This window comes from Mytilus trossulus, chromosome 2 (assembly GCF_036588685.1).
Source record: "Mytilus trossulus isolate FHL-02 chromosome 2, PNRI_Mtr1.1.1.hap1, whole genome shotgun sequence".
Classification (NCBI taxonomy): domain Eukaryota; kingdom Metazoa; phylum Mollusca; class Bivalvia; order Mytilida; family Mytilidae; genus Mytilus; species Mytilus trossulus.
The window spans coordinates 51,199,839-51,488,196 of NC_086374.1; the positions used below are offsets into that span (position 1 = coordinate 51,199,839).

General features: G+C 31.8%; 7 protein-coding genes across 38 annotated transcripts; 3 read left to right on the top strand and 4 right to left on the bottom strand.

Moving 5' to 3' along the window:
• Nucleotides 1–15,043: 15,043 nt before the first annotated feature.
• On the bottom strand, nucleotides 15,044–38,170 carry LOC134707519 (cyclin-dependent kinase 4-like). Of its 3 annotated transcripts, XM_063567333.1 has the most exons (9): nucleotides 37,782–37,870; nucleotides 37,685–37,736; nucleotides 31,998–32,302; nucleotides 19,846–19,981; nucleotides 19,045–19,212; nucleotides 18,492–18,601; nucleotides 17,726–17,776; nucleotides 16,719–16,854; nucleotides 15,044–15,580 (listed from the first exon to the last, which is right to left on the bottom strand). In XM_063567333.1, exons 3-9 carry the CDS (start codon nucleotides 32,231–32,233, stop codon nucleotides 15,410–15,412), a joined length of 1,008 nt encoding a protein of 335 aa, XP_063423403.1. In that variant the 5' UTR covers nucleotides 32,234–32,302; nucleotides 37,685–37,736; nucleotides 37,782–37,870; the 3' UTR covers nucleotides 15,044–15,409. The 3 variants fall into 3 exon arrangements, with proteins under 3 accessions (XP_063423403.1, XP_063423402.1, XP_063423404.1); XM_063567332.1 differs by lacking the exons at nucleotides 37,685–37,736; nucleotides 37,782–37,870 and adding an exon at nucleotides 37,998–38,170; XM_063567334.1 differs by lacking the exon at nucleotides 37,685–37,736 and having other exon boundaries at nucleotides 37,834–37,910.
• Nucleotides 38,171–44,125: 5,955 nt separating this feature from the next.
• LOC134707520 (acyl-CoA-binding domain-containing protein 5-like) lies at nucleotides 44,126–59,139 on the top strand. Of its 2 annotated transcripts, XM_063567335.1 has the most exons (12): nucleotides 44,126–44,210; nucleotides 46,848–46,968; nucleotides 48,168–48,240; nucleotides 49,541–49,594; nucleotides 50,702–50,864; nucleotides 51,359–51,523; nucleotides 51,985–52,280; nucleotides 52,629–53,097; nucleotides 53,658–53,860; nucleotides 54,701–54,730; nucleotides 55,900–56,003; nucleotides 56,976–59,139. In XM_063567335.1, the coding sequence occupies exons 1-12, from the start codon at nucleotides 44,144–44,146 to the stop codon at nucleotides 56,983–56,985; spliced, it is 1,755 nt and encodes a 584-aa protein (XP_063423405.1). In that variant the 5' UTR covers nucleotides 44,126–44,143; the 3' UTR covers nucleotides 56,986–59,139. The 2 variants fall into 2 exon arrangements, with proteins under 2 accessions (XP_063423405.1, XP_063423406.1); XM_063567336.1 differs by lacking the exon at nucleotides 49,541–49,594.
• Nucleotides 59,140–69,611: 10,472 nt separating this feature from the next.
• On the top strand, nucleotides 69,612–97,885 carry LOC134707521 (uncharacterized). 29 transcript variants are annotated; one of them, XM_063567337.1, is made up of 18 exons: nucleotides 69,613–69,839; nucleotides 71,166–71,219; nucleotides 71,527–71,607; nucleotides 73,684–73,725; nucleotides 76,528–76,569; nucleotides 77,055–77,093; nucleotides 82,583–82,624; nucleotides 83,498–83,536; nucleotides 83,788–83,829; nucleotides 85,133–85,174; nucleotides 86,982–87,023; nucleotides 87,820–87,858; nucleotides 89,346–89,384; nucleotides 89,674–89,802; nucleotides 90,185–90,319; nucleotides 91,889–92,009; nucleotides 96,030–96,205; nucleotides 96,963–97,885. In XM_063567337.1, the coding sequence occupies exons 1-18, from the start codon at nucleotides 69,668–69,670 to the stop codon at nucleotides 97,865–97,867; spliced, it is 2,181 nt and encodes a 726-aa protein (XP_063423407.1). In that variant the 5' UTR covers nucleotides 69,613–69,667; the 3' UTR covers nucleotides 97,868–97,885. The 29 variants fall into 29 exon arrangements, with proteins under 29 accessions (XP_063423409.1, XP_063423419.1, XP_063423413.1 ...); XM_063567339.1 differs by lacking the exon at nucleotides 89,346–89,384 and having other exon boundaries at nucleotides 69,612–69,839; XM_063567349.1 differs by lacking the exon at nucleotides 71,527–71,607 and having other exon boundaries at nucleotides 69,612–69,839.
• Nucleotides 97,886–102,163: 4,278 nt separating this feature from the next.
• LOC134707526 (uncharacterized) lies at nucleotides 102,164–104,905 on the bottom strand. Its single transcript, XM_063567368.1, has 2 exons — nucleotides 104,767–104,905; nucleotides 102,164–104,082 (listed from the first exon to the last, which is right to left on the bottom strand). Exon 2 carries the CDS (start codon nucleotides 103,909–103,911, stop codon nucleotides 102,442–102,444), a length of 1,470 nt encoding a protein of 489 aa, XP_063423438.1. The 5' UTR covers nucleotides 103,912–104,082; nucleotides 104,767–104,905; the 3' UTR covers nucleotides 102,164–102,441.
• Nucleotides 104,906–106,033: 1,128 nt separating this feature from the next.
• LOC134707527 (cubilin-like) lies at nucleotides 106,034–228,374 on the top strand. The gene is made up of 67 exons (XM_063567369.1): nucleotides 106,034–106,190; nucleotides 107,959–108,088; nucleotides 118,212–118,265; nucleotides 118,628–118,753; nucleotides 120,331–120,444; nucleotides 124,305–124,346; nucleotides 124,717–124,767; nucleotides 128,395–128,433; nucleotides 131,800–131,901; nucleotides 133,998–134,101; nucleotides 134,621–134,750; nucleotides 135,207–135,507; nucleotides 136,123–136,218; nucleotides 137,123–137,256; nucleotides 138,456–138,642; nucleotides 139,056–139,171; nucleotides 140,383–140,623; nucleotides 141,830–142,014; nucleotides 142,236–142,401; nucleotides 143,483–143,673; nucleotides 163,808–163,964; nucleotides 164,545–164,726; nucleotides 165,745–165,910; nucleotides 166,423–166,648; nucleotides 173,772–173,902; nucleotides 174,890–175,076; nucleotides 175,725–175,885; nucleotides 176,751–176,932; nucleotides 178,148–178,301; nucleotides 178,688–178,869; nucleotides 180,077–180,236; nucleotides 180,683–180,864; nucleotides 182,312–182,480; nucleotides 183,521–183,699; nucleotides 186,512–186,674; nucleotides 188,728–188,841; nucleotides 189,297–189,536; nucleotides 194,506–194,638; nucleotides 194,835–195,037; nucleotides 195,685–195,875; nucleotides 196,925–197,129; nucleotides 197,616–197,825; nucleotides 198,437–198,589; nucleotides 199,573–199,760; nucleotides 200,484–200,839; nucleotides 208,011–208,189; nucleotides 208,617–208,826; nucleotides 209,268–209,408; nucleotides 209,852–210,030; nucleotides 210,598–210,766; nucleotides 211,197–211,397; nucleotides 215,627–215,779; nucleotides 216,434–216,555; nucleotides 216,800–217,025; nucleotides 217,511–217,695; nucleotides 219,152–219,311; nucleotides 219,791–219,943; nucleotides 220,315–220,630; nucleotides 221,628–221,845; nucleotides 222,568–222,767; nucleotides 223,141–223,303; nucleotides 223,728–223,939; nucleotides 225,217–225,358; nucleotides 225,755–225,936; nucleotides 226,555–226,714; nucleotides 227,472–227,713; nucleotides 228,147–228,374. Exons 1-67 carry the CDS (start codon nucleotides 106,087–106,089, stop codon nucleotides 228,249–228,251), a joined length of 11,205 nt encoding a protein of 3,734 aa, XP_063423439.1. The 5' UTR covers nucleotides 106,034–106,086; the 3' UTR covers nucleotides 228,252–228,374.
• Nucleotides 228,375–249,780: 21,406 nt separating this feature from the next.
• Nucleotides 249,781–254,104, bottom strand: LOC134705209 (uncharacterized). The gene is made up of 3 exons (XM_063563974.1): nucleotides 253,969–254,104; nucleotides 252,157–252,288; nucleotides 249,781–249,951 (listed from the first exon to the last, which is right to left on the bottom strand). The coding sequence occupies exons 1-3, from the start codon at nucleotides 254,045–254,047 to the stop codon at nucleotides 249,839–249,841; spliced, it is 324 nt and encodes a 107-aa protein (XP_063420044.1). The 5' UTR covers nucleotides 254,048–254,104; the 3' UTR covers nucleotides 249,781–249,838.
• A 3,080-nt stretch (nucleotides 254,105–257,184) lies between these two features.
• LOC134705210 (uncharacterized) lies at nucleotides 257,185–260,857 on the bottom strand. The gene is made up of 3 exons (XM_063563975.1): nucleotides 260,728–260,857; nucleotides 259,448–259,582; nucleotides 257,185–257,354 (listed from the first exon to the last, which is right to left on the bottom strand). Exons 1-3 carry the CDS (start codon nucleotides 260,801–260,803, stop codon nucleotides 257,242–257,244), a joined length of 324 nt encoding a protein of 107 aa, XP_063420045.1. The 5' UTR covers nucleotides 260,804–260,857; the 3' UTR covers nucleotides 257,185–257,241.
• Between the last annotated feature and the right edge of the window lie 27,501 nt (nucleotides 260,858–288,358).

The following is a 288,358-nucleotide window of genomic DNA, read 5'->3' on the forward strand; positions in this document are numbered from 1 at the left end:
GGCCACCTCTACTGACCCGCCAACCGGAGGATGTAATGGTACAGGGTCGAAACATCTGGTGAAGGTTGGAACCATCTGAAGACATAAAAGCACCGGCAGAAAGCGACAGGGATTCAGAGATGAAGGAAGATGAGCAGTCAAGAGAATATGACAGTAGAAAAGCAGAATACCACCATCTGTAAGTAATAATCATCAGAAATAGTTTCGAATAAACTCATCATAGATACCAGGACTACATTTTGAACAGCATATCGCCTTCTAACAAAAATTAAAATTTTACTACCTCGAAAGATAACAGGGGATTGCCTCGGTTCTATTCAAACGAGCAAATACGATGTTTGTATCTGTATTGTAAGTCAAACGATCTACATTGGAATTGTTGTTTTTAGAAATTAACACAGAATAAGCAAATTATCGAGATTCTTATGGTTGAGTTAAGCGATTGACATGGTTCGGTTAAGTGTCTAGAAAATCGTTATGGTTTGATCAAGTTTGTCATGGTTTAGATCCAAATTTTAAATATATATGGGTTTCGCCTCAATATTGATAGTTTGTTTGAAAACGCTTGCACTTAACGACGTTACACAATTTACCATCTAAGAAAAAATATCCCTTTCACAGTAAACCATACTTGGAGGGTGTTATCGACTAAGCGTACATAAACAATTTTACTTTTAGCGTCTTGTCTTTGTATGCAAATCGTACTTCTACGATTGTCTTGTAAAAGAATTAGGAATAAATCTGCACTCATGTAAGCCCACATACAAAAACATCATTTTACAAGGATGAGATTTTTGCGAATCATAAGTCCTCCTCGGCTTCAATGAACATTACATTGCACATGTAGCAAATCGGAGGACTGTTTGTATTGGAAATCTTAGCTTCACAAAAACCATACAGACTCCCGAACATTGCCGGCTCATTTGCATGTTTGCTTTTCAACATAAAAAAATCAGTGGTTTACCGTACGCATACTTTGTTAATTGTGAACAAAATAGTTAAACATGGTACACAAGTGATCAGTATTCTTGAGTTTCGAGTTTTGAGGTAGAATTGTCGGCATTCCTATGGGAACGAACTGTGCGCATCTCCTTCCCGACCTCTTCATATTTTCATAAGAGTCGGGGTTCCTTCAGAAATTTGTCAAAAACAAAAAGATCAAAGAAGCCAGATCATTACATTTCACATTCTGATATACTGTGCTGTTCTTACATTATATATCCAAAGTTTTCTGATTGGACTCAATTTCTAGTAATATCATGAACTAGAAGTAAAAGAAACAACAGACACGGATTCCTCTGTCTCATTTCTAGACTAATAAAGGTCTGGAATTTGACATGAGCGGTCATCTCAAAAATGAATATATAAAAACGAGACGGTTTTAATTTTGAAATTATCAATTTCCCTCACCTTAGTAGCAACAATTTGAAAGTTGATAAATCAGGGGTATTTCAAAGAAAGTCTTGTCTTTTTTTCTAAAGAATTCATCGGAAGATAACAAACATTGTTGATAAATATTCCTTATCACCTTCACAAATAATAGTTATAGTAGTCTCAGGTCTAAAGTTCCTGGTGTAAAAATGACATCTAAATTTTGAAATCTATAGTATCCGTAGTGTTGGACACTTTTGATGTTTATATTTGATTTCTTTATAAGGTTAGTTTTATATGGTAATGGAATTAAGAGTTGACTTCACTGAGTTAGACCACAAACTGTGATTCACCATAATACAGGCCAATAAGCCTGCATTTAAAGAGACCCAAGTGTTTCGGGGGTTCGATGTGCACTATTGATTTTTTTAGTATTCCAGTCTGGAAAAACATAGTAAATTTAGTGTGGATTTATACTTTAACTAATCTTCGATACTTACTACGTAGTGTGTTTTAATTTTGAACCCTTTGAACCTCAAAGTAGACCAATTTTGGATTGTGAACTAAAAAATAACAAGAATGTGTCCATGGTACACGGATGGCCATGCCAAACTCGCACTATCATTTTCTATGTTCAGTGGACCGTGAAATCGGGATAAAAACCCATAATTTGGCATCAAAACTAGAAAGATCATATCATAGGAAACATGTGTACTAAATTCAAGTCGATTGGACTTCTACTTCATCAAAAACTACCATGACCAAAAACTATAACCTGCAACGGGATAGGACGGACGAACGAACGCACGAACCAGAAAACATAATGCTCCTCTACTATCGTAGGTGGGACATAAAAATCCAACTTAGCGATTAGATTATACATAAGAAAAAGAAAAGTATTGTTTTGGCCCATTTTTCTTAACGGTTGGGATCATTAAAACCCTGATATCAATCTATACCTTCCTGTCTTGGTAAAAAAAAACAATGTGGTACAATTTCATAGAGATCAAGAGACTTTATATACTCAAGTTATTGTCTTGGAAATAGAAAATCCTTGTTTGTTGGCTCCAAATTACAAAATGATTTGGGCCATAATCCTCAGAGCAGGGCTCATGCTGAAATGTCTCGCATTCTTTAATAACAATTGATTTACAATGTGTTGATAGTCCTAAATATAAAGCTGTTTACTACAACTATCACATCAACTTAACATGAGTCATGAAAATGAGGTCAAGGCCAGTAATAAAAATCGAAGGGAAAATACATGCACACTTTACAATCATTCAATACACTAAATATAGATGAACTAATGTTTAAAAAACAGACTTAACGAAGAAAAACTCAACATTGACCAATGAACAATAAACCATGAAAATAAGGTCATGGTCAGATTCACCATGCCAGACATACATGACATGTACAGCTTACAATCATTACATACAACAAGTATAATTGACCTATTGCTTTTAGTTTAAGAAAAAAATTTGTAAGGGTACCGCGGAACCCAGTGTCTCGCCTACTTTTGCTGTAACTCCCAGGCTCAACAAAAATGAGAAACATATCAATAAAAATATTCCTCTTGATACTATCTTTTGATTGTAAGAAACTTCTGTCCAAGTTTGGTGAAAATTTCAGGATAGTTTATGAATTGAATAAATGTTTGAAAAACTTTAACTGCAGACTGTATGTAAAATTAACTGGAAGAAAAACTAAGTCCATTTATAAGTAAAATACAGATACACAGGTACCAAATATTGACAAAATTTCCTTTCTAGATACTATCTTTTGATCATAAACAAGCTTCTGTCCAAGTTTGGTACAAATTTAAAATAGTATAAGAAAGTTATTAAATTTAAAAAAAAATTTAACCACAGAGTGAATGTGTTGTTTCCTGGCAAAAGCCCTAAGTCCATTTAAAAGTATAATACCGAAAAAAATCGATTAATTTTTTTCACTAAATTTACTTCTGGATACTATCTTATGATCATAAACAAGCTTCTGTCCGAGTTTGGTACAAAACCAGGATAGTTTAAGAAAGTAATTAAAATTCTAAAAACTTTAACCACAGAATGAATGTAATGTTTCCCCGCAGAAAAAACTAATTCCATTTATAAGTAAAATACGGAAAAAATGGAATTTTATTTTTACAAAATTTACTTCTGGATATTATCTTATGATCATAAACAAGCTTCTGTCCAAGTTTGGTACAAACCCAGGATAGTTTGAGAAAGTTATTAAAATTCTAAAAACTTAAACCAGAGTGAATGTTTTGTTTCCCCGCAGAAAAAACTAAGTCCATTTATAGTAAAATACGGAAAAAATGGAATTTTATTTTTACAAAATTTACTTCTGGATACTATCTTATGATCATAAACAAGCTTCTGTCCAATTTTGGTACAAACCCAGGACAGTTTAAGAAAGTTATTAAAATTCGAAAAACTTTAACAACAGAGTGAATGTTTTGTTTCCCCGCAGAAAAAAACTAAGTCCATTTATAGTAAAATACGGAAAAAATGGAATTTTATTTTTACAAAATTTACTTCTGGATACTATCTTATGATCATAAACAAGCTTCTGTCAAAGTTTGGTAGAAATCCAGTATAGTTTAAGAAATTTATTAAAATTTCAAAAACTTTAACCACAGAGTGAATATTTGTTGACACCGCCGCCGCCGACGGAATGTAGGATCGCTTAGTCTCACTTTTTCGACTAAAGTCAAAGGCTCGACAAAAAGAACCATGAAAATGCAAAGGTCACATGACACCTGCCAGTTGGACATGTACACCTTACCATAATTTCATCTGCCAGTTGGACATGTATACCTTAGAATCCTTCCATATACCAACTATATTAGACCTATTGCTTATATAGTATCTGAGATATGGACTTGACCACCAAAACTTAACCTTGTTCACTGATCCATGAAATGAGGTCGAGGTCAAGTGAAAACTATCTAATAGGTATGAGGACCTTGCAAGGTACGCACATACCAGATATAGTCAACCCCACAATCAAACAAACCCTTCTTTTTGTGGTATAGAATCTTGTACATTGTAGTACAATTTCATAGAGACGCATCAAATATACTCCAGTTGTTCAACAATGGAAACCAAATATCTGTGGTTGATGAGGACATGGCCATACCATTATACAGCCACAAAAATTTTGAGGTTGCATAAAATCTGAACACTAATACAAACTCCTGGGATGAACTCAGGTGCTAAGAAATTGTAAGCCTACCTGCTTCACTACTAGTGCCATAAGTTGTCTGTTCGATAAATTGAAATGATTTTTAAGTGGAGGAGCTAGTACAGAATCGTACCTTTGTCCTAAGTGATATCAAATTGTATAATTATTTCCATTTTAGGGATACTAAATGATAAAAGGAGTTAAGATTTGAGAGTTCCATTTCTGACTCTTTTAAGTCCATTGATATAAACTAATTTTTTTTATATACATATTGCCTTTTGTCAGTCTGCTGATTTAATCTAAAAGAAGGAGAATGTGTTGAGATATGAACAGACATTATAATACCTAGTCATATTTTTCTTTTGTAACTTTTGCCATTTGTAAGTCTGGTGATCTAGGTCAAAAGGAAATATGTACAGATTTCTATTTTATATTTTAACATGAGGTTATAAGGTACAATTGCCAATGGGACAACTATACATATATTCTTTCCTGAACATTTTATCTTTTGTTTGACCACTGATTTAGAAAAAGAAGGGGATGGTTGAGATAATAAAATAAATATCAAATGTACATGTGCTTGTCCAAGAAGATCCTTGTCAGTATCAGTGGACTTTAAGCTGATGGCAAATATGTCCAGCATTAATCCACAAGTTTCTCATTGCCATTCAGACCTTGATCTTGACTTTAGAGATGATTATAAATACCTTTCTCTGATTCCTAGGAAATATGTCCCTTTCTAAACCCATTGTATAAAAAAATTTAATCAATGTGAGGTTGCTGGTGATCTCAAAAGATGATTGGCTGAGTTTATCAGTCTTAACCTTTCTCAGCTCACTGAATGAATCAAAATGTTCTAACAGGTGTTAATGAAATTGACAACTTTGTGGAAAGTGGAAGGCACTCAAAGGGGATTTTAGTTAAGAAAAAAATGAAAATTTATCTTTTAATCATTAGAGAATAGATTATTAGATAGTTACGTGTGAATTATCGGATTTATCCAATCTGGATAGTTAAATTATAAATTTTAACTATCTCTATTGGATAAATCCGATAATCCACTGGTATCAATGTAATAATCTATATATAGATGTTTTTCGTGTTGTTGTCTCATTGTTTTCCCCCTGAAACTCCATTTCTTTCCTAATAGAACTGTATAATACTGTTTACCCACCCACAAGTTGGGACTATTAAAAATTAGTTTGGGCATGTGAACATTCAAAGTAAAATTGTTAAAATAAATAGAAGCATTTTCTTTGAATGACCTCTCAAGCAAAAGTTTTATGCACAGACTGTAATAGATGAGGGTTTGGATGGGGTTAAATGATTAAAGAATAATGCCCTAAAAAAATGAAGATTAGAGAATAATGAGCCAAAAAATAGAAGATTAGAGAATAAAAGGGTAAATTTTTGGAAGATTAGAGAAAAAAGGGGTTAATTTTTTAAAGATTAGAGAAAAATGGGGTGAAAATTAAATGTTTACAGAATAACAGACCCCCCCCCCCCCCCCCATCCATACCCTCATAGATGTCTTGTATAAAATTTAAGGTGGTACCCAACACTTTCACTAAAATCAATTTGGCCCGTTTAATTTTCATAAAATTTCGTCAAAGTATTTACTTTGGCTCTTTAACAAAACTATAAAAATTTCAAATATTTTGAACCAACCGTTTTGTCAGAAAAATTACACTGGTTATATAGCAGTTTGACAAACACCAGTTTTGATCTTTGAGAAGCTTTATATTCCTTTTACAACACAACGTAATTAAAACGTTTAGCTGACTTTACAGAGTTATCTCCCTGTAGTGTTAGGTACCACCTTAAACACTTTATTCCAGTAGAAGTCATCATCCAATAAATATAAGATAGAAATTAGAATGGAAATGGAAATGGGGAATGTGTCAAAGAAATCGCAACCCTATCACAGAGCAGTAAACCTCCCAAGGCCACTGATGGATTTCCATCGCAGTGAAAAAATCCTGTCCCAAGAGACAAGCTTCAGATACATGCATCAGACAACAAAAACAAGCTACATGAGTTTACATTTCTTTTATTTTTTTCAAGTCTATACAAATAGGCTTTTTTTTAAATCAAAAGCTGAATAAAAATGTACAAGATTCTGAATTCATGCATATATGTTGAACAGTTGGCATAAAAATGGCAGTTGCAAGGACAATATCTCTTGCTGTTGGACGGTTTGTTTGTTTGATTAAGGCACTATAGAAGGTTCTGTAAAGGGATTTTCTTAAAAAAAAAAATTTGGAAAATAATAAAAAGAAATGCCCAAAATATATGACTTAATAAGAGTATCTGAAGCAAATCTTCATTTTATTTTATCATGATTCTTGACATTTTGTTCGTAAAAAATTTACATGATTTGGTCCAATATACTGCTAGACTTTGTACATTATAAATTAAACATTGAATTACTTTCAATGAGAGAGCTGTTGAACGACTTTACTATCAAAACTGCAATAACATCAATGGTAAAGTTCCAATAACATTATTAAAATGTTTGATTCTTTATCAATCTCTTTTACAGAACCTTTTTGTGGCAGTGGTTAATTTTGAAAACTAATGGTGTTTGAGCAAAAATTATGAAAATTGATATTGAATTAAATGTAAGGAGACATAGTTGCCTATTTTTTACTACATAATAATACTTTTCCAATATCATTTAAGTATGCCAAGAAAAAAAATGCTGATGCTGAAGAGAATGCTGCAGGCATACAAGGATACGAAGGAAAAACAGGATGTGTGTCAAGTTCATTATCTGTTGTATAATGCATGAAAAATTAGATATAATAGACATAATTATCAAATAATATACTATATTGTATTTGCACGATACCAATTATCTGCCCAAAACACAAAATTTCCATTAATTTTTATCAATTTCTAAACAGTAAATAGAGTGAAAAATCATTCCTATAATATTTTTCATTAAATGTGATAACTGGTACCCAACATTTCAAAGCTTATTCCCGGTCAGCTTATATAAGTTTGATTTAAATATCATTTTCTTTAAAAATTGAAATATAAGTAGATCCAGAAAAAAATTTGGATTCATATATATCTATATAGATTCTGACAGGGAAAATAAACTAAGTGGAAGTTACTTCATAATAGAGAGAGTTGGACTTTCAAAAATTTTGAAGGTAAGTGTACATCACATTTAGGAAAAGAATAACCTGCAATAGATAGTGAGTTCTCAAGATCCTTTTCAAGAAGTATCTATTTATTTACTATAATGGTAGTGTCCATGTCTGTTTTCCTTTAAAAGGTCATTTCATAAAATTTGATTTATACGATGCTCAGTTTTAACAATGAATGTACATTGTAGACATATTTTATTCATATGAGAAACAGGTTTATTCAAAAATTTATAATAAATTTATAAAACATAAAATATATGAATATTGATCTTGAAAGTAATTACAAATGCATGTTACCAAAAACTCCTTAAAATGAACATGTATCTTAAACATAGAAAACTTTTATACTTTTTAAAAATAAAAGACAAACTGCAAGTCCAACTTCTCCTAAATTTGGAAGTCCAGAAAAATAATCAGTTCATGTTGTCCTTACAGTCTTAAAAATAATTGCAAAAAATTGAAGCGAAGTGATGACAATATTGAAATAATGTCACACTGGCTGTAAATGAATATGCAAATCATGTATGACTAATGCCATGGTATTGACGCTTTGATGCTTGAGTATACCAACCACAAAAGAAAAAAATACAAAAAAACTGTAATAAAAATATCAATGCCAATTCAAAAATATATATAAAGTATATTAGCTAAAACAGCTGACAGAAATGTACCGGTGGGAAGGAATGTTTGTTGTTTTCTCCATTTATTTGTAACTAAATTTTACATTTTCATATTATTCTCTTGCATAATTTGGATACATTTGAACAAATTATATGTAAATCAATAAACTAGCAGTATAAAATTAGATATAATATACAAACAAAAATCAGTCTTGGTCCAATTATATAATTTGTTCGTCTTTAATAAGCATGGAAGTAAATAATACAATTAATAAACTGTTAACAGAGATTTATCTCCCCTGTTGGCAAAATTTAGACAATCTGATGGACTTATCAATTCAAAAGTTAAAATAATAAAAATCATGACAATTGAAAAAATTGCTTATTAATTCAAAGTCACTGAACCATGAATTAGGATGCATTATGTTTGTTATCATGTTATAGATAGGATATTAGCTGGGCTGACACATTTGCTGGTGTGATCCCCTTCTTCTCTTTTAAGAAACAATCAGATAGCATGCATGTTGATTTAATGTTTGTGCCCTAAAGTTTAAAATCAAAATATAAGTGTCAGAAAAAAAATCACAAAGAAGACTTTTTTCTATTAATTTCATGAAACTTGCAAAAAAATACATATTTTTTTTCCTTTTATTTTATTTTATTCAATACTAAATATAAGGTACATCAAAACAGAAAATATACTTACTGACTTATGCTTAGCAAAATCAAAAGAAATTTTATCTCCAAAAATTCTGAGCAAATTAAGATACATTACCTATTAATCAGAAATCCTTTTTGGAGTAAATAAATAAATAAAACAAATACCACCCATGTTTCTTTCTGGTAAATTCAAAAGCGTGAATTTTGAGAGTTGGTCGAGTGAGAGGTTCTATATTTTGATCTATAAATATGTTGAGATTATTTAGAAAATTATGCCACAGTTTGAGACTTCAACAACAAAATGTAAAAATTTGTTCAAAATATATAAACATTTGTACAATCTATTTACAAAATTTACATAACATTATAAATTTATAATCATAAGCAAATATATCAGGCAGTTCAATATCTGGCAAAAACAATATTGTGTATAAATGCATAAAATTCATAACAGAATACTTTTGGTCCCAAATACATTATAAAAATGTATTTAAAAAAGTTTAAAAATTGGAATTTATACTGTTACAATATAAATAAGTTGGAAAAAAAACCAACAAAATGTTAATGTGATTTATGATTTAATATGGGATGTATTAATACCAATTTATGAAATGTCATATAAAAATGGAATATTGAAGACTTTTAACAAATAATAAAATGCACCAATGCCAACTTGAATTAATAATATACTAAATCAGGGCTATCTTGCCTATATTGTGACTTAATAATGAGGAAAATGGCCAACAAGGTAACAAATGTCATTGTGATTCCTCCAGCCTCCTTTTGAAAATGTTAAGACGTCTGCCCAACAACTTTTAAAATACAATGTGCCTTACATGGTGATTCTAAGTAGGTAGGTACTGAAAGAATATGGTATAAAATTGACTTATTTAAGTGCCCTTTCAATTTTTTTTTTCATTGACCACATTTTTATTGAATAAATCAAGGACAACACTCCTCCTTAGAGCTTCTTAAGAGCAAAATAGAAATGGGAGGCCACTTCATTTCGCCTGGTATGGTGACCCTTACTCCTTATAACAATCTATCATGAATAATAATTTATTTAAGTAAAAATGCCCAAAATATTGTAATTAATATTCCATATTAACTTAAGATCAAGCCCAAAAAACAATTTACATTTTAAAAATTTCTTTGTAACTTACTAAGAACCTTCATGACCTAGGGTGTTAGGTCTAATGGTGTAATTTTTATTATATGTATTTCATCTCTTCCACCAATTCTAATATCTAAAGATTTATAAAAAGCTTGGAGAAACAAAAAGAGAAAATCGATGGAATGCTGTTTTTAAAATATTAATTTCAGAACATAAACTTGTGGGATTTCCTATTACATGTAACTACATGAACTATTGGATATTTATCATGAATGTTACAAAATATCTCTTTTTTTTTAACAAGAACAAAAAATAATATTCTTATCTAGATCTATATTTTATACACACAAAAAAATCTTATTTAACAGAAACAAAAATAAGATGCCTATTTATATCTTTACAAACAATTCAGTATTGAACAAAAACAAAATTTTACATGTCTCTTCAATATTTTTACAAACAATTTCTTATTTAAACAAATACAAAATTAACATGCCCATTTATTTACAATTGATATAAAGACCGTTATTATCAACGTCCACATGTATAAAATACAGTGCTAAATGAGTTTGCACATATAACATTCCAGCAAATAAGCTTAAAATTGAAAGAAAGGAATACCCATAACACTAATTAATCACAGTTTGGAAGTAAGAAATCACAGCTTAAAATGCTCAAACTAAAAGTTTAAAAGTTAATACAAGTATGACATCATCACATCTGGTTTATCAATTTTATATTTTGTGAAACAAGTTATAACAACAACACTTTAGGGATAGCAGCAGTTATTAATGAGATTTTAAATTTTGTTGGATAGCCCAATTTTTTCCAAGGACTAGCTATAGTATCATTACTGGCTATGGTCCTTTAAATTTAGAAAAAAACACTATTGAAAATCAATTCTGCAAAGAAGTCTTATTCTTTTTTTTCTCTTACATTTCATACTTAAACTTTTTAGATTCGCCCAGATGTGAAGATGTAAATTAAAAAAAAAAACAAGAATTGATTCATACTTCACAAACTATTTCATTTCATTTACACCATAGTACAATGTAGTAAGAACACATTTAAAATCATGGTAAATTTCATTATTTCATTATAACTGTATGTGTGCATGCATTTTTCAGAATAGAAAACATCTTATCTTTGTCATTTAAAATAAAACATGTGTGCTGTTACAGCAAAGAGATAAACAGATTTTTTTTTTTATAATCAATCTTTTTTTCTTCTATCAAAATGTGAAAAATCATGAAAATATAAAGATGATACATATCAAATGATTATTTTGTTTGATCATAAACTTTTCGTGAATTTACAAAAAACTTTTTTTTTAAATATGTACATTTGAAAAAGAAATGCAAATAAATGGAAGCTGTGTTTATGTATATAAAAGTCGTATAATAGATCTAGTTAAATTGAATTTTCAAAGGTATGATTTATAACAAATACCTTTTTAACAATAGTTGACACACTAAAATGCCCTGCCTGCTGCAACATTTAGATAAAATTACTGAAAATGTAAATTAACTTTGAAAACTGAGGTCAAGTTCAACCAAAAAATTTGGAAGTCAACTCTCTATATTGAATTCATATAACCAATATATAATCAAAATAATGTTAAACTATTATAATGATCAAGTATTGTTTCTGAGAGAAAAATATATAGTCAAACTAGAGGCTCTAAAGAGCCTGTGTCGCTCACCTTGGTCTATGTGCATATTAAACAAAGGACACAAATGGATTCATGACAAAATTGTATTTTGGTGATGGTGATGTGTTTGAAGTTCTTACTTTACTGAACGATTTTGCTTCTTACAATTATATCTATCATGAACTTTGCCCATTAGTAACAGAGAACTATATTTGGTAAAAATTTACATAAATTTACCAAATTAATGAAAATTGTTAAAAATTGACTATAAAGGGCAATAACTCCTTAAGGGGTCAATTGACCATTTAGGTCATGTTGACTTATTTGTAGATCTTACTTTGCTGAACATTATTGCTGTTTACAGTTTATCGCTATCTATAATAGTATTCAAGATAACCAAAAACGGCAAAATTTCTTTAAAAATTACCAATTGGAGGGCAGCAACCCAACAACCAGTTGTCCAATTCATCTGAAAAACTCAGGGCAGATAGATATTGACTTGATTAACAATTTAACTTCTTGTCAGATTTGCTCTAGATGCTTTGGTTTCATAGTTATAAGCAAAAAACTGCATTTAACCCCTATGTTCTATTTTTAGCCGTGGCAGCCATCTTGGTTGAATGGCCAGGTCATCGGACACATTTTTCAAACTAGATACCCCAAAGATGATTGTGGCCTAGTAGTTTCAGTGGAGATTTTGTAAAAGATTACTTAAATTTATGAAAAATGGTTAAAGATTGACTATAAAGGGCAATAACTCCTAAAGGGGTCAACTGACCATTTTGGTCATGTTGACTTATTTGTAGATCTTACTTTGCTGAACATTATTGCTGTTTACAATTTATCTCTATCTATAATAATATTCAAGATAATAACCAAAAACAGCAAAATTTCCTCAAAATTACCAATTCAGGGGCAGCAACCCAACAACCGATTGACCGATTCATCTGAAAATTTCAGGGCAGATAGTTCTTGACCTGATAAACATTTTTATCCCATGATAATTCTTATATCATTTGCATATCTATAAATACTTGAATTGGATTGGTCAGGTAGACTTTTTCTATTGGTTTACACTTCGATAAACCATGTTTCCTAAACTACTTTTGTAATCTATTCATGCGCGATACACATTTTGGCAGGGATACTGAGATTTTGCAAGTTGAGATTTTAAAACAATTGCATAACAGTTGTTTCTATTCTAATGCATATATAACCAAAAAAAAAGAAATAAAATACATGCACTAAAGCTTCGAAAATGTATAAAAATATAATTTAAATAAATTTCCGGGAAATTTCACGAATGATTTTGCGAATTTACGTCATGGCAAAACACGACGTCATACGATTGAAAACTTTCAGACGGAAGATTATTTCGTTACTTGTGCGCTTCCAATTCGCATAGTATCTAATTAAAATGAATTTTTTGAGGTAGGTGCTAGTTCATTTTAGATTCTGTTGCATTTATCGAACATTTGAGTTAATTTTAGAAAGTCAAGATGGCGGCGTACTCCTTAGTTACAACATGCCGTTGTGCTTTTGATGGTACATATAGTAGCCATCAAAGTAATAATGTAAATTAATAATCGCGTATGTTTGGATGAAGAATTATAAGGATTAAACACATTTTTTCTAGAGGTTATTGATGTGTAAACCGGGTCTCTAACTCACAAACTTGACATAAAAGTCCTTCTGACTTTTATTCAGTTTGTGAGTTAACCGCCCCGGTTTACACATCAATAACCTCTAGAAAAAATGTGTTTAATCCTATATCAGATTTCCTCAAAATGCTTTGGTTTTTGAGTTATAAGCCAAAAACTGCATTTTACCCCTATGTTCTATTTTTAGCAGTGGCGGCCATCTTGGTTGGTTGACCAGGTCACGCCACACATTTTTTAAACTAGATACCCCAAAGATGATTGTGGCCAAGTTTGGATTAATTTGACCAAGTAGTTTCAGAGGAGAAGATTTTTGTAAAAGATTACTTTAATTTACGAAAAATGGTTAAAAATTGACTATAAAGGGCAATAACTCCTAAACGGGTCAACTGACCATTTTGGTCATGTTGACTTATTTGTAGATCTTACTTTGCTGAACATTATTGCTGTTTACAGTTTATCTCTATCTATAATAATATTCAAGATAATAACCAAAAACAGCAAAATTTCCTCAAAATTACCAATTCAGGGGCAGCAACCCAACAACCGATTGACCGATTCATCTGAAAATTTTAGGGCAGATAGATCTTGACCTGATAAACATTTTTATCCCTGTCAGATTTCCTCAAAATGCTTTGGTTTTTGAGTTATAAGCCAAAAACTGCATTTTACCCCTTTGTTCTATTATTAGCCGTGGCGGCCATCTTGGTTGGTTGACCAGGTCACGCCACACATTTTTTAAACTAGATACCCCAAAAATGATTGTGGCCAAGTTTGGATTAATTTGGCCAAGTAGTTTCAGAGGAGAAGATTTTTGTAAAAGATTACTTTAATTAACGAAAAATGGTTAAAAATTGACTATAAAGGGCAATAACTCCTAAACGGGTCAACTGACCATTTTGGTCATGTTGACTTATTTGTAGATCTTACTTTGCTGAACATTATTGCTGTTTACAGTTTATCTCTAACTATAATAATATTCAAGATAATAACCAAAAACAGCAAAATTTCTTCAAAATTACCAATTCAGGGGCAGCAACCCAACAACCGATTGACCAATTCATCTAAAAATTTCAGGGCAGATAGATCTTGACCTGATAAACATTTTTACCCCATGTCAGATTTGCTCTAAAAGCTTTGGTTTTTGAGTTATAAGCCAAAAACTGCATTTTACCCCTATGTTCTATTTTTAGCCGTGGCGGCCATCTTGGTTGGTTGACCGGGTCACGCCACACATTTTTTAAACTAGATACCCCAATGATGATTGTGGCCAAGTTTGGTTTGATTTGGCCCAGTAGTTTCAGAGGAGAAGATTTTTGTAAAAGTTAACGACGACGGACGACGACGACGACGATGGACGACGACGGACGCCAAGTGATGAGAAAAGCTCACTTGGCCCTTCGGGCCAGGTGAGCTAAAAAGGAATAAGGTAAAACAATATGCTTAAATGTTAAACCCACTGATTAAAAGTAATCTTCAACAAGTCACTGGTGAGACAAATCATCTTTTTTAAAATGCCATTTGCTAGTTCATAGATTATAAAAAAACTATTAAAATCTTATATCACTTTCTTCTGAACAACGAATGTATACACATTTCTGTTTTTGTTCAGCATTACAAAAATACTCCTCTGACCTATGTTTGTATATATATTTCTGTTTTTGTTCAGCAGTGCAAAAATACTTTCTTGAAAAATCTTGACGTTTTATATACATTTGTACAACTATCTTACATTCATTTACCATTCACTCATTCGTATTCCTGAACTATTCTTCTCTGTTCTTGCATTGATTTAGCCAACCATAAAATCCTTGTACCCTACAATGGAATTCAATAATTGATGGATAAACCTTATCACCAGCAAACCCCTGATCCTATTATCTACCCAATCACAGAAAAGGAATCATTTCCCTGACACTGCTAAGCAATCCAATCAAAATAAGGGTTTCATTTCCCTGACACTACTCAGCAATCCAATCAAAACCAGGGTTTCATTTACTGACAGGAGTGTCAGATCTGCTGCTAGTATCCAATCCTGAATCACTTTCTGACACTGACATAGAACTTGACGTCCGTAAACTATCTATTTCATCTCTAAAATAACTATGGTTCAAAGCATTTCTTGCACTTATTCTTTTATGTGGATTAAACTGCAACAGTTTCTGAAAGACAAAAGTTGAAATTTATAATAATGAACACAAAGTAAACAAGTGAAACTGCGAGCTACTGCTCACTGATGATACCCCCGCCGCAAGTGGATAATATTAATAGTGTAAAAATATGCAAGTTTTCTGTAAACAGGAAGTTGTCGAGTGATGAATCTGAAAACGCATCACACGGTATAGCTGACTTATATAATTCCTGAAACCAAATTTCAGAAATCCTTGTATTGTAGTTCCTGAGAAAAATGTGACGAAAATTTTCAACTTGGCTATCATGTGTAAAATCATACAAGTGTTTGGTAAACAGGAAGTTGTCGAGTGATAAATCTGAAAACGCATCACACCGTATAGCTGACTTATATAAATCCTGAAACCAAATTTCAGAAATCCTTGTATTGTAGTTCCTGAGAAAAATGTGACGAAAATTTTCAACTTGGCTATCATGTGTAAAATCATACAAGTGTTCGGTAAACAGGAAGTTGTCGAGTGATGAATCTGAAAACGCATCACACGGTATAGCTGACTTATATAAATCCTGAAACCAAATTTCAGAAATCCTTGTATTGTAGTTCCTGAGAAAAATGTGACGAAAGTTTCATGGGACGGACGGACAGATAGAGGTAAAACAGTATACCCCCCCTTTCTTAAAGCGGGGGTATAATTAATATTGTACATAGGAGCCTGTAATTCAGTGGTTGTCATTAGCTGCTATATATCATGTATATATATATTTTGTTCATTGTTTTATCATCAACCAGGTTGTTAAGTTTTATTGTTTTATATTACATCATGAAAGGACCTTTTGCAGTTTACTAATCATTATTGGTTTTGCTCAATGTTGAAGGTAGTACAATGACATTTTGTGGTTTGAATCCACATCATTTAGTCTCTGGTGAAGAGTGGTATCATTGGCAATCATACAATATCTCAGTGATGACACGCTAGTGATACAGAAAGTCTCTGGTGAAGAGTGGTATCATTGGCAATCATACAATATCTCAGTGATGACAGGCTAGTGATACAGAAAGTCTCTGGTGAAGAGTGGTATCATTGGCAATCATACAATATCTCAGTGATGACAGGCTAATAATACAGAAAGTCTTGGGAAATGTGTTTCTTGTTGTCATCTATCAATTACCTCTAGTAAATCTTGAGCGTCAGATTCTATTTCTGGTATGTAATATTGTAGTGGCTGTGGTGGGACTGGTTTAAATGAGCTCCATGGTAGCGTAACATTTTCTGGCCAATCATGTTCCATTGGAAGTCCCAGAATTCTACAAGTGACAAAAAAACAGCCAAAATTACAAATTATAATCTGATGAAACTGATTTACAATATGACAGATCTGGACAATTATTCATCAAACGTACTGTGCAAAAGTAAATAAAGAAACATTTTAAAAACACAAAGCAATTATAAGAAAAGAACAAATGACTTCTTCATAATATAAATTAAATGTGTGCATTTCCATTCTCAATTTTATGTAACCGTATGTATATTTTCTTATATATTAGTGACTACTGTAATGATTTGTTCTGTTGTTTTTCTTCTGGTTAAAAATATTCTGATATCTTAGCAGTACAGCATCATACATGAAAATTATGACTTAACAGTATGGAATTTACTCATTCCTCAAGGCTTAACAGTATGGAATTTACTCATTCCTCAATGCTTAACAGTGACCTATAGAGGCTTACATCCACATCATGTTGCCTCAATTGGTGGATGGTCGTTTCTTGGACAATCATACCACATCTTCTTATTTCTATATTTATAGTGTAAGGCTGTTTTGCAATAATCAATTGATGACTGAAACTACCATCATTGAATTAAAATTTTAGATTCTAAGTTATATATACACCTTATCGCTATTTGTCCGCCATTACTGGATATCACACAGGTTAGGTTCCTGTAAAAATTTGACGTCATAAAACAAAATATCTGACGCCACAATGGAAAAGTGATTGTTGTATGTGCCAAAAGTTATAATATGGTGCAGCTCCATCTGAGATCATACAAGTGGTTTAAACTTTTATTCAACTTTCAAATTCATAGTTTTTCTTTACTAACAAAATCCAAGAAATAATCAGAATCCTACAATGTAGTATGAATCCACAGTAATTTTAAATTCAGCACAAAACTTACTCAAATATTTTAGCTAACTGATCTATGTCTGACTGTCCACAAAACAATGGCCTGTAAAGATCAAGTATGTAAATTACACATGTAAGGCAATAATTAGTACACTTACTATACATAGCTGCATAAAATATCATTAAGTAAACAAAATGAAAAATATCAAGTAACTGTGACATCAAAAATATTGAAATGGAAGATAGCATAGATCTTTTAAAAGCTTGTATAGTCATGAGAACATCTTTAAAACCTTGTATAGTCATGAGAACATCTTTAAAAGCTTGTATAGTCATGAGAACATCTTTAAAAGCTTGTATAGTCATGAGAACATCTTTAAAAGCTTGTATAGTCATGAGAACATCTTTATGCAAATCATATACAAAAGTTTCAATAAAACATGATTAATAGAAAGTAATTAATGGATGGGTTTAGTGCTGATAAATCTTGAGTCATTTGTTGTTTTTCGTACACTGTTGTACATCTTTGGTCATTCTTTTATGTTTGACCATGGCATTGTCAGTTTTTTTTTTACTAAAAAGTATGACTGTCCCATTGGTATCTGTCAAAACAAGTGGGAGGTTTAGCTAGCTGAATATACAACCAGAAATATGTCAGTTATTTTTCATTTTTTCCGCTGATTGACAGCATTTGATTTTGCAAGCATTTATGGACTTCCCCTTTTTAGATATTTCCTTGGAGTTTCGTATTTTTGTAATACTTTTATCGAATACCCGTTTTTATTGTTCCAATATGCATAAGTACATTTGCTACATACCTTCTGATGAAAAGTTCTGCAAATATGCACCCACAGCTCCATAAATCTACAGGGGTGGCATATGATGCTTGTAAAATGACCTCTGGAGCCCTATACCATAGTGTTACAACCTGTAATTCATAAGTTCTGTTAACTTCAATTTCAAGATATCAAAGAGTTAACTGTTAAAACATCAATTAAAAGATTTAATTAAAGATGATAAGAAAGGGGGAGTAGATGTCAATGTGCCTCTTTTAAGCTTACAAATAATTTATTTCTTACATTCCATTCATCACAAAAACCTTTTCAACTCCGTAGTTAAAAAGCAGATTATTTTCAACTATCCAATAATTGTTTTTTAAGAAGTTACTGTTAAAGAAATATTTAAGTTTTGAACATATAGAGTTGTTTGGTTGGGTTGTTGTCTCTTTGAAATATTCTCCATTTCCATTCTCAATTCTATTTGTTGGAGTTTCTGTATGTGAACATGGAAGTCACAGGTTGCAATTTTTCAGTACCTGCTAACATTTAAGCTTAATATTGTATAATGCTTATTGATGATAAACCCACTAACCACTGAAGTAAGTGCCATCTGAAACCCGTAAACTCGAGCAAGTCCAAAATCAGCCAGTTTTAACTGGCCGTTTCTTGTTATAAGTATGTTCTGTGGCTTCAAGTCTCGATGTACAATTCGATGAGCATGAAGAAAGTCTACACCATTTAATAACTGATACATTAAGTCCTGAAATACAAAGAATACCAATAAATTACATCAACCCATCAACTACTTTATGTCATTTAAATAGAAAATATTTTCTTGTTTCTAACAACAAAAAAATAATGAACAAAACTTTTTCATGCTTTTCTTCTTTCCTTGGTCCTAATTTTAACTTTTGTTTTCATTCATGTGGGTCTTTTTAGAGCCCCAGCATTTCTTTCCAATTTTATAAGTTTTTGAGAGAAACTGAATTCTGCCCTTAGGTGTTTCTTGGATAGTTATCATTGGCAATCATGTCAAATATACTATTTTGTATAAACCATTTCTTGGGTTTTGGGGGATTTTATTAGGATTTTTGGAGGGGTCAAAGGACACATCTAATTTTTGGTGGGGTCAAAAGCACACACCTTTTCAAAATGTTTTTCCTAAATGAGGCATGTAAAGTTATCCGATCTAAATATGTGGTCTCATAAACACATCATGGTTAGATTTTTACATTAACTATATAAGAACAATGATCTTAAAATAAAATGACACAATTATCATTTTACCCTAATCAAAATATCTGAGTTTTTTTTCTTTTGTAGCAAACATGCCTTGTTTTTTTCAATTTCAGGTAAATAGTAAACAACATCTGATTTGTTTGATAAATCTTACTCTGATTCTGTCTGGCCCTAGTCCTGGTGATGGACATCTTTCTAAATAGGCTGCCAAATCCTGGTCTATGAATTCAAATACCAAGTTGAGACGGATTTCATTTGCAGTTTGATTTGTATGTTTCACATCAAGAAATCTGAAAAAAAGATGTTTTAAATATATTTTCACATTTGTTTGAAAGCCATATATAAATGATAAAGATTGAAAATTGAAAAACATTCATTCTTGATTCTGTATACAATAAAAGTATAGAACCTTCAGTCTAAAGATCTGAAGTCTGGAAAAATGAGAAACAAATTCCTGAAACAATTCTGTAATAGCAGGTGCACAACTTGAACAAAAGTGCAACCTTCCTTAGAAAATTTGAAGGAATCAGTGTTGAAATCTGTAGGAACAGTTGATAACACAAATTAGGAACACAATTTTACAAGCCTACATGGCCAAAATCTTATTGGTGAAAAATACAGACTGAGATATACAAAAGATAAAGGTTAAAGGATTTGGGAAGGAGTTTTAATACAACATCTTTACAACATTGGCAGGATTAAGCTGACATTCTTAAGATACAAAGTAACAGAATGTCAACAACAATTAGTTAAAAAAATAATTGATAAATACTGTATTCTTTTAACACATCATACCAAACTAACATAAAAAAAAAATAACCTGATCCCCCTTTACTGGATTTGATTGGAACAGCCCAATCAGGTAGAAATCTATTGATCTATCTAATAAGGTTAGCTACATAGATTTACCTATTACATATATAGAAAATAAGCAAACAAAATTTAAATCAATACTTGTAGGTAAATGATATTCATGACCAAGAGAAAGCCATTTAAAATGTTTGGAGCATTGACTTTTAAAGAACTTGCAAGAATTTCTAAAATATGAATGAATTTTGGTGTAGGTTGAAATTTTAAAGGGAGAATTCAAATAATTTCATTTAAATTTCAATCTTACGTGACTAAAATTCATATAAGAAAAGTTCATTCAAATAAATTTTTCAGGTTCCAACTTGTGGTTAAATGATTTTTTGGTTTAATATATAACAAACTGAAATAACTCGACTTTTAATAGAACTATTAACTTTGTAAAAGTATTCATCTAACTTAATAACATTTTTCAGTAGCATTTAAAGAGGGTACATCTCGAGGTCTATTTGGATAGGCAATTTTTATGTGTAGATCTAAGTACATTTTAAATGTAGAATTCACAGATGACAGATTCAGTTCTAAGAATATGTCAATACTTTTCATAAATCATTTTTTTTCAAGTACAAAATCATATCTTTAAAAGGGAAAAAAGCTAGTTAAAGTATGATTAAATACTAAGACTATTAATTATGCACACATAAAATAATCTAATGATCATACCCATGATCAGGTGACTTTAACTAACTGGGCAAATAACCAATAGAATGATACTATCTTCTGGAAAAAAGTGTCTAGGACATGGCTCATCTTGATCATGTCTTTAAACTCTACAGATATGAACAATCACAATTTCAGAGACATTCATGGAATCCTATCTGGACATCTTAAAACTTTTCAAAAGCATGGTTATTTGATCAAAACTTATAAGGATCAGCATGACTCTCCTATTAACTTTAATTTCTTGCCATCCAACTTGTAGTGTTTAGATGTTGTGCAGGGTGATCAGCAAAACTTTCCTATTAACTAAAATTAATTGCCATCCAACTTGTTGCTTTTAGATCCTGTGCAGGATGTTAAACAACTAATTTCTTGACTTGCTATTATGATCTGGCCATATGACCATTGCATACATCACCTTATTTTATCCAAAACATTTTCCTTAAAACCTTTTAAATTTGTCTTTGACTAGTACTAAAAGTGTCTAAATTGACTAAATGCATTGTGCTAGGATCATTCCCTGTATAAGTAAAATGTCTTAAATGACCCAAAAGATTGTTCTAGGAACTTTCCCAACATATCTACTGGCAATAACTATAGTGTCTTATTTGACCCAATGCAATGTCTCACAAATATCATCTGTATCTAACACATTTATCCTCTTCTTTGACCAAATGCATTGTCCAAGGAACATTTCTTGTATGTAAAAGTCCCTAATTTGACCCAAATTACCCAATCCATTGTCTTATAACTTGTACAACATTCTGTCATATTATCATTACTTCTGTTGACTACAGGAAAACACTTATTAATACTTCCCATTTAGTATTGTTATCTTCATTTAAAACAAGTATCAAAGTATTTCTGTATTATTAAATTCATATAAATAGTTTTAGTCAGTAAGTTTTGTTATTTCAATAAAATTTTCAGCTGTTTAAAATAAAGGGGGAGATAATTAGTAATATCATAATCATTGATGTCTTCTAAGCCCTCTAATAATGAAAATCCAGAGGAGGATTTAGAAGGGGTCCAGGGGGGGCCTGGCCTCCTCTTTTCTGGGAAAAATTTGGTTGATTATAATCATTATATATGGAATCACTGAAGCATGACTGGAGCAGGTGGGCCCCTCTTGGTCCAAGACCACCATTGTCGTCCCTTGATTTTCATTGTTCACAAATATTGTCTCTAGTGTTGACAGTGGGTTACTTGCCATTAATTTTTATACCCCTTCCAAATTTATTTCTCAATGTTTAATGACTCAAATTGCAAGTTGGGGGTGAAATTACACTAAAAAAAATTTGGGTCCAGAATTTTAAAGGAAAGTAGTGAATTGGTCCAGCTGAAAAAAGGTTTAAAATTAGCACTTCCTAAGCTGTCGAAAGATTTCAAGACGCCCTAAACATAAAATTGTCCATATTTTGAGTTAGAGCCGATGAAGTTTTCTATAATTTTGATATAATTTGTCCCAAAAGTAGTACAACACACTGTAAAAGTTACTTTTAGAAAGCGCAGGTGGTTTTTTTTTAATTTTCATTTATGTTCTAAAAGAAATGCACTACGAAATAATTGTGGTCTCTGACCTCTTAAGCAGTCAGTGGGCCCCAACTTATAAACATTTCTTGATTTGCTATGAAATCATAAACAAAGACAGTAAATTGTGAATAAAAGCAGATGTGCAGATTATTCCTAAACAATTAGTAATACATTGAAACAAAACAAAAAGAAGTTCAAAACCATCATCTTCTCATTAATGCTGAGTTCTAGAAAAGTGACAGTCTGAGGGTTTTGACCACCAAATTCGGCAAAGAACTGACACAATTTTGATATTTCACAACACCAATATTAGTCAGGACCATATGCATCAGATTTTGTTCAAGGACAACCAGGGGTAAAAGTTTTTGAAAGCTGACAAGCGTTTGAGCAATAATACTTTTGTTTTTGAAACTTTAATCCATTACTGGTTCAAATTGTTATCCCAACAAAATAGTACTTGTAAAGATCCATCTCTGCAATACTTGTGTGACTTGGTGAACTTATTAACATTATTACATATATGTAAATGTGCTAGGTTAGGCCATATGTTTCAACTTCCAATAAAATATATGTCTACCAGAACATGAATTAGTCATTCCATCAGCATAAGACGTACAGTGACACATTTTATCAAAGCATTCTATTTGCTAACTTATAGTCTTCACCTTTTCAAATATTTACAATATTATATTAAACTGAATCACGCCAACAGTGTCATCTGAAATCGTGATTCAGTGATTTTAGTTTGATCAGCAATAACTTATCATTATTGTATCACATATACTGTACCTATACTATTTTAATTGACCTTAATATATAGAATAAGAATCTTTTTAAACTGTTAGACTGTCCTAATCTCTCTAAAGTGGATCATTTATTCTGAATTAAAAATGGCAATGAATGCATGGTAGCTTAGCACTGACATTATACTGGATAATATGTATGTATACATTCTTTTAAAGGGATCTTTGTATATTATCTACATGAGTAAATATATCGTAAATTCTTTGGAAATAATAGTACAGCCTTCAGGTTAAATTTATATACACTATTGTGTATATATATTTCAACTTATGTATTTATATACCATTTACTAAAGAAAGTAAAAGTCAACTTGAAAAATATGTATATTAAGGTATGCCTCATTTAGGAAATTCTACAACTGTCCTCCATGCAATTGATGTCTTTCTGACAACTACCAAGGTTTTATACTACGCTAGTCACAATACATACTGTACAGATTTATCTTGCATTGTCAACTTTAATTCAAAATACATGTGCTTTGAAAGCTGATTTTTCTTTATATGTTTAAAGCAAGATGGATCGTCAGAATAAAATGGTTTTTTTTTCAAAATGAATAGTCTCAATAGTGGTACTCATGGTACAAAATTTGCTCATAAGTCGACCACTGTTGTTGCTTTTACAACAAAATGCTTTGGTATCTGTATAAATATAGATGTACCAAGGAAATAAAAATTAAGTGATTTAGTGATTGCAGAATCTCCTGCTTGCATTAAACTCTAATTCACCATATCTAGACAAGTGTCCATACCAAATTATATCTTTTACATTGTCAAAAATGAAGACAAGTTGTTCATTTTAGGGATTGATGTGTTCTCTCTTTGTAAGGGTCTAACTACAAAATGATTGATTGTTGGTTGCTCAATCCCCAATGGCAAATATTTCATGCATGTTCAGGAACAGAAACAAATTAACCATACATACAATAGATAGGTTCTGTAATAGAGGACGTCAGGTATGAAGATTGGAAAATTTTTGGACTGCCATTGGAAAATGAAGGTAAATATATTGGATGGGGGCAGAAATTTTGCCTTGCAATAGTCTCCCTACAATTCTATCAAAAAATTGCTGTGATGGTTCTTAACATGCAGAGTATGGCGCTCTCCCTACATGAGGCATCAGATTTGCAGTCCCTGATCAGACTGGATGTGACTGCCTACTTGTAGTTGTACATTGTGCCAAATTGACAGCCCACATTGGCAAGACTTTTTACTTACGGTCAGAAGAAGACCTAAGTGACCATATCTCTATTTCCCCAGTCATCCTACAGAATGATATAAATCTATACAGTTGAAAGTTCAAGTATTATCTCATAATGGGTTAATGATAATTCAATAACCTTTAAATTACAAATAAAAAGGTCAGACAGATTTGAAAAAGCTTAATTGTAAATTCCCTTTGAGTTTATTCCAAATCTGAAACTGATCTATAGGTGTATTTGCCAACGGTAAAATTATGGAAATTTAATCAATCTTATAAATGATATGACGTCAGTTCATTAAGAACCTTGTATATTAATTATGGTCTACATGTAGATTATCGTTTAGTATGAAATCTAATCCTGATATTAAATTACTGCTCAATGTGATTAAATCAACCAAAATATGTGTCATATATACTGATGATGTGCCTCTGCTGAAATTGTAATTTGGGTTATAGAATTTTTTATATAACCAGTCCATGAGTACTGAACTCATCATTTTCAAAACTGGTGAGTCCAAAGATGCATTTAAATTGAAAAATGTTGTATCAACTGAGCACACATATATCATCATTTTAAAACATGAGATTAAAAATAGATTGATGTCATTTCCTCTCTCTATTAAATCATCATTTAAGAGACTTAATTTATAATTCCTAACCAATAAAATGTCCTCTTTTTGCCTCTGGACTTGCCATTGCCAAAATGACTAGTCAGTGGCTTTGCCTTAAAAAATCCTTAGTGAGAAACCATTTTAACCTCTAATAATACTTGGTGATGATTGATTTAGGTTGTTTGTTAACACCACTTTCAGCACTTTTCATGGTAGAAATTTTGTTTTGGTTTAATTACTGCCAAGATGGATCGAGCCCCCAACCTTTGGCAGGAAAGCTGGCAATCCTTAGAGTCATTGAGGATTTAACTGGAATGCACCAGCCACTACTGTGGATTCATTTAAATGTTCGTTGGATACCAATTTTCATGGATTTCGTGGGTACAGAAATTTTCTAAAAGAATGTATGCATACTTTGCCAAAAACCAGGAAATTAAATATCCAAGAAAATGCTACTTTTTCTCAATGCACAAAAATTAGTACCTGTACCCTCGAAAATAAATGAATCCACAGTATATGTTGACAGGCTAGCCAATTAAAGCAATGTCTATGAAGAACTAAATTGGTGAATAAAACATGAAAAATACCATATCATTTGTACTATGTGTACCATGCTCTAGTATCTCTTTTTTCTACACTATATACAACTAAAACAAAACAAATCAAAACTGTGTAAATTTTTGACAACTAAACAATAAGAAGAATCAATTAAAACATTTAACCATTTCCACTTTCAATGATCAGGTTACTTCAAGACTATAAATATAGCATGAAACAATAATATTATGTTTTATTTTGACTATTTGCACTTTCGAAGATCATATTGATTTGAACACTCAGTGAATATATATATTTAGATATGACACAAAACTAAAGCTTACAATTTAAAAAAGAAAATATTTTCACGTTTTAAATGCGTTGAAAATGACAGCGCTATTTCTTATGATTTTATTCATTTGTAGTATCATATCTGGATAAATAAACAAATGTGTAGGTGGTTAACAATCAGGAAGGATACCACATATTTGCATCTTTCTTCCTTTTACATATGTTCTCTTACTGGAACATCAGCAGTCAAGTGCTCAGGGACTTGAGTGACATCTCACTACATGTACTGCTGTATATCAGTATTTGAGCTTGAGTTTTATGTCTTGGGAGTTGGAATTCTGGTACACTTTTGATTTATTGAGTCAGTCTAGAAACCTATATTCATAATAATGATGAGTCATCCAACTATGTATACTATAAATTTCAAATATATCAGGATAGTCCTTGATAAAAAAGTTTATATACTTGATTTTGCAGGATTTTCTCAGATTGTCACAACTGTTCTCAACATACAGTTAACTCATGGTTAAGAAATGGAAAATTTAGAATGGAAATGAGGAATGTATCAGAGACAATTGAAAACACTGACTAAAGAGCAGAAAAACAGCCCAAAGTCACCAATGGGCCTTCAACACTGCATGAAAAACCCACATCCGGAGGTGACTCAACTGCCACCTAAACACAAATGTGTACTAGTTCTGTGAAAAATGGACATAGTGTATTAACTTAAGTTTTTTGATTGAGTTAAGCCTGCCAATTGATATTTTATCATGTGTTTTTCTATGTTGTGATGTTATGCTATTGTTTCAGAAAAAGGGAGAAGGTTTGGTACCATTAAAACGTTTAATCCCACTGCAAATGTTTGCACCTGTCAAAGTCAGGAATCTGATGTACAGTAGTTGTCGTTTGTTTATGTTATTTATATGTGTTTCTCGTTTCTCGTTTTTTTATATAGATTAGAATGTTGGTTTACCCGTTTGAATGGTTTTACACTAGTAATTTCAGGGCCCTTTATAACTTGTTGTACATTGTGAGCAAAGGCTCTGTGTTGAAGGCTGTGCATTGACCTATAATGGTTTACTTTTTTAATTGTCATTTGGATAGAGAGTTGTCTCATTGGCACTCACACCACATCTTCTCATATCTATAGAACTTAACTCTGAAACATATAATTGAACTAAAAATAACAAACATACAAGACTAACAAAGGCCAGAGGCTCCTGGCAGAATATAGACAAGTTCTGATTATAATTTAATCTTCAAGTAAAAGTTTACCCTCAATCTTGAATTTGAAAAATATTGGGCAGAAAGTTAGAAAAGGAAGTTTTTCTTCAAGTATCAAATAAGTGGATAGATTGAACTTAGTATATCAGTTTTGACAAATTCTGCATACAAGCTAAACGTATTAAGAAATTTTAATTTTGTTGAACCTTCAAATTCATAGTTCACCTTCATCCGCAATCCAGGAAAATTAGCACATAATGAATAATAACAAATCTGCTGCTTGCTTTCTTCCATATAAATGTACCTACATTAGCATTCAAGATCACATTTTTAAGATAACCTAAACTTTCACTTATTACTGTTAGTATGTGGGTGTTAAATGACCTATATATAAACAAGTCTATATTTGTACAGTGACGTATTTTGTTACACCTCTATAAATATATAAGGTCCTTTATAGATTTTCTTTTGGGTTGGGTTTTACTTCAATAAATTTAGTAACTTCTTAGATTAATTTGATAATTTTAAAGAAAAGTAACTATGATGAGATCTCATATTGCACTATAATTGGATGGATTTAGTGTTTAAAGTCCACTGGCATTTTTTATATGCAATGTACATAAAATTGAGAATGGAAATGGGGAATGTGTCTTACCAATGAGCAAAAAACAGCCCAGGCCACCAATGGGTCTTAAACACAGGGAGAAAATCTAGCTGGCCACTAAAATAATGTGTTCTGGTCTAGAATAGTGTTTAAGCTATACATACACATCTTTAAATAATTTGAATGATTTTCATATTCTTAACTGTGTAAAATGTATCATTTAAAAGGATATGTTTCAAGATTTTATTTGAATCGGAACATTTCTTAAATGTTATAATCAACTAAAAAAATTTCAACATCTTATTTTGAAAGAAGAGAAACTTCCTTGTAATTTGTTCAATTCATTTATAAAAAAAAAGTTACCCTAAATACAATTTTAGTTCTAACCCATATGCTTATACTGAGTCAATATTTCATATGTTCAGCAGTTTCTGGGGACAAAATGTTAGTAAAAGTCAATGAATTAAGGCTGTCAAGAGATGGGAATAGCTCTTTTGTCCTGTGGTCCAGGTGAGCTAAAAAAAGACATGGACATTTTCTCTAGAAAAGTTCTTAAGTTTTTCCAAACAGATTTATCTGAAAATCAAGTAATGACGTTTATATTTTTCCATTATTTTAATGTACAACATGTGTGTCTGGACTGTAGGACCTTAAGCATTCTCTTTTTGAAAAGCCTTAAAATCTATATATATGACTTATTTTGTTATATGCACATGTATTTTAGCAGTAACTTAACTTCATATCAATCAACAGGAGTAAAACTAAATGAAATGAACACCACTACAAAACATATTTCAATTTGTAATAAATATATTGTCACATTTATTCCTCACTGGGGCCTCATATAAATCATCAAATTAGTCATGTCTGTGGTCAATAACAAAGAACTGACCTCACACTGTGACCTGGCCAGTATAATCAGATTAACTAATCAGAGTAATTAAAGGTTGATGTAAGCAATTTAGTCAAAAGTTAAAGTAATTATCCACTATAGCTATATACAAGCATTAAGATAACTGTCCTAGCTTTCAGACAACTAGAACATGTAGAATAATGAATCATTAGTTTATATTTCAGAAAGATGGAAGAAATAAATTCATTGTAATGATTCATCCAAAATTGCAGGCTAGATAGGCTGACAAATCATACAATTAAAAAAAGCATTAATAACACTTCAATAATATTTTTATGATTTATTTTCCCTGTAATTCACTCATTGAGTTTTGATGAAGGCCACAGACAATTAATATAATTACATATATACATGTACTAACACATGTATACAACCATAAACATATGTTAAAATTAACTCTTATCCCTGCAAGTCATTTGCATGAGATCTGGAATCATGTATTAATACAATCTAAAGGACCATGAAATGAAGATTACTGTCAACTTTATTTGGCAAGGGCGTATCCAGCCATTTTAAAAAGGGGGGTTCCATTAGACAATAAAGCATTTAATAAAGGTTACAATGTTATACTTATTTATCATGTAGATAAATGAAGCTAGCTTTTTCTTCTTAATGTATTCCTCTCTAATAAAGGATTCCTTTTAGAACTGACACATAGTATCCAAAATTTGTTTTAATTTGGGCCTACTTAAATTTGAGTCATTGATGAACTTCATTGTAATTTAGGTGGGAGAGCCTTATATCATTCATCTTAAATTCTTATTCCGTGATTCTAGCTCATATTCATGATATTGTTTCTTATATAAAACTGATTTGGTAAAAATTTTAATAGTATTCAATTTGAAAATACTGTATAAAGATCAACTGAAAATGAGAATTACAGAGATGGAAATATTAAGGTTAAACCAAAGACACTATCAAAAATCTTCAATTCATATAAATTGTATTATAAAGAATTTTTTTTTAGTTATTAAAAGACTAAGACATGAACTTCTCCTTTATTTGAACTTTCTGAACTGAATACTTTGGACTGTATGACAGTATGTACATGTTTTAGATTTTGCCATGTCACACCTAGAAGTCTTAAACAATACTTTAACAGTAATCTATTGATTGGTTTTACACTGTACACCACTATTTGTCTGACCTTGTTGAACCGGGTCACTTTAAATCTAGAGTTACATCCCTTTATAAATCATTTCATTAATATTTTACATAATAAAAAATAGATGATCCAGTGGAATTGATCAACAAATATACACCCAAATAAGTTATTTTTATACATGTAATAATTTAACAAGGTCGATCATGCATGAGTATCATGTTTTTCTTACTTATTTTGTTCTGAAACCACATTGTTCTTTGTCTAAATCTGAACCGCACCCTCAAATTGAATGATTTTGTAATCATAGAAATGTAAACCATTATTCAAGGTTATCTTCTCCCCAACTATATATATACATTTTACTGTTTTCCACTTAAACAACTTAATCCTCATTTTAAAAAATTTTCTTTGATCTTTTTGTTTGATAATGTATGTATCAATTTACCCTTTTTTCAGTGAAGAAGAGTGAGAACACTATTACTTCACAAGCAAACTTCATGGTTGTGACTTTAGAAAATATAGTGATAAATGAATACTGCTCAAGCAAACTTCATGGTTGTGACTTTAGAAAATATAGTGATAAATGAATACTGCTGACACTCAAAATTTGTACAATTATACAATGTCTTAAAATGAGGTCAATCTATGACAATTTTAAGTTGCATAAAGACATTTTTATCACAAAAAGTTTAATAAGTATCTATCAAGAAAATGACAATTTAAATACTAGAGGGACATTCAAACTCATAGATTGAAAATAAACTGACAATGCCATGGCTAAAAAAAAAAGACAATTTTAAGTGCACAAGATACAACATAGAAAACTAAAGACTAAGCAACACGAACCCTACCCAAAACTGGGGGTGATCTCAGGTGCTCCAGAAGAGTAACTATTCTCCATTTGCATTGTTAATGAGCTGTGCACAAGAATATTCAAATACCTCATTTCAGCAGAGATTTTGAACTTTTAAAAAAGATTTGATATGTGACCTCAGCATACACAATAATTCATTACAAGTTTCAAATACTTTAATGTCACATATTTCTTTATATGATACACATTTCATGTTGTTATATGAATAATAAATGATTATTAAAAAATATATATAATTATTCATACATTTCTAGCATTGTTTCATGCATGTAAAATGTTTCTCTCAATTATCTTTAATAGTATTTTGTACTTCAAATCTTTGAAAGTATATAAGACATATGGCTACACTCAATTACATCACTAATTTATGCATGATGTAAAATGTGTTGAACTTTCTCTCTGGAAACATTCATTTTTTTTTAACTTGAAATTGTCTTCAATTGACAAAAGTACTCAAAAATGAAACTGATGTACATTTGTACTGTTAAAACTAGTTTTATTTACATTACATATTCATGAATGTTAATGATTTCTCTGTTCACAATATATGTCAGGATATTTCAAATTTTAGAAAATCAAAAATAATTGAAGTTCAGAAGTTCAGAATTTGATTGCAATTGGTTATATATCATGTATATAATAATTGAAAAGCTCTGACAGAAAAAAAGTTCATAACTTCATAACATTGTAGGACTTCTGTCAGCCATTCTCCTAGGTGATTCTGTCAAATCAAATTGTGATAAAAGAAGGAAAAGTTTTGACTAAACCATTCAAACTCATATTTGTAAAATTCTTGAAATACATCAGTTTACTTTTTGGACTGCAATTGTGCCACTCAACTTTATTTTGTCAACCCATAAACAATCAATATTTTGATGTTCTTCATGTTTTTGATGTATTAAATTTAACAATAGTTCATTTTTATAAAATTGGCTAATCAATATATCTGACAAACCAGAGGATTAATCATAACTTCAAATCCCCATACTTCCAATAAATCAAAACTAAAATTTGTGTTAGATACCAGTACCAAAGCTGTGCATGTAGCCTAAGGAAGCTGTAAATTTTCAAAACTCTAGTTACCTGACAATGTTTGGATGCTCATAGTTTTCCAGTTGTTTTAATAAAGCAATTTCTCTAATTGCACTCATTGGCATGCCTTCTTCTGTATTTTGTATTCGAATCTTTTTCATGGCCACAAGTTGTCCCTCTTTGTCACGAGCCTTGTACACCGTCCCGTAGGCACCATTTCCGATAACAGATATCACCTCATAGTTGTTGTTATCAAACCTTTCTTTTCGACTGGTCATCGCTAACATCCCTTCCCTCAATTACCATGGCAACCTTAATAACATGTCTTTTACTGCCATGTAATTACATAATGAAACCTGTAAGATAAGATAACATTTCAGAGTTTCTTGATTTGAAAAATGTCCTCTTTATTTTACATTCTGGAGAAAATGAAATTTAAACAAAATATATAAAAAAAGAAGATGTTGTATGATTGTCAATGAGACAACTCTACATAGAAATTAACAGCTAAAGGTCTCTGTGTGACCTTCAACTATGTGCAAAGCCCATACCACATAGTCAGCTACAAAAGGGCCTGGAACATTTATTTGTTTCAAATTGAAATCAATGCTATCCACATTATTTGGGCTTCCATGGATAGTTTTCTTGTTGGAAGTCATACCACAACTTCTATCTTAATAAAGTATGTAAAAGATCAGTAACAGTAAATAATCAAACGACTTTTGATGAGAACTTTTTATGATTTCCTAGTGATTTGAGTTACTAAAAAATAAACATGTATACAGACATCAGAATAACCACTATACAGTACACTCATATCTATTTTACTTAAGATTCATCTAGCAGTTCTCAACAGAAATAATTGTATGCATACATGTACTTGTACATGTAGGTGTATCATATTAACTTATTAAGTCAACACCAGTGGTTGATAGGAAGATGAAAACTGTCTCATGTCTAGGTAAGGTGGGTAGTCAATAAGCCAAATGAAGATGTTGATATTTAAGCTGTGCACAGTCTAGTAAAGGTTTGTGTACAAGTCAAGAATACCACAGAACAAGGGAGATCTACTGAATCTGTATAATCAGATACATATAATGCAAACGAATTGAAGAGAATTGGCCCTTTAACCCAAAATATTTAAATGCATTCTTACTTATTGAAGGTTGAATCAATAATACAGCTATTTTTTTCATAAAGCAAGTCATCAAGAACTAGACTGTAAAACAGCATACTGAAAAATGTCAAAACTTAGTTACACATGTTTGTCACAGATGTATACCTGTACTACCTAGTAAATCATTTATCTTCACCACATAATCCATAGATTATATATAACCCTACAGTAATTCTAGATTATCAGTTTCACCTACATTGATTTTTTACCCAAATTTGATATCAATATTTAAGTTTTTCCAAGAAAAATGATTATTTAATATTCAAATGTTCATACATGTATTTGTGCAATTTTCTTCACTCAACTATACATGTATATATATAATGTACGATGCATTTCCATACAATGCTGATTGGAAATCCATTGATCATATATGGCTTCTGAATATATATACAATATATGTTTCAACTCAGAAGACATACATTGTACCAGGTTATGGAAGGTGATGCATTGATTGATTATTTACAATTGAAATTCAGTGATATTATTATGATTTTGATTTCAAAATTCCAGAAGCTAGTTTTGTAAATTTTAATGTACAATGTACTCTACACTTTAGGTTTCTTTAATGTATCTTTGAAAATTTTGGATAATTCATTGCTATATAAACCAATAACTTTGAACATTTTGGTTGGTCACATAAAATTGTTGATGCCCTGATTTTATAAGCTAATGAAATTGGGGAGTCACTGATCTTTCAAGCTTATAGTGGCAAATTCATGTATCTTGTCAACGTGTGGTACTCTATCTGGTGGTGTTAAAACATAAAGATATATTATAAATACATGTATGTACCAAGCCACTATTGTGTCACAAGTTCAATATCAAAGTTACAAGATCAAGAAAGTTGTCTTAGTTTAAGTGTATATACTTAAAATTTCTACTGATTGAAAGTGGATAACACTATCTTTAATCATCAGACAAATATATATCTACATGTAGCTTATAAGATTATTTACTTGTATATAAATTTTTAAAGGGATTATATATTTGTATAAGAATGCAGTATGACATTTCATTCCTGAAGTTACAGTAGCCTATAGCTATATATTACAGTGCAGAATTCATGAAATGAAGAACAGCAATAAAAACCTTCCTTTTGATTTTTGTGGGGTTTTATTGCTGTGAACATATTGGTTTTGTGTCATGGATGTATTACATACCCCATTTCCTGTCATTTCTGTTATATGCAGTATCATTCAAGGTTAACAGTTTTTTGTCAACAATTGAAATTTTCATTTATAATTAATACAGAAAATACCACCAAAAAATCATATCATTTGAAATGATTGGCCAAAAAATGCTAACACATAAACAGTCATATATTTTGGCACAAAACGATTGTTCTTTTTTTTTTTTATGTTATTCCAATTCTAATCTGAAACATTTACATCTTGCAAGGTTGTTTTTTTATTTACATATTCATATAAACATTTTATTAAAAAAAGAAATCTTAATATCATAAATATTGCAAACATTTCTTGTGGATGTCATAAATTAGCCAATTATTAATAAATATTCACATCATTAAGTTCTTTATATTCAGGCTTTCTCATGCAGCGTACCATTTTACCATCATTAACAATGAAAACCTAAAAAATCTTGCTCATTCGGGATGAAAATTTCAGGAACTCAATTTTCAGCTCTCCATTGACACCATTTGCGAGTATGGTCTTAAGGAAACGATGATAGTCCGTCGGAAGGGGAGAATAATTGGCTGACCTGTGTTAAGAGAGAGCCATATCTCTTGCACTTTAAAGACACCCTTGTAGATTTCGAAAAAGAATAGGTTAATGCCGCTACAAGGCAGCACATCGCACCTGCAAAGTGGAAAGGGATTAATATAAGTTGCAAAACTTGGTTCCCAATCCACTATAAATAAATATGTTTAAACTAAAACTATAAGTTATCTCCCATGTACTACTTATCATTGATTATCTCCCTTTATCAAAACACTTTCTCTTCTAAATTAAGTTGTCTCTTCTCTTGTTTTAAATTATCAATGCGTTCAAAGATTTCTCATCTATAGACTGTTAACATGAACATGCATGATATACATACATAGACATATAAAACTAAAAAATATGTCTATCTTATTAAATGGTAAAATTAAAATTATATTACTCGTTTTTTTAATTTCCATAAATAATTTTTATTTAAAAAAAAAGAGCTTAAAACATTATCAGAAAAGGGGGGGGGTATCATTGTTGAGGGGATGTGATTTCCATGGACAAACCAAATCAATCTTTTCACCACGTTTTTGTCTAATGCATTGGAGGTAACAGGAAAAACAGTGGGCAATGTAAAGACATTTTCATCAAACATTTTCTGTAAAAACAACAAAAAACATCTATGCATCTATTGGTGTGGCCTAGCATATAAATGTATATAGATAGCAGTTTATCTGTCTAAAAACATATCTATGATTTAATTTGGATGGCTTTTTGATACAGATGCTTCTCATAGACCATATATATTGGTATATTCAAATGTTTTTTTCAGGTTTATGTTGTTAGATTGCTTCAATGACATTTATTTAAGATCTCCTTTGATTTACCATTCTTCTGTAATGGTCATGTTCAATAAAATGTTATCAGTTAATCAAAATAAACAATTTTTTTAAGACATACAAGGGACAAAAAATTCAAGTGAAAATACAGGAAGATTATTTAAAAGTTCAAATTTCAACCACACTTTTCATAGTTTCAATAAATGATACACCTGTTGAAGGGTCATCTGTGTTGTTATAGTCTTTACAAAGACCTTTTGCCGCTACAGACATGTGATGCTCATTAAAAGAAATGGAGAATGATGCCCCTGCTAGCATTTAACATTATATAAAGGGAGACAACTTAGATATATAGTAAAAGTAAAGCTACTGTACCCAAGTTTGTACTTGATCTGAGTTTTTTGGAAATAACCTAAAGCATTGTGTATAAATTTCATAACATTTGGTTGAGGTAAACTTGGAGAAATGGAAACAAATTGAAAATATTAGCAATTTTACTGATTGCAAAGAGGAATCAAATTCAATCTAGAATGGTAAAGTGACGCCACCAAAATTCAAACTGTTTACATGATTTGTCTTTTGTGGTTACAAATGTATGTTCTTCTCAAATGTTTTATGATGGTACAATACTACACCCTTACAGGAGGTATTGTACGTGATATTCATATGATGAAGACATGATCTTTCAATCAATTTAATTGAGGTCTAGAGCTGGCATTTCAGTAACTGCTGGTAGTCCTTTCTTAATTTATGTATCATTGTCACTGTCATTTCGTTTAGTTTCTTTTGTTACCTATTCTGACACCGGACTCTGAGTTCTTTTGAACTGAGTATTACTGTGTGTATGTTTTTTCTACATTGGCTAGAGGTATTAGGGGAGGGTTGAGATCTTCAAAAACATGTTTAACCACAACACATTTGTATGCCTGTCCCAAGTAAGGAGGCTCTGGCCTTTGTTAGTCTTGTATGATTTTTAATTTTAGCTTGTGTATATTTCGGAGTTTTGTATGTTGTTCATTATCACCAAACTGGTATACTTTTTTGTTTAGGGGCAAGCTTAAGCATGCCTCCGGGTGAGGGAGTTTCTCGCATTGAAGACCCATTGGTGGCCTTTGGTTGCTGTTTGCTCTTTGGTCGGGTTGTTGTCTCTTTGACACATTCCCCATTTCCATTCTCAATCTTATAAAAGTATAAAAGGAGATGAATTTGTAGACGTACAGTAGTACAGATAGACAAAGGTAAGACTTAATAATGCCCCTTTTTGCAACAACAGGGGCATACCAGATAATTGTATAGATTTTATTGGCCTGTAGATGAAATCTTTACAAAAATGAGTAAGGCTGATGATAGTGAGTCATACATTTTTATCATCATCAAACCTTATAGTGCTGGTTATATTTCAAAAACAAAATGAAAACTTACAAAAGTATATGTCATTGATATTAACCATTGTTAGGTTTTTGATATGTATATTTTTGAAGACAGTCACACTCCATGCAATTGGTGAGGGGGATAGGACTTTTATTGGGACTCCTGGATGGTGTATTTTTAAGCTCAGGATTTCAGGATTGACCCTTTCAGAATCCAGGCATTCTTTTTTTCTGATTTCCGGACTTCTGGATAGTTTATTTAAATTCGGGACTTCGGGATTTCGCGTTTTTAAGCCCTGGATTTCAGGATCAGATCCCCTTTGATCCCCCCTCATTGGTAATTTGTGCATTCTTTGATCTACATAAAAAAAATATTTAATCATTGTTTTAACATAAATAAAATTTTAATATTTACTGGTTAATTTGAGTCTCTCTTTAAATATAAAAGACCTTGATTTGTTTTTGTATTTAATTTTTTAATCATTTTAGTTTTATTAAAATTATCAATATTTGTTCTGGATTTTTTTTTCTTCTTCCATCAATTTCAAAAACCTTATTTACACTTTGTTAAACTTTTTCAGGTGGATGCATGATGGCCATCGTAGGCCCCCAGATAGCCCTGAAGCAGCGTGTATATACAATTTGTAGTAAAACAGTAACATGTCAGAGAACATCCACACACTTTTGAAATTTTACGTTAAACGGGACTTTTTTCCGCCTTGGACAGGTGTTGTCTTTGATCAGGAACATATATATTAAGTTAGATATACTGTTCCCAGCTTTGATTTACTGTGATCAGCTAGTATAAAAAAAGTATTAAAAACGTTTCACCTCTATGCAAATTTTTTCATTCATATGTCGGCTTCTATGAATGAATGAACATGGTCGGTCTATTCGGAACATCGTTTCTCTTGATCTTTTGTTTGCTAGAATGGAATGCAATGTAAATAAATCTAAAATTTTGATATAAATCACGATATTACACACAAACTCACCTGTTCAACTTGAAGTCTAGTTAAATATGTATCATCCAAACATTTCTTTTTGGTAAATAATCCCTTTTCTGATTTTTAATTAATTTTCTTTATCTTTTTTCTCTTGTTGATACGTTGAGCACTCAGAAATATTCCGCGTAAAGCCACGACATCGAACGCAGTTTTGATTGGTTGAGATAAACTATTTCTAAATTATGCATACCTTTCAATAGGTTAAAGGTCAGGTGGAATAGTCAATCGGAATATCGCGGGGGTGTTTTAAACAGGTATTTGGCTAAAAGAGTAATTTCGAAATTCACATAAAGAAAAATATGACTAAAGTTGCTTATTAAAAAGGAATAATTAATAATCAATTCTTCGGCAGAAAAATTCACAATGGGTAACATTTTCAATCATGATTAACAATTGTGGTTATTCATCTCAGTGTCATCATGACAAAAATGACTTTAATGTCCCCGTCTTACCACAAACAATACGGTAATTAACGCCACTTTTATTAGTCACACAATTTTCTTAAATTTTGAAAACTGCTAAAAATTGAAAAATAACTAGTTTTTACCTGAAATAATTAACAGACCTGGCTGAGGTATTCAGAACGTAGGTGGAACCGGACGTTATTTATTTACTCTACACGTTTATCGTTTTAGGAAACCACATAAATTGAAAGTATCATTTACCATCCTATTTTTTTTAAGAAGAACAATCATCATCATCGTATCAAATATTTAACAGACCAATTTTAAGAAATAAATCCGTAAGCAACGGCCAGGGGAACCTCTTTGAAAACGTGTACGAAAACGGAAAAAAATGATTTGCCTGAAATATTGTGAATTTAAAAAAATACGATGGGACAGTTTATCCTTTCTGTCTCAAAGATGATATCATGGGAATATCAGTCATATATCAAGAACTGATTACGTCAACGTTTTTGAATATATAGTTAGTACTGAAAACTGATATATAAAACAGTTCGCATTGATCAAGGATTGACTCAGACTTCTTTTAAACTGAGTTTACAATGCATTTTGCTGTCCACATTGGCTAGCAGTATAGGATTAGGGTTGAGATCTCACAAAACATGTAACCCCGCCACATTTTTCGCTTGTCCCATTCAAGGAACCTCTATATCCATTGTTATTCTCACGGTGTGTATTTTTTTCTCTATTTTCTTCGTTTGTATGTTTAGGAGTTAAAAGTAGCGTCCATTTTTCTGAATTAGTACACAATAATGTTTATGAACTTATTGATTATATAGGGGAAGCTGATTCCCCACCTCCGGGGATGGCCCTCATTGAGAGATAAAAGTGGATACCTTTTCACGGGTAAATGTCGACGATAGAGCTACCTATATAAACAGTCAAATAAAATCATGCAGAAAAAAGCACAATATGACATAAAGATCATTCGGTATCATGAACATCTTCCATAATGGTAAAAAAATCTAACAATAAATACCCCATTAAACAAAAGGCATACAATTCAAAACAATGTCAGCAATTAATAGACACATTTGCACCTGTCCTAAGTCAGGAATCTGATGTACATTAGTTGTCGTTTGTTTATGTAGTTCATATGTACAAGTTTCTCGTTTCTCGTTTTTATATAGATTAGACCGTTGGTTTTCTCGTTCGAATAATTTAACATATCTAATTCTGGGGGCCCTTTATAGCTTGCTGTTCGGTGTGAGCCAATGCTACGTGTCGGAGGCCGTACCTTGACCTTTAATTGTTAACTTTTATAAATTGTTATTTGGATGGAGAGTTGTGTCATTGGCACTCATACCCCATCTTCCTATCACAGTTCATACTGGATCTCTTCTTCTTCTGTTTTGTTTTACTAATAACAGCTCATAAGTAAATAAAACTGAAGTTATTCCTGGGAAATCATATCACACAATTAATCATTAGTCCTACCAATATAACAAACAAAGAAAAACTTACAATGAATTATCTTTGGGAGAACTTCAAAACAATGTTATTGAAAACCATCAATCTAATTAAAACATATGTAGTAACGTAGTATAACGAAATCGGAGATCTCATGATATTTTAATTAGATTGGAAAACCATGAAAGAGTCAATTCTGAATTTCCAACTCAAATGATAAATAACACAAGACAGAAACTACCATCAATTGCGTCAATAAAGAGATACAATCACTTCAAGTATACGTATTTATAGGAGAAGAAAAAGAAGAAGAAATTGTTCAAAAAATGAAAACTGAATAAAAGGATAAGTATAAAAAAAGAAGGCGTGGTATGATTGCCAATGAATGAGACAACCGTCAACAAGAGACCAAAATGACACAGAAATTAACAACTATAGGTCACTGTACGGCCTTCAACAATGAGCAAAGCCCATACCACATAGTCAGCTATAAATGGCCCCGAAATGACAATGTAAAACAATTCCAACGAGAAAACTAACGTCCTTATTTATATTTACAAACATGACATAGTTGACAGTAAAGGGAACAAAGAAACTACTAAGAATATGAGATAAGAAAAGCTTACTGGACATATTTAGAAAACATAATTTGCAATGACAAAATCCTAGAAACTTATCAAAAAACGAAAGAAAATGGAATTACATCAGATCCAGAAAAAGACAGTTGGTGCGTTGCACCGTTTAAAATTGAGGGCATGCTGATATATATATATATAGAACACAAGACAAAAAGCCGAAATACTATGAATAAACAATATCATTCTGTTTTATACCAGAAAATTACGGTGAAGTAATACCTACTCTTTCAGACAATTATATATACATCCATTTATTAGAACGTCGGAGTCAGTGACAATTCTATAACAGATTTATCCATCGGATCACCATCAATGAAGATGATACATGGCTGTGTACATTATGTATATACAACTCGTCTAAACATCAACCCAACAATGTTAGATCTGTAAATTTGCTTTCGCAAATTTTTTGTTCTTCCCTCGCCGTGATGCGAGCCCATGCTACTGAGATATCGTGACACCAAATCGCCTGCACTGCAGCCGTCCCACTAGACCACACGACCACCTGGGCTTCACAAAAATAGAGCTTTCGGTGGCCGTATGTTACCTTTCCTCGTCAGTTTTTAATCTAGCGTCGTACTACAGTACATGATATATAAAGCATGGAGATGTTATTGTTGGAGATCACCTCAATTATCTATAGTAAAGGATCCTACAAATAAATGTAAGATACAGTTACAGAAAATAATCATATTTATAAGTACGTCGGAGTCAGTGACAACTGCACGGCAGATTTATCCATCGGATCACCATCAATGATGATGATACATGGCTGTGTACATTATGTATATACAACAACAACAAACATCAACCCAACAATGTTAGACATCCATCTATATATATATATATATGTCAGAAATACATGTAACATCAAATGGTACAGAAAAAATCTGTACAAATCCATCTAAAGCCACAGAAATAAACTGTTGGATATGCCCTTAAGTTAAAAAGGCCAAAAGTAACCTAGTCAGTTACTACATACCCATCTCTCTAACGTATGTATGCTGCAAACTGTTAGAACAAATTGTAGTAAGTAATATCCTAAAACACCTGGACAAACATTTTATACTATAGTGAACAATCTTACCACATCTTCTTTTCTATAACGATCATGGCTTCAGATCAAAACGAAGATGTGAAACACAACTTCTTATATTATGGGTAAATACCTTGAATAACTTATCACATACCTGCCAACTGTCACTATTTTCGGGAGATTTCCCCCATGGAGGCTCCCAAATTTATATTTTTAAAGAGCAATTATGTCCACAATTTTAAGCCAAAAAACAACATTACACTGAATTTGAAGGCCCCTTGAAGTTTTTTTAGGAGTATGCATGGCATCCACCTTGCACTCAAAACCCCCATGGACATTGTGAAAACTAAGCAAGTATGTTATCAGCTATACCGCGACAGGTTGGACCCCCCCCCCCCTTTTTGTCCTGGGTTGGGAACCCCATTTAAAATGGCTGGATCCGCCCCTGCAATTCCACCCAGAAAAAATGCAACTCCATCACAGTAATAATTCAGATCACAGTTACCATACAAACACAATATATTGTTACCACAATATCCAACAACTGTCACGGGAGGTTCATATTAACAAAATCACTGCTAAAGCGAATAAGATCTCGGGCTATTTAAAAAGAAACTTAATAATATACTTGATAGAAAGTATAAATGACATTAATAAATGATCTACATGATCAAATATTCAATTTACCTCTCAAGGATTAATTGCCCTTGTATAACATTTTTTCGTGCATGTCTAAAGACTATTACTTTTTTTAAACCTTCTTCTCTGAACTCGACCAAATACTTACAAAAAACTTAACTGAATGTTGCTTAGAGTATCTAGTTTATAGATCTTTATAGATTGTATTAAGGGATTTGAATGGTCAATTCAAAAACATGGCGGCAGTTACTAAAAAAGAATCATGGGTAGGGGTCAAATGAAGTTTTTGACTTCCATCTCGAAAACTAAGCCAGCAAGAACAAAATTTACATAGGTGCCGGAAAGTGTTTAGCAATTTTAGATGCTACCTGTACATGTTCAGTAATCTTCAGACCGATAAGACAACTTATTGTTGGGTTACTGTCAAGAAATATTGATTTTTTATAGGAAATTTTACAGTTTTGGGCTATGTATTATCTTTAGTATAATTTTAGAAAGAGAGCAAGATTAAATGACTAATCATTTCAGCAAAGTAAGATCTCAGTACAAACTAGTCGAATGTCTGAAACTGATATTACAGGTGATCAAAGGTGAGCGCCAACAAGCTCTAATGGGCGTCTTGTTTTTGTCCCACTCCCTCAGGCAAAGTTGTCCGTATGTGAATTTTGACTTTTTTTTGTATGGTCCGATATAGTTCCCTTACGTTTCTATGTATTTGTACATCAAATTGAGAAAGGAGATGGGGAATGTGTCAAAGCGTCAACAACCCGACCATAGAGCAGACAACAACCAAAGGCCACCAATGGGTCTTCAATGTAGCGAGAAACTCCCGCACCCGTAGGCGTCCTTCCTTTAGTCCTTTAAAAATTATGTATACTATTACAGTGATAATGGACGTCATATACTAAACTCCGAATTATACACAAAAAACTAAAATTAAAAATCATACAAGACTTACAAAGGCCAACGAAGTCCGATTCCGATGTCAGAAGATATAACAAAAGAAAATAAATAAAATGACAACAATACACAAATAACAACAGACATCCCTGGTTTTCAAACGTTTAGGTTAATTATAGCGCTCATAACGAAAGAATTAAGCCGTTGTATGTTGCCCCTACGTGGTTGCCTCTTAGATATGTTTTTTTTTACATTCTTGTCGCTGGGTTGCTGTTTTATTAACTTAAACCTATGCACTTTTTTTTTAGGGGATAACCATTTGATCTGACTTTTTGGGGTTGAAAAGTGGTCAATAACCATTAGCTTGGGTTCTCGGATAAGTTTTTGTTTGTGACAGCCAGAGACATATACAAAATTGAGAATGGAAATAGAGAATATGTCAAAAAGCCAACAACCCGACCAAACAGCAGACAACAACCGAAGGCCACCAACGGGTCTTCATTGCAGCGAGAAAACCGGCCTATGGGCTATATTAATTTTATGAGGGTGGTTATTGGAGTACCTTCACAGCGACGAATGGCCCTTGAATAGCGGTAACAAAAAATTGCCAAATGACGTTAACAGAATTTTTGTGATACTTGCCGAAAAAAATCAGGTTACTTTTTTTACAAAAAAAATGACGGTAACGATAATCATTTGAGAGATCTGACGAATCACGTCAAGGCTATTAACAGTATCCGAAAATGAACGTTTAACTCCTGACGGTTAAAGGCACTATATATGTCACGTCTCAGCCTCAGTACAAATGTTCATTATTTTTTTCACAATAATCCTTGCATATTGTTGGATAGAAAATTCTTCACCGTCTAGGGTAAAGTAACCTGTTTAAACAGTATCAGACCAAACTATATGTATTTTCGAAATCACGGTTGACGAGCTCAAATGCCGTAAAATTAATACGGTGAATAAATAAAGTTTTTAAAAAATAGCGGGAAAATAATAAAGGGTAAAAGGGACTCGGATTTTTTTTATCACGTGATAGGCAAAATGGCGACAACACCAAAAGAGAGATTTGACGCTGCAGTCAAAGTTATTCATGGTTTGCCAAAAGAGGGTGAGAAAAAAAGCTTCAAAACTTATTCATAAATGAAAACACATGTTTAAATGATGATTGATTTATAATAATATATTCATTCAGATGGTAAAAACAAAATAAAACATGAAACTTTTCTGTTTAATTTTGTTCTGTTTTGATTAAGGTTCATCATTATAAGGAATTGAAAAATATGGCAGTGTTTACACCTAAAAAATTACTATGAGTACAGACAAACTGGTACATTCAGGAAAGTTTTAAGGCATGGCAGGAACTAGATATATAAAAGTTATATGAAGTCTACGTTTCAGAAAATGAAAAACTTACCTGCATTTTGATGTGCATTTTTTTTGCAGTCTGCAGAAGATAGCAAAATAAACAAACACCCGATTTCATTTGATACGGTCCACTCAGTTACACAGTTTAAACCTGTTAAATCACCTATTGTTTACAGGTGTCTATTGTCCATCTATTGTCCATTTAAATCAATACTACTCACAACATTGATTATATGAGGGGAGCTTCTCAATCGTTTTCACTACTTAGTTAATTTTTGCACCTTCTGCAGGAACGAAAAAAAATGGATAGCAAAATCTAGAAAAGTTAATAATTTTCTGAAACATAAAATGCATTTAAAATTTATATATCTAGTTCCTGCCATCCCTTAAAACTTGTGCAGGTGCATAGGTTAGTCTGTACTCATCGTAAAATTTGAGGTGTAAATACGGCCATTTTAGCCAAAAGGTTATGATGAACCTTAAAAATTATTTGACAAAAAACAATTATTATTGCAAACGTTTAATGGTTAATCAAAACAAGTACATAGCCAAATTCCGGTAATTCAAATCGTCTGATTTATTCTTTAATCTGGTTAAAATGAATGAAAGGTCATAACATGGTACACTGTACATGCCCTTTATCGGTATCAGCCGATAATCAGGTCCGTTTGCATCCAATACACTTTCGCCATACATGTAAGCATCCAAGGTCCCTTCGCACTCTACACTTTCGGGCCCAATTTTATTTTAAATACACCTTCTTGCTAATCCCGGCTGACCTGGTGGCTTGAACTTTTTGACGCATTCAACAATCACTTGTCAATGTGTATTGTGGCATCAGATATTTTTTTTTATGATGTCAAAATTTTATGGGAGCCTGTGTGATATCCAGTAATGGCAGACAAATAGCGATAAGGTGTATGTCAGATGAATGATTGGAAAATCATGATTGTTGTTTTAAATTGCTTTGGTGTAAATACAGAATGTAAGTTAGCTTGGTATGAGTAAAACATTGAAAATTTTAAATGACAAACACTAAAGATAATTGTTTTTTAACAGCTTGGTCCATTTATTCTGAAACAATAAAATATAACAATACACTATTATAACCAAAACATGATAAAATTTATTCAACACACAAAAAAAACTTAGTCAAAATCTCACTTTATTTTGAAACAAGTCAATGAAACAAAGTTATAGCAATACACTAACCAAAACATGATTAAGAGTTATTCAACACAAAATAAAACGTTGACAGAATCCCACTTTTTTTAGAAAGGATTATTAATTTTTTTAACAATACACTATCCACAACATGATAAAGATTTAGTCAACACAAAAAAAATGCTGTCTCACTTTATTTTGAGACAATGACAACCAATAAACTTATAAAAATACAAAGTTATTAAACACAAAACAGGGACGGATCCAGCCATTTTAAAAAGGGGTTTCCAACTATATGTCCCCATTCAAATGCATTGATCATTAAAAAAAGGGGGGTTCCAATCCTGGAACCCCCCTAGATCTGCCAATGACAAAACCAATTAAAATTGGGCGGAACATCTAGAGTGTGAACGGACGTTGGGTGCGAACATGTAAGGTGCGAAAGTGAAAGGGGGCGAAGATACGGGCGAACGTAAATGGGCATGAACGGACCTGGATTCCCCTTTATCGTCATACAAAGTTTTTTTTGCTAAGGTTAAATTATAGCAACAAATGATAGAATTTTTTATTGCCATTTGTCAAATCAAAATTTTTATCTACCGTAAGTATCATATGAAGGAGAATGTTAATCATTTTCTTTTTTTTTCTAATTTACTGTCAATTTTCATGTTGACAGTTGGGTATCCTATATTCCTACCCTCACTTGACAAACGAAATAAATTAAATGTAGGTTTGGCTCCCTGTTCTGCTAAAGTTTAACTCTCAGGCAAAGCATGAATTCATAATGGTTATATATTGTTTTTAGCATATAATATTCATGATGTTCATTATTTGACAATGAATGATAATGAACTTTGAACAAACAATCATTCATCAACTGATTAAATTCAAGATTTGCCTTATTTATGAATAATAGACAGTATTAGGACAGTGCTATAACTTAAAACAAAAACAAAAGTTTTTAGGTTTTTGAATACACTCTACAATGTGGCATAAGTAAGGTTATTCAAATATTAATCAACAAGTCAACAAGAAGTTATAATTAACTTGAAGAAAACATGACTTGACTGTAAAAATTAGGCAGTGGAAGCTCTGACAAAATAGCCTCTTGGCAGTTACAATGTATATGAGAATTATAATTTATGTTGTACAAGTTTAAGCATTCAATTATATAAGAATTAAATGTATATATAATTTATAATATTTTATCTTGTAGGGCCCTTCCAGCCTTCGTATGAAATAATGTTAACATTTTATGGGTTGTATAAACAAGCCACAGAGGGAACTTGTACAAAACCAAAGCCATGGAGCTGGGATATAGTAGCTAAGAAGAAATGGTTAGTGTTCTGTTCAGTAACCTTGATACATGTAACCATTATACTTTTGTCTTTTGATATTATATTTTTTTTTTTTATCTATACGAGAAAAGAGTATCAAGCCAGTATACTCAAAGTGGACAGCTAACCAAGAGCAGAAAGAAGCAAAACATTAAGAGATCAACATACAAATAAAAAGAAGAGGGGGTATCTTTGTCAATGAGACAACTCTCCACAAGAGACCAACAGACACAGACATTTTAAACAGCTCAAGGTCACTGTATGGCCTTCAACAATGGACAAAGCCCATACAGTTCTGCTTAACATGTATGGTGGAAAAAAAGAAATATCGGAACTAAGAAATTAAACATGAAATACCAGTGAAATCACAAAACTTAAATTGTAATTAGTTTTCATGAAGGTCATATTAAATAATTAAGTGTGGTAGACTGCATGTTGATAGACCTCTAGATGTCTTGTAATTTGTTTGTTGTTGTTGTTCTGATTGCAGCAGCTTCTTTTGCGTATACACAATATCACCTTATTTTCATTCTCAGAATATTCATATGTAGAAAACCGAATAAAAATGCCATAAAATTGGCATAATAAAAGTAATCTCATCCAAATAATTTTTAAATTGTATACAGAAATTATTTGAAAAGCTGTAGCAGAAAGAAGATGCTTGTTCGCTGAAAATATGGCAATCTCACAAGTGAAAAAAAATTAATCTGCATTTTTTATTCTACAATTCATACTTATAGGGGCCAGCTGAAGGACACCTCCGGGTGTGGGAATTTACCCCTGCATTGACTACCTGTTGGTGACCTTCTGCTGTTGTCTGTTTTATGGTCCGGTTGTTGTCTCTTTGACACATTCCCCTTTTTCATTCTCAACTTTATATAACAAATAATTAATAAAAAAATCCTACATGTAACTGTTCTCTGGATGTAGGAGGTCTGTGATTGTACTGGATATTTATTTCTATTATTACTAAAGTTCAAACAGTTTAGCCGCCTGTCAGGAAGTGAAGTTATTGTAAATTTTACAAGGATATGTAAGTTTCATTATATTTGAGAGAGTTGGTTCTAGATATTAGTCATGAAAAAAAAATTACAATGCCTATAAAACTTCAAGATTACATTTGACAAATTGTTTTATGCTGTTATTGAATTCTTTTAAATATAACTATGATACAACATACATCTTTATCTATTTATTAGGGATGCCTGGAACAAGCTTGGAACTTTGACAAGTGATCAAGCCATGGATCTCTATGTTGAAGAACTTAAGAAGGTATTTTGTACTTGCTATCCTTGAAAGTTGAAGGCCATGATATAGCTAATATCTTTCTCTAATTCTTAGAAAATTTGATTCTTTCCCTAAATTATTGATTATTTTTTGTAATTAATATGTAGTTTGTTTGATCTCAGTTGTTCATTGGTCAATAGTCAATGATGTCATTTCATGCTTTCCTCTGATTTTGTTATTGTGACATCAAGAAAATAGGGAACCATACTTAATGAACTCACTTATAAATAAAAATAATCTTTTTGCAGATTATATCATATTGGGAAAAAAGTTAAAGCTTGTCTATATATTGTCTAAAACTCATAAGAGAAATACATTCCACCATCATACCTTGTGCAATAAGAATGATAAGATATCTCTCCACTTCTGGCAGAACAATTTTAGATATATGTGTATGCTAAACCTCTGTAAGCCTTGCATCTACACCTAAAACCTTTATTTTGAAAGCATATGCTACCGCCCTTTCCTCAATCCTCATAATAAAAAGTATAAAAGATATGATACTGAAGCCAGATTTAATTTTGTTTTATACGTTAAATTAATTTAAAATAGAAAAACAAGATTTGAAATTTTCCTATTTGTGAATCTCAAGGTGTACAACTTTTGAGATATTTTCCCAAGGGAGGTAATTTACACACAAATCTCATAAAATAAAGGGGAGATAATTAATCAATATAACTGTTTTTCAATAGCAAACAGAAATGGATACCAAAATTGACACAGAATCATCAGTTTTTATTTACAAACAAAGAAAAACTATTGCTTGGAATATACAAACCACTCAAATTACAATACATCAGTAATTACAGGAAACTCTTACGTCTGCTTGTCTGATTAAGTCATGTTAGTTTGAATACCCTCAGTTAGATTTGTTTTGATATTTTATATATCATGGTTATCAGCCTATCTTTTATGTTTGGTTACTGTACACTGTTGTAAGGCATGTTGATGTTAACTATTTCGTTCAGTTTTCACTTCAGTTCTTTTATTTTTTGTTATAATTTTAACATTTTTTTTCACAATAGCATTTGTTTTATAATATCATTTATAAATTTTATCTTATTATTTATGGTGTTAGTGCTGTCTTCATGATTCACAGGTTTTAAAAAAATCCAAGCAATGCAAATCATATTTAACATTGAATATGTAAGAGGGTTTAAAGGGTTAATAATTATGAGAAAAATAAAAAAAAAAAAAAGAATACAGGGAAAAGATCCTTTTAATGATAAAATCTTTTTGTCAAAATGTAAGTGAAAAAAGTACAGAATTTATTTTCCCTTTTCAGAGTATTGCCTTGTCCACAAACAAGTGGAACACAATGGGTGACAAGGATAAAAGGGTACGGATGTTTTTTTGAAACCTAGCACTAACATATTTATCACTATAATCATCTTTAACACTCTGTCAAGTTTTAAATAGAAAAATATATTCTGCTACCAATGGATATTCATTGTTTTATTTCATAGCGAAATCCTTTTTGCTTGTATTTATTTACTGAGCTAGTAATGTATTAAAGCATATTCTATGAGTATTGATAATTAGGTTTATTGAGAAGATTTACAAAATGGACAAAACATGTAATAAATCTCTGAAATAGCTGAGGCTCAGCTATTTCAGAGATTTATTACATGTTTTGTCCATTTTGTTCACAATCATACCAGGATCATAAGGAATAGTTGATGGGGAGTTTTTTGTTTCAGTCCAGAACACTAATTACAAACTCTGCTTACAAATGCTAGATGTGGGCTATTTTTCATACCCATATATAGTGTTAGTAGGATGCATCATGCAAAGAGGAAATTGATAGGGTCTAGGAAACATTAATAGAGTAACGTTAAGCAGGTTATTTTTGCAGGGTGTACATTTTCGCTGTTAAAAAAAATTCTCAAAAATAAATTCCGCCAATTTAAAACGGCCCATGCAAAGGTATTGATAAAAGTTTTAAATCCGCCAAAATAACCAGCTATACGGTATTTGAAAATAATAAAATTGATGAAGTCATACTGTTTCACTGCATATGCTATAGTACGCAACAGGATTTACAAATAAAAATGTGAATTTAATAGTAGATGTTTATATAGCTATACATGCAATTCAAGTCAACTCAAATATCTTAGAGGAAGGGCTTGATTAACTTATTTGTTATTGTGTTTGCATACCTACATTGTATGTGCCATTAGCCATAAGACCAACATTATTTTTAAAGGAATGTTAATGCATCTTTGTTATTAGTTCTAGAATTAACTTTTTTGTTAACTGATGATTTTTTGTTATCCATTTCAGAATTTGTAAAGACTGGTTTCTGTAAAAAGTTTTAACCCAGATTTTCATATATTCATTCATAAAACTGTAAATGATCACATGTTAAAGAATGCTGGTCCATAGAATTGATTATTTTGCATGCTTGTTACCTTGTTATAAAAGCTCTTTTTATTATTTTCAATAGATTGTGGAAGCCATGCCACAAGAAAAGCCTGTACGAGATTTTATGTCGACCATTGGAACATTTTATGAATTGATAGATGAGAGGTCTCCATTTGAGGATGAAAAGCGTTCTTATGACCATGCTAATGGTGATACAAATAGAAATGTCATACAGGCAGATATAAGTATGTTTAAAGCATATTCTGATGCAATTTTTATGTATAAAAAAAAATTGTGAATTTATAGTAATGTAATTATTTAAAAGGATCCACTTAACAAGATTATGGTGACAAACACAGTAAGATTTCTGTCATGATCTAGCTTTGGAAACCTTAAAATCATAATCATTGATCACCTTACATTAAATAATTTAATTGGAATGAATGGATAAGGTTTACTTCACAATAGAGAATAATGAAAAATTATCTGAAAACTTACGGAATACAGAAAAGTCAAACCCATCAATAAAAATGGCATAATACAAATGGTTATCTTGACTGAGGGAGTTGAAGCCTTAGTTTCTTAATAATTTATAAAGAAACAATGTTAGAAAAGTTTGTTATAAATCATGCCAGTAATATCATGCAATGTGTTTGCTGTATGACCCATTCTCAAAGTTTGATCACAAATACACAAGTGTTACTTGAGAAATATCTGTTACCCCACCCATGTTTTACAGGCAATGGAAATGAAATGGCAATGAACCACTCCATGTTGATTGATCCTCTTCTTAAAGATCTAGTCAAACAAGACATCAAAATGAATGGAATGCCTAGAGGTTTTCAAGACAAGGATTTTGGTGAAGATAAACCAACAGAATCAGCTTTATCTCTAGTAGATTCAGGTATTTATAACTTAAAACCCAGTGCACCCAATTTGCAGAATGTGTTATGTTGTGTTTCCACCTGTCTGTCATTACTTCATGCCCAATGAAAAAGTGATAAAAATGTAGAAATTTACTCAAGAGAGTGTGTGCATTTGTTATTGCCAATCATATGGGAGAAAAGCAGAATCTATTTATGGGACTGCAAATATTTTAGGATGGAAAGAACTCCATCTTGGTCAGATATCATGTTTTTGATGAGTCCTTTTGATGAGTCTGTTTCTTGAATTATATGTGACTACAATTTATATATAGATATGCCTATTTGTATTCAAAAATTGTTTAGATGACATGCTTATAATATGTCAGTGACAACACAAATGAAATATCTGTATAAATGTCATCCTTATGTATCAATCCAATATAAGTTAATCCTCGTGTAGATTTTGTTGATTTAAAGAATAAAGCCCATTTAATTTCAGAAAGAGAAAACTGGGACAGAATTTCTAGTATAAAAAATGCTCAGGACCAAGATATCAATGGTGGTATGAATGGTTTCCATGACGATCAGGAGGACGAAGATGAATCGGAAGTACACACTCCAGAAATCCAGACCCAAAACCACACTAGGAAAAATAGTGAAATGCTTTATGATAATATAGAGCATCCAGTTAATGGTGAAACAGGGACAGCTGATACAGTGCCCTCTAATGACAGACTTACAAGTGAGAGTGAAAGTGATGATGAGTTTTGTGACACATCAGATCAACCATCTCCGGTATATTTCTTATCTAATTTACAATGTATTACTAGGAGGGGAAAAAATGTTTTTCAGTTTTCCTTCTTAACTTTTTATTTAAATTCTAGCTCAAGGGATCTTTTTGTTGTTCAAAATCTATATTTTTTTGATTACTCCACCATATATATTTTAAAGTTTTCAGCTTTTCATTTGTTAATTGATTGAGTAGCTTGTGAATTTTCTATAGACAGATAAATTTTGGTTATAGTCATGTAGCAAGGATATATGTGTTAGGATATGCCTTTTGTTGTACTCTTTTTTCCATGTATTTGCCAAAACATACACCTGTATGCATGAATAAATACATAACTTTTAATGTCATTACAGGAGGAGTTGTCTAGAATGACCTCTAAAGATCAACAAATGTCAACACCATTAAAAGGAAATTTACAAAATAATAGACAGAAATATGTTCATTTTAGTGCTAATCCATCATTACGAACTGATGTTGAAGTAGATCAACAGACATTTTCACCAATTCCAAATCGTTTACATCGAGATGATATATCAATGTCACGGAACTTCCCTTTTGGATTAAATTTTCAACAGAAGTCCCCACATGATAGTTTAATTGTTCACGGACCATCGGAAGATTCATTAAATGTTACAGGGCTTAGTGAAATAGGAAGTGAGAATTCAAATTCATCTGCACAATCAAATAGTTTAACCAAATCTGAAGTATTAATGGAAGAAAATATAAGGACTTGTGGTGGTGGTCAGATTTCCCCACCTGGTGGAAGTTCTAGTGGGAAACTTCCTAGTCAGGGATCATACAGCTCACAGGGTTACAGACCAGGTACGGTTTTTAACCTAGATTTATTGAAAAACTACATTATAATACATACATAATATTTATCATGCCCCTGCTGTAGCAGAGGTGACGTCTGTTCATACATTGATATTAGTTTACCTCAACCAAATGTTATGAAACTTATTATACGCAATGCTTATTACCACAAAACACAGATCAAGTTTGAATTTGAATGGTGAAATTCTTCAAAAAATGTAATTAAACAGCAAATTGAAATTCAAACAGTAAATCAATTTTGAAATTTTCATTAGTTGCATATTTAGCAGGGAATTTGTAAAATTTGCATGTTTTAGTTAACAATTGAAAAAAGAAGGATTTTTTTTCTTTCTTTTAAAAAGCATAGTTTATATTGATAATGAATATATGTTTATGTTTTTCTTGGTTTGAAAATTATGTATAATATTGATAATTTTGTTTTATTTGGCTTACAATTTAGTGAAATTCTTATTTAAAATTGCAATACATATTTTGTTATTTTCAATGATATACCAAAGATATACCAAAGAAAAAAAGAAAAATCAAAATGAGTTTGTGTTGATTTTCAGTTGAAGGTTATGGTTTTTATGATGGCTTCCCTGTTGAGGGAGGACAGGGAGGGGAAGGAGGAGGAGGGAGGGACCCTCGATATCCACCACAGATGTTTGGATCAGTCAATGAACAGATTGCTGTCACATTAATGAGGCTTCAGCAAGATATGCACACAGTATTACAAAGACTTGATAGCTTAGAGGCTGTTTCTAGGCAACAGGTAAATATACCTTTTCTCCAAAAATGATTTTGATAGATATATATATTACTAGTAAGTTGCTACTCTGTCCATTTTCTTTTCCCTGTTGCTTTTTATCCATCCAAATAGTTTGCTGATAGTTCTCTTCAACCAATTATATTTCTAATACAAGTTAAATAGTTTGCTGATAGTTCTCTTCAACCAATTATATTTCTAATACAAGTTAAATGGTTTGCTACTAGTTCTCTTCAACCAATTATATTTCTAATACAAGTTAAATGGTTTGCTACTAGTTCTCTTCAACCAATTATATTTCTAATACAAGTTAAATGGTTTGCTACTAGTTCTCTTCAACCAATTATATTTTTAATACAAGTTAAATGGTTTGCTTAGTACTAGTTCTCTTCAACCAATTATATTTCTAATACAAGTTAAATGGTTTGCTACTAGTTCTCTTCAACCAATTATATTTCTAATACAAGTTAAATGGTTTGCTACTAGTTCTCTTCAACCAATTATATTTCTAATACAAGTTAAATGGTTTGCTACTAGTTCTCTTCAACCAATTATATTTCTAATACAAGTTAAATGGTTTGCTACTAGTTCTCTTCAACCAATTATATTTCTAATACAAGTTAAATGGTTTGCTACTAGTTCTCTTCAACCAATTATATTTCTAATACAAGTTAAATGGTTTGCTACTAGTTCTCTTCAACCAATTATATTTCTAATACAAGTTAAATGGTTTGCTACTAACCCCCTACAAATCCATAGAGGGTTAGTAAAATCCATAGAGGGTTTATCAAAATCCATAGGGGGTGAGGCTGGGTGTGTCATTACAGTTTGTATTTCTTATTTCAGAGAAAAGCTGAACAAAGAAATTCAATTTTTGTAAGTATTTATATAAATAAGAAGATATGGTATGAGTGCCAATGAGACAGCTCTCCATAAAAAGTTGACAAGTATAGGTCAAAGTACATCCTTCAACATGGAGTCTTGACTCACATCAAACAGCAAGCAAGTAGTGTAAAATAATTCAAATAGGAAAACCAACTGTCTAATCTATACAAAAAATGAGAAATGAGAATCACTAATGCACCTTACCAACAAACCACAACCCCTAAACAACAGACTCCTACTTGAAATATGGTTCCTGTCAGTAGTCCTTCAATTAGTTGAAGATAAATCAGCTTAAAAAATTGTAGGTGTCTTGAGATTCTCAAGAACTCATTGATGATCTAGTTTCAGATATACATGCAGTAATATGATTGTATCAGTTATTTCAGTTTATACATCTCAAGCAAAAAATTTGAATGTAGTTTAATTTTATGAATGTATTTTTTATGCCCTACTAAGGGGCATTATGTGTTTTGGTCTGTGTGTCCATTCCTTTGTTCCTTTGTCTCTGTCCATCTTCAGGTTTAAGTTTTTGGTCAAGGTACGTAGTTTTTGATGAAGTTAAAAAGTCTAATCAACTTGAAATTAGTACATAGATTTCCTATGATATGATCTTTCTAATTTTAATGCCAAATTAGAGTTTTGACCCAAAATGTAAGGGTCCACTGAACATAGAAAAATGATAGTGAGAGTGGGGCATCCATGTACTATGGACACATTCTTGTTTTTACATGATAGTCATTTCTATTTAAAATAGAGATTGAGAGTCCATGCTTCTTTTATTATATAATGGTCCAAAAGTAATGGGAAAATATGTGATAAGTCCAATGGAAAAAAAGAGTGGCACAATATACCAGATGGACTTACAAACTCATTATTTTCAAAAATAGGCTGGCAACGAACAGCATGCAACAAAGAAAAAGACCAACAGACAAACAATAGTACACAAACCACAACTTAGAAAACTAAATACCGAACAACACGAACCCACCAAAAACTCATGGTGATCTCATAGAAAATATTAAACATAATGCAATGTAATGTATGTCTTTTTAATATAAACTAAGTGCAATGTAATGTATGTCTTTTTAATATAAACTAAGTGCAATGTAATGTATGTCTTTTTAATATAAACTAAGTGCAATGAAAACAATCTTTTACAGATGTCCAGTTGGTGGCCTTTCCCTAACTTAACAGGGAAGACATTTTTGTTCGTTGTTATATGGCCTATGTTTGTATACTGGTTAATGTCAAGAAGGAGAAGAAGGTTTGTTTAATCACATTAGGATAAAAATAATTCACAAGATTTAAATTGCTATCAAAGAGCAAGGGTCATCATCAGCATTGAGAGCTTAAAAAATCTTGAAATATTGATCTTATTTATGTTAAAATTTCTCTTACCAGTTTTTATTAATCTTTTTCTTTAAATTCACCAAAAGAGAAAACACAAATTTTAAATGGTTTGTTAATTCTAAAGAGGAAAATTAAAAAAAAATTTAGAAGGTTTTTTTTCTTTTTTTTTTTATCTTTAAAGGTAAGATTCAAGTAATTTTTTTTGTATGGTAAGACAATATACAATTATGGCCCGTTGAAGAGGTGAATATCCAAAATTGTCATCACGAGAAGGTTATTTCATTTAGGACACTTTTGGATATTCATTGATTCTAAGGGGCCACAATTGTTTTATTATACAGAACTAACAGTGGAAAGGCCTTTCGAACACTTACTATATTCTTTGGACATTACATAACACAAACAAAAATACCTTTCACAGCTTTGTGTTCTAGAATTTCTCGAATGTACAACAAAAGTAGAATCTTTTTGTAAAAATTAATATTGATATTATAAAATACATCATCGGCTGCTGGCACTCTTTTCATGTCCAATGCCTTATTTCCTGTTCTCTCAGTGGGCTTCCAGTCTAACGTGAACGCTGCTATTTTGTTTATTTACGTCTGTGACGTCATTTTCATGGGAGATAACTCAAGTGAAAAACAACAAACTCAAACTTTAAATCTTTAGGGTTATTCATCCTTCCTTGCAATTGAATGAAAAACAACTTAATTGTTCCATGTCACGTGATAAAGGTTCATCCAATAGAATTGTTTAAAATATATATAAGGTATAATAATATATAATTATACTTCAATAATAGCTCATATTTTTTTTAAATACTTTTTGTTTAAATTATTGTACATGTATTCTAAATAGCATTTATCTATTCATTTTTTTTTTACAGGACAAATTAAGAAATTCATATTGTGAGAGAATATTGTTACCTCAAAAATGGACATGCACGAAAGAACGAGTCAGCTTTAAATTACACTGTCGACATTACAAAATTAAAAGCTGTATGTTAAGATAAAGAAACTTTAAACCATTTAGATGATGTTTAATATACTTAATTTTGATAAATATTCAGATTACTTTATGTGTGGCTATTAAAAGTGAAACAAAAATTCATGTTTGCATATTGTAAATTACATGTAGTTAATTTATAGGGATCTTTTATTTTGGCATTTATTTATTTTTTAGATTATCTGGACTATCTTTTGTTGATGTGTTCAGATAAAAAATAATCTAGATTTTACATATTCAGGACAATTCATATTTACGTTATTTTTGGCTTTATAATTCTATGCTGGCTATCAATAGTTGCTAATACTAAGCATTAGACAAAAACTCTAAATCAGAGATGTTTTATAGTCGATTTCCTTGTTCTGGTTGGCATGGAGAAATTGGTATTGATTTGAATGGCATTTACGAATGGTTGTGTTTACAAATACTTAAAAAAAAAGATTGCACCTTAATTTTATTGCTTGTAATGTTAATGAACATAACTTTTGAAAGTTTTTTTTACAATCGTTTTATTTGAAATGACGAAAATCAGGCATACATGTAGATTATAAGATGTGTATACAACTTATGCATAAATCAAAATCTTAAATGACTGAAAATGGTGATAGTTAATTTATGAAGATGATTTTCTAAATATTATTAATTATAGTATTTGTTTACATCCAGAAGATACTAGGACAGCACTGATTTGCTTCATACAGGCTATACTCTGCAACAGTGGCTGAAAATGAAAATCATGGGAAATGTCTTAAAAATACATATATCATAACAGGCCAATTGCTATATGAAAATTTTTTGTTATTCACTCCATAACTTATGGGAAATTCCTTAAAAGCATGTATATCTTAACAGCATAATTACTATATGAACAATTTTTGTTATTCACTGCAAGAATTATTAGTGTTATAAAGATCATTGATTATTCCAATGTGTTCATTTTACAAATACAATCATAACCAGAGGACATGATGAGTGTGTATTGCATGTATGTTTAAGAATGGAATTATTTTTTAAATTATTTTGTTTTGATTGTAAAGTGAATAATTCAAGTGAAGAATAAATGTATGTCAGAAAATTAGAAATGTAATAAGAAAGTTGTAAACCGATAAGCAAAATGATTATTTTGTCTTTTTTATGAATGTTCAGAGAACAGGTACATTTTGTTCATATTTGAGGAGCTTTTCAAATACAATTTTTTTTTTACATTTGACCTTATATTCTATCTTTTCCATGAATTTAACTTTTGTATATCAGTAAATAGTACAAATGTTATTTAAGGAATGACTGTTATGCCTTTTCCGTCTATGAAAAATGTGATGCACACTCAATAATCTGCACAGCGAGTTATTTTAAAGTGTGCACCATATTTTTTATGTTATTTTGAATAGACAGAAAAAAATCTTACAGTTATTACTTATAAGGTTATTCTCAATTCCATTTTAAACCGGAGTAAACCATGAAAAAACGTTGATGACATCACTGTCACAAGACTAAATTATGTCTATGAGCTGATAATCTGATAAAACAACATCAACCAATCAGAAGACACTTTACATCAACAATTAAATTATTCAAATTGAATTTTGATTAAGGTCTTCACTGATTTGCTTTAGAACATAAACCGTAGGATCTAAATAACTCATAATCTCAGCTTTGTCTTTTACCTGAACCTGTACAAATGTGTCTACAATTCAATGTGGTAGTTATATTTTACATTATGGTGAATACAGTTTTACTCTTAATCATTTATAAAGCATCTCTGAAGATTATGGCTCATTATCTGCTTCAAATTTATTAAATTTAAATAATATAGTATACATTTTAGATCAGTGTTATAAACCATATTTTATGAAGACTGATCTTAACAGATTGTGACAATAGCCACAAAACAAATGTATGATTGAAATTGCAATATCTTTTTAGGATGGAAGTGATGATTATTTATGTTCAATTTTGTATAAAGAACCAAATTTTATTTTAATGAATCTGTGATATTTTTATTGATTTATTTTAAAACAAAATAAATGAAAATTTATTGTTCTGAATGTATTTGCTTATTATGCCTCACTTAATAGGCATTAAATTTTGCGGTTCTTTCGTTTGTCCGTCTGTCTTGCTTCAGCTTGAGTTTTTGCCCAAGGTAGTTTTGATGAAGTTGAAGTCCAATTAACTTGAAACTTAGTACACATGTTCCCTGTGATATTATCTTTCTAATTTTAATACCAAATTAAAGTGTAGACTCTAATTTCATAGTCCTCTTAAATACAAAAAATGATTGCACATGTGGGGCATCTATGTACTATGTACACATTCTTGTTTTTCTCTAATATGAAATCCCAGTGTGCTTTAACAGTTTGTTATAGATAAACAAAGGATATAGGGTATCCATCCATGACACAAAATCAGTACATGCACAGCCAGAAAAACATACAAAAAGCAAATTAACAGCACTTTTATTGCTGTTATACATCTCAAAGTCCCTTGAGGCCAGTGTATTTTTTTGGGGAGGATCACATCATGGCATGTTGCAAAAATACTTTTTTGGTTTAAAAATATTTTACCAAGTATCATTCAATACACTACCAAGAATTGTATCACAGGTTAAGCGTACATTTCTACCCTCTTGTAAATCAGTACTGAACAGCTTCATGATAAAATTGTAATGGTCAACTTTTGGTAAAATCAGTGCTATAGGGTTCAATCAACAGTTTTTAGCTCACCTGACCAACCAACCAAGATGGCCGCCATGGCTAAAAATAGAACATGGGGGTAAAATGCAGTTTTTGGCTTATAACTCAAAAACCAAAGCATTAAGAGCAAATCAGACAGGAAGTTGATGAGGTCAATTTCTATCTGCCCTGGAATTTTCAGATGAATTGGATCATCGGTTGTTAGGTTGCTGCCCCTGAATTGGTAATATTGAGGAAATTTTGCTGTTTTTTTGTCATTATCTTGAATATTATATTATAGATAGAGATAAACTGTAAACAGCAATAATTTACAGTAAAGTAAGAACTAAAAATAGGTCAACATGACTAAAATAGTCAATTGACCCCCTAAGGAGGTATTGCCCTTCATAGTCAATTTTTAACAATTTTCACAAAATTTGAAGATTTTCACTAACATTTTCCACAGAAACTACTGTAATAGATAGAGATCATTGTAAGCAGCAAAAATGTTTAGTAATATAAGATCTACAAACACATCATCATCACCAAAAACACAATTTTGTCATGAATCCATCTGTGTACAATGTTTAATATTAACATAGACCAAGGTGAGCGACACAGGCTCTTTAGAGCCTCTAGTTTTCTATGACGTCATATTTTGAGGGACCTTAGTGGTGAACTGATAAATAAAGATACTTGTATAAAACTAGATATCACTGGAATCAGAATGTTCTCTAGTTTCTAATGAAAGAAATATAAAGTGTACTTTTATCATATTAAAAAAATCATTCAAAGAACATGGGGGGAAAAAATGCCTAATTTAAACATAAAAAAACTTAAACCAAGTCATGTTAATACACAAAAATTTCGGCAAAAAATTAAACATTTGTTTTTTCATTACAAATTTTGTTTTTTACACTATTAGTTATTTCTTTTTGATATGGTACAAAAATCAACCGAAAAAATCAATTCGGTTTGGCCCCAGATGACTTAAAATGTTTTTATCATTGAAAAAGCTCCAAAATTATCTCCCTTTGGTGCAAAAATGCCATTTTTTTTGGCATTAAGGAGGCTCGCGGGTATAAGATTTTCCGAAAAAAAAAAAAACTTTAATTTTTCATTACAAATTTTATCCCCGTTCTTAAGTAGTTGTTACTTTATCATATGATCCAAAATTCATTCCGAAAAATCAATTGGTGTTGGCCCCAGGTGACTTTTAAAGTGTTGATATCACTGAAAAAGCTCCAAATTATCTCCCTTTGCTGCAAAAATGCCATTTTTTGGTATTAAAATTGAAATATCTTTGTTAACTCATCGGTGACCTATATTTTTTATTGTTTTTTTCGAATAAGCTGTACATGAACTAAATAATTGTAAAATTTAAGAGATTTCTGTAATTTAGTTCTTTTTTTATTTCGATATTACCGATATTTCTCCTATTAGTTCAACAGAAAAAAAGGACATTAACAAAAATGTATGCTTCTTTCGAAGGCAGATAGTGAGCGTAAATGAACGGTGACCCCATTTTTTTATTTCATTTTTCTATTAAGAATAAGTTAAAGTTTGTTTATAGAAAAATATAGGTATATCCTATATTAAATTTAAAAAAATGATTTAGACCCGCGAGCCCCCTTAATATTGAAATATCTTCTTTAACTCATCGGTAACCTATATTTTTTATCATTGTTTTCAAATAAGCTTTATATAAACTAAATAATTGTAAAATTTTAGCTATTTCTGTAATTAAGTTCTCTTTTTAGTTCAATATATATAACCTTTATTTCTCCTATTTGTTCAACAGAAAAAAGGAAGTTAACAAAAATATATGCTTCTTTCGGAGGCAGATTGTGAGCTTAAATGAACGGTGACCCCATTCTTTTATTTCATTTTTTGTCGAGCCTTCGACTTTAGTCGAAAAAGCGAGACTAAGCAATCCTACATTCCGTCGGCGGCGGCGTCCACAAATATTCACTCTGGTTAAAGGTTTTACTTATAAATTTTTTTTAATAACTTTCTTAAACTATACTGGATTTCTACCAAACTTGGACAGTAGCTTGTTTATGATCATAAAATAGTATCCAGAAGTAAATTTTGTAAAAATAAAATTTCATTTTTTCCGTATTTTACTTATAAATGGACTTATTTTTTTTCTGCGGGGAAACATAACATTCACTCTGTGGTTAAAGTTTTTAGAATTTTAATAACTTTCTTACTATCCTGGGTTTGTACCAAACTTGGACAGAAGCTTGTTTATATTTATAAGATAGTATCCAGAAGTAAATTTTGTAAAAAAATAAATCCATTTTTTCCGTATTTTACTTTTAAATGGACTTAGTTTTTCTGCAGGGAAACATTACATTCACTCTGTGGTTAAAGTTTTTAAATTTTAATAACTTTCTTAAAGTATCCTGGGTTTGTACCAAACTTGGACAGAAGCTTATTTATGATCATAAGATAGTATCCAGAAGTAAATTTTGTTAAAAAATAAATCCATTTTTTTCTGTATTTTACTTTTAAATGGACTTAGATTTTCTTCCATGCAGTAACATTACATACAGTCTGCAGTAAAAGTTTTCAAAACATTTATTAGATTCATTAACTATCCTAGATTTTTACCAAACTTGGACAGAAGCTTCTTACAATCATAAGATAGTATCAAGAGGAATATTTTTATTGATTTTTTTCCTCATTTTTGTTGAGCCTGCGATTTTCAGCAAAAGTAGGCGAGACACTGGGTTCCGCGGAACCCTTACAATTTTTTCTATTTAGTATATGATAAAGTTCATTCATGAAAAAATATAGAGAAATCCTATATTAAGGAAAAAAATGATTTAGACCCACAAGCTCCCTTAAGGTGGTTCAGGTGTCTTCCTCTTTCTTGGATTTTGAAAAAGCAGATAACAATCGTTCTAGATATTTAAATGAAATTTGCAAATTTCTGAGAGGAGTAATTAATTTATGTGTAGGACTTTTTGTGTTAATATAGGAAATTACTTTTCTTTTTTTTCGAACCCTCGCACAGCTGGATTTTAGGTGCATAAAGATAAAATAAAAATATTACAATTGAAAAATAAATAAATATCTCCTTTATTTCCCCTTTTCAAGTTGATGCTTTAGAGATATATTCCCTGTTGTTTCATCAGGTCCCCTCCACATTCAAAGGATATGACTCAGTGCATGGTTTTATAATAATCTCAGTTAGAATTGAAAGTTTGTATATGTAAAAAATCCATGAGAATCAAATACATGTAAATTGATGAAAGATTTACATTATCGTTTGTTATAGGTTTCAATCAGTTTTATAGAGGTCTGGAGCTGGTATGTCAGTCACTGCTAGTAGTTCTCTGGTTATTTATGTATCATTGTAACTGTTAGTAGTTCTTTGGTTATTTATGTATCACTGTAACTGCTAGTAGTTCTTTGGTTATTTATGTATCACTGTAACTGCTAGTAGTTCTTTGGTTATTTATGTATCACTGTAACTGCTAGTAGTTCTTTGATTATTTATGTAACACTGTAACTGCTAGTAGTTCTTTGGTTATTTATGTATCACTGTAACTGCTAGTAGTTCTTTGGTTATTTATGTATCACTGTAACTGCTAGTAGTTCTTTGGTTATTTATGTATCACTGTAACTGCTAGTAGTTCTTTGGTTATTTATGTATCACTGTAACTGCTAGTAGTTCTTTGGTTATTTATGTATCACTGTAACTGCTAGTAGTTCTTTGGTTATTTATGTATCACTGTAACTGCTAGTAGGTCTTTGGTTATTTATGTATCATTGTAACTGCTAGTAGTTCTTTTTTTATTTATGGATCATTGTAACTGCTAGCAGTTCTTTAGTAATCTATGTATCATTGTAACTGCTATTAGTAGTTTGGTTATCTATGTATCATTGTAAATGCTAGTAGTTCTTTGGTTATATATGTATCATTGTAACTGTTAGTAGTTCTTTGGTTTATCATTGTAACTGCTAGTAGTTCTTTGGTTATTTATGAATCATTGTAACTGCTAGTAGTTCTTTGGTTATCTATGTATCATTGTAACTGCTTGTAGTTCTTTGGTTATTTATGAATCATTGTAACTGCTAATAGTTCTTTGGTTATCTATGTATCGTTGTATCTGCTAGTAGTTCTTTGGTTATTTATGAATCATTGTAACTGCTAATAGTTCTTTGATTATCTATGTATCATTGTAACTGCTAGTAGTTCTTTGGTTATCTATGTATCATTGTAACTGCTTGTAGTTCTTTGGTTATTTATGAGTCATTGTAACTGCTAGTAGTTCTTTGGTTATTTATGAATCATTGTAACTGCTATTAGTTCTCTGGTTATTTATGTATCAATGTCATTTGGCTTAAAGTTTTTTTTGTTACCTTTTCTGATATCAGTCTCGGACGTATTTTAAACTGCGTTTTACTGTGGGTATTGCTACATCAATATGTGGTTCTTTCAACAACATTGCTAGAGGTACAGGGGAAAGGTTCAGATCTCACAACACATGTTTAACCTCGCCGCATTTTGCGGCTGTCCAAAGTCAGGAGTCTCTGGTCTTGTTGTTCTTGTATCTTTTTTCATTTTATAGATATAGGAAGATGTGGTGTGAGTGCCAATGAAACAACTCTCCATCCAAATAACAATTTAAAAAGTAAACCATTATAGGTTAAAGTACGGCCTTCAACACGGAGCCTTGGCTCACACCGAACAACAAGCTATAAAGGGCCCCAAAATTACTAGTGTAAAACCATTCAAACGGGAAAACCAACGGTCTAATCTAGTTCATTTATATGATTTGGGGTTTAGTGTGACGTCCATCTTCACTGAACTAGTACAAAATTTTATTTAGGGGCAACCTTAGGACCACCTCCGGGTGCAGAATTTTCTCGCTGCTTTAAAGACCCATTGGTGGCCTTCGGCTTTTGATTGCTATTTGGTCTGGTTGTTGTCTCTTTGACATATTTCCCATTTCCTTTCTCAATTTTATTAACTTATCAGTGCTTTCAGAGATGAAGAGTAAACTTCTCTGGTTCTATATTTACATCATTTGTATGATCCTTGTACATGTACCAAGAACTGGCAAGAAGCCAACTCTAGGTAAGTTTACTTCTTACTGGTTTAAAAAAAAACACATTATATTTCTTGTTAACATAAATGAAGAATTCAATATATATCACAACTGTAAATGTTCTGCTCCATTATTAGACACTTTGATAAGTTAGTAAAAATGTGTATTGTATTGTGTTTGTTCCAATCAACAAACCTAGCCCGACCGATCTGGTATAGTTATTTTTATAGTCTAAGGAGACTACTTATAAAGGTGAAGATCCATTGGTGGCTCTATGGTCTGCTCTGTGGTCGGGTTGTTGTCTCTTCGACACATTCCCCATTTCTAGTCTCAGTTGTATTGATATCTAGTAAAGGATATACCAAGCATTCATATTCACCAGTCTTGTGTCTCGTGTTTTAAATTTTAATGGAACTTCCGAAAACTTTGCTTTATAATCATCGAAATAGATGTCCCCAATATTTATCAAGTCGATTTTGAAAGCATTGATAGACGTGAATTCTATTTGGTAGTTTATTCAATGTTTTTGCTTTCCTATAGCATGTATAGAAAACACCAAATCGCCTGCACTGTATCCGGTGCGCAAGACCACACGACCACCTTGGCTTCACAATAATATAGTTTTCGGTGGCCGTGTGTTACCTTTCCTCGTCAGTTTTAATATAGCGTCGTACTACAGTACATGCTATATAAAGCATGGAGATGTTATTATTACAGATCAGCTTTATAAATAACACTCTTGTTGTTAAAAATTCTCAGTGCGAATTTAACGAAGGAGACTGTCTTGACTCCGTTTATCAGATTAACCTTCTTTCTGCCATAGGGCCGATTTGGCCGATGCAGAAACAGTACCTTTGACTGCCAAGGATCGGCCCAAAGCCGATGTTGTTTTCCGCTGTGACGTTGTTCCTTGACGTCATAGAGAATTCGCAGTGCCCTGCGAAGCAAGCTGGCTTGGAAGGAAAATCAGCCGTTGTTTAGAGTTCTGCTACCAGGCTCATGGACTTTTCTACTATACATAAGTGCCTAATTGTGATAAGCAGGTCTTAATCAATCTGTCCTTTCAGTCCACGGTATTGACCGAATGTATAAATATGGACACAAAACCGATAACTCCCAAAAGTAGATTCATGCTCTTAAGAAGTAGATTGCAACTTCAAAACCTCTCTGAGTTGTCCGTAAGTGGCCTGTTGTAAGTCGAAATATTTTTTTCCAATTGACAGTCCCTCCTCCTCTCCTGTGTTACCGCTTTTACAAACATATCTTTTTGATTTCTTATGCGTATTGTAGTAATGAATCATTTCAAATGTCTCGAAAAAATATTTTAGAAGTTAAATTGAAAAGAGAATATCTGTTTTCATTGAAAATTAGGGAAACAATTTAACTCTCAGTTTTTAATAAAAAATACTTTTTCCTGTATGTGACTGAGACGCAATTGTTTTCAACTGAATCAGAATAAAGTTTTTGTCCAATAAAAACGAGAAAAAAAAATTTGCGTCCGTGCATTCGCACCCCAACCTCGACAAAAATAAAGGATAAGGGACGATTTATCAAATTTTACATTGATATGCTGATTGATTTAGATTAATTATATTTAACACGAATTGTGTCTTAAATTTCACGGGCCTTACATCCACTGAGCACGAATGAAAGCGTATAAGAGACACGGATCGATAACGGTCTCCGAATTTGAATATTTTCTCAAAATTGGCGAAAAAAAAAGATTATTCAAAAACAAATTTAAGGAGTATAAAACACTTTAATTTTTACGTCATATAACTAGTTTTTCTAACTTTCTTTGTTTTTGTAGAGGAGTTGCTGTTCAATGAAATCGGTCTCTTCCTTAAGTAATATAGGTTCACTTTAATACCGATTTTTGAAAATACACCGTGTCCTCAAACATGATATAATTGTCTATTTATGCGTGAAAAATAATACAGTTTCTTCTTATTTTCCTAATCGCATGCACTTTTAAAACTGGGAACATCAATTTAAAGATTTTTTAATACTAAAATTGAGAATGGAAATGGGGAATGTGTCAAAGAGACAACAACCCGACCAAATAAAAAACAACAGCAGAAGGTCACCAACAGGTCTTCAATGTAGCGAGAAATTCCCGCACCCGGAGGCGTCCTTCAGCTGGCCCCTAAACAAATATATACTAGTTCAGTGATAATGAACGCCATACTAATTTCCAAATTGTACACAAGAAACTAATATAAAAATAATACAAGACTAAAAATTCTTATTTTAGAATCGTTTTGTAGTATACGTATTGAGTTAATCAAAATCTATGACTTAGTTTTTGCACATACTTAGTATCTTTAATATAAAAACAGACGTTTTGACAAATGTTTTTCTCTGCAAAAAGCTTTTTACTTTTTAAAGGACATACATTTTGTACCACCGAATTGATTATTCCAAGTAAAGTTCATGACCTGTAAAGAGCACACGAGAATACAAAATGTTGTTGTCCATATTCATAGACCGACATTTTACGACAGTCATAGTTTAGCATCATTATCACAAAGTGCATTTGGTTAGGGTACAACATGAACTGATCTGACAAATATGGTCATTCAACGTTTTTTTTTAACCTAATGTATGTAAAGAAATATATACGGATACTGACTGAATTACATTACCTTAAAAAACATACATCGATTTTTCTGATTTATAATTGCTAAAAGTGGAGCATTATCTCCTGTTACTTTAAAACCTTCATTCCTAATATTTCATATCTTTGTGATAAGCATAAAAATTAAAGGAGGTACGGCGTAGCAAAAGACAGTTACTTGTGAACTAGCATGTAAAACATCCGGCTAAGCGGCGTATTTCTAGTACAAAGCAGAGTAAATATTCATATCCATTAGCATGTTTTCGTCCTTTATATATGCATAATATTTTTAATGTATTTGCCACTTGACGTTAAGCAGCCATTCTTTAACATATTTGGTCGGGTTCTTGTCTCTTTGACATATGCCCCATTTCCATTCTCAATTTTATCATCAACTAAAAAGTAAAACAAGACAATGAAACAGTGCCTGTCTGTAATTGTAGGAACTCAATTTCACACAGTGGCAATTTTCATAAATAAATTTATATTCTCAGCTCTATCATTCACCGAAATCAACGAAATACCTATTGGCTGTGACGATGCTTGATATTATACAAACAGTCTTAACTATAGGCATGTAGAACAAAATCAGAAAAACAAACTTTCCAAAGCCCAAAGTTTTTTTATTGCTTTTAATTTTTTCTTCTAAAGTTTGACAATGGAATTTGGTACACAAATCCGAACATTTGAGTTAAATAAAGCATATTACACATAGAGTTTGTTCTAGAACTGGAGTCAGTCGTGAATTTAAAAGTGACGCAAAAGACGTCACACTTCTACTGATGTCAATCGAAGTAAAAACGTGAAATATTTAAAACTAAACGTACACTGATGTTGTCTCCATAACTAATAACGGTTTATTTCAAACAACACAAACAGAAAGAATTTATTCTTCCAAATAATTTCCAGGTTTTACTTTTTTTAAAATGGGCCGTGGCATTTTTTTATAATAACATTAAGGCCAAAATATTGGCAATGTGGCACATATCTTCTTTTAATACCACTAAAGGCATTACAGTCAATGAGGCTATCAGCTTTTAAAAATACTAATAAATTGCAATTAACACCAATTAAAAGAGTTAGACTGAACAAAATAAAAAACACAAATACAGTAAAAAAAATCGGCACTTGAGAGTTATAGATCAACGGAGCAGACAGCTGTGGCGTCATCAAAACAGCAATCATATGCAGGTATACCATGCACAATAGCGTGATGTTATCAATTGTTGTAAGGGTTGCCATCACAGGCGCTTGGGTCTATGATACAGATTTTTTTTTTTTTTTTTTTTTTTATTAAAATATTCAATTTTCTATATTTATAATACATATCTATCACTTCTGTGCATGTGTCACCTAGTTTTGAGTGATTTAAACGACCCAGAGAAAATACCAAATTTTACTATCCATACTAAGAACAGATTTCTTAGTATGGATAGTAAAATTTGGTATTTTCTCTGGGTCGTTTAAATTACTCGAAACTAGGTGAGACATGCACAGAAGTGATAGATATGTATTATAAATATAGAAAATTGAATATTTTAATAAAAAAAAAAAAAAAAAAAAAAAAATCTGTATCATAGACCCAAGCGCCTGTGTTTATTTCAAACCAGAAGCAATACCGGTAATAGGTATAACAGTAAACAGTATCAGAAGGTAAATCAAAACAGGCGTTTAAACCTGACAAAATCAGAAATAAAGTATTTCTGGAATTCCCAGCTGGAATTCTACATGTCATTTATGAATTTTGATTTTAGTTTAATAATTTATGTGATCACTTTCTGAATGCTATGATATAAACGACTCTAAAAAATATGATTTGTTTTCAACAGATTTTTCTAATCTACTATGATCTACTATGTATAACTTTTAAGACAACTTGAAAGGGCTTTACCTCGATATTTAGATCAGTGGATCAAAAATGCATCTTCGCCGGCCGTTTGCCAATGGTTACGACCCCCCCCCCCCACCCCCCCCCTACCTCGCTCTCAACTCGAGCTGAACTGGTGGGGGAAAAGAGAAGCAAAATGTCTAGTTACGGCTGTCTATATTGTCCTATATTCAGGTCTTTTTGTTTCGATGCAACCTCGATTTACGTAGGTTCGTAGCGAACGGGAACGTTCCGGAAAACCTACTATCTTGCTTCCGAAGTTGGTGAAGAAGGGAGGTAACTCGTACATTGACGTTGTCATGACGTCATATGTAAACAACATGGCCGCCTCATAAGATGGGGCCATGGGTTTTAAAATTTATGATAGTTTTTAGCATAATACTTCTTCAATATGTGAAAACTGATGCGAGAGGTGGAAATGGTGGAAGCCTGCAAGACATAGACAGAATTGATGTAAATAGCCGTCATAAGCGATCATATGGAGGTTCTAAATTCAGGACAGGAAAAAGTACGACATCCCTTTTATATACATTGTCAATGTCATTGTGCCATGGTGCTATACATACGAAAGAGTATTTATTTCGGATATATATGCATTTTATTGATCTATCGCCTTTACTCAAATTACTGACCTTCCCATTGGGCTTCAGCCTGAGCCAGTCAGGTGCTACTCAGTACTTGCTCATTCGTTGTACTTGTATGAAGGCGTCACAGCAAAAATATCAATCAAAATAAGACATTTCAAGACGTCATGATAAGCGCCTGTGATATAAAAATACCCCAACAAGCTTATATGAAAATCAAAACAGACAGCACTCCACAAAACACGACACATGAAATATAGTTAATTAATTACCCCTCCCCATTTCCCCTTTTCCACTTCAGACGTCAACTTCTTTTCCCCATCAACCGTCACAGTACAGTGGTCTTTGGTCACAGGCACTTGACTCAGAAAAAAAATTACCTATATACCTTAATATGTTATATTAAGGTATATAGGTAAAAAAAGTTCTGAGACAAGTGCCTGTGTCTTTGGCGCTCGGCTTATATAGATGATTATAATTTATACAATTTGTTTTCGGTTTAGTCTAGATCTCTTTATTAAGCATAAATAACGCGGATCGGGAAGGGGGTAGGATGCCTGGGTTCCAATAATAAAGCTTAAATTAGCTATGGTTAATACCGAGTGTACCTGTTCCACTCCAAACGATTCATAGTTATGTGGTCCCGCCCCCTTTTCGAATCAGTCCTGGAAATCTGCAGCAATATCACAAATCAAGCATCATGTGAACAAATCGGAAATTATATGTAATGTATGTCAGAATAACTCATTAAACTGTGATTGTCCTTTATATATATATCATCAGGTATTTAAATATAATAAATTAAGAAAACGATATTTGAAATTAAATATAAAATATGAATTTTTGATATTCTCCATGAATCAGTATTGTCGTTAATGCACAAATAAAAACAGTAAAATCATTGGAAACTTTTGAAGTAAAAAGATATGCTGTTAATCGACAACAGTTACAACATGGCATCAATAACTTTGTAAAGTTTGTTATATGACAGTACAGTACCTATAAACATGGTAAATTGGTTACAGTAGTCCAAAGCTCAGAATGCAACAAAAGATAATTATATACAAATTACACAAATTAAAGATAAAACTCAACTTCTAGTAGCCGTGTTTGTATGTTATGTTATATAAAAAAGTTATAAAAATGTTATAAAAAGTGTTTTGATAAACCATATATTCGGGACCGAATGATATTTTATGGATGTGAAAGGTATCAAAAATGAAATTGACAATTTTTGCACATTATTTTAGAACGAAGATACGACCCCTTAGAAAATGAACAGGAAACCAGAAACCCATTTGAAAGTAAGTTGTGATACATATATATGAGAACCATCTACAACTATGCTATCTGTACCATTAGTACTTTAGTGGCGGATCCAGAAATGTTCATAAGTGGGACCCACTGACTGCCTATGAGGGGGGCGCTTCAATCATGTTAAATGAAGTTTTAGTGATTCCCTATGTTATCAACCAAATGTTTCCCACAAAAGGGAGATGCGGGCCCCTTGACACCATTTAGAACCGCCGCTGTAATGTGTTTATGAATTAAAAGTTTGTTGTTGTGGAGAATACATTATTATAATTATGATTTTTTTTGGTTGTATTTTAGATCGATTACCTGTCGAACCGTGGTATTATAATACTGAACTACCAGGGAGACAATTAGCTTCTAACAATCAGGAAAGACGCGGTGAGTTACGTAGGAAGTGAATACATTCTGACTTGGTGCAAACTGAGATTAGACTCTTGCCCAAGATTAGATCAATTGAAGATTCTACCCAACACATTGGTGGAAATTAATTTATTGTATGCAAAAGTAAAACTGAATGCACTCTAGCAGTGTCGAATCCTGGGTTTCTAGGGTTGGAACAGCTCTTTTTTTTTTACAATCAATACTTCAAGGGCCAAAAAAAAGGGGCCAAAATACGCATTTTTCTTGTTTTTTTTTTAACTTTAGTACAAGTAAATATAAATCTATGAATTTTACGCACAATGTTTATGACCACCAAAGGAAGGTTCGGATTGATTTTTGAAGTTTTGGTCCCAACTGTTAAGGAATTAGGGACCAAACGAGTCAAAAATTAAACTTTGTTTGATTTCACCAAAAAATGAATTATTGGGGTTCTTTGATATGCCGAATCTAACCGTGTATTTAGATTCTTAATTTTTATACGCCCGATATGAGACGTTTTTAGTGCATACCAGTGTCCATCCGTCCGTCCGTCGTCCACATGTCGTACAATAACTCAAAAACGCTTTATCAAGTTTTTATGAAATTTTGGTGGATTTAATATATCTATTGACGTGAGCTCCGTATGGATTTTTATAAAAAAATTAGATATTAGGTTTCCGAGTTTTGGGGTTTTATTCATTCAAAAATTGTGATTTTCGTACAATAATTCAAAATGCTTTGAGTTGTTCTCATGAAACTTTGTAGAATTGTTTATATTTATTGACCTAAGCTCTCTCTTTCGAGTTTTATAAACTTTCGATTTTACGTATCCGAGTTATGAGATTTTATTGACATAAAAAAGGGGGGATTTTCCAGTTTTCAGACAAAAAGTCAAAATGGTTTGAGCTGTTTTCATGAAACTTTGTAGAATTATTTATATTTATTGACCTAAGCTCTATTTCGAGTTTTATAAACTTTCAATTTTACGTATACGAGTTATGAGATTTTATTGACATAGAAAAGGGGGGATTTTCCAGTTTTCAGACAAAAAGTCAAAATAGTTTGAGCTGTTTTCATGAAACTTTGTAGAATTGTTTATATTTATTGTCTCAGGCCCACTTTTGATTTTTATAAATTTTAGATTTTACGTTTCCGAGTTATGAAATTTGATTCATAAAAAAGGGGGAATTTTCCAGTTTTCGGACAATAAGTCAAAAGTGCTTTCAGCAGATTTCATGAAAGTTTGGTGACTAGTTTATATCTATAAGAATAACCTCTCTATAGTTTTTTTTTGTCTTTTTTTCTTTAATTTTGGATATAACATTGAGGAGTATTGGAACTTTATTCTTTGAAAAAGCGACAGGCGTATTATGCGCTCATGGCGCAGCTCTTTATTGGTCCTGTTATCACATTGGTCTATATTAAAGTCCAAAGGGTCCAAAATTAAACTTATTCTGATTTTAACAAACAATTGAATTCTTGAGGTTTTTTGATATGCTGAATCTGAACATGTTCTTAGATTTATGGGCCCAGTTTTCGAGTTGGTCCATATCGGGGTTCAAAATAAAACTTTGTTTGATTTCAACAAAATTGAATCCTATATATAGGGTTCTTTGAAATACTGAATCAAACCATGTATTTAGATTTTGATTTCATCAAAAATTGAAACTTGAGGTTCTTTGATATGCCGAGTCTAAACCATGTATTAATTTTAGATTTTGGGAATTGGACCATAAAAGGTAAATGTTCAATTTAAAAAAAATAAGTTCTTAGACCACATTCATTCTGTGTCAGAAACCGATGCTGTGTCAATATTTAATCACAATCCAAATTCAGAGCTGTATCAAGCTTGCATGTTGTGTCCATTCTTGCCCTAAGTGTTCAGCCAACAGCGTTCGACCTCTGCGATCGTATCAAGCTGCGCCATGCGGAGCATTTTATTTGAATTACTATAGATTCGGACTTAAACTTTAACAAGCTAGTAAGTACTAGTAGGTTAAAATCATACTACTCGTTCATTCTTTCGAATTTTAACTATTCTTCCGTTATTTGGCACTACTATAATCGATATTTTAATTGAAAGTATAATTTTAGATATTAATAAAGAGCACTACCACCAAGAGTCAGAACTACAAGGTATGTATTGAGCTCGTTTTGCTATAATGCTGCACAAATCTTGAATGAGCTGCCTTTCCATTGACAGGCATTGTTGAATGAAAACATTTTTTGACCAATTGGTATTAAGATGGTCTCCAAATAAACAGCTCATGCCAGTGCATGGCATACATATATGTGCCTTTATATCTTTATTTTGTTAGACTTTTAAATTCGTTTAGCTTTTTTACTTGTTTTTATCTGCTGTACTTATCATTAAAATGTTTGCTATGTTTAAGATATACTTTGTTTGTATACTGTGCTTGTAACTTTAACATGCCATCAATGGTATCTCACCATACACTCACGGTATGTTCATAATTGTGTTGTTTTCATGATTTTTGTAAATGTGTATATAGTTTGTCAATTTGAAAAGATCACTAGCGCTTGTTTTTATGTAGCTATTGAATACTGTGTCTGTGGATTCATTATTATTCGTTGGATACCAATTTTCGTGGGTTTCGTGGGTTTCAGGTGAACCACGAATTCATATGTTCAACAAATTACAAATTTTTATAGACTTTGTACATAGAAATCGGCAAACCACGAATTCAGATATCCACGAAAATGTAAATTTTCTTTAAGCCACGAAAACTGATATCCAATAAAATAAATGAATCCACAGTATGAAACTTTGAATGAGGAATTTTAAAACTATGTTAGACATCAATAAGACAGCAACTCAACGACGAAAACGATAATCTTGGGGTCAGCTACTTTAAAGGTTTTCGTTAAAACATTAATATTTATGTAATGAATATGCCAAAATCTAAGTAAATCTCTTCCAATTTTAAAAGGTTGAGGTGAAACTGACCATTCTACAGAAGATCTACGGTAGCATGTGTACCCCCCCCCCCCCCCCCAAAAAAAAATGACATTATATAAATAACACATAATAAATAGCTGAGAGGGTGATAGAGCAGATTGGTACCCCAAGAAAACATTGTCAACCGCGGCGAAGCCAAGGTTGACAATGCTTTTTCGAGGGGTTCCAATCTGCTCTTTCACCCTCTCAGCTATGTGTTATTTAATTTGTTATACTGAATGTCCTATCATTATTGGCTTTAAAAGATTACTTTTATTTTAAAAGTATTTTCTGTGACGTCGCGTTCATAACAACGTTATAGAAAAAAACCCAACAAAAGTCAAGCAAGATGTTTTATTTTATTTATTTTAATAGTCGATAATAAAATCTGAGCCAAAACGTAGAACTTAAGCATTGCATTTAATTCCTTGTCTCAAGTTAGGAGTCTGTATTTTGTAGAAGTCGTTCGATGCTGTCTGTCATGTTTGCTTTTTGTTTATTGTTTAATCATATATCAGACTGTTGTTTCTTCATGTTTGGATCATTTCCCATTTAGTCATGTCTGAGCCTATACAGCTGACTATACGGTACTAGTTTTGTCCATTGTTAAAAGCAGTACGCTTACCTATGGTTGTTTATATCCGGTTCATTTGGATTTTTTTGGATATTAATCTCATTGACAACTGCATCTCTCTATTTTATGTTAAGTGTGTGCAATAGTTCACAGTGCTTCCTCTATAACATCGTTTACGTAACGACCGGATTCAACACATTCCTGATGACATCTTTTTTTTTTTGTACCAGGTTAAACTCTACTAGTAGGGTTGCGTAAGGGAAAACAGAGAATGTCATACACCACACGGTTGAAGCATCGTCCAATCACATCTCATGACTAATGCTTCTTCGCCAAAAAGCAAGCATTACACGTGTCGTAAAATAAGCCGTCGTCAATTTCTTTCGGAAAGCCGGCGTTTAAATAAGTTCAGAAATACTCGTTTAGCACAATGCACATGGCAAACTTGTACGGATTTTTTTTCATTGCTTTTGTTGTGTCAGTTTAAATCGTATGACAGTGTTATAATGGTTTACGAAAAGAGGATACAGTAAGTGATTTACATTTGCACGAATAATAAATTTAAGCTCATGTTATGTCTCTATGGTTTGAGGAACGTCCTTAGATCCAATTCTATCTCTTCAAATCACACAACACAGCAATACAATAGTCATATATTAGTAAACTATATGAATTAGTAAAAAACGGCATCAAGACAAATAGATATTATAAATCGAATAAGCTATTATTTATACAGGTTACGTAGGTTAAAAGCAAACTATTCATATACTCTTTCGAATTTTGACTCTTGTCCGGAACTTTGACACTACTGTAGCGATATTTTTTTTAAAATCAAGTAATAACTATGATTCATCTATGAAGCTAAAGAATGTTCATATAAAAAGAGCTAAATTGTTACAAACATGGGATCCAAATAACAGCTCATGTCAGTGCAGTGCATACATATAGTGCCGTTATATATATTTTTATAGTTAACTGTTAAATTCATATAGCTTTTTTAGTTGCTTTTATCTCTTGTGCTCATCATTCTAACATGTGTTCTGTTTTTAGATACATGTAAACTTTGTTTTAATAACTCTTCGATTTATCTAGCTCATGTCAGTGCAGTGCATACATATAGTGCCGTTATATATATTTTTATATTTAACTGTTAAATTCATATAGCTTTTTTAGTTGCTTTTATCTCTTGTGCTCATCATTCTAACATGTGTTCTGTTTTTAGATACATGTAAACTTTGTTTTAATAACTCTTCGATTTATCTATAAAGATAAAAAATGCTCATATGAAAACCTCTAGAAAAGTCTAAATTACATTCTTTGGAAAATTTAGAACAATTGTTCTCTAAATAAGTTCAAGTTATTTACATGATTTCAATGATATTAAAATTCAAAAGTTTAATTTTAGATAATAATCAACAGCAATATACCCTACAGCCAGAACCACAAGGTATGGATTGAGATCATTTCGCTTTACTACTGCACACATCTGGAATGAGTTGTATCTAACCATTGTTGAATGGAAACATCTTTTGACCAATTAATCAATTGTTACAAACATGGGATCCAAATAACAGCTCATGCCAGTGCAGTGCATGCATGTAGTGCTTTTACATGTTTGTTTGATTTAGCTTTTTTATTTGCTTTTATCTGCCGTGCTTATCATTCTTATTTGTGTTATGGTTTAAAATTTACTTTTTTTTGCATACTAAGCTTTTGAAATTTTTGGCGATGAAATGAAAAAAATCAAGAAAGAGCTCTTAGATTCGTCTATGAAGATTATGATAGTTCATAAGAAAAACTGCTGAAAAAGGTAAATGACCTTCTTTCAAAATAAGAATGAATTTATTGCAACAGAAAAATTTAGAATAATTCACAAAAGCTGTTCAATCTTCATGATTTAATTGATATTAAAATGAAAAAGTATAATTGTAGATAACAGGAAACAGTTTTCCCGAGAGTCAGTTTCACCAGGTACGTAACCAGATATTTCGTCAATATAATCTAACAGGTCCATATATAACGTATTGACTAAGAGAAAGTCCTGAATATTTATTTTACATATGTAAATAATGCATTAGGAAAATTGTTTTCAATGTTCTTTCTACGGGGCGCCGAATGGGACTCTTGTGGTTTTGTACTCAAAATTCAATTTTGTACGGACAAAAGTGACTTTTGTTCAACAAAAATGAGTTTAGTTTAACAAAATTTGTATCATACTACAAATTTGAAATTTTGTCATACAAAATTATCTATCAGCGGACAAAAGTCACTTTTGTCAAGACAAAATTCATTTTTGTTACACAGACTTGACTTTTGTTACCTAATTTGAAAATTGAGCGACAAAAGTCAATTTTGTATTTAAATTAGTTTAGTTTGGTTTCTGTGAACTAATTTGGATACAAAATCGACTTTTGTTACACAAAATTGACTTTTGTTACACAAAAATTACTTTTGTTACACAAAAATTACTTTTGTTACACAATTGTTACTTTTGTTACACAAAATTGACTTTTGTCTCAACAAAATTGACAAAATTGACTTTTGTCTCAACAAAATTGACAAAATTGACAAAATTGAATTTTGTCTCAACAAAATTAACAAAATTGAATTTTGTCTCAACAAAATTGACAAAATTGAATTTTGTCTCAACAAAAATGACAAAATTGAATTTTGTCTCACAAAAGTCAATTTTGTCTCACAAAAGTCAATTTTGTCTTACAAAAGTCAATTTTGTCTCACAAAAGTCAATTTTGTCTCACAAAAGTCAATTTTGTCTCACAAAAGTCAATTTTGTCTCACAAAAGTCAATTTTGTCATGACAAAAGTCAATTTTGTCTCACAAAATTGAATCTTACCGTACACAATTGACTTTTGTGATTAAATTTCCATATCAGGTAACAAAAGTCAATTTTGTATGCAAATATGTTTATATTTGCATACCTTTGAGACAAAATTGACTTTTGTCATGACAAATATGAATTTTGTCTACAAAAATGAATTTTGTCATGACAAAAATGAATTTTGTCTACACAAATGAATTTTGTCATCACAAAATTGAAGTTCTCACAAAACAAATCTGTAGCACATAGTTTTGTAAGACAAAAATGATTTTGTTATGACAGAATTGAATTTTGTACAAAACCACAAGAGTCCCATTCGGCGCCCCGTACTTTCTGTGTATTTTTAAATTGTATTTTGCAAGAATTATAACATGTTATTGAAAACATCAATATTTTTTTAGCAACCTCAAAACTTGTTGCATTATATTTCTTGGTACAATTCTTAACGTCTGCATTTAGCCTTAATTTCTTTTTATATTCAGTGATAAACTTGGAAACATCTTTTTGTCTGCTGCGGCGCTTCTTCTGTGGTTGTTTTGTGTGTCGTCATGACGTCAGAAATCTTAATTTTAGCAAGATTTTCTTATATTGACCACCAATATCAGTGGTGGATCCAGGGGGAGGGTTCCGGAGGTTGGAACATAAAGTTGGAACTCCCCTTTTGTCCTTGGTTGGGATCCCCCCTTTTTTAAATGGCTGGATTTGCCCCTGAATATACATATAAATAGAAGCATATCGTCAACATACGTCAAAATAAAAACAAGGCTATGGATACGTAAAATAACCTTTGAAAAGCACGAGCGTAATATCCAATATTAAAGAACCTTTGTGAGCACGATCACATACCCCACGTCTTCATATTGTCACTGGAGAAACAAAATCTCACTTCGCAAGTAAAATGAACACACTCAAATGCTTATCTTCACATATTTATCCTAATTTGAATGGCAGCAAAATGAATCGCAATTTCCCGTCGGTATGCTCAACTACATAGAATGTCCTTATTATCTGAAAAGGTTTCGTGAAATTCTGTTGTGTGGTTTGAGAGGAGTTGCGATGACAAACTGTTGCAGTAGTACATTAAAGTAAATAAGTTCAAAGGGGCGAAACTCCTAAAAAAAATTTAATCGCAATTTCCCGTCGATATGCACAACTACATAGTATGTCCTTATTATCTGAAAAGGTTTCGTGAAATTCTGTTGTGTGGTTTGAGAGGAGTTGCGATGACAAACTGTTGCAGTAGTACATTAAAGTAAATAAGTTCAAAGGGGCGTAACTCCTAGAAAAAAATTGAATCGAAATTTCCCGTCCATATGCACAACTACATAGTATGTCCTTATTATCTGAAAAGGTTTCGTGAAATTCTGTTGTGTGGTTCGAGAGGAGTTGCGATGACAAACTGTTGCAGTAGTACATTAAAGTAAATAAGTTCAAAGGGGCGAAAACTCCTAGAAAAAAAAAATTGAGTCGCAATTTCCCATTGATATGCACAACTACATAGTATGTCCTTATTATCTGAAAAGGTTTCGTGAAATTCTGTTGTGTGGTTTGAGAGGAGTTGCGATGACAAGAAACAGGACTGACGGACGGAACCTTTGTGAGCACACTCATATACCCCACGTCTTCATATTGTCACTGGAGAAACAAAATCTCACTTCGCAAGTAAAATGAACACAATCAAATGCTTACCTTCACATATTTATCCTAATTTGAATGGCAGCAAATTGAATCGCAATTTCCCGTATATATGCGCAACTACATAGTATGTCCTTATTATCTGAAAAGGTTTCGTGAAATTCTGTTGTGTGGTTTGAGAGAAGTTGCGATGACAAACTGTTGCAGTAGTACATTAAAGTAAATAAGTGCAAAGGGGCGTAACTCCTAAAAAAATTGAATCGAAATTTCCCGTCGATATGCACAACTACATAGTATGTACTTATTATCTGAAAAGGTTTCGTGAAATTCTGTTGTGTGGTTTGAGAGAAGTTGCGATGACAAACTGTTGAAGTATTACATTAAAGTAAATCAGTATTATTCAATTACTGTATTTTGATGAGGTAAATATGTGTTTTATTGACTTTTGATAAAATGATATTAACTTAGGCCAACGGCCGAAGTGAATATCAGTTTTTCAAAAGTCAATTAAACCACATATTTACCGAAACAAAAGACAGTAATTGTTTTATTCCATATTCCGAGATAAATGTATGTAATGGCAATTATTTACCTAAACCAATTGTACATCAAACATTTTTTTTTTATCAAAATTATGCACGTAAAAGCACACGACGTTTTGCGCGGTGAATATCCTTTTTCGCAGGTGAATATGCTTATTTATTCAAAATCCAATTCATATAGAAAACCTACTAAAATTTTATCAATATTGAATAAATTTTGTTATTCAGTACTGTCGATTTGAAAAGTACACTAGAGCTGATGTAAAATAATGATAAAAACTATTGCAACGGAAAATATAGAATAATTCTCAAAATAGCCCAAATAGCACAAAGATGATAATGGCAAACGATGCACATTTATCTAATATTAAAAAACACTATCGGACGGAAGTGAAATTCTCCGGTAAACATGAAATCATTTAAAATATTGTAATATTGTTATGTAACAATCAATTTACTTTTATTAGATATTCTCCCTGGATACCTAATTACTAATATATCAGGGATACTTAGTGCAATGCTGTACACTAAGTAAATTGTTAACAGCAATAAAAAGTGCAATAAAGTATCTTATCCACGTTAAAAAAAAGTTATCAACAGGATTTAATTGATATAAAATTTGAAGTATAATTTTTGATAATAACCAACAGCAACATCCCTGACAGTCAGAGCTACAAGGTATGGGTCGTTTCGCTTTAATGCTGCACAAATCTGGAATGAGCTGCCTTAACCATTGTTGAATGGAAACATCTTTTGACTTTTAAAAAAAAATTGGTACTCACATGAAATCCAAATAACAGCTCATGCTAGTGCAGTGCATGCATAACGTGCCTTTATAAAAAACAATCTGTTAAGTTGCATGTATCTGCTGTGCTTGTCATTCTTACTTGTGTTATGTTAAAGATCTACTTTATACTATGCTTTCAACTTTTATACGTCATATATGGTATCTTACCATGCACTGTGCACTGTAAGTTCAAAACTGCGTTGTTTATAACGATTTTTGATAATGTGTATATATTTCGTTTAATCAATGAGACAGCAACCAAGCGGTTATCTCGAGGCAAGCTTCTTTGAAGGTCTTCGTTAAAACACCAATGTTTACCTTATGAATATATGTGTACCATGTTCTAAGTAAATCGCTTCGATTCAAAAGGGTTGAGGAGAAACTGAATAGTCTACGGAAGATCTAACATCCGTACCAACCTCCCCCTTTTTATTGTTAAAAATAGTTTGAATAAATCTTCATGTCCTATGGTCACAAAAAGAGAAAAAAAAAGAGGTGACCCTATGCCTGAAGTGGATGAAAAAAGTGTTTTTTCTACTATGGTTTGCACCGGTCCCACCTGCCTCATCAATACATATTTACAGTAGCAATATGATTTTTTTTTTACATTAAAAACATTAAAACATTACCAAAGACAATAACTGATTTTCTTGTGAAGAAGATGTTAATTTTCTTGAAATAACTAAAGATATGGTGGTATGGATGTCTTCCTCCATCTTGGATTGTAAAAAACAGAGAACCAAAGGTCCACATTTTCTATCAAGTTAGCAAAATTTGTTGCAGGAATGAAGATTTTAAATGTGAATGTTCATTTAAAAGAACCAATTTATAAGAATATAACTTATAATTATTAAATATCAAATGTTGATTATTTTTGGTTGTTTTAAAAAAAAAAAATTGGCATTTTAAGAGGAAGTAACTCTAAAACAGTGCATTCTGAAGGATTCTACATGGAATTTTCCTATTTTGTATTTTAGCCGAAAAGAACGTACGGTGACCATATCTTTTCTTTTGATATTCTAAAAGCATTGTCTGAAAGCTATCTTTTCCTTAAGTATATAACAATTCTATCATTTTGAATAGTTTCTAATAACAAAATGGTGTTTTTCCCTGTACTATCCATACAAAATGTGTCATTTTGTCATGTCCTGTAGCATGAGAAAGTGACCTATCATTTTTATTATATTTTTCAACATATATCAATAGATACTACGCTTTGGCAAAGTATGAACAAATTCTATCATTTTTATTTTAGACTCCCATACCACCTTAAACTGTAACAAGCATGAAATTATTAAAAAAAAGAAAGAAAAAAAAGGCACCAAGACAGTTAGATATTTTAAAACGAATAAGCAAATATTTACACAGGTTACGTAGGTTAAAAGCAAACTATTCATATATTCTTTCTAATTTTGACTATTGTCCGGAACTTTGACACTACTGTAGTGATTAATTTTTTTTATCAAGAAATAACTATGATTCATCTATGGAGATAAAGAATGTTCATATAAAAAGAGCTTGAAAGTCAAAATTGCCTTCTTAAAAAATGAAAACCAAAAACTATTGCAATGGTAAACTTGGAATAATGATTCACAAAACCAGTTATTTTAATTTACATGATTTGATTGATATTAAAATTCCAAAGTTTAATTTTAGATAATAATCAACAGCAATACCCCCAACAGCCAGAACCACAAGGTATGGATTGAGAACATTTCGCTATACTACTGCACAAATCTGGAATGAGCTATTGGATCCAAATAACAGCTCATTCCAGTGCAGTGCATGCATATAGTGCCTTTACATGTTTGTTTTATTTGACTGCTTAATTCGTTTAGCTTTTTTAGTTGCTTTTATATGCCGTGCTTATCATTCTAACTTGTGTTATGGTTTAAGATTTACATTTTTTTTTGCATACTAAGCTTTTGAAATTTTATATCATCTATGGTATCTTACCATTCACTGTGCACTTTATTTAGAATTGCATGCATTTCATGACTTTTGTATGTGTGTAATCTTTTTATGTAATGGTTTACAAAAGGGCATACACGATAGTGAACTAAAATTTGAACGTACCACTAAGTTCATATTATGACTAAGGTTTTAGGAACGTCGTTATAACCCATCCTAGTTTCTCTGATCACACAACATAGCAATAGAATTATCTTTTACAATAATGTCAAAAGTTTTACTTTTTTTGCTATACTACAAAAATATGTATGTCTGAGTTGTTCAGCTGTCGCATGCATAAGTTGCTTTACATCATTTAAACATACTGTTTTTTAGACTTGAAAAAAACCCAGCTTGTTCTGACATTTTACTATTGTCCAATGATTGGCACTAATAAAGCAATTAAATATTCTTTTAAAATGAAAAAAATCAAGAAAGAGCTCTTAGATTCGTCAATGAAGATTATGATAGTTCATAAGAAAAACTTCTGGAAACGGTAGAATAACCTTCTTTTTTAAAATAAGAATGAAACTATTGCAACAGAAAAATTTAGAATAATTCACAAAAACTGTCCAATCTTCATCATTTAATTGATATTAAAATGAAAAAGTATAATTGTAGATAACAGGAAACAGTTTTCCCGAGAGTCAGTTCCACCAGGTACGTGATCAGATATTTCGTCAATATAATCTAACAGGTCCATATATAACATATTGACTGAGAGAAAGTCCTGAATATTTATGTTACATATATTTAAAAATAGTATTAGAAAAATTGCTTTTAATGTTCTTTCTGTGTATTTTTAAATTGTATTTTGCAAGAATTATAACATGTTATTGAATCAATTCTCAAAAAAAAACCAAGTTATCAACAGGATTTAATTGATATTAAAATTTAAAGTATAATTTTAGATAATAACCAACAGCAATATCCCCGACCGTCAGAGCTAAAAGGTATGGGTCGTTTTGCTTTAATGCTGCACAAATCTGGAATGAGCTGCCTTAACCATTGTTGAATGGAAACATCTTTTGACTTATTAAAAAAAAATGGTACTCGCATGGAATCCAAATAACAGCTCATGCGAGTGCAGTGCATGCATAACGTGCCTTTATAAAAAAACAATCTGTTAAGTTGCATGTATCTGCTGTGCTTGTCATTCTTACTTGTGTTATGTTTAAGATATACTTTATACTATGCTTTCAATTTGTATACGTCATATATGATATCTTACCATGCACTGTGCACTGTAAGTTCAAAACTGCGTTGTTTATAACGATGTTTGATAATGTGTATATATTTCGATTAATCAGTCAATTTGAAAATGTCACTCGAGCGTGTGTTTATGTAGTTGATAGTGAATACTGACTTTGAATAATACTTTGAATGAGGAAATAAATTTGTTCCGTTACATGGATAAAAGAAATGTTTGTTGGACATCAATGAGACAGCAACCAAGCGGTTATCTCGAGGCAAGCTTCTTTAAAGGTCTTCGCTAAAACACCAATGTTTACCTTATGAATATATGTGTACCATGTTCTAAGTAAATCGCTTCGAGTTCAAGAGGTTGAGGAAACACTGAACAGTCTACCGAAGATCTAACATCTATACCAACCTTCCCCTTTTTATTGTTAAAAATAGTTTGAATAAATCTTCATGTCCTATGGTAACAAAAAGAGAAAAAAAAGTGGTGACCCTATGTCTGAAGTGGATAAAAAAGCGTTTGTTCTAATATGGGTTGCACCGATCCCACCCGCCTGATAAATACAGATTTACAGTAGCAATATGAAAAAAATTACATTTAAACATAACCAAAGACTATAACTGATTTTCTTGTGAAGAAGATGTTAATTTTCTTGAAATTACTAAAGATACGGACTTAAACTGTAACAAGCATGTAATAATATCTGAAATTAGTAAAAAAAAAAAAAAAGACATCAAGACAATTATATATTATAAAACGAATAAGCTTTTATTTATACAGGTTACGTAGGTTTAAATCAAACTATTCATATATTCTTTCTAATTTTGACTATTGTCCGGAACTTTGACACTACTGTAGCGATATTTTTGTGTTTTCAAGAAATAACTATGATTCATCTAGGAAGATAAAGAATGTTCATATGAAAACTGTTTGAAAGTCGAAATTACCTTCTTAAAAAACTATTGAAATGGTAAACTTGGAATAATGATTCTCAAAACAAGTTATTTTAATTTACATGATTTGATTGATATTAAAATTCAAAACTATAATTTTAGATAATAATCAACAGCAATACCCCAAACAGCCAGAACCACAAGGTATGGATTGAAATCATTTCGCTATACTGCCGCACAAATCTGGAATGAGCTATCTAACCATTATTGAATGGAAACATTTTTTGACCAATTAATCAATTGTTACAAACATGGGATCCAAATAACAGTTCATGCCAGTGCAGTGCATGCATATAGTGCCGTTATATATATATTTTTTATTTGACTTTTAAATTCGTTTAACTTTTTTAGCTCACCTTACCCGAAGGGCCAAGTGAGCTTATGCCATCACTTGGCGTCCGTCGTCGTCCGTCGTCTGTCGTCTGTCGTTTGTCGTCGTCTGTCGTCGTAAACTATTTCAAGAATCTTCTCCTCTGAAACTACTAGGCCAAATACTTCCAAACTTTAACTGAATGTTCCTTAGGGTATCTAGTTTATAAATTGTATCCGAAGTTTTGATCTATCAACAAACATGGTCGCCATTGCTAAAAATAGAACATAGGGGTCAAATTCATTAAGAGCTAATCTGACCGGGGGTAAAAATGTTTATAAGTGAAGATCTATCAGCCCTGAAATTTTCAGATGAATCAAACAACCCATTGTTGGGTTGCTGCCACTTAATTGGTAATTTTAAGGAAATTTTGCAGCTTTTGGTCATTATCTTGAATATTATTATAGATAAAGATAAACTGTAAACAGCAAAAATGATCAGCAAAGTAAGATCTACAAATAAGTTTAATGACCAAAATTGTCAATTGACCCCTTTAGCGGTTATTGTCCTTTAATGACAATTTTTCACAATTTGTTCATCATATTTGCTAACCTTTAAAAAATCTTCTCCTCTAAAACTCCTCAACAAAATTCAACCAAACTTCAACTGAATGATCAGTAGGGTGTATAAAATAAAATATGTGTTTTATTTTCTATTTCGTCAAAAAACATGGCCGTCATGGCTAAAAATAGAACACAGGGTAAAATGCAGTTTTTGGCTTATATCTCAAAAACTCCATCATTTAAAGCAAATAATACAAGAAGTTAGAGTATTTATTAGGTCAAGGTCTACCTGTCCTTAAATTTTCAGCCGAATTGGGTAACTGGTTTTTCAGGTATAATGCCCCTGAATTGATGATTTTTAAGAAATTTTGCAGTTTTTGGTTATTATCTTGAATATTATTATAGATACAGATAAACTGTTATGGCAAAAATGTTAAGCAAAGTAAGATCTACAAATAAGTCAATTTGACCAAAATTGTCAATTGACCCCTTAAGGAGTTATTGCCCTTTAAAGACTTTTTTCACAATTTGTTCATCATGTTGACTTACTTTAAAAAATCTTCTCCTTTGAAACTGCTGTATCAATTTCAGCCAAACTTAGGCTAAATGAGTTTCAGAGTATCTAGTAGGAATTTTATATTTTATTTCCTTGTATGTCAAGAAACATTGCTTCTATGGCTAAAATAGAACATAGGAGAAAATGATTTAGTTTTGCTTTTGAAAAAAATAAGACGATTCAAAGAACATTTAAATAAATTGAAAAGCCAGAATAATCATTGATGAGAAATCTAACCAAAAAAATTAAGGTGAGCGATTCAGGCTCTTGAGAGCCTCTTGTTAGTTGCTTTTATCTCTTGTGCTTATCATTCTAACGTGTGTTCTGTTTTAAATACATGTATACTTTGATTTAATAACTTAGCTCTTCGATTTATCTATGAAGATAAAGAATGCTCATATGAAAACTTCTAGAAAAGTCTAAATTACATTCTTTTGTAAAATTTAGATAAATTGTTCTCTTAATAAGTCCAAATTATTTACAGGATTTCAATGATATCAAAATTCAAAACTCTAATTTTAGATAAAAATCAACAGCAATACCCCAAACAGCCAGAACCACAAGGTATGGATTGAGATCATTTCGCTAAACTGCTGCACAAATTTAGAATGAGTTATCTAACCATTGTTGAAAGGAAACTTTTGTTGAAATATTGGTTCCAAATAACAGCTCATGCCAGTGCAGTGCATACATGTAGTGCCTTTACATATATTTTTATTTGACTGCTAAATTGTTAAGCTTTTTTATTTGCCTTTATCTGCCGTGCTTATCATTCTAACTTGTGTTGTGTTTTAAGATTTACTTTTATGTCATCTATGGTATCGTACCATGCACTGTGCACTTTATTTAGAATTGCGTGCATTTCATGACTTTTGTATGTGTGTAATCTTTTTATGTAACGGTTACAAAAGGGCATACACGATAGTGAACTAAAATTTGAACGTACCATAAAGTTCATGTTATGGCTCAGGTTTTAGGAACGGCGTAATAAACCATCTTAGTTTCTCTGATCACACAAATAGCAACAGAATTATATTTTACAATAATGTCGCAAGTTTTACTTTTTTTGCCATTATACAAAAATATGTATGTCTGAGTTGTTTAGAAGTCGTATGTATAAGTTGCTTTATATCATTTAAACATGCTCGTTTTGAAACTTAAAAATGCTGACATTATAACTATGGCCACACTATTGTAGCGATTGAAGATTCTTTTTGTAATGGAAGAGAGCCTAGAATGTTCATTTGGAAAAATTGCTAGTAAAGTCAAAATGACCTTTAAAATAAAAAAAGAACACTATTGCAATGAAAAATGGAGAATAATTCGCATATTGATATTATATTAAAAATTGTCATTTTAGATAATGGGAAACAGCACACCCGAGAGTCAGAACCACAAGGTATGTGTTCATATCGTTTAGCTACTGTAAATTCACAAATTATTGCAGGGTTTTTATTATTGAGAATAATGCGACTGAGTTGTAAACGCAATAATTTAAACTCGCATTTTGTAATATTTTAACTGAATTAAGCATGACTTTTCTCAAAATCGTAAAAATTAAAATCGCATTCAAGTATAAAATGACAAAATCGCAATAATAAATGCACGAAATAATTTCTGAATTTACAGTATAATACTGCACATATCTGGGATGAGCTACCTAATAATTGACGAATGGAAAGTATTGACCAATTAAAAAATTGGAATCCAAAAAACAAACTGCTCATGCCAGTGAAGTACATGTACATAGTGATTTTATGATTTTCTTTTTTACTTTTTTTTTTTTATGTTTGACTGTTTTGTTTAGATTTTTTTATTTTTATTATAAGCTGTTTATTATCATACTAAGTTGTACTATGTTTTAAAATATACTTCATGACAATACTGTACTTTTTACTTTTATATGCCATCCATGGTATCTTACCATGCACTGTATGTTTAATATTGTGTTGTTTTCATAGGATTTTTATGTGTGTATACTTTTTGTTATTCAGTCGATTTGAAAAGTTTTTGTAGTTAATTGGATATTGACTTAAAATAAAACTTAGAATGAGTTATTTACTGTGTTCCTTACATGAAAAAAAGTGTTGGTTGGACATCAATGAGGTAGAAACCCAACGTTGAAAACCGTCATCTCGAGGTCAGCTTCTTTAAAGGTCTTCGTAAAAACAACAATGTATACCTAATGAATAAACCAAGCTCTAAGTAAATCACTTCGGGTTGAAAAAAGTTGTGGTGAAACTGAATAGTCAACCAAAGATCTAACATCTTAATCAACCGGCCAAAATGACATTAAAAATTAAAACATAACCAAAAACAATCAATGATTTTCTTTGAAGGAACATGTTAAACTTTTTTGAAAACAATATATCTAAAATATGTAAGAAGGCATCAACAGAATTAGATATTCTAAGTATGCTAACAGAATACTATTAATTCATTCTTTCGAATTTCAACCATTGTCCAATAATTTGGCACTACTGTAGCATAACCAAATCTTTTAAAATGAGAAAAAAATCGAGAAAGAGTTCTTCAAGATTTCAAGATATTATTGTACACTCTGACAGTGTGCACTGTTACGAGATGCAGATTTACATAATATACAAAAGTGGTATAATTCAGAACAAAATTGAAATAAACATATATACAGGTCAATTTGATATAAGCCATCAAACATACCGTCACATAAGGTTGTTTGACACGTGATTCATCTATGAAGATTAAAATAGGTATATGATAACTGATAGAAAAGGCAAAATTACCTTCTTTAAAAATAGAAGAATAAAAATTATTGCAACAGACACATTTAGAATAATTCACAAAAAAAAAGTTCCAAGTTGTTTTCACGCTTTAATTGATAATAAAATTTAAAAAGTGTCATTTTAGATAACAGGAAACAGCACACCCGAGAGTCAGAACCACTAGGTATGTGTTCATGTCGTTTAGCTGCACACATCTGGAATTGGCGAATAAAAACATCTGAACTTTTTCAGACGCTGAAAGCTTAAGTTTCTTTACAACATTCCAAAAACAACTTGTCTTGAAACTTGTAAAAAACAGCTAGCTTATTCTGACATTTATCCGTCTGATAACATTTCCTGCAGGAGTTACTTGAATATAAATGAAAAGAAGTTATCATCTGATTTTTATGTCACCCGACTTTTATAAGAGTCCCATCTTTAAAAATACAAAATAGCAATTATTACTTTTTCAGGCGCTATTGGGGATCCCTGTATAACCAAGCCTTGTGCAAATCGTGGCACGTGTAAATGGACACCAGACAAAACCCCGGATTTTAAATGTAAATGTGCACTCGGTTATAAAGGAAAGGTGTGCCAGGACTGTAAGTAAATATTTAAAAGGTTGAGGTAAACATAATCCCCTTCGTTTTTTTTCTTTTTTACTATACTAGTTCGTTGATTATTATAAAAATAATCATACATAGTATATAAGAACATGTTTTCTGCTTTTAGGTCGGGTTGTTGTCTCTTTGACACATTCCCTATTTTTATTCTCAATTTTAAAGTTCTGTAGTAATTATGAAATTTTAGGAATAAGTGGGGCATCGATCCGTTACTTAAAAAAAAAAAAGGGGGGGGGGGGGGGGGGGTACTTGAATTAATTGGTGGTAAAACGTAGACCTATGGTGCATATTCCAAAAGACTCCTAATCTTATAGAGGAAAATTAAAATTAATCTAACATTATTTTAATTGTTTAACACCAGCTGTCCCTGAGTGCGAATCCCAGCCATGCAATGAGAAAGGCTCCTGTGTTTCAACTCCGAAGGGATTTATATGTCTTTGTACAGATGACTTTCATGGAACTTATTGTGAAGACAAGACAATGAAAAACAAAACAGGTAATTCAGTGGGAAAACATTTCAACTTAACAAGTCAAACTTATTATGTAGTCCTTTTATTTATAAAATGAGAAAAAATATTTGAATATATAAGAGAACGTGGACAGGGAATGATGCTCTTATATAAAGGATTAGGCATGTACATGCATATGCATTAAAGATAATTACTGACTTTTCAGAATTATGTGTATGTTTTATAAGTTGTGAAATATACTGGGCATTTGTTTTCCTTCTCTTGTCTTCAAAAAGTTCCAAAAAGTCTACAGGATATCGGGAAAACGTCATTTAGCAGGGACAGAGTACACATTAGAAACTAGAATGCGTGCTAGAACAACAATAAAACACATGGAATTAGATCTACAACTATCTCTAGAAATACAAGAGAAGTATATATATACATTAAATTACGAAAACGGAGCTAGAATTATAATGTGCACTTATAAATTTTAGCAGCTTATAGAAATTTGCATTTCGAAACTATAAAACGGTTAATTTCTGTGGATAGTTGTAGGTTTGAGTTCATGTTTAAAATATGACAGCATAGTGTAGCATTTCAACCCTCAGGATAAGACATATTTATCAACGCCGAAATTAAGACTATATTTTACCAGGTTTATTAGTAAGTGATCTGCTAAGTAACTAGTCTATGAACTATAAATTACAAATCCTGAATCAAAGCTAACCATACAAAGTAAAATAGGTAAAGCAAGTTTAATTTTACTGGCTGTAGCTAAAATTAGAGATCTGAAAAGTAAAGTGAACGCAGCGCTGATAAAATTTATGATACCACAATTTGCATTTTCAATCTTTAATATTGCTTCGATTACTTAATTATATGGTCATTTTTATAAATTTTCTGTTTACAAAACTTTGAATTTTTCGAAATACTAAGGATTTTCTTACCCCAGGAGTAGATTACCTTAGCCGTATTTGGCACAACTTTTTGGAATTTTGGATCCTCAATGCTCTTCAACTTTGTATTTATTTGGCTTTTTAACTATTTTGATCTGAGCGTCACTGATGAGTCTTATGTAGACGAAACGCGCGTCTGGCGTATAAAATTATAATCCTGGTACTTTTGATAACTATTTACAGGGTAACAAGGCGTGGATAAAGGATTTTTATTTCATCTTTATTGGGACTGTTTGAAATAAAGCTAGAGGTGGAATATTCCTATATTATTAATTTTTTAGAATTTCCTTAACTTAAAATAATTTAATTTTGAATGTAACGCGCTTTCTGATTGGCTGACGTCGTTATGTTTATCAGCTCATAGACATAGTTTTGTCATGTGACCGTGACGTCATCAACGTTTTTTCATGGTTTACTCCGGTTTAAGATGGAATTAAGAATTAAATTATAAGAAATGACTGTAATATTTTTCTGTCTATTTGAAATAATATAAAAATGTGGTGCAAACTTTAAAATCGGGTTATTCAGTGTGCACCGTATTTTTATCTAATTTCTTCATAGACAGAAAAAATATGACAGTCATTCCGTAGATAGATAAAAATTTGGGGCAATATCCTTACTGATAAATTAAACACTATTGTCTTTATTTTATTTCAGATATTATTATCACTCCAGAAGAATTTTACGAGGCTGAAATAGGCCTTGGTATCTTCGGTGGACTTGTTGTGGTGATCATTATAATTCTAGTCATACATTTTATACGTGTTAACAAGAGAAGGTATAGTGTATAACTTCACTTGAGCTTTATTCCATTTTCATTTTGATGAATAAATTATTCCATTAGGTCCAGTATTATAATGGAGGTCTCGGTGGGGGAGGGTACGTGTCTTCATTTGTATTGGCTATAAGAATATATCTTTTATTTTATAATTTTGTTAAATTTTCTATATTCTTTTTGTTTTAGCACACCGTTTTTATGCAGAGATTTCTCTTTTCCTTTGTGCCTATTTATTCCTTTTTCTGTATACCCAATCCAGAATCTCTTATCATATATACACAAAAGTGAGCAAATGATAAAGAAACTGAAATGTGTTGTGTTTTTCGTTTGAATAGATATCTGCTAGTTATTATCATCTCAAAACCAATTTCCCCACACTTTATATGGAGAATATTATATGGCTTTTTCACTTTTATATACAATTATCAACACGAGGCACACATATTAGTGAAAGATAGATTTTATTTGTTGAGAGTTGAATCAGACATTTTACGATATTTTAATATTTTTGTTGAGTTATTTCTGATCAGTTTTATAAGAGAGGGTAAAAGATTCAAAATAAACAATCAAACTCACAAGTCGAAAATAAACTAATAACAACATGGCAACAAAGGAAGAGACCAAACAAACAACAGTATACAATACACAGTATAAATAGAAATTTTAAAGACCGAGCCTCACAGAAATGATGAATGAAAATTAACTTGGTGATGTTTCCACACACTTTGTGAGGTCGCTGATATTTTCAACAGATATCTTAAGGTAGCACTACAGTCTAACAATGATGTTTTGGTCAAATTTTTTTTATCACATAATTCTGAAGTAAGTACTATTCTGCACAGTTTGTAAAAATCCCAAAGTCATTATCATAATACAACAGGTAGTAAAGTGATAATGAATTTATGTAAATAAAAGCACATGGTAATTAATCTAAATATATAGGCATTTGAGAGGGGCTAATATGTCAATCATCTGTTGATACCAGTGTCCAGTTGTTAATCCCTGACCACAAGATAAATAATGTAGTCTTATCTCAAAACAAAAATATTTATATAACATGGAAGTGAACAAAGAAAAAGAAAAAAAACTAAAGGGAAAAAATCTACCAAAAAGGAAAATAAGTACTATGGAAAAGAGTGGGGAAGTATTTTTGAAAGCCTCTGACTGCCTGTATAAAATTCTTCTCTGTGGTCTTCTTCATTTATTAAATACAGTTTTATGAATTTTAACTAATTTTCAGTTAATGTGTATTTTTTCAGTCCCTTTAAATTAAATGTATTTTCAAGAAAAGGGTGGGTTGATCTTTTTATCAACATGTTTTTGATGCACACTTTTAACATTGTTTAACCCCTTCCTGTTCCCATCGGTACTCTGGTACCGATGGGCTATATTTTTGGGTAACTAACTTGCGCAAAGTATTGAATCTTTGACATTTGTTGACGTACAGAAGTGGTTGATGGCTCAAATCAATCCCCTATATCACAGCTGTGTGATTAGTGGTGCCTTAAACTTCTTCCGAGTACGGTTTGGTATCAAATCGCCCCTAACGGACAACGTTTTCTCCTGTAAAAACCGTGTTTTTTTTTTTAATTTGAACTTAATATTTCCGTCGAGTATGGGAAAATAAACTGTTGATTTTAGGGGCAATATGACTTTTTTTATCAACTTCGCCATGTATTTTTGAGGGAAACTATTCAAAGTATGATTAAAACTTGTACTTAAGTGAAAAAAGTGATTGAAAGTGTACCAACGCAATCATTTACTTGAAATGCACTCTCAATTTGTGGTCATTTCTTTCCAAATTAATTGAAAAAAAGACAAAAAAGACAAAAAGTCATGAATTTTTTTTTTTCGAAGTTGAAATAGATGTAACAGAACATTGTTTCTGAAGTGCCTGTTTATGGAAATGTCGAAAACACTTTTGTTCAAATAAAGAAACCGGTAAACGTCTAGAAAAAAATGGCAGACTAAAGTATGATATCATCCTATATTTGCTCAAAATAATGGGTTTTGCAACAATTCTATGTTATATCGAGACTTAATTTCAAAACGAAAACAGTAAACAGGCTGATTATTTGATAACTTTCACTTCGTTGCTTTATGAAAGAGTTAAGTATTAAAATTTCATTATTTTAAACTGGAACTCCCGTGGTTCAGTGGGAAGCTGCACTAGCCCACAGCAGGAAGATTGTATGTTCGAACCTCAAAGCCGGAGGTAACCTCAAAGCCGGAGGTGAAAAAACAATTTCCTATATTAAATGAAACTTAACTTAACTTCAACTTAAAAACAATGTCTGTATGTTTTTAAAGAATGTGTGTCCTAATTGCACCCCCCCCCCCCCTTAAACTAAAACATCATAGGCCCAAAACACCAAAGTAATTATTGGTCATTCATTGAATCTTTACTTTCAATGTCAAAATTCTATGTGCTGCTTGGAAAAACACAATTTAAGCTAAAATTTGTGTCAAGTATAAGATTTTTGACGAAAAAACGGCTGAAAACCGTTATTTTGCATGTTGCGGGCATCAACGTTTGGGGGGCATATAGCACGTATCTCCTCCAACTATACCATAATGGTAACTTTCCTGTGTCTATCAGACTTAGGACATTGCTTTGACTCTAAAACTTTATCCTATTAGCCCTTATAAAAGCCTCAACACGACCTTTTTCGGAAGACTTTTGTATTTTTTTACTTTTTTTTCGCAAGTCACGTGACTTTTGGACAGATAACACGTGACTTCAAAAGACAAAATTTCTCATATATATAAATTTTTGAAATATTTTATCAATTATCTCTCAAATGGACCTAAAACGACCTTTATGTAAGCCTCAGTGCGAATGCTATATGCGATTGAACTTTGATAGTGTCTTTCCATAAGTTTACGTCCAATTTGGCGGAACGTGAAAGGGTTAATGCACTAGCTAATTTCAGACATAGTTTTACTTTATTTGTTTTTTAAAATTCAAATGAAAATTATTTTTTATATATAGAACATAATGATGTTAAGCATTGATTAATGCAGCTGGTCAATCATGTGTTTCCCTATCTGAGACTGTCTGGAAAGAGGCGGAGCTTTGTCTTTATTTAATTACTTCATCACAGATGTTGGTCAGATCTGTGACGTCAAACTCCCGCCAAATGCCAAGTTAGTGTTGGACAGTTCACATATAATGCAAAATTTACTGCACTAGAGCATCAAAGACACAAAGTGTGTGGTTCTATTTATATAGTAATGGTATCAGAACACTCCTGGGGTGTTCCCAGTGGAATGGTTGTATTTATATTGACTTTATAGGGGTTCTAAGGGGGAAATTCAGTTTTTAGGTCATTTCTCAGAACAATTTTTCATGAAAATTGTAAGGAAAAATTGACAATAGAAACTTTATGGGTACCCCCTTTGGTTTGACTTTGATATATACGATTGAAGGGTGTATTTTCTACAATACCGTGTCCCAGTTTTTGGATAATTTGTTTCTGAATGAATTTATGGGTTTCCAAAGATGAAAGGTGAAATGAGGTTTGGCACCCAGCAGTTAAATCAATGTATCTTCATACGGGAGGCATATATCAAAAATCTGAGACACGTTTAAAAGATTGTATATGGTTGATTACAGGGATGAAAACAAATTTTAACTACCATTTGACATGAATGTGCCATTTTCATCCAAGTTGGGAAACCACTTTTTTGGCCATTAATGAGCTATATTTTGAGACATATCAAACTAAAAATAAATTTATATATAAATTAAGAAAGAGTTATATTTCAGCTTTTAAATGAGTTAAAGATTTTAAAAATCCATTGAGTAGTTTGGGAGAAATTGGTCTTTAAAAACTGTTGATTGGAGTCAGAAAATTCTGACTGTAGTGCTACCTTAAATATACATATATGATATGTCAGGATTATTTGCCACTCGGCATTACGCAAACAGATAAAACCACTTTAGTCATTTGAGGGACACTAGATATGTCTCTAATTGTTTTCAACACAGCATACATAAAGCGGTATATTTATTTTCAGAGAAGATATGGTAGTTCAGTATAAGCGTCTGTTGTTAGAGGAAGAAACACCTCCACCTTTACCTCCTGGAATGTTAGAAGTCAGTAATTTATTATGCTATGAAGTTTTCTGCTTTGCCTGTCCCAAATGGTCAGAATCACTCACAAAGTACGCCTCACAAGAAGGGTTACAGAAAGGTAAATTACTATAGAACTATCATGTTAGAAATAATAGCCATTACAGTTTGAACAAAATTAACTCATAGAAAAATACATGTATATTACAGCGTTAATTAATCTCAATTAAATCAGGCAAATTTTGTAACGGAATGTATATAAACTTATATAGAAGCTGAGATTGAGAGATACATGTGTGCAGCATGGAAACATCGTGGACTAGAAAAACAGAGAGTATGTCGTTATAAAAAGCTAATATTGAATTTGATGAGCATGTCTCATCATTCGGCGGTGGAAACTGGTGTATTTTATCTGTACTTGGTACCTAAAACTTTCTTCATATATTATATCTTCCTGTAGTATATCCGCGTAAATTCATTTGACGTATTCATGAAGTTTTCTTTGATGATGCTGCAAATAATCAGAGTTAAAATTAGGTGTAGCATGATAGAAAAACCTTTTAGTACAATCAGACAGTTTGCTTCTCATTCGTATATCCAGTTGTATTTTTTATTTATTACAGATCCACCAGAGACAATAATGCAATGTATATATGTATTTTCTATGAACCAACATATATAGTTAATGTAAGAAAGTGAATTAAATATTTTTCGTAAACATTTCCTTATATGAAATACTAATATTAGGTATGCTCAACTCTCAAATATATATATGACACTTTTAAAAGTGTATTCTTTCACTGCTCGTTATCTTTTTATTTTTAAAAGAATGTCTAGATTGGGATATTTTTTTATATTAAGCTGTATTTATGTTTAAGCCTCCAGTAAAATGGAAGAGGAACCATTGATGAGTAGACAACGTTTCCCAACCATAAAGAAATCTCTGGACAGTGTATGGAGAGGTTCATATGAAGAGCAGAAACCGAAATATCGCACTTCAAGAGATAAACCACAATCATTAGTTTATCCAAAGCAATATAGTGCAACAAGACCAAAAAGTTTTGCTTCACTGCCAATGCAAATGAGTCATCTAGACAAACAATACTCGTGGCTTCCTAAAAAATACGATCGATCAGCGGTCAACGTACAACAACCAGAAGAAATTGTCAACATTGAACGAGTTCAATCACAAGAAAGCCTTTTGAGCAGACAATCATCACGTGTACTACCGCGAATACAGTCTCGGATGTCACCAAGGTCACCTGCAAGGTCAAACAGGTCATTCAAAAAAAGGTCTAGTTTGGAAAGACCTTGGTCTTATGATGTCGATCCACATCTTATTCAATCAAGGCGGAAAGCACTGCACCATCATTCAGGTCAAGAAACATCGGATGAAATAGCAGATTTGTATGACAGAATTACAGACAGCAGACACAACATGCGATCGCAACATAACCAACATTTAGAAAATGTACCAAGTGAATATAGACAACAACAGTATGAACAAAGTTTAGAACAAATGGAAAGTGAATATCGACGACTTAGCAGAAGACAATCTCCAAACAGAAGAAGTTCATCGTCTTCAAACCGCCATTACATGCAAAATCCACCACCACCACCACCACCTCCACCACCTCCCCCGCACATCTCGCGAGATTCTGGTATTGACCGGAAATATGGATCGTCTTTAATTAGAAGACTTTCGTCAAAGTTCGACGAGGGGCAATATATACCCCCTGCTCCTCCAATTCCACCACCTCCGCCATTCTATACTGATAATTAAAGAGATAAGAAAATTGTCTTTCTTGTCCAAATCAAGTTAATAAATTTGACATTAAAAAAAAAATTCAATAGTTTGTAAACTAAGTTAACTAAATACTAGTAGTCACAAATGTCATTTATTGGCAGGGTACCGATGTAAAATTAACTGGCATGTATTTTGTAGTCAGACAAAATAACAAATCACAAATACTTATGTTCAAATAATTCAGCTTAAAGGCTGCAAACGCCTTTTCCAAATGGTTCGATTCGATCAGTGTAATGTCGGCCCACTTCTATGCTGATGAATCAAATCAAAATATATTGACATATTACAATTTGGTAATGTACGTGGCAAAATATGACTATACATGATTTGTTTTCTCGTTCTCACAGCATAGTTATTTTGTCAGAATAATATTATACCACCATAGTATCATTTATCTAAGTATAAGGAGGTGTTGAATGTGTATTAACGAGAGGAACACAGCAATACAAAAAAACTATTCTTTTTATGTCTATATACAGTCTTCAACAATAAATAGATTCGTATACAATATGTCAAGTACTAAAAAAATGAAGAAGAAAAAACAAAGAGGGAGAAATAAAGGCAACAGTAGTATACCGTTGTTAAAACGACTTGAAAAATCATAAATCCATTTGAAAGAAAACAAATCCGTTACAAACTAAAACCGAGAGAAACACATCAACTATAAGAGTAACACAAAGGAACTACAGGACCCCTGAAGTGCAACAAAATCAAACGCCAACATACATAAAACGAACTTTTTTATAACAACTGTCATATTTATGACTTGGTACAGGGCATTTTTAGAAAAACCTGTGTTATGGCTAGCAAGACCACAGGCTTTAAATGACAATGGTAAAAAATATTGCTATTAAAAATGACAACTACTAGGTGACTGAAATATAGCACAAACACATACAAGAATACATAATTACAGAGAAACGCACATATAATAGTTGACACAACCAGCAAACCGCAGAACAACAACGAACATCTTACATTAACGACATCGCAAACAGCAACGCACTTACGTATGTTACGAACATGCGATCTCGAACTTTTTAAAATTATTTTGTCAAAACCATTAAATAAATTTCATGACAATGATGGTATTGAAAGACAATTTTATAAGTATGTGGACTACAAATAACAAGGCATAGCACCTAACAACTGAAATCATAACAGGAACATAAAAATAGATACGTGGATGTTGGATGTACAAAAAATACCGAGACACGTTGTATAGCAATGCAAATTCACATTGGGTAAAACAGTCATATTCGGTGATAAGTCACGTTCGGTACTTAGCAGACAGACGATATAGACGATCTGAGACAAAATGTCATGAATTAGTTAGGACACAGACACATCGATAAGATCAAACAATGCGTGATGGTGTCCATAGAATTAACGGAGTGTCATTTTTTATATTTCCTTCTTAGGAGCACATTCCTGTATATTATGATGTCAGTATAGTGTGAACATACACGAGCATAACGTATGAGATATGTAAACACCATACGATGGAGCAGAGGGTATGTTACTGCTGAGAAATAAGAAATTGATAATTAGGATATCGAAATCATCCCGTTTGCCATAGATTTTATTGTGAAGTCGTCCATTTGTGTCAATATTGAGGAAACGAACAAGGTATTAAGGGCATACGATACAGTTACAGGGAAGGTAATGACGTTGCTAACGTAATTTGTTATTTTGGCGACGTCAAACTGTGACATATCGGGAAAAGATGCATTTTTCGACTGATTTTTATCATTTAAACTGATTTAATTTGAAAACAAGTTCATGGACCCCTATTTTTCGAAACGGCATTTGGTTTCATTTTGCAGGGAGATTATGTGACCCAAATTTTATAAAACTGTAAATAGAGGATTTTTTTTAATTGTGATAAACATGCAGTAAAAAATTACGTTTTTTTCTCAATTCATGAACATTTGATAAATATGAGTTATTTCTGAATAAAGAATTGCATATTTTTTAAAGATATTTATAAAATACAGAAATTAACGATTATTTAACAAAAAACAATTTGTTTTTATCTTTTAGAACAAAAAAGTTATGTCTTTCTTTCGAAAAGAAATTACGGCCACAAATCTGAATTTCGAGCAAATATACAAAATTTCGACCTCATTTTACTCAAAAAGTAGCACATGAAGGTATATTTTTTATTACATATTTGATTTAATCAGGTAAAAAATAGCCTACATGCAAATTTTCGTGAACTTGTAAATACAGGATCAAAACTGTATCGTATGCCCTTAAGCTGTGGGTCCTTCTTGTTTCAGTGGTATCCTAAATTTCAAGTTCATATGGATATATGAGAGGCAAGTACTGACTAAAATATTGGTTACTCAGTGATAGGACATCATCAATATTTCTGAAAGTAGAATTAAAGAGTTTTGCAAGGTGCTTTTACCATTGTTTTCTTCTCGCAGGTTTTGAATGAATTCTGCTTCATACGAGTACAACAACAAGTTAGCCAGAAGGGGTGCACAATGAATACCCATTTGAGTCCGACTATTTGTTGAAATGTCGATCCTCCAAACTCGACAAATATTTTGTCGATTAAAAAGTCCAGCATTTTGATAATATCATCTTCATTGTATTTTCTGGTAGAATCAGTGTGGTTCTTCACAAAATTAGAATTATTACCCAAAACTAGAAATATATGTCTCCGATTCCCATTTTTATTGAAAAAGCTCTGTTTAATGAGATGGTGAAATGGATCTTTCAATTGAGCACGGGGACAATAAGATTGTAGTAAAATAGCTGAATTTCACACATCGTTGTCAATACAATGGAATTTGATGCGACTTTCATACAAGTGAGAGGTTTACCTAGCTTTAAAACCAGGTTTAATCCACCATTTTCTATACATGAAAATGCCTGTACCAAGTTTGTTATCCATTTGGTTGAAGTGTTTGAGCGTTTGATTTTGCCATTTGATTAGGGACTTTTCTTTTTGAATTTTCCTCGGAGTTCAGTATTTTTTGTGATTTTACTTCATATTGATGCTTTGAAAGAGTCAACTGATGTGCGATTGATGATGCTATCAGGTAGTTTGTTTCAATCTGTTATTGTTCAGGGGGGAAAAGGATATTTCTTTTAGATATTGGAATTTGGAAACGGTTCGAATTTGAATGTCTTAATTGAATTTTTGTAGAAATACATTGTTCTGCTTATGTATTGCAACCTTTTCATGTCCTATTATTTCCTTTAGCATTATAACCAATCGCGAGCCATTTCTTCTGTTAGAGAGGATGTACCATCGGAGATAATTTAACACCTTATCAACGCATAGTGTGCCTTCTGTTAGTGTAATTACAAACCGTTTCAATGCTGTCTATTTCTTGTTGTAAGTAATGGTCACAAACTGAGCTAGCACTAGGGACGTGTATGCCTGCTCTTGACAAGATGTTGAGATAATGTGAATACTTATAAAGTTTAGTTGTAACGTTCGAGAAAGGGAATACACTGCGTGTGTGACCGTCTATAGAGGAAAAGCCGGAAAAAAGAAATAAGGCAAACCGAATCAAAGGGCATAAGCTACGATTAAGATTAAAAACTATGATTTTTTTTCTGTTTCAAACATTTATAAAAGTGAGATTATGCTATAAGTTGTCTGACGTAAATACAAAATTTAATCCTAGTATTTAAGATGAGTCTATTTCTGTCAATTTGGTTCATAAAGGCAACAGTAGTATACCGGTATTCAAAAGTCATAAATCGATTAAGCGATAACAAATCCGGGCTACAAACTAAAACCGAGGGAACAGATAAACTATTATACAAGAGGAAAACATAGAAACAACAGAAACACTGAAATAAAAAAAAACGAAACGCTAACATACATAGAAACATAGAATAAATACATTTAAGAGGTACCATGTCGGGAATACGGTAGTTGCTAAACGTGAATGAACTACTCTATAACAACTGCAACTGCCATAAACGAACTATTTGATAACAACGCAACAGCCATAAACGAATATTTGACAACATCTGCCATATTCCTGACTTGATACTTCTCAAATGTATTATCCAATAAAGTTAAGAGAACGACAACGAAAATATCAGCAACCGTTCCGTTTATAAATGCGCATAACTCAGAAATAGAAGTTTAGTTGAACCAATTTCGGGACGTATAGACGTCCGTTCAGACGAACAAGGGTAAACATTTAATAACGTCGCCTCCACTACAGCGGGAACATACCTACAACAGCAAACGACAGCCATGTTAGCTATCGTTCTTTTTGAATAGAAAATATATAATAATTGGCTTTGCAGTAAGGTGCGAGCTGGGTTTTAATGTTGTAGACACTATGTAATATACAGTTGTTTTCATTCATGTCAACTCAATTGTCTTGATTCTTGGAATTTACTAAAACCATTATCAGTCGCTGTCTACTTATGTATAGTCTCATATAGCTGTACGTCTACATGTATAACTGTTGCATATCTATTTCTCGAATCCCGTACACATGATATACATCCGTGGTGTATTCCGGGCTTGCAATGGTCCTTACTAAATACACGTTTTTATTGAATCAATGTTATTGCACGAGTACTCTTCTTTGCTGGTAAAGTTCAACATCTCGACCATTTTTGTTAGAAACTAGCAATCTTCCATCTTTTAAAAAGAGTATAACAAACGGGCGTTGTAACCCGTTCTTTGACGTCATTATTTTGCATTTGTCTTTTCCATCAGAACTCACTCTGTATATATTGCTGGAATCTATTCCTACCACAAATATATCACCATGCTTGTCTACAGTAATGCCATATGGGGATATAAGATTTCGGTCAGATAAAGAAAAAACAATCTCTCCGTCTAATCTTACACAGGTTAATCTGTTGTTGACTTGATCCGCACACACGATCTCGCCTGAACTAACAGCACACAAATACAGTCGACCAGTTATATGCGGAATAGAATCAATAAGATTTCCATCTATATTAAGTATCTGGAGCCCTTTGGTTTTACAATTGACGATTAGTTTAGCTGCAACAGTGGTCAAACCTTCTATATCATCGTCCATATCAATACAGTTGAGAACTCTCCCTGTAACAACGCCGACGATCATAACATTTCTTCGTCCCTGTGTTACCGCTACCACCATTTTGTCGATAACAGCGATGCTATCGGGATAGTCTCCTATTGACAGTTCTCTGGTAGTGTTTTTGTTCATATCATGCACGATGATATTTTCAGATAATCGGTTTGTCATGATAAAAACGCCTTCATCCAACTCTTTTATATCAATTATTTCTAATTCATCTTTTCCTGTTTGAATGTCTAGTTTCTTCAAAAATTCAAAACAAGGTTTTATTTCAAGAGAAACAGTGGTATCGTCTGCTAAAAGTGGTGGTCTATTTGCCTCTATTGGTAGTTTTTTTTGTATATCTATAGTTCCAAGTGAAGAGATGTTTTGGAATGTTAACATTTCCTTGGCCATAGTAAAGTCAATAGAAATTTCACTAACGGCGTCTGGATTCAACAATTCACTAGCACCACCAGCAATACGTTTAATTGTCAAGAAAGATTCAATCTCTGTTAGTCCAGACATATTTTCAAGCTCGTATAAATCATGTTCCAGTTGCTCTATTTGTACTGTATAAAAATTCTGTTGTTTCTTCAGATTTAAGCATTGCTCGTCATAAATGTTCTGATATTTTTTTAGTATACTGGCCTCCATATCATCAAGATGCTTTTCAACCTTCCTTCTATAGAATGTTAACGTATTCTTAAAAACGACTTTCTCCCTTTCGAGTTTTAAGAGGTTGCTGGCAACCCTTGCTGGTATAAAGTTCAGCTGATTAAGATGATATTGAAGTAAGTGTGTGGTATCTTCGTATATATTTCTATTTTTAACATCAGAAACGGCTACAGAAATATTTGATGTGTCTTTGCACGAAATGTGTCCATCCTGCTTACACTCATAACATAAAGGTTTTTCGTGTATATTGCAAAAATATTCTATATGTCTTGCAGGGTGACGTTTGCAGAAAACATGATCTTCCATAATCTTACCGATGTATATCAATATTTCAAATATTTATACAAAAGACAAAAATCGAAGTATCACTCTTGGTGTTGATAACTGTGTTGTATCTCAGTTCAAATGTGTCTGTGTCCATGCTGTTATATAACACACTCACTGCACTTCGCAGTGTTTCATTCTTTTTACCATTAGCTGAAAGAAATGTGATAGAATTTGCTTTATATATCCTTTAAAAAGTTTTGTCGTATATTATATGGCGAATGTAATGTGTGTGTATCTATATTTTAGATTCCTTAAGGAATAGGAACATTAGGTAATAATATCACCTATCAGGTGCTCCAACTATGCAATTCATTTGTTATCCCCCACATTTATATTATAGTATTTCATTAAATAATTGAACGCGTTTTCTTCGGTTATGATTTTTTATTATCATGCTTTCTTGATATTTTTTCTAATTTGACAATTTATTCACTAGTTTATTAAAAACTACAAAAATTGAGGGAAGGTATGTTTACAAGTCCGTGTTTCATATGGAAAACTCTCAAAATCTTTTATGTTTAAAAACAAAACCCAATAGTCTGATACAATGCGCTGTTCGGTTCCAAAGATTCTCTGAAAGTTTCAATGAAATCAAGTCGTCTGAGGTTTTATCATCATATTTTTGAACTTTCACTGTGAACGTTACACTGAAATCAATGGTTTGTTTGGGAGTCGGTGACTGCGGAAATTGCCGCGAGTGAATAAGCAAACAGACAAATAGATGTACAGTTATCACCATTGACCTCTTGTCACTAACACGATATGTACAACGAACCGGGACATGTGGTTTTTTTTTTAATTATTTCTACAACAGATAACTTGAAAATGTCCTACCTTATTTTGGTCTCTTGTGGGCAGTTGTCTCATTGGTAATCATACCACATCTTCTTTTATATACCTTATATATCATACCAACGAAACTGGTTTTATATAACATATATATTGAAAGTAAGAAAGTAAAACATCATACACACACACACGTTTTCGATCAATAACGTCCATTTAAAACAACATATAAAATTTCAACAAGTCTAAACGGAGATCAAATTAAAATATTATTTTTACATGTTCTATTTTTGTTTACTTTAGTTCAATATATTTAAAAGGCACGAAATGAAAGTAATATTTCGAATTGATCAATTGTACTTATATAGAAATTTAAAGTTTAAGCTACGTGAATTTGATACGAAAACGATTCTTTTTTCTTCTTTTTTCTTATATCTTTCTGCGCCCTGACTGGGGTTAATCTTACAATGTGAAAAGGGGGTATAAGAGTTATCATGAACCTCTTACCAAAATTAAGCAATCAATAATATCAGAATATTATATATTACACACCACAAGAGCGTAGGAGCCTGCCGGGGGAGGGACTATGTGTTTGCACCAACACCCTTTTTAAAAGTTTTTTCTAAAACTATCGAAAATGAAAAACACATAGGACGAAGTGTTTGTGTTGGTAACTTTCAGAAGTACGGACGCGTATTTAAGCCAGCCTTTTTTATTTATTTTCTTCATATTTTAACCATTCACACTACTACGCCACATAACAGGTATATTCTATATCTTCATCATACAATGGACAAATGTCGGGTATGATAATCACTGATGGAGACGACTCAGCTGAGGTGTCTGTATCGCTGAATTGCTGGGTAACAGACTCTTCACTTTATTCTTATCTGTGCATAACTCATATGCTAATCTGTATTTAGTAGAAAACGGGAGAAAATGCATCCCAAATTGAAAAATCAAATAACGCACCGAGTTCGTCCAGATGTGGGGGTAGGTGTGGGACAAAGTTTTACAAACTTTTAGACAGGTGCCCGTTATATTACAATGTTTTATTTTAACAGCGTTACACAAATGCAAAAATATCCTAAATTTCATAAAATTATTCAAATTGATGAGATAAACACTGCTTGTTACAAACAAACTCAGAGTGATACTTTACGTAAAATTTATCTATAATTTTTCCATAATTAAGGCGATAAACAACAATAGATAAATTAACGTGTTTCAAGATAGCGCAAGGATCTCACTTCATTAGCATACATTTTAATATACATATATACGTACATGTACATTACAAAACGGTGTTCAGTTTCAAAGTCACAATCCTTTGGACACTGTTATGCATAGGTTTAGTGTGAAGTGAATATGTTTGGTAATTGTACACCCCTTTTATTTTTGGGGATATTTCTCCAAATTTTAAAGCTGACAGAACAAAATACCAGACATAAAAGAAATATTTCACCCGATCTGTAAGTATACTTATATATTATCCAGTAACCTATAAAATATCTATAATTGTATTCCTCTCAGGGACGGATCAAACCATATATCCACATTCAAAAGCAAAGATCGTCAAAAAAGAGGAGGTTTCAACCCTGAAACCTTCTTGATCCGCCCCTGCCTTTAAAAACTGCTGATGTTGACGAAAAAAGGTAAAGAGGAGCTATTTACGGGCGCCGAATGGGACTCTTATGGTTTTGTACAAAATTCAATTCTGTCATAACAAAATCATTTTTGTCTAACAAAACTATTTGATACAGACTTGTTTAATGAGAACTTCAATTTTGTGATGACAAAATTCATTTTTGTCATGACAAAAGTCAATTTTGTCAAAAAGGTATGCAAATATAAACTTATTTGCATACAAAATTGACTTTTGTTACCTGATTTGGAAATTAAAACTTAAAAGTCAATTTTGTGACGACAAAGTCAATTTTTTGACGAAAAAAGTCAATTTTGTGACGATTTTGTATGCAAATTATTTCACCGAATCCAAACTAAACTAATTTGCATACACAATTGACTTGTGTCGCCCAATTTTCAAATTAGGTAACAAAATTGAAGTCTGTGATACAAAAATGAATTTTGTCATGACAAAAGATATCACAAAAGTAACTTTTGTCCACTGAAAGATAATTTTGTATGACAAAATTCAAATTTGTAGTATACTACAAAGTTTGTTAAACTGAACTCGTTATTGTTGAACAAAACTCACTTTTGTCCATACAAAATAGAATTTCGAGTACAAAAACACAAGAGTCCCGTTCGACGCCCCGTACTTTGGGTTATGAAAGTTTTTTTTATTCAAATCTCATTTGAATGTAAAATTTGCAAGCATAATACATGTATATGGTCTTTCCAAAACAGCATCAGTTTACATTTTATAAATTTATTCGTGTACGAATTATGTCACCTGCACTGAAAATATATGATCAGCAAATTAGAGGCTCTATAAAGAACAAGTGCTGCTTACCAGGTCTTGTTGATCATTTTTGCTTAATAAAACACAAACCGTTTTTTCTATCTATTAATTTATAGTTTTTGAGAAAATAGGATAAACTTTACATTATTACAAATTGTGACTTGGATGAAGAGTTATCTCATTGGCACTCATACCACATTTTCTTATATTTATTCAAAACAAGTAAAATTGATAATTTAAAGGTGATATAGCTCCAATAAGAAGTCGTCTGATAGTTTTATTGTTATTATAAACAATATTTTTAAAGTTTCTGTCGTTGTTAGATTGTTTCTATCTTTATTTACTAAGTAGTCTTTTGATTATGTTAGTTTACCAAAAACTTTAAATTGTTTTACCAAACTTTGCCAATTAGTTTTAAACTATTTACGAATGAAGTTATTCCATTAGCAGCATGAAACGAGCACACTGTTTTTCCACAGTTATGAACCTGAATCCCAAATATTCCGATAAACGGTAAATGTGAGTGGAACATTCAATCCTGAGATTGAAAATGTAGCATAACTTGCAAATATAGAACCAATGTACAAAAAGTTGAGATCATTTAAGTCAAACTTTCACCTAGCACTCTCTGTTAACTTAAACGAACGTTATTTGTAACTACTTTACAAAAAGCACACAAAATGACCTGCATAGGGTTTTATTTTACAGGGAACTGACACTGGGATACTAGTGAACTCAAAAATGTAATATTTTACTTCCTCTCTAAGCTTATGCTCACGCTTGGTGCATTTTATCATAAATCATTTTTTCTTCAGTCCACGCATCATGACACAGAATGGTCACCTAGTTTTCAAATCGGGAGTCAACCATAACATATCATTCCAAGCTGTTTCAGGAGGATTCATCAATGTTGGCAATGATGATCTTAGTGTGATAGTTCAGTCAGTAAGTATATATCATAATAAGTTAGAATGCTGTGGAATCGTGCGTACATGCTATTCAAATCTGAAAAAAACATCTTCCGGTAAATATGTTCCCGTCCCTCGATCTGGTAACAGAACGGTAGAGAAGGCTGAAGATTCTACTGGGTTATTTCCACAATGTTGGTGTACGGATACATAGAGCAAATAAGACTGTTTGAGATTTAAAGGGAGGGATAATAGCCCCATGCAGAAGGAAAAACACACAATTCATATGGCTCAGAGATCTGATTGGTGGTTGTATTTAAATGTTTTCCTCAAAATCAACAAGAACAAATTGAAAACTCGTGATGAAAAACAAATATTTGCACATAAGATACTGATAGATCACTAACCGTACAGCACAGAAGCTTGTTACGGGTTACATACATTATTCATGTATTATCAAATTATTCTACTGGTAAAACTGTGTGAATTGAATATTTCATTCGTGATCACGATCTATATATGTTGTTCTTAGTATTATAGACTGGCTTGTTAGTTTTTGTTATTATAATGTATAAAACTAATTTTACATTTCTATAATGTATGTTTTAAAGGACGTGTTCTTAGAAATTAGTGAAATGCTACCAATTACGTCATTGCATTTGAATCGATATGAATAAAAAAAAAACAGATCTAAGAATTTGTTAAGGAAGACTGTATACCAGAATTTCTTACAAAAAGAGGCATATATTACCTTTATAATCATCCACTTTTCCGCTTTCCGTTGGTTCTTCAAGTTCTCAACATGCTTACATCTAAGTTTTGATAATCAAAATATATGGTAGTGCGATCACACTCTCGTTCTACACAACAAGCTGATGCATGGATAATCTCTTAGGATAATCTAGCATGTATCTTTTAGTTGTTGTCTATAACGTCACAGTCTCCAAAGTGCACAGAGTACCCAATTTGCACCCATTTTGAGAACAGCAAAACAATACGTAAATTTTAATAGTTTTTCTTAAAGAAAAAATATTTTATTTTTTATTATGCAGTTCTATTTGCCGTTATGTACGTCTTTCAACATAACTAAATGTATTTTAATATGCACTACATATATGTTTTTTTTGCGCCTGTCCCAAGTCAGGAGCCTCTGGCCTTTGTTAGTCTTGTATTATTTTAACTTTTAGTTTCTTGTGTACAATTTGGAGTTTAGTATGGCGTTCATTATCTCTAAACTAGTATATATTTGTTTAGGGGCCAGCCGAAGGACGCCTTCGGGTGCGGGAATTTCTCGTTACATTCAAGACCTGTTGGTGACCTTCTGCTCTTGTCTGCTCTATGGTCGGGTTGTTGTCTCTTTGACACATTCCCCATTTCCATTTTCAATCTTATTTATTTTGTGTGCATGACCTGATTTGTATGTTTTGTTTAACTTGTTGTGTCTGTTTTAAAAGCTCTTCAGAGCTTATGTTTGTACCGTTATGCTTATACCGACTGTAAATAAAGCTTTATGTTTTATTATTAGGTCTTATGTCGGCCTTATGTATGCAATGTCCAAAAAGTAGATTTTAAGATATCACAATAAAATTATGTCCGAAGCATCAATTGGCTTACATAATGAATACAGTTAACATGAGCTATTGTCAAATTTAAGTGTAAAAAATATTAGTCGGAGGTCAATTAAAACATTTTTTGTATGATTCAGACATGCAAGAATTTTTTTATTTTTTTTAACTTTGTCTGTTCGAAGAATACTTCTTTACCTATGCTGAGCACTGTTGCTCAGTCATAATTTGAATTATGATTTCAGTGTGACTTTTGTTTTTTTTAAACAGTCCAGTGGTGTGATTTTGGCCGATCGCATTTTCTTACTTCGGTCACATACCCCTTCTGTCATCGCAACTTGATTTCTAGAAGCAGGAATTTTTCTTTGTTTATTTCCTATAGAATTTTACATAAATGGTTTAGTGAATGCATGTGTTTTACGTTTTATTATTTTACTATGTGAATTTAAATGTTATCTGACTTAATTGGTTCCTGTAACGCAGACATATGTGAGTCAACTAGGACCTGGATATCTGGATTTAAATGATTCGGTTATAACTTAAGTAGCTCACTAATACTGTATCTATGTTTTCTCTTAAAAAAAAATATTTCTCAAATCGAAGTATATTATGATTTTCTCTGTTCTTATAAGGCCATTTCGAGTTTTCGCCCTCCATATCCTACAGGGCGAAAACACGAAATTGCGAAGTCGAATCGCGAAAACGCGAAAAGGCGAAGTCGAAAACGCGAAGAGGCGAAACATTTTTCTTTCCGATTTCGCGTTTTCGACTTCGCGTTTTCGCGTTTTTAACTTTTAGAATTCGCATAAATTTTAGATTCACAACAAGAGCATTAAAGTGAAGATGATATATTTTAAGTAATAATGATTAATTTCATTTATTTTCAAATGTCCAAACTATAACTTATATACTTGTATATTAAAAGCATTTTATACAAATGCATCTGTTTTTAAATTTGTTCAGTAATTGTCAACGAATAAGAATGTAAAGAAATTGTCTAATTTATGAAAATATTTTAAAAATACGTCAGAGATATGAAATTTATTTCACAATCATTTGAATGACTTATACTTTGTGGTCTTGTTTCCAATTATATTTAAAACGCACAATCTCGAAAACGCGAAATCGCGAAAACGAGAAAACGCGAGAAAACGCGAACTTGAAATGCGAAGTCGAAAACGCTAAATCGAAAAGAAAAAACATTTCGCATTTTCGCCTTCGCGATATCGCGTTTTCCCGTTTTCGTCCTATAGAATATGAAAGGTGAAAACGCGAAAACGCGAAATGGCCTTAACCGGCCACCGTAGTTCTTGGTTGGTAAAGTAAAAATAGGATGTGGTATGATTGATTGCCAATGAGACCACTCTCTCATAAGGCCTAGAAACAATAGCCCAGGGAAATTCTATACTACTTAGTATAGAAAGTTCCTGGATAGCTCCAGCCTGTTGTTTCATCATTTCAGGCTTATTTGCAATCAATGATATCATCTGAATGTACACGAGACAGGTCCTTTCTAATACTATAATTCTTTAGTATAAAAAGCCTAAGTCCCCGGTTGCCTGAGATTACCTTAACAATGTCAGGATACACCTATACACTCAAAATATGTTGTTTAAATAACGAAAAAGTCTCTATTTTTAATTGTATGTTGGATACAATATATATTTTTGTATATCAATACAGGACACAATATCATGTTTTTTCTTTTATAGTTCGTGCTGACGGTTGTTTTTGTGAAAGTTTTAATCGGTAATATGTTAAACCGCTTCTTTAACTGGTTCCGAATGTACCAGTTATAATTCCCGCCAAATTTTAATCAACATCATCATCATGGTCATCGTGTGAAAACACAAAAATAAAAATATAGCATTAACCGCCCAACACACATATATAGATCGAGATCGATGGAGAAATAGCTAAGGGGTAGGTTATAGAGACATGAAACTAAATGTTGGCACTTGAAAACCTTGGAGAAAAACCACAGGCAGAAAGAATTCTAGTCAAATCGGCACCTGGTTAAATAGGCACTTGGTCAAATCGGCACCCAGTATAGTCAAATTGGCACCTAGTCAGATTGGCACCTGGTTAAATCGGCACTTGATATAGTCAATTCGGCACCCATGTAAAAAATACAATTTTAACAGTATTTTAAGAGGGTGGTACAGGGTTATTTTCGTGCAACGTTTTCGGCTTTTTTATTTCACATGTCTTCGTGTTTTGAGTTTTGTATTTCTCGTTTTCTCATGTTTGGCTCGATGTGCGTACTTTGTGTTTCCCCTTATTAATTTTCAGTGTTTCGTATCGGAACACCTAATTTCTCGTGCATGCTTGTCCCGCATTTGATGAAAAGTAAAACGGGACTAATTCAAAGTCAGCGTGTTCATACCTGTCAACTGACCCGTATTCTGCGGGTGTGACCTGAGATTTTCACAATTCTGAGGGATCACCCGGGACACCCGCCGAGTCATTGAAATAACCCGTGAATTCCGAAAATGACCCGATTTCACCCGTATTTCTTAGCCTTGAGATTGATTTCATAAGTAATATTCCTTTGAAATACCGGCAAATTCCTAATTCTTCCATGAACAGGACGTTCATCTAGCTATGTAAACTCAAATTAAGTAACCCATTAAGTTTCACTTGACAGCTTTGGTGTCAAACACACTGTTATTAATTAACACCAATTACCTTAGCTTTAGGTCGTAAATAAATTGCACTTTTGGTTTACATTTGTACATATTCCAATTACAGTTACTTCCCCTTATTTGTTACCATTCAAAATTATTCCTTATATTTACGTTTTATAGGTGAAAAAGATAAAATAATACAAAATATAAAATTAAAATAAATATTGAAAAATAACTTTTCATTATTTTTATACCTTTATACAATTTAAAAAAAAAAAGTTAAAAATTATTTTTAACATTTACACTTTCTTCAACTGTATTACTTTATTTTATTATAGTCTAATTTTTCAATAATTTGGGTGGTGGCATGTTTAAAAGATACACAGCCAGAAATTACATTTGAAAAAATAAATCATAGTAATAGTAACTGATGATCACAAAAAGTAAAGAACATAAGACTGTGTTACACAAATTTATAAAAATCTTCATAAGTGCAATGAAATAAGATTTAAAATGACTTAACCAAGTGATCATGCATTGATGTTTTGGTATCTTTGATATACATTATATGAAAATGTACCATACATACTGAAATTCAGCTTGAAAATTTTGTACGCGTTATGACCTGAGATTTGATTCTTCAGTGCAGGTCATGACCTGCATTTTCATCGTCACAGGTTGACAGGTATGCGTGTTATGATACCTTCTGAAACTTGTGTAATCTAATCATAGAACTTGATTTTCATTGACTTTGATACCATTCTACTGTTGCAATTATATTGTATATATATGTATGGTATGCGATAAGGTCCATCAAATTACTATGAATAAAATTATTTTTTTCAAATCAGATGCAACTAGCGAACCCTAAGTAAAAGGTGACCGCAGGGTCTATATGTCCATTGATAATGACTGCATGATCTCAAAGAACGGCTGACTTAAGAACTTCTAGTAATTTTTTCCTTAATATATACGATTTTATTTCTCGTGCTACGTTTTTCCTGATTTTTATTTTTCGTGCAACGTTTTTTCAATTTTTATTTCACGTGTTTCCGTGTTCAGTACCCCCCTTTACCACCCCTTTTAAGCAAAAAGAGTAAAAATAAGGCAGGGGTTGTGCAAAAAATGTAGTTTAGCATTTTGCAGGATAGTTGGTTTAATGCTGTTTAAACTTTCATGAAAAAAGCACCTTAATTGCTGATCATTTTGTATGAAAGTTTGAATTATTGAAAGGGACTCAAAGTTTTCCGTTTTATTGCTTCTTTTAAAGTGTCTTATTGTGAAACAACAGCTAGGGTATTGAGCCTATTCGTTGTTTCTTAGAATAAAACATCATTAGCAACTTGTATACTAATGTATACTGTTGGGTTAAAACAAAAAACCTATTAACTATGTACTTTATAAAAGTTATTAATTAATTGAAAAGAAAACGCATCAAAACAGGTTGGAAATACTTAAAATAATTAATATTTATGTATTATAACTGCTTGATGCCTACCCCCAAAATCTGGGACTATTACACTTTAGTCAAAGCCAAAATATATCAATAATTTATACATTTTTAGAGTTATCTAAACATATATAATATCAAATATTTATGGATGCCGAATTGACTTTAAATAGGTGCCGATTTGACTAGATGCCGATTTAACCAGGTGCTGTTTTGACTTTTTCTATGGGTGCCGATTTGACCAGGTGCTGATTTGACCTGTACCCAGGCAGAAACAAGTGCCTGTGAGAAAAAAAACACATTTCATTATGTACGGTTTCCACAGGGACTTGAACCTCGGACATCTATACATGTGTTTCAAGGTAGATTGTTTACTGACTGAGCTGAAGATGTACTTTCTTGGCTCAACGACTTATGGCTGACAGTGATTAAGGTTCATGTGGACCCTATGGCTAAAATGACCGTATTTTCACCTCAAAATTTTCTCTTGAGTACAGACAAACCTGTGCATCTGGAAACGTTTTAAGGCATAGCATGCCCTAGATAAATAGAATTCAAATGCATTGTGTGGATTAATCATAACTTAACTGGATTTTGCCGTACACTTTTTTTCGTCTCTGCAGAAGATGATAAAATTAACAAACAGTTGAGTTTACCTTGATATGGTCCACTCGGGTACACAGTTTAAATAACCAATTATTGTCAGGTATCTATTGTCCATCTAATGTCCATGTCAATTAAAAATGCTCACTTTAATTTTTACCTGTGGGGAAGTTCTTAAACCTGTTTTCCAACTTAGTTTATTTTGGCACCTTCAGGGGGAATGAAAAAAAGTGCACCGCAAAATCCTGGTAAGTTTTTATTTTTCTAAAACATAAAACATACTTAAAATTCATTTATCTAGGGCATGCTTTGCCTGAATTTTTTTACAGATGCGCAGGTTTGTCTGTACTCTGAGTAAATTTTGAGGTGAAAATACGGCCATTAGAGTAAATTTTGAGGTAAAAATACGGCCATTTTAGCCATAGGGTCCACATGAACCTTAAGGTTCATCAAAACAAATGGACAAATATGGCCGTATTTTCACCTTAAACAGTACTCTGTGTACAGACTTACCTGTGCTGTTTGGAAAGTTTTAATGCCTAGCATCCACAAGATATTTAAAAGTTAAATGCATTTTATGTTTAAGAAAAATTAAATCTTTCTTGGTTTTTGATAGGCATTTTTTTTCGTTATTTCAGAAGGTGCAAAAATAAACAAACACCTGAATGACTCAATAATCCCATCACAAATCAATCATTTTCATATCCAACTATAAACTTGTATGTTTATAGTTGTTTATAGTTTACTTTTTAAATTGTCACTTGGATGGAGAGTTGTCTCATTGGCACTCACACCACATCTTCCTATATCTATGTCATCACATGACTTTTACACTTATAGGTGTATTATCATTAATGGCTGATTGGTTATCAATGAAAGTGAACCAGGTATTGATATTAAACGTTCATAACGTTTTTGTTATATTATGAATTTTACCTCCAAACCTAGCGTTTTACAGTATACAAATTTTTACAATTAAAAAAGTTTTAAGTTTCAGTTCAGCCATATAATTTCGTGGTTTGAAATAAGTTTGAAAATTGAGGTGATATAACCACACAGCCTCCATTGCCTTCTTCGTTAAAACTCGATAAAATTGCAATGGGACCTTTTTGTATTATCAATTTTCTAAACTTTTTGAATGTACCCGGTAGTTTATATCCGCCCAACTCCTAAAAAGATCAACAACATATTCATAAAAAAATGAAATCGAAAATCATATATCAGTTTAGGTACAAATGTATCAAACTTTTTGCTTCAAAATTTGATTGAAAAGTTCATATTTTGGCATTGGTTAGCAATATTTTCAAAATTACGCTCACTTTTGGAATGTTACAACGACACCCGGTATTAATTTAAGTATAAATCAAAGTATTATTTCAAATATTGATCGGAGTGCATCTTTTTGTATTTAAGAAATTTCTTTTTTCACATTTTCTTTAATATATACTAGAACACACCCGTGATATCGCTGATCCATGACTGAATTAAAGTATATAACTATGCGCAAGCCTTATTTGTGTATAAGTTTTGTCATCTGATAAAGTCATGCCGATTATAAGATACACAGTTTTTAAATCTTTCTGTTTGAACCCGTCGAACTGGAAATCAATTATTGGTAATATTAATTATTTGGAAAACAAAAGGTCCTGGAAAGGAGTATTTTGTAATCAACAGCATTGTCCTATATTAATTATGAATACAGTTGAATTCTTTGATTTGCTGTTTAACGTCATGCCCACTAACAAATTGAAAACTGTACCTATACGCCTTATTTTTAGTCCAGATTTTTAGTATTCGTATTGTTATCTTAGAAAGTCTTCAATAGGTAACAATTTGACAATAAAGTAGTGTCAACCCTGTGATTATGACCCGTATATATAGCATATTAGTCCTGAATACACCGTTTGGTGGTGCGCCGGTCAGATGCGGAACGTACAGATAAGGTAATAGGTAACAGGTGAATATACTATTGGTATCGGTATCTGACTTGACCCGGAACTTCTTAATTATTGGCAATATTAATTACGTGGAAAACAAAAGGGCCTGGAGTGGTGTAATTTTTAATCTACACCTTTGTCATGTTTGTACTATATTAGTTATATATAAAGTTGAATTCTGTGATTGGTCGTTTTTACGTGATGACGGCTGACAAATTGGACCTCGTAATTTTAGTATTATAGATATATTTTATGTATATATTAAAGAACATGTGAAAAAAAGATTTAGAAACAGTCTCTCACGCTAAAAATAAAGATTTATATGCATTAACCATGCAGTTAACATTGATAGCTTGGGCCGACATGTGACTTTATACTTTTTAAAGATTTGTACAATAACAATCGAAAAAATGTTAGATTTATGTCTCTTCAATAATAGTCTTACCTTAAAGCAGCATAGAATTAAACATTGTTTCTCTCTGATAACATGGATACATGCTATTTGTTTTGATAAAATTTTGAAGTTTAATGCATAAACAAAATGGCGACCAAATAATTTTCCAACGTAGACGATGTTCGACACATTATTTTTCCTATGCAATATATATTCAATATGATTTAAGTGTTTGTATTGTAATTAGATTTGACACGTTATTGTAACTTGTATGATAATCAAATATATGGCTAGATTGTGGAGATACTAATTAAGTCATCAACGTGACCAAAGAAAAAAAACATGGCAATTAACACAATGTTTTGACAAGACCTTTATATATTAGTATTAATTTAATTGTACGATTGTTTATAAAATCATTTTATGATAATATTTTATAACAAAAGAAAACCTCAAATGGATGGTATCAAAGATGAAATATCTACATATTTTTTTTTAATCATCTCACGGGTTACCAGTACATTTTACATAATCATAATTAAACCAGTCACATGCAGAGTTATCAAACGTAATTATGACTGGAATAGTTGCATATGATTTTAAAGAAAAGCAGGGGGCATATTTCTACTAGCTTGCTTGCCTTTTTAATCATTTTCATGTTTTAACACACTTATATGATATGCAAAAATAAAGATTAATGATAAAAATAATAAAATAAGGTAAGATTTTCTATGATGCCGAAAGTCCATACTTCATACTGGTATCGGGTCTGTTGGCCCTTATACATGTTGACGTATTTACACTTGTATGCAAATTTGTCCGCCATTAGCCATTATGTAATATCACACAGGTTCCAGTAAACTTATTTGACGTCATAATAAAAAAGTGTTTGTTGCTTGACGTCAAACGGTGATTTGGAGTAGATCTAAGGTCATTCGTAGCCAAAGCACAGCTAAATATCGAAAGTTTTAATACTTTTATTACATGTTCGCCCTACTTTTAAAAAAGAAATATCAATATTAAGGGCATACACATTTAATAAACTTATTCAGATATTTATATCATGTTTATATTCTTGAAATTTCTGAAAACAGGTAGTTTTTTTTAGCTTGTCCCATGACTTAATACTTCTCACTGATCGTTGAAATACTTGTATGACTTGTCTGTGATGGATTAATAATAAACACAACATTTAGTTTTGATAAACTATCTACTCAACTTGGAATTAATGAAAACAATGATGTACAATCGGAATTGTATCCCATTATTCTGCTATGAATATTAACTTTTAAAAATGGTTAGAGTAAAAAAAATTATTTTCAACAAATTTTCAACAAACGTTAACATGTTCTGTTCAAATAATAAGCATTATGCAACTAGACAACAATAAGAAAAAGAAAAAATCAGGGCAAATGGACCCAAAGCGAAAAGGTATCTGGGCGAATGGGAATCAGGGCAAATGGCCTGGGATTCCAGCAAAGCTAGCTTTTAAAGGCCCATACTTAACAAAATGTTAACTAATTTAAATGCGAAAACCATCAGCCTGCTCTATGTGCAAAATAACTTTTTTTTCTGTATTTTTAGGTTAAAGATAATAGACAAAGAATTGAGGAGTTGAGGACAGTTTCAACTACTGCAGTATGTATATTTATATTATCTCAGTCGATTGTAGGTATTATTAAGGCACCATTCATGCTATAATTTTGTATTAATATTCAAGAACACATATTAACTCATCAAAAATAGATGTAAATCATAAAATTATCCTTTTTTATAACCAAGAAAGAAAGATATGAGGTTGGATTATAAAATTGCATATGTGTAAAAATATGTATAAGATTTGGAATCGTTGGTTTACATCAATGAGACAACATCTCAAGGTCACTTGTAAGATGACGTAAAACATAAGGTCAATCAGCTGTACAAAGTAACATTGTTTTATTTTAAGGTTAATTTATCATTTTTAACAAAATGATTAATACATTATTTGTACTTACTAGACACCTTCTAATTTGGCCACAAGATTAACTGAGGTAGAGCAGAGACTTAACAGCCTACAACCTACTGGACAAGTTTTATCTCAGTTGACTGATTTAACCAGGAGGATCACCAACATAGAAACTGTGGTGTGTATGAGTATAATTTATTATTCTACATCTGAATATACAACAGAAAGGAAAAGGTTCGGTAAAGGCCATATTTGGCCCCGATTATAAAGTTCAATGTAACAAGACAAAAACTGTTTCACTTTGACCTTAAGACATATGAGAAAGTTAAAAGGTGCTATTTTTGACAAAGTTTAATTTTAACACCTTGTTTTTACATCTCAAAAAGGTCAAGATAAGAAATTTTGGTGAAATTTGACAAAATCGGCTTGATTTCAACCAAACTTAGGATCAAGAAACATAGAGCGCATACGACAACCAACTTGATATTAAGGGCATACGATACAGTTTTGATCCTGTATTTACAAGTTGATGAAAATTTGCATAGAGACTATTTTTTACCTGATTAAATCCAATATGTAATAAAAAATATACCTTCATGTGCTACTTTTTGAGTTAAAATGAGGTCGAAATTTTGTATATTTGCTCAAAATTCGGATTTGTGGCCATATTTTCTCTTTCAAAAGAAAGTTATAACTGTTTTTTTTTTTGTTAAAATATTTGTAATTTCTGTATTTTATAAGTTTATGCATTTTTTATTCAGAAATAATACATATTTATCAAATGGTCATGCATGAATTAGGAAAAAAAGTCATTTTTTGCTGTATATTTACCAAAATTAAAAAAAAATGCACATTTACAGTTTTATCAAATTTGGTCCACATAATCTTCATGCAAATTGAAACAAAATGTCATTTTGAAAAATAGGGGTCCATGCACTCGTTTTCAAATTAAATCAGTTTGAGTGATAAAAATCAGTTGAAAAATGCATCTTTTCCCGATATGTCACAGTTTGACTTCGCGAAAATAACATTTAAATTAGCAATGTCATTACTTCTCCTGTAACTGTATCATATTCCCTTAAAAGAAGACATGTGAAATGTCTTCACAAACATTATTTGAAAAGATCTTTGTTGTGCTCTATGTTTTCTGTCCAATAATTTATGGAAATTTATTTGTTTTCATTGACCTTTTCATGGAAAATCAATATAAGTTCAACTTGTGACGTATAATAAAACGCAGGAACGTAAACTTTCAACAAAATGGCTAGTTTCCTATCTAGTCAATGTATACGCTTTAATTTATTGTGATGTTGGTCAATAAATACTAATTTAAAATTTTTCGCCAAATAAGGGGGCCATTAAAGGATCTTATCGAACCTACTCCTTTATCTTGAAAAGGCATTATCTAAAAAAATGTTTTCAGGGTAACATTTGTGTGGTCTTGACACAAAATTATACAAGTCATTGTGAGTTTAAAGATTTTTGCAGAAAAAAATAGATGCAACAATAATTAAACCTGGTTTTACTACTGGAAAATTTAAACTTGATAATTGTGTATTGAGATATGAACTTCTATGGAAATTGCTGCTGATACTGATAATTTGCCGCTTTCATTTAATTGCTGTAAAGACACTGATGCACTTGCCTTGCATCAGGCTTCCATGTTCAATGTCATTACAAAATAATTAATTAACCATAATTATTTTATAATTTGATGAAAAATACTCATTTTAAATAATCTAGTTTTCCTTACAGCAACAAGCTTTGAACAACAGATTAAACCAAGTGGAACAGAGTCTGGGTAATTCAGGCCAGATACAGACAAGTATATCAAGATTAAATACAAGGTTTACTAGCTTGCGTAATACGGTATGTTATGATAATTATGCTTTTACTGAGCTCCAGATAAATTTCCAGGTCATATCAGAATTTATTATTTTATTCTTTTTTCCCATTAAAAAAGCCCATTGTCAATGTAATAAAAAGAAACTATTTAAAAAACAAAACAAAAATCAAAAAAATATTCAACTCGTGACTAACCAACACTGTGCTAAGGGCATTCATTAATTAATGTGTTGTACAGTCCCTCTTTGAATATTTTTCTGTATTTGAATTCTTCGATTAGCTATTCTATAAAGAATTGTATCATGTGATGTGACTGCCGAAATGCCACTGTGAAATCACAACAATCTCAGTATTTATTTCCAGGTCAATATATACTGAGTGCCAATGAAAACGCAACACTTTTGTTTTTCAAAAAAATCTTATAATTTTTATTTTATTTATATTAGAACTTTGTATTGTTGGTTTAAAATGACTTTTAAGACAATTGACGACAACTTTACGGTTGAGTGTTTTTTGGAACAAATGCGAAGTAAGGGTTATTTTGAACGGACATAAACCGAGTTCACCACTTTTCAACATACGAACGATTTTCACAATTTTGTCATTTAAAGCTTGGCTAATGTCATGAATTTTCCCGCCCTTATTGTGAGGAAACTGCAATAAACATCTGAGTAAATGCCAGGACTTTCCGACGACCAGCGACATGCAGTTTTTGGCATGATCCAATGAAGCCTTTCACAGCATACAATTACGAGAAGACTGAAGTTGTAGCCTCTACAATAACCCAAATCATCCACATATTCAACCAAAATGGATCATTTAATGATAAGCGACATCCCGGGGTACAAAAAGCAAGAAACGCTCAGCCAGACCGATACATTTGGTCTTAAACAGATTCGATATTGAACCGGATGGGTGTACAAAGGTCACGAGAGTTGAATGGTGGTCACGGTAGATCCTTTGGAGCAATTTCAGTTAAGCACCATTTGCGCAGAAATTGTTATAGAGCACAAAAGTCTTGCCTTAGTGACATCTAAACGGCCATAAGGCGTTAATATCGAATTCTGTAGACCAAAAATCATTCATTATGTACCAAAAACCGTCAGTGGTGGTTCCATAGACACTTGGCACCCATCTTGGCCAAAAGTCATGTGTTTTACCTGATTTTGGTCCGATCGAGCAAATTTTGCATTAGATTGGACATGGTTTAGAGGATGAAAACCACCACCAATATCATATAGTCAGCTTGAGTTTGATATGCGGGACAAGTGGAACAACATTCCTCGAGATCACATTAAACGTCCTGGATGATAAGTTCTACGGCGCTGTCGAGATTGCGCTGCACAACGGGGTTGTAACATGTTTTGTTAGAACTGGGAGTTGATGATTCTACATTGGATGTTTCGTTTACCTATAGCGTCTGAAAGATGACAATTAAACATTTTTGTTTGATATCGATCTATTGTTAGAATTGTTAATTTTCAGGAACAATTTATTTTGAAAGATAATCATTTCTAATATAAATTTTATTTTTGAAAAACCAAGTGTGTGTTTTCATTGGCACTCAGTATATCTCTTTTATCACTTTTATGCACTTTTTAAACTTTAAAAAACAAAACTAATGAGTTACATAAAATTTTTGTTAAGAAAGCCTTTTGTAATATGACATGCACAAATGCACTTTATTATTGCTCAAATTTTCATTGTTATCCTTGTTGTTAGTTAATATAAACATTATCAAATTTATTGCATGTAATGTATTGTATAAAGCATTTTCGAAATGAATGTACAACGTCAACTCTGCATGCATATACATCAGAGCTCCAGATAAGCTGCGTATTTGCGTGATCACGCAATACAAATAATAAAAAAACCCAATGCAATTGCCCATTGCAGGGTTCAATTACCCAATAAATTCAATGGAAAACCCAATTATATGCCTAAAACATGAGTTCTTAACCCTTTAATAGACTACCGTTTGCGTTTTTAACCCTTATCTGGTTTACAGTCGTCCCGTAAACCTTTTTTAAAATTTTTATAACTGGAAATTTCCTGTCGTTCTAAAAATAGATCCCTGCATCAAGTAGCTGAAATGGGTCCCTGTTTGAGTTTTCCGTTGCTCAATAGGTGCAAGTGTTTTTGTAAACATTTCGATCTTCTCGGCGTTTATCCAATTAGAGTGTGTCATGTCGTCATATTTTTTTCGCATTGCTCGGGATTTACCATAACATACATTGAATTAAAACGAAAGTGAATGTCCCGTAAAAATATTGAATAGAAGCATGTTATTGGCTTCTATTGAAAAGCTGAGGGAAAGTTATGATGATAACAAGACTCAGCCAGTGTTTTAAGGAAGCATCCATTGAACGCACATGCGTGTGTACGTTCCATATCGAGAACATTGCTAATAAACACGGGTTTTCATCAAAAACGAAATCAGTTGGGAAAAGTTAAAGGCCAAATCAATTATGAAATGATAAAGCATCAGAAACCAAAAGTTCTAATTAAAGACAACTAAACCCGAATTTCTGTAAATTGAATAAAAAAAAATCATGCAAGTATAATTAGAGTTTATATACTAATTTTTTTTATTCATTTTACTGTTAATTCATGAATACCAACACCGGCACGGCGGATCAGGCACTGGTCTCAGAATTTATTATATAAAGGTATAAGACGAGGGCTTGTGAATACACATATCCGTTTTTGTTAGAAAATACAAAACTGACAAAAGGTTTGAAACGGAACACAAATAAAAACTACAATTGCTTCTCAGTGAATAAACCAAATTAAACAGGTAAACAAAGAAAGAAACATTTTTAAGAAAAAATTGGGGTCAGATATTGCCTAAATATTCAATATGTGTCGATGAAAAACCCAATTCATTAAGGAGCTTGGTGGTGAAAAACCCAATTTGATATTAACCTGAGGGGTGAATTAGAATTGATAATGCAATTAAAAAACTTTATCACCCTATTATATAAGAAAATGGTGGGTAAAAACCCCAATTTGTGAATTCTTATCTGGAGCTCTGTATACATATTAGATATAGTTCAGGAGTCCATTTCACAAAAAAAACTTACGACTAAGATTGATCGTAAGTATACTGATTTGTTCATGACTTAAGACCAATCTTTTGTGAAATCAACTCCTGATACTTTTTATTTGCTTAACATGTGAGAAGATACAAGTAGTTATCAAAGGGTACCAGGCTTATAATTTGATTCGCCAGACACTCGTTTCATCTACATAAGACTCATCTCAACAGAGTTTGTGATGGTTTTTTTTTGTCGTTCTTGAATAAAATGATATTTCTCACTATGACATCTATTGGAAAATACCTAAATTATGACTGTCCTTTGTAAAATTTAAGGTACCAAAATGTTGTCATCTTTTTGGACATAAAGGTGCAATCCAGAAATCACTTTACACATAATTGATCTTAATGCATGTTTTCCAAATTCTCTTAGATTATAAATATCAATAGATATTTTATAACTTCTGTGCATGAGTTTGGAAATATTAAAAATATATTAGATACTACACTGCATATACATTGTACTGTAAACCAACTTTTTTTTTTTAGTATACTCTATTTTGTGTTTAGCCCTGGCTATTCTTATTCGTGATGATTTAATTTTGCAATTTTCATATTTGCTTGATGCATTTAAAAATGTGGAAATATCAAAGTTTTACATATTCATGTTATTTTTCTACTTGCGAAAGCAAAGATAAATTGCTCGCTTAAATAAGTTGGAATACAGTAATAATTGATTTATATCGTGCAAGTTAATTTTTGTTGTGCATGTTTATTAATATTATGCATGTTTATTAATATTGTGCATGTTTATTAATATCATGCATGTTAATTTATATTGACACAGGTTGATGGCATTGTAACACAGGATACCAGTCAGAATGAATCAGTAAGTGTAAACCAGTTTTGTGGGAGAGGCCTCAGAAATGGTCTTTTCACTAGAAGACTTGCTGTATGGGCTTTGCACATTGTTGAAGGCTGTAGGGTGACCTATAGTTGTTAATTTCTGTGTCATTTTGTGTGTCATTTTGGTCTCTTGTGGATAGCTGTCTTATTGGCAATCATACCACATCTTCTTTTTTTATATTGAATGAATGCATGACTCTGCATCTTGTGTCATGTTAAAAAAAGAATCTTTCATTTCTTTTTTTCACTAAAGACAAATGAGTTGCCTAATGTAGTTGAATGCATGTCATGCATGGTCACACAACAATGATTTGATTGTTATTTATAAACCATTTTATGATTGGTTATACTAGGTAAGAAGATACCATAGAGGACGAAATAATACAAGAGGTGTCAGTAGAAGGGTAATTATTTTGTAATCTCAAGTTTTATTGGCATTTTATTTATTACAATTTAAGATATGAATTTGATTTTTGTGTTTCAAACACCACTTTTTAAGCACCGCTTTGGGGCTATTTCATGGCTGCCAGTTTTTATTGGTGGAGCAAGCCAGAGTGCCTGGAGAACACCACAACCTTTGATAGGTAAACTGACAATCCTAGTCAATTAAGATTGGAGTAGAGAGCACCTGCAAGCGCTGGGTTTGAACTCACAACCTCAGTGTTGCTAGTTATTACAGTAGTAACTACTTAGACCACTCTGCCACTGAGGCCTTGTACATTTTAAGATCAGTAAGTTCTGTCAATATAGTACATGTTTGATAAATAGTCTAAATCAAACTTTATACTATTAATTCCAATATGATATGTTTCACAAGTAGAGATTTATGATCAATCTGATATTAAAGGTTGAGGATAGTAACTTATTAGTGTTATACTAAGCGTGAAATTATTTATTTAGAATAGGTATGAAGGAATTTTCTTATCTTTGTAAACATCAGATATTTACAGTGTTATCTGTGCCTTTTTAGCTCACCTGGCCTAAAAGGCCATGTGAGCTTTTCTCATCACTTGGCTTCCGTCGTCGTCGTCGTCGTCTGTTGTCTTTAACAATTTTTCAAACATCTTCTCCTCTGAAACTACTGAATGGATTTGAATGAAACTTAGCATGATTGTTCCTTAGATTATCCTGCACAAAGTGTGTGCTTCGATTTTTCATCCGTCAAAAAACATGGCCGCTGTTACTTAAAATAGAACATAGGGGTCAAATTCAGTTTTTGGCATATATCTCAAAAACGAAAGCATTTAGAGCAAATCTTACATGGGGGGAAAAATGTTCATTAGGTCAAGATCTATCAGCCCCTTAATTTTCAGATGAATCATACAAACCATTGTTGGGTTGCTGCCACTTAATTGGTAATTTTAAGGAAATTTTGCAGTTTTTGGTCATTATCTTGAATATTAATATAGATAAGATAAACTGTAAACAGCAAAAATGATCAGCAAAGTAAGATCTACAAATAAGTTAACATGACCAAAATTGTCAATTGACCCCTTAAGGGGTAATTGTCCTTTAATGACAATTTTTCACAATTTGTTCATCATATTTGCTAACTTTGAAAAAATCTTCTCCTCTGAAACTACTGAATGGATTTGGATGAAACCTAGCAAGATTTTTCCTTAGATTATCCTGCACAAAGTGTGTGCTTTGATTTTTGATCTGTCAAAAAACATGGCCGTCATTACTTAAAATAGAACATAGGGGTCAAATGCAGTTTTTGGCTTATATCTCAAAAATGAAAGCATTTAGAGCAATCTGAGATGGGGTAAAAATGTTCATTAGGTCAATATCTATCAGCCCTGGAATTTTCAAATGAATCAAACAACCCATTGTTGTGTTGCTGCCACTTAATTGGTAATTTTAAGGAAATTTTGCATTTTTTGGTCATTATCTTGAATATTATTATAGATAAAGATAAACTGTAAACAGCAAAAATAATCAGCAAAGTAAGATCTACAAATAAGTTAATATGACCAAAATTGTCAATTGACCCCTTAAGGGGTTATTGTCCTTTAATGACAATTTTTCACAATTTGTTCATCATATTTGCTAACTTTAAAAAATCTTCTTCTCTAAAAATACTCAACCAAATTCAACCAAACTTCAACTGAATGATCAGTAGGGTGTATAAAATAAAGTTTGTGCTTTATTTTTTATTTCGTCAAAAAACATGGCTGTCATGGCTAAAAAAAGAACACAGAGTTAAATGCAGTTTTTGGCTTATCTCTCAAAAACTCCAGCATTTAGAGCAAATAAGACAAGAAGTTAAAGTATTTATTAGGTCAAGGTCTACCTGTCTTGAAATTTTCAGCCGAATTGGGTAACTGGTTTTTCAGGTATAATGCCCCTGAATTGATGATTTTAAAGAAATTTTGCAGTTTTTGGTTATTATCTTGTATATTATTATAGATACAGATAAACTGTTTATAGCAAAAATGTTAAGCAAAGTAAGATCTACAAATAAGTCAATTAAGGAGTTATTGCCCTTTAAAGACTTTTTTCACAATTTGTTCATCATGTTGACTTACTTTAAAAAAATCTTCTCCTTTGCTGCTATATCAATTTCAGCCAAACTTGGGCTAAATCAGTTTCAGAGTATCTAGTATAAATTTTATATTTCATTTCCTTGTATGTCAAGAAACATAGCTCCTATGGCTAAAATAGAACATAGGAGAAAACGATTTTTTTTTTGCTTTTGAAGAAAATAGGACGATTCAAAGAACATTTAAATAAATTGAAAAGCCAAAATAATCATTGATGAGAGATTTAACCAAAAAAATTAAGGTGAGCGATTCAGGCTCTTGAGAGCCTCTTGTTTTTTCATGCAATAAATTTATTTCTTACAGGGGCACTAGGTCTAGCTGTCAAATTCATGTTCACCAATTTGACGCAAATTCTTATACTTTATTTCTAACAATGTAAAACATTTTTCTTAACTTTCAAAAGTATAATATAATCAATTTACAGGACATGGTCTCAGTAAGATGAAGCTTTGTTTCGTGTGAATTTTAGCCAAGAATAAAGAATAAATTTGTGTGGATCGAATCAGTTAATCATATTATTTACCTTTGTTTCACTTTCAATGTTGACATTCTTTTCCTTTAAATGCCCGTACATGGACAATGCATGCGTTATTCTATCTCTTTCTATGGGGTTAAATTGGAGTTCACATGAATACAGATTTAATGAGGTTGAATTATTCACTTTCAATGTTTATTAGCTTAATTTGACAAAATTGAACCATTTTAGCTGATAAAAGCAAATTATTATTTCACTATTTCACTTTCATTAATGATTGAATAAAAATAAAATCATACTTTTGATTTTTATATTTCTCGTATCTAGTGCCCCTTTAATACTACTGTACATGCTACATTTGTTATCAGTAGCGATGGATTGGAATATGAAATAAGTCTTCCACCTTAAAACATATCAAGTGGATCATACATTTAGATACTATCTGGATGTAACTCTTTACCTCAGATGACCGCAGATACTGTGCCAGTCTATGGATTCATTGTTATTCCTTGGATACCAAATTTCATGGATTTCATGGATAAATGGGTACCACAAGTACATGAATTAAAATATTGATGAAGTTCAGATTTTCCCACATGCATGAAATTTTTTACCCATGATAATTGATTAATAGAAAGTCAAATAGTTTGTCAAGTTCTTTTGAAATTGACTAATTGAGGTTAAACTATAGAGAGATAAAGTTACCAGGTTACCTGAGTATGTTAAAGTGCATATCACAATTAAAGATGTCTTTCTGGATTTTTTTCTTATTTTAAAAAAAATACTGATAAGAAACAGTTTTAGTTATGTAATAATCTGATTTTGTTCATTACTTAGAAATTTAATGATATCATGTCAATTGTATATGTAGGTTATTTTTATAAATCGACTGTAAAAATGCTGAACTTTTTTAAAAATGAACTCAACACATTAAACTACAGTATATATTATAAGTCGTGGATTTTAATTCACTGTTATATTACATCCAAATTAACTCTTTGTTTTAATTTCAGATCAGAAGACTAGAAAGGCGAGTAAATCAGCTTAGAAGTGTGAGTAGCTTTGAAATCTTGTGAAGTTAAACGAAAAAAATAATGATTTTTACCTTTATGATTTTATACAGAAACTATTGTTACCAGATGTTTGTACTTTGATCCTTTTGTAGTTCTTTTTCAATTTCAGGTAAAAAAACAACTAAATCAAATACTACTTTATAACAATATTGTGTATTGAATCATAAAATCATAGGTACCAGTCTTCTTTAACCTTCTACTTTTACTCTCTTTTATTCTTTGTTCTTATAACGTGATTCTGTACTTTAAAAGATCCCGCCAGTATGATATTGGTCTATTATATGTCATTATGATATATTTCTATAAATGATTATGAATTACTATATACTTTGAGCCACAAACGTCAAAATCATTTAATTGCGTAGTGGAATTAACAATTTTTGGATTCTTATAAATTCTATCTATAAATTTTGGACTAGTTTGAATCTCGGTCTGTTTCTGAAATTTATTCTTACATACTTTTGACTTTTTAACCCTGTATGCTTAGCTTACATTGCCTATGTGAATTTTAAAATTGTTTGTATGGTGTCATCCTGGTTTGCCCACTTTTAATTACATGCATATGTAAACATAGGGGGAATTGTTGTTTTAACAATTATGGTTTATTTCTAAATAAAAGTCATAATTTTTACTTTTTATTTTACCTGTAATTTTTATATAAATGATACAATATTCTGCTAATAAATCAATGAAAATCTGCAAAAATATTTTTTTATTTTAATATTTTTGAGCAGGAAAATGTGCAGAATTTGGCATTATACATCTTATTTTACCTGTACTTTTTAATAAAAGATAATACATTGTATATTCTGCTATTAACTCAAGAAAAATGTGCAAAGATATTTTTGATTTGATATAATTTTGAAGGAAAGTGTATACACTCGAAATTGACAAATATAAAAATGTGTATTACTTTTATAATTTATTAACAAAAAGTTTTAATTGTTGTCACATTCTGAAAAATTATAAACTAAAGAATAATATATATATATTTATTATTTAAATAAATACACTGCTCTGAAATTAATATAACAAATGTCAAATTAGTTGTAACAAATAGAATATAAATGCAACTGCAGCTTAACAAATGCACAATTTGAACAGTAAATCTGTCTCTAAGAGCTCTGAAAGGTAGCATTTTCTTATTTTTAAAACAAATCCGAAGCTAAGTAAGGATTCATCGCTAAAGAAATTCAGTAACATCTTCATTTAGAAAAAAATATGAGACAGCAACCAACAACACAGATGGTATTCCCAACTTTATTATAAGTGTATTTGTTGAAAGGCACAGTATTGTTGAATACAAACGTATGATAAAGAAAATGAAACAACACTTGATTTAAAAGACAAGCCGCAGTATAACCTCTTGTTCCACCCCAACTCGTTGAGGACGTTTTGCAAAAAAGTTTAGAAGACATTGGTGAAGCTGACAAAATACTTGCTACAACATTATTGACTGATTATGTGACAGAATTCTAGGTTGAAGTATATCGCTTTCTATAGAACACCAAAATTATGATGAGACTCCAACATGCCCATCCTACGAGACAAATGAGTTAAGGGGGTTCGCGGGTCTAAATCATTTATATAGGATTTCTCTATACTTTTCTATAAATAAACTTTATCTTAAAGTTAATAGAAAAATAAAATAAAAAAAAGTGGGGTCACCGTTCATTTGCGCTCACAATCTGCCTTCGAAAGAAGCATACATTTTTGTAAAAGTGGATTTTTTCTGTTGAAGTAATAGGAGAAATAAAGTTAATATCGAAATAAAAAAAAGAAATTTATTACAGAAATCGCTCAAATTTTACAATAATTTAGTTTAAGTACAGCTTATATGGAAATTATATTAAAAAATATAGGTCACCGATGAGTTGAAAAAGATATTTAAATTTTAAGGCTAAAAAATGGCATTTTTCCACCAAAGGGAGATAATTTGGAACTTTTTCAATGATGTATACATTTTAAAAGTCATCTGGGGCCAACACGAATTGATTGTTTTGAATGATTTTTGTACCATATGATAAAGTTACAACTACAAAAGGTAACAAATAAAATTTGTATTGAAAAAGAAATGTTAAATTTTTTTCTGAAATTTGTATACCCTCGAGCCTCCTTAATGAAGAAGTACCAGGCACTAATAGAAAGAAATGTTATCCAGTATGCAGGAGGAGGAGCCCGCCCACTAAAAAGAAGAAGATTCAAAGTAATAGACCAGATACCGACAAGGAATCGTCAGAGTGATAGACTCTTCTGACATAGCATCCCATCATCTCAATTTCAATTGAACAACTTAATGAAATATTGTTTTAGTGTCTTTTTTAATATAATGTTTTGCCGCTTTTGTCAAATTGATATGATATATAACATATTCTATTGCCCTTTAGTATACATACTGTGCCCATGGTACACCTTATTCTTTATTTTACCATGATAGTGCTTTATTTATTCCCTATGTAATGCACTTATAAACTTTGATTCATATATCATATAAATTATGTTTGCAATATTTGTATTGCAGTATTTATATCATGAAAATCATTCAGAAACTAAAATAATATGAAGACACTTTTATTACTGAATGTCATTCAATTGTTTTGTCTATAATTGTATGTTTTATGATAATATTGAATTGATATCAAATTATTGAGAGAAACCCTAAGTGATTTATTTATTATTTTTCTTCAAAAATCATAATAAAAAATAAGTAAATATAGAAAGAAAACACTGATAAACTATATACCTAAGTTGGAACAGACTATACAATTGTATGCTCATTAAACCTTTTGTCTTTTTTGTTTTCTTTGCTATTAGATAATTGGTAGGATTAAAAGTGGGCAAACCAGGAGTAAACCGTTTGTATGCACATTGAACCACAAATTTATGTGACGTATAAAAAAATTTCTGAAGTCAGACACTCAAATCAACCAATCTGTAGATAGTAGATGTTTTTGTGTTCTGTTAAATTGTTCCTTTTAAAATTGTTATAGGATGATGACTAATGTACCCATATTTTGACTATTTTATTTATTGTGTCTGTTTATTGAACACATCAATGTAAATATAACAGAATTTGATGAGACTCATTAAAGTGAGAGGGTTAGCGCTATAGAACCAGGTTTAATCCACCATTTTCTACATTTGAAAATGCCTGTACCAAGTCAGGAATATGACAGTTCTTGTCCATTCATTTTTGATGTGTTTTGTTATTTGATTTTGCCATGTGATTATGGACTTTCCGAGTTGATTTTCCTCTAAGTTCAGTATTTTTGTGATTTTACTTTTTAATAATGTAATACAACAATAATTGCAGACTGAATGCTACCATTATGATGTTTATTTCAGTTACTGACAGCAGACGAGTGTAGCAGTAATCCATGTAGGAATGGCGGTTCTTGTGTAGATAGATACAATGGATTTACATGCAAATGTCCAAATGCATGGCAGGTATGAAAATAAGTAGTGGTAGTGTGTCTATATGTATATTATTTAATTTTGGATGTAACACATCTTCTGATTGGCTGACGTTATTTTGTTATGAGCCCATAGACATAATTTAGTCATGTGACCGTGACGTCATTAACATTTTTTCATTGTTTTCTTTGGTTTAAAATGGAATTTAGAATTAAATTATAAGAAATAACTCTAATATCTTTTCTGTCTATTCGAAATAACATAAAAAATATTAGTCATTCCTTAAATATATATGTAAGAATTTTACATCAAGCCTCACATCTATGCCCGGGGGGGGGGGGGGGGGGGGGGGGAACCACTTCAAACTTTTTTGGGTAGGGGTGAGCAGACCTATAGATATATTTGGATATTTTTCATCTTCTGATACATTAGAGTTTACAAAAATTTTGAGGTTCCGCTCATTTTACGTTTTTGTTTAGAAGCAACACAGTCGCAATCATCACACATTGCTTTTCCAATAAATTCTTCACTCTTCTTTTTGCCAGTGCTATTTGCCCCTTTTATAACTTTAATTATGAAGAAATTTCAATTTGAAAAGACAATAGATAATGTTTTATCAGATAATTGTAGTAACACTTCAGATAGTATCACTTTTACTGAGTCTACATTAATTAAAAACTGATTTGTCGTTCCCTCTTGAAGGACGCTGACACAATGCTATGGAATTTCTTCTAATGTTTCATGTATGCAAACCTTTCAATGTCAATGAGGTGGAAATGTCAAAATGATTGGATTTATTGCTCCTATATCTAACCTCAGTGGAAATACCACATTGAATAAATAGAGTTTAATTGGTTTGACAAATAGCTAATGCATTTACGACTGTGGTTTAACCGTATTAAAAATAAACAGGAATATTTGATTAGTTTCAGATACTTAAAATATATATCCAGCAAGTGATAATATCAACCTATTGATATATTTAATCTGAATTTCTCACCCTTTTCATATATCATGAAGCATAAATAGTGACCTATTCCTACCAGTCATTACATAGGAAGTGCCCCCCCCCCCCCCCGAGCATCTATGTCCTTTCCTCTGATCTGTGTTCCATTAGATACTTTAAGCAATAGGTCAACTATATTTAATGCATAGATTGATTATAAGGTATACAAGTCTGTCCAGCATGGTTTATCTGACCTTGACCTCATTTTTATGGTTCATTTGTCAATGTTTAGTTTTTCTTGGTTAAGTCTGTTTCTTAGAAACTATAAGCAATAAGGTCAACTATATTTGGTTTATTAAGGAATGTAAGGTGAACATGTATTTCCCTTAAATTTAGTTTATGTGACCTTGACCTCATTTTCTTGATTCATGTTAAGTTTATATGATACCTGCAGAAAAGCTTTATATTCAGGAATATCAACATAAAATCAATGTTCAGTAAAGAAGGCGAGGCATTTCAGTGTGTGCACTCTTGTATCCTATAAGAATCGAAATAATTTCTTCTAATGTCATGCTTACGCTCAGTGTAAAACGTTGACCAATATAAAGCCTACTCATGTTAAAATAAGCATAAAGCATAATCAAGATAAAGGAATTATTTCTTTATTGAAATAACCCTATTGACTGTAAAGGAAATTGAAAATGACATTTGAACAAGCTGAAAATGATGATGAACTTGTTGATTTTGAATGAAGTTTTTTCTATGAGCCAATAACATGAAGAAAACTTGTTAAACTAGTATGGGGTGTATCAGTTTACATTCTAACAAGCAAATAAAATGAGGGTCGGCTTGCTGATTTACCATACAACAGCTAATTATTACTTTAGAAATCGATAATAAACATGGTCATTTACATGAAGAATTCGTTTTAAAAATTTGATAAATAATATGTACTATTTATTAAGAAAACAGGACCTTTGGATAAAGCTAAAATGAGGAAAACATCTGAAAATAAACACTTCTAAAATGTCCAGTTTAAAGTAGGTAGAAACCCTTTTTAGTTTTTACCTTTTAATTGTGATTCAAGTTGACTTTCAACACTTTTTGCCAGTCCATTGTCATTATATACAAAGTATTAAAGATGAATATGTTGATCTTAATGCATTTAATACTTTTATTCCAGGGAATAACTTGCGAACTTGATGTCAATGAGTGTGGTATTTATGCAGGAACAGATTTAGGCTGTCAAAATGGTGCTACGTGTGTCAATTCTCAAGGAGGATTTACGTAATATATTATTTTTATTTTTAAGAATATTTGTAGAATAAAGTTAAGGAGAGTATTTAAAGCTTGAAAGATGGTTAAAGGAAAATTATGGCTGCATGAAGGACTAGGGATAAAAGTGTCCTTTTTTGCAAAATTTTCCAAGAGAATTCTTTTCTAGTATTTATTTATTGTAATTTATTTACGGGGTAGTTATAGAATTTCTGACATCCTGATGATGCAATCAGGTTTTTTTTGCATGTAAGGGATTAGGATTTGGGTCCTGTGAAGAAGAAACTTCTATTTAGTTGATTCACAAAAATGTGTTGACCACAAGGCGTTTGAAAACCAGCTGATGGATATTCCAGTATTTAACTTGGATTTATATTACTAAGATTATATTTGTGTTGATTGGAAAAAAATTGTAATTGAACATTTATTTATCATAACGTCCCTGAATACCCAAGGTATTTACTTCAGGGGCTCTACCATACTACAGATTTAGCAGGCTTCGGTACACTACATTTGTAATTTATTTTGTAGATGTCGCTGTACAGCTGATTACCATGGTGTCCTGTGTACAGAAAGACATGATGATTGTACAGGAGCATCTAATGAACAGATGTGTGGACATGGTACATGTGTTAATAGACAACGGACACAACCAAATATGGTAAGTATTTGTTACCATTATATAGAAGCATATGTGTTGAAAAAGGTGGATGACAAATTACCATATATCAAGTTTTTTTCATGGTTTTGGTCACAAAAGAGCCAGTCAATTTGGATAATTTGATACTGTAAATTCAGAAATTATTGCGTGCATTTATTATTGCGATTTTGTCATTTTAGACTTAAATGCAATTTTAATTATTACAATTTTGAGTAAAATCCTGTTTAATTCATATTTCAAAATACGAGTTTAAATTATTGCGTTTTCAACTCTGTCGCATTTTTCTCAATAATAAAAACCTCGCAATAATTTCTGAATTTACAGTAGTTAGATAATAAGAAATAAGATACTTATTTGGTTTTGGATGTCTTTCTTAAACATTCAGTCATGGTAATTTTTTAGCTTTGCTCACTTCAAAGTTGTTACATTTTAAAATTTAGAAATGTTTTGTTTTAGCCTAAGTATACCTGCATTTGTGATGATGGGTGGACAAAGTCTGGATCTGATCCTGCGTGTACTGTGGATGTGGATGAATGCAATGAAAGATCAAATGCATGTTCAGTTGACCCTCAAGTTCCTTGTATAAATCTTCCTGGAACTTTCAGTTGTGGTCAGTGTCCAGCTGGCTATGTTGGTAATGGCTTCTCTTGTGCCGATATCAATGAATGTGCCAATAACAATGGTGGATGTTCTTTAGTTCCTCGTGTAGATTGTACCAACACACGTGGATCAAGATCTTGTGGACCTTGCCCATTAGGTATTTGAACATAACTTTGTTATTAAATCTTTAACTTTTTACACAATATACTTTTATATAATTTTTGATTTTACTGAAGTTTGCATACATTTTCAATGATAGAAGCATAAAAAAACATGCACTTAATGTTCAGGGTTTTTTCAAAGATTCTTAAATTTAGAGGGAATGATATACTTATCTTACGTATTAACATAGTGCTCCAGAGTAAAGATATTGAATGAGGAGATGTGATAAAATTGCCAATGAGACACAACTATCCAACAGTGTCCAAATAACATGGATTAGATCATATATAAAGGTTAATCAGTTTCAGGTGACCATACTTTTAAACAACAGTCACATGATTTAGGGTTTCAAAATAATTGGTAACTTCAGGAAAAGATATTTGACATATTCTGATAACCATCGTTACCATGTCCTGAAGATTATGCACAAATTGAGACTGTTATTAATCAAAACATGTCTTTTGAGAACAAGATTCATATCTTATTATTACTTTTTAAAGAAAAAGATTATCTTACCCCCTCCCTTGTAAATAAACATATTCTTAAAATGATTAAAAGTAAAAAAACTTAGTTAGTCAGAGCAATTATGACAGATGTGTTTCCATTATAGGTTACCAAGGAAATGGAGTCACATGTTCCTGGGTTGGTCTGTGTGGGACAAATAATGGAGGATGTCATCCCATGGCTGTTTGTTCTGAAAATCCAGGTACCCTGAATCATCAGAAAAAATTGAAAACTTGATTTACATTATTTGAATTATTTGGAGTGCATAAATTCATTTGACTCAAACCTTATTTTGATATATAATATGTTTATACTGGAACAAAAATATTACCCAATATTTCAAAGATTTCTCACTCTTATATGGAATTTACTGACCCCATATATACCGTATTAGGTCACTAGCACACTATGTAACAAATTTATCTTACTGACTATCTTAACGTGTGAAATTTAGACTAGCGACCTATCAAAATGAGCAAGTCTTCACTGAATACTGTTAGCATTAAGAAACTACTTTCATTGATCCTACAAAAACAGATACCAACAATAACAAAGTGTTAGGTTTAAAGGGTTTTATGAATTTATTTCAATCTTAATCATCAATATCTTTGTTGAATACTTTACAATTTTTTTCTCAGTACCATTTTGTTTTTATAAAGGGACGTAACACTAGTACTAACCGTGTATGAAATAAGCCCCGCCTCCCTGTCATCTTATATGGTATATAAAGGGACTTAACATCACTACTAACCTTGTATGAGATAAGCCCCACCTTCCTACAAACCTAATATGAGATATACATGGTCTCCACGAGGGCACTTTTAACCAATCAGATTCCTAGAAATGTATCGGAGGTAAATTAAATATATATATTTCAGTCATATTTTTCTGAGCGAATTTATGGTATTACTATACTTGAATTTCTTAGAAAATTAAGATAATTTTATCTGCTGATTTTGGCTGTAGAAACAACTATGAATAAATGTAGCAATCAATTAGACTGCAACACAATGACACAATTAACCAAAAAATATCCAGAGATTAATATATTGTTATGCAATTGTCCTTCTAATAGCATCTTACAGTTATAAAGCATATATTTATAGGGTTTGGTGGAAGAATGTGCACCTGTCGTCAAGGCTATGTAGGGAATGGTATTGGAGCCAGTGGATGTGTACAGCAGGGACCCACTACTGGAGCATGTGCTAGTAACCCATGTAGAAATGGAGGCCTTTGTCAGGTTATTTTACACCATTATTATGATTCTTTTTTGTCTATTTAATTTCTGTTGTTCCAACATATAAAACCCAATTTTAACACTATCACATGATGAACTAACAATAAAGGGAGAGAACTGTAAAATGCAATGCCTAACAGAACAACTAAACTTGGAAATCAGACATGACTATAGATTTACTAATACAGTGGGTTAAGGGCATACAATACAGTTACAAGGGAGGTAATGACGTTGCTAACGTAAAATGTTATTTTCGCGACGTCAAACTGTGACATATCGGGAAAAGATGCATTATTCGACTGATTTTTATCATTCATACTGATTTAATTTGAAAACTAGTTCATGGACCCCTATTTTTCAAAACAGCAATTTGTTTCATTTTGCAGGGAGATTATGTGTCCCAAATTTTATAAAACTGTAAATAGAGGATTTTTTTTAATCTTGATAAACATGCGTAAAAAAATGACGTATTTTCCTCAATTCATGAACATTTGATAAATATGAGTTATTTCTGAATAAAAAATAAATACTTTTTTATGATACTTATAAAATACAGAAATTACCGATTATTTAACAAAAAACAATTTGTGTTTATTTTTTATAACAAAAAAGTTATGTCTTTCTTTCGAAAAAGAAATTACGGTCACAAATCTGAATTTTGAGCAAATAAAAAAAATTTCGACCTCATTTTACTCAAAAATTAGCACATGAAGGTATATTTTTTATTACATATTTGATTTAATCAGGTATAAAATAGCTTAAATGCAAATTTTCACGAACTTGTAAATACAGAATCAAAACTGTATTGTATGCCCTTAATTATTATTCATTTGATACCAATTTTTGCTGATTTTATTTATTTCTATAGAATTTGCCAAAACCAGGAATTCAATATCCATGAGAATGCAAATTTTCCTCAATCCATTAAAATATGTACCCAGGATACTGAATGAATTCACAGTACTTCTGAATCCTTAATTTTCATAGAGTACCAATATTCATGGATTTCATAGGAATGATTGAACCACAAATTTGAGCATTCTGTGAAATTTTCCAATAAGGTGAAATGCAGAATTTTACAATACCACTTTCAAGTATATATGATATTAAAATTTATTCTTAATCCATGAAAATGAGTTTTAATGAAAATAACGAATCTACAATATCATTAATCAATGAATAAAAGTTTTTATCTTTTGCAGAATTCTGGATCCTCCTTCAGTTGTGTCTGTAATCCAGGATTTGGGGGTGTGAGATGTGATACGAATATTAACGAGTGCTCCAGTAACCCATGTCAGAATGGTGGCACATGTGTAGATGGCGTTAATGGTTATAACTGTCAGTGTACTGGTACCTTCTCTGGTTCAAACTGTCAGGAACAACAACAGTGTACTTATATTTATAGTTTATTATTGTTAAATAATATGTAAATGTTCATAGATTATGAATAAGTTTGGTTCCAGTTAAATTTTAGCAAAATTTAGTGGACATATTTAACAAATTTTAAAGAAAATATTGTTTAAACCATTGCTAATAGTGTTTTTTTTCCTCATATTTTTTTTCTCATATTTTGCATATAATTGTTAATTAAACTTGTTAAAGTTTAAGCTATGTTAGATTTATTTTAAAAATCTTTAATTTTGAGTGTAAGCATGCATTGCAACAAAGTAAATAAATTTTAGCTATGTGAGTATTAATTTTAGACTGCTTATGACATATAATATGAAGCACATTGAGTTCTTTATCAAATGACATTGGTCTGTACCTAAAATCTTAATTCTAAATCCATTGTTTATATCCAGCATGTGGAGGAACACTGACTGAAGAATCTGGTACCCTTGTATATCCATTATCAACTGGTACATCATATCCACATGGTGTAAACTGTGCATGGGAGATCAGAGGGGCAGTAGGAAAGGTGAGAATATACATTTTACTATGATACACCAATTCTTTTTACAGAATTCACAACCGTAAGAATTTGATTGCCGTTTCAGTATTATTAAAATCACTTATCAGAAAATAATTGAAGTCAGACCTTGATTTTAATTTTAAAAGAAACATATATTCCAACCCCCATGAATTATTTCTTAAATAAACCTACTAAGGAGCAGATAACAGCCAAAGGTCACCAATTAGTCTTCAATGCAGCGAAAAAAATCCTGCACCCAGAGATGGGCCTGAGCTGTCCCCTAAAAAAGTGTAGATGCTTTTCAATAAGTGACATCATATATCTTTTAAAAAAAACACTACTGTCCTATCTTTTATTAGCTCGCCTGTCCCAAAACGGTCAATTGACCCCTTAAGGTGGTATGGGAGTCTAAAATAAAAATGATAGAATTTGTTCATACTTTGCCAAAATGTAGTATCTATGGATACATGTTAAAAAATATTATAAAAATGATAGGTCACCGTGCATTTTTTCAAGCTACGGGTCGTGACAAAATGACACATTTTGTATGGATTATACAGGAAAAAACACCATTTTGTGAATAGAAACTAAACGAAATGATAGAATTGTAAAATAAATTAGGAAAATATAGCTTTCAAACAATGCTTTGATAATATCAAAAGAAAAGATAGGGTCACCGTGCGTTTTTTCCGGCTAAAATACAAAGTAGGAAAATTCCATGAACAATCCAACAGAAAATGCACTGTTTCAGAGTTACCTCCCCTTAAAATGACAATTTCAAAATATTTAAAAACAACCAAAAATAATCTACACTTGTACATATATTTATATTTATAAGTTATATTCTTATAAATTGGATCTTTTAAATGTAAAAACACATGAAATATCTGCATTCTTGCATCAAATTTTGCTAATTTGATAGAAAATATGGACCTTAGATTCTCTGTTTTTTACAATCCAAGATGGCGAAAGACACCCATACCACCTTAAGGAGTTATTGCCCTTTCTTGTCAATTTTAAACGATTTTCATAAATTTTGTAAATTTTCATTCGTTTATGATATGCACATAGACCAAGGTGAGCGACACAGGCTAATTACAGCCTCTAGTTGTGTTTGCACTGTATAATCCTGACCATCTCATAATCCAAGATTATTTTCAATGATAAATTAGAAGTTTTTCTCAAAATTAATAACCTACTTGTGAATTCTTTGGCAGATACTGATGTTAACCTTTACACAGTTCAACATTGAGCAACATTCTAACTGTAACTTTGATTACCTACAAATACATGATGGACCTACAGCCTCCCAGCACAGGATCGGGAAATATTGTGGAACAACACTACCTAATGGTGGAACAATAAATACTACAACACATGAAGCATACCTGTGGTTCCATAGCGATGAAAGTATTGCACGTGATGGCTTTACAGTCACCTGGAGATCTGTTATACCAGGTAGATAATTGTTATCATTGCAGGGAAATTTAAACTTAATCTTTAATTGAGTGTCCTTCTTGTCATGTTTATTGGAGGGGATTTTGATAAAATGCTGATTCATTATTTTTATATGTACACCAATTTTCTGGGATTAATTTGATAGAGATAGATGGACCACAAATTTCAAATGTTTTTTTTAAATTTTTTTTTAATTTTCAAGAATTACAACAAATACAACACATCAAACAAACATGCAGTAATATTAGCAATACATTTGACAATATATTTATTTATAACAATAAACATAGTTGTAAATTCAATTTTATGTATATATGAAAAGAGAATATAATTACGCAAAGAAAAGAAAATTTTAAACGTATATGTAGTACTATATACCACATGAGACAGGTAAATATTTTATGAAAAGGGAAGAGGTAAAAAATATCCTGTAAGATTTCAGTACATAGTAAGTTGTTCTATAATGCCTAGTTCACACGTACCTTTAATTCAAATTGAATTCTAATCGAATGGGAATCGAATTCGCTAGTCGCGTTCACACACTCTTCTCTTTTTAATTCGAATCGAATTTGAACTACGTGTGAACTCAGCATAAAATTAAATAATATATTATGTTATTTTTGACAATTGGTATTTTAAAAAAAGATGACAAAAGGAATTATTAAAATAATACTTTAAATGCATTCCACATGGTATCAAAGTGATCTTGTCTCTTTTGACTGCCATTATTTTTTCTAAATTATACACATATTTTAACTTTTCTTTAATGGCACTGAGTGAAAGATCTTTTAAAAAACATCTACTGTTGTATATATATTGTTTCATGTATAGAAAAATCAAATTATATGGGTCACCTTTTCAAACTTTTGATATATCTCCAAAAATAAAATTTAAATGTTGAAGGACAAGACGAGAAATAAACTATCTGTGAATATAAGGTGGTTTACAGAAGTGGGCAAGACAGTTAGTTTTTATTTAAGATTCAACTTTGTTCCATGCAACTATTTACAACTTATTGTAACCCGAAAAAAAGTTGGAAACATGTTTTATGTCAAAATCACTATTGATAATGTTACAAGTAGGATGATGCAGAACTATTTAAAGAGATAAAATTAAGAAGTCAATGTGCAATTTGTTTAGTGTGTAAACCTTGAAAATTTGACTCCTGTAATGAAAAGTTCTATATGTTCTTTTATATTTTTTTAGTTTGTGGAGGTGAAGTTACTGGAAACAACCATGGCATGATTAATAGTCCTGGTTACCCTGGCAACTACCCTAACAACAGGAACTGTGTGTGGAGAATTTCTGTTGATCCAGGAAATAATATAGTGTTTGCCTTTGCTTTCCTGAATTTGGAAAGCCATGTCAATTGTAGTCATGACTACTTACAGGTATGACAGTATTTAAAATCTTATAAGAACATGTAACTGTTTGTAAGTCATTCTTATTTTACTTGAATAAATCATCTAATGGCCAAAAGACCAGATTAGTTTTCATTTGCTTTTCCTTTTATAAATAATGTGGATTATTAATTCAATTTAAAAAAATTGTAAGTTTTTAAGACTGGAAAAAAATGACATCATTCTGAAATATACAATATATATGATTTCAGATAAGGGATGGTTCCACAGATGATTCCAGATTGCTGGGTACCTATTGTAATAGCAGTATTTTACCAGCACCTCTGACCACTACTAGTCCTCATGGCTATGTATTATTACATACTGATCACAGTGTTACAAGAAAAGGATTCAGCCTTACTTATGCAGGGGTTTCAGGTTAATATTTGTATGAGTTGCATTAATGATGTAACCTGCTTTTCATTGATAAATTGCTAGGGATGAAAATTAACATGTGATGTTTCTGCACTAATGAGCTGTCATTGCCTATTATTTTCGAGTATCTGGTCCTGTCTATGATATGGAAGAACATTAGGCAGTTAGATCAAAGGAAAAATGTAAAAATTGAAAATAAAAATTAATCTTTTACTGATACAATTTCTTGCTATTCATTAGCTCACCTGGCCCAAAGGGCCAAGTGAGCTTTTCCCATCACTTGGTGTCCATTGTCCGTCGTCGTCATTGTCCTGCGTCTGTCTTCGTTAACTTTTACAAAAATCTTCTCTGAAACTACTGGGCCAAATATAACCAAACATGGCCACAATCATCATTGGGGTATCTAGTTTGAAAATGTGTGGCGTGACCCGGCCAACCAACCAAGATGACTGCCATGGCTTAAAATAGAACATAGGGGTAAAATGCATTTTTTGGCTCATTACTCAAAACCGAAGCATTTAGAGCATATCTGACATGGGGTAAAATTGTTTATCAGGTCAAGATCTATCTGCCCTGAACTTTTTAGATAAATCGGACAACCCGTTATTGGGTTGCTGCCCCTGAATTGGTAATTTTAAGGAAATTTTGCTGTTTTTGGTTATTATCTTGAATGTTATTATAGATAGCGATAAACTGTAAACAGCAATAATGTTCAGCAAAGTAAGATTTACAAAAAAAGTCAACATGACCGAAATGGTCAGTTGACCCCTTAAGGAGTTATTGCCCTTTATAGTCAATTTTTAACAATTTTCATAAAATTTGTAAACCAACATTTTCCACTAAAACTACTGGGCCAAGTTCATTATAGATAGAGATAATTGTAAGCAGCAAGAACGTTCAGTAAACCAAGATGAACAAACACATCACCATCACCAAAACACAATTTTGTCATGAATCCATCTGCTTCCTTTGTTTAATATTCACATAGACCAAGGTGAGCGACACAGGCATTTTAGAGCCTCTAGTTTTATCTTGGTGTTACATCATTTTGGAGTCATCATTATTACTTGTGTGATATTTTCAGCTGGACCACAGTGCGGAGGAACCCTAACAGATGCCAGTGGTTCAGTGATGTCCCCTAACTATCCAAGTCCATATAATCATGATGCCACCTGTGTATGGGTCATTTCAGTACACGAAGGTGACCAGATAACCTTGACCTTTGCTGCCATGGATTTGGAACAACATAATGATTGCCAGTATGACTATGTTTTGGTAAGAATTTTCAGTTGATGAATCAAGAATGATATATAATTGCTCTGACTTATAAAATATTTCCTTTATTGGTTGATAATGATTAATGTCAATGTTTGCAAAATTGATTTGCATGCTTAATTGCTTGAATCATGACTTTTAGCTATGTTTTTATCAAATTCTACCAATATTGTCACATTTAAAAGAAATAAGGATGTTTTTTATGAGGTTGAAGTATATTCAACTTGAAACTCAGTACACATGTTCCCTGTGATATGTTCTTTCTAATTTAAATGCCAAATTAGAGTTTTTACCCAATTTTTAAGGTCCAATGAACATAGAAAATGATAGTGCGGATGGGGCATCCGTGTACTAGGGATACATTCTTGTTTTTTGTCAATTTCATCAATGCAAAGAATACGACAAAATAAACATCACAGTTATTTTACTCTATTAGTTTTTTGTGCATTACATTTTATTACATTACATTTAAAAATAACTGAACTTAGTCTGTGCAGTCAAAATGTTACAATAGAACTAAATCACACAATTAATTTCCAACTTTCTTTTGAATAATACAAATGTATGTTAATATTGTTCGAGAAAAACGAAATCCTGTAATAGTTTTTTTTTTCTAAAATCCTTTGATTTTAAGTTTATACATTTTTGCACCAGTCTCCCTGGTAGTGGAGTCACGTAGACATCCTACCCATAAATATCCTGATTCATCAGTGTCCAAACAAAATGGCCTCTCAATTCCTAAATGAATTGATGATTGGTGTAAAATAAGAGTACCCTTAGTATTGAGAATGTGAAATGCTCTGTTACTACTGTCCACTACAATGATGATCTCAGTGTTTGTGATTGTCATATCTGTTGGATTGAATGGATGTGAGCATACACCAGAAGGGGGATCTTTATATATCCACATCAAGTTTCCTTCCCAACTAAGGGAAATAACTCTTCCAGTAGTTTGACTGACACGATCAATCACACATATTCTCCCATCTTTAATGCTGGTAATTCTTACTGGCAATGTGAATAGTCTTTTATTTTCTTCTGTATATTGGAACTCTTTATACAGTGTTCTTTGATTTACAGCAACAACTTTACGAACACTTCGTTTTGTGAGTTGAAAGTTTGAGTCATCACCTAATAGTCCTACCCAAGTTATGTCCCTTACTTTGTCATAATGAACACACTTTGGATTCAGTGGATAAAAATCATGTAAATCCAAAATTTTTGTTTGCCTGTGAGCTTTTTTTGTCACTGATTTCAGACAGTGATCTGATATGAAGAGAAGATCCCCTTTTAAGTTGATAGTAATATCCATTGGCTGAGATAGAAATCCTTCAATTTCACCAACTTCTATTGAATCTGATAGTTTCTGCATTTTGTTCAAAAATCCTGTGGTGTTGAGTTTAAGATGGATAATAATATTTCTATCAAGACTCCAAATATAAGCTTCATCATCTTTAACCATTGTCATGTGATTTATGGCCGGTAACTCAGTTCTTACGGTATGAACTAACTCAAATTCCGTCATTAACAAATAAAAGGAATCTCTTAAAACTGAGTGTCTTTTTTCAATATCTTTATACACCTTTGTGTAATCTGTTGAAGCGTCTACATCATCCACAAATTTTTCTTTTACAAATTGAGAAATCTCAGCAAGATTATGTTTTGAATGGACTTCAGAAAGGCAGTCGGAGCAAATTAAAAAGTTGCAAGTTTGACAAAAATAATTGTATGTTTTAATGTTATGTTTGGTGCACTGTTTTTTCCTAATTTCTGCTTCTAGCCTCTGTTCCATTCCATCATTGTTTACAGGCCTAGGAGTTACAGGATGGTCTGTAAAATTCACTATTGTATGTCCCGAGATTGATGGAATATTTGAATGAATATCTTTGCAATTTTCACAAATTGTTAAATCACAGTCCATGCAGCGCCATTTTACATTTCGTGATTCTTTACACACTTGACATGTTACAGCTACTTGAGAGTTACATCTCTTCAGCATCAAGGAGAATTGCGTACATTTTCCATCTATAGTTGGACAAGAAATCAACATATTTGGTTTAGAGTCTGACATCATAAAACTATAAGCGTCTTTTAAAACTAATAATTTCTTATGGCTGAAAATTTTCCTTGCTGTTTATATTTATACTAGTATGCTTTTCTCATGCAGACTCCAAACTTAAATATGATACATTTGAAGAATTACAGTAGTGCATTCTAACAATAGACATATTCATGTGTGAAGATCAATGAGGAACATTTACATTAGTTAAACAATAAGATGTGATCCAAAGGATCTTCAAATACTATTTACAAATTTATCAGTTTCAATAATTACTTCCAGTCAATTTTTCCTTGATGCTATCATTGATGGTTTAAATAATGCTTTCTTATGGTTGATTTTGAGCATGTGTTGAGCATGCATAGTTGAGAAAACTTATTCTGTACAAAGGTGAACAAGTCACTAAAACTGGTAGTTCAAGCTGACATTATTTCTTTATTACCATTGTTTTGCACAGCAAGTTGTTGGATATGTTTCTGACTCAAATAAAATTCCATATTCTTTGTTTTCCGTTAATTTTAAAAATTGTAAATACTTAAAAACGAGGATTTCGGATTAAAAAAAAAATTCCATTGGTGCCATGGGTAAAATGATGCAATGAAGTCTGGCTGTTCTAGAGTTATACCCCTCTATGTATGGGAATATTGCTGAATTTTTGGTGTCTCTTCTTTCTCTTTAGTTTGCCTCAACCAAATGTTATAAAACTTATTCACAAAGCTTATTACCACAAAACACAGATCAAGTATGAATTTTGGTGGCCTCATTCTTTACCATTCTAGTGTTACTTCCCTTTACAAATGGAAAATTGCTTAATTTATTGTTTGTATTCTGTAACTTTAGGTTGCCTCAACCAAATGATATGGGACTTATACACAATGTCTATTACTTGGTTCTTGAGTTATGTCCCTTTATAACATTATATGCAAGCAGGGGCATCATATGTGTCTCATAAACACATTCCCAATTTATTTTAGTCACTTAAAATGGATAATTATATTTGGAATACATGTTCCTTAAGCTTGCAATGCCTATATCAGTATATCGTCAATAATTCCAATGGGGACTTAGTGTGCACCACTTATTGCGGACCTGTTTTTGTATTGCTATGAGTTACAATTTATGACAAAAATCTGCAAAGACCCATTGAAACAACCTCTTATAAACAAATTTAATAATACTTTTTGATATTTGGATGATATTTTGGCTCTCAATAATGATGACTTCAGTATATATACTAAAGAAATTTATCCTGTTGAACTTACTTTAAATAAAGCTAATACTAACAATGACCACTGCCCTTTCCTCAATCTTGATATCTATATCACTAACGGAAAGCTTAATATTAAAATTTATGATAAAAGAGATGATTTTTCATTTCCTATTGTTAATTATCCATTTTTGGATGGTGAAGTTCCCTTGTCGCCATCTTACGGTGTTTATATATCTCAACTTGTACGATTCGGTCGTGTATGTAACAATGTTTTCGATTTTAACGAGAGAAATTTATGTATTACTGAAAAATTATTACACCAGGGTTTTCGATATCACAAACGAGTCAAAACATTTACTAAATTTTATCATCGGTATAAGGACATCATTCGTAAATTAGCTCAACATGCAGACTTCTTATACATTCAGGTATTTCACATCCAATTTTTTATGGAAATATTCTTTATAAAGCACAAAAATGTCAGTATTCACCTCAGAAACTAACAAAACCTTTAAATAGACTTATCAAGAAGGGATATAGTTACGATACTGTTGTCAGGTCATTAAAGATTGCTTATTTTGGTGTTAATATTGATTCACTTATAAGGTCTTTGCATAGGAACTAAACACATTTATTCGAAAACCATTTGTTGGCATGAGACAGGTTATGTTCTTCCCATATATGTTAATATGATGGTATTAAACTAAACCCCTAACAGGAAGGATTGTGCCTGATATTCATATGATGATATCATAATCTTTCAAACAGTTTAACTGAAGTCTGGAGCTGGCATGTCAGTTAACTTCTAGTAGTCTGTTGTTATTTATGTGTTATTGTCATTTTGTTTATTTTCTTTGGTTACATCTTCTGACATCAGACTCGGACTTCTCTTGAATTGAATTTTAAATGTGCGTATTGTTATACATTTACTTTTCTACATTGGCTAGAGGTAAAGGGGGAGGGTTGAGATCTCATAAACATGTTTAACCCCGCAGCATTTTAGCGCCTGTCCCAAGTCAGAAGCCTCTGGCCTTTGTTAGTCTTGTTTTTTTTTAATTTTAGTTTCTTGTGTACAATTTGGAAATTAGTATGGCATCCATTATCACTGAACTATTATATATTTGTTTAGGGGCCAGCTGAAGGTCGCCTCTGGGTGCGGGAATTGAAGACCTGTTGGTGACCTTCTGCTGTTGTGTTTTATATGGTCGGGTTGTTGTCTCTTTGACACATTTCCCATTTCCATTCTCAATTTTATGTCTGTCTGACCTTTACCTCATTTCTTGGATCAGAGGTCAATGGTTAAAGTTACATGATTAGGTCTGTTTCTCAGATACTATTAACTGTAGGTCAACTATATGTGGTGTATGGAATGATTGTAAAGGGTACTATGACAGTCATGCAGGTTTCATTTGACCATGACCTTATTTTCATGGTTCATTGGTCAATGTTAAATTTTTGTGTTTTGGTCGGTTTTTCAAAAACTATAACCAATAGGTCAACTTTATTTGGTGTATGGAATGAATATGAGGCGTATATATTAGTCTAGTGGGGGGGGGGGGGGGGGGGGTCAATTGACCGTAACCTCTATTCATAGGTCATGAATGTTAGGTTTTGGTTAGTTTTCCAAATACTAATAGCAATAGGTTGGCTATGTTTAGTGTATGGGACAATTGTAAGGTATACATGTCTGTCTGACAGGTAATATCTGACCTTGACCTCCTTTTCATGGTTCATTTACTTATGATAAGTTATTTGTAATTTTGTCAGTTTATCAGATACTACAAGCAACAGGTCAAATGTGTATAGAATAATTGTAAGGTGTACATGTCTGTCTGACCTGCTTCATCTGACCTTGATGTCATTCTCATAGAACATTGATAATGCTAAGTTTATTTCATACTTGTAGTAAAGCCTTAATGGTACAGACTTTCAACATAAATTCAATGATAAGTAAGATAGGCTAGCATTTCAGAGTGTGCACTCTTGTTGAGGTAGGTGTTGTTTAATTATTGGTTCTATTGCATTAATTGTATATTTATCATGTTTATGAGTTTTAGCAAGTCAATATGACTGCTCATTCATTCTATTGACAACGATTGACATGTCATCTATGTTATTTTTCACTTGTTTTGTTGGTTGAATACGTTTTTATTTGTCAGGTATTTTTTAACCTCCTTCTTCAAGACTTTTTTTGTAATTTTTTTATGTTAAACACAAACCAAAATAAAAAAAAAACCCAAAAAATCAGTTTGTTAAATATAAAATTGCAACTGAATGACAGAGCTCCAGGGAAGCTGGGTAGTTGCGTGATTACATGATGAAAACAATAAAAAAAACCAATTCAATTGACAATTTTGTGGTTCAAAAATCCAATTCATTCAAAAAGAAAAATCCAATTAATATGTGTCAAAACTAAACATTCTCAACCCTACTTGTCCCTAATGTGTGTTTTATTTACCATTTCTATAAATTGATGTCACGTAAATCCATTTTTGTAATATTTGTTCATTCTAGAAATAGAGCGTTAAGTTGTACATATATACAGCAAATATGTAATCTAAGTCCCTGTTGGAAGGAATTATCTGTTACTCAAAGCTGTATCTACAATAAACATAAGGAGTTTTCTTTGGCAGACATTGGGAGTCAGAGAGACAGGGAAAAATCATAGCCAAGTAACAAAGGTGTATATTCTGCTAAACTATTTGATAACTGACCGCTGTGCAGAACACAAAATACAAGCATCATAATAAATAAACTAGGCTTTCCATTCTTGTGCAAATACATTTAATTATATTAGGTACAGAAATTACAATACTTAATCTCCCAGTCAAACTTTGGAGTAAACTAATGCACACAATGAATTGTTTATTTCCATTTTCACTACGTATTATCCTTTTTCTACATGTGTAATGTTTCAGAACCAGAGGAAAACGAATTCCAACATTTTAATTTTCATAAGCCTTTGATTTTAATTTTATACAAATTTGCACCATCTCTTGAAAGAGTATCACCACGTGAACATCCTACCCATAGATACCCTGATTTGTCAGTGTCTAAACATAAAGGCCTCTCAATTCCCAAATTAATTGATGACTGATGTAAAATTAAAGCTCCGTTCATATTTAGAATGTGAAATGCTCTGTTATTACTGTCTACAACAATAATTTTCTCAGTGCTTGTCATTGTCAAATCTGTGGGATAGAATCGATTAGGGCATAAACTTTGAGGTGGATTGTGGTATGTCCACAGCAAGTTTCCTTCCCAATTAAGGGAGATAACTCTTCCAGTTGTTTGACTAACGCGATTGATCACACATATTCCCCCATCAGCTATGCTGTAAATTCGCACTGGCAAGGTAAATAGCCTTTTATTTTCTGTTGTAAATTCAAATCTTTTACGCAGTTGACCACTCTGATTAACGGCAACAACTTGGCGAAGGCTACTTTTTGAAAGTTCAAAGTCAGAATCACCTTCAGTAAGACCTACCAAGAAAATGTTCCTTTCTTTGTCATAATGAACACACTTTGGCTTCAGTGGATTAAAATCCTTAATATCAGTAATTTCTTTTTGATCTTGAGCATGTTTTGTAACTAATTTTAGACAGTGATTTGATATAAAGAGAAGATCTCCTTTTAAATTGATAGTAATATCACTGGGCTGAATTTGAGATTCTACAATTTCATCAACTTCTTTTGAATCTGATAGTTTTCTCACTCTGGTAAAAAATCCTGTGGTGTTTAGTTTAAGATTGACAATTGTTTTTCTGTCAATGCTGCAAATGTAAGCTTCGTCATCATTTGACAATGTCATGTAATTAATGGAGGGTAAATTAGTCCTTACAGTATGAACAAGCTCAAACTCCGTCATTAACAAACAATATGAGTCTGCTGGAGCTAAGTCTTGTCTCTCAATGTCTTTAGATTCTATTGAATAACTGTCTAAAGTTTCAGATTCCTTCAAAATTTGTTCATAGATTAATTGTGAAATGTAAGCGTGATTATGAGTTGAATGGTCTTCTGTTATGCAGTCGGAGCATATTAAAAGGTTGCAATTTCGACAGAAAAATCGGTAAGTTTTCCGGTTATGTTTGGTGCACTGATTTTTCATAATTTCTTCTTCTACTCTGCGTTCCATTCTACATACAGGAATGTCTGTAAAACTCACTACTTCATGTCCAGAGATTGATGGAATTTTTGAATTAATATCTTTGCATTTTGCACAAATTGTTCTTTCACAATCCAAACAACGCCATTTTAGTTTTTGTGATTTTTGACACATTTGACAAGTTACAGCTACTTGGGAGTTACACCTCTTCAGCATTAATGAGAATTGCGTACATTTTCCATTTACAGTTGGACAAGAAATCAACATATTTGGTTTAGAGTCTAACATCATGAAACTATAAGCATCATTTACAATTAATAATTTTTTATGGTTGTAAATTTTCCATACTGTTTATATTTATATAACCAGAAGCAAACATTTTTCATGTAAATTCCAAAGTTAAATATAAAACATGTTCATGATGTTTGAAGAACAATAGGTGTGCCTTCTAAAAATAGACGATAAATGTATTAATATTTGAAACCACTTTATATATCTATAATTTTATATAGATTTTTATAGTGGCTCCACTTATCTACTTATGTATCTATATATATTACTAACGACAATTTTGTAAATTTTATGAATTTTAATAATAACTTCCAGCACAGTTAATGTAATTACTATACAGTAAATTTTTCCTTGATAATTTCCTTGATGAACTTTGTCAAATAAATATAGACCTCACAAACCATACCAGCTGCTAACCTCTAATACCTTCAAAGAGGGAGAAATATATGACCTGTTTATTTGTTCATCAAATAACACCAATAAAAGTTACAACCAAACTTTTTCTCCAATTCATGGTTATAATTGGTTCAAGGTATTTTTTGTTTCCCTTCATCAATGCCTCTAGCTCCATGTCTTTTAATTCATTACATTTTATATTTTGATTTGTTGCGAGTCTCACACTAAGCATGTTTTTAATAAAATTTAGAATGGAAATGGGGAATGTGTAATAGAGACAACAACCCAACCATAGAAAAACAATAGCAGAAGGTCACCAACAGGTCTTCAATAAAATGAATGTTGCTCTCTCAAATTAGAGATTTGTAATTCAATGGTTTTCATTTATTATGTCTACCATATCTTTTTTTGCTTTGTTTCTAGCATGAAGTAAGCCGTTGTTTTATTTTTATTCAATTGTTTGACATTTTGTTATACTGTGGGCTGTTATGAGTGACTTAATGGTATGGGATTTGCTCATGACTGAAGTCTATGCAATGTCCTATATATAGTTGTGTACATCCTTCAGTGTCTGGTAGAATGTTGTCACATTTGCCACAGTACCACATCTCTTTGTTTTTATATTAAATAGAGGAATAAAAATTTAAGTGAAAAGCAGAAATAAAGCATATTAACTAATTAAACACAATTGTCAAATCAGCTAGCAAAAAACTGTGTATCAACTGTCCTTTATCTCAAAGTCATACATGTATATGATAAACCTTCAACACAGAGCAAAAGCTCAACATCAGTGATCCTCAATAAAACCAATTATGTGCATATTTAGATTGTATTTATTTTAAGTTATAAAAGGTTTAACTTTCTTACAATAGAGCTGTAAATATTTTTAATGTTTCATATTTCTTTGTATGTCAAAATATTGTGTAAAGTTGATTGTGATATTCCTCTATAGATCAAACCCTTTGCCACCAATGATGTGCAATAATTGAATATAATTCCAACAAACATTTTGGTTTCATTGACACCCCTTGTAAAATGGGTTTATACCTTTTATAATTATTGACTTTGGATTAGATTGATACAATCGCCTGAAATCAAAAGTCAACAATTGTTTTATTACATAACTTTTTATCCTTCTAGTATTTGCTAAAAAAAAAACCTGTTTAATCTGCTCCTTGTGTTTATACTAAATATATCCTGGGCTTTTGTAGTTGGTAATTTTCATAAGTGGAAATTTTCATTAAAGTTTACTAAAAACATATTTGCAAAGACAAGAAGAAAAAGAAAGAACAAAAATTGGGAATTACTTAACGCAATAAATATACATCATTGACGTTGCCTTGGAAACTATATTTAGGTACAGGGACACTGTTCCAAGTCTGATATTAACCTCTTATGATCTTTGACGCATTAAATATAAATTTTATCAAAAAGTATAACCAATGCTTTTATTTATTTTTATGCATAGACTTTTGATAGAAAGAGCAGGCATTTTAATTCCAGGCTGCTCCTCCATCTGTTTGTCTGTTCTTTATTGAGGGTGGTAAAGGGGGTGCTTGCACGATAAAAAAGGGAAATAAGACATAATTTCACGTTGAACGAGAAATAATTTCTGTAATGAACATTGCACGAAAAATTTAAAAAAATTGTGACTGAGTCACTGTCTTCTTTTATACTAACTCTTTGTTTTACTTGATATTCCCGATTTAGTATACACATTTATGATATAATTGGTTTACAGCTTTTAAAAAAGAATTTCTTGTTGATCCCTGGCAAGTGGTTGAATTTTATTTGAAAAAAAACCCGAGCACGCAAAATAAGATTTTGAAAATCACAATGCACGTAAAATTAAATAAGCAGAACACGTTGAACAAGGCATCTGTCTTGCACAACTGAACGTCAAATAAAAAAGTAAACACATGTTGAACGTGAAATATAAAACGGCAATCACGTTGCACGAAAATAATCTTTTATCACCCTCTTTATTGAACATGTATTAATTTGTTAAAGTCTTGGTTACAAAAGTTTATCATGAATGTATCATCACATCTACTTGAAACTTAATTCTCAAGGGAAATATACATTGAACTTTCAAAACAAGCCAAATAAAAGTTATGACTCATATTTTCCTGTTCATTGAACATGACAATGTAAATGAGTGATATCAAAATACAATCTCAGATAAGTAGAAGATTATCAATGAGGTCATCAGGTCACATCAACTCAAAGTGTAAGTGTCATTATGATGTTAAGTATCTATTTACAACTAGAGTAAAAAAGTTGATTTCAGTAAAAAAATTACCATATTCCTGAAATAGACAATGCATACAACGTAGATGGTAGATGCAGGGAGGGGTCAATTATAATTAGCCACTGAGTCCCTCCTTATGGAGGTTGATATATGATAAATGCATAGACATTTTACAAGTATTTCTCCTACTTGTTGGCTCGCCAGGATCAGGTCATCCCTTTTTAAAACCATAGATCCTCGACTGACTTCCAGTAGCCATTACTTCACATTAGGTACATATTAAACAGATATTGCTGTACTAAGATAGCTCCAGTTTATTATATAAAAACAAATAATTTTAACTTTTTAATATTTTTTACTACAGATTTTGTTTAACAATCAGACCTGATTGAAATGCCCAGTCTACAAAGTCCAACAAATCATTTGTCAAATAATGCTATTATGAATACATCCCACTTCATTTACAAGTCCAAACACTCTTTAATACCAAACACTCTTTAATATTTACTGAACAATTTATCTTATAGTCATCTTGATAACAAATATTTTTGCTCGCTCCATGTCAGAATCTTTGTCACAAGCACTTCCTACCCATAATTGTCCGTTCTCGTCTATGTCCAAACTGTAGGGATGTTCAATGCCAAGGTCAATCGTAGATTTATATGCGATCACGTTTCCTGCCGTGTTCAATATATGTATAGCACTATTTGCTGTGTCTGCTACCACAATTTTACTGGATTCAGTGGTTGCTATGGCAGTAGGGAAAAACGGTTTCACATGTGTACTGGTTTCCTGAGGATCATTATATTCCCACATTCGATGTCCAAGAGAATTGACAGCCAGAACTCTACCGGCATGTTTACTGGTGTGGTCTAAAACACATATTTGTCCAGCAATAGTTTTAATACGATATGGAACAGTGAACAGTCTTTTCCCGGACATTGCAAATTCAAATGATTTCACAAGTTGCCATGTTTCTGAATAGGCTATGAGCTTTCTTGTGCTTTCTGGTCGAATTTCATAATTTCCAGGTTCTTTCAGTCCAAACCAGTATAAAACACCGGAATTAGTATGTTCAATAGTATGTGCTAACTGTGGTGAACTTAACCATAAAACATCTTCATGTAGATTTGAAATGAAAATCAAATGTCATAAATGTAATATGTATGGCCACAAACAGAAATTTTGTTTAGCATGAAAAAATGGCAAAGAAGAGAATGCCAATTTAACCACTGTCTCAAATAGATTTAATACACTTTTAACATTATGCTCTGAATGCAATTTATTATCTTGTATATGTTTGTCCACATTTTCTATTTCAAAAGAGTATGAAACTTCTAAAAGAAACAAAAAGAGGAGTGTTAATTATGTTATCATTAAAGAGAATGTGAATGGTATTTATTCTTCTGACACAACCAAGAAAGTGTCTATTGCAAAACTTAATAGTATTAATGATGCATTAATTACTTCAGATAATGCTGACACTTTATCCCAGACATGTGGACAGGATACATTTCTTAATGATAAGCAGCTTGATACAAACTGTGTAATGTCAAATAATGATTCTAATGTTATCATAGCATGTGATTTATTGTATCCATTTCCCCAGGCTAATTTTTTAATTGATGTGAAAATATCTTATATCTATGTATTTACTTTAGCAATAGCTATTTGTATGTATTATCTAATCATTTTGGAAAACCATGCATTGACAAGGAAGCAAATAGATCCTGGTGATAATATTTTTGGTACATATGGTTTTAGTAAATCTAAAGGTATCAGGATTTGTTCTCATAATGTTAATAGGATTGAAAGTAAATATGATGAAATCAAACACACACTTATGTTTTCAAAAAACCCACCTGATGTAGTTGGCATGTGTGAAACATTTTTAACTAAAAACACCAAAGATAATGAATTACAAATACCTGGTTACTTATCTGAAAGAAAAGACAGAACTTCCCAGGGTGGGGGTGGTTTAATTGTTTATTTTTCTGAAAAAATAAAATTTTCAAGACAAAACAACATTGAAATAGGAGGTATTGAAACAATGTGGTTTGAGGTAAAACCAGATTATAAAAAATCATTTTTACTATGTTTTGTGTACAGACCTCCAAAGTCAACAATAGATTGGATTGATGATTTTGAAAAAGAACTAGGAATGGCAGTGACCATTAATTCAGATATTATATTATTGGGGGATTTTAATATGAATTTTAAAGCACCAAGCAAACCTCCTCAAAAATGGTTGAATGTTTTAGAAACATTCAATCTTCAACAATTGATTGTAGATGCTACAAGGGTCACAAAGGATACCAGTACATTGATTGATCATATCTATGTCAGTAATCTAGATAAGGTACAGGAATCACATGTCTGTAAATTTGCAATTAGTGACCATTATCCTATTTGTTTAACAAGGAAAGAAGTTAATAAAGACAAAAAGAATTCACACAGTACAATCACATACAGGAATTTCAAAAATTTTGATCAAAATGAATTTCTTTTAGACCTACAAAGTACACCTTTTTATAAAATTGAATTTGAAGACAACCCTTCTGTTTGTCTCCAATTATTTTATGATATGTTGAACACGGTTTTAGATAAACATGCTCCTGTTGTTGAAAAGAGAGTTAAAAAGGATAGGCAACCTGATTGGTATAATAGTGAAATTATATATGCTAGGAACATGAGGGATAAATATAATGCACTTGGATTGTGGAGTGAATATAGATTTTGGAGAAATAAAACTAAACAAATAATAGAGAATTCAAAAAAGAACTATTATAAAAACATGGTAAAAGGCTCTAAGGACTCAAAATCTTTATGGAAATGCCTTCATAGCTTGAATCCCAAGTTTAAAAAATCCCCACATGAGTTAGCTACAGATGAGAACAATACAACAACAAATGATAAAAAATCTATAGCAGATACTTTTAATAACTTTTTTACTTCCTGTGCTGAAGAACTAAGAGAGCAAAGGGACATTACATCTATTGACAAGGCAGATTTCAATAATCTAAGCAAATTTATTAAAAATCAATTAAAACATCAAAAACATGATAAATTTACCATACCACCAATAAAGATAAATGAGCTATTTGATGAGTTAATTAAACTCGATGTAAATAAATCATCAGGAACTGATAATATTGGACCGCAAATCCTTAAAATAAGTGCCCCATGTATTGCCTCTCCTCTCACATATATATTCAACAGAATGATAGATACTGGTATCTACCCCTCATTACTGAAAAATGCTAAGGTAACACCAGTTTACAAAGATGGTGATAAGGTTTTAGCAACAAATTACAGGCCAATTTCTGTACTTCCATCTTTATCAAAAGTATTAGAAAGGCATGTCTCAAATAACATGTATAAGTACTTGTCTAAATTTAAACTTTTACATCCTACACAATCAGGTTTTAGGCCACATCATTCTTGTCAAACTGCACTTATTGATATCATTGACAAATGGCTGAAAGAAATGAATGATGGTAATCTTAACTTAGCAATACTGTTAGACTTTAAAAAGGCATTTGATCTTGTAGATCATGACATTCTTTGCTTAAAGCTTGCTATTTATGGATTCAGTGAGTCTGCAGTAGGTTTTTTCAGGTCATACCTAAGTAATAGAACACAGCAAGTAAACATTTGCAATGTTAATTCTGATAAAAAAGATGTGAAATTTGGTGTCCCCCAAGGATCTATACTAGGTCCTCTATTATTTGTCTTATTTATAAATGACCTACCCCTGTGCATTAAAAATTGTAAAACAGACTTGTATGCTGATGATACTACTCTTCATAAATCCGGGAAAAGTATAGAAAATTTACATGATGATGTTCAAGAAGATTTATGCAAAGTTGAAGAATGGTGCAAAATGAATAATATGTTCATCAATACCAAAAAAACTAAATGTTTGGTTACTGGAACAAGTCAGAAGTTATCAACCCAATCTTTTCAACCAAATTTAGTAATAAATTCAGAAATACTACAAAATTCATCATGTGAGAAATTATTAGGTGTTAAAATTGACAGCACGCTTAGCTGGAAAAACCAAATTGATCAAATTTGTGCTAGCATTTCATCAAGAATATACCTTCTTTCTAAATTAAAGAAATTTTTAGATATAAATGCCAGGAAAGCATATTATAACGGGTATATTCTGCCTCTCATCGATTACTGCTGTATTATTTGGGGAGAATGTAAAAATGAAGGGATAGTAAGAATATTAAAACTTCAAAAAAGAGCAGCAAGATTAATTCTTGATGCAGACCCATTATCCCCTTCAGCCCCCTTATTTAAAAAACTTGGTTGGATGACAGTAGAAAACAGAATCAAATACCACAAATATTTATTGCTCTTTAAATGTATGCGGAAAGAAGCACCACAGTACCTAATTCAAAAGTTTCAACTTATATCTGTAAATAATCCTTATGCTTTAAGGGGTGTTACTCAAGGTAATTTGATAGTTCCAAAGCCAAAAACTGAACTGTTTAAAAAATCTTTTGCTTATTCTGGATCAGTTTTATGGAACGGACTACCTTATGAAATGCGTAAAGTGCAAAACACTTATTCTTTTAAACAAATTATAAAACAATACTTGAGACAGTCCCAATATTCAGTCTGAAATGATTGCAACTATTACTCTTAGAATGTATGATTTTAATGATTTGTATATATATACTAGGTCTATTTACCACATGCGATATGTAACTGTTTCATATCTTTTAATCATGGTACATGTACATTGAACTATTATGTCTTTATATGTTGTATGTTTGCTTTTTTCTCTTATTATTATCATTTTGTTTTTACTTGTATTACATACATGTATATGAGGGCCTCAGGGAAGATTAGTGATTGTAACTAACTGTGTTTACCCTCTTTAAATAAAGAATTTATTATTATTATTATTATAATATGTAGGCAAATAGGCTCCAAAGGATCAAAATCAAAGATATTAAGTATTTGCCTCTGACCAAATGCATCTGTGAATGCTCTTTTGAGATTTTGATCATTTATAGAAACGAACAAAATGTCTTCATTTATAAGTTCAATACTATTAGCTTGGAAACTCTGAATTTGATCTATCTGGTTGCATTCTATATCTTTGTTCATCTTATTATAAATGTACCTTATGCAAAACTTCCTGCTTTTAATTGGCATTTTAATCTGCTGAATTTCACTAATGCTGTCACAACCTATCCAGGCAGATAAATATGACACAGTTTTAAGACAATGAATGACCGGCATTGGTGTGACCACTGTATGGATCACATGGAAATCTACACTGGTCAGACAATAGCCTTCTTCCCTGCTTTGAGAGCGAGCTAGAAATCTTGGCGGCAAATGGTCGGACACCTCTTTTCCATCTTCTTGTAATTTTTCAGTAATAAATTGGTCTATACCAAAAATGTCATGAAGTAAATGTTTCTGAGGAATACAAGAATCGCAGACTAAAAGTTCACAACTTTTGCAATATAATGAGTAATTTTGATACGGATGGTGCTGACAGGGTAGTGCCTTAATTCTATTTTTTATCGTTCTGTCCAGTACGCAGCAGTCTACATCATTAAATGAAATGATAGTATGTTCCTTGGTGGACTTGGCACTTGTATGTATAATTCTACAATTATCACAAATCTTCATGTTGCATTCAAGACAGCGCCATTTAATATTGACTGTCTTTGTGCAAAGTCCACAGTAAATTGTCAAGTCAAATTCCTCATCACTATTAATGGTAGAAAAACTTTCCAGTTCCATGTATATTTTCTAAATAACTGTTTTGAAGATAATTCCTGGAAGTCACATAAAAGTTGTAACAATAGATACCTTGACACAGAATCTGTAATTCAATGCTTAAGAATTTTATAACAGCCTTCTTAATGTCTGTAATTTGCATTCAAGAATGTAATTTTATTTTGTCCTATATCGTTTTTAAAGATATCATTGTAAGGAAAATATTTAAGGTAAAAATTTATTTCCTTATATGTCTTTGATAACATTTATATGATATTATTCATATATTGCATAACTACTTTAGAAAGTAAAAAAATGGGGAAATCTTTAATATTTCTTCCCTGGTTGAATGAAGTATGATTCAGTCTTTATTTTAATTAAAAGTTCAGTAAATCTATGAATGATAATTTAGAAGGAAATAATATAATTTCACTTTAAGTGTAGCCTTCCTCACACAATTGTATTTATGATTTATGATTTATTGAAGAAAGCACTATTTTTATTTTTCATTCATTATCCTGAAATGACCATTTTGATATTCCCCTTTTTACAACTTTATATGACCATGCTAAACATTGTATATTTAAAACAGCAGGGACTATTAAATGTTTTGCAAAAATGTATAAAGAAATGATGACAAAAAGGCAACACCAATATTGAAATCATGCTGAAGTACCTTGCAATTCTCTACATACTTTAGAAATGTCTTTAAATAAAAAACTGCTGACTCAATGCCTCTTATGTTTTGTGCTAGTAGAGTTTCCGTAAGTTGATAAAGGGTTGACGAAAAAAATCATTAAATACTGCTAAACTGACAATAACAGTTATGGTAACTGCATATTTTATGGTAAACGTGTTTCGTCGATTAGAACAGCATCTTCAGAACAAAGTCTACAAAATTAGAACTGTGAAGAACATAAAAAGTAAAAAAAAAAGTATTGAGTATGTGACATGTAAAAATATTTTTATGCCCCACCTACGATAGTAGAGGGCATTATGTTTTCTGGTCTGTGCGTCCGTTCGTCTGTCCGTCCGTCCGTCCCGCTTCAGGTTAAAGTTGTTGGTCAAGGTAGTTTTTGATGAAGTTGAAGTCCAATCGACTTCATACTTGGTACACATGTTCCGTATGATATGATCTTTCTAATTTTAATGCCAAATTAGAGATTTTACCCTAATTTCACGGTCCACTGAACGCACAAATGATAGTGCAAGTGGGGCATTAGTGTACTGAGGACACATTCTTGTTTAAAAGTTTTTTTGACTGACCAACCTGGATTTAAAATAAAAATGAAGAAAAAAACATGGCCTGAGCCTACTTAATGGTAGATCTCTGGAAGTCTAAATGTGACACCATTGATTTTATTGTCAATTCTCAATTAAGTACTTGTGTGGTATTGTTGTATTGTATGACTGTTATTCATTTGTTGAAATTAAGTCAGGCAGTGTGAAATTAATTTAAAAAAAAATATAAGCATCTCATTGTTACTCAGCCTTCTATTGGTAAATTATGTTTACTAAATACTAAATTATATTTTAACCATAAAAAGACATGGAGAAAACTGTGATTTCCACTGGAAAATGTTAACCAAAGTGCTCATATAAAACCCTTATTGCACAATGTTTACATTTAGGCATCTGCATGCCTACATAAAAATCCACTTAAAAAAATATTGTTAAGTTTCAATTGTTGCCAACTTCTGTCTGATAAACAGAAACTATTTATAGCCAGATAATGGGTTTACTGTTTATGTGTTTCCTAATGAAATATGAAACTAAATACACTCCTACAGGAATAAGCAATCTGAATCACCAGGAAAATGAATCTTAAAACAAACAGATAATCTTTTAAACTATCTGTCAAAACTTTATTTGGATTTCCTTTGTTAAATATTTGTGTCAACAGATATATTTCTTTTATCTGACATTGATACTTTAAAATGATGTACTACGGAAGAAATGTCTGGTAAGATAATACATTTGGAAACCCAAAGACGTGAGAACAATAGAAAAGTTATCTTATGAAAAGGTGTTTGAAATATGATACAATAATGTAGTTTTTACACTAATTAAAAGTTATTTATAAACAAAAATAGGACATTTAATATTATTAGTTGAATGGTTTTATTTAAAATATAGAAGCAAGTACAATGTACATAATGACTTATTTGATAAAATTGTACTTATTTTAGAACCTTGAAAAGCCTGCATCTATGATTGATTACTACAAAAAGAGCCATATAATAACACTATATTGTATTTTTGTTTATTTTACAATTAATTTTGTTTTTTGCTATTTATCAGATTTATAATCAACTACAGTACCTGGCCAAAAGTATTCGTCACCTGCATTTTTTTTGCTATTATTTCATACAAAAACACATTTTTTTTAAAAATATTTTGATGGCATTTAGGGTTGGACTTTTATTGACAATGCCTTAAAAGATGAAGAATTGTCTAAAAATTGTTTGTTTATTTGGTTACAGTTTTGTCTTCAGGTGTTTTTGTTTTCTCTTGATGTGAACACATACAATACATTTAAATAATACATATAATTTGGTTGAATACATAGAGAATTTCGGAACAGAAAATAATATTTGAGTTTATCTTGTGAAAAAATGAAAATGATCCACAAAAAAATTTAACCAAATAAACAAATAAACCTGTGACAATTCTGCTTCTATTGGTACCAAGTTGCTTAAAATCAAACCAAAAATGACTCGGAAATATATTTTTGAAAAAATGTGTTTTTTATGAAATAATAACAAAACAATGCAGGTGAAGATACTTTTCACCAGGTACTGTATGTCCTTGCTGAAAAAGGGCAAAATAATTAACATGATTAAGGGTCAAGTTTTCAGTGTCCGAAAGTAAGGTAATTTTTTGTAACTAGATTCCCTATTTAAATAGATACCCTATAATAGTAACAGAAAAGCAAATAATTCCTCTAACTTCTTTGAGGATTCTATGTGCAGAGATATGAACAAAGAAAATAATTATTTGCCCTACATGTATCCAGCATTTTTTTACATCCAAATAATTATAATGTGTTGATCAACTACAAGGTAGTAATATATTTTCAAAGAAAGGTACTTCAAAATTGTTAAGGGTTAGACAACAGGTTACATAAAAACATAAAACTACTGATACGCATGGGCTAGATTTTTATGCCCCACCTATGATAGTAGAGGAGCATTATGTTTTCTGGTCTGTGCCTCTGTTTGTCCATTCGTTCATCCGTCTGTCCCTCTTCAGGTTAAAGTTTTTGGTCAAGGTAGTTTTTGATGACGCTGATGTCCAATGAACTTGAAACTTTAAGTACACATGTTCCTTATGATATCATCTTTCTAATTTTAAAGCCAAATTAGACTATTGACCCCAATGTTACAGTCCACTGAACAAATGAAAGTGCGAGTTTCAGGTTAAAGTTTTTGGTCAAGGTAGTTTTTTATGAAGTTGAAAGTCCAATCAACTTGAAACTTAGTACACATGCTCCCTATGGTATGATATTTCTAATTTTAAGGCCAAATTAGAGTTTTTACCCAATTTCACAGTCCATTGAACATGGAAAATGATAGTGCAAGTATTGGCATCTGTGTACTTTGTACACATTCTTGTTTGTAATGTAACATTTTAACAATACTCCTTATGGCTATCACCAGCTGACCCTAGAATCTGTCATGCTTTAACTATTGACCTCATACAACAATCACTTTTCCATTGTGGTGTCAGGTATTTTATATTCTGACTTCAACATTTTACAGGAACCTGTGTGATGTCCAGTAATGGCGGACAAATAGAGATGAGGTGTATTTATGTATAAACGTTCAAATAGATTTCATTTTACTATAGATAAAGGTATATAAGATAAAAAGACCTTTTACACAAATCTAAAGGAGTAGTTTTCACCTGAAAATAAGAACAGTCCTGGGTTTGTGCTTTATTTTTGTTCTGACTGTATGAATCATAGTGAATTTGTCAAGATGAGCAATTCAGGTTCTTTTGATCCACTCATTAGAAACATAATGGGCATGTATCAAGAATCTGGAATCAAAGTTAAAAACTTTTCTTTTCATTCCAGGTAAGAGATGGATCTGATGAGAATGCAGATCTTTTAGGTCGTTGGTGTGGTAATGAAGTCCCTGCAGTTTTGACCTCAACGGGAAATAATCTATATATAGAATTCAGATCAGATGTCTCAACAGCAGGAAGTGGATTCAAAGCTGACTACACTACAGGTATTCATTGGTTTAACAACTTGATTAGTAAGCCCAATTGCATTTTACATGTTTGAGATCACATTTAACTACACTAGAAGATGCCTGCGAAATTGCTATACAATTGAGAAAGTGTTGAAACAAAGAGTTAATAAATTTCACAGGCATTACGTCCACTGAGCATGCAAGAAAGAGTATAAATCAAGTATTGATAACAGTCCCCAAATTGGGTTGTTTTCTCAAAAAAAAATTCTGTGGAAATAATATTGTTTCAAAGACAAATTTAGGAAGTACAAAATACTATATTTATACAGCATATCACACAAATATTTCCAACTTTGTATGGTTTTAGAGGAGATGTGGCTCAAGGAAATCAGTCTCTTCTTTTGAAAATAAGCATATTAAATCCCTTCTAAGTGGGCTAAAAAAGGTGAAACATAATAAATAGAAAAATCACCAAAAATAAGTTGTTTTTTCAAAATTTGTTTAGATTGAAAGCAAAAGTAAATATGAAGCGACTCATCACAGTTGAACTGATTTTGAATTTTGAACAAATCTTTGAATGTGGAATAATTTCTATTTATTCACTACATACTTGTAGGTTGTGGAGGAACATTTACAACTGAGGAAGGGACCATTCAGTCGCCATACTTCCCAGATGCCTATCCTGGCAACAAAGAATGTATCTTTATCATTAGTTTACCTGCTGGCAGTAGGATCACCTTGACCTTCAGTTCTTTTGATGTTGAAGACTCATCAGATTGTAGCTACGATTATGTAGAGGTAATATTTAATAAACTTTTACAAGTATCGCTCATTATAATTGATAAGATTATTTCTGTTTTTTCCTGATATGAAAGGCCAGGCTAATGGACTTTTCAAATTTCATGGAATTTGTCAACGATGTTTGCATTAATTGATGTAATACAATTTCTGAAATTAAGACAGGTCAGCTTGCAAAAATTTTAATAGCCTGACTAAGAGAAACTCGTTTGGAGGAAAACCTTGCACAAAACATTTCTGTCAGACATAAAACTGTTATTCTTGTTCTCATTTATTGTTTTGCTTGCATGAAATGTGTTATCAAGTTATGGTACTGGAAAATTCTGGCAGTCTGAATGAGAAAGTAGTGTATATGTGTTGCAGAATTAATTACTCATACAAATTTCAACATTAAGCAATTAAACATTCAAAGACTGTATGCGTTAACTTTGAAGATGTGTATCCTAGATTTTTATGCCCCATTTATGGACATTATGTTTTCTGTTCTGTTCTGTTCTGTCTGTCCGTTTGTTTTTGAGCCTGTGTGTTTGTTCACTCGTCCATTCAATTGTTTTTCCGTCTGTCCTGCTTTAGGTTAAAGTTTTTGGTCAAGGTAGTTTTTGATGAAGTTGAAGTTCTATTAACTTGGAACTTAGTACACTTGTTCTTTATGGTTTGATCTTTCTAATTTATATGCCTTATTAGAGTTTTGACCCCAATTTCACGGTCCACTGAACATAGAAAATGATAGTGTGATTAAGGCATCCGTGTGCTATGAACATATTTTTGTTTAAAAGTATTTTTATCAGTTTAATTATAGTATAAAAATGAATTATACATTTGAGCTTAGTCAAGATGGTTTATAAAACATTCACCATAATTAATTAAACTTGTAGTGCCAGGTTTGGTTTTTCCATTGTATTATATTTACATTAGGGTGGTCTGTAAAGAGATGCAACTCTAACAAGATGACATATCAAGCTAGTTTTGAATATTCAATAAAGAAAGCATTAAAAAATTATTATTGAAAATATTTCAGATTCGTGATGGAACAAGTGCTGATTCAGCAGTTCTCAATAAGTTTTGTGGAAGTCAGGTTCCAGACCCTGTAACAACAACACAGAACAGCATGTGGGTAAAGTTTGTCTCTGATGGTTCTGTCCATAATACAGGATTCCAAGCGACATATGCTGCCAGCAGTGCAGGTATTCCAACTGTAAAAATGATATTAGTTTTTCCATTGACAATTAGGTTTAAAATATGTATTCTCAATGTGAAGGTAAATAATAATATTAAACTTTTAATTAAAAATTATGTACTGTCAATCTGGTTGTGTTGGATATCATCTTACCAATTACAATGAATAGTGTTTTAGGTACAAATAAAGGGAGATAGAGATGTGGGGTGAACATCAGTGAGATTAAATTCCTGAAAACGTAAGACAAGAGGACAACATCTCGCACAACATACACTTCAATTTTAACATAGAATCAGGTGGATTTTAATGATTTCTTGACAAGAATATATGTTACATATTAATATATGTTACATATTATGTAACATATTTCTTGTTTTCCAATACATAAAAGATTATGCATACCATAAGATCAGTTAAAAAAATCGAAAATACCATTGTATTCAAACACATAGGTACTTGTAAGGGAAAGAACACTAACAAAAATTACCACTTTTTGCAAAACATTTTTTCTTCTTTCAGCCTGTGGTGGTGTACTGACAGAGGATACAGATAGTTTTACAAGTCCAGGTCATCCTAACACTTATCCACATGGAGTTAACTGTACATGGCAGATACGAGTCAGTCCTGGTCACGTCATACGTCTGACATTTAACACTTTCAGCATTGAAGATAATTCTGGCTGCCGTTTTGATTATGTACAGGTTTTTGACAATGCAACAGCGACTCCTGGCAGTGGTTTGGGAAGGTATTGTTTATTTCACATACATATTCTTGTAATATCGAAAGTCATCCTTGATTGTGTTATATTATAATAAAATTATTAAATATTCGAAAGAAACCATCAGATATAAATTCAGGAATTCGATATACCAGATAAAAGATAACCCAAATCCATTGAAATCACTTGTAATATTTCCAATGACTCCAGATTACCTTCGTTATACAAATGAACATAAATTGTAAGACAAAATAAATAATAATCATAATAAAAAACAACAAATAGTAAGTTTGACTTTTGGCAATTTTTTGTCATGGATTTATTAGGACAGTTCAACTATATATCAACCGGCCTATGAATTTGCATTCATCGACAATGTCTCATTAATGTCCAAGATAAAAACATAGAAGGGCAACCATCATATGTTTTCTCCAAATGGCAACTGGGCTACCAGACGCAAACTGTAATAAATTCAGCCAAATGCTAGCAAACTTGTTTGTAAGCATCGCCAAACAAAATTTATCAATCCATGACAAAAAATTAACTTTAACACACAAAACAAATTAAAAATTTAGGTTTTGAACAAACATATTAATCAAACAGAGTTTAACAACTAAACATTAGTTCATCGAAGTATATCAACTATACTAGACATTAGTTCAACGAAGTATATCAACTATACTATACAACAGTTCAACGAAGTATATCAACTATACTATACAACAGTTCAACGAAGTATATCAACTATACTATACAACAGTTCAACGAAGTATATCAACTATACTATACACCTTTTCAACAAAGAATATCAACTTTACTATACAACAGATCAACGAAATAATCAACTTTACTATACAACAGTCCAATGAAGAATATCAACTTAACTATACAACAGATCAACGAAGTAATCAACTTTATTTTACAACAGATCAACGAAGTAATCAACTTTTCTATACAACAGATCCACGAAGTAATCAACTTTACTATACAACAGAACAACGAAGTAATCAACTTTACTATACAACAGATCAACGAAGTAATCAACTTTACTAAACAACAGATCGACAAAGTAATCAACTTTATTTTACAACAGATCAACGAAGTAATCAACTTTTCTATACAACAGATCCACGAAGTAATCAACTTTACTATACAACAGAACAACGAAGTAATCAACTTTACTATACAACAGATCAACGAAGTAATCAACTTTACTAAACAACAGATCGACAAAGTAATCAACTTTACTATACAACAGAACAACGAAGTAATCAACTTTACTATACAACAGATCAAAGAAGAATATCAACTATACTATACAACAGTCCAATGAAGAATATCAACTAAACTATACAACAGATCAACGAAGTAATCAACTTTATTTTACAACAGATCAACAAAGTAATCAACTTTACTATACAACAGAACCACGAAGTAATCAACTTTACTATACAACAGAACAACGAAGTAATCAACTTTACTATACAACAGATCAACGAAGTAATCAAATTTACTAAACAACAGATCGACGAAATAATCAACTTTACTATACAACAGAACAACGAAGTAATCAATTTTACTATACAACAGATCAAAGAAGAATATCAACTATACTATACAATAGTTCAATGAAGAATATCAACTAAACTATACAACAGATCAACGAAGTTATCAACTTTATCATACAACAGATCAACGAAGTAATCAACTTTACTATACAACAGATCAACGAAGTAATCAACTTTACTATACAACAAAACAAAGAAGTAATCAACCATACTATACCACAGATCAACGAAGTAAAAAACTTTACTATACAAAAGATCAACGAAGTAAAAAACTTTACTATACAAAAGATCAACGAAGTAATCAACTTCACTATACAACAGTACAAATATAAACAACTTGCACAACAAAAATAAGATTTCCAAACTTTGTATTTACAACTAACAACAAAACTGTTGTATATTCAACAGAGCTGTTCAACTTGATGCATGCGTTTAACAAATGAAATAAATTATTCAACTGACATACAACTTCATGTGTCCAAGCACGATGGCTTGCAACTTTAAATAGGTTAAAATTCATTTGGATATAAAAATCTGCTTGGATCTTAATAAACAACTCTAATGCTGACTGAATAGCATTAATAAAAATGTCACTGCCAATATATGACAGATTCGCCATGATCAGCGAAAAGAGTTGGGTGGATATCATCAAAATCAGTATGTTTAATAGCCTTGACCCCAACTTTGTGTAGGTAAGATCTAACCCCCTTTGTTTAAAACAGTCTGAAACTGAAATCTTGTCAATGATTTCCCGTTTATATGACAAAAATGAGGACCATCATATCCAGGTCTTATTTGCAAAAAGGCTTTCAAACTTTGTAGAGGACAAATCTCATTTGATTCATTTTTATTTATTTTTAATAACTAAAGTAGTGGATCTCCCTTTTTGATCAATTTTGAAAAAAAAATATCGTAATAAACAGCTAATTTAAGATGGTCAATATAAAAAGTTATCAAAAGTACCAGGATTATAATTTTATACGCCAGACGCAACATCCCGCCTATGTAAAACATGCTCTTGCATAACATTCGTTGTAATGGCAAATTCACTCACACGTAAAAATGCAGCAAGCTAAGTTAAATGCTGTTTGAAACAATATTGTTTCATAATAAGAGCACACGTGCATCAAAGCCACATTTAATCTAATCAATATCAATAGTCAAAGGTGCCCGAAGATCTTAAAAATTGTAAAGTCTATCACAACCACCCAAAAGTTTCTGAATGATAAAAGATTTAGTTAAATCTTCATTCCCTTGAATTTTCAATTTGTAACTTATTCCAGATATATATGATCTAAATGTAACGATGAATGATTTAGTGACAAAAAACCAATGTAACCAATAATTTGTCTGATACTTGGTGGCCAACTAAGGGGAATAGAATATTCCATCCTGAACATATTGAACGAATGCAATGCATTTTTATTAACATTTCTGGTACTTTGAGAAATTGAATAATTCAACAATTTTGAAGCTTCTATAACAAAAGATCTAAGAACTCATGTTGAATAGTTTGTGGCGTCCGGTCGGCATTGCGCGTTACTTCTCTGAACTTCATCTGTCCACGAGATAAAGCATCAGCAATAAAATTGTTTTTGTAAAAATATGCAACGCTTTATAAATTAAAAATTAAATAATAATGTCCACAAAACTATTTTTCTTAACAAAAAACATAACCCTGTCATTTTTTGAAGATTTTGATTTTAAAATTGTAACAACAGCCATATTATCACAATGAAAAATTATATTCTTATTCGGAAACCTTTATTTCCATAAAAAGATGGCCAAAGCAATAGGTATAATTTCCAATTAAGTAATGTCACTTAATAAAACTTTGCCCCAATTATGGCCATTGTAAAATTGCCCATGGTCCATTTAAATAAGCTGCACAAACCAGTGAATGACCACCTGCACTGTCAGTATACAAATGTAAATCTGCATTTGAAACCCAATTCAACTCTTGGATATATGTTTACCCATTAAATTCTTTATAAACATATTGCCACATATGCAAATCATCTCGTATTCCTTTGGTCAATCTTATAAAATGATGAGATATTTTAACATTTTTAAAAGAGCCATATAGATGCCTCATATTTGCCCTTCTGGAGGGAAGAGCCCTTGCACAAAAAGCCAATGAACCTGTTAAAGACGCACTTCTTTCAGAGTAACTTTTCTTTTGCTATAGGAACATCCAAGTTTGACCAAAATTTTGAAAATGCAGCATAAGACAGAGACAGTCATCTATATGAGCTTCTCCAACAAATATAAAATCATCAAGATAATGATTCAAATTTCAGAATGCGTTTTATTTTTAACTGACCAATGCAAAAGGTTGAACATTTTTCAAATGTAGCACAACTAATAGAACATCCCATGGGCATTATTTTTTTTTTTGGATATAGTAAAGACCATTTAGTTTCAGATGCCTAGTAAATCAAAATCACCAGGATAACATTTAAGTAAAGGAAATGCCGATTTAAATTTCATTTTTGCCATTAAAGCCGAATTCTTCATTTTTTTTTTTTTACAATTTTGACTGCATTGACAAATGATGAATAAGTGATGTTGATAAACTGAGTATCAATAAAATCATTGATACTTTCATTTGAAAGTAAGACAAATAAGTTATCAATCTAAGTCCACCAGTTTTCTTAGGAACTAAACCAATAGGAGAGCACTGAAGATTTGAAATAGGTTTATGTTTGAATGGGCCTGCAATTCGACCTAATGATATCTCATTATTCCACTTCTTTTGATCTTCAAAAGGGTTTTTCAAAACAGACAACAAATTTCTATATTCACAATTCACATGAACGTGTAGACCTAATGAATTTTAAAACCATATTTAAATCCATTCAAAAGTTCAACAGCGCTTTGCTTATCATGATAAAGTTCCAGAAACTTAGAGAGTTCATTTACATTAACCGGAGATGTTCATAGGGCCCAAATATTAAACTGGTCTGGATGTAGTTCTGAAAAATTATAAATTATCTTTGCTTGAAACCTCCTTTTTTTGTTTTGTCTATTAGCAGAGTTGTTAACAAAACGTGAAATGTTATTTCTCTTAAACCTAGATGGACCAGTATTACATTCATAGTCCATAAAGCAACGACAGCGTAAAGCAGGATGATTAAAACCACATTTGAGACATGCATGCCTGTATTGGCAACTGCGTTTATTGGAAAACCCTTTAAAATTAAAATCACATCATTTATATCCAACATTAGCCTGCTGTTGTTTTTGAGAATTGTTAGTTAAAATACGCAACAACAAAAAATAAATAAAAATCTATGGATGACCATTTTTTAGTATGATCCCTTGATATAACTCAAACGAAATTATTGGTCTTAAGAATACCATTTTTCGACAGGATGATCAGCCGCTGCACCGCTTATGATTGACATATATGAGAAAAGTTCACTTGCTTTTCCCGGATACCTTTCAATAAGGACCTGGACATAAGCAATACAACCATCAGTCCAATCCTCAACATAATTAACAGTATGGTCTTTCTTAACTTTGTTTTGTATAACCAGCATACCGTCATTAATTCCAATGGTGTTTTCATTTTGTTTGACTGCTGAAATTGTTTTGATGCATAAGGGACAAATCAATATATTCAATGCCAAATTTTTTCCTTAAGCTTTTGAGTTATCAATATAACAACCTCATTAAAACCAGGCAACATAGAGGTTCATCAAAAACTTCAATAACCTCACCTAAGGCAGCTAATTCAGGTTCAATCTCTTGAATTCTACATCTGGTTGCAAGGCAACTAGTTGAGGTTCAACCCTCCGTCGGCTTACTACAGGGGCATCTTCATCAACATCAACTTTGGGACGCCTTTTCTCATTCCTGAATGGTGGTTGAAGTTGTTCCCTGGGAGTCATTCTAAGACGAAGTCTCTAACCGTGTCCTGCCGACGACGCCTGCCTCTACCTCTTGGCATTGTTATAAACTATTATAATTATTAAAACAGATTAGCTACATACATCAAGTCTTGAAATCCCATTCATCTTTCAAAATATAAATTCAACTTCTTATTCTATCATTCAAGTTAGATAAATAAAATACCACATATAACCCACTACGTTGTCTTAAATAAAATTAATATACATTTGAATGCATTAAACAACTGAAGCTGGTAACAAAACACAATTAAAACAAGTGCAATGTTCCTTCAAACCAAATATAACGTCGATATAAACGATAAGTTAAATTACCAAGCTTATTAAATTATCCGCAAATAAAATAAAAAAAACTTATAAAAGATGTACGTGTAACAAATTAAACATTAGCGGGCATGTAAATGTTAAAACGGCTTACACTACAAACATGTAATTACCTGTTTAAAGAATATCGCTCATACATTACAATCAAAACAAATATATCACCTATATTAAAGCATTAAAGCATTTTAAATTTAATGCTATTCAATGATTAATATATGTGTGCACAAATGTAACTATTAAATAATAGTCTAATCAGTATAAATGCTATCCAAGTAAGCGATACATTGAATTAAGAATCAAACTTTTTGCAAGAACAACTTTCAAATAAAATAGAATTATTCTTTATAAATTACAGAAATAAAATCATTCGGAAAATTGAACTGCAACAACTATATCTATTTATCACTAAAACATATGAACTTATCTTATGTCTGAATCAGCCTATCCTTTTTGTGTTCCTTCAGTTGAAATCACGCAATGAACAAATCACGAAAAGCATGCAATTTTATACCAAATAAAAGCGGGAAAACCGCTTACGAAATTATGTAGGTAAATAAAAGACGCTCAAGTCCTTCAAAATTAAAGAAAAGATAACTCTAGTTTAGCAGACGATTATAAATCTTAATTTATTAAATTGCTTTAATGCTTAATGATTAAATTTTAACAGTATTTGTTTAAATCGGCTTAACTCTGAGCATATCATAGTATTGAAATTTGTTGTTTGAGGAATATCTAGAAAATTCTGTGTGAAATGGCTGCTGAAAATATAATACCTGAAATGGCAAGTGACCATTAGAGTTGTCAGACAAATTGGTTTAATTTGCATTAAAATAAATAGTAAATATGGATGAGACTGCAACCTTATGACACCAGGAATCCAAAACAGACATCTATAGGTAAACATAGGGTATTCATCAAAAGACAGGCACCATAACTCTATGACAAGCTCTGAATGGGTTTAATTGAAAGCTAGTTTAATTGTTTGACTTGTTTTTGCAAATACTTGTATTTGAATTGAAAGACATTATTTAAGTAGTATTTTTTGTTGACAAACTACTATATGAGATACCATATCTGTGTCTTACTAAAAATAGATTTACATCATTTTGTGGTCTCTTGATTCCTATTGTAAAGGGATCCTAATAAATCCAACACGCTGATTCTTTATTGTTCTGAACAAGAAAAGACAAGATGATAATGACTTAGTGGATAAAATTATGCAAATTTTAATGTCAAAATATGTGAGATTAATATATAGAATGTAGTAAAAATTACCTGGTATTTCCATAAAGAATTCATTTGTAGCAGTTGAATAAAAATAAAAAAGATCCATTATTTTCGTTTCAGAAAATGTGGCTCTACAATCCCACCAGTGTTGACATCCTCAGACAATGTAATGACCGTGGTGTTTGCGTCTGATAACAGTATAGCACATGAAGGATTCTCAGCCTCTTATGTTGCTCTTAATGCTTCAACATGTACGTAAATGTAGGATATGATTAATAAGGGAATATATAGCTGTTATATATTGACTCATTATTTTTGCCTCATCACATCGACCAAAAAATGGGTTTTAGTTGCACCAGTGGCACCCATGATGTATTCAATAAACAGAAACTATAAATCAGGATAATTGATCAGCAATAGAAAATCTATAGAAATATATACATCAAGAGAAGAATGTAATTCATTTATAAAACTTTTTAACTGATTGGAAAAAAACACGTTTTATCATGAATAATTTTAACCCGCTAAACATTTATCCTATTATTGTGTCTGACTGCTATCTTTGTATATTTCAGTATGTGGAAACCCTTTTACAGATCATACAGGACTAAATAATATTCCCAATTACCTAAGCTACTACCCCCATAACAGGAAGTGTGTCTGATTAATATATTTGTATATTTCAGTATGTGGAAACCCTTTTACAGATCCTAATGGACTAAATACTATTCCCAATTACCTAAGCAACTACCCCCATAACAGGGAGTGTGTCTGATTAATATCTTTGTATATTTCAGTATGTGGAAACCCTTTTACAGATCCTAATGGACTAAATACTATTCCCAATTACCTAAGCAACTACCCCCATAACAGGGAGTGTGTCTGATTAATATCTTTGTATATTTCAGTATGTGGAAACCCTTTACAGATCCTAAAGGACTAAATACTATTCCCAATTACCCGAGCAACTACCCCCATAACAGGGAGTGTGTCTGATTAATATCTTTGTATATTTCAGTATGTGGTAACCCTTTACAGATCCTAAAGAACTTAATACTATTCCCAATTACCTAAGCAACTACCCCCATAACAGGGAGTGTGTCTGATTAATATCTTTGTATATTTCAGTATGTGGTAACCCTTTACAGATCCTAAAGGACTTAATACTATTCCCAATTACCTATTCAACTACCCCCATAACAGGGAGTGTGTATGACTAATATCTTTGTATATTTCAGTATGTGGTAACCCTTTGACAGATCGTACAGGACTTATTTCCAGTCCTAATTACCCTAACAACTACCCCCACAACAGGGAGTGTGTATGGACAATTACAGCTAATGATGGGAACCAGATTTTACTAAATGTTACAGATTTTGAATTGGAAACACATGACTCGTGTACTTTTGACTTTTTAGAAATCAGGTATGATTATAAATTTAGAGATGGGTTGTTTTACACAATGAATACTCGTCACATCAATTTAGGTGACAAAATTATAGTTATATATATAAATATATAATAAAAAATCATGATAGATGATAATTGTAATAGTCTTATAAAAAGACAATTGTTAAAAACTTTTCAGCCTTCTTACATTACATTCAATCATATGCTTTTGTTTGTCATCTGAATTCGAAATATGCATTCTTTTTCAATGGCAATTGTGACATCACAATGCATTCTTAATAGCACTAAAAACCAGTGAGACAATGATAAATATAGATAATGACGAATAAAAATAAACTGTAAATTCAGAAATTATTACAAAAAATGTGACAGGTTAATAATCACAAGATTTTAAAAGCGCATTTTGAAAAAAATTATAAATTGAACAGAATTTTTCTCCATATCACAAAAATTATAATTGCATTTTAGTCTAAAATGACAAATTCGCAATAATAAATGCATGCAATAATTTCTGAATTTACAGTAATGTCACCAGTGGAGGTACAGTATAACAAATACCAAATATCTGTTTAATTTTGTTTTTAAAGCTTATTATTTTTTAAATGAAGTGCATGCATTCAGCTTTGTTACTCTTTAAGAATGTTTTTGCTTATCAAATTTCAGAAATGGAGGATACCAGACTTCACCTTTACTTGGAACATACTGTGGTACAACGATTGATCCAATAATACGTTCCCATAGCAACCAAATGTACATCAAATTTAAGTCTGACTACTCACGATCTGCAAAAGGATTCCAGATATATTATGATTCAACAGCCTCTGGTAATCATGTACAAATAATTCATATTTATGAGAAGGAGGGATTTCAAACAACAATCTTCAATGGAAGAAGCTAACCAACTATTAGTTTGATGCAAAAATACTGTTCACAATGAAAATGTCTTGGTTATTATATCTCTACAGATTGGAAACAAATGTCATTTCTGGGTAACATGTATCATGTCAAACTGCCCTAAGCAAAATTCTTTTCATCAGTTAGAAATATGCTTAAAATGATCAAATTATGTCCACAGAATATGTTACAATATTTGGTGAAGAGTATCAAAGGAGATGTACCTGTGTCATATTTAAAACTGAGAAATTTTCAGTAATTCTGTCAAAAAGGTTTGAACTTACACAGCCAAAAGGGTGAACTACATATTTTGTAAAACCCCATTAAGTTTATAACTTGTAAAAGTCATTGCTAAAATCTAACATGTTGATTACTGTAAATTCAGAAATTATTGCGTGCATTTATTATTGCGATTTTGTCATTTTAAACTTAAATGCGATTTTAATTTTTACGATTTTGAGAAAAGTCGTGCTTAATTCAGTTAAAATATTACAAAATGCAAGTTTAAATTATTGCATTTATAACTCTGTTGCATTATTCGCAATAATAAAAACCTAGCAATAATTTCTGAATTTACAGTATATCAATGCAAAAAAGTTATTATAAAGTTTTCTATCCTCACAGATTCACATGGAAACCCCATCTTAAATACATAAGAGTAAACATACAGCCATTTTTTGTCAAAATATAGTCTTTTAACTCCAAATGATCAGGAGTTTCCCCCTCTATTAATTCCTTAATACCCGTCTGTCTATGCAAGACTGGCAATTAACCCTGTGTTGTCTTTATCTGAAGGTTGTGGAGCTGATTTGACTACACCAACTGGTAGTTTTGTTTCTCCTAACTATCCAGCACCATACAGTCACAATGCTGAATGTTTTTGGACTGTAACTGTCTCCAGAGGGAGTACTATAACATTGGTCTTTGTGGACTTTGACCTGGAAAATCATCACAGATGTACATATGATTATGTAAAGGTATGACATATATAGAAATATTATGTATGATTATGTAAAGGTGTGCCATAAAAAAATATTGTGTATGATTATGTAAAGGTATGACATATAGAAATATTATGTATGATTATGTTAAGGTGTGCCATATAGAAATATTATAAAATAGAGAATGGAAATTGGGAATGTGTCAAAGAAACAACAGCCCAACCATAGAAAAAAAAAATAAAAAAAATAGCAGAAGGTCACCAACAGGTCTTCAATGTAGCAAAAAATTCCTGCACCCAGAGGCGTCCTTCAGATGGCCCCTAAACAAATATATACTAGTTCAGTGATAATGAAAGCCATACTAATTTCCAAATTGTACACAAGAAACTAAAAGTAAAATAATACAAGACTTACAAAGGCCAGAGGCTCCTGACTTGGGACAGGCGCAAAAATGCGGCGGGGTTAAACATGTTTGTGAGATCTCAACCCTCCCCCTATACCTCTAGCCAATGTAGAAAAGTAAACGCATAACAATACACACATTAAAATTCAGTTCAAGAGAAATATGTATGATTATGTAAAGGTATTCCATATAGAAATATTATGTATGATTATGTAAAGGTGTGCCATATAGAAATATTATGTATGATTATGTAAAGGTGTGCCATATAGAAATATTATGTATGATTATGTAAAGGTGTGCCATATAGAAATATTATGTATGATTATGTAAAGGTGTGCCATATAGAAATATTATGTATGATTATGTAAAGGTGTGCCATATAGAAATATTATGTATGATTATGTAAAGGTGTGCCATATAGAAATATTATGTATGATTATGTAAAGGTGTGCCATATAGAAATATTATGTATGATTATGTAAAGGTATGCCATATAGAAATATTATGAACATGTATCCAAATAAGGCATTCATTAAAGGACACATGTGGTAAACATCAATTAGACAGCAACTTACCAACACAATAAAAAAAAGTATCTACACATAAAACGTGTTTGTTTAGAACAGACAAACATCTGTAACACCTGTCAAGCTTTAAATTGACAAGAATCTTTACTTTGTAAGCATATTCAACAATGATTACAAAACCTGCTGTTGATGCCAAATCTTCCCCAGTGGTTTAAAAAAAATAATAGCATAAAAAGCAGAAGAATCATTTTCAATCATATCATATTAAAACTGAAGTAAAGATTATGAATAATTTGTTTTGATCTTATTCAAACGATTTAGGTTCGAGAGAATGGACCACAAGGACAGCAGCTAGCTCATTATTGTGGTTCACAGCCACCAGAACCTGTGACCTCCAACACTAACAAAATATGGATAAAATACAGGACAGACAACTCCGTATCAGGAAGGGGATTTCATGCTACATACTTTTCTAGTAAGTGTTGTGTATAGGATGAAGAAAATAAAAGGTTACTGTCGATTAATTATTATTATAATAGATTTTGTTGGTTAAGGTAAATCACAAAATTGAATGCTCAATAAAATACAAAATAAGACAAATACATGGAATCATATATCCTTGAAAATACCATTTTTCCTCAATCCAACTACCTTTGTGTCCACTGAAATAAATGAATATCAACAGTATTTGTATGTTTTTGTGGTGAAATATTGTTTGCCATGTTTCATGAAAATTTATCAGTGTGCATTGTTCATAGCTAAATATAAGGAATGTCAAATGACAAAATTGAGATCTGATAGGTTCTACAGCACAAACAGGAGTTCTTGAAAGCCGTCTTTAAAATTAATTCTGTATTTCAGATTGTAATGTGAGACTGACATCATGGAGTGGTGTGATAGAGAGCCCTAATTTCCCTAATGCCTACTATCACAACAGGAACTGTACCTGGACTATAGAGACCACTATGGGGAATACTATAAATGCTTCATTCTCACACTTTGACATAGAATCACATTCTAGTTGTCAGTATGACTATTTACAGGTATTTGTGGAATTATAGATAGTTTAATCATATACTCATTTATATTCACAGTACAAAATCTGCACCCGGGGCGAACCCGGGTTAACTAACTCAAATTAATTACCAAAATTCACACTTGATAAAATTTAACACGGTTTGGGATTTTCCCTCTCAACAAAAATAAAAACGTAGGGCACCAAAATTGTAACCCACATCTGCATACCCTCTGTACATATTTTTTTTACCCATTACAGATGCATTATTTTAAAGTCTGAAATATTTACCCCCCATGGTCGCTTTTGAAAAGTTCAATCACAATCAACCGCTTTTTTTTTTTTTTTTAAATAACGTCACTTTATCCAAATTGCACCCATTTTTCGCCCTAAAAAGCAATATAGGTTTTCATCTTTTGTCATTGTGCAGGTTTCTCAACATAAATTAAAATACACTTATATCCCTCTTTTTGTCGTTAATTTTTTATTGATTATTCAATTCATGACCCAGTATAAATGGTAACTGGACGTCTGTCAAAATATGATGTCTTTCAAAATATGACGTCACGTAATAGTTACATCACATTGATGACTTATTTAAGCAAACGTCATATATATGTCACTATAGAAACAACCTCACTTTAACTTCACTTTGCGTTCACACTTAGAAGTGAAGAAGTTAATCTGAGTTCGCCCCACATTAACTCCACCTCAAATAAGGGGTAGTTTTAATCCGGGTTCGCCCTTGTGTTCACACTACCCTAATTTAACCCAGATTAACTAATTCGAGTTTAACCCGGTTTTCAAAGGCATAGTGTGAAGGGGTATTAGTGTTTAATGCTATATTTAAGATATAAGTGTAATGTATTTTCTATTTTTTTGCCTAAATAATATTGAAGTTCACATAGGGTAAAGATTGATGTTCTTTGTAGAAGCAGTGAAAACCATCTGTTCTCTTTCTCCTTTCACTGTTCAAAACAATGGACTCTTATCTTAAAAGAACTGTTAAACACTAATCAATCAATCTTGGTTGATGTATCAATGATAATCTAAGTCTTATATTGTTTATGTCAGATAGTTTGTTCAAATAACCATCCTAATCCATTGACATACAACATGTCAATGTTTTATCTTATTGCTGTCAAAAGAGTGTAGAGAAAACATCCAAATATATTGAAAATTCTTATTATTTAGCTCCTAAGAAAGCTATAATTGTAGACTTTCTTGCATTGCAGATACGTGACGGTGAAAACATGGAAGCTAATGAGATTGGTCAATATTGTGGCAGTAGCTTGCCACCAACTATTGCCTCAACTGGAAATACACTGTGGCTCAACTTTATGTCAGATTATTCTGTGGCTGGGAATGGATTTAGATTGGAATACATTACAAATGGTTTGTATATTTCTTATAATTTATAAAGATATATACTTAATCCTTTGCACCTTTAAGCTTTTTGTGACAATTTTTAAAAGTTCTGTCATTTGCCCTTTACTTGACAATGCAATGGAGTCGGATTGCCTTATATACTCAATCTGAACAATCTTTGTTAATTCATTTTAATACAAAACTCACACTGAATTTGATATCAAACTAAATGGAACGGATAGTTTCAAAATAATTTAGGAGCAAACTTGAAATTTTACATATATGAGAAACTACAAAAGAAGCAATTTGTTCAAACATAACTTTTATTACATATTTTGTGAACATCATGTATTTGTTATACTGTTAACTCATTGATCACAATTTTTGGCAATAATTTTTCTCATTTGAGAAATTTAACAGTGAATCATAGTTTGAAACAAGATGCATTGTAAGCTTTAATTACTTTTTTATAGGCTGTGGTGGATATTTAATATCAACAACTGGAAGTTTTACAAGTCCTAACTACCCAAATCCTTATCCACATCGACGAGAGTGTGTTTGGTTGATATCTCTACCTACAGGCAATGCTATTGAACTGACTATAGTTGACTTTGACCTTGAAACCCATTCTTCATGTCAATATGATGTTTTAGAGGTAAGACCTTGACCTTGAAACCAATTCTTTATGTCAATATGATGTTTTAGGGGTAAGACCTTGACCTTGAAACCACTTAATGTCAATATGATGTTTTTGAGGTTTGACCTTGAAACCACTTAATGTCAATATGATGGTTTTGAGGTTTGACCTTGAAACCACTTAATGTCAATATGATGTTTTAGAGGTAAGACCTTGACCTTGAAACCAATTCTTAATGTCATTATGATGTTTAAGAGGTAAGACCTTGACCTTGAAACCAATTCTTAATGTCAATATGATGTTTTAAAGGTAATACTTTGACCTTGAAACCAATTCTTCATGTCAATATGACTTTTTAGAGGTAAGACCTTGACCTTGAAACAAATTCTTCATGTCAATAAGATGTTTTAGAGGTTTGACCTTGAAACCACTTAATGTCAATATGATGTTTTAGAGGTAAGACCTTGACCTTGAAACCAATTCTTCATGTCAATTTTCTGTTTTAGAGGTAAAACCTTGACCTTTAAACCAATTCTTCATGTCAATATGATGTTTTAAAGGTAAGACCTTGACCTTAATACCAATTCTTTATGTCAATAAGAAGTTTTAGAGGTTTTACCTTGAAACCACTTCTTAATGTCAATATGATGTTTTAAAGGTAAGACCTTGACCTTGAAACCAATTTTTCATGTCAATATGATGTTTTAAAGGTAATACCTTGACCTTGAAACAAATTCTTCATGTCAATATGACTTTTTAGAGGAAGACCTTGACCTTGAAACCAATTATTTATGTCAATAAGATGTTTTAGAGGTTTGACCTTGAAACCACTTCTTAACGTCAATATGATGTTTTAGAGGTAATACCTTGACCTTGAAACCAATTCTTCATGTCATGTCAATATGATGTTTTAGAGGTAAGACCTTGACCTTGAAACCAATTCTTCATGTCAATATGATATTTTAAAGGTAAGACCTTGACCTTGAAACCCATTCTTCATGTCAATTTGAGATTTTAAAGGTAAGACCTTGACCTTGAAACCCATTCTTCATGTCAATATGATGTTTTAGAGGTAACTGGTCACACAAAGTAATGCTGGTTATTTTGAGGAAGTTTAAGATAAAATAAGAAGTGGAGACAAATCAGTTGACAAACAATCCTGTTTGTTAATTTGAACATAGTCTGAAAACAAAAAGTTGCAACAAAAATCATACTTTTTTTACTCCATAGTTGCACAACATTCCCTTAATTTATGTGATTTGATGGAAAGGATTTTTTGTTACATTTTTCAAAAAAGTTTTTCAAGTTTGAGATGTCAAGTTATTCATGTGATAAAATTTGTTATTTGATACATTGCAACTGATTTTGATTTATTCATATAACTTCCAAATTCTTATGTTTTTTTATTTAAATGTTTGTTGCTAAATGTTAACAGTGAAAATTAATTAACACAAACATATTTAAGGTGTATGAAGGATCAGACACATCAGGACCCCAGCTGACTAAGATTTGTCACAAACAGAAGAAACCACAGCTGCTGACATCTAGTGGCAATATAATGTATGTTAGGTTTGCCAGTGATAGTTCTGTCAGTGGTAATGGATTCAGAGTAACATACAGAGGCATTACAGGAGGTATGTGGCCAGTTTAACATGTACAATTCTTTAAAATAATATATATACACTTGATTTATAAGTATTTGTTATCAAGTTTTGTGGATTGTGTGGATAAAAGGGAACCTCAAAGGAGTAGGGGCATTAAGCCCTAGTTTTGGCCCAAGAAAATGAAATGTTTGATAACTATTTCAAATTGCCACATAATGTTTAGAAATGCATAGGGTCAAGAAATATAAATGAAAAACATTAAGTTTTTTATCAGATTACGTCATAATATGTACTGTTTTCACAAAAACGACAAAAGATACAGAATTTATGCAGTTTTCAGACTTTATTTCCGTTGTGGAAACATCCTGCGCAGCCGATAAACAACAAAATAATTTATCAAAAGCTTTATTATAACTATTGGCATTATCTCACCAAATATAAAGTTGTTTCTTGGGTTTCGCACATACTTTTTCAGTCTAAAATATACTTCAATTTGATGAAAAAACAAGTAAAATCACGAAATTTAACAAAATATGGAAATGAGGTTATGATTTGTTGCCATGGAAACTTGTTTGATGTCAAATTTGTTTTGTTTTTCTTAGTACCCTATACTTTAGACAAGTTTTCAGTAATTTAAGAATATGTATGAGTACTTTAAAATTTGCAGTAATTTTTGGGCCAAATAAGGGCCTTATTGCCCCTACTCCTTTAAATGTAAAACAAAGTACACATTTTCTTTAGGCTTTTGTGCAGACTTGGCAAAACCAAGCAATCAGGAAGAACAATTATTTCTTAAAACATCTTTCAAATTTTATAGGTATTTAGTGTGTGTATCTGTATGTATGTCTCATCACACATTTAAGTTTGATTTTGTGAGAAAATACAAACTAGAGTTATTCATATTTGAAAGCAAATTTTGGCTGTTCCATTAGAATTTGAAAAGTCAAATTCTGCTTCTATTTAATCATCTTCTTGGTACATAAAGAATGATCAGACTCAATCTTAACTTTTGTAATGAGATGGATGCTAGAAGAGAAACCTTAGTACATTTTTACTTTTTTCACACTTAGGTTGTGGTGGCAACTTTAGTACACCTACTGGTACCCTGTTGTCTAAGAACTACCCAGACAATTACCCACATAACACAGAGTGTGAATGGTTAATAACAGTACAGGAAGGTCAGACAGTTGTTATAACCTTTGAAGACTTTGATGTAGAAGGTGGAAGCTGTATATATGATTATGTTGCTGTAAGTATTTGTTTGTATTATTGATGTACATGCCTACAGGTCCAGCATAGTTATAGCTTGTCAAGTCAGTCTCATGCATACCTGCCAACTTTCACGATTTAGGCGTGTACTACACGATTTTGACCCTTTGTCACGATTGCACGATCGTGTTCCTGAAAAACCCTCTAAAACACGATTTGGTGAAAATCTACACGAAAAATGTTGTTGTTCCCGATTTTGAACTGTGTCCAATGGAGGAAAATCGTGTTCAGCCAATCAAATTGTGTGTTTCTCAAGATCAAATTAATCAGCCAATCAAAAATGTTTTCTCTCAAGATTGTTTTAACATGCTAGATATTGAACTTGTGGTGTATTTCTCTGTTTGTTTGTCAGAAAATTTAGTAAAAACGTGAACATAGCAGATGATTTTTCAACTGCAAGGAGGTTCTTACACAGAATAAGAATAAAAGTATGGCTGGTTGACAAACTTCAATGATGCAGTACTACCATGAATAATAAATATAATAAATAGTAGTTTATTCACTAATTTATTGACATTACATGTACACTTGCTGTAACATAATTTTATTTATGTATTCAATCATTTAAAGTATAATGTACTATTCATAATTTTTCACATGGAACCCCCCCCCCCCCCCCCCACATCAACATGAGGAATCCCTTAAATGAGGAACTACCCTTAGTCAGGGAGTAAAAAATAAAATAGAAAAATGTAGATTTATTAACTTAAAAATGGGAAATTCTGACATTGTATTTGGAACAGCTTTTCTAAATGAAGAGTCCTATTATTTTGAATAATAAAAAAGATATAAGGCCAAGAACATATCAAATTATTGGACATGTGTTGACCATATAATACCAGATATATCATAAGATGTACTAGTTCTTTGGGAAAAGTTTCTTCAAATAATATGAATGTGTGCTCATTTGTACTTAAAAAGTGGTTTTTAATGTACTAACATTGAGGGGGATCCCTATGTGTTGTTCCCAACCTGATAAAGGTCCTTCTTTATGTATAATTTTAAATTGGAAAAGTCAACAACTATTTAGTATCCTTACACATGAAAATAATTCCTGGTCTTACAGCTACATGTTCATATTTTCTGCTGATATAATAACTAGAATCATGCAAATAAACTTAAGAAAAAGGGATGTAAGCTCATCTTACAAATATGACACTTTTTCTAGACTACAAAACAGCATGCGCAAAATAGTAGTCGCAAAGAATTTTAACCTTTGAAATTGTTGTCGCGCGCTAAAACCCCCATGGGCATTTTCAAAAGTTGGCAGGTATGGTCTCATGTGATATATATATTCCTTATGGTACTTTTATATTGACGTCTCAAAGACTATCACAAAAACCACTTAGGTTGTTTACCGGTAAATCAATATATATATGTTTATTCATAACACATAATTATTATATATAAAATAAATGAAATATTTAAGATTCAGAAACAAGCCAAGTTGCTTAAACTAAGTTGTCTCCTTGAAAATTGCTTATTTAATTGAATTTTCATTTTTGGAAGAGCTCTCTCTTTCTCTGTATGAATTTTTAATAAACCAGTACAAACTTCTGAGAACCAGTGCACATACCTGTCAACCTGTGGCAATGAAAATGCAGGTCACGACCTTCATTGAAGAATCCAATCTCAGGTCATAACGTTAGCGTACAAACTTTTTTGAGCGGAATTTCAGTATTTATGGTGCATTTTCTTATAATGTATATCAAAGATACCACAACATCAATGCATGTTCACTTTGTTAAGTCATTTAAATCCTATTAATTATTATTTCATTGCACTTTTAAAGATTTTTACGAATTTGTGTAACACAGTCTAGTGTTCTTTACTTTTTGTCATCATCAAATACAATTTATTTTTCAAATGTAATTTTAAAATGTTTGAGACTAACTGGCTATGTAGTCTTAAAAAATACCATCAACCAGTTGAATGGAAATTATACTTTGATAGAATATAGTAATACAGTTAAAAGAAGTATAAATGTAAAAAATGATTTTCAATTTTTTTTTAAATTGTATAAAGGTATAAAAATAATGGAAAGTTATTTCTAAATATGTATTTGAATTTTATATTTTCATGATTTAATCTTTTTCACCCATAAAACGTAAATATTTAAAAGGAATAATTTTGAATGGTGACAAATAAGGGGAAGTAACTCTCTAGTTGAAATATGTTTTGTAAACCAAACAAACAATTATTTACGACCTAAAGCTAAGGTAATTGGTGTTAATTATAAGTGTGTTTGACACCAAAGCTGTCAAGTGAAGACATGCACTTAATGGGTCACTTCATTTGAGTTTACATAGCTAGATAAACTTCTTGTTCATGGAAGAATTACAAATTTGCCGGTATTTCAAAGGAATATGACTTATGAAATCAATCTCAAGGCTTAGAAATATGGGTGAAATCGGGTCATTTTCGGAATTCCAGGTTTATTTCAATGACCCGGCGGGTGTCCCGGGTGATCCTTCAGAATTGTGAAAATCTTGGGTCACACCCGCATAATACGGGTCAGTTGACAGGTATGAGTGCATTCTTGTTTGCAGTTAAAGGTGTGTTCAAATTTTCAGCACAAGGACAGGAAATAACTATCACTTTATATAAACTGATGACAAAATAGATATTAAAATGCTGGAAATGTCAGAATCTGATATGGGGCTATGAATTAGGTGTTTTATTCCTTCTCCATTTCTTATTTTGCAGTGTATTGTTTTACCCCATTTGTTATATATTTAACCTATTTATTATATATATTATAGACTGCTGAATTCCCTCGTTCTATATTGTAGGGATATGATGGACGAAATAGGAACTCTACAGAAATATTTAGGCATTGTGGCACAGCTGTTCCCAGTCCAAATGTATTTACGTCTACAGGGAACCAGATGTTTGTCAGAATGAGAACAGATGGATCTGTTTCTGCCAGAGGATTTAAAGCTACCTACTCAACAGGTTCAATATTTGATACTTATTTGTTGTCAAAGAATTTTTACAGAACATATATATTTAAACCTCTATATACAACTCTTCTATATATTTTCTCTGTAATACAGATGTGCATACACTATTACAGGCTTTCACTAAAATGTTGTGCACATATTCTTCTTAGTAACATAAGTTTAAAACTCACAAGCCTCTTTAGAACTATCACTTTTAACCCTTTCACTGATAGCTGCCAAGACAGAATCTACCCTAAGACAATGGCTTCCCTGGCTACTATTACTCAAGTGGGAGATCTTCATAATAAATGTCAATAAAACTTGTCTGTAGTTATTTGTGTCTTTATTTCATCATTTTCATTCACTTACACCATGTTCACATCTGTTCATGTTTTGGTTTTATTTTTCTCTTTATAAAATATTTAAATTTCTGCTTTATCTAGATGAAATTCTTAAAATTCTGCTCTTTGACCCAAAATCATAATTTTTAAACCAAAATGGCAAAATTTTGAAAAAATTTAATGAGGCTGTACAAATTCCTTACACTGAACAGTGTCTATTCCAAGTGTTTTGTACATAAAACGACATTTTATGTCAAAAAAGGGCACTAGTTAGGCTTTAATTCTTCCGTATTATTTCAAAAAAAATGTTTTATTATTTTAAATTCTCGTAAATTCTGTAAATTTCCTCTGATTTCGACACGATTTTCAACATACAAATGCACCATGTTTACACTTTCATGCCGTATTCAACAAAGAAAGATAACTTGTGTTTACACTGTTTTTAGCAGGAAATATAAAAGAGGTATTCCGATCCCGGTACAACAGGACTCATCATTAGCTGTCTGAAGCGTGAATCCCGGTAAACCAAGACTTTCAGCGAAAGGGTTAATACCCCATACTTATCTGTTAAAAAATAGAAGATGTCAATTATAAACAGTTAATTATTAAAGAAAGTCAAGTCAACACTGTGATGAAAATAAAACAAACAGCAATAACCACAAATCTACACAGAAACCAATTGAGCTACACAGTCAAAACTCAGGTACTCCGGATGTACAGCAGTTCCAGGAATGACAAATCATTGTTTACTGCTGTTATATCTATTCACAGAATATAACTATGAAACAAACATTTAAAATTCAATCCCTCAAAGGGCTTCTTTTTAGCTCACCTGGCCTACAAAGCCAAGTGAGCTTTTCTCATCACTTTGTGTCCGGCGTCCGTCGTCGTCGTTGTCCGGCGTCCGTCATCGTTAACTTTTAAAAACATCTTCTCTTCTGATACTACTGGGCCAAATTAAAACAAACTTGGCCACAATCATCATTGAGGTATCTAGTTTAAAAAAATATGTGTGTCCGGTGATCTGGCCAACCAACCAAGATGGCCACCATGTCTAAAATTAGAACATTTTGGCTTATAACTCAAAAACCAAAGCATTTAGAGGAAATCTGACGGGGTTAAATTATTAATCAGGTCGAGATCTATCTGTCCTGAAATTTTCAGATGAATCGGATGTCCCATTGTTGGGTTGCTGCCCCTGAATTGTTAATTTTAAGTAAATTTTGCCGGTTTTTGTTATTATAGATAGAGATAAACTGTAAAGAGCCATAATGTTCAGTAAAATAAGATCTACAAATAAATCATCATGACCAAAATTGTCAATTGACCCCTTAAGGAGTTATTGCCCTTTATAGTAAATTTTAAACATTTTTCAAAATTTTTGTAAATTTTTAGAAAATATTTTCCACTGTACATGTGTAATTACTGGACCAAGTTCATTATAGGTGGATATAATTGTAGCAACAAGAATGTTCAGTAAAATAAGATCTACATATACATCACCATCACCAAAACACTATTTTGTAATGAATTTATCTGTGTCCATTGTTTAATATGCACATAGACCAAGGTGAGCGACACTGGCTCTTGAGAGCCTCTAGTTGTTGAAAGTTATGGCACAGCTTGCTTTATAGGAAGAAAGTGGACTATTAGCTAATAAATTTGCTTGTTTTTGTGTTTAAATGGCAGTATTTTATTTTAATCTCTACATTTTTTATATTAAAGGATGTGGAGGATTATTGAGTGCTGAAGAAGACGGAGAAATTGTTTCACCTAACTATCCAAATAGTTATAGGATGCTGAGCAATTGCACATGGATCATAAGAGGACTTCATTCCAGTTAGTTCACAGATTTTAATTTTTTTAAACCATAAAATGAATGTTACACTTTATACATTTACTGTTTACAATATGCTTTACTGGAATTTACTTCAAGCAGGAACTTATACCCAATATTAAAAGCAAAAATGTATACTACCTTAACACATAAAAGCTTTATGACCAAAACTGACTAAAAAGAAAAGTAAAATCAATCTTGAATAGACCATCTTTGTTTGAGGGATGTGGAACCACAGTTTCTTAATAAATTCCAAATTTATGACTGGAAAATTGAAGAGTGCTAACCAAGTGCTATAAAATAAATACTTATAGAATGCCTTATCTATGTATTATACATTGGTATTCCCAGTATGATTAAATGATCAGTACTTACATTATTTCAAATCGTAATAATGATGTGTAAAATATTTTCAAATAGATTCTGTAAGTACTGTTTTTCTTCGTGACCTTTTCAGATGATCGTGTCACCTTGACCTTTACTCACATGGATTTAGAGCTTTACAATACCTGTAACCATGACTACGTAACAGTTTATGATGGAGATGATGTGAACGGTACTGTGGTAGGAACATATTGTGGCAGCACTGTTCCAGCATCTATCACGTCACAAGGGTCAGCCATGACAGTCCAGTTTACATCAGATGCATCAGTTCAAAAGTCTGGTTTCCGAGCGCTGTATACTAAATCTGTGTCTAGTAAGTATTACTAATTATGCCTCACCAAACTAGTTTGCGGAGGGTATAATTTTTTTGACCTGTCTGTCAGTCTGTCAGTCCTGTTCTTGTTATCACAACTGCTTTGAAACCACACAACAGCATACTTGCCAACCTCTGACAATAAAAAATCATGACATGACATGACATGACATGTCAAAAAGCGTGTGAAAACGTGTGAAGTAGATGCAGACTTTTTAATATGAATGTGGTAATGTTATTTATTTCACATAATAAAAAAGTGTTGTTAAAAAAGAACAATATATATTCTTCTGTAAACTTTTATTGTATCCTACAGTGGTCTGTTGTGTTGCTTTTAAAGCAACACCACTAGCTATATATAGGCACATAGTCATATTGAAAACAACTGCCATTTTCAAGTTTAGTTAAATTTATTTGATACATTTTAACAGCACACAACACAAATGTAACATTGTCAAGTTCTGATCAGAATTCAGTGTGAATTTCTTTATAATTGAAAGTGCTCTCTCTCAGTAAGAATTGATATTTGGCTCAACCCAATTAGCTTTATCAAGCTTTGGAAGAATGTCATAATGTTTTGTTATTTTGACAATGTAAAATTTCATTTATTATCTCTGCCATTGCTATTGCCTGGTCAAAACTGGTAAGTTTATCAGAAGATAGCTGGCACTATGAGAGCTGTTCCAACAGATCTGCGATATTTTCATCCCATGGCCCATGGAAATCTTTTGGCTAAATTTGAAACTGAAATTGAAAAAGAAAAACTTGATTTCCATTTAATAAACATGTTGAATGCTTATTCAAAATAGCTAAATTGCATTTCCCCTCTCATGTGTATTGTTTATATCATTGCAACATAGAATGCACAATTCGTCACTCGATCATTTAAACTTGAACTCCAAAATATGATTTATAAATCTTGAATCTTGGTACTTACACATTGTTTTGGCTCAACAATCAGCGGTTTAGACGACAGTACAGACTCTGAAAGCGACCTATTTCTGTGTGCATTTCTCCAGTGAAGTGAATTTGAAAGAAAGTCACAAAATCGTAAAAACTAATCACAAACTACTTACCTTTTGCTGTTCGTTCATATAGAAAAACAAACAATGGCAGCCAAACAATTACTTTGAAATTTTCTGTATTTATCGCTGAATAAAAAAAATACAGAGAATAGCGATATCACTAACTACCAAAAAATGAAAAGAAAAGAACGAAAAAGCATGTAATTGCGTGTAAAGTGGTGAAAAGTGTGTACACGCCATGTGACAAAATCCACGCATGTAAATCGTTGAAAAAGCCTGTATTACACGCGAATATCATGTCACATGGCAAGTATGCACAACAGAATTTCATTAAACTTTGTAGATGTGCATATCCCAGGAAATTATGATTATTTTTTTTTCTAGGAGTAAAGCCCCTTTGAACTTATTTGCCTCAATATACTACTGCAACAGTTTGTCATAAAAAGTCCTCTGAAACCTCACAAAAAAGTAAAAGCACAAAAATACTGAACTCCGAGGAAAATTCAAAAAGGAACAGAATTTCATGAAACTTTTTGATAATAAGGACAAGCTATGTAGATGTGCATATCAACAGGAAATTATAATTCAATTTTTTTTTTCTTAGAGTTATTTGATTTGTCCAGTGACAATGTTGGGGAGTGGTATGTGAGCGCGCCCACAAAGGTTCTTTAATTTACAGTGTTAAATAAAATGTTTATATGTACCTAGGTGTTTAGGAATGCACATAATCAGAAAATGCAAGAGCTGTAAGTAAAATCAACACAGAACAAGCATTTTTTTGCATCTAATACACTTTATTGCAATTTGTCTGCCCTTTCTGGATATCACAGAGGTTCCATAAATATTTTACGTCACAACAGAAATTTACTGAAATTTACAATGGAAAAGGGATTGTTTTTTTACATCAAAAATTTTACTGTCACAGATTTTCCCAATAACAATAAGGTGTATTGTTTAAGACGAAAATGTCTCAGAGTTAACCTTTCTAAGTATAGATAGCTATAGTATAATCAGTTTAACAATTCTCTGTTTTAGGTTGTGGTGTCAACTTTACATCAGAACAAGGTAGTTTAACTAGTCCAGGATATCCTAATGTTTAACTATTCTCTGTTTTAGGTTGTGGTGTCAACTTTACATCAGAACACGGTAGTTTTACCAGTCCAGGATATCCTAATGTTTAACTATTCTCTGTTTTAGGTTGTGGTGCCAACTTCACAGCAGAACATGGTAGTTTTACTAGTCCAGGATATCCTAATGTTTAACTATTCTCTGTTTTAGGTTATGGTGTCAACTTCACAGCAGAACATGGTAGTTTTACTAGTCCAGGATATCCTAATGTTTAACTATTCTCTGTTTTAGGTTATGGTGTCAACTTCACAGCAGAACATGGTAGTTTTACTAGTCCAGGATATCCTAATGTTTAACTATTCTCTGTTTTAGGTTATGGTGTCAACTTTACATCAGAACAAGGTAGTTTTACTAGTTCAGGATATCCTAATGTTTAACTATTCTCTATTTTAGGTTGTGGTGCCAACTTCACAGCAGAACATGGTAGTTTTACTAGTCCAGGATATCCTAATGTTTTACTATTCTCTGTTTTAGGTTATGGTGTCAACTTTACATCAGAACAAGGTAGTTTTACTAGTCCAGGATATCCTAATGTTTAACTATTCTCTGTTTTAGGTTATGGTGTCAACTTTACATCAGAACAAGGTAGTTTTACTAGTCCAGGATATCCTAATGTTTAACTATTCTCTGTTTTAGGTTATGGTGTCAACTTCACAGCAGAACATGGTAGTTTTACTAGTCCAGGATATCCTAATGTTTAACTATTCTCTGTTTTAGGTTATGGTGTCAACTTCACAGCAGAACATGGTAGTTTTACTAGTCCAGGATATCCTAATGTTTAACTATTCTCTGTTTTAGGTTATGGTGTCAACTTTACATCAGAACACGGTAGTTTTACTAGTTCAGGATATCCTAATGTTTAACTATTCTCTATTTTAGGTTGTGGTGCCAACTTCACAGCAGAACATGGTAGTTTTACTAGTCCAGGATATCCTAATGTTTAATGATTCTCTATTTTAGGTTGTGGTGCAAACTTTACATCAGAACACGGTAGATTTACTAGTCCAGGATATCCTAATGTTTAATGATTCTCTATTTTAGGTTGTGGTGCAAACTTTAACATCAGAACACGGTAGATTTACTAGTCCAGGATATCCTAATGTTTAACTATTCTCTGTTTTAGGTTGTGGTGCCAACTTCACAGCAGAACACGGTAGTTTTACCAGTCCAGGATATCCTAATGTTTAACAATTCTCTATTTTAGGTTGTGGTGCCAACTTTACAGCAGAACACGGTAGTTTTACCAGTCCAGGATATCCTAATGTTTAACGATTCTCTATTTTAGGTTGTGGTGCCAACTTCACAGCAGAACATGGTAGTTTTACCAGTCCAGGATATCCTAATGTTTAACGATTCTCTATTTTAGGTTGTGGTGCCAACTTCACAGCAGAACATGGTAGTTTTACCAGTCCAGGATATCCTAATGTTTAATGATTCTCTATTTTAGGTTGTGGTGCCAACTTTACAGCAGAACACGGTAATTTTTACCAGTCCAGGTAACTAATGTTTAACAATTCTCTATTTTAGGTTGTGGTGCAAGGATCCGGAAATTTTTTCACCTAATTTCGGTCATTTTCAAACAACTTAAAAGTTGATGCCCCTTTTCAAAAGATGCATGAGACTCATTATTAGTATGCTCATACTCGATCGTCATGTTCCTAGCATCAACAAACTTGTTTCACTGTTGCATCGCATTTACTTCATGATTTGTCCTACCATTTTCCAAAAATCGATCAAGGGCAATTAAGGGAAGGCAACAGTTTAAAGATAAAATGATTTTAATGACTCAAAACGATAATATTCTCAGTTATCGCTTACGTTTCTTTCGATTCTGAAGTCAAAATTCAAACCGGATGTACTGCTACAATACTAAAACGAACAATTCCGGACTCATTTCCGGGATTAGTTTTGTTTATCCAAATCACAGGAAATCATCGGCTTTTTAATATTTTACCTTTCATAGTGTAAGAATATTAATTAAAATAGTTGCACTAGCTTTATTTAGGATGAAATTATTTTAAATTTACGATTAATTGTCTAAATCTGTGGAAGAGAATTTCAAGCATGCATATTACATAGTAAACAAAGCACGTGTGTCAGAAGTAAAACAATATTTTTTTTTCTACAAAATTAAACAAGTTTTAATTTGATTTTAAATCATAATTGACAATTGTCTGACCTGTTGAGTAATTAAATAATGAAGCCAGTTCGTATGGAATTTTTTTTTCTTTATAATAATAGTTTGGAGCTTGTGATTAATTGCCAGGTGTGAATTAAAAACACAGGTAAAGAGATTAGCAATCATTAGCCAATAGCTCCCTGAGGCATTAATATAGTTATTAGGAGGGCCCTCAGGATTATAACACTTTATTGGAGTGGCAGTTTAATTACAGGAAGTCGATAACAAAACAAAAATATGTTCAAAATGGCGATTTTGAAAGTCGATCTCAACGAAATGACCGAAATTATTAATGTTGAAAAATAAAATTTGACCTAAATCCCAATTAAAAGTTTAGGACATTATAGTTTCAGTTTAGGACATGACTGGCAAATATGACCGTTTCCGGACCCTTGTTGTGGTGCCAACTTCACAGCAGAACATGGTAGTTTTACCAGTCCAGGATATCCTAATGTTTAACTATTTTCTATTTTAGGTTGTGGTGCCAACTTCACAGCAGAACATGGTAGTTTTACCAGTCCAGGATATCCTAATGTTTGACAATTCTCTATTTTAGGTTGTGGTGCCAACTTCACAGCAGAACATGGTAGTTTTACCAGTCCAAGATATCCTAATGTTTAACTATTCTCTATTTTAGGTTGTGGTGCCAACTTCACAGCAGAACATGGTAGTTTTACCAGTCCAGGATATCCTAATGAATACCCAATGGACACAGAGTGTGTATGGACTATATATGCACCACCAGGAAATAATATTTTAATTGCATTCAGGTAATTCACTATACTAAAAAATAAACCATTTTAATGTTTTGAATATTTTCCGGAAATATATCTAGAAATTAAGGTATTATTTTTTAATTTTGATGATTTGCTGTTCCAAATTTTATGACTTTTTTTTAATTTTGTGTAAGTAATGCAGGTGACAGGCATTTGTATCATCTAAATAATGTTCCAACTTGTTTTTTAGTTTCTTCAGTTTAGAGGATCATTTACCAACTTGTGCCATGGACTATTTAGAGCTTAGAGAAGGAAATGTTCATGGCAGGTTACTAGGTCGTTACTGTGGTAACCAAGCACCATCTAATTTAACAGCTGTCAATGGATTATGGATAAAATTTAGGTCTGACGATAGTCTAACTGAACAAGGATTTATTGCTCAGTATAGTACAGGTAAATACCGTTCTATTTATACATATGGTACATTGATTTAGGGGAAAGCACTTCAAAATTGGTTATTCACCTGCAAAGTTAGAATATTCTTTTATTTCCACTACTTGACAGCCTCTCAGAGTTGAGATTAAGAAGTACTCTTGCTGTTTCTCATGTTGGATTTTATGGAACAACCGTCAACAAACTTTTGTTGAAATTTTTTAATTTCTTTGAACATTGACCAATTTATAAAGCTATTTGACAATTGAATATATGGAGAACAACTTATCCAAATATTCTAAAGTCCAAAAATATTAACTAAGAAAAAAAAATAACATAAGAAGGAAAAGGAACTTCATATCTTTTCTATGCATTCTTACTTTGTTTCAATGCAACATAATTGAAAATATCTTGACAACCCTAGTTTTTGTATGATGTTATTTGTATGTTAAATATATAAATCAAGCTTCAAATATCTATACAATGCATTTGAAAGATCTTAATTGGATTTGGAGAATAAGATTCAGAAGAAAACAAAATCTGTAATAAAGAATGTATTTTTCTTGTAGTATATGAAGGAAAATTGTCAGGAAGATCAGGACTAGCTGCCTCCCCTAGGTATCCTCATGCCTCCCCTTACAATGTATAATGTATTTCTCTTCTTGCAGTATATGGAGGGACATTGTCTGGAAGATCAGGACAAGTTGCCTCCCCTAGATATCCTCATGCATACCCTAACAATGCAGATTATGTATGGACAATTTCAACAGATGTTGGGAGCAGAATCAGGATTACTTTTTTGATGCTAGATATGGAACGTTATGGTGCCAATGATCAGTGCACATACGATTATATTGAGGTTTGTGTGTTTTGGAGATGCTTTTCTCACCTGGTTTTTGCTTTTGATTTTTGGCCTTTACCTTATATTGGTCTTACTTCTTGAGCTGAACAAAGATGAAGCTTTGTTCCACATGACATACCAAGTTATCAGTCTGTGATTCAGAGTACCAGAGTAATATTGCTTAACAATGTACAACAATAGTATTTAAATTTAGCATTGCTTGACTAGTACTTTATATTGTCAAATAAATATTCACCTTCTAGCTTGGCTGTAATTTTACCTTAACTATGATGCACCCTTGAAATCTTGATCTGCCTCTGCATGGTTAAGGGGGCTCGCGGGTCTAAATCATTTTTTTTATTTAATATAAGATTTCGCTATTTTTTTCTATAAATGAACTTTATCTTATACCTAATAGAAAAATGAAATAAAAAAGAGGGGTCACCGATCATTTACGCTCACAATCTGCCTTCGAAAGAAACATACATTATTGTAAATGTCCTTTTTTTCTGTTGAACTAATAGGAGACAAAGAGGTAATATCGAAATAAAAAAAGAACCTAATTACAGAAATCGCTTAAATTTTACAATTATTTAGTTTATGTATAGCTTATTTGAAAACAACATTAAAAAATATAGGTCACCGATGAGTAAAAAAAGATATTTCAATTTTAATGCCAAAAAATAGCATTTTTGCACCAAAGGGAGATAATTTCGAGCTTTTTCAATGATATCTATATTTAAAAAGTCAGCTGGATCCAACACGAATTGATTTTTTGGAATGATTTTTGTGCCATATGTTAAAGTAACAACTACTTAAGGTAATTTATAAAATTTGTAATGAAAATTAAATGTTTAATTTTTTTCTGAAAATTTTATACCCGCGAGCCTCCTTAAGGGATCTATTCTTCTAACAGAAAGGGTTGTCTGTTACTCACCAAAAATGCTGTAAATAGCTATCCTGGTTTCAATATTCATCAACTGTATTATAAATTGTAAAACAAATATTAAGTATGAAATATTTAGGTCATTCCATGAAAGTCTTTAAATGCAATTTTATCTCTTCAGTTCAGAGATGGGGATCAAGCTGACAGTCCTGTATTATTAAGTTATTGTGGATCAACTCTTCCTGCTCCTTTTTTAACCACCACCAATCAGCTGAGAGTTAGGTTTTTGACAGACTTTGCTAGCTTTGGTAACGGTTTTCTGTTTAAATGGGAGGCAACCACAGACCAGTCAGTATCTACAACTCTAACACCAACCACAGCAACAGGTAATACAGGCTATAAACAATTTTAATGACAAACAATCTTTCATAATTTACAAATTTTGTTGTACAAGTTCTCAAATGTGTAAGTGTTTATAACATATAAATGATACCCAGTAGCATGTAAAACATTGTTTATATTAGAAGAAGGGAGACCAGTTCATGGACAATTAATGGATAAACATATTCTATATGACTGTCATACAAATGAAAGGTTTAGCAAGCTATAAAACCAGTTGTAAAGCACCATTTTCTACATTGGAAATAACAGCACCTAGTCAGGAATATGACAGTTGTTTTACATCATTTGATGAATCTAAGCTTTCAATCGGCAATTAGACAATTCTCTGGAGTTCAATTTTTTTTACTTCAACATAAAACAACACAGCTTTTATAAAGGCAGCACAGACATTACATGCAAACTCCAACATTAAATGAAAGAAAGCATATTATACCATGTTTGATTGCATTTAAACTATTTTCCTCCTTCAGTGCCAGGATGTGGGGGTGATATTAACCTTACACCATCATCAAGACAACAAACAATTACCTCTCCTGGATATCCTAACGGTTATGCTCACAACTTGAATTGTGTCTGGAGAATAACTGCACCAGAAGGTTTTAAAGTGTGGGCAAACATTACTGATATAAGCCTTGAATCACATGGGACATGTAACTATGACTACATTATGCTGTCTCAAGGTGAGTAAGAATAAAAAATGGTAAATATATATTGTGGAAATTATTTTGATGTATTACCAACTTACACAGAAACTGTGCTTTGCATGTGAATTTTATGCCCCATCTTTTATGCCCCATTCATGGGCATTATGTTTTCTTGTCTATGGGTCCGTTCGTCCTTGCGTTTGTTTGATGGTCTGTTCGTCTGTACGTTCGTCCTGCTTCAGGTTAAAGTTTTTAGTCAAGGTAATTTTTGTAGAAGTTGAAGTCCAATCAACTTGAAACTTAGTACACATGTTCCTTATGATATGATCTTTCTAATTTTTATGCCAAATCAGAGATTTTCCCCCATTTTCACGGTCCATTAAAAATAGAAAATGATAGTACAGATGGGGCATCTGTGTACTATGAACACATTCTTGTTTTGTTATTTTTTCAACTTCATAATATAATTGTATTGACATGAAATTGACGTCATAGGTAAAATAGCGATTAACAGATTATCATTGCTTTTCTCGCTTCCCCCATACAGGCTCAAACGAGAAAAAGCAATCTGGTTGATATGATCAACTATAATCTATGAATATATAGGAAATTTTATAATATGAAATTTTTATTTTGAATTCTCATAGGAGCTTTGCAAAGGAGGGAGACATATTTAGGAAAGTTCTGTGGGCGAGTAGCCAATACTCAACCAATGGTTACAGAAATGAATAGTCTGATGGTTACTTTGGTAACAGATCAGTCTGTTAACTATACTGGATTCTCAATCACAGTCAAATCAGGTATGATTTATCTCCCTTAGCTGTAGATCTTGTAAAAAGATTGACACATTTCAGAAAAAAATTTTAGATTTTATTTTGAAGACCAGATAAGGACTTCAATCATATCCCTTCCATTTTATAAAAAAAATTACAATATATTGTTTCAATTTTGCTAAAAGTATCATATTGCCTGTTTATATTTAAAAAATTTAATTCAGATTATAATGTTTATTTCATGTTATTTTTATGAAATACAAAGAGACTAATTTTTGTAAGCTTGCAACATTTATATTCAGTGAACAAGATGTAGCATTCCTAGATTATCTTGTCAGGGCATCATCATTTAGGGATCTATTTCCAGGGATTGAGGAACAATTTATTTTTTCATAGATATTTGAGTTAATGGTTATACCAAAGAATGCATACAAACCTACTCAAAATTTGTATAAATTTAATGAACAGTTGAACTCATGGTTTACATTTACAGATGAAATTGTAGAATATCGCATTTCACAAATTATAATGGATCAACAATATTCAGTTGTATACTTATTCAATTTGTATCATATTTGTTATATTAAAAAAAAAGAGAAAGAAGATACCAAAGGGACAATTAAAATCCATAAGTCAAAGAGAAACAGACAAAACTATGTTAAAAATTTAAATAGTGTATATTGCATAGATAAATGAAAGGTAAAAAAAAAAAAATACTGAAAAATGAGGAAAATTCAAAACAGAAATTCCTTAATCAAATGCTCAAACACATAAAATGAATAGATGACAACCATCATACTCCTAACTTGGTACAGGCATTTTCTAGTGTAGAAAATGGTGGATTAAACCTGTTCTTGAAGCAAGTTAAACTACTCACTTGTATGACAGTTGTGAAAATTCCATTACGTGAAAAATTGACATTAGAGGTAAAAACATCAAAATAAGGGGCATAGCAGTCAACATTTTCTGATTCATGTATGGGATACAATCTTTCCTCTTTTTGTCTTCAGTATGTGGAGGCAGGATCTATGGAAGTAGTGGTAGGATAGCAAGTGACAATTATCCCAACTCCTACCCAGCTAATTCTAACTGTTCTTGGGTGATTATTGTGCCTACTGGTAGAACTGTAAGGGTCCAGTTCAATGGAACGTTTAACATTGCTGGATCTGGTTCTGGTTGTCAAGGAGATTATATCCAGGTATCGTACTTTTAAGTTTGCATTGCTCTACTTAATTGTGATTGTCAGGAAGACTCACCATATATATTATGTAAAGACTGGCATTTTTTACCTTGTTTTACTATCAGACACATACTTTCTCTGGTACTTTGAATATTTAAAAATGTTTAATGAACTTAATATTTTTGTCACACATTTTTCCAGTACGTCTAAATAGAATTATAACTCTATGTGTGGTCATCAGCTTGACAGTAATAACTAGTAACATGTGAGCACTTTTCAGATCCTTTTGACACCTAATTTTGGTTTTTCTTAAAATTTAAATTATAAGTTGAGATATGCATTACAAGTTGATCAGTGCAACAATTGTGAATGCTGATTTCAGAAATTCAATATGGCGACTCAATCTTTAGGTATTACCAATTTCATTGTGAATTGAACAGTCAACAGTTGCTAACCAGAATAATTCAGTCATTATATTCCACTGATCTACAAAGGCTATATTGACGCATGAACGTCTTCCTCTATAAAGACCGTCAACCGGAAAATTCACACCGCTATGTTATATGGGAATTTTTATTTCAGATGGCAGAGAGAGAGCAGGCGATGCAGCCAATGATCATAAGGAGTTCAAGCCCTCATGTGGGAGAAATTCGGACACGGAAAGGGCTTGAATTATTCGAGTTAAACAGTTGCCAATAAAAAATTGTTAAATATAATCACATAAAATTGTAAATATTTCAGCTTCTTACTGGTTCCAATGAATATGCACCACCAATGGGTAATGCAGCACAAGGAAAATATTGTGGTACCAGTCCTCCACAACCTTTGGAAACAACAAGTCATTTTATGTATGTCAAATTTATATCCGATGGGAGTAACAATGCTGCTGGCTTTTCAATGGTCTTCAATGAAGTTCAGGTGACCTGTGGAGGTCATCTGACCTTGAGTAATTCAGTGACCAGTGGATATTTCACATCACCAAATTACCCCAGTAATTACACACATAATGTGGAATGTGTGTGGATTATAACAGCACCTGCTAATGAAAGGATTCAGATTGACTTTGATGAACGTTTCAGAATAGAAAATCATATGAGGTATGTATGTATATCAGAAGATATAGTAGATACATTGACAAAATCCTTTTCTGTATTTGTAAGCTGATGATGATAAAGAAAATTTACATTTTGAAAATGTAAATGTAGCAGTGACAAAAGATATAAGATGACAAAACATTTACTTTACTTTAAGCCCTGTCTAGGACAGAAGGGGACAGTTTATTTACCAGTTAGTGTGTCTATCTGTCCATTCACCCAGTTTAAAGTTAAAGCCATGATTAAGATATATTAATATTTATACCCCACACAACGAGTTGCGGAGGGTATAATGTTTTTGACCCGTCTGTCCGTCAGTCCGTCCGTCAGTCCTGTTTCTTGTCATCGCAACTCCTCTCAAACCACACAACAGAATTTCACGAAACCTTTTCAGATAATAAGGACATTCTATGTAGTTGTGCATATCGACGGGAATTTGTGATTCAATTTTTTTTCTAGTAGTTAAGCCCCTTTGAACTTATTTACTTTAATGTTCTACTGCAACAGTTTGTCATCGCAACTCCTCTGAAACCACACGACAGAATTTCACGAACCTTTTCAGATAATAAGAACAAACTATGTAGTTGTGCATATCGACGGGAAATTGTGATTCAATTTTTAGCTCACCTGGCCCAAAGGGCCAAGTGAGCTTTTCTCATCACTTTGCGTCTGGCGTCCGTCGTCGTCCTGCGTCCGTCGTCGTCCTGCGTCCGTCGTCGTCCTGCGTCCGGCGTTAACTTTTACAAAAATCTTCTTCTCTGAAACTACTGGGCCAAATTAAACCAAACTTGGCCACAACCATCATTGATATATCTAGTTTAAAATTTGTGTTTTTTGACCCGGCCAACCAACCAAGATGGCCACCATGGCTAAAAATAGGAACATAGGGGTAAAATGCAGTTTTCGGCTTATAACGCAAAAACCAAAGCATTTAGAGCAAATTTGACAGGGGGTAAAATTGCTTATCAGGTCAAGATCTATCTGCCCTGAAATTGTCAGATGAATCAGACATCCCGTTGTTGGGTTGCTGCCCCTGAATTGGTAATTTTAAGGAAATTTTACTGTTTTTGGTCATTATCTTGAATATTATTACAGATGGAGATAAACTGTAAACAGCAATAATGTTCAGCAAAGTAAGATTTACAAATAGGTCAACATGACCAAATTGGTCAGTTGACCCCAGATTTACAAATAGGTCAACATGACCAAATTGGTCAGTTGACCCCTTTAGGAGTTATTGCCCTTTATAGTCAATTTTTAACCTTTTTTCGTAAATTTCCATGATCTTTTACAAAAATCTTCTCCTCTGAAACTACTGGGCCAAATTAAACCAGACTTAGCCACAATCATCATTGATGTATCTAGTTTAAAATTTTTGTTTTTTTACGCGGCCAACCAACCAAGATGGCAGCCATGGCTAAAAATAGAACATAGGGGTAAAATGCAGTTTTTGGCTTATAACTCAAAAACCAAAGCATTTAGAGCAAATCTGACATGGGGTAAAATTGTTTATCAGGTCAAGATCTATCTGCCCTGAAATGTTTAGATGAATCGGACAACTGGTTGTAAGGTTGCTGCCCCTAAATTGGTAATTTTAAGGAAATTTTGCTGTTTTGAGTTATTATCTTGAATATTATTACAGATGGAGATAAACTGTAAACAGCAATAATGTTCAGCAAAGTAAGATTTACAAATAAGTCAACATGACCAAAATAGTCAGTTGACCCCTTTAGGAGTTATTGTCCTTTATAGTCAATTTTTAACCATTTTTCGTAAATCTTAGTTAACTTTTGCAAAAATCTTCTCCTCTGAAACTACTGGGCAAAATTTAACCAAACTTGGCCACAATCATCATTGGGGTATTTTAATTAAAAAGTGTGTCCGGTGACCCTGCCAACCAACCAAGATGGCTGCCATGGCTAAAAATAGAACAGAGGGGTAAAATGCAGTTTTTGGCTTATAACTCAAAAACATAAGCATTTAGAGCAAATCTGACAGGGGGAGAATATGTTTATCAGGTCAATATCTATTTGCTTCAATATTTTCACATGAATTGTACAACTGGTTGTTAGGTTGCTGCCCCTGAATTGGTAATTTTAATGAAATTTTGCCGTTTTTGGTTATTATCTTGAATATTATTATAGATAGAGATAAACTGTAAACAGCAATAATTTACAGCAAAGTAAGACCTAAAAATATTCAAATAACCAAACTATTCAATTGACCTTCTTAGTCCGGCGGCTACAAGCATATTTCTGACGAATTGTGCACATCCTGTTACAAGCATGAATTTTGGCATAGACCTTCCTCAACTATTACTCTTTTATTTCAGATAGGGAGGCATTTGAAAAAAATGTCTCACTTCCGGTAAAATCCAAAATGGCGGACGTCATACTTAAATCAGCCCAATATCGAAGGCTAGCGTGTAAAAATGTGTTATTATCATGCTACTATCATAATATTTGGTACAAACCTTTGTTTTTTACTACTTTTGGATAAATTAAATAGATTAGATGTCTTCAGAAACCCCACTTCCGGTTAAAATCCAATATGGCTGACATTGTACTTAAATAAGCTTATTTTTTAGGGAGGGTAACTGAAATGTGTTTTAACGTATTGCAACTATCATTACATTGTGTATGAACCTTTCTTTGGTGTTTCTGATGGATACAATGCATAAGACATATGTCTTAAAAACCCTTTCTTCCGGTTATATCCAAAATGGCGGACAGAGAAATATAAATTTTTTATTCAAATTTTCATTTTTTTCAATATGTAAAGAAATAAATTTATTTTTTGCTGGTCATTAAACTTTTGGCTTAAAGTTATCCTCAAAACCACTTATTCTAGCATGTTGTAAATATTTAGATATACAGTTGACACTTCCGGTTAAAAATATGACGTAAATTTCAAAGATGAGTCCTCAATCTATTTCTTCGATTTAGAGTTTTGGATAGATTGATTAAAACAAAATAAAATCACTATAGTACTAAAAATTATTTAAAATTATTACTATTTGGCCAAGAATACATGTTTATTCACAGTCACCATGACATGCACACATCACAGTGCACGGGATACCCGATTTTCCACATTAAAAATGACCGCGGAATCCTTTCTTACATCCACAATGTATAAGCTTTTGACAAAATGATGAGGCCTCAAAAAGAGTTTTTCAAAAGTTATCCTCTTTGTCCCTGCCTGGAGTGGGTAGCATAAGAGCCAATCCTAAGCTCGTCTCCCTAAACACCTGGCTTAGTATATTGCATTATTTAGACCAAGTTGAGGGAATAGCCTCGAAAAGCCGTCCCTGTTGCGCAAATAGTTATTTTCTTGCTTCGTTAACCATGGTATACCCATCTGCTAAGTTTGTGCGATCTTAAAGTAAAACCCTTTGTGATTTAGTCTGATTAATCATCATTCTTTTTGTTAAAGTCACATCTTCAAATGCAATCAATGTCTCCCACATAGTCTCCCCCCCCCCTTTCAAGCAAAGAGAGAACCATATCACAACAGGTAAAGACATGGATAACAATTAGTGTTTCAGATCACTCAGATCACTCATTGCCTAGTGCATTTGAAAGACCATTGATAGATATTATTCCAAAGTCTTTTGCCCTCCCAAACACAACGTCTACCCCTATGTCACGGAATAGCGAAACAGTAGTGACAACATCATCATTAACGACTGTTCGAATCATGACTCGTTTAAGTGCGTGTTTCACTGCATCAGACACATGCACCATGATTTTAGTGTCTGCCTCTAAATGTGAACTTGGTGCTGAACTTGAAATACATTACGTGGTGGATAAGATAGAATATCCTGACCATTTGTTGCTATAACTACCATACGCATCCAAGACTTCATCCACTCGTATTTCAGTTTCAAGGTATTTTATTTAGGTAAGGACATAATACCCAATCAGCATACTCAGTAGGCCGCAATTCACAATCGGAGAGCTGATTTCCAACATTTACAAAGACTGTGGTATTGTTTCTCACATCTTAATAAATTCTGCAAAAACACATATTTTCTTGCCTTGTTAACCTAATCTGTTTCTTTTTTTTTATCTTCCAACAAAACCACATATCGTTTTCAATGACAGTAAACATCAAATCCATTTGGTGATGTTGGCTGGTCAATCATCATTCTAAATGCTATAGTCACATCTTCAAACTCCCTTAATGTCACCAACGCAGTTCCTTTTCCAGCGAACGTGTTATCTTTTAACGCCTAGTGCATTTGAAAGGTCATTGATTGATATATATCTTATACTTTTCCCCTTCTAAATGCAAACCAAAGTTTGTCTGCCCTATGTCACGGAATAGCGAAACAGCAATGACATCAGTATCGACTGTTTGAGTCATGACTCAGTTAAGTCTATGTTTCACTGCATCAGACACATCTATCTTGATTCTAGTGTCAGTCTCTTCGTGTAAACATGGTGCTAAACTTGAAACATCATCAAGTGTTGGATAACACTAAACATCCTGAGCATTTGTTGCTTCAACTACCTTGTACTCAAAATTGTATTGAGCAAGCTCCTGTGAATGAAAACTTAAAAGTTCTTTCTTACTGTCGTCATCTCTCAGAAAACTTTCCCATCTTTGAGGATGTTTTTAATCATGGGTTCGTCTGTGTATTCCCTTTCCCCTAAATGTTGCCCTTGCTTCTTTTAGCAGCTTTCAAACTACCAGTATTTCGCTATTCCGTGACAAAGGGGCAGACGAACTATTGATTGTATTTGGGGAGGCAAAAATCTTTGGATTGATATCTATCAATGGCCTTTCAAATGCACTAGGCAATGAGTGATCACACACTTTTATTTCTGACCAATACCTTATGACGGGTTGTGATATTGTTCTCTCTTTGCTTGAAAAGGAAAAAAAAGACTGCGTGGGAGACATTAATGGTATTTGAAGATGTGACTTTAACATAAAGAATGACGATTGATCAGCCTAAATCACCGGGGTTGTACTGTACAAACTTATCAGATCTAACATGATTAACGAACCAAGAAAGTCAATTTTTGCACAAAAGGGAAATCTCATTTTAAGTGAGGCTATTCCAACGACTTGTTCTAGTCTTTTCAAGCATGTAAAACGTGTAATATACTAATGCAGGTGTTTAGTGAGACGATCTTTGGATTGACTCTTATGCTACCTAGTCTTGTCACTAATGGATTGCGAAGGGACAAAGAGGGTCCCTTTAAAAAAACTCTTTCTGAGACCTCATCATTTTTTCAGAAGCTTGTACATTATGGATGTAAGAAAGGATGCCGCGGTTATTTTTAATGTGTAAAATCGGGTCTCCCGTGCACTGCCTTGTGTGCATGTGGTGGTGACTGTGAATAAGCATGTGTTCTTGGCCAAATAGAAGTAGTATTAAATATTTTTTAGTACTATAGTGATTTTATTTTGTTTAAATCAATCTATCCAAAACTCTACATCGAAGAAATAGATTGAGGACTCATCTTTAAAATTTACGTCATATTTTTACCGGAAGTGTCAACTTTATATCTTAGCATTTACAACATGCTAAAATAAGTGGTTTTGGGGATAACTTAAAGCCAAAAGTTTAATGACCAGCACAAAATAAAATCATTTTCTTTACATTTTGAAAAAAGTTGAAAATTTGAATAAAATTGATATTTCTCTGTCCGCCATTTTGGATACTTCCGGAAGTAAGGGTTTTTAAGACATATGTCTTATACATTGTCTCCATCAGAAGCACCAAAGAAAGGTTCATACACAATGTAATTATAGTAGCAATACGTTAAAACACATTTCAATTACCCTCCCTAAAAAATAAGCTTATTTAAGTACAATGTCCGCCAGATTGGATTTTAACCGGAAGTGGGGTTTCTGAAGACATCTAATCTATTTAATTTATCCAAAAGTAGTAAAAAACAAAGGGCTGTACCAAATATTATGATAGTAGCATGATAATAGGACATTTTTACACGCTAGCCTTCGATATTGGGCTGATTTAAGTATAACGTCCGCCATTTTGGATTTTACCGGAAGTGAGACATTTTTTTCAAATGCCTCCCTATCTGAATTAAAAGAGTAATAGTTGAGGAAGGTCTATGCCAAATTTCATGCTTGTAACAGGATGTGCACAATTTTTTACAAAGCCGCCGGGCTATCTAAGGAGTTATCGTCTTTGTAGTCAATTTTTAACAATTTTCATATAATTTGTAAATTTTTGCTAACATTTTCCACTGAAAAAAACTGGGCCATGCAATCACTAAAGATAGAGGTAATTGTAAGCAGCAAGAATGTTCAGTAAAGTAAGATCTACAAACATATTACCATCACCAAAACACCATTTTGTCATGAATCCATTTGTGTCCTTTGTTGAATATTCACATAGACCAAGGTGAGCGACACAGGCTCTTTAGAGCCTCTAGTTTTACTAGGAGTTAGACCCCTTTGAACTTATTTACTTTAATGTACTTCTGCAACAGTATGTCATCTCAACTCCTCTGAAACCACACAACAGAATTTCATGAAATTTTCGCAGATAATAATGACATACTATTTAGATGTGCATATTGGCAGGAAATTCATTTTTCTTATACAATTTTTTTTCTTACACTTATTTAATTTCTCCAATGACAATGTGGGGACGTGGGGTATGTGAGCGTGCTCACTAAGGTTCTTTAATTATTTTTGGTTTAAGGATACTTACCATCAAATTCCAGTCATGCCAATATTAGTGCATAAGTTTTAATGATGTGAGCTTATTAAAAAGATATACAAGATTGCCTTCTAAACACACATGAAATTGTTGAAAACAAAATTTGTATTTTCACAGAAAAGATTTTAGAAAAAAATCCATCATCTGTGACTTATCATATAAAGAACATACATTCTCATAGATATATTATAATGTGGTTTCTCTCTAGTTATGGTCCCAAAGTCGATTTTGATACTAATGTGAAAAAATTACAACACTTTATAACTAAATTTCAGGATGTATACATTTGATTTTGACATGTCTGACATAAAAACATAAGAATGTTATGCCTTCTGATGATCTTCTTTGAAACCGGTTTAGATTTATGCAACCACATACCATGAAGTTTGATTTTTCGGATTTCAAATGCCTGTTATCAACAAAGTCACAAAAAACTATATGCATTATTATCTGTATTTTATTATATTACAGCTGTGGTTTTGACTTCATTGAGTTAGGAGATGGAGGAACAACAAATTCCCCCTCACTTGGTAAATTCTGTGGCATCACTAGACCTGGAACCGTCAAGTCCACAGGGAATGTTATGTATGCCAGATTTAGAACTGATGGAAGTGCTTTCTATACAGGCTTCAAAGCAAATTATAAAATCGGTAAGTATGTTTAAGGTAGGGTTTGAAGGCTGTACGGTTACCTATAGTTGTTTTAAATGTTTGTGTGATTTTGGTCTTTTATGGATAGTTGTCTCATTGGCAATAATACCACAACTTCTTTTTTATATTTGAATATTTGATTTTGTGATGGTTATCTTGGATTTAAAAATTTCCATTATTGAAACCTAGGCTTGTTATTTTCACTGTTTGCCAGGGATAAAAAATCTATTAATTTGTGGTTAGATCAGGAAGCCATTGGTGATGAGTCATTAAAATAAAAAAAATGTTTTTGATTATTTTTTTTCAAGACCTATCCATTATGTAAGTTTAATACATGTATGATATAAAGTAGATAACTGCTTTAAGTTCAATGTTCATGACAAATTAGGTACTCATTTACTTTTTTTTTGTATTTTGTTCTTTTTAGCAACATGTGGAGGAACCATTAGGGGTCAATCTGGATACATTCAAAGTCCAAACTTTCCCTCACCATATGACAGTAATATGGACTGTGAATGGTACATCCATGCACCAACAGGACATTTTATGACCTTCAACTTTTTATCCTTTAACCTTCAGTATGGAAGTAACTGTACAGTGGTCGACTATGTAGAGATCAGAGAATATAATTCTACAGGTTTGTTAGATAATAAGGAAGATAAAGAGAAGAATAGCATTATGAGAAGTGCTTAGTGTATCAAAACTACTTAAAATGTGTCAAAACGCAACAGTAAAAAGAAAAAATCATTGTGAAGAAATCATTGCAACTATTCTTCTATGACAATTATATAAAACAAATCTTATTAAAAATTTTGACAACTCAATTCATTTTTATTCATTTTAAACTATTTACTACAGTTAATGCTGTGATTAGTGTGAAAACAAAGATTAATGTTCAAGAGGAGGTCCAAAAATAGCCTCCCTCTTTCTTAAGTTTGTCAATAAGTCTAATTGTAAGTAAAATTTTTTAATTTTCTGTTCTCCTTTGGGAGTGTGTAACAGCTTAAACTATCTCGGCAAAAACAAATTCAATATTGCTCACAAAGATTTTTAAAAACAATTTTTTTTTTTCTTACAGGTCCATTATTAAAGAGAGCTTGTGGAAGCAGCACCCCATCGTCTGTTGATACATCTGATAGCTTTGCCTATGTTAGATTTAAATCTAACAGTGCATCAAATCTAGCTGGATTTAAACTGGCTTTCCATGCTAGTGTTGAAGGTAACTCATTTAAATTTAATGATTTAACTGTTGTTTTTTTGAAAAATTTAAATACATTATCTTTAATTCTTGTATACAAAATTTGTCTTCAGCTTCTGTCTATTGACATTTGAAATATTTGTAGGTGTCAGATGTCTTATGATCACTTCAATTTTACCTTTACAAATCAACACTTTTTTCATATTGTAAACAACAGGCTCTGGAGCTTATATACAATTTGACAGGTCGTCTTCTCTGATAGGACATTCTGGTACTCTGCCAATTAAGAGCAACAAAAAGAAAGTAAAATCAAGCTAACAATTGGTGTAATTTGGTGGAGAAAAAAATCGTTGGAATTTTTCTATACATGACAAAATCATCAGGTAAACAGGTAATTTACCTTTTTTAATAGGTTGCCCCTATGACCTTTTAATAAAGTTTTGTTTATATTTTATCAATTTCAGAATGTGGTGGGTATCTTACAACACCAATAGGTAGCTTTTCTTCACCAAACTTCCCAGGGCGCTATCCACATTCAAGAACCTGTGAATGGAAGATAAGAGTTCCACATGGCCGCCGTGTGACTTTGAATTTTGACAGCTTTAACATTGAAGCTAGCAGAACTTGTTATGATTATGTTGATGTAAGTATTGTTACTTGGATAATGTATAATTATTCAGAAGAAGATGTGGTATGATTGCCAATGAGACAAACCTTCACAAGAGACCAAAATGACGCAGAAATTAACAACCATAGGTCACCGTATGGCCTTCAACATTCAAGAGCAAAGTTTTTTTTTATTGTTAAGTGAACTAAGAGGGAAATGAAATTTCGGAGCAAACATTGCAATAACCATTCAATAAGGATGCTTAGTTTTAGAATTACTTTGCATATTCCTGATAAGAAATGAACATGGCTGACTTTGACTTATATACATGTAGTTAATTTTTAAAATACATTGTAAAAGTCTAAAACAAAGACATCTTTAAATTATCTTATTTAAATAAGTTTTTAATAAAATGGTTTTTACATGTGATATGTATCTCTTTTAGCAATAAAGCCTATGGTCCAGCTACTTGTAAATTATTGCATCCATGATGGAGCTTCTGTATGTATGATTTTCTTTTAGGAGAAATGCATTTTCAAAAATCTTGGATCAACTAGCAAGGACTTAAGTAATTTGAAGTGTTTATTAATTTTCCTTTATTAGGTTTATAATGGAATTTTGGACGACTCTCCTCTCTCTAGAAGAGTTTGTGGTGAGACAAACCCAGGTGTTATTCAGTCCTATGGAAACACTATGAAGGTTATATTCAGGACAGATGGTTCTATCAGTAACGGAGGATTCAGGGCTTCATATTCATCACAGGAAGATACAGGCAAGTTGTATGATGGGATGGAATTAAATAGTAATTTTTTAATAACCAGATGAAAGAATATAATTGTAGAGTATGAAAAATCTTGCAAGAGGGCAATTAATATCACTGTGATTCAAAATGCTTAAATAAAAGATATGAACCAAAATCAATGGAAAAGATAATGAAAAATTGTGAACCAGAGGGTTTTTGCATTATCAATTTTACTTTTAAATGCAATGACAGGTTACTCATTATCAAAGCAAAGATGCTGAAGTGTTAATTAAATCAGCAACTGCTGAATCGCTGGATTAAAAAAATACTATAGTTGACATTAACATGATAATTCCTGCTGGAGTTTTTACTGTAAATTAAAGAAAAACGCAAGGCTGCATTTTAACCAATGAAAAAGTTGAATTAAGATAAAATATAAAATATATGTGACATGTTTCAGTTTGTGGTGGAATCCTGAGTGATACTAATGGTAACATAACCTCCATTGGATATCCCAATGCTAATTATAGTAACAATGAAGAATGTATCTGGGTCTTTCAGAATCCAAACATAAATGGTTCTACTATAATGTTAAACTTCATTGACTTCAGCTTGGAGTCCCATGGTGACTGTACTTATGATTTCATAGAAGTCCGAGAAGGTATATAATATTTTCTGTGTTAAGATGTAGTTCTGCCTGTACTGCCTGTATGTGAAAAATGTCATTTATATCAAGTGATGAAAAATAGTGTATCCAACAAGCTCTTAAAGTTGTTTTTCTTAATTTTTATACGCCCGTCAAAATTTTGACGGGACGCATTATGGTATACACATGTGCGGTGTCTGTCCATCTGTCTGTCCGGCGTAAACATGTCTCACCGTAACTTGAGAACGGCTTATCCAAATTTTATGAAACTTAATACAGTTGTTTCTTATGATTGTCAAATGATCTGTATACTTTTTGGTGAAAATTAGATTTAATCTTTTTGATTTACGGCACTTTGTAACTAAAACAGGGGTGTGTTTTTTTCACATGTCGCACTGTATCTCAAAAACGATTCTTGATTATGGCTTAAAACTTTAAACACTTCTTAGTTATATTAATCTTAATATCTGTATACTTTTTGGTGATGATTCAAAATTTCATTTTTGAGTGATTGAGTATTTTGTAAAAAAGGGGGAGTTTTTTTTTACATGTTGTGGAGTATCTCTATAACAATTTATGATTATTGCTTAAAACTTTACACACTTCTTTGTTATATTGAACTAAGATCTGTATACTTATTTTTGAGTTTTTGAGTATTTTGTTAAACAGGGGAGTTTTTTTTTACCTGTCGCGGTGTATCTCAAAAATAATTTATGATTATTGCTTAAAACTTTACACATTTCTTTGTTATCCCTTTCCTCCATAATGACGCTTTTTGACGCCACCCCCTTTACTCCATAATGACGCCTTTTGACGCCTGTGTAGTACCTCAGTTTAAACACTTTGACTACAAAATTTCGGCGTTAGACTTAAAAAAAATTAGCATTCAATATGAAAAGGATATTCATAAGAATATCTGATTTAAATCTCATTGATGAAATATTCATTTTCACAATGCATTAATACTTTAAACCCGATGATTTTTGTTTTATTAAAAAAATCCTATGCAAATCAAGTATGTTAGAAAATAAATTCCACGGAGGAAAGGGTTATATTAATCTAAAGATCTGTATACTTTTTGGTTTTGATTCAAAATTTTATTTTAGTGAAATTTAGTTTTTTGTAAAAAAAAAAAAAGGGTGGGGGGTTTCCTGCCTTGTCTCAAAAACTATATATGGTTATTGCTTAAAACTTTCTAAGAAACTATTTATGATTATTGCATATAACTTCCACATAAGACGTCGGGCGTATCATGCGCTCATGGGGCAGCTGTTAATTCTTCTTAACATACAGGAAAACAAAATTGTACTGTACTTTTAAAAAAATCTTTTACCTTTGTCATCTCATAAACAATGCTTCATTCATCCCAATTTCCTATTTTAAGTTTTTAGCTCACCTGGCCCAAAGGGCCAAGTGAGCTTTTCATCACTTGGCGTCCGGCGTCCGGCGTCCGGCGTTAGCTTTTACAAAAATCTTCTCCTCTGAAACTACTGGGCCAAATCAAACCAAACTTGGCCACAATCATCATTGGGGTATCTAGTTTAAAAATGTGTGGCGTGACCCGGTCATCCAACCAAGATGGCCGCCACGGCTAAAAATAGAACATAGGGGTAAAATGCAGTTTTTGGCTTATAACTCAAAAACCAAAGCATTGAGAGGAAATCTGACATGGGGTAAAAATGTTTATCAGGTCAAGATCTATCTGCCCTGAAATTTTCAGATGAATCGGTTAACCTGTTGTTGGGTTGCTGCCCCTGAATTGGTAATTTTGAGGAAATTTTGCAGTTTTTGGTTATTATCTTGAATATTATTATAGATAGAGATAAACTGTAAACAGTAATAATGTTCAGCAAAGTTAGATTTACAAATAAGTCAACATGACTGAAATGGTCAGTTGACCCCTTTAGGAGTTATTGCCCTTTATAGTCAATTTTTAACAATTTTTCATAAATCTAAGTAATCTTTTACAAAAATCTTCTCCTCTGAAACTACTGAGCCAAATTAATCCAAACTTGGCCACAATCATCTTTGGGGTATCTAGTTTAAAAAATGTGTGGCATGACCCAGTCAACCAACCAAGATGGCCGCCACAGCTAAAAATAAAACATAGGGGTAAAATGCAGTTTTTGGCTTATAACTCAAAAACCAAAGCATTTTGAGGAAATTTGACATGGGATAAAAATGTTTATCAGGTCAATATCTATCTGCCCTGAAATTTTCAGATGAATTGGACAATCGGTTGTTGGCTTGCTGCCCTCCAATTGGTAATTTTTAAAGAAATTTTGCCGTTTTTGGTTATTATCTTGAATACTATTATAGATAGAGATAAACTGTAAACAGCAATAATGTTCAGCAAAGTAAGATCCACAAATAAGTCAGCATGACCTAAATGGTCAATTGACCCCTTAAGGAGTTATTGCCCTTTATAGTCAATTTTTAACAATTTTCATTAATTCGGTAAATTTATGTAAATTTTCACCAAATATTTTTCTCTGTTACTAATGGGCAAGGTTCATTATAGATATAATTGTAAGAAGCAAGAACGTTCAGTAAAGTAAGAACTTCAAACACATCACCATCACCAAAATACAATTTTGTCATGAATCCATTTGTGTCCTTTGTTTAATATGCACATAGACCAAGGTGAGCGACACAGGCTCTTTAGAGCCTCTAGTTCGTAAATTAAAGTAATCTTTTACAAAAATCTTCTCCTCTGAAACTACTTGGCCAAATTAATCCAAACTTGGCCACAATCATCTTTGGGGTATCTAGTTTAAAAAATGTGTGGCGTGACCTGGTCAACCAACCAAGATGGCCGCCACCGCTAAAAATAGAACATAGGGGTAAAATGCAGTTTTTGGCTTATAACTCAAAAACCAGAGCATTTTGAGGAAATCTGACATGGGATAAAAATGTTTATCAGGTCAAGAACTATCTGCCCTGAAATTTTCAGATGAATCGGTCAATCGGTTGTTGGGTTGCTGCCCCTGAATTGGTAATTTTGAGGAAATTTTGCTGTTTTTGGTTATTATCTTGAATATTATTATAGATAGAGATAAATTGTAAACAGCAATAATGTTCAGCAAAGTAAGATCTACAAATAAGTCAACATGACCAAAATGGTCAGTTGACCCGTTTAGGAGTTATTGCCCTTTATAGTCAATCTTTAACCATTTTTCTTAAATCTAAGTAATCTTTTACAAAATCTCCACTGAAACTACTAGGCCACAATCATCTTTGGGGTATCTAGTTTGAAAAATGTGTCTGATGACCTGGCCATTCAACCAAGATGGCCGCCACGGCTAAAAATAGAACATAGGGGTAAAATGCAGTTTTTTGCTTATAACTATGAAACCAAAGCATCTAGAGCAAATCTGACAAGAAGTTAAATTGTTAATCAAGTCAATATCTATCTGCCCTGAATTTTTCAGATGAATTGGACAACTGGTTGTTGGGTTGCTGCCCTCCAATTGGTAATTTTTAAAGAAATTTTGCCGTTTTTGGTTATCTTGAATACTATTATAGATAGCGATAAACTGTAAACAGCAATAATGTTCAGCAAAGTAAGATCTACAAATAAGTCAACATGACCTAAATGGTCAATTGACCCCTTAAGGAGTTATTGCCCTTTATAGTCAATTTTTAACAATTTTCATTAATTTGGTAAATTTATGTAAATTTTTACCATATATAGTTCTCTGTTACTAATGGGCAAAGTTCATGATAGATATAATTGTAAGAAGCAAAATCGTTCAGTAAAGTAATAACTTCAAACACATCACCATCACCAAAATACAATTTTGTCATGAATCCATTTGTGTCCTTTGTTTAATATGCACATAGACCAAGGTGAGCGACACAGGCTCTTTAGAGCCTCTAGTTTAAGTATTTAATGATATGATTTCATGCTGTATAAGAGTCTGCATATTTTGAATTTGACTGCCACTCCAGACTGATGCATCCTTGTTCATAAACAAAATGAGATATTGTCTTTTATTTTCTAACTTTTGATCTGACTAATTCCAATGAAATTTTAGTGTATCTCTTAATGTTTGAAAAGAAATTTATTTTCCATTTACAATCTAACACTTCATATTTCTTCCTAAAACAAAAATAAAAAGATGTTTTAAGGATATAATTGTACTATGGACACATTCTTGTTTAATATATTTTGCTACTCATAAGTCTCAATACATAAAATTTAGATCATTTGTACGTATTTTGTTTTTTCATTGCTTGAACAGGTACAGATGAGAATGGAGAACTTGTAGGAAAGTTCTGTGGAAATACAACATTACCATTACCAGTGTTCTCACCAATGCCAAACTTATGGGTCAGATATAAATCTGATCATTCTAATGTGGATAAAGGCTTCCTGATCAAATATTACTTCACAGGTATTGTATACCATTCACTATTCAGAATCTTAAGGACTATGGGTAATATTGATGTTTGTGCACAGAAATTAAACTTTTCATTACATCATTGAATGACTTTCTATTGTTCATCATGTTTAAAACCAAACGTTTTGGTGTACGCCTTTGAAAATATTTCCCAAAATGCATTAGATTCTGAAACAGAAGATTGTTGATAAAGAATTCTACTTATAAATGAGAATTATGGGCAAATAAACTCATCAATCATACCAGGCTTAAAATTTTGTACGCCAGACACATGTTAAGCAACGCTTAAATCAAAAAAATTAAAAAGTGCCAAATAAATAACAAATTTAAACAGCATCAGATTGAAGACCAATAGATTTGATATTAAGATCAAGGTACTTTGAACATCTTACATTGTCACTAGTTTCTAGCTGAATGTATAAATTATAGAAGGCCAAATATTAGGGGGTCATAAAAAAACATATACCAATCCACTATTGTTTGATTCTGAATCTGTGTAGTTTATTATCAACCTACTGCAACAAGGGTTACACATACTGACTAAAACAGAAAGTTCTAGAATTTTAATTTTAGATAATCTTTAAAAGTTCCAATATGATTTTGTCAATTCTCTTATAATAAGCCATTGTACTTACTTCTGTCTTTCAGATTGTGGTGGTATATTAGCAGCTCCATCTGGTGTTATAACTAGTCCTAACTTCCCTAACTTCTATAACAATAGTGACGCTTGTGCCTGGTTAATACAACAACCAGAGGGATACCAGGTCAATGTAAGTAAACCTGTTTTTTGTTAGGTTGCTGTCTCATTGACATAATTGCATTCCATAGATCTAGCTTTATTCTTTTATTTATATTCATATTTATGTTCATATATGCTTTAAAGATAGGTAAGAAAATATTTATCTTTAAAATTATGTTTTTTTTCCAAAACACAAGACTTACTTCTAAAATCAAATTCACTTGGAGAATCAGATTGTTACTTATTTAGGTTTTGAACATTTTACTTTTTCATAGGTACATTTTGGAAACTTTTCATTAGAGAGTCACCCTGAGTGTAGATTTGATTATGTACAGATATTAAATGGAAGACTTCCTAGTTCTCCATCTGTTGGACAGTTTTGTGGAAACCATACAATAACAGATTTTGTGTCCCAGTCGAATGCCCTGAGGATTATATTCAACTCTGATTATAGTATAGGAGGAAATGGATTCATGATGTCTTACTTTCAATCCTCTGGAGGTATATCATATATTTATTTTACAAACATTTATACACTTTTGTCTCAACTAGGATTTTTTTCAAAATCTGAGATTTAGTAAAAATATTGGTTTGTAAGTCTAAGGTTATGAAATGAAATATGTGTATCTTAAACCCCTAGCATATATTCAAGTGGTAATTATCTACAGAGTTATATTTGCTTGCATGTGAATAGGTTGCTATTGACCTTTCACTTTCTTTGCCTCAAGTTACTGAGTAAGAAATTAGAAAGGGAACATAAATTTTATAAAATAAAAGTTACAATAATAATTTGGAAGAGAGGATCTTTTCACATAGTGCCATTCTTTTAGAAAGTATACCTGAAGAAAAAATATGATTCAAAATATTTATTTTAAGACCCATCGATAATGAGGAATTCTTTAAAACTGATTAAAAAGACCAGCTGCAATATTTTCTTCCTAGACTCTTTACACATATGATGAAAAGCTATAAATTGTCATTTGCAGGTTGTGGTGGTTTGTTACATCAGAACACTGGCAGAATTACCTCCCCTAACTACCCACAGAGTTATCCCCACTTGTCTGAATGTGAATGGGACATCAATGTGGAGAGAGGGTATCATATCATCCTAAACTTCATTCCACCATTTGACCTTGAGGCTGAACCTTCTTGTGATTATGATTATGTAGAGGTATGTTTATTAAGTAAGATATAACTAAGTTGCACTCCAAATAAAATTGCTCTGGTCCCTCCTCAATATATAAATGTAGCAGTATATATGGATAATCTTGTTTATCTTGACTAACTTCTTCATTCATCATGTGTAGAATACTGGTTCATAATATGCACACATTAAAGTCACAAGACTGCTAGTCTTTTTATATTAAGTTTATAATTTTTACTGCTCAGTTCTACTTAGTTCCCAGTAATAAAATAAACGGTACCGATTTTCTTGCACCAGATGCGCATTTCGACAATACATGTCTCTTCAGTGATGCTCGTGGCCAAAATATTTGCAATCCAAAGTTTATATAAAAGATGAAGAGCTATAATCCAAAAGGTCCAAAAAGTATAGCCAAATCCGTGAAAGGATCAGAGCTTTGCATGAGGGAGATACATTCCTTAATTTATAATAATTTCTATTTTGTTACAGCAAATTTTAATAACACAATAAATCCGTATTTTCATGCCAGTACCGAAGTACTGGCTACTGGGCTGGGGATACCCTCGGGGACTAATATTCCACCAGCAGAGGCATCGACCCAGTGGTAGTAATAAAATAAAAGGTACCAATTTTCTTGCACCAGATGCGCATTTCGACAATACATGTCTCTTCAGTGATGCTCGTGGCCAAAATATTTGCAATCCAAAATTTATATAAAAGATGAAGAGCTATAATCCAAAAGGTCCAAAAAGTATAGCCAAATCCGTGAAAGGATCAGAGCTTTGCATGAGGGAGATACATTCCTTAATTTATAATAATTTCTTATATTTTGTTACAGCAAATTTTAATAACACAATAAATCCGTATTTTCATGCCAGTACCGAAGTACTGGCTACTGGGCTGGTGATACCCTCGGGGACTAATATTCCACCAGCAGAGGCATCGACCCAGTGGTAGTAATAAGATAAAGGTACCAATTTTCTTGCACCAGATGCGCATTTCGACAATACATGTCTCTTCAGTGATGCTCGTGGCCAAAATATTTGCAATCCAAAGTTTATATAAAAGATGAAGAGCTATAATCCAAAAGGTCCAAAAAGTATAGCCAAATCCGTGTTTTTAAGAGTTATGCCCCTTCAAATATTGATTTTATAGAAAATTAGATTGTTAGCATTCTCCAGCCTTCATTTCGCCTAAAAAAGTATATAAGTTTTAAAGAAAAGAAAATATAAGTTTTTGCCCTTGGACAGACAAAATATATGCAATGCTGGAGACATTGTCTTTTATTTAAAACCCAATCAATCCTACCGGAATTATGTTCAATTCTATATCCAGGAAAGAGGTTGACCTTTTTAGTCAGAGGTCTAAGTATGTGGAAGGGTCAATTAGTGATAAGCATGACCATAGTTCAGTATACATTACATGCTTGCAATGATTTCAGAAATTCTAAAAAATTGAATCATGTAACTCTACAAATTTATAGGTTGATGATTCTCTACCAAACAACACATTAGTACCACATGGTAGATGGTGTCATAATCTAACGCCACCTAAGCAGGTTTCTAGCAGTAATCGTATTGTTGTAAGATTCAGATCAGATAGGAATACAAATGGTAATGGATTTGCTGCTAACTGGACTGTTGGTAAGTAATATATAGGGGCAATAAGGAACATAGATGATTGTTAGAATTTACTTTCATTAAATGTCCTTTTTTTGTAAAATTGTCACAACTACTCACTTTTGAAAAGGTGAAGGATGTTTTTAATTAATAAAACTTTAGTTTTGATGAAAAAATTTTAAAGCATGCACATGGTGCTACATGCTCTCTCAATACTTTTTCAACCTCAATAATTTTCAATCCTTTAAAGCATTCAATTCTTTTTTTCTACATTGAAATGCTAGGAAATTAAACAATGCATGTGTTTTGTATATGCCAATGCATTGTTATAACCTTGATGTTAAGAGCACCTGCAGTCATAGATTGTTATTAAGAACATAAAAGATAGTTTAAAAAAAACCATGTATAAATTGTCTAAATGAAATAGAATCCTTACAAATGTTCTATAAAGCAATTATTTATCATAAAAATAATCAGCAAAGTAACACCACTTGATTTGACAGGTTGTGGGGCTGTATTTATGGATGATAATGGTGTATTTGTCTCACCTGGATATCCTAATAACTACGGACCTAACTTAGTCTGTAACTATACCATCATGTCCAATCCTGGAAGGTTTATAGTTCTACAGTTTAACAGAATATTTGATATAGAAGGTAATGTTTGATTTATCATAGCATGAATAAGAAAAGAAGAAGGTTCACAATTGCAGTATTTGTGCAAAAAGTGTGGAAACATGCTACCTAAGAATATCATACCTATATTTTTGAGGTGTCATTTGAAGATGCAGATTGTTTCATAATATCAATTAGGATAATGATAATGTATTTTTAGGATGAAATGCTCTTCGATTATTTATACATACCAGGCATTAAGAAGTTTGGTTTTTATTACATTTTGGTTATTGAAGTGCATTTTCATCATATAATTGAAAGTTATTACTTCATATTCAAACAAATATTGTGTGCAGTGGGTAAATCATTTATGCTTGTCAGTTTTGATGTTAAAGTTATATGGTGTATTTTAGGACCCGCTAGTTGTCCATATGATGCCTTGACAGTATATGAAGGGAACAGCACAGCTGGTACTCAACTAGGACAATTCTGTGGAACAACTGTTCCCCAAGCAGTTAGTGGAAAAGACTCTTTGTTTGTACAGTTTAAAACTGACGGTACTGTCCCAGGCAAAGGGTTCTGGGCAAGCTATAGGGTATCAGATTGTGGAGGAGAATTTACTGACCCATTTGGATACATCCAAACACCAACACATCCTACAAGTTACCATCATAATGCTAATTGTACTTGGCTTATTACAGTAGAGGAAAACAGAATAGTCAGCTTAAAGTAAGTTTAATTTAGGTAATATGGTATATTGATGGTCTATTTGAATGAGGAATATTCGTCAAAATCTCCTCTAAATATTTGTTAAAAAATATCCTTCTCCTACTAACAACATTTAAATTCTTGGCCTTTGTTATGCAAGTAATAGTGATATACTATTAAAGAGGGAGGTTAGGGACGACATCAAAAGATCGATGATGGATAAAAAAAACTTCATTCACATAGTTTGGGGGTAGGGGGGGTAAAAGAGGCTGCAAGTTTTGTTATCCTACATTGATTTTCTGGTTGCAGAAATAGCTATCATACTATAATCATTTTTTTTTTAAATTAAGCTGTCGGGGGGGGGGGGGGGGTGTAAAGAGGGGGGTAAAGAGGGGAGGGGGGTCTTAGAAAAAAATATGTGAATTCCTTTTTTTTCCTACATTGATCTTCTTTAATACTTGTGAAAGAGATCTATGTTGCATTCACCATGTCAGTCTCCATTTATCCCCAAAAATATTTTTTTCACACTTTCCCCAGAAATTACTTCACTGAATGACCACATAAATGGTAAGAACCTACACAGGGATGAGTTTTAAAGTGAGACCCCTTTTGGGATCTGTTAATTTCTCACTAATATTGCTAATACTTTGAACTACAATGCTTAACATGACACTACATGCATATGCATTCTTTTAATTTTCCTTGTCAAAAGGTTAATAGATAATGCTTGATGTGTTTTTTGAAATATTTCATAAAAATCATTTTCTCAGAAATAAACATGCCTATCAGGATCCAAAATGACAAAAAAATCACCCGTTTCTGAGTATACTGTATAGATTACTTTTTATATAGCGGATATATACTGACACATAATATTTTTTGAGCTTTTGTTGGAGAAACTAGGAACACATAATTCTTGTGCAATGGGAATCAAAACAGTATGACTAAATGAGAGGAGAAGTATAAAACCTCTCACACTTGCAATCCTTATTTCAGGTTTAACACTTGAATATTTCAGGTTTAACTCCTTTGAATTAGAAGCCCACCAAACATGTGACTTTGACTATGTAGATGTTTATGATGGTGGAGATCTGTCCTCACCAATGATTGGACGATTCTGTGGGGAGGTAGTACCAGATGTACTAAGAACAACTGGCAATCAAATGTTGATTAACTTTGTTACAGATTTTTCAGTTAGTTTGGCAGGATTTACAGCTACCTATAGAACTACTTATGGTAGGATATATATTATGTTTTGTAAAGCTACCGTATAGTGGGTTATTTTCGCAGGATGCAAATTTTCGCATTTTTTCAAAGATAGAACAAAATTACCAAAATGAATTCCACCAATTTAAAACAGCACATGCAAAGGTATTGATAAAGTTTTGAATCTGCCAAAATAATCTGATTACCTTATTCAATGAAAATTGCGAAATTTTACACCCACAATAGATAGAACAAAATCACCAAAATGAATTCCCCCAATTTAAAATGGCACATGCAAAGGTATTGATAAAAGTTTTGAATCTGCCAAAGTAATCCATATACCTTATTCAATGAAAATCGTGAAATTTTACACCCACGAAAATAACCCTCTACACAGTATTTTATTTGTAAATAATGTTTATAAAAATCTTATTTTGAAATCTCAGGCTGCAGTTGGCCTTCAAATTCTATGGGTTGTGGACAAGGTGATGCTCACAAGCCTTTTTGTTAGTAAGAGCTTTTAAGCCCATGTGGTTGAAAGGCCAATTAAACTTTTCTCATCACTTGGTGTCTTTCATCATCATTAATCTTTTTTTTTAAATCTTCTCTGAAGAAACAATAGCACCACATTTAATCAAACTTAGTCACAATCATAATTGGTGTATCTTGTTAAAAAATTGTGTCTATAAAGAAATTTTGTAAAGTGATTCCTATTTTCATTATGCATAAGGTTAGTTATATTTATAACACAGGTGAATCTCAGGGATGTGGAGGTGTATTAAACAGTACATCAGGTAGAATAACCTCTGTTGATTCTGATGGTAACGGGAAATATGAACACAATTTAGATTGTCGATGGATCATCATTGTCGGGGACAACAAAATAGTCAAGTTGACTGTCGAAGGACTGGGTGTTGAGAGTCATTCAACATGTTATTATGATTTCTTAGAGGTAGGTACATTAAAAAAAAGTGTTCTTATGTTTTTCTATGTCTTTAAAAAGCAGACACATGCTATCAAAATAAAACCTTAAGACTACATCCTGTATTAGTATGTCATTTGAAAGCTAACTTTACAACTTAGTCTCAAGATAAATTGAAACTATTTTGTCTTAGAGGTACCACCAGGCTTTAACTTATTGTTTTGCCATAACTATTATCTTAAGAATGATTTGTAGATAGATGTTGATCTGTCAAGATGAATAACAATTTCATTAAAAAATGGTAAGCTGTAAAGCCTTGTTTTTAAAAAAAAAAAAATCATTAAAGATTTTTATCATTAAAAATTTAATTTTGATTAATTTATAAAAAAAATATTATTTGTAGATAAGAGATGGCTTTTATATGGATGATCCATTGAAGGGAAAATACTGTGGAGATACAGTTCCCCCAATCATACGTTCCACTTCTAATGTTTTACTGGTTAGGTTTTATACAGATAGTTCTGTAGATGGAGCAGGATTTAATGCCACTTATGTCCAAGAAGATGGTATATTATTTAACTAAAACTAACAAGAAATAAAATGGCAATTTTACCTTGATTGAAAGATAAAAAAAAGCTTACTCTTTATTTGTCTAAACCACATTTGCAACAACGGAGCTTTAAGATCAAGATGAAGATTTTCTCTTTATATAAGTTCAGTAGGTTTCATAATATTGTGGATTTAATTAATGTTCTTTGTATACTAATTTGTGTAGATTTATTGGATCTAAATAGAGGAAAAGCATAAGTTCAAAAACTCAATGAAATACAATTTTAGTGACCTGAATAGAAGCAAATGGTGGAACCAGGAAGTTTAATCCTCACGTAATATTTTTTTTTTTCAAAACCACAAAAATTGGTATCTTTCTGAATTGTTATTTTAATTTTATATGTAAAAGACCATTAGTAAATTGTTATTGTAATATTTTAGCACTGTGTGGTGGGACACGTACAGCTACAGACAGTCCACAGACATTGACGTCACCAGGTTATCTAAGTTCTGTATTCCAGCCAATCCAATGTCGCTGGACAATAGATACTCCCGAATCTAACCAACAAGTTCGCCTCACCATGACAGGCTTGGCTCTTATGACTCAAACCTCCTGCACTGATGAATATGTTGAATTTAGAGATTCACCTATGGTAATATATATATATTTTTTTTAAGCAAACTTTGTTTTCACCTAATCTTTGTTAAATTTTTGAGAAAAATATTTAAATGGAACATTTGCTTGCTGGCTCCTCTTTTTCAACTTGAGTAGACAAAAGAACTTAAGCTTAAATTGGTGTAAAAGATAAATGAATTTCAATAAATGCTCATAAAAAACCAATTTATGAAACAGGTACCACAATACACTTGATCGCTAATCCCTGCTGACCTGGCTGCTTGAACTTTTGACGCATACAATAATCACTTTTCAGTGTGGCTTCAGATAAAAAAAAATATTTATCTTTACGACTATCTTAACATTCCCCAAAATAATGCATTTTATCATGTTCACGTTCTATAAAAACTCCAGGTCATATATAAAAACAAATAAAGTACTTATTACTTGAATTGCTCCTATTTAATTAATAAACATCAGCCTGTTAATATATTGTAAAAGGACTGGGGTAGGAGACTGGCTGTTCTCATCAATTGCCATGGAGATGATAATTGGAAGTATACTGTGCAAATAAGTACCGGTATGCATCAAATCTTTAGTTCACTTTAAATAGGCATCTTTAATATTTTTAATTAAAAATTAATAATCTAAAGAGAACCAATGCCTGGTGAATCTGTAGTAATTTTAGTCCCTGAAGTGGATACCTTGGATATGCAGGATCGTTACGATAAAACACATTAAGGATGTTCACTTGTCATGTTTTGGAATATTTGTCAAATTTTCGAAGTCCTCTGGTTTTATCCATTTGAATGCCTTAATAAATTTTGACCATTGACCCCAATTTTTCTTTTTATTGATCTTTTACATGTATAATTATAAGCCATTTGTAAAAGTCTTACAAAATCTAATTTATTTTTTAATACGTTTTGAAATATTTAAAACTTGTCAATAATAAAGCTATGAAAAATCAAGAGAGAACATTTTCCTGCCAAAATTTTGATGGCTAATACCTCGGAAACAAGCACATTGACCTCTATATTTTTTTTGCTTTTTAGATCCCTTAATTAATCCCCTATCAATATATACTAGTGTTATGGAAAGCTTTTTATTTTGAAAATGAGTAGTAAACTTCCTTAAATGTAGAAAGTCTTAATTGACTGCTGCAGAAAATGTATTTTATGATCGACATGTTTCGGTGCCTAGGGCAAAACATTTTCTGCAGCAGTCACTCTTGTGTTGTTATGAGACTTTCTACATTTAATATTTATAAATGTACTATGAATGACTAACCATGAAATATTTGATACTTTACAGGGCACTATGGGTCAGTCTGTACATTTCTGTGGAAGTACAATGCCTGGTCCATTTGATTCTGTAGGAACTACTGTGCAAGTTAATCTAGCCATGATGGGGAGGGCTAGCAGTAATGGTTTCTCACTTAAATACCAGATTGCTAGTATGTGTTAGGTATAATCCCAAATTCATTCCTGCCCATAGGTTAGGGTTTGCAGTTCAGATTTTTTATGATTTTTAAAGTTAGTAGATGACAAATATTATGAAGTGTGTGTTTTATCAATCATTTCACAACATGTGTTTTTGAACGAAAGCAAATTATGCTACAGATTGGTATTTTTTTATATTGTTAAAACGTGTTTGATTAAAATAAAAAAAGGGGGCAAAAATTGAAATTGCAGTAAAAAGTTCTGGTTGATTTGTGTAAATTCAGTAAATTTCTTGAGTTTGTGAGCAATGCCATGAAAAAGATCAGGTTTTCATTTGATTAAATTTTTGTTTAATATTGACTATTTATGTTATATATGTGGTCAAATTTTCAATTTCTTATTTTAAACAGGTTGCAATAGAACTTACAATGGTAACAGCGGTCAGATATATAGTCCCGGATGGCCAGGGAACTACCCTGTAGATAGTTACTGTGAGATAGCAGTGACCAGCCCTCCAGGAACATCATTATCTCTATACTTCAACTCATTCCAGATAGAAAGACATAGAAGTTGTCAGTATGATGGTTTATTGGTAAGATTTATTACACAGATTTGAAATTAAGGAGCATTTTCATATGTAGAAATCTTTAGATTGTGTCCCACTTATACATGAGTTTTTTTTAAGACCGAAAAATGTATCTTTTTTAACCTCTTTAACTGCATTCATTATTATTAGCAACAAAACACACATGTTGTGAATACACAATCTATTATGTTAATATTGGATATACTTTTGTGCTATTCAGGGGAAAGTTTGTTTGGAACATGATGAGAATAGGTAATACAGTGAATTTTTGTCATACCTGTTAACATTGTTAGTACATAATTTAAAGAACTTTTACAGACAACTTGTAAAGTTGAAATGCCATTTGTCAACATTAAAAAAATAACCTTATCCTATTGTTCAATTCAAATTGATTTTTGAACAAAAAAATCATTTGGATAAATATGAACTTCTATACTGAGACTTTAAATATATAAACAAGATCTGCTTACTTTAAAAGCATTAAATGTCAAAAATTCTATACCGTAATTACAAAACTTAGAATATTCAAAAGGAATTTCATGAACTTATTTATATCATGTAAAAAAAAGTTTTAGTGACATAGTTTCATTCAGAAAAGGTATACTTTATTTTAAATGATTATAGATACGGAATAGTTCAAGTGGAACAGACATAGCTACATTATGTGGAATGGCTTTACCAGACCCTATCTTTGCACAAGGGAATAGATTGTGGATGAAGTTTTATACAGATAGTTCTATTACACATCCTGGTTATTCTATATCCTACACAGCTTCTTATAATGGTAAGGTCTTGTCTTGTCCATCTTCAGGGAAAATAATAAGGGATTTATTTCATTCTGTAAAAGTGTGGAACTATTTTAGATGGATCTTTAAGTTGCTAAAGATACAGAAAACTTAGTTATTATTAGCAATAGAAAAATCTTGGTCCATTTAAAACATAATTTTTGAAATACATGTAGTGAAAAATATGTTATTCGTCAAAAGCGAAGTTTATGTTCAAAGTTTGCATTAGATAATCTTTATGACCAAGTTTTTAGTGACACTATTCAGCAATTTAAAAAGACACTTCCGATAAAGATGACACATAGCCATGTATGAAATGAAAATATCATTTATTTTCTCTGTAATAAAAGATCCTTTATTTAAATCAAAAAGTTTGCCCTATTCTGGGAACCTGGCAAAACAAAACTCAGGGATTTTGAAAGAACATATATATTTCAGAGTACTTATTTCACAGGCATTCAACTCATGGATTGATCTAAAATTTGATAAGTTCAATTGTATATTTTATTTTAAGACATCTAGGACAAGATCTGTTTTGATAAATGTACCATCATTAGAATTTGCCTTTTCATAAACTAAAGGACTATGGGTAATCTCATTGTTCCTACACCAAAATGAAAATAATGTAATGTCATTGGTTGAATTTCAATTGTTTGGAATATTTTTAACCAATCACAAGGTTTAGGTGTACGTTTTTAAAAATATCACCCAGAATGCATTAGATTTGGAAACAGCCAATTAACTTTCTATATACAGGTATTGGATGTGGAGGAAATATAACTGGTGTTAATGGTAGCTTGACAAGCCCTGGTTTCCCTAGCAACAACACCTTGCGTCAGACCTGTGGCTGGTTGTTGTCTGCACCAGCCAGGAGGACTATCACTGTCAGATTTACAAGTATAAATGTTTTCGGAACAGCACAGTGTGATACAGATTACGTAGAAGTTTACAATGGTGGAAGTGAATCTAATCCTAAATTTAGTCGTTATTGTAGTAGTGTAAGTGAGAATGTTTTCTGTATAGCTTCTAACTCTGAATATGAAATAGATTTTACCTACTAAAGACACTACTGGTTGTTTTAGGTGTAAAAGCAAAATGATTTCAAATTTATTTCATATTTGCAGGCTTAAGAATGTTATTACTCTGAACAATCTAGTTTTGACATATTGTTAAGACACATATATCTATTGCTGACATTTAAAAAAATTTGGTGATTTAGATCTGGTCCAAATTTTTCATCATTTATGAATTATTTAGAGCAGAATAAAAGTTGCATGAAGCCCTAAAATTTATATTTGTTCAATGTGAAAAAACTCATCTGTCAAGGGTGGCTTTTAAATTGAAACTTGTTTTGTATACATTATTCAATAAATATGCAGTGTCTAATTTTATATAGATAAGCTAAGTCTGATGTTATATTTGTATTTTTAGGAAACCATTGCACCATTGCAAGCTGATACAAACCAAGTTTATGTCAAGTATGTTTCCAGTGGATCAGGATCAGCGCCATTATTCAGACTTGTTTATACCAGCTAATTCACATTTATTTATCACTTCACTCAAAGTTATATAATTCATGTCATATTGTTTCCCTTAATTTCATTTGTAACTTTTATTTATCTGAGAGATAATTATCTTTCAATTAAAAGTCAATTGTCACTTTTAGGTTATTGTTTCAGCACAAACTTATATATATGTTCCGGACCATATGAGTATTTGGACCATACGCGTATGGTCATGACCATATGCGTATACTCATATGGTCGGACCATATGAGTATAATACTTGTTTGGTTATTAACGGGTCGGACCATATGAGTATTTGGACCATATAAGTATTTTTTTTAAATTACATTACAAAAGTTTCAATAATCCAAAAACTTAATCTAAAAAAACAATGATGGTTACATGCCAATTCTTTTATTTTTTATATTTCAAATACTACATAAAATTTAATGTTGATGCCATAGTTAGTTTTCATCGATAATTACATTCTTGCATGTAGGCTTGGGGTGCCATTTTCTTCCACATGGTATAATATTTTTTTTGTATTTCAAGTCTTGGTTGTGTACGATCCTTTTCATTAACACATTTTATTTGTTTATAATAAAATCTGTTTATTTTAGTTTTGACAAGTAAGTTAAATTAACTATGTGAAACTTCTAATTTTTATTTAGCTAACATTTTTATTATGATAGATAATAAAATTACCTAAATAATAGCGTCTTTTTTATGAACGGTCAAAGTCGGTCATACTATATAACGAGTTTAGAAGTATTAAAAGTAAACTGTAACAGAGTGTTATTTACCCCGACCATATGAGTATATACCCATATGGTCATGACCATACGGGAATGGTCCAAATACTCAGGTCCGGAACATATAAATGTATAAATTCATCTAGCTTTATAGCTCATTTGTCCTGAAGAGCTATGTGCTATCACTTGAGCATCCATTGTCCACAAATTTTCCTTTAAAAATCTTCTCCTCAGAACCTGCTTTATTGATTTAAACCAAAGTTTGTCTGCTTCAACATAAGAAGTTTTCCTATCAAGTATGTGATTTGTAAATAGGTAGATCAATATTAACATAGCCATTGTAGATAAAATAAAAAATAGGGGAAAACTGCAGTTTTTTTCAGACAAAACAAACAGGATAAAAATAGTCAACAGCATCAAGATCTATAATAACTGATGTATGCAATTTACAAAGTGTTACTTTCACTATCTATGTAGGAAGTTTTTGGAATAACCAAGTTGATAGTTGTTATACAAATGCTAGTGCAAGAGTGTGTATGACTGCTCTTTTGACCTTTTTGTTATAAAATTGATATTTCTATAATATATATTCGCAGTAGTAAAAAAATGTAGTCAATCCCGTCTTTTTTTCACCTGAGTGTTACCTACTGAATTAGACTTACCACTGGGTATGTACTCACATGAGCAACACGACAGGTGTCATATGTGGAGTATGATCTCCTTACCCTTCAGTAACACTTGGGGAAGAGTTGGTCAATTATTAGTTTTCTATATATTGTAACTGTTGTTGGGGGAAGAGTTGGTCAATCATTAGTTTTCTATTGTAACTGTTGTTTGTCTTTTGGTCTTTTTACTCTTTGTGTTTGTCAGCTTAGTTTTGTCTTGTATGAGTTTTAAAGTCTTTTTTGGTATCTTTATCCTCTCTTTTTTTGTGTTATGCCTCAAAACCTTCAACATTGTAACCAGATGATGATATAAGGGATTGTAAAAGCATGAATACTGAAAAAAACAACTAATAAAAAAACGTATTATGCTCTGTTTCAACAACTGTAGGAGATATGTTAAAAGTGTAAATTATAATAACAATCAAGATAATTTAGTGTAGAATATTTTAGAAAATAGCTACAGTCATAACTGAAATGTTTTTATACGATGGCAAATTTTTTTGCAGTTGAATATCGGTATCATGTTGGCGGCGTCGTCAGCGTCGTCCAAATACGGATGGTTTTTCGAATAATAACTTAAGTATAAATTAATAGAAATGAATAAAATTTTATCACAATGTTTATAATCACAAAAGGAATCTTGGGATTGATTTTGGGGGTTATTGTCCCTAAGGTTAACGAATTAGGTGCCCATAGGGACCCAAAACGAGCATTTATCTAGTTTCAGGACAATAAGTTGTGTAGAAGTATTTCAACTACTCTGAAATTGTCCCACAATGTTTAATATTATAAGAAGAAGGTTGGGATTCCTTTTAAGGGTTATGGGGCAAACCGTCTGGGAATAAAGGGCCAAAAAGAACCATTTTTGTAGTTTCAAGACAATAACTTGTGTAAAAGTGTATGAATCTTTCTGAAATTATACCACAAGATTCCATACTACTAAGGGTTGGTTAGGATTGACTTGGGGCGGGGTATGACTCAAATCATTAATGAATTAGGGGAAAAAAAGGGGAAAACAAGGGTATTTTTTTCTGCTTAAAGGACAGTTAAGACAATTTGAAAGCAGTGTAAGGGAGGTAATATAACTAGATATAACTAAAATATAATAATTGGAAATTTGACAATAATTTTAGCATAATTAGAAATTTGCCAATAACTTAAGTATAAGTAAATATAAATTTTGAAATTTAAATACAAATATTGAAACTACAAAAAGGAAGGTTTGGATTGATTTTGGGGGTTATGATAATTTTGGTTTGGGAATAAGGGGTATTAAAGTGGCCCAATTAAACATTTTTCTAGTGACTAGACAATTACTTGTGGTACAATTTTAGGCAATTGTGTAAAAGTGTATGAATCTTTCTGAAATTATACCACAAGATTCCATACTACTAAGGGTTGGTTAGGATTGACTTGGGGGTGGGGTATGGCTCAAATCATTAATGAATTAGGGGTAAGTTTCCACACCACAAAAGGATGATTATGATTGGAGTTGTGGAGTTATGACTCAATCTGTTTATGAATTAGGGGCAAACAAGTGGGAAAACAAGGGTTTTCTGGTTAATGGACAATTACTTTAGTTTTTTTTTCTTTATGTTGGTACTCTTTGCTATTATTTTGCTAGTTCTAGTATGATTTTTTTTAAACTGTTTCTAAAAACATCAAATACTGTGATTTGAATTCATATAATATTATAATTACAGTACTTGCAACCTTAGGCGTTACTATTTCAGCGATCATCGATCAGTCACCGATCAGTCAAGTTCGCGTCAAACTCACGTCAGCAATCCGTCAGACTTATAGTATAAGTAATTGACTGATCGGACGGATAGAACCGATCGACCTTGATGACGGATTGACCTGTAATACGTCACATGATAAACTAATACAAATTACGGAATCTTAGTTTCGTTTTGTTTAATTAAAAAGTAAAAACACAAAAATACCGAACTCCGAGGAAAATTCAAAAAGGAAAATCAAAAATCAAAAGGCAAAATCAAAAGTCCAAACACATCAAACGAATGGGTAACAACTGTCATATTCCTGACTTGGTACAGGCATTTTCTAATGTAGAAAATGGTGGATTGAACCTGGTTTTATAGCTAGCTAAACCTCTCACTTATTTGACAGTCGCATCAAATTCCATTAAATTGTCAACTATGCATGAACAAAACAAACATACTCAAAGAGTAAAAATGTCAAAAATAGGGGAACAACAGTCAATATTGTGTTATCATCTTAATATCTCTACATAAACAACAAATGTAACAAAGAAGCACAAAAAGGCATACATTAATTTAACATTCTCATTTTGCTATTCTTATACGGCTGAATTTATCTATGTAAAGTCTACCCATAATGATAGAAGGTTTCATTACTGGTTTAAAAATGCGCGTTTGAAATTCGCACAGGTAGACATAAAAATAATTTTGTCGTATGACGGCATACATAAATGAAGACTTACGTAAAGTTGATATAACAAAAACAGACTTAACAGTAAAAGTAATAATAATAAATAAAATAATGGTGTGGTTCAAAGTATGACGGTATACATAAGAACAGTTTCACGTCAAATACGGCTGAATTTATCTATATAAAGTCTACCCATAAATGATAGAAGGTTTTCATTACTGGTGTAAAATAGCGCGTTTGAAATTCGCACAGGTAGACATAAAAAATAATTTTGTCGTATGTCGGCATACATAAATACAGACTCACGTAAAGTAGATATACCAAAAACCAGACTTAACAGTAAAAGTAATAATAATAAATAAAATAATGGTGTGGTTCAAAGTATGACGGGATACATAAGTACAGTTTCACGTCAAATGTATATCATGAAAAACAGACTAAACAGAAAAAGTAGTATTATTGAATAAAATAGTTTTGTCATTCATAGTATTCAAGATCCTTAAGTAAAAGTAATATCAATCAATGAAATAATTTTGCCGTTCAAAGTATGTGGTTTTACATAACCACTGAGTCACTTCAAATGATTATCTAAAAAAGACTTATTAAAGAATTCTATAATACGTAATTCAGATGATAACAAACGTCAGTACGCAAAATCTATCCTTCAAGACCATCTTGTATTATTTGTGAAGTTGATACGGAATATTTATCAACAAGTTCTGGGTATCTTCCGATGAACTTTTTAAAATGGCGCCTAGTGAAAATCGAACGTTCAATGATCATGACGATACATTTTGAATTAATAATAATAATTTAGCAAAGTTTTATTGAAAAGAAATGAACAGATAAAACCTAACATAAATATATTATTATTAAAGAATGGTCATTTTGTTTTATTCAAGTTATATATTTTCAAACCCGGCGGGTTTAAAAACGGTGTCTACATCGCGATTTTGATTTTATTATTTTCCAAACATACTCGGGAAAAGCAAAATGAGAGGATCAGTTAATGAAAGATCGATGTAGTCTATATTTAAAATTTTTGTATCCTTATCATGATAACATTCTTTAAAAAAAACTTATCATAAACAAGGACTTTTTATATTCTTGTCACAATCGGAGCCTATGAAATTTTGATAAAAAGAAGACTAATTTTGAATATTTTAAACAATGGGAATAAAATTCAAATCAGATTTATCTGACACTCTTAATTTCATGAAGAAAAAAAAATATTCTAAACTTTAAAAAGTACAAAAATCCAATGGCGGTCAATGATTTTTAGTAAAATGAAGAAATATTTGCATTTTAGGCAATGCGTACAAAAATTTAATATCTTTTTCCTGAAAGAAGGCATATTTTATGAAGAACAGCCAATCTTGATGTACAAAAAGTACTGAAATGATATGACGGTTAATAATGAGTATCAAAATAAATCAATAACTGCATTCTTATTCCACAAAAATAAAAGTTTAAGTATTTAATTCTCATTATATCTCAATTCTGATTAGAAAACTTGTCTCAAGATGGTAAAAATAACTGATTTCAAATAAAATAGCATCATTTTTAATAAAAAGAAGACTAATTTTGGTTATTTTAAACAATGGGAATAAAATTTTAGTATGATTTCTCTGACACTCTTTTAATTTCATGAAAAAAAACCTATTCTAATCTATAAAAAGTTCAAAAATCCAATGGCGGTCAATAATTTTTCGTAAAATGAAGAAATATTTGCATTTTAGGCAACGTGTACGAAAATTGAATATCTTTTTCCTTAAAGAAGGCATATTTTATGAAGAACAGCCAATCCTGATGTACAAAAAGTACTGAAATCATATGACGGTTAATAATTTGTATCAAAATTAATCAACAACTGCATTCTTATTCAACAAAAATAAAAGTTTAAGTATTTTAATTCTCATTATATCTCAATTCTGATCAGGAGACTTGTCTCAAGATGGTAAAAATAACTGATTTTAAATAAAATAGCTTTATTTTTAATAAAAAGAAGACTAATTTTGCTTATTTTAAACAACACGAATAAAATTTTAGTATGATTTCTCTGACACTCTTTTAATTTCATGAAAAAAAAAAATATTCTAATCTATAAAAGTACAAAAATCCAATGGCGGTCGAATGATTTTTAGTAAAATGAAGAAATATTTGCATTTTAGGCAATGCATACAAAAATTTAATATCTTTTTCCTTAAAGATGGCATATTTTATGAAGAACAGCCAATCCTGATGTACAAAAAGTACTGAAATGATATGACAGTTAATAATGTGTATCAAAATAAATCAATAACTGCATTCTTATTCCACAAAAATAAAAGTTTAAGTATTTAATTCTCATTATATCTCAATTCTGATTAGAAAACTTATCTCAAAATGGTAAAAATAACTGATTTCAAATAAAATAGCAGCATTTCAAATAAAAAGAAGACTAATTTTGGTTATTTTAAACAACGCGAATAAAATTTTAGTATGAATTATCTGACACTCTTTTAATTTCATGAAAAAGAACCTATTCTAATCTATAAAAAGAACAAAATCCAATGGCGGTCAATAATTTTAAGTAAAATGAAGAAATATTTGCATTTTAGGCAACGCGTACAAAAATTTAATATCTTTTTCCTTAAAGATGGCATATTTTATGCAGAACAGCCAATCCTGATGTACAAAAAGTACTGAAATGATATGACGGTTAATAATGTGTATCAAAATAAATCAATAACTGCCCTTATTCTTATTCCACAAAAATAAAAGTTTAAGTATTTTAATACTCATTATATCTCAATTCTGATTAGAAAACTTGTCTCAAGATGGTAAAAAAACTGATTTCAAATAAAATAGCATCATTTCTAATAAAAAGAAGACTAATTTTGGTTAATTTAAACAACGCGAATAAAATTTTAGTATGAATTCTCTGACACTCTTAATTTCATGAAAAAAAACTATTCTAATCTATAAAAAAAATACAAAAATCCAATGGCGGTCAATAATTTTTGGTAAAATGAAGAAATATTTGCATTTTAGGCAACGCATACAAACATTTAATATCTTTTTCCTTAAAGATGGCATATTTTATGAGGAACAGCCAATCCTGATGTACAAAAAGTACTGAAATGATATGACGGTTAATAATGTGTATCAAAATAAATCAATAACTGCATTCTTATTCCACAAAAATAAAAGTTTAAGTATTTTAATTCTCATCATATCTCAGTTCTGATTAGAAAACTTGTCTCAAAATGGTAAAAATAACTGATTTCAAATAAAATAGCATCATTTCTAATAAAAAGAAGACTAATTTTGGTTATTTTAAACAACGCTAATAAAATTTTAGTATGATTTCTCCGACACTCTTTTAATTTCATGAAAAAAAACCTATTCTAATCTATTAAAAGAACAAAAATCCAATGGCGGTCAATAATTTTAAGTAAAATGAAGAAATATTTGCATTTTAGGCAACGCGTACAAAAATTTAATATCTTTTTCCTTAAAGATGGCATATTTTATGCAGAACAGCCAATTCTGATGTACAAAAAGTACTGAAATGATATGACAGTTAATAATGTGTATCAAAATAAATCAATAACTGCCCTCTTTCTTATTCCACAAAAATAAAAGTTTAAGTATTTTAATTCTCATTATATCTCAATTCTGATTAGAAAACTTGTCTCAAGATGGTAAAAAAAAACTGATTTCAAATAAAATAGCTTCATTTTTAATAAAAAGAAGACTAATTTTGGTTATTTTTAACAACGCTAATAACATTTAATTATGATTTCTCTGACACTCTTTTAATTTCATGAAAAAAAACTATTCTAATCTGTAAAAAGTACAAAAATCCAATGGCGGTCAATAATTTTTAGTAAAATCAAGAAATATTTGCATTTTAGGCAACACGTAAAAAAATTAAATAACTTTTTCCTTTAAGAAGGCATATTTTATGAAGAACAGCCAATCTTGATGTACTAAAAGTACTGAAATCATATGACGGTTAATAATTTGAATAAAAATAAATCAACAACTGCATTCTTATTCAACAAAAATAAAAGTTTAAGTATTTAAATTCTCAGTATATCTTTATTCTGATTAGATGACTTGTCTCAAGATGGAAAAAATGACTGATTTCAAATAAAATAGCTTCATTTTTAATAAAAAGAAGACTAATTTTGCTTATTTTAAACAACGCGAATAAAGTTTTAGTATGATTTCTCTGACACTCTTTTAATTTCATAAAAAAAACTATTCTACGCGGGTATGTTAAGGCATTTTTTTTCAGGGGCAAATAACTCTTGTGATGCTCATGAATATTAATGAGTAACGTTGCGTCTCCATAGTGACGACGCTGTCCGCTTCATTTCTCTGGTCGTCAATCGCTCTTGTATTTTGATCTTTTTATTGATTAACTATGTAGAATTAGATAAATAATTATAATTTGTTGAAAATAAAAATTATATGTCACATTATTTTACAAGCCATAACTTGTATTGTATGAAAATCCTACTTGTCGATCTCGCAACGGAGGCGTGGCTTGATTTCCTTATTTGGAAAACCGATTCAACAGGAAGCTTGAAATCCACATGTTTTGAAAGGACGGGAATTTTTTGTTGCAAGAGGCGAATAATGGCCCATGTACCCAATGATTTCAGCTTACAAGCCGAATTGTACGCCATAACTTGACTATGAGTAAGTATTCTGTCGTCTTTTTGCTGTTTTCTGTAGCCGACTATCTTCATTTTGACAAAAATCTACCATGAAGTTGAAATTCTCCCCCTTTTTTCGATCTGTTTTAGAAATTATCCCTGAACCAAGGAATTGCATAGTAAACTATGCATGAACTGTCTTAATTGCACTATGAGCTGTCCAGGAAATTTGTTATGCTATCACTTGTTCAAGTTGTTGGTGTAAAAAAAACTTAAGCCCTCCCCCCTAAATCCACCTCTGTTTGTCCTGTACCCAAGTGTAAATCTTATATATACAATATATACCCTTATTTTATTCTGTATGCTTCTTTTTACATATATACATGTTTTAGTTCTTTAATATGTATATGAATAGAAGGAGATGTAGGGTGTACATTCATTTGACATTGTACATTTTTTGTGTACAATATCATACATGTATATCAAGAGACAGCTACAGAAGTTCTTTATGTTCAACATTTTGTACTACCAGAATAAGGTTCATTCTGTTGCTATACTTGTCAGTCTTTATGAAATAAGTAACATGCATAAAGGCCACACCAATTTTATTCCTTGTTTGACCAACCAACCCGCCCGCAACTATTTGTTTCAAAACAGGATTTTTTTTATTTATTTTTTTTATCACCCTTACTCTGTTACTGCATTTGGAAATGCAATCATGTCCATTTCCCGCATCCTTTTTTGTAAATATAAAAAGATATAAACACTTGTTTTCAAATCACTGTCTTGCCTGTATTTATTGTTTAAAACCATTGTGTATAAGCACGCGACCACACTGTATAAATATCTTGTGCAATTTTCTTTATTAATAATTAAACCAATATATCCCAAGTGAGAGTACTCCGATATAAATATATAACAGAAAAAAAATGCCTGAACATTTGTTTCCTTCCCCTTACTTACAAAATATGTTCGTTGTCAGAATTGCAAATATATTGTATGCCGGCAGAACAAAACAACCCAATACCTGTGTATGTACCTGTCAGGATTGATTTGGGGGCTTGTCGTTCAGTAGTTTGTTGTATGGTTCATAGCCTGTTATTTCTCAGTTTGTATATATATATTAGATTGTTTGTTTTCCCGTTTAAATTGTGTACACTAGTTATGTTGGGGTCCCTTATGCCCTTATACCTTGCTTTTAAGTCTGGGTCATAGCCCTAGCCTGTGTAAAAGGCCGATAAATGAATTTGTTATTATCAGGTTGGGAAGAACCCTTCCTCAAGTAAGGGATTATTTTACTGTTATAGAAAAGAAAAATAAAATAAAGCAAGGATTTGTATAGTGCTACTATAAAAATCCTTGGAAAAGCTAAGAATTTTTTACTTAAAACAAGGAAAACTACATCACATTTGAAACAACTTTTCTAAAAGAGGGGTCCACACTTTCTGAATAATATAAAAGTAAATGATATGTGTGATAATTAAAGTCGAGAAGTATAACAAAACTTATAGGCATGTTTTGACCATTTAATACCAGATAGCTATATAGAGGAGGGTAGGAGGGGTCCTGATCCCAAAATCCTGGGCTTGAAAACACGAAATCCTGAGGTCCTGATTTTTTTCAAAAAATAAATCCTGACATCCCAAAATGCAACAAAAAGAATTCCCGGATCCTGAAAGGGTCAATCCTGAAATCTCAAGCTTAAAACCACCGATCCCGGAGTCCTGATAAAGGACCTATCCCCCTCTATATAGTTCTTTCAGAAAATATAAGGCGTTTTCTACTAAAAAGTTTTTTTTTTTTTTTAAAATATATAATAACTTATACATTGTTACATGTATATGACCCCTCATAAAAGGGATTTCTATAACATTGTGGGGTGGTTCTCAACCTGATTATGACTTTGATGGAGATTTGTCTCTTTGGCGCACATATACCACATATATTATTCAATTATTCCTTGGTGTACAGGGAAAAACACGTCCTAAATTAAAAAAATGTCAGGGTACAAACTTATGATAAATCAAGCTTTAATATCATGAATATTGTCAAAATCTAATATTTTATGCTTCACCTAAAACAATTGCAACACTGGGTTGCTACATGTGTATATACACATGTATGGTGTTTAATGCTTATTTGGTATAGGCTCGGAAGTTAGAACATTCACTGTTCTGAAATGTACCTGTATAATAATTTTAAAAAATAAGGCAGCAACCATTTGATTTTCGGGGGGGGGGGGGGGGGGGGGGGGGGCTATGGTTTTTTTGGGAAAAAAAGTTTGTTTCCAGTTTTTGGAGAAAAAAATAATTTGTTTTTGATTCTGAGAAAAAAAAATTGTTTGTTTCACCCTCAGCTGCCACTATCATGACTATTTATAATGCTAATATTGAAATAAATAAATTGTCCAGTAAAAAAAACATAGCCCCCCCCCCCCCCCCCCAGAAAATCAAATGGTTGCTGCCTAAGACATAAAATAGATTTGTCGTTTCAGACTCTTATATATGCATTCTGGTTAATATTTTCAAAAGCGTTCACCAAAAAGTTGTGATTGGCTTCACACGTACTAAATATTTGAATTCCATTCAATGATGTGGCATTATTTTCATTTTGGTGTACGAACAATGAGATGACCATTTACCAATATAGTCCTATATTATCATGTATATAGATTCGGGAAAAGGCTAATTACCTACATGAACCTTTTTGTTTCAAATTGGAGGCTGGAAACATGCATATATAAATTTAAATTCCTTTTGGTTTGACTTAAATTAAATTATCTAATATGAAAAAGGATATGTGGTATGAATGCAAAAATGACAACTCTCCAGAAGAGAGCAAAGACCATACCGCATAGTCAGCTATAAAAAACACCGAAATTACAATGTAAAACAATTCAACATGTTCAAACGAGACAGGCACATATATTTACATACACACTTAATGTAGCGGAGTTATTTTTATTTTTGCGAAAACTTGTTATTTTGATAGTTAGTGAGTATTTTACAAAATGTTAGGTGGATATTGTTAAGTTTTTAACACATCTCTTTTCACAGAAGTTTTGCATGTAAGTTTGGATTACAATATAATCATAGATACTGTTATATTGCTCACTGGATGTTTTTTTTTTTGTACACAATTGTCAATTGTTACTTTTTGTATTACAGGTTCAAGATGAAAATGATGAGAACAAAAGTGCAAAAGATACGTACATTGCAATACGTGACTGCAGGATGTATGAACAGAAAACATGGACAACCATGTGTTCACGGCAACATAACTTTTTGAAATTGAATAAAGATAACTTTCCAACCAGAAGTTCCACAGTGTGATCATGGTGATGTCAAACAGCATGTTAAAAATGATTAAAAACAATATAGTAAGACTCAGCTTAAAGGTGAAAGGAGGACCAAGTTTTTGACACCCACTTTTTCTTGCCTGTTTTTTTCTGGACAGAAAGAAAACCCTCCATTTAAATAGAATGCAGAAAGTGACTGTTAAATTGTAAAATTAACGGGACCTACAGAATGACAGATGGAAACATGTGTAGAGAAAAAACCTCATGTTATCTATAAAGTAATTCAACATCTTGTAGCAGCCTCGCAGATCGTTCCACAGCAGTAAAGAATGGTCAAAGATGACCAGTTCTAATTTCAACATGAACACAGACATGTCAGACAGAGATTAATCTAAACAATTACAATTTGATTAAAAAGAATTTGTGCACATATACATGTACCTTGTACAATGTTGTACCTGTATAGCATGTATAGTGGAAAAAATACATGTGCAATTTATGACGGACAGAAGACCAACAAAACAGGGCTAAATGTTATAGATAACTGTAAATTTACATTATGTTCATAAGAACAAACAGCAGTATCAACATTTGAACAGTAACATCATCCATTAATTTTTTGTCAAGCATGTGTATCAAACCATTAATTTGATTAAATATTTCTATTTATGCACTGTTCTTACATGACATTTCATGAGCAATTGAGCCAGTTTGATTTCAGATTTTTATGAAAGTTCTTGGATGTTTCATGATGTTCATCACAACTATTTATAGGTTACTGTACAGCTTTCAACAATGAGTAAAACCCTTTATCATTTGCATTTATACACACAATTACATTTGTACATGAGTTATGCTACCTTTAATACTCAAATTAACAAATAATGAGACAGCAACTAAAAAAGGACAACATATGCGTAAGCTTAAGCATGTTGAGAGACTGGCACATTAAATGTGACATAGTAAATATAAAAAGAAGATGTAGTATGATTGCCAATGAGACAATAGTCATGTGATAGTAAACATGTTTTTGAGAGTTTTTCTGTGAAATTAACATATATCATGTATATCAGATTAAGAAAGGGCATATCATCTACATGTATGGGTACATACAAAATTAAGAAAATGTTGTTTCATTGCTAATGAGACAACTCTCCCTAGCACGGGCAAGCAACTATATGATGTAAAAATAAAAAAACTAAAGGTCAGTGTTAGGCCTACAACTACGAGCAAATTTTATACAACATAGTCATTTAGCTGAAATGCTCGTCTTGAAAATTGTACTGCCTTTAACAATTGAGGGTGTTGCAGTACAAAATTCAACCTTGAGAAATCCTTAGAAAATTATGTAAATAATGACAAATGAAACATGCAGTGGTGAATACAGGTTCAAAGTTTGAGATGCAGGTTGTTCAATAGAAGGTGGTACCATGTACTTTTATTTCTAATGTTACGGAAAGTTTCATGTACATTCACAAGCTAAATTTAGGATTTTTATACATTGTATTCTTGCAATATACATTGTATTTAAAAGAATATTTAAAAGAATCTACTATAAGGTAAAGAGTGTCGGTCAACATGAATGACATGTAGATATCAATGAATACCAGCAATTGATGAAGTTCAAACTCAGTCATGTCTGTAGACAATGCAGAAAAAAATAAAACAAAATTATATAAATTAATAGCTCAATCAAACTTGATTGATGTTAAACACACAAAACATGCACAAGGACTCATAAAGAAATATTTAAAGAAGTACATGTACTAAACATGAATCCCAGTAAAAGTTTTACATGAAGTATGCTCCATTTTTCTGTATTTGGACAGAAAACATACTTTCAGTCGTGGTAAATCATACAGATACATTGTACATGTAATCATAAAATATTGCCATTTCCATTATCAAAATAAGACACAGATGAGACTTCTATCATTGTCTTTGCTTATTTATTTTTCTTCCGTAAAGTCCTATACCACATATTGCCTATTGTAAACCACTCAAACACTACATGTACAGTACTGAAAATTCAGAAATAATTGAATGCGAATAATGTGACTAGGTAAATATCGCAATAATAAGAACTTGCATTGTAACTGAAACATGCTGCATGATGCACATTTATGAGGAATTATTAGAAATCTCAATAAATAGATATTTTTAGTGAAATTGAGAATGGAATTGGGGGAATATGCATGTCAATGAGACAACCCAACCAAAGAGCAGATAACAGCTAAGGCATCCATTCTTGAATAATTGCAATAATAAATGATCATATACTGGAAATAGTGTATTAGATGCATGCAAAACTTTCAGTACTATATAGTATTTACAGTTTTAAAAAAACATGCTGGGTGATTTTACATGTTTTATAAACTGATTTTATTTTAAGTTTATCCAATTTTTTTAAAGATGGGCGCGGGTCAACATGAAATATGTACCAGTGGGGATCCAGACATTTTCTAAGAGGGGGCCAGCACTAGTCACGCTTCATTAATTCCATATATAAGCAACCATTTTTTTTTCCAAAAAGGGGGGATCAGGGCCCCCCTCTAAATCCGCCTATGTGTTTGCAATACATGGTCACACAAAGACTTTAATGCAACATGTCTTGTATATCAAATAAGGAGATGTAGTATAATTGCCATTGAGACAACTATCCACCAATCGCAAGTTCTAATGAAATAGCTATATAATTAAGTAATTACACTATAGGCAAATACCTCCTCTGACAATGAGAAAATTCATACTGAATAGTGTCAATAGTGGGCTAAATATGGCTTGGACAAAAAATATTCAATTGAGAAACTTAACAGCCTAATATATAAAAAAACAGATATGTCGATAGACATGAACCAAATTAAAGCAAGCCACTGTCCCTTTAAAACTGTAAAACACCAACACAAAATATTTGTTTTGGTCACAAAATCATTTTTGAAAATGAAATGTGATGTTTGATATATGTACACAAAATGCATGATGGATGAAATGTAATTGCATGCCAGTACTGACTGGGACATCAATTTTGGAAATGAATATCCTTGCCTAGTAAGTTGGAACCCTGCCACCCTTTACTCTGGGTTGGGACCCCCCCCCCCTTTTTTTTAAATGGCTGGATCCGCCCCTGACATATATATAGAGAGAACTCAGACAACCAACATATACACTATAAGACAACTTTTTAAATTTCAAGCCACCAAATTTACATAGTGATTGGTATTACAAATTATTTATGAAGGTGGAACTGCACATATTTTGTCCGTCTCTTTTTCCGGGAAAATTCGACATTCTACATACAGTTGAAACCTGAAAAAGTGCGTCAAACACGCACAACTTGTTTTACTATCGTCGGTTACTACAAAGGTCAAATGATTTCAACGGATATTGTCAATAAGATTAATTTATGTTGAGGTTTAATAATGTAAATACTCCAGCATCGTCAACTGTAACAACAGAGTTGCGGTTCTTTGATGATTGTTCGGGTCGCCAGTGCGCTTGAATGACATAGACAATTTATCGAAACCATAGAAACGAAATCTAAATTCACAAAAAGCGGGTTACCAGAGACGATATTTCTCAAAAAAATCAAGTGAAATAGAAAGCTATAGTTATAACCTAATAGAAAAGTGCTGCGCGCTTAATGAATATGAAACTGTAATCAAATTAAGAACGAAACTGTGTACAAATTTAACGTTATATGCTGCCGGGTAAACTAAAAATATTATTTTAATTTAATATGTTCACTTCTGGAAAATCGCGCAGCACTTTTAAGCAACGGGAAAGCACAGGGATTCGTTTAAAAAAAAGTTTGTTGATTTTTATTCAGTGTAGTAACCCGCTTTTTGCCAATTTGATTAAGGCATTTTACCCCTGTGGAAGTCACGTGACCTAGGCGATCATGACCAAAATTTCGGTTTACTGAATCCTTACTACATGAAAATATAAATTCAACAACTAAGATTTATGAATTGTTGTCAAAACAATTTTATTCTTGAAATATCATATTTTGCCCCTATTTACGTTTAAAAGTGCCTTAACCTACCCTGAGACTACTAGTCTCAGACCTACCTGCGTAAACTCAAAAAAATACAAAAATACAATGGCGGTGAATATTTTTTAGTAAAGTGAAGAAATATTTGCATTTTAGGCAATGCATACAAAAATGTAATATCTTTTTCTTTAAAGTAAGCATATTTTATGTAGGACAGCCAATCTTGTTGTACAAAAAGTACTGAAATCATAATGACGGTTAATAATTTGTTTCAAAATAAATCAATAACTGCATTCTTATTCAACAAAAATTGAAAAAGTGTAATTTCTAACAAGAAGACTTGTCTCAAAATTGTAAAAATAACTAATTTTAAAGAAAAAAAGCATCATTTTTAATAAAAAGAATACTAATTTTAGTTATTTTAAACAATGGAATTAAAATTTAAGTATGATTTTCATGACACTCTTTAATTTCATGAAAAAAAACTATTTTAAATTTTAAAAAGTACAAAAATCAAATGGCGGTCAATAATTTTTAGAATAAAGAAGAAATATTTGTATTTCAGGCAACGCATACAAAAATAATAAATTTTTCCTTAAAGTAAGCATATTTTATGAAGAACAGCCAATCCTGATGTACAAAAAGTATTGAAATGATATGACGGTTAATAATGTGTATCAAAATAAACCAATAACAGCATTCTTATTCCACAAAAATAAAAGTTTAAGTAATTTAATTCTTATTATCTCAATTGTTATAAAAATATTTATCTCGAGTTGTTTGAAATAACTGATTTCAAATAAAACAGTGTCATATTTTATATAAAAGAGAGTTTTTTGGTAGTTTTTAACAATGCGCATAAAATTTAAATATGATTTCTTTTAATTCTTTTAATTTTATGAAAAAACGACCTTTTTTAAACTATAAAAAGTTCAAAACTCCAATGGCGGATTATCGGCATTTTTGTAGGTAGAAGTTCATGTTAACTGAGACAAATAATACTATTATGTATTATATATGTTTCTAATGTTTACAATTGTTAATACGAAACTATTAATCAACACAAACAATTTAACGCTTTAATTAAGAATCTAATATAACTGTTATACTATTTTTACTTTTTTTTATTGCAACCAAATTAACGTGTAAATTATGGTGTCTACGTCGAGGTCCGCGTTCATGGATCGTAAACAATGTTGAGTTCGGTTTACATAAGAATTTGAAATATATACGTATCCGTCCGATCCGTGCATAAATTTGATTTACTGATCGATCGATGACCGTTGTCACGGTAACTCTCACATAGGTTATTTGACTTATCTGACGGATCCTATGGGTCACCGATCAGTCATCGATCAGTCAAACACCCGTCACCGATCATTCACCGATCAGTCAAGTTCACGTCAAACAGTAACGCCTAAGGTTGCAAGTACTGTAAGAAATTATTATTGTCTTGAGATCATTAGCTGTAAATTTATTTTTAGAAATTACATTTAATTAATATTGATTGTAACCATGACTGTATGTCATTTTATATTTTATAATGAAATATGCATAATTAGTAGGTCGACAGATCGATACATTTAGATTCATTATTTATCCATTTAAACGATAATTATATTGCTTTCGATGTTTTTTGGGGGATAATTATGTATAAATAAATATTCATTTACCAAAAAAATAATATAAAAAAATCATGTCACATCTCCTTTAAATGAGAAGTTATTGTTGCAAACTCCATTAGAAAGTTGAATTGAGATTATTTTTGAAATAAGCGAAAGGGGTAGATTTCCGTATTTAAAAGGAAAATGTCTTCAAATATTTGAGACTATTAATATTCACCAGCATATATGGCGTACGGAAAGGGTCAAAAGTAAATTATTTCGCATATGCTACAGTTAATACAGCATATGCTATATGAACTACAGCTTAAGCTTTAATGTATGTACCATTTGTTGTAATTAATGTCGCTTAGGCTATAATATGTAGCATATGCTGTAAATTATACAGCATATGCTATATTAAATGCAGCCTATGCTGTAATAAACAGCATATGCAGCTTAAGCGTCCAGTTGACGTACCATAAGGGTCAAAAGGAAATACAGATTACGCTATAATTATTGAAACATGTACATTTTTTACATTTAAGTTATAACAGTCCCGAAAGGGTCAAAAGTAAATGTAGCATAAGCTGTATTGTGTCATATGGGTATAAGGTGGGGTTACTGTCAATCACAAATGATTCTATTATATATTTACTGTCAATCACTCTTCAACTTTGAAGACTTTTCACAAATTGGGATAACGCCAACAGAACCACATTTTGTTAAGGGTGTGTGAAAGTTAAAGAGCATTATGATTTAATTAATTGATAGTCGAGTTCAGAGAGTTAATGATAAATTCGGAATATTTACAATGTAATTTAAGGTAGCACAATACAAAAGCAACTACATTTTATCATAATTTAATTTTCATCAGTTTTTATTACTTCTGTGAACAATTAATGTTCCTTAGGTTTTTACTAGAATTTCTTTGAGGATACTGTAACAGATATGAATTCTTATTGAAAGAATTAAATATTTCATTTTCAAACTGCAAAAATAAAAATAAAAATATACTTGGAGTAAAACCCCATATTTTCATTGAATACAATTATAATTTTAGAACAATTTACTAGATTCGTTAAACACGCCTTCCAACAGTGAGATATACAGTCCGATCAAAATAAATTATACAGCCTATGCTACCTTCGAGTTTTGACCATTTATTGATGTGTTTGAAATAGTACAGCATATGCTACAATTTGAAAATATAGCATAGTCAGTGTCAATATAGCATATGCGATTAAAATGCAGCATAACCAGACAAATATATATTGACCCTTTTGGTACGTCAAATATAGCTTATGCTACAAAGCAGCATAAGCTATAATATATAGCTTATGCTGCTCTTTTTACTTTTGACCCTTTCCGTACGCCATAAGCATAGTGTATTGCTCAAAAGCAAACAAAAATGTTAGGTTTATTAGACCACATTCATTCTGTGTCAGAAACCTATGATGTGTCAACTGTTTAATCACAATCCAAATTCAAAGCTATATCAAGCTTCAATGTAGTGCCCATTCTTGCCCCAACTGGTCAGGGTTCGACCTCTGCGCCCTGCGTAGCATCTGGTTCAGTTTGTTTTACTGTTAAAACTATATATAAATAAACTCATCATAGATACAAGGACTAAATTTGGCAAATACGCCAGACGCGCGTTTCGTCTACAAAATACTCATCAGTGACACTCGATTCCAAAAAAGTTTAAAAGCTAGGCTGTCTACCCTACTAGTTAGAGAAAATTCAATATGGGGCTTTTTCTGGGAAATTACTTAACAGTGAGCACTAGTGTGTCATTACCGAGGTGAGTTCAACTATCTTCATTGAACAGAATTGCCAGTAATCCTACCAAATGTCGGAGGTTCTCTCCGGATACACTACAGGCTTCATCCATAAATAAAGTACCCAATATAATATAACCAAGTGTTTCACAGTGACACCACCAATCAATCATATGCATGAACCCATGCCGGTATGTGATTTTAATTATAATTTCATCTTAGCTTCGGTAAACTGTTAAGTCAATCTGAAGAACAGAATTCAAGGAAACAAGGAGTCATTGTCCTGTCTTCTAACATTTTGTGTACCCCACTTTTTGATCATATGTACATTTTAACTACTTGCACAAACGTTTCTGCTTAATTCGTAGCCTTTTGTGATTCATTTGTCCGACTCCTGATTGACATACTGATGGTTTTGAACATCACACTCTTTACATAATACACTAACTTATATTTGACAGGTGGCAAGTGTGGAGCATAATCTGCTTACACTTCCGGAGCACCTGAAATCACCCCCAGTTTTTGGTGGAGTTCCTGTTGCTTAGTTTAGTTTTCTATGTTGTTTTTTGGGTACTTTTGTTTTTCTGTTCTTTTCTTTTTTAGCCATGACGTCAGTTTGTTTTCTACTTGTGTGTTTAAATGTCCGTTTTGTATCTTTTGCCTCTCTTTCATAATAATATCATTGACAGTGAAACTATCATTATTCAGCACAGTACTTACAGGTATAGTGATTACATGTACTGTTTGATATTGTTTTTGTGGGACACATGCATATACAAATATGTTATTGTGTTTCATTCCTCAAGTTTCCTGTTCTGCGGTTTTAAACTTTAAGAACACTGTCAGGTTAGTGTTTATTCATACATTAAATAAGATCAATTAATTTAGTGACATCCTGTTTATCTTGTAGTCTACACAATGTAGAAACATGAAAAATCTATTTCTGTATCACCTATGTTACATTTTTTTCTCTCTAACTATTTTCAAGGAAAATCCTGAATACCTTTTTCAAGGAAGATCCGGGATTATAAACGCCCATTTTAATATAAAATTATTAATAAAAACAATATTTCAAACTAGCATTCATTCTAGTAAAAAGTTGCCAAGGATCACATATCCATCAGAAAAAGATTACATCTATGGCTTATCACACCATGCGATATTTAGATCCCACTGATTTGTCTTTGTTTCTTTTACATAATATTCACTAAATGTATAGTGTGCATATTGTCATGTACGGATATATCTTACTTTCTTCTTTTACTTGCAAAATAATTTGGAAATACAGTACATACAGAGCTACAAAATTGATCACTTAAAGTGAAAAGAATTTTCAAATCTGTCCAATGTTGAGTTTGCTTTAAATGGTCGACGATTGGCTATGGAATTAATGTCAGAATAGTTATCAAAGGTACCAGGATTATAATTTAGTACGCCAGACGCGCGTTTCGTCTACATAAGACTCATTAGTGACGCTCAAATCAAAAATATTTATAAACCCAAACAAGTTCAAAGTTAAAGAGCATTGAGGATCCAAAATTCCAAAAAATTGTGCCAAATACGGCTACGGTAATCTATGCCTGGGATAAGAAAATCCTTAGTTTTTCAAAAAGTTCAAAGTTTTGTATAGAGGAAATTTATAAAAATGACCACATTATTGATATTCATGTCAACACCGAATCGTTGACTACTGGGCTGGTGATATCCTCGGGGACGAAACGTCCACCATCAGTGGCATCGACCCAGTGGTGTAAATAGTTATCAAAGGTACCAGGATTATAATTTAGTACGCGTTTCGTCTTCATAAGACTCATCAGTGACACTCAAATCAAAAATATTTATAAACCCGAACAAGTACAAAGTTGAAGAGCATTGAGGATCCAAAATTCCAAAAAGTTGTGCCAAATACGGCTAAGTTAATCTATGCCTGGGATAAGAACATCCTTAGTTTTTCAAAAAGTTCAAATTTTTGTATACAGGAAATTTATAAAAATGACCACATTATTGATATACAGAAAATCGACATTATTGAACCAAAAACGTATTCCGGGTTTCAATTGATAAGCTTTTTTCGAAGTTTGCTGAATTCTCGTTTGATGATAAACAACAATGTATTTGTACAAACGTATTGCCACGAGCCTTCATAATGGAAGCTATTCTAGAAACACTTGTTTACACTTTGGTCGACATAAATTTACACTCGACAATTTTCATCTTCAACAGGTAATCTTAGATTAATGTCTACCCTGTGCAATGCAACCAAGTATGTGAATCCCTGACCGAGGCTCTCTTCTCTTTGTCCCTTTTTTTACTCACCACCCTCTTTACACCACATTATTATTTACCTTAGAGAGAGAGGACATAGTTAAACTAAAATGAAATACAAACCTGACTAACAAAAGACAGATATACAAAGTAATTTGTAACAGTTGTTACCTTTATTGCATTATTTTAATGTAATAACTGCTGCTATGTGAATGCTATGCAGCAAGACATGTGACCTTCACAAATATTTGCGAATGGTTTAGATCCTTGGCAATGGTAATCACAAGATCCTCCTTTGGCCTGGCAATCTTTCTCTTCTGAAAATGTTAATTCACATACTAGTATATATGTTAGTTATTAAGATTCTGTGATAATAATACATCATTACAAAATTGCCGACAAAAAATCTTAAATGATAAATTCTGGTATTTCCATTAAAGCAAATGATAAACCGCTTAGTATTATAGGGCACTGGGGTGGGGGTTCATATCCCATATAATTTGAGTTGTAAAGTTTGATCTGAAACTACACAACATGATATGTGAGCGTAAGAGTGAGATGATGTTAAGGTTAATATTTTTCTTAGTCCACATATAGTGCAGTACAATGTGTACTGTGATTGTTGTTACTACAGCTGGCCATGTTTCAAATAACTCTGGAGTGGACTGTTATTCCGGGGGGGGGGGGGGGGGGTAAAACCGATCCTGTTGCCGAAGAACTGCCCTGGAAATATGGATATTTTGAAATTAATTGAAATTTGCTGTAAAAACATTCTGAAATCAGTATGAGCAAGTTTTAACCTAAACAATATCTGTTTTTGACCAGTTCTCAACCAGTTTAAATGTCTGAACCATCCTCCACCCATAGTCGTCAAAAAGTCGTGACCATACCAAACTCAATTCTTAATCATAATCAACCTGCTGTTTATTTCTATTATCTCAATTTTGAATATGTAACTTAGTGTTACAAAATTATGAATTAAAAAAATAAATAAGGACTTTCTTATCCCAGGAATAGATTACCATAGGCTAAGCCGTATTCGTCACAAGATTTTGGAAATTTTGGTCCTCAATGCTCTTCAGTTTTGTACTAGTTTGGCTTTTTCACTATTTTGATCTGATCGTCACTGATGAGTCTGATATAAACGAAACGCGCGTCCTTCGTATTAAGTAATAACTTTGATAACTATAATTTATTTAGCAATTTAGTAATCCCTATGCTTTGTCTAATTTTTTTTATTACATTCGACTATAATATGGATATGTTTATTCACATTTTAACAGCATTGCATATTTCTTTAAATGAATATTTAACCATGCAGTCACAAATTAAAGGCGACATGTGCTGATTTTACAGAAGACAAACAAACTCAAATCAGCTGTAATAAAATTAAAGAATAAGATTAACAATGGTTAAGGCCTTGTTTACACCAATCTTAATGTACAGTAAACGTGTTTACAATAAGTTGAATGTAATGTAAATGTACACAGTTGTCACATTAAATCACATCTTTTCACATTGTTTAATTACCTGTACATAAGATTTGTTCACACTTGTAAACTATATGTCATTTAAATGTTTATTACTTAAAACCGAATGCACAATTTTCCGGACAACTTTTCCAGCAGTTATAAAATTAGAGATAAAACAAGTTTGTATTAACATGAAGACATTGACAATTTAGAATACCAGTCTCTGATTAGGTAAACACATTTAAGGCATAGGTCACTGCTACAGAAACCTAACAAAAGAAGACGAAAAAAGATATTTTTACTTAGAATTTTGCACAAATTTTCATTATGGAATATTAATCGCAGTATATAACATTAAAGTTGGTAAACTAATGTTTTGAACTCTACTGGTAAATTTAACTATCCTATGTGTTTCATCTTTTTTATCACCTTATTTTTGTTTTGATCTCAACTCGTACATCTATCGGAAATAATAGATACATATAGACACATCATTTAATTATTTGATACTAATACAAATTTTATTATTGGTAATTTGTTATTTTGTTGTTAATTGTTTATTGTTATTTACAAAATATGGAATTTAGTAGTCAATAATATTTTATAATATAACTTTCTGTAATTTTAAGTTTTCCATTCTAAAGATCACCTGACTGTAACAACAAGGATGTACCTTTGAAGTACACATTTGAAGCATCGATGTCCACTTGTGCATTGAATTACACAGTCACTAGGATGATAATTTGTTATTTAGCCCTGCAGGTAGAAATATTTAGTTCAATCCGCAACATATCATTTTTTATATTTGACAAATGCTTAACATCTGCTACCAGATCTACAGAAGCAGGACGATTCTGCAGTATTTGTCTCCCGATTGGATCAGGATATTAGGGGCGTTCAGTCAATAAGCAAAGTATATAGAAAGAACATTGCCACAAGGAAGTTAATATATTCTATAGATGTTAAACATGGATTGCAAAAAGTAAAAGCTACGTAAGGTTCAGACTTGAGTCGAGTTTGGTTCAGATATAAGTTAACTATGGTTCATACCAGTTTTCCTGGCACAGCAAAGTTGATCAGTTCCTGCACATAACAGCTCATAGAATTTATTACCACCAGTGCAAGGTGTGGTCCGTACATTTTGACATCTTCCCTTTATAGCAGCACAACCTTCATCCGTGACTGACAATGGAAACTTTCGTCAATACAGATAATATTTTTACGAATGTTATTCATTGGTTTACTGTGAAAGTACTTTAATTCGTGGGTATCAATTTTCGTGGTTTGAGGAATATTTACATGTTCGTGGGTTTTTAAATTCGTGGATTTAAGTTTTCTAAAAATAAAAAAATTAAAAAAATTAAAGCCTTTTAAGAAAAGAAGGTTACAAAATGTCTAGATTGAGGAAATTGCAAAGTAAACATTGACCCATGTAAATCTTAGTGATAACACTAATTTACCCATGATAAAGTGATTCACAGATTAAACACCATTGGAGGTGTTAATTAAGCCATAAACATGTCACATAAAGAAAACAGTTACATAAACAAATGCTATAAACGTATCTAGAAAAGAATTGTCAAACAATTCTTATCAAAATCAAACCCAGCTTTAAATTATAATTTCCCATATGTACGAGAACTATGAGGATATAAAATGAACACTTTATCATACTAGCATATCCATACTGGATATCTGACTTTCATCGATTAAAAATGCTTTTAAAAGAAGTAAAAGATCAAAAGCTGTACAGTTTATGTTATTAAGGATTAAATGAATATAATCAATCATGCATGCGGTTGTAGTTCTGTGACTGCTATTAAAGAATTCTCAGGCTTGGCGATTTTCAAAATATTCTCTAGATCATATCAGTAGTCAAAATACCGATGGGGATCTTTCCATGTCTTGATTTGGTTCATGGTTGTTTTATTTCGATGGACACTTAAATTCGTGGATAAAGTCATCCACGAAAACCACGAAAATTGGTATCCCACGAATAAAAGTACTTTCACAGTATTTGTACTTGCATTTTTTATAGTTAATGAGAAGATATCTTCTAATCCGGGATAAAAACTGAATTGATAATCATCAGAGAAACAAAAGAAGTTTAAATTACCTACTTCGAGTTTATTTTGTGCTGTGTACTTTTCAGAAGACTACATCAGCGAGAAGATATAGCTATGAAAACAACACATTATTACGAAACGTGTTATTGTTTTAGTTTGTAAATCCGTTAACTGATTTTAATATTTACAAACGCAATTGTGTTTGCTGAAAATGGAGGACCCTTAACATGTTGAACACAAATCAACTATTTACTATGTCTTATATGAAAATAACGATATGATATGATTCAATCTACAAACGTAAGAGAAAAATACTTAAATGAAAAATCCTTATTTAAAGTAAAAAGTAAAATCACAAAAATACTGAACTCACAGGAAAATCAATTCGGAAAATCCATAATCACATGGCAAAATCAAATAGCGAAACGCATCAAAAACGAATGGACAAGAACTGTCATATTCCTGACTTGGTACAGGCATTTTCAAATGTAGAAAATTGTGAATTAAACCTGGTTCTATAGCGCTAACCCTCTCACTTTAATAACAGTCTAATCAAATTCCGTTATATTTACATGATAGATAAATCCATTCACACTCGTTCGGAAAACATTGTCTTTTTCTGTTATTAAAGAATAAGTCTCACCAAAGATACCAGTCTTGTATATCAGGCGGTAGTTTCGTTTACAAAAGACTAATAAGGGAAGATCGAACAGAAGAATATAGAGGATAACAAAACAAGATCAAATTTTAAACTTAATCCGATATAACATGTTCTTTTAACGTATACAATACTTACTTGGAATAGTCAATTTTGCAATACACACATAGAAGGTTAAAAGAAAAACTCCTACAAGCACATTCAGTCGGGACATCATATATCTGCATACGTAGTACAATAATATGTATATTTGTATATTGTAAATGTTTATATACCTTAATACGGAGGTATCCTAGGGGATATTTACTAAATCGTTTAACGAAACTGCATTATGTTTTGAAGTCATGACATATAAATGTTAACTCTGTTTATATCTTCAAGAATACCAGCTAAGACTGCAATCCATTGTATAATTAAATACTTTTGTAAAAAAAAATTAATTTTCGTGTTTTCATTGCAACTGCGAATTGGAATGATAACCTTATAATACAAAATGTAAGATTCATTGCTATTATAAATATTTATGTTATGTTAAACGGTGAAAACAACTATCAAACAAGAAGGTACAGGCTAACGTAAACCTGACAATACTTCTCAAACAAAACTATTTTAAATGTCTACTGATGCCTGCCACAATACCAACATGAGATGTATTCAACTTAGATAATGTTTAATCGTATTGAACGACACATTTTTCGAAACAACAGATGAGCTTGGACTATGTTTGTCTTTCCCCCTTCCCAAAATGATGTCAATATCAAGTGTTCAAATTGGCTTTGATTTACCAGTGAAAGCACGAAAACAGTTTAATTGTCCACTGCAGAATGTTAAGTTAGAACACTATTTTGACATATGTTGTGCTTTTTAGGTACAAAAGATCCAAAATTTATTTAAGGATGGTAGGTTCGTCTTTCATTGTCCTTGTAAACATATATATTTTTTTTGTAATTGGAGAGATCAGGTTTCATTCATAACAAAGGATACAATAATTTTAAATTGTCTCGGAATGGCTTTTCCATCTTAGATAAGCGTATTCCGGACATGAAGTTATTGAAACTATGACATCGGATTTCATTTACTTCAAAACAGTTTTTGTCGAAACAGATAATTAGTTTCTCCTCTCAAATGATAAAGGTACTGCACAGCTTTTCTGTGTATAATTAATAAAGGACAAAACTGTATACAAACATGTAAGAGCTGCACGACAAATCTAATAATTTCTTGCTTTTGCACCTTACAACTCATCATCAACAGATATAAAGTCAGTTATCGAAGCCAAGATTACTTCGACGAAAGTGTTCTACCAATGTCTCAGAGAAAGACAGCTGTACGGAATCAAGCGTTTATATGGGGCAATATGCGTAATTGTTTCTCCATAGGCGGTAATGGTAACATTTTCTTCTGTTGCTCAGCCCATATCGTAAACTTGTATATGTATGATGGCTTGTTTCGAAGCTAAGACATTTGTACATATGTGGTTAAATTTTCGGGGTATGAAGTGTGATTCATTTTCCCGTAAATAAGCAAACCCCGAGTATCCTTTTGCAATGCGGTTCCTCGTAGTAAAAAATCCTATTTTTAACACTATGAGTTCTTTGAAAACATATTAATTTGAACACATTTAATAGCTCCATAGTTTTTACACATTTATAATGTGTTCCCCTACTTTCTAAATTAACACAAATGGTTCAGCTCAGTCATTTCTTTATCATAGAATGTGTCAAATATCACTACACAGAGATTTTTTGTTTACAAGTTCCTCATTTCAAGGTGCAATAGGGGTATTGTCCCATATATGCTTGCACTCGTCGTTGGCAGTGAGAAAGTCTGAACAATATGAACCCCTTCTAAATAGTGTCGAATGTGCACCTGATTTAGTTCGACAGGTATCGGTTCTGATATACCAACACATCGACTAAAATATGCAAGTATAAAAAAAAGTATTTAGCCATAAATTAACGGGATACACATAAAAAAAAACCCAAAATAAATGAATTATTACACTGTTACGACAGCAACACCAAAGTACCTCACCTACTGCTATGAAAGCATATAGCCAATAAACTAAACATTGTTTCTTGAACTAAATATAAGATTCCGAATGTTTGATTCATCAATAAATATCAACAGATTAGTTTTGGAAACTTAAACAATCATTAGTCAATGAAAAAACTGCTACAACAATCATCTGAATTTGTATCATGATACAATGGATAGCCTGAAGAAACCTCCAAATTCACATCTAAATGTATCTGAAGTATTCTCATCTCGACACTATAAGATGTTTGCGAACATAAAGAACAAAATAATGCTATTTTACGTTTACTATTTACATTAAAGTCATAAGAAACCTCAAATTAAAAAAAAATAATGCATGTTTTTTTCTAACTCAATGGATAGTTTTTATTATAAAACTTATGTACAAATACTTTTTTCTGAAGACAATTCTTTAATTTATTCATATTTAGAAGGAGTTTACTTTATTTTCCGTACGCAATACGCATGGATGTCCTTAAAATAAAATATTATCTGAATTTACATGTTTTAAAACACGTGCTGAAATGCCATGCTTTTTTGTTGATTTTTTGTAGATTGCTGACAAACAGGTGACAATCGTTAAACTTCGGCTTCAAAACACGAACTCTAATTACCTGCCATATTTTCACAACACTTACCGTTTGAATTTGTTTTTAACAATTATACGAACAAAATGATAAATTCGTGCACAGAAGACTAAGTTTATGATGTTTGTATGCATTGGTTCAAGAATTGAAAGAACATTATTTTTCACCGATCACTCGTTTCTTATGACTTTAAACGGTATGTGAATTTTTGATATAAGTTTTGAAGTTGCTAAGTGTGATAAAATGTGTAAAAAAAAAGAATTCTACTGACGAAAAGTTTGATGGACGCCACCATGATTTGGTTAATTGTTATTGTACATATATATATCTCGCAGATCATCATTGATATAAGCCAACTGCCTTTATCTTAATCATGACATTGTATTCTTTACTTTATTTATTTAACTGCCTTATTAATTTTTTTACCTCTAGAATGATGACAGAGGGACAGAGGAATGCTCAACATCAACGATTGTTTGATCAGGTTTGTTTATAGTAAACACTGTTGAATTTTGAATCTCTTTTTCCCTAGTCTTCTATCCACATCATCCTCTTCCTCTTGAGTTTTCTTCTCAAACAATGCATTATAATGACTAAGAGGGATTAATATCGAATGAGCCGGAAATGAAGGACAAACCTTACTATAAAAAGACATGTTTAAAGACATGAGTAACAGATGTTACCTTTTATTGCATTATTTTTTATTTTGAGTCATATTTATATTCGTCTGTGTATTATTTATAATTATGTATAATTTATTAATTTTTACAATTTGTTTTAACCACTGCTAATTGAATGCTATGCAGCATGACATGTGGCCTTCACAAATATTTGGATGTGGAAATGATCCTACACAGTTGTATTCACACGCTCCTCCTTGTGCACGGCAGTCTTTCTCTTCTGAAAATTAGAAATAACAAATATAATTGATCGATATAAAACTGCTATGAACAGTTTTCAATATCAATTACGGTATTTCCATTTAATGCCAATTACAAACCGCGAAGCCTCCTAGGACAACCAGTATGTCTGTCACATCTCATGTAATTTAATTTGTAATGTTTGAGGCTTTACAAAGCTACACAACTTATCATTCATGTCATTAGAGCGAAAAGATTAAACTGATAATGTGATGAAGAACAATATGTATCGTTAATGAGTTTACTTTATACTTCCAATGCTCTTCAACTTTTTACTTGTTTGGCTTTCTAACTATTTTGATCGTAGCGTCACTGATGAGTCTTGTGTAGACGAAACGCATATCTGGCATATCAAATTAAAAGCCTGGTATCTTTGATAACTATTTACTACACCTATTAGTTGATACCCTTGGTATTTGGCTGTCGGATCTTGCATTTATCACAAGATCAGTTACCAAAATACTGGCATGATAGTAATGATATTTTGTTAACTTTAAATATGCTGCTTAAAAAAAAAGTTGGGAAATCAGTTTTAAATAAGCAATTATTTCCCTGCACAGCTGTGATCCTTTGTCTCTGTTTAGGTGTTCATTTTGTCCCTTTAAATTTTTGTTTTTAGCTGACATCATTTATGTCTGGGTTTTGGGTTTATAAATGTTTTAATTTGCATAGCATTAATTGGCCAAATGCATTTTTTGTGCACTGACATGATTATCGCTTATGTTTTTAATTACTGATATTGTAACATCCACATCTTTTAGATTTCATGTTTTCGTTCTTATATTTGTTATTTCCAATTTGACATATTTCTTATACGCTGCTTAATTCCAACATTATTTTTGTGATTTTACTTTTTACTAGAAACAAAAAACATTATGTATTTTACGTATACTTTCATTATTGAATATCAATACAGGTATATAACATTTAAGTTGGTAAACAGATTTTTATCAAACCAAATGCAATGTTGAAATACACTTATCCTATGTGTTTTGGATATTTTGTCAATTTTTATTGTTTGATTGGTACTCGCATGGAAGTAATAGATGTCTAGACACATCATTTACGTATTTTGATACTGACAATGATTGAAATATTTTAAAATATTGATATGGTTTTTATATAATTTATAAATTCCTGTATTTGTCCTTATTTTATTCTAGATATCGCCTATAACAACAATGATTGTACTTGTACAAATAGCATCGACGTCCACCTGTGACATATAATTACACTGTCACCAGGATTGGAATTTGTTATTTCCCCCTGTAGGTAGGAATAAAATTGAGAAAGGAAATTGTGAATGTGACAAAGCGACAACCACCCGACCATAGAGCAGACAACAGCCGAAGGCAACCAATGGGTCTTCAATGTAGCTTGTCCACTCCGCAACGCATTAATATTACATTTGATAAATGCCTTACATATGATACTAGATATACAGAATCAATGACTTTGAATTAGTTTGTTCCCACGATGTGCTGAAAGTAATGAGTCAAGTCCACAAGCTAAATATATAGAAAGAAAAGATGTCACTAACAATATAATTTATTCTATAGATGATAGACATTGAGAGGAAAAATTAAAAGTATAGTAAGATTAAGACTTGGGTCAGGGTATAGTTCATTCTTTATAATATGGATATGAACTGGTCAATTAAAGGTAACATATACAATAAAAACAAAGAATGTGGGCAACCCATCCATGACCCATAATGATTACACCCACAGAAATAAACAGAAACAGTACCCCAATTGACGCTCCTCATCCAATGCCATAGTGAAACCAATACATGGAGTAAAACATTCTCCTGTTTTACAAATTTTTAATAAGTTCTTAGTGTTGTGTATGGTTCAGACTATTGTTTTGTAATATCATGTTCAGATATATTCAGAATGGTCGAATAAATTCAGAAAAGTTACTGTACAAATACTGGCAATTTGAGACTTAGTACGGGTTTATTGTTATACCATCAAGCAACAACATTTTTTCTTAATTTAAAGCAAAGTTCAAACGTTCATTAGTTTTTTTCATATAAAGGTTCATGAAAGCATAACAATAATTAATAATTACTAGCAGTTTCCTTGGCACAGCAAAATTGATCAGCTCCTGCACATAACAACTCATAGAATTTATTGCCATCAGTGCAAGGTGTGGTCAGTACATTTTGACATTTTCCCTTTATAGCAGTACAACCTTCATCTGTGGCTGATTAAAATTAAGGCAATTAAACCACTAAGTACAGATAATTTTGTAACAAATGTTATACATGGTGTTATTTCAATTTCAATTTATTTTTAATGATAAGATATCTAAATTAATCAATCACAAGATATATTTATGAAGTTGTTTTAAATTACATAAGATTGAGAATGGAAATGGTGAATGTGTCAAAGAGACGACAACCCGACCATAGAAAAAACAACAGCAGAAGGTCACCAACATGTCTTCAATGTAGCGAGAAATTCCCGCACACGGAGGCGTCCTTCAGCTGGTCCCCAAACAAATATATACTAGTTCAGTGATAATGAACGCCATACTAATTTCCAAATTATACACAAGAAACTTAAATTAATGTAATACAAGACTAACAAAGGCCAGAGGCTCCTGACTTGGGACAGGCCCAAAAATGCGGCGGGGTTAAACATGTTTATGAGATCTCAACCCTCCCATATACCTCTAGCTAATGTAGAAAAGTAAATGCATAGCAATACGCACATTAAAAATTCAATTCAATACATATATTAATATTATTTTGTTTTGTGTTCTATTTTCACTTTTCGACTTAGCTAATTTCTCTTAATCATTAGATGTTTTCAATTGTGTAATTTTTTATCGTATGCTTTCTTTATTCTTTAACAAATTTTAAGTGTTGTAAATAATCAAAATGTTCATATTCACGTGTGTTAAAACAACAAGCATACAAGAACACCGAATTTATCAAGTCGAAAATACTGTAATGTTGATGACATGAATCTTTTTTTCGAACCATAACAAAACTTTATTGATTTGAGACGTAATATAATAATATAAATAAGATATGACAATTAGGCCAATGGTCGGATGACTATATCACCTAGAAGATAGCTGTTTCAAATATTTTTAAAACCAACACATTATTACATAATGTATGATTTTTTGGTTTGCGTCGTTTATGTATCGGTTTACTCTTGTTAACATTTACATACGCGATTGTGTTTGAAAATCTTCAACATACATTGACATACTGTATACAAATCAATTATATATTTTATATACCTAAAAAAGAAAAATATGAATTTGTTTGTATACAAGTTTTTCCAGACAAACGTAAAAGGACAAATTCCATTGGACATTAAAGTACTTAAACTTACTTGTAGTAGCTGTTGCAATACACACGTAGAAGGTTAAAATAAAAACTCCTAGAAAAACATTGAGTCGGAACATCATTTATCTGTATACGTAGTGATAATACTAATACGTACTTGTATGTAGTAAATGTTTATATACTTTAACTCGGAGGCATCCTAGGGGTTATTTACTTTACCGTACAACGAAATTGAAGAATATTTTTGGAAGGTTATGAAAGATAAATATTTCCCTGTTCATATCTTAAAAAAGTAGTAGCAATGACTGTATTCAAACTTAAGAAAAATAAGTTAATTATCGTGTTTGCCTGGTCAACTGACAGTTGAATCACAAAAAATACTGAACTCCGAGAAAAAATCAAAACGGAAAGTCCTTAATCAAATGTCAAAATCAAAGGATAAAACACATCAAACGAATGGACAACAACTGTCATATTCCTGACTTGGTACAAATTACAAAATATAGCGCTTAACCTCTCACTTGTACGACAGATTTATTGATGTATCTATATACATATATATGATTTATACGTCAGAGTCAACAACTTTAACAATACTTGTTATTTGTGTAAAATAGGTAAGTAATACAGGTAAGTTTTGAACTATTGAGTTTAACCAATAGTATAAAACAAGCCTGTGGTACAAGGCCAGGGTAATATGAGCCATTAACAGTGGACGTTAATTACTTACAAACATTCTGTGCACGAAATTACGTTATATCGAATACTTTCTGAGAAACAGTTCGATTTGCCCCCATCTCCCCCCCACCCCCCCCCCCCCCCAAAAGAAAGAACCATGTATTTGATATCAACGTCTGATGATCGCTTTTATTTGTTTATCATCTACAAGTTACACATGTTCAATAAACCTTATATTTATGACTTAAACATTTTAATATCTAATATACGACTTTCATTTGTATTCACAAAAGTTTAATGTTGAACGGTATTCCATGAAATCAGGTAAATTCAGGTAAATTCTGTCAAACAGACATTGAGTTGTTTTACATTGTCATTTCGGGGCGTTTTATAGCTGACTATGCGGTATGGGCTTTGCTCATTGTTGAAGGTCGTACGGTGACCTATATTTGTTAATTTCTGTGTTATTTTGGTCTCTTGTGGAGAGTTATCTTATTTACAATCAGATCACATCTTCTTTTTGTTATATGTACACATTACAATTATATTTTAAACCAAATACACGAAAAGTTCTTAAGTGGTCAGTACATTTTGACATTGGTTGCTGGTTGATAAGGTAATTTTTCCGTTGTGTAAGTGTTATTTACAAATCGTTGTTCACAATATAATCAGGTAATATATAATATATACATGTATTTGATTCTTTTTTGAAACAGACCCTAAAGCAATTGTAGAAATATAATTCACATATAAGCATTGACATGTTGACTATGAACAATGGAAATGTTTAAATATTCATTAGTCCTTTAAGGTGATCTGTAACAGCTGTGGTGTTAAATGATAGAGATTTCTATTGTCGTGCCTTTTATTGACCAGTAGCGTCAGATATAAAAATGAATAATGTAAAAAAATAAAAATGGAAATGTCAATTATTATTATTTTAATCAGGAATAGAACTAATTCATAGCTAGATTAATCAGTTATAGGTAATACTCAGATGATTATAAAGGAATTTTGAAAACGTTTTAAAAGTTCGAGAACACGAAAGGGTTATGGTTCTTTGTTTTCATTATTCTGATTTTGATAAATTTGATTATAAAATTTATATGTACAGAGGAGAAAAGGGAAATTCTATGAAAATCAGAAAAAGTTTAATCGGAACATCAATAATATCATAATTGTTATATCTGCTGGTTAATCATATTTCTAGTATCATTTTACTATGTCCTTTTTTTGTTATATATATGTTTTAAGGTTTAAATATATTCATCGTTAATGAAACAACAAAGAACCTAAATAAAGGCAACTCATAAATTGATAGACTAAAAAAAATCCGAGGCATAAACCAAAACCGAGGGAAACGCTTTAAATACAAGAAAATGACGACACAATATTACACCTAACTGCGACCGAGCTTAGCGAAAAGGTCGTGCGACATAATCAGTCAAACACACTTTATTAGATTAACTCTCTAAGGAACGAACGTTTTCATTGGTCAATTCAAACCTTGGACCTCAGAACTGCGAAAATAGAACACACGTACTTTAACGTTGAATGGACTGATTAATATTCACGTAGATGGTCAAGGACGTTTAAAGCTTCCATCGTCGTATTCGCATAGATGATTCCAATCACAATTCTAGCTTTTATAAATGTGCATGTGAAATTCATAAGTTTTATAATATTCTGCACTTGGCAGTAAAGTTTAAATTTTAAAATCTTAACAGTTTTCTCATCTAAATATTCAATTTAAATGTATCCTCTAGATCAAGGGACGACATCAAAAGTTCAATGTAGGATAAAAAAAACCTCAATTCACATATTTTTTTCATTGACTCCCCCAGCTGCTTATCCTGCCTTTTCATTTACTCAATTGACCCGATGAATTAACGTTGTACTTGAAAAATGAAACCGTACATTATTACAAACACTTTTCATATTCTTTGCCAAGTTTTATGTATTCGACATAGGATAGTGATTTTTTTTTCTGATTGCGTTTACTTGAGAAAAAATATCCCGAAATTGTAAGTAAATTTATAACATGTAACCAACTATGCTTTGTTAAGAAAAAACGGAGATGGCCAATCATGGCTCAGGGGATGATTAAATGTAGTTTATAAACTCCAACGATATACTTCATTAGGTTTTGCTATTCTCGGTTGAAAAAAGAACGTAAATTATACATTGTATATTGTAAATATTTATAGACCGTTGGTTTTCCCGTTTGGATGGTTTTACACTATTACTTTTGGGGCCCTTTACAGGTTGTTGTTCAGTGTGAGCAAGGGCTCCGTGTTGAAGGCCGTACATTGACCTATGATGGTTTACTTTAATCAATTGTTATTTGGGTGGGGAGTTGTCTCATTGGCACTCACACCACATCTTCCTATATTAATGAAAATAGAAACAAACAGTTTTTAGAAAAGGGTTTATTCATTAAATCATTTAAATGTCTCGATGAAAAGGTCAGTTTCTTCTTGTACATGCATTTAGTCATCCTTAATTTCTTGATATTTTGTTTATCAGTTTATCATACACGTTTTGTTTTGTATTTCATTTTAAATACGAAAACATACTACACATACTTTAAAGGATAGTTCAACAATGTTATGCAGCTCTATTCTTACAGTATAGAATTATAAGATAAGTGTTCATCCATTTCAAATCAAAAACTGTACATTTATATTTAATAAAGAAGATGTGGTATGATTGCCAATGAGACAACTCTCCACAAGAGACCAAAATGACACAGAAATTATCAACTATAGGTCACCGTACGGCTTTCAATAACGAGCAAAGCCCATACCGCATAGTCAGCAATAGAAGGCTCCGAATTTAAACAAGAATTGATCCATATAAACTACGATTTCTCACAAGTATTAATTTATTATTTAGTCCCACACATGCAAAAGAAATAATCTTCGCCGATGTAACATTTCAATTTATTACAACAACCTGCCTTCACTGAATTCATTCAGGTGCACCAATGATACGATTAAAGTTATTTTGTTTCTATCTTTGGGGGACAATTTCCTCCGTTTACGGTACGCTTATAGCTACATTTTTGTACTGTGTGTATGTTTTATAGCATGAAAATAATAAAAGAGGAATGTCAGTGCAACCCTTCATTAATTATTGTAATGGATCAGCATTATGAGATACTTATAATAAGTGACTACGACATTGTTAGGATTATAACCTATCGTCAGTTTGAAAGAAATTAAAAGTGGTTCATATATTCATCCGTATAAAAGCGGCACATGTATTTTATTTTATCCATATATTTCTCATCATGCCGGGTACAAGATAATTGAGTTGCTGCATGCATAAAGAACTTAGAATATGACTTAAAACAAAATATCAGTATAATATTTCGACCCCACTGTTTGAAGTTAACAAATCTTTTGACCAAAGGTCTATAAACTACACAAATCATTGTGTTTACGTTCGTAGTAACATAGTAAATTCCATTGTAGGTCACCTGTGTCAATTCACGTGCACACTGACTACATTGTTGTTGTATTTAAATCTTTCGGCCAGTGAAAAGAGAAGTAACAAGTTGTTTATTTATGATACGCAAGACTGTTATCAATGAACTACCAAACGCTAAAGTTGACTGCATTTGACTATAAAATGTAACACACGCATTAGACAAAATCCGATGCGAATAACAAATATAACATTAAAACTGAATAGAAAATTACCGTGACATGTCTTATAATAATGTGAATTCACCCTCAAATATAAGAGGAAACAAACGATACAAAAGAAACACAACGTTCAAATGTAACACACACAGAGACGAACTATAATATAACAATGACCATATTCTTGACTTGGTACAGGATATTTTTTAAAGAAAGAAATGGTGGGTTGAACCTTGTTTTGTGGCATGCCAAACCTCCATCTTTCATAGCCATGTGGATAATACCATTAAAATGATAACACAACATTACAGAAATACAATACATAAATAGGAGAACACAATTGACAAAGAAACACACGAATAATAGCTTACAAACATGCAAAAGGCAACAGGTTTAAAATTTAATACGCCAGAAGTGCATTTTGTCCACACAAGACTTACTAGCGACGCCCAGATACAAAGTTTGAAAGCTGAAACAAGTACAAAGTTAAACAACATAGAGGACCATAGTTCAAAAAGTTGTGCCAAAAACGGTCAGGAAAAAGGGAGGAGAAAAATACGAAAGATACAAGCAAACTCGAGTACTTTAGCTGTTTTTGGCAACACTTTTAAATCTTGATCCTCAATGCTCTTCAATTTCGTACTTTTTTGGACTTTTTAACCTTTTTTGATTCGAGTGTCAATGATGAGTCTTTTGAAGACGAAACTGTCTGGCGCTATCACAAAATTAATTCACGAAAATAAACTGACAAAGCGATGCATGGCCAAAAAAAGAAAAGCATAGAGGAAACAACAGTATTTTTAATGAATCTAATTTAGATAAACTAAACTCAAGTCAATTTCAATGCCATCTTATCTCAAGTTTAAATTCTAATTTCACAGCATCAAGATAAAACGATGATATTTTAACAACATTGTGACGAGACATATGATTGAACCTTACAATAACGGCAATTTTGATGGATTTAATTTTTGCTAAATGACAAACAAGAATGAACAATACCATACTTTGCACCATCGGGTCGTGTCTGGTCTTATTACGTTTAAAATTTGGGTAATTATTGACTTATATGCGTATATGTGTTTATACACATTAAGCTTAATCCTCTTTCTTTTTTTACGATTCAAAACCTAAAATATATCGGATTATAGTATTTTTGAACGAAACGCGCGTCTGGCACAAATCCAAATTTTATTCCGGGTATCTCCGAATATTTTATTTACAACCACTGGTTCGTTGCCACTGCTGGGGGAGTTTTTATTCTCCGAGAGTATCACCAGCTCAGTAGTCAGTTGACAAATGCTTGATTTTTTTTAGTACGAAGCCTTTTTGACTCACGCATAGAGTACTTTAGCTGTTTTTGGCAACACTTTTAAATCTTGATCCTCAATGCTCTTCAATTTCGTACTTTTTTGGACTTTTTAACCTTTTTTGATTCGAGCATCAATGATGAGTCTTTTGAAGACGAAACTGTCTGGCGCTATCACAAAATTAATTCACGAAAATAAACTGACAAAGCGATGCATGGCCAAAAAAAGAAAAGCATAGAAGAAACAACAGTATTTTTAATGAATCTAATTTAGATAAACTAAACTCAAGTCAATTTCAATGCCATCTTATCTCAAGTTTAAATTCTAATTTCACAGCATCAAGATAAAACGATGATATTTTAACAACAGTGTGACGAGACATATGATTGAACCTTACAATAACGGCAATTTTGATGGATTTAATTTTTGCTAAATGACAAACAAGAATGAACAATACCATACTTTGCACCATCGGGTCGTGTCTGGTCTTATTACGTTTAAAATTTGGGTAATTATTGACTTATATGCGTATATGTGTTTATACACATTAAGCTTAATCCTCTTTCTTTTTTTACGATTCAAAACCTAAAATATATCGGATTATAGTATTTTTTTAACGAAACGCGCGTCTGGCACAAATACAAAATTTTATTCCGGGTATCTCCGAATATTTTATTTACAACCACTGGTTCGTTGCCACTGCTGAGGGAGTTTTTATTCTCCGAGAGTATCACCAGCTCAGTAGTCAGTTGACAAATGCTTGATTTTTTTAGTACGAAGCCTTTTTGACTCACGCATAGAGTACTTTAGCTGTTTTTGGCAACACTTTTAAATCTTGATCCTCAATGCTCTTCAATTTAGTACTTTTTTGGACTTTTTAACCTTTTTTGATTCGAGCGTCAATGATGAGTCTTTTGAAGACGAAACGGTCTGGCGCTATCACAAAATTGCAATCCTGGTTTCTTTGGTGAGGTTATTTACAACCACTGGATGAATGCCACTGCTTGTGAAGTTTTTATTCCCCGAGGGTATCACCAGATTAGTAGTCAGCACTTCTATGTTGACATAAATTAGCCTTGATATGGTCATAATTATAGATGAACTATTGACACAATTTAGAATTTTCTCCATTAGGAAAAGATAACTTTAGCTGTATTTAGCAAACATTTTATGAACATTGGTCCTCAATGCTCTCTCACTTTGTACCTTACCTTACTTTTTGACTTTTCTTTATTTAAGTGACATGATGAGTGTTTTGTAGACGAAATGCACGACTTGCGCGAATACAAAATTTCTGGGTCGGTGCTAATGCTGGTGAAGTTTTTATTCCCCGAGGGTATCACCAGCCCAGTAGTCAGCATTTCTGTGTGTAATGAATTATCGTTGATGTGGTGATTATAATAAAACTTTGAATATTTGAAATACTATGGATGTTTATTACCATAGTTGAATTCGGCTTAACTTTAGAAAGTTTTGGTCCTCAATGCTCTTCAATTTCATACTTTATTTGTCCGAATGATTTATTTTGTAAATCGAGCGTCCCTGAAGAGCATTTTGTAAACAAAACGCACGTATGATGTAAATAAAAAAAAATCAATCCTTGTATCTTTGATGAGTTTATCGTAAAAATTCTCTTTTAAAGGGCTTGATTTGCTAGTAGGTTCACAACTTTAAGGGTTACACTCCCTAATCTACAAGTTATGTTTCTGTTTGATGTATACTGGAGTGGCACGTTACTTTCTCCTTAAAGATAATGGTCAAAGTTTTTCTAAGCCATGGTGCAGTGACTACCTCTGCACAGTTGCTGTGATAGATGCTCGAATAATGTGAATTGGATTTCTTATTGAGATACATACATTTATATATTTTATATTAATTGGTAAACATATATCAATTGTATCTTTTATTATTATCGTTTATTTTTATTTTTGTACTTATAACTTGAATACAAGCCTGTTTAATTATATATAATAAATGATGGTCATTAATAATTGATTCGAATACTTTCATTTAGGTGTCAATTGGTATACTTCATCAGTCTTTTTTTTTTTATCTTTACCTATTCCATTTATACCGTGGAGATACCATTCTACACACAATCAAATCTTACACAGCTGGAGAAAGGTCGTTGCTCATTCAAATCTTTATCAATTGAAACATTGCTCATAAATTCATTACTGAAATTAACAAGAACTTTTTACATGTAGTCTTTACATTTTATCTTTTACAAACGCGGAAAAAAAGTAAAGGATTTACAGATTTCGCAAGTAGGCGTTTTGTTTTCAATTGAAAGTTATGAGTACTTATAGCTAGATTTACTACCATTTCATGTTTTAATTATTGAATGTTTCTGTTTACTACTTAAAACCATTCATGTATTTTTGTTTTCTTACTGCTACAATGATTTCACCATAAAATATATATCATGTTATCAAATGAAACAATTGGTATGTATTCCCATGTCCATTCATTTGATTAGTTTTTGAAATATCAGTTAAAAGATCATATAATATGTATGGATTTCAACACAGCATGAAAAACCAAATGGATACATTTCAACTAATTTCTTAAGCAAAACAATTATATCTATATTGAGGATAATAACACAGCAAATTGTCTTGTTTTGAGTTGTTTTTAGACATATAATTGATTTTTCATTTTATCTTGAAATTGGATTTTTTTAAATTAAATAATATTGTGATGAAATTCATCTCTCTCAATGCAGTGTATCTTTTATCTATAAATGTAAAGAAACACCGTTTAAATAAAATATTTTCAGATAAATAAAACTATCTTTTTCATCAAGGAATTAAGTACGTTTTTATCCTATTTTATTCATACAATATACTAAGCTCGTTACAAATAGATACACAAGTCCTTCATTCAATACATAGTAATTAATTTCAAATGGCATAAAGATAAAAATAAAAATCTTAAAAGTTCTTCGAATATGTTTGAAAAATCTACTTTTTACGATGTTAATATGAACTGAATGTTTATACAAGACACCATTATGTAGTTTAAAAAAACCGTATAAATGTATCTAGACCTTACGGTTTCAAAACACATTAATATTTTTTAGTACAGACAATTAAAAGCGAAAGATGTAATGTAAAAATTATTACAAATTAAACAACAAATTATAATTTTTTACAATTTTTGTAGTATCAATCGTTTGTCTAAAGAATAACAAATTAGTGGAACAAAATATCCCCATCCTTTGTTTTACCAAAGTTCATTTACTATATCATTTTTAGTATCTTTTGTGTTAACAAAAGAAGACGGAATATTGTTAAACATTAGAACAAATCCATTGGTCAACCATGATGTCTTCCAAACAAATTGCGAAAGAAGGACTTCAACTTAAAAATATGAAACCCTTTGTGTAATTACTTAGTGTAAGCAGCAACATTCTAAGGAAATCATCACTGGCAATTGTTTTTGTATATTTTGTTCGACCCAAATCTCATTCATGTTGAGCAATTAATCCACATGTCAGGTATTATTCAGAAAAGAACGAAATTTTATTCTAACAATATTATAAACAATGAGACAACAAATATTTACAAATCATATATTGGATGAGACCTAATTCTTCACAAACTCATCAACATAGTTGAAAAGGATCTGCTTTCTCTCAAGGAACAACTAAGTTAATGCCGGGCTTATTGTGAAGACCGAAGTGCATCTTGCCCAATAGTTTTTTTTATGTTTTGAGAACTTCAGCTAATATTCATACAAGTTTCTCGTTTGTTATGAATATGTTAGGATGTTTACGACTTTAGAATCGATTACTACTTTGCTATCTAAGAAGATTAATTCCCAGATTAGAAAAAATAATCTGATCACCAGAGTTAATTACAAAGGATCAAACTTTACTTTTTGCCGCTGTTTCCCCTGTTGCGATGCACAATGACATTACGCACTTGAAACAACGCCAAAGGAAGTCAGTTCAATAAATTGGATTGTGATATTGATCCATTTAAAACATAAAAAACATATAATACATATCCTTCTCATGTTTCTATGTTTGAAATTGCCAACTAAAATGCTGGGCTATTTCTGGATTTCCATCCTTTTCTTATTTTGAATTTTCTGTATAAATCACTATGGGCTATTCCTTGTTTTGTATTCTTTTGATATTTTGAATGTACTTTATGAATCTAGTGAAATCTAAGGTAAATATGAAAACAGCCGGTATAATAAGTAGTATTATCCCAGTATAACCTACTGAAACTGCAGATGTTCTGAAGTCACGAACAGATATCTTCCGTCTAATGGCAGCTGTTGTTGTTTTTTTGTCAACTGTTAAATTAGATTTTAGTTCGTCTAGGTATTCTTTCATTTCTTCCTTTATTTCTTCAAATGTAAGGTTACTATCCTTGAGGTATGCCCATTTAAACACTGGAAATATATATGCAAGGCAAGGTCATAAAGAACAATGTTTGTTTGGTTTATAAAGGTGATTATGTTTTATTCTTCTGTTTTAAGGGTGCTTACAAACAACATGAGGATGAGTTTTTTTTTACATGTTTTATTGGCCATTTTCTGTTTGACTCTCCGTATTTTCATAGCTAGACCAGGCATCGGTCCAGAATTTAATGTAATGTTTACAAACACTTTTTTCAACACGAAGTTTTTGACGCAATTATACAAAAAATGAGACGAAAGACGTACGATTTTCATTGGATTAACTGAAAGATATATGTAACAACTTCAAAAAAGGTATTACTTTACACGATTGAAATTCTACTTTTAGTCAAATTTTGAGGAAATATGTGACTTTTTGCAAGATTTGAGTGCAAATAAATGCAGATTGGTGCCATGGATACACCCAAAAGAAACTATATTTTACCATTTTATATACTGGATATAAAATCTATGAAAGATTCTGATTACATACATATGCACATATATGACAGAAATAGTAAGCTTAATATTGCAAGAAAGCAATGCAAAGGGGATGGTAAAATTGATGAAGGCAAATTTTGATATTCTTTCCTAACTCTTTGTTGCTACCTTACATGTGGCATCGTCGTGTTGCTTATGGGATAACATATCCGGTAAATACGACGTAAGGAACATATCCGAAATTATTTGTGAATCGGTTATTCCATAACGGTAAACCAACTCGTGATGGCGTCCGTAAAGTTTTCGAAGGGATGATTTCAACTTTACCATTTGGAACTCTTGTTTCAATAATCCCTGTGAGCAGCAACTCTCTTTCTAGAAAATCATGATAGGAAATGCAAGCACGGGAATATCGTATCAATTGCTGACCAGGCAATGGTTTGCTTTATTTACAGGGGCCACATGTGAAGCAAGATCTGCTTATCCGGAGCATATTCCCCAGTTTGTGGTGGGATACATGTTGCTTAGTCTTAAGTGTGTATGTTGTGTCTTGTGTACTATACTATTATTAGTCTGTTTGTCTATTTCTTTTTTAAGCCATTGCGTTGTCAGTTTATTTTTAATCTACGAGATTGACTGTCCTTCTGGTATCGGTCGCCCCTCTATAAAATAAACGTTTACCTCTCAATGCGTTGCATGCAGTTTCAGAATTACATGTACAAGAACCTCCTACAAAGAATATCAGTTATCTTACTATTTTTCGCATCTTGTAAGGTCACACATTGACATTGCCATTTTACAACAATATTATTGATGCCGATGTCGATAATATCTATCATTATGAAATTATTAAATCGAATAATCCACATGATCGGAAGATATGTTTGTTTCAATGATATCCGATACCAAACCATAGCTTATAATATTAAACGTGTAAGTAACGACAAACACGTATTTTATAATATCAAAGTCGATGACCTTCAATCGTAAGTCTGCTATTGCACTTATGCATGTTCCCTGATCACATGCATTTTAATCTGACTACATTTTGAAATTCACATGCTTGAGATCAGAGATCTTGTTTAGTTTAGACCGATTTTGCTTTTTTATCAAGGTCCTTCTTGGTCATTTAGCTCTCCAAATATTTAAGGCTTTACAACTCAAATAACCCAAACCAGGTAAATCAACAACCACGAATTTCGAAAGTACAAAACGCAAATATAAATCGTTCCCGGCTTTCAAATATATAACTTGGTTGTTAAGCGTTGTTTTATTTACAAGCATGTTGTCGATACTCTGCTGGTGAACTCGTTATGGTTAAACGGAGTAATACATTCCTAGATTTCAACTGTTTGGTTTGTTTTAAGATGTTCTTTGTGAAGTAAAAAGTTAAAAATTACATCGTACGCAAGATATTTATCGTAACACCCTCAAATCAACTGCAATACTGCAACAATAAAACATTATATATATAAAAATAAGGAGATGTTGTATTATAGTCAATGAGAGAGCATTCCAAAAAAGTTCCCATGAATCGGATGTAAGCAATTATAAACTAAATGTTAAGAAAATTGTTTTGTATTCAGTTCTTTCAAAAGCATAATAAAACAATAAGTGTAAACTATAAGGGAATACTCTTCAATCACTGGGACACATACTATAGCATCCACACAACATGAACAACAAACCCTGAAATCGATATGAAAATAAGAAGATGTATTATGAATGCCAGTGAGATAGCTAAATGTTATTGAACAAAAGTGATTCAGACCATTGTTTACAAGTAGTTGTCAAAAGAATTTTTAAAGTCTCAACCCGGTAACTCTATAAACTAATATTTACCAGATACAGCGGTTGTCTGTTGAAGTGTTCTTGTTTCTTTTTCAGTAGTTGTTTCTGTAAAGTTCAAAGAAAGTATATATAAAGATAACGTAAAAAGAACTTTCTTTTGTAATCTCGAACTTCTTTGAAGAATGGATTTTGAAATGTTCTTTATTTGTCAAAAATTGTTTATTTCTGCAAACTAGAATCTTGTTCAATTGCGATGGTAAATACTACAATTTCTCTGAAATCCTATATATTTCAATCATTTGGATGGAAGAGTTACCTTAAGACTTTTCGAAAGATGTCAATTTGATATATTTGACTTTGAATGAAACGTTTTCTACACATTGTGAGTAGTGTACTAGCTTATTGTTGTAGACGCTAAAGACATATCACATTCGTTCTAAAGCTTACATCCAGTTTTATGTACAATGCAGTAACAAATGGTTGCGTAATGATATAAGAGATACCAGCGTATAACCCTTTATCTGAGCTCCAAAATAATAATCGATAATATTATGGCTATTTCAAAAATATTTATAAAATAATACAACATATGCCTATTTGAATTCAATAGGATATTGTTTTAAATGCTGTATTCATTGACATGTAATAGTAACATAATGTAAAACATGGTCTTACGTGCTGGTATATGAAGAGTTATAGATGAAATGGAAGTTCCGTCTTGGTTTTGAGCACTACAAAAGTAATCAGCTTCGTCTGTTGAGATTACGCTATTTATAATTAGTGATGTGAATCTGTTTAGAGTTGTGCCCGTATTAGCTATAGCATATTTAGTTCCTGTAGAGAGTGTTGGAGATCCAAATGCGCTGCCTTTTGTCCAGAAAACATCAGTAATTGCATGATCAGATGATGTAATTGTGCAAATCAGTTTTACAGAACCTCCGATGATGGCGACATATGTTGCTTGTGCTGGTGACACAATTGGCAAATCTAAAAACATTTAATTTATGAATGGGAATAATGCTCATTTTCTGTTTAAAATTGTATAATCAAGAATAATATTGAAAACCTTTATGCATCAATTCTTATTGGCTGACTGTATTTTTTTTAAGTCCAATGAACATATTGTATTTATATTCAAGTTTTATAAATATGTTGACCACTTGTATGTCAATATGCTTGAGATTAAGTATATATCGCAATCATAACAGTTACACTTAGGCCGTGTTCACATTGACCTAAATTCGGTGTTGTGTTAGTGTAACTCACACGTAAACTAAACACAATTGCGTTCCCATTGATAAAACTCAATGTTTACATGTAGTTTAAATCATGTTTTACCTACACACAGTCGATAGTCGATGTAAGCCTTGTGTAGGTTAAGTGTACACAAAACTAGGCATTTAGGACATTAGTTTTATCGTGTATATATTTAAGGAGGAAACTATTTTTGATAATTATTAGTTGTCTAAATTTTACAGATTATTTTTTGTTAAAAAAAATTAACGTACTTTATTAACCCCTAATCCAGACTCAAAGCAGCATCATTGCCGAACCCATAAGGCAGCAACTAATTGATTTTCGGGGGGGGGGGGGACTATATTAGTTGAGTATAAAACATAAAAGCAAGGGGTCGGAGGTGGTGGACTATGGATGTTTTGGAAACAAAAAATGTTTCCAGTTTTTGGCCCTGAAATTTTGTTTTGTTTGTTTCACCCTCAGCTGTCACTATATATAATGCTAATAATTTCGACTTGTCACCAAAATTTGTCCTGAAAAGAATTAATAGCTCACGCCCACCTCCCCCTCCACAAAAAATGAAGTGAATAGTTGTTGCCTTATTCATTTGAAAAGGTCTTCCCGAATCGACTTGACGTACACAGAAATATTCGCCACTGGTCTTTACTCAAAAAACGATTCACGCATAAATGCATGACTAAAAAAAGTGTGAGGTAAATGATATGTTTGTCTAGTATCTCAGATCCATAACACGTAAAATAAATTAAAAAATCGTTACCCTATTCCTTTACCAAATACTCCTTGGAGAAGAAATACCATTTGAAACGAGCAGAAAAGATAAAAATGTAGAGATCCCTAATATCTCAATCCTTTTTTCTCGGCTGTAAGAATGCTGTTGCATCTAACGTTTTCTAATGCGTTATCGAGACATCTCTAGTATATTCAAACTACTGCAAATTATAAAAATGGTTTTCATGAAGTAGCAACCACTTAACTTAAAAAAAGGGGGAGGGTTATTATTTTTATCTGAGTCAGATTTTTTTTCGCGCGTACGTTTTTAGTCTTTTTTTTCGATGCTGGTGATCAAATACTTTTTTTGCAATATTTAACACTATAATGTATGGGGAAACTCTTGATTCAGAATATTTTTTTTATCATCTGTATGACCATTTTTTTTTTATTTATCAAATTGGGGATCGGAATATTTCCATTCCCATCCCCCACCCCCTTTTGAAGTCAAATGGCTGTTACCTTACCACTAGAAAAAAATTCCCAAAATTTTGAATTCAGTTCTACGTAATGAACATTTTAATGACATATAGTTTACAAGTGGAAACAAATCTTATGTACAGGTAGCTAAACAAGGTGTATAGATGTGAACAAATGTAATGTGAAACCAGTGTACACTACACTAAACTAATTGTAAACATGTTTACTCTACACGGCGTTTGGTGTGAACACGGCCTAAGTCTTACACCCATCTTGACTTGTATCAAACAATTTACCATATCATGGTCAGATGAAAATTATACTTTGCAACACAAGATATGTTGTCTATCATACAATTGTGAACTTTAAACTTCTAATGTTAATGTGTAACAACATTCTTGCATCGTTCAGATTGATGTCCAATATGATGTCATATATTACTCAAAACGACGTGCGATCTATTGAAGTCATCTCACATTAATTTTTCAATACAATTTGATAATTTATTTTAAGATTGATTTTTATTCATTTGCTACTTAGCGGTCATTTTAAACCGTTTAATGCCTCCGTTTTAAACTAATTGTATTGTGTTTATATCATAAAATCATTAAACTTTTGTTGACTTATTAAGAAGTGAAAAAACCGACAAAAAATCTAAATTTTGTCGTAAAGAATTAGCTACAAAAAAAAAATTGAACCAGTATTGTAAATTGACAACACGGAGAGAACATGATACGGACATTAATATTTGGTGTGGAACACTTTCATCTTTTCGATTATAATTTGTTCAATTTCGTTCGAATTAATATGTACAAAAGAAGATGTGGTTAAATATCAATGAGACAGTATCAAAACACCAAAGATAAACGAGGTTGTATAAACAGGGTAACATGCGACCGCTCTGGAAATAGTTGAGATAGCAAAAATAACTTAAATCCTCAGACTTTATAACAAAAAATTACAGAGTTATTGATAAGGCTAATAATCAGATGAAGTACTAGTATATAATTCAAAGTTAAAACATTTATCCTGTTAAATGTACATCAATCTTAAAAATATGAAACATACAATTTTGTAGATTTTATCAATCGTCTATTTGTAACTGTTGCAAAAGAGGGACGAAAACTACCAGAGGGACAGTCAAATCCTTGCAAAGTCGTAAGTCTCAGTAAAGAACTTCACGCAGATTTGAACCTGGTATCTTTATTAAATATTAGACAGACTTCGGTCGATTTGCAATCCAACCCGATGAAAACGTCAGGATGGACGTACAATTGAGCAACGGGATCAACTTATCTTTTTCCATTACGCAATCGGTACCTCCTATAGAATATCTATATTAGAGGATTCAAATTCACTGCAAATATTGGTAATTCAACTATGGCGCAATATAAATTGGTTATTATATCTTTTTTGAAATTGTAAAACCCCCTCCTCCCCCCCCAAAAAAGACCAGAAAAGCCATTTCTCGAATCGTCCTTTCAACGGATATAATTGTAAATTTTGCACTCCTTAAGATGTCCGTTACCAGATAAAAAACGCGCCTGTTTTAGTTTCAAACATTGTTAAGATCATCATTTTGTAATAGTCCTTTTGCATTACGATCATTTATTTGAATGACCATTGGTCCGGTTCTGTACATTATTTATCATTATACACATTCTTGGTGATCGTTAGGTCAATAATTTGAAAAAAAACGCGATTTTTGTTTTCGATTGAAAATATGGAATGTATCGCAAACATTTGTATATGCCCGCGTCACACTGTCCCGATTTTTACGCCGATGGATACGCGATTATGGAAATTTTCAAAACCGGGACTGATCGTATCCAGATCGGGCTATTCGTAGTGCCATTTTTAACCATCGTAGAACTATCGGCCACTTTTTCTAGTCATCGGGGACAACTTCGGGAAGGGTTCAAATTTTTTTAACATGTTAAAAAATCCCTGAAGGTGCGTCCGATGTGGAGGGTTCGTATTGAGTTCGTATCACCATCTTCACCATCGTAATGTCACCGGGAATGCATCTTTGAACACCGTATTGCATTCGTGTTTCAATCGTTTCCATCGGGCAGTTTTGACATTACGATGTCTACACAAATGAATCACGAAGCTACCCGAAGGTCTTACGATGGCAACACGACTTTGTGAAGACCTCGTTATCCCGTCGTGTTGCCATCGAATAAAAGTACGAAGGCGACAAGATGGAACTACGACGGCAACAAATCCAGCTAAACAGTAAGTTAATTTTCGCGCTAAAATACATTTAAAGTGCCATGCGCGATATGCACTGGTCAGTCTAATACGACAGGTAAGAAAGACGTTCACAAAACATGAAGCTCATATCATATGATTCTATGAGAACAAGAAAGGCGACAGCGTTGTTTCTATTAATTCAAATGGAACAAGAAGAGCACCTATTACAGGCTCAGGATTTACTTTTACAAGTAAAATATTATTTTTTGTCAACTTTTCATATCAAGTAACATAATGAAAATCATAAACGCGCATCGTTCACAAAAACTGCAGGTACACGTATATAGGGAAAACAACTTTTTCTTCCTTATTCTGATTTTTTATGTATCGTCTGAGTTGTTGTCACACGAATGTTTACTCCATAACCTTTTTGTTTTCTATATGTCATATTTGCCGCATATGTTGCTTTCCCCACATCCTTCCTTTTTGTCTATATTGTTATGATATTCTCCTCGAAAGAGCTCTTTGTGAATAAAAGTGATCAACGAACCCATTACCTTACCTTTAAGATAGATCAGTAAACATGGGCATAATTATTGGTGATTATTCAGACTAGTGCACACATTTTACACTTCAAACAAAGCAATGCCGAGCGTGGCATCCCCTCGTAGAAATCAACCAAAACATTCAGTAACTGGAAATACCTTTAATATTGTCTTTAGAACCAGCAGGTAAAAAATGAGCAACCAATTTCCTGTGTATAATGCTATTTCAATGAGAAAAAACAAGTCCATCTGCATGACATTGACCTTTGGCCTTGAACGTAAAGAATGTCAGATCATTACAAGGAGGAACAATATACCAAATGTGGTTAAAATCTTTTGAAGCATATTGGTTTTAGAGTGTCCACAAGGGTGATATTGCCTTGTAATACAACTGCCACTGTGACCCTGACCTTTGAACTTTAAAGTCAATAGCGCTTAAGATATTCTTAACGAGTAACACCAAACCAAGTTTTGAGCATTTGGGTTTTAGAGTGTCCATAACAATTTTATATACGCAACTTAAATGTAGTAGGCGAGGGGATAATAAACTAAGTTTTATAAGAATTAGAAAAAAACGCATGATGCCTTCGGCATATAATTTTAATGCATCGTAAGCTGTACACAACGTCTTTTAGACATCGTATGGTCATCGCTTCATCATGGTAATCCATCGTGTAGCCTTCGTAATCCACCGTGTAGCCTTCGTGATCCATCGTGTAGGCTTCGGCTGAGATATGAAGCTTAAATACCCGTCTTCGGTTAGCCTTCGTCTGTCCATCTTTTGCTATCGTATATAATTTCGGCACCATCGTATAGACTTCGTTATTCATCGTACTTGCTTCGGTCACTTTTTGATATTTTAACGAGATCGGGAACAGCTTCGTACGAACTTACAATTTTCGCATTCGGGTGTCCATCGTATATAAAAATCGGGACAGTGTGACGCGGGCAATAGGAAAATGTATAGCAGTGTATTCCACAACAGCGTTTACAATAATTATATAGACTTCCTTCGAACACGGATTGTGTTCAATTATTACATTGTAAAAACTGTCGTATGTCGGAATTTATACAAGCTTAATCGGAAGTTGTTTCGTTAGATTGCTCTCGGCGTCCTATATTTTACATTTTTACATGTACGTTTCATTTTGAACACAGCTCTATATCACGTCTCACTTTAGCTTCAACACACGAGATAATGTTGCAACCTAGATGATTGAAATCAGTGCAATGTAATATAAGTTGTAATGGCATTCGCGTAGGCACATTGAACAAAATTGCAAAACAAGGCATCCAATGCCCATATTATATAGTTCTAAATATCGGTGATCAATTTATAAATAGAAAGTATAGCCTGCTAAAGAGATAAAAAGAGTTCACCTCTGATGGAGCTAAACCTATAAAACTTGATAATACTTTATTGTGAGGATCAGATCAAACGGTTGCATACCAGTGGAATCAATCCCTATTTTGAAATTCTGGATCAGCTCCTGTATTGTTTATTTTGTGGTCTAATTTACTTATGCTTACAACAGTCACAGTCTACATACTTTAATTAACAAAACAAAAAGATTTTACCAAATACTCACGCAGTGCATGTACATTAAGAGTTATAACTAAACTGCCTCCCCAACCATCCTGGTTCTGTGCGTTGCAATAATAATTTGCGTTGTCTGAAGCCTGAATGTTATTAATTGTTAGAGTTGTCAATCCTATGAGTTCGTTGATAACATTATTAGCTATTGAATGTCTGCTATCTGGATCTATTCTCGTACGTTCTCTCGTCCACATAATAGCTGTAACAACGTGATGTGGTGAGTCAATTGCGCATTTCATTGTAACCAGTCCTCCCATTTTGGTGTTATATGTAAAGTGCTCTGGGGTAAGTATTGGTAAATCTACATTAATATAAAAGAATTAAACAAGTCTCTACATCACCACTTTACTATATTTTGAATTATCATAAGTGTATGACTGCATTTTTGGGATGTACAATAGTTATCAAAGGTACCAGGATTATAATTTTATACGGGCCAGATGCGCATTTCGTCTACACAAACCTCACAAGTGACACTCAGATCAAAATATTTATAAAGTCAAACAAGTGCAAAGTTGAAGAGCGTTGATGACCCCAGATTTCAAAAATTTGAGCCGAATATGGCTATAGTAATATATGCCTGGGATAAAAATTTCCTTAGTTTTTCAAACATTGATGTGTTGAAAATGGCGTATATTCCGTCAATGTGTACTTGATGGATTTAAGTGTCTTCAATGTTTCTTCTAGCCGATCAATAAAGCTTGAATTATATCATTGACTTTTATGATTAAGTATACATTAGAAATGCAAATGGTGTATCATCAAAGCAGTTTGATTATTCTTAACTTATTTTGATATCTTCTAGTATCCTGTTGTATGATTATATGCATAATTTAGCAATTTTATTAAAAATTCAATTAAATTGGGATTACATCATTTGTTTTTGGAATTTTCTGTTTTTGATTTTAAATAACTTTCACTAGTATCATACTTAATTTTACACCTTTTTACAGAAACAGGTTATACATTATGTGACTTTAAAAACTAGGGTGATCCGTTTTACTGCGGACAGTAATCATATTTTGCTTCCCTTGTCGTTACCATCGAACTGCCCGTGGGAGTACACACCCGGTGATTTTGATTCGGAAGGAGACATTCGAGAAAAAAGAAAATGGGATAGTGTTGACGACATATCAAGCATTTTAATCTTCATATTTTTTTTTTTGCAGATTCAGTTTATAACCTACAAATAATAATGCTTTTTATAACTAGTTATGATGTAAAACTTGCGGCCTACTATATCAACTAAATATAAAAATACTCAATTTGAATATTTACTACCTACATGTAATGTTTGCAGTAAAACCAAAAAAAAAAGAGTTCCTTTTGAAACGATTGATCTACTAAATTAATGTCAATAATGTTTAAACATTTACTTACGGCCTGTTGACTCTGAAATAAGTAAAACAAATATGCATTTTTAAAGATTTCCAACATAATTTAGACAGTTACTTTAAAAATGTTGTATTTTCCAAATACTGTTCATTATGTATACTCCTGAATTATTTTTTCATCGTCAATATATCCTACTGCTGTTTTGTCATATGATCGAAAGATTTCAGATCGGATGTACTACATTTGTTGTCCGACTTCCGTAATCTTTTCACTCTTTGGACTTCTATTTGAGAACCACTTAAAAGGATCGATAAATCATTCTGTCATTCTTCTCTATTGTTGAAGATGTCATTTTTCATTTCGCATGTATTATCAGCCCTCGAGTCATGCGGCTATTGGGCTGGTATTGAATTAAGAGCTGATAATACATGCGATATGAAAAAGGACATGTAATAATCTGATAAATGTAATAGATTGCAGAATATTAGATAGAGCAATATATGTTATCCCACTCTCTTGCGTTTAGAATTACAACAGAACCTATTAAACATGTCTAATGTTTTTGTAGAAAAAAAACGGTGATCATCATATGTAATCGCAATGACTTTTGTTGATGTTTGATGTGATTTTTTTTACGAAAACAATATAAAAAAATGAGATGCTTGATATGTGTTTTCAATGATCAGTGTTATAATTCTCCAAATTATATGTTTACACCCTTGCTACGCTGATATTGTTAACATTAGCAAATCAAAATTATCATTGCTATAAAATTTTGCCTTAATTATGTATGTATACAGTTAATAGTCATGCTCCTTACAATTGTTTTATATTAAATTTTTTTTTGTTTCCGTAATCATTTGAAATTTTTGGGAAAAAAATTAAAATTTAAAGTACCGACAACCAATTAGTATATGTCTGACAAATCCAAAAAGATCTTAAAATTCGCTGTTCAATATGATTTATTAGGTTCAATAGTTCCAAATTAAAGTCTACCTTGAAGGATAAAGATACCAACGAAATTTGATTGCAATATTACCAACACATACAGAAGGGCAATATCAATATGCACAGACCTATAGTGGTAACCCTTTCTGCAGTATCATTAGGTTTGGTATAATGAATAGTTCCGATTGTATAAAATTTATCATATGGTATTAATCATCATAGTTGTATGCAACATAGATTTAACGCTTTGATGTTTACATAACGTATTGTCTCATTCACCATTGAACCAAAAAGTTTCATTTCTTATAAAAGTAATAAGGGATATCACTCGGTAAATTTAAATTATGCAAGTTACACAATTCATGTCAAGTAATTTAATTGATGACATAAAATGGTTTTTTTTTTTTTAATGACCCCTTTTGCATATATACTTATTCGTTTCTTTATTTGATTATTGTCATAGGCTTGTAAAAAGTAAAGTCACAAAAAAAAAACTGAACTCAGAGGAAAATTTAAAACGGAAGGTCCCTGATCACATGGCAAAATCAAATGATAAAGCACATCAAACAAATCGACAAAACCTGTTATATTCCTGACTTGGTACAAGCTTTTTCAAATGTAGAAAATGGTTGATTGAACCCGGTTTTATAGAGCTAAACCTCTCACTTGCACGACAGTTGCATCAAATTCTATTACATTCACAAGGATACGTGAACAAAACCGACATACAAAGTAAAATTGTCAAAATAGGGATACAGAATGCATCACCGTAATTTGTTTAGGTCTGAGCGTTCCTGTAAAAGTAGACTGGTTACCGATCGCAATATTAAGTATGTTACACATATACCAATATAACCTCGTGAGAGAGTATGCTAATAGCTAATACCTGGAACGTAGTCCCGGGGACCAGACATACTGTAAAAGTCATTTAAATAAAGCAGTCGGACTTATTAAATTGTCATTTTCATCTTATACAATGCATTTTTATATTATGTCAAGGCACAAGAAATTTAAAATAATAGTCTCATGCTGTTTGATATGAAGAAACATATTTGTGTTCAATCTATTGCCATTCCGATTTAATATATTCTGATTAAATGCAACCACGAATGATGGACAGTTTGAACACATCATGTTACTCCTAGTGTCTTTTTTTCTTGAATATTAAATACATGTATAATAAAACAAAAGTGTTATTTTTCACAATGTTAATTTTAATTCGTATCACTTTTCGGCATGAATGTAATCAAAAGCTATTGTGGATAGAAAATAAATTTCATTTTGTATTGATAATAAAAAGATTATTAAGGTAGCATTGTAGCGTCCGTATCACACAATAATAATTCAATATAAGAAAACAAAACATATTTTGTATTTGCAAAACGCTATTCCTCATACAACAAGGATAATCATTTTTTTCTGAATTTTCTTTTGTATTGTATTCATATCATGAAAAGGAGGAAAACGTGTATATTTGTGAGAAGTCAACAACAATTTTACCTGCAAATGTTATCAACAGCTGTACAATAAGAGCTGGATATGTCCAAATAAAACAATTTGACATCATTTGCTGTTCAAAAGCGTTTAGACAAAATAGTATCCTGAAAATTTCATCTATATAAACTTTTCTAGCACTTTTCATTAACGTAAATGCAGCTATGATTCATATGGTTTTACATGAGCAGTTACAAATATTTTCAAATGATTAGGTTTCTAGACTACTTATCCGTTATATCGACAATGATCTTTCAGTATTGAATATTTAATTGAATACTTAAACTAATTAACAAAAATAAACCACACAAAAACGCGAGATGATAATTTCATACAAGTATAGTTATTCATATATACAATGACATAATCAGTATCCCTTTATTGTTTACTTGGTTTTTAAAAATAATTAGTTATCAAAGGTACCAAACTTATAATTTGATACACCAGCCGTGTGTTTCGTCTATCATGCCTACAAAAGATTCACTAGTGACTCTCACGTGGTAATTTAGTAAATGCTATCAAAATAAAACATTTGTGCAGTGAAATCGGTCCTGTTAATTTCATATTAAATAACATATGCATGTCGGTTTTGAAAAACAGCCAATATTTAAATTATAGAAGCGCTGATCACAAACAATGATGCAATTTAAAAGATTTTTTTTTAGAACATTTGTAAGTAAAAATGAATTATTAAGAACAATTATAAAGAAAAGTGTAATATTTAGATCCGTTAAAAGAAAATACAATATTTAAAAGAACATTGAAATTATGTTTTACGATGGGAAATGACAACACACAAAAACTTTATTTCAATAAATAAAAAAATGGGAAAACATTACAGAACTAACTTTAAATATTAAGAAAAACCTGACAAATGTAAATTTAAAGAAATAAATCTGCAGTAATATGAACATGATGAAGTTGATTAATGAAACAAAGCAGGAAAAATTCTTTCAATTTATCTTTAATTTGGAATTGGGAAAATATTTAAGTAAAGGGTAGACAATTGCAAGTCAAATGTTTCAATGCTTTTGAAAGAGAAAATAGATTTAAATTACATGTACTGTAACAGATCTTAAGAATTTTCGAGTATTTACATCTCATTTAAACAGAGTAGGTAGTTTATCAATAATTGTGTAAACAGGCTTCGGCTTAATAAATTGATTAAATTGATGTTAATAATTTGGAAAGGTTTCTAGGAGCACTGAGAAGATGCAGCAATATAAAGCTTTAGATGAAATCCATATTAACGATGTTTTCACCCTTACCCATCTAGTATACATACTACTATACGTGTCAACTTATATGATGAAACTGCACCTACTATTTTATATACTTCAGCAAAATCTTTTGCCTTTAAAATTGTCAACCTATGAGGGCTTTTATATAGACCTTCATCCTCAAGGTGCAAAATTTTAACCTCTCTTTAACTTTTGTTGATTGTTCCTATACTCATATCGTCAGTCTAGCAGGTCATGTAATTACTGCGATCTGGACATCGTTATCAGTGAACACTCTTTAGAGTAAGCGAAAGGCTGTAAATATCGGCATCATCATTCCGGGTTTCTAATGGATATGAAGTTATAGAGAATTATGCCAGAAAATAGGTAAAGCTCGAAAGAAATGAATCGAACTCAACACTACCAGAATGAAAGCTGTTCAGTGACGCATATAACATCTACGATGCGCAACAGGGATCGGTCTATCCTTCCGAGTACACAAGATCATCCTCAGATACTGTAGGGGTTCATGTTACACAATCTTAACTTTTTCGATGTTGAATTTTGTATACTTTTGTTTGTTGATTGGTCTTTTTTGTAATGTTTTTCATGTCGATGTCAAGTTATTATCAATTTTTGATATCATCCACCTACATTTAAAGAAGCCTTATGTATTGTATGATTGATCCTGTCTTTATGGCGTTGTTTAAGCAGCAAAAGCTCCAACAATATTATTTGAATATTCAAATTTTATTATTTGAAATGTTCAACTTAAGAACAGTAAAACTAGAATTCCACATGTTTCACTACATAATTCACAATAGAGAAGATTTATTTAAAATTCACATAACAATGGACACAGAAAGCTGAACATCTGCCGTTTTTCAACTGAATACAATATGACATAAAAATCGTTGAAAGAAACAATGCTAAGCCGGGCTGTCAATATCTTCACATATAAAACAAAGTTCTAAAGTTTCTACAATCATTTTTTCTTCAGGAAAATTTTAGTTTCAAAGAATCATGATGAGGTATATTCAACCAACATTGTCAATCAGAAGAAGAAACCTGAAAATATTTAAGATATTGATGTCCTTTTTTATGTGTTCAGCTCTTCGTCGTTTGTGTACCCATTTCCCATTTATTTTTGGCCTTCAGCATGACCGAAGAGTATTTTTTGTCAATAGGTGCATCTAGTTCAAGAATGTTGGTACCGTTGTTATAAAACATTCTAATCTTCAATAACAATCTATACAGTTGTGTAGTTATATAAAAACGTTTGATTTTTCTACACTACTTTTTCTGACGCTTAATTGAAAGATCGAATACATCATCGTTTGTTTTCTACAAAGTTAAAATTGTAGACACAAATATTTTCAAATGAAACAATTCTCCACAAGAGACCAGATCACACATAAATTAACAGCTCTAGGTTACCGTACGTCCATACCAAGTTAAAATTCACATTCGGATTTGACTCAATCAGTAATTATTACAGATTGGACGACAAAAGTGGTAATTATATTGTTACGCAATACCAAAAACGGTACATTTTTCTACACATCTTCAGTTGTGGTCGATACCAAAATATTTAAAATTCCAAAATTAAACTCATTAACCAGATGAAATGCTTATAAACAAATAATGACACAAAGTATAACTGGAAAAAGAGCTTTTCATGGAGGAAATATCCTTAATTCAGTTTTTGTTTTAGAAAGGTATATTGTAATATGATATGTACTTGAAAATAAAAATTTTCGTCAGGAGTTTAAAAAAAAAGAAAAAAAAGAGGCAATACAAGTATTATAAAGTGTTCTAAAGTCATAATTCGATTGAGAGAAAACAAATCCGGGTTACAAACTAAACCCGAGGGAAACACATGAACTATAATAGGAAAACAACGGAACAGTATAATTACTAAAGTGCAATAAAACTAACGCTAATGCAAAATACATAGAAACGATCTTTTTGATTAGATCTGCCATATTCCTGACATGCACAGGAAATTTCAGGAAAAATGGTGGGTTGAACCTGGTTATCTTGCTAGCAAAACTTCCCCGCTTAAACGGTAATGCTTAACAAAATTTTGCGAGATCGGTTATTGAAAAGATTGGACGTATGAACCTGTTATGTAACTACAAATGTACAATAATGAGCAAAGGAAGATAATTCCAACTAAAATACTTACAGCTGCTACTCAGACTTTGAACGTAAAAAGATAAAACATGATAATGGAGTTCCACGTGTTATTTTAAATTCAAAAACAAACAATATAGCTGTGTAGAGCATGTTTATGAAATTACTGATTACAATATATTTTTTTTGTAAACTGTATGTCTCAGATGTATGTAATACCTATGAATTGTAAAATTAACAAACTACCTATAGATATGAAATCACTGGAAAAATTCCCTGGTTATCCAGTGACTAATTCACAGGGATACTCGGCCAACTGCTGTTAGTCGAGTAATTTGTCAAAACAGCAAAGAAAAGTGCAATAAAGATATTATTTTAGGAAAAAAAACCCCGGATAAATGTTTTTTAAAATTTGTCATGAATATCGCTCAAAGCTGAATAATTGAAAGCCAGGGATGGTATTAGAACCGAAACAGTTGAAAAACCATTTGTTAAAAAGGGACATTAAATGCACGTCCAATAATAATACTTTGGTCAAGGTAGCTTGTCTTTTCTTCGTCGTTTGTCTTTATTTTTTATTTATCATTAATTCTTTTGTGGACAAAAAGTTCTTTTTCTATGCTGGTGAAAACTAAATAGAACAAATTCTACTGAAATCTAATTTACACTTCAATAGATCAAAAATAAGTATAATCAAACGCTGAAAATTTTTACATAATTATCAGACATTTTTTTGTTATATTGAATTTTAGGATATCAAATCATAGATAATTAGCATCCAGTGTGTTACTAATAAAAACAACCATTTTTTTTTCATCTAAAATTTCTAAATTAAACGTGTGAAATTAAATATTTCAACTATTCCAGTTAATTAGTACAATTTCTAGCTTGTGAAACTCATGAATTTGATCAATTTCATAATCAATTCCTTTATTTTACAAAAGCTTTGAAATATGAGGTATTTCAAAATATTCTGTAACACGCATACCTTTTGAAGATTATGAATATCTCTAAAATTAAAATGTTATCAAGAAGAATATTTTAAAGGTAACCCTTAAGTTTGGGGTGTGTCAAAGTTAGTTGTTACGAAAATATTCTATTGTATGTGCTTATTTTTATTTTTGAGATATACCTAATGCAGCCACTTGATAACCTAATCAATGAACGTTCACACTTATAACTACTACAAGTAATCCAAACCTTTTAAATATTTCATTTTTTACTGCTTCAATTGATATACCTATTAAATATGTATTATGACATTAAATAAAATATTTGGTTAAATATTCCCATGTTGTTAATTTCGTTTCGGTTTTTTAAAAAGAAACTCATTGATCATCTTTTATTCATGTATTTGAACGTAAAAGGACATAACATGATAATGGAGTTATACGTGTTATTTCAAATTAAAAAACAATCAATGTATCTGTGTAGAGCATGTTAAATAAATGATTGATAACTATACTTTTTAGTTTGTCAGTATC

Coding starts and splice junctions, on each gene's coding strand:
- LOC134707519 (XM_063567332.1), bottom strand. CDS start 32,233: ATGTTAGCGATGACCAGTCGAAAAGAAAGGTTTGATAACAACAACTAT. Junction 19,982..31,997: donor GAGCATCCAAACATTGTCAG/GTAACTAGAGTT, acceptor TCTTTTTTTCAG/ATTTCTTGATGTGAAACATA. Junction 15,581..16,718: donor ACGCTCAAGATTTACTAGAG/GTAATTGATAGA, acceptor TTTGTCTTTCAG/AAACTGTTGCAGTTTAATCC.
- LOC134707520 (XM_063567335.1), top strand. CDS start 44,144: ATGGCGACAACACCAAAAGAGAGATTTGACGCTGCAGTCAAAGTTATT. Junction 48,241..49,540: donor ATGTTGAAGAACTTAAGAAG/GTATTTTGTACT, acceptor TTCCCTTTTCAG/AGTATTGCCTTGTCCACAAA. Junction 51,524..51,984: donor TTTATCTCTAGTAGATTCAG/GTATTTATAACT, acceptor ATTTAATTTCAG/AAAGAGAAAACTGGGACAGA.
- LOC134707521 (XM_063567337.1), top strand. CDS start 69,668: ATGGGGCCATGGGTTTTAAAATTTATGATAGTTTTTAGCATAATACTT. Junction 90,320..91,888: donor GACAATGAAAAACAAAACAG/GTAATTCAGTGG, acceptor ATTTTATTTCAG/ATATTATTATCACTCCAGAA. Junction 96,206..96,962: donor ACAAGAAGGGTTACAGAAAG/GTAAATTACTAT, acceptor TTTATGTTTAAG/CCTCCAGTAAAATGGAAGAG.
- LOC134707526 (XM_063567368.1), bottom strand. CDS start 103,911: ATGGAAGATCATGTTTTCTGCAAACGTCACCCTGCAAGACATATAGAA.
- LOC134707527 (XM_063567369.1), top strand. CDS start 106,087: ATGTTTGGTAATTGTACACCCCTTTTATTTTTGGGGATATTTCTCCAA. Junction 108,089..118,211: donor TTAGTGTGATAGTTCAGTCA/GTAAGTATATAT, acceptor CTGTATTTTTAG/GTTAAAGATAATAGACAAAG. Junction 142,402..143,482: donor TACTTATGCAGGGGTTTCAG/GTTAATATTTGT, acceptor TGATATTTTCAG/CTGGACCACAGTGCGGAGGA.
- LOC134705209 (XM_063563974.1), bottom strand. CDS start 254,047: ATGATGTCCCGACTGAATGTGCTTGTAGGAGTTTTTCTTTTAACCTTC. Junction 252,289..253,968: donor TGCAAAATTGACTATTCCAA/GTAAGTATTGTA, acceptor TTCCATTGTCAG/TCACGGATGAAGGTTGTGCT. Junction 249,952..252,156: donor TTGCTGTGCCAGGAAAACTG/GTATGAACCATA, acceptor TAACATTTTCAG/AAGAGAAAGATTGCCAGGCC.
- LOC134705210 (XM_063563975.1), bottom strand. CDS start 260,803: ATGATGTTCCGACTCAATGTTTTTCTAGGAGTTTTTATTTTAACCTTC. Junction 259,583..260,727: donor TATTGCAACAGCTACTACAA/GTAAGTTTAAGT, acceptor AATTTTAATCAG/CCACAGATGAAGGTTGTACT. Junction 257,355..259,447: donor CTGTGCCAAGGAAACTGCTA/GTAATTATTAAT, acceptor TCTAATTTTCAG/AAGAGAAAGACTGCCGTGCA.